At 37.6% G+C, this 288358-nt stretch overlaps 1 protein-coding gene across 1 annotated transcript; it reads right to left on the bottom strand.

The window, feature by feature from the left end:
• Window positions 1-47920: 47920 nt before the first annotated feature.
• LOC150090288 (F-box/LRR-repeat protein 5-like) lies at window positions 47921-252353 on the bottom strand. The gene is made up of 9 exons (XM_090369064.1): window positions 252087-252353; window positions 220193-220330; window positions 202625-202822; window positions 191525-191666; window positions 174829-175020; window positions 157307-157575; window positions 149450-149532; window positions 138096-138692; window positions 47921-48285 (listed from the first exon to the last, which is right to left on the bottom strand). Exons 1-9 carry the CDS (start codon window positions 252168-252170, stop codon window positions 48057-48059), a joined length of 1932 nt encoding a protein of 643 aa, XP_090225190.1. The 5' UTR covers window positions 252171-252353; the 3' UTR covers window positions 47921-48056.
• Window positions 252354-288358: the final 36005 nt, after the last annotated feature.

Raw genomic sequence — 288358 nt, 5'->3', positions numbered from 1 at the left:
TGGTGACTATCTGACTGGACAAAAATACGCTGTATGTATGTATATATTTACAGTAAGCTCTTTAAAATCGAGCATACTCGGGACTGAATTGTGTCGGATTTTCGAAATTTAAAGGCAGTGGCTAAGCAATTTTAGTGAAGCACATTTCCATGAATGTTCAGCACAACCAACTGAACTTATATACACATCTCTTAACATTTATAATAAATGTCTTGTCCTTTCACCTGTTTTGCGGGTAGTAATATTTAAACTGCATGGATAACCCAATAGTTTTTTGAAATCTCACTGGTTAGGTTAGGCTTTTGTGACGTGTTCTCCTGGTATCACACTACTTTCAAAAGATAGATTTAGCTATATTACACTTTGAAAACTGATTTCATAAACTGCCTCGCAGTTCACATTGAACAACTTTACAACTATTTTGTCTGTTGGTGTCGCTAGAGGCACTTTCTATTTGATGAGGCACCAGTTAGTCCTGAAACAGGCTGTCATAGCGGATTCACCTTTTAAACATCGATTTCAAACAGATGGCAAGGCCATCTGTTTGCAACGGCAAGTTTATTCTGCTGCGAGAATTAAGACTAGTGATTATCAATGAGGTTTAAATCCTGCTGGACATAAAAACAGATGACAGACAAAAAAGTAAAAGAAATTTCACTTTTTTGCATGAATTCTCAAAGACAAATGTGATCATTGATATGAGTGCTGGATTGTTTTCTTAATTATTTCTGAATTGTAAAATGTTGACTTTTTTTAGTAAAATATGCCGGATTTTACAGAATTTATTGTATATATATATATATATTTCAAGAGTAATAGTAATTATTATTATTATTATTATTATTATTATTATTATTATTATTAGCCATACGGTGCAAGGAAGCCTGAGGCTTATGCTGCACCCGGCAAAAAAAAAAAAAAAAAGTTCTGAATTACCCAAAGAGAGAGAGAGAGAGAGAGAGAGAGAGAGAGAGAGAGAGAAGGGGAATCACCAAGAAAGAGAAGAATGATGATATCCAGCTCAGGACCCTGGGGGTGCCAAGCCCATACTCACCAGATGTGAGCCCCTGGGGATAAATGCTTCATTATCATTTATGCTAATGAGGACTAACGACCCAAGTCATAAACCACGAAGTCCTATCATCGTTAATTAGAATAACCTACTAGGATGACAGACAGTCAGTGGCGCCTGTTATACAGGCTACCAGTTGCAATTATAATAGCGGATTTGAACTTTTCACTCCACTCCTATAGCGTAGCCCAGTGCTGATAACCCAGACTACGTATTTGTTGCAAGGTTCAGGTTTAAACCTGCGTGGTGCAGAACTCGTTATTACCAGATCAAGGCTGATCTGTAAAGGTAAATGGAAACTTTTGTATACAACATGTGTCTAAATTACACCCTACAAAATTATAAGGACAGTTCTCAGTACTAAAACAAGTAAAATAGTCCATATAAATGAGGGCGAGGGGATTCAAACTCCTCTATTATTATGCATCTTGCTTTGCAAAGCCTTTTTTAATGTACTGATGTAGAAAAATATTTCTATAGGAGCACATTAATGTTTCATTTTTCTCTTAAGAGATTGCTGTTCTTTGGATTAAAACATGTTTCGTCTACATATTAGCATTAGCCATATAATGTAAGAAAGTCATAAGCTTTTATTGCGCTGGTCAAAAACAATAAAAAATAAAATAAAACATATATATATATACACACATAAATAATAAAAATAAATATATAAAAATATTATGCATATTGCTTTTATACATAAATAAATTTATTTTATTTATTATGCATCTTTCTTTTTTTATTCTTTCTTTTAAATTAAATAACCTATTTTCTTTCTCACGTAGATAACTATCCCTCTGACTTCTTAATTTTTCCATGCTGTCAGAGAAACTGATTAAACATTTTATTACTGTAGAAAATGAAAGTAAATTCTAACTGAAATAATTATATAAATTTCAATAATTTAATGAGTCATCGGCGGTAGTGCTGTCCAATTTGTTAGTTTCCTTCGAGAATAAACCCTTCCAGACGCATTTTAGCCACAGTAGCCCTTGCGAAAAGAATTCTCAAATCAATCAGTCTTGGATTAATTAAGCGTTTTTCGATTTTCAAAGAGTTCTACAAGCAGCTTATACTTCCTATTTTTTATTATTGTAATATAATTCGTTCCCACAGCAGGAATATCTTTCTCACAGACCTGAGAGAATTCAAATTAAATTCATTAAATTCTTATGCTTTCGAAATCGCCTTGCCTTTCACCGTCAAAACTATGGAGCTCTTTGAGGTCGCTTCCGAAAATCGTTCCTCTTCACTCCAGACGACTACTCCATGGGTCACTTTTTGTCTACAATATCATAAACTCTGTTATCGATTCTCTATCTCTTCTTGAACAAATACTTTTCACTATACCCCACTTGAATTCTCGTTATAAAACTAATTTCTCACTGCCTGTCCCTCGTACTCAACAATTACTTGGAAGTCATCTGTTCCATTTCCTTCAAATATTGAACAATTACGTTGATTTTACACTTAATCCGTCTATGTATAAGAATTTGCTCTTTACTCTGTTTTGTTAACCTAAATTTTGTATATATTTTAATTTAATTTTGTATTGATTAACTGTTTTATATTGATTCTCTGTAATTCTCAGCGTTCACACCATTATCTAGGGTTGCGTGCCCTGTGGGTGAGAAGTCTGTAAATAAATAAATCAACCTTCGGGATACTTATAGACAGGGTTTCTGAGCACTTTTCTTTTTTTTTTTTTTTTTTTCAGAATTGCTCAATTATGCCTTCTATTTCTTAGGTACTTTCAATTGCGGAAATATTAATTTCAGATTTCTTATATTTAGAGCTAGTAGGGCTCAAATCTTCTGATTTAAACTCATTTGGTTCTGCAGATTCTCATCAGTAGTTAAAGTGGAGTACTGTCCGCGTCAGTTGGAGTAGGGTTGAACTTGGAAATACTGCACAATCGGGACTGCAGACTTGTCTTTGCATTTGGTTGCATTTCCTTCACAGTTAGACCTATTCACTAGCACAGCTGAATTTTGAAAGAATGGACAAGACAGTCACGCAAGCAGGTGACAAATCAATGGAAAAAAAAATCGAATCTTTCCTTGTGAGATTTGGAGGGAGACCTTAACCTTAACCCAGATTATAATTATATTGAACATAACTGGTCTGCATATCATAATTGTATGCAGACTTAAAACAAACGATTGCAGCATAAATTCCTACTAGAACAGATCAATCATGCAAGGATAGCTGAAATAGTTGTGAGATGCAGCTACACATTTGAAGTGTGAAGAAGAAATAAACCAGATGCAAAATGAAACAATAGCTATAGTTAATGGACAAAAAATGTCAGATAGACAGTAACACCAAATTTTCAGTGTATGTTTGGTTTGCCCAGTGGTTTTCAACCTTTTTTTTAATAACAGCACCCCTAAGTAGTTTATTTTATTTTGTGGCACCCCTACTCAATTTTCTGCCTGTTAGATCCGATTCTCTCTCTGTATATATATACACTGAGCGATCACTGAATTATGACCACCTATCTAATACTTTGTAGGTCCTCCTTTTGCCCTCAGTATAGCAGCTATCCGACGTGGCATTGATTCAACAAGATGTCGGAAGTGCTCGGGAGATATGGCCAACCAAGCTGTGTAATGCGGTCAGCAATGCAGGCATGGAGGTGATTAGTGTATCCAGACGCCTGATATGCCTTTCCATAGTTTCCCACAAGTGCTCTATGGGATTGATATCGGTGGAGTTCAGAGGCCAATCGATATGCTGGAAGTCAGAACTGTGTTCCTCAAACCTTTCCTGTACAAGTGCCCGATGACTTGGCACATTGTCATCTTGGAAAACACCATCGCCATTCAGGAAAAAGTGTAACATAGCGGGGGGGGGGGGGTACACAGTAAGCAAGAAATTGACGGTAGCGGAGACCACTGATACGTTAAAAGTAAAAGGGGTAAAAGTTCCTGCCAGTGACACATGCCCCCATACCATACAACAGCCTCCACAGGCCTGCACTTTTGATACCATGCATGATGGATGAAGAGTCAGACGCCAAATCCGTACACGACCATCCAGGGTGTGGAGTAAATAACGTGACGCATCCGACCAGCACACCTTCTTCCAGTCTTCTAACGTCCAACTTGCATGCTCTTTGCACCAGGCGAGTCTTTTATGCCGATGAACCTTGGTTAGGAGAGGATGTCGTAGGCGTCGTCTGCTGGTAATAGCCCATACGTGCGACGCATGGTCATGCCAGATATTGCTCCAGGTTGGCCCATGTTGTATTGGGTAGTCAACTCTTCAACAGTGCTACGCCTGTTCGAGTCGTCGGACCTGGCACTCACCTCTAACATCAACATTTCGTTGATCGTTGCAGTTTTACCGTCGGGTCGTTGTTTAACTCAAATTCAAATTGAGGAAAGACAGATGTAGGATAGACGTGCGGAAATTTGCCTTTATCCAGCGGGTAGTTGGTTGGTGGAACAGACTTCCATCCCTTGTAGTGGAAGTTGATAGCCTAAATAAGTTTAAGGCTCAGCTGGACAGGTATTTTGAACGAACAGAGGGATGAAGTGGAAGTGGGGTTTTTTTTTTGGCTGATGCTGCATAAGCTTGCTTTCTTGCATCAAATGCTTCTACTAATGTTAATGCTAATGCTAACCATTTTGACGCGTCCTGGTACACTTTAACAACGGCGGTCTCGAACACGCCACCAGTTCAGCCGTTTGGGAATTCGAGGCACATGCTAGTCGAGCACTCACAATGTCCTTTATCAAAGTCCGATAAATTTTTCCTTTTACCCATCACCCTCGGAATTTTACTACGTACTGAATCACTGACACACTAACTCCGTACTCTCGTACCTCACGTGGTCAACGGGTCGCATTCAGTTTTCATGGGGGGGTGGTCATAATTCAGTGATCACTCAGTATATATACAAATATTGTATAATATTAAAAAATATATATGTTATATGATAATTATTACAATAATATAATTATAAAAATTACATTTCATAATACAAATTACATATATGCAGTATATAATAATTTTATTCTTTATATAGAGGTACTAAGTAAATATCAATATGGATATAGATCACAAAATTAAAAAGATACCATACACTTTTTTATAATGAAATAAACATATAAATTTTAAAAAATATGTTTAAGTAACTTAAACTCAAATTACGTGGCACCCCTGGAATGTTGTTGCGGCACCCCGGTTGAAAACCACTAGGTTAGCCCTTGGGAAAGTTTTAGAATCAGTTCCAATTCGGTAGTCTCCAGTCCCCCTTCATCTGACAGAAGCCTCTATAATTTTCGGATGTTCCAGCATTTGCCACAATATCCACACCAAATTCAATTCAATACCCAATTTTCACTCCCCAAAGGAAATCGATATAAATGAGTGTTGCGGGTATTATCCTAAAACGATAAGTCGTACAGTCAATGTCTTCTCTAACAATATAGTGGTTTCGCCACTATATTGTTAGGGAACATATATTAATTAACATATATTAATAACATATATTAATTTTTCAACGCATGTTTTTGTATTAGTAGTGACAAAATCAGTAGTGAAAGCAAGATTATACAGCATCAGCTAACCAAAGAGGACATCCCACTTTGCCTCAATCCCTCTAGTGCTGTAATTCTTCCTTAAATTTGTTCCAACTACCCACTTCCACAACAGATGGAAGTCTGCTCCAACAATCAGCTACCCACTGGTTGTATGTAAATTTTTGCACAACTGTCCTTTTTCGATTTAAATGCTCTTGCTCGGATGCCATTTGCATTTAATTTATTCAGTCGAGTCTTAAACACATCAATCAGTTCCGTTTCAGGTGCCCAGTTTGCAGATGTGCAATTTGAAGAGCTTCTATGGTGAGTATCCTTTTGTATCCCCTCACTAATCTTGTTGCCTTTCTTTACATGCGTTGAACAGGTCAACATCAATTAAAAAATTTGGCGGCTAGACCTTACTCTTGTGGTTTTACAATTGTCATATACAATGGGAGAACAACCTCCTTATCTATGCTGGCAAAATTGCTGAACATCATTGACAAAACTCCATGAGCTGTCTTGGCAGTCTGTTTGTGCTGCTCAGAACATTTCGTGGCTGACTACAGTTACCCAGGTCATTTTATTCTCCACTACCCTGAGTGTGGTATGATACAGTTGGTATGTTCTTCTGGGAGTTACTGCCACCCATTTATACTCTGTACTTGTCTACGTTATAAACTTCAATTGCCATTTCTCAGCCCATCTAATTTTTCTGGATTCCGCTGCAGTAGCATATCGTCATTAACTTCCTTGACAACCTTTGTATCCTCTGCAAACTTGGACATTAAGTCTGATATGCATTCATCAGTATCATTAATAAATATAGAAAACAACAATAGGCCCAGCACCGACCCCTGGGGAACCCCAGTAATAATATTAGTTCAGGAAGAGCAGTGACCATTGATAACAACTCTCTCTTCTCCCACTTAACAATCCCTTTATCCATAGCAACTTGCCCCTAATGCCGAACAACTTCTACAGCAGTCTGTTATGTGGAACAGTATCAAAACCTTTCTGAAAGTATAGTATTATTAGTAATGATGCAAGGAAGACAAAGGCTTATGCTGCACCAGCCAAATAAAAAAAAAATATAATAATAAATAAAAAATATAATTAATAATAACAGAAAAGAAAATAGACAACCTATGCATTTTCCTCTTCCCGTATGTAACTGTCCAGCTGACCTTTGAATTTCCCCAAACTGTCAGCCTCAAACACTGATGTAGGAAACTTATTCCAGTAATTTTTAATTCGCAGGCTAAAATAAAACTTCCTGGTCTTTCCTCATATGGACATCTTTTTGCCGATCTCACCAGGCGAGTTACCATCTTTGGACGTTATCCAGAAGCTCGATGTCTTTTCTTAGGTGTAGTCTCCACACTTGAGTATTCCAAGTGTGGTATAACAGTAGCCTCATATAATGGGATTATGACATCCTTATCTCTACTAGCAAATGTTCGATAAATCATCGTTCTTATAGGCCTTCCTTGCAACCTGTCTACAAAGCTCGGAGACTTCATGTCTGACCGTATTGTAATTCCCTTTCTCCCACGACTGACTTTACTACAACTCCATCAAGTGTATAACTTGTCACCAAATGTATAACAATATGTCAAAATTATTTTATTTCTTGCGTCACTGCATCATATTATGCAATCAGCTTGGTCAGACAAAATTACTCTTACCAAATCCATGACACAATTGCTTTTTAATTGCATTCCTGTCCAAATGGAACTACAGTGCTTTGCTTCTTTAACCACTCAGGCTACCAGCTCTATAATGTGTATTGTATCTGTAAATTGCATGTGTTCTCTGGTCGATTTGCTGGATGAAAAACCCGGGGTTCGGGTTAACAACTTTATCTACACCTGAGACCGGCTAACTCATCCACGGAGTGAAAAAGGCCCATAAAAGTTTCTCGCTTGTGGAAACGACGGTGACGATACCACTGTGCTACTGCGCAGACAACACGTGTGTACAAACCAAATTATATTACAGTTACCCGTAATTTGATGACATAAACCCGTATTTGTGTCTGTAACTTGCGGGTGTTCTCTGGTCGATTTGTCTGTTTCGCTGGACGAAAAAAACAGTTTCTGGGGAGAAAAATCTTGCTATCTATGCCTGAGACCAACTAACTCAGCAACCGAGTGAAAAAGGCCCATAAAAGTTTCTCGCGTGTGGAAACGGTGACGATACCACTGTGCTACTGGGAAGACAACTCTTGTGTACAGACCAAATTATATGGTTAAGAGTGTGCTATAGGTCTAATGACTCTGATGGGTATAATAAGATACTGTACAGGGAAATAGAGTGGGTCAGTAAATCAGAGTCTTATAATGGGGAATTTTAATTTCCCAGATATTGACTGGAATTTGTGCGTTGGTCACTCACACACTAGCAAGGCATTTGTGGATTTATTGGATGATTGTTTTACACATCAGCATGTTCGGGAGACAATGAGGGAGCAACACTCTTGATCTGATTATCAGTGGTGATTCTTCATGCATTAAGAATCTGCAGATAAAGGAACCACTAGGTGGCAGTGATCAGTGTGCTGAGTGGGATTTACTCAAGGAGGTAACTACCATCAGAGGTAAAGGGAAGGGTTTTTGCTTTCGTAAAGGCGACTACGATGGTCTGAGACAGTATTTAAATTCTATACAGTGGGACCAACTGATGTTACCAACAGCAAATTCGAAATGGCAAGCATTCAAAGAACTTATCTTGGAAGCTACCAGGCTTTACGTACCAAGAAATATCGTTCAAGGTTCAGGCCTAAATGGATGTCAGATGAACTAATGAGACAAATGTTAGAGAAGAAAAATGCATGGGATACATACAAATTAATGGGTGACATGGAAGCCTATGATAGATATAAACTGGTCTGTAACCAAGTCACAAAGGAGATTAGGCAGGCCAAGGCAGATTATGAGAAATCCTTGGCAAAGGATCAAAGAAAAACAACAAAGAGTTCTGTACCTATGTAAACTCTAGAAGGAAAGGGATGAATCACATTGGTACACTGGGTATTGATAATTCAACTGTTGAGGATCCTGCTCAGGTGGCTAACAAGCTAAACGAGTATTTTGAATCTACATTCACACATGAGGAGTTATTCAGGAAGGGGAATGCCGTGGGTGAGGTAAACACTGGCAGTGAGCTAGATGATTTTGTAATTAACTGAGAGGAAAGTGGAGGAGAAATTGTTGAGGATAAACATAAAAAAGGCACCTGGGGTGGATGGGATCTATCGTTATATTAAAGGAGGCAGCAAAAGAAGTAAGCAAACCCCTAGCCATAATGATGAGAGCTTCTTTGGACTCAGGGGAGGTATCCATAGACTGGAGACGTGCAAATGTGACACCAATTCACCAAGGCTGACACAAGTAATTATAGACCTGTTAGTTTAACTTCTGTTCCAGGTAAATTAATGGAGGCACTGGTTAAAGAAGCACTGCAGGATCATCTAGACAAGAATTCAGTTATAGCTCAGACACAGCATGGTTTTGTTAAGGGCAGGTCTTGCCTGACGAATTTGATTGGATACTATGATGTAGTCACAAAAGAACTGGATGCAGGGAATAACTTTGATATTATATATTTGGATCTTAGAAAGGCTTTTGATACTGTTGCACATGGAAGACTGCTGCACAAATTGGAGCAGTGTGGCAAATTGCTGCTATGGATAAAGGGATGGTTGAGTGGCAGAAGACAGAGAGTGCTAATCAATGGACACTGCTCAACGTGGACTGTTATTAGTGGAGTTCTTCAGGGCTCAGTGTTGGGTCCATTGTTGTTTTCTGTATTTATAAATGATATTGATGATGGTATATCAAACTTAATGTCCAAGTTTGCAGACGATACAAAGGTTGGCAGGGTTGTTACGGACACTACTGATGCTATGCTGCTGCAACAGGATCTGGAAAGGTTGAGCAGATGGGCTGAGAGGTGGCAAATGAAGTTTAACATTGACAAATGTAAAGTACTACATATAGGAAACAACAACCCCAGAGCAACGTATCAACTCTGTGGTACTGCACTGACAGTGGTAGAGAATGAAAAGGACCTGGGGGTAATTGTGCAGGCAGATATGAAGTTCTTTGAGAAGTGCAGACGAGCTGCAAGAGTAGCTCATGGTGTATTGTCAATGATATACAGGAATTTTTCTAGCAGGGATAGGGAGGTGATTATTCCCCTGTATAAGGCAGTGGTCAGGCCATACCTTGAGTATTGTAAACAGGTCCGGAGGCTTCATTTCAAGAAGGATGTAGAGCTGCTGGAACGAGTATCGAGAAGGGCAACAAGATTAATGAATGGAACAAAGGATTGCTCTTACAAAGAAAGGCTTAAGTTTTGCAAATTAGTCTGGAGACTAGGCACCAGCGAGGTGATCTGATAGAGGTGTATAAGGTGTTGAATGGTTTGAGCATGCTCAATGCTGATGGGATTCTTCCTCTAGCTCAGAAAAATCACCTGAGAGGGCATAAATTCAAATTGAGGAAAGACAGATGTAGGATAGATGTGTGGAAATTTGCCTTTAGCCAGCGTATAGTTGGTTGGTGGAACAGACTTCCATCACTTGTTGTTGTTGAACTTGATAGCCTAAACAAATTTAAGGCTCAGTTGGACAAGTATTTCGAAAGAAAGGAAGGGTGAAATGGGAGTGGCGTTTTTTTTTGGCTAATGCTGAATAAGCTTGCTTTCTTGCATCGTATGCCTCTACTAATGCTAATACCGTAATTGATGACATAAACCCGTATTTGTGGCTGTAAATTGCGTGTGTTCTCTGTTCGATTTCTCTGTTTCGCTGGAAGAAAAAAACTTGCTATTTATCCTGAGGCCAACTAAGTCAGCAGCAAAGTGAAAAAGTTCAACACTTGTGTACAGTTAAATTACGGAAATTGGCTAAAGTACTAAATGAGAATAAACCGAATTTGACTAAATACGTGCTCACTGCTATGGGTGCACCTTTGGACTTCAAAGTAATACACAATTTCATTAATTTATTGAAACATAAGATATCGAATGCGCTCGAAAATTTGGTGAACTTATTCCCACACGCATCACCTTGCAACATATCCTGCCAGTGCCCATGCTCACTGCTGATGAATTTACCGTATAGCCACTGCAAACTCCATGCTGCGATGGTTAATAGCCTAAACGTCTCTTGTAACGCCTGCTTACCCAGGTAATCGGTGGAAGTGCTGAGGTCGGATTGATTATTTGTATTAATTTGCAGATTCCATCACCCCAGGTGCCTTATTTACATTAGCTTCAACTTCTTTTTCCACTTTCAGTTATCTCAATATTATTTAAAAAAAAAAGTAAAGTGCAGCCATTATCAACCCACTGCAGGGTGGAAGCCTCCTCAACAATTCATGCTGAGGGAAATGGACCATAATCTGCCACGCTGGTCCAGTGCGGGTTGGCAGATCGACCGTATTCAGCAGTCAGGGGCTTGAACCCCGGTCTACTCAAAGAGCGTGTGCTACTGCACTCCCGTTCCTGCCCACTCGGCTACGGAGGCCCATTATTTACTTAGCTCCCTGTAATTTGATATATTTCTGGCATCGCCATTCCTAAAAAAATTTCTTGTGTAAATGCAAAACATCTATTGTTTGTCAGCAACCTGAATACGTTCAACATTTAAACCATTCATATCAAGATTACCAATGTAGTTCATCTTTCTCCTTGCTACTTTTTTTGCATTCTTTGACAGAGAACTTTTGTGTCTTGGCTTGTTTGACTTTGTGACTGGATTACAGAATAGCTTATACCTACTGTAGGCTTCTGTATCACCTGATAATTTTTATGCAATTTTATTTTCCACCACTAATCTCATTAGTTCGTTTGGCGTCAATTTAAGTGTACACATTGAATAGTAGCTCCAGTGCTGAACCAAGGTATGATGGGTTTCTGAAAAGCAAGGTAACAAATTTTTTCTCTCAATGATGTTTAATAATACGAAGATGAAATCACACATCAAGAAATAACTGAACATGCACTATTTCTCCACAAAGTTTTATTGATGCACTTGTCCCAATGATGGATCAGTTCATCAATACCATCAATGATATAGATGAAGATATATAGGGCTTAATATCCAAGTTTTCTAGATGATACAAAGGTTAGCAGGGTTGTTAATGACAGTATTCTAATGTAACAGGATCTAGAAAAGCCGGGCTGAGAAGTGATAACTGAAGTTTAACACTGACAAATTCAAAGTACTGCATACGGATAGCACTAATCCCAGAGAAACGTACCGGGTGGTACTACACTAAGAGTAGTGGAGAATAAAAAAAGACCTGGGGGTAATTGTGCAGTCAAATATCAAGTTTTCTGAGCAGTGCAGAGAGGCTGTCAGAGCAGATCATGGGGTGTTGTTGATTATTTACAAGAATTTTGCTAGCAGGGATAATGAAGTGATTATCCCTTTGTATAAAGCAAGTCAGGCCACACCTTGAGTACTGCATACAAGTCTGGAAGCCTTATTTTAGGATGTAGTTTCTAGAATGAGTAGAGAGAATGGCAACAAGACTGGTGAGGGTAACGAAGGGGTACTCTTACCAAGAAAGACTTAAGTTCTGCATGCAGCATCTGGAGACTGGGCACCTGTGAGGTGATCTGATTGATGTGTATAAGGCCTTGAATGGTTTTTAGCAGGCTAAATGCTGATGGGATGTTCCTCCTGCTGATTACAAACTTGAGGATAGACACTTGTAGAACATTTGTGCGGAAATCTGCCTTTAGCCAGAGAGTACTTGATTGCTGGACAAACTTCCATCTGTCATGGAAGTTGATAGCTTAGTTTAATTCAAGCAAGTAGACAAACATTTGGCGCGAAGGTTTAGGTGAAATGCAAATTTTCGTTTTTTTTCTTCTTTTTGCTTTCTTGAATCATATGCCTCTGGTAATGCTAAAATGTGTTGTCACTTGTTGACCTGAAGACTAGTATTGCAGGAGATTCCCAACTGGGAAACAATAATACACATGGGAAATGAGGTAATTTTCTGATGGCCTTAATGAGTTCTTTTTGTTTCTCTACACATTATACTCCCATATTCAAATTCTGCATCCCTTATGTGTGAATAACGCTATTTACGATGTCTGTAGTGTCCACGCTTTACGACATAACCAGTACTTTAGCAAATTATTTTAATAAACACCTAGCATTAGTGTACATGCAAATATACATTTCAATCAAATCTGAATAACCCCAACATAGCCTGTGTATTTATTTGTTCCACGAGGACTCCAAGCTGGCCTTTTAATCCCAGACATCTTGCACTTCAGGCTGCAGCCTGTCACACAAGCTGTGCAAAATTCACACCTTTGTGGTTTGCATACTTGATATAACCCTCTACCCAACACCATGTGGAAAAGACCCGAGTTCTAAACCAATTAATGATGCACGGAATTCTTATGGGTCTTTATAATGTGGCTGAGTTAGTCAGCCTCATGCATGGGTAGCACAGCTTTTTTTCCTGGAAACTCGCTTCTCGTTCAGCAAACAGGCAAATCTATGGAATACACGAAATTTAGACAATATATAAGGCACAATAGGATCTAAGTAGAAAAACCTCTGCCTGCAGCTGTTATTAACCTATTAGTCTGGACATCCCACGTTAGCAGTTTTCTGACCTGCCTAACACTGCCTTATTAACATCAGCAAATACAGTTGCATCTTCTATTTAAGTATCCTGATGCTATAAAAAGCCTTGTCTCTCTGCAGGGCCATATCGATTGACAAGACTTTCATCATGATTTCCTTGATATTGTCGAGGCAGAATTGAGGCACTCAAATTTAATCTCAACTTTAATTGCAACTTTTTTTCAATAATACTCTGTACTTGTTAAGGAAATCATCAGGTTAACTCAATATCATTAGGACCAACGTGCACCTCACCTTTTGTCTCTTAAAAGTTGATAGCTGCTCTACAATGTCATGCTCTTTTTTTCCCATCAGACATACCTTAGTCCCATTCCACCTGTCCTTTTACAAAATACACTCTCTAGTCAAAATATTATGATTTTATTGCCAGTTCCTAAATGCTTGGTGGTACAGGTGTTGTGGTGAGAACCAGTAAACCTGATACTGTAGGCTCATGGCATGTGGTCCATACAAAGTACTTGATCAACATTATTATTATCATCATTAGCCATATGTTGCAAGGAAGCCTGAGGCTTTTGCTGCACCAGACAAAAAAAATTTCTGAGTTACCCTGAGAGAGAGAGTGAACAAGAGTCAGAAGTAGATGGGAATCACCAAGGAAGAGAAGAATGATGATATCCAGCTCAGGACCCTGAGTGTGCCAAGCCCATACTCACCAGATGGGCAATGGACAAGGTGAGTTCAAAAAAGGGATACTTTTCAGGTATTAGTTGAAGGGCAGAAGTATTACAGAAACAATATTTCAGTTTTTATTAGGGGCAAACAATTCAAGAAAGCAAGCTTATACAGCACTAGACAAAAGCAAAAAAAAAAAAAAAAAAAATTCCTACAGCATTTCCATCTCCACTGTTTTGTTTAGTTCTTCCTTGAATTTATTCAAACTGCCCATTTCTACAACAGTAGATGGAAGTCTGTTGCAATAATCAACTATCTGTTGGCTGAAGGTATACTTTCACATTCTGTTCTGCAATAATGCTTCAATTTGAATATGCCATCTATAGTCTGAGAAAGAAAAAGGATTACATCACTATTGGGCTTACTCAATCATCGATTCAACACAACACAACTCAAATCACATCTCGCAGGTGCCTAGACTTGAGATGATGCAATTTGCAGGACTAAAGAGTCTGCAGGCTGTTCATGGAGTGCTGTAGTTAAGGTGCTCCAAGAATGGACAGAGCAGGAATAACTGGGCATTCCCACCTCATGGTTGCAGTAAATGTAGGCCATTCCACCTTATGTGAGGTAATAGAAAATGCCGCGACAGCTGACCATGGAATTTAATCAGGGGATCATAAGCGGATTTGCAGAACAAAATCCATTGAACCCACCTTCATGTGGACCCTCAGGAGTAAGTGCCCAGTGAAGGTACCCATGCTTACAACCACCTACTGTGAACGATGCTTAAAGTTTACATTCGAACAGCATCATTGGACCACTGACTGGAAAAAGTTGGCTTTTCCAACGAATCATGTTTCCTGCTATGGGTGGCAGATGGAGGGTATAGCAAAAACCTGTGGAGAGGAATTGCCTCAGTGTCCTGGCCCAACAGAAACAGGTAAGTAGCAGCACTCTTCATGGTGCCTATGTTCCTGGATAGTGCAGGTGGTATTCCAGTAGGATGTGTCCTACCATGATGCCAGTATCGTTTGACAGAATAATCACCTGAGAGGGCATAAATTCAAATTGAGGAAAGACAGATGTAGGATAGATGTGCGGAAATTTGCCTTTAGCCAGCGGGTGGTTGGTAGGTGGAACAGACTTCCATCCCTTGTCGTGGAAGTTGATAGCCTAAATAAGTTTAAGGCTCAGCTGGACAGGTATTTCGAACGAACAGAGGGGTGAAGTGGAAGTGGTTATTTTTTATTTATTTATGTTACTTTTTTTTTTTTTTTTTTTTTTGGCTGATGCTGCATAAGCTTGCTTTCTTGCATCAAATGCCTCTACTAATGCTAAATGACAGGTGTTTGCCAAACATGAAAGTGGCTTCCAGATGCTACTTGACTGCATGATGTGAATCCCATAGAACATCTCTGCGACTGTGGACCAACAGATCTGGTGTTCAGAGCCTCCAACACGGACTATCACAGTTATATGGGATATAATTCTATCGGCATGGTACAACATACCTCCTGCAACAATCAAAGTTCACGCTTCACCGTGTGGTACGTACCCACTATTAGGTTAGTGATCATATTTTCACTGGTGTGTTTTCTCATTTCCTTCACAAGTCACCAAAAATAGCTACATCCTGTGGAATCAACACATTCTTCTACTTCGGTGTCGTGTGATGCACAAATTTGGTGCCCAGTGTTTGATCAAGCAACTAAGAGCTTGGTGGCTCCCTCTTTTTTATTCCCACTAGAGCACTAATCTTATTCTTCAAGTCCTCATCGAAGCTAATTAAAATACTGATTTGGTAGTTAATTTTATTGCATTCCCTGCAATGAACACGAACAAAGTTACTCTCTTTGGCTGATAGAGATAACTCATCAAAAAGACAGCAAGCACATTCTACATAGCTTTCATTCACAAGAGAAGTGCCATCAACAGTTTTCTCCCAAGTCATAGCATTCCTACTACTACTTTGAACTCTTTTGCTTTGCTGACCTTGAGGTAAAAATACCTCACACTGAGATCAGAGATAATAATGCTACACTATTCCAGCAAGAGTGGTATGTATTATTTCTATATAATGCTACTGACTTTCTAAATGCTTAGTTAAATAAAAAAAAAATAAATAAAAAAAAAAATCTGTGTGATTAGAATCTTCAACCTATTTATTTACTAATAGTTTAAAACACTTTGATAACTATAAGGCTTGTTTCAGAAGTTTGTGGCCAAGGTATGAGTTTAAACGAGGGAGGGAGAGCCTGGAAATTGACTCATGCTCTGGAAGACCTTCAATGTTCATTCATCACTCCAGTTGTTGACAGTGTGCATGATCTGGTGATGAGATAGATGAGTGATAGTTTAGTACATTTCCAGCATTTTGGACATCTCATCTGAACACGTGTACCACATAATAAGAGGTTCTTGCTAGGAAAAAGGTGTCAGCACGATGAGTCCTAAAGTTGTTGACAGCAGATCAAAAATGCACAAGAGTTGTCAAGTTAAGTGAATATTTGCATCCTTTTTGATCAATTCCAGTAAATTTCCTTGCAAGGTTTGTGAACATGGATGAGATGTGGGTTCATCATTTTCAGTCAGAGACAAATGAGCAGTTCAAACAGTGGAAACACGGTTCTTCACCTCCAAAGAAAGCCAAGTCAATTCCTTCTGCTTGCAAGGTGATGACACCTGTTTTCTGGGATGTTGATGGAGTGTTGTTAGTGGATTACCTTCAGAAAGGCCAGAGAGTTATGGCTTTTTGAGGTTAAAATACCTCACACTAAGATCAGAGATAATAATTACTGGATGGGCATATTGCACAGACCTTGTGAGTCATTTGCGTGAAAACATCAAAGACAAATGGTGAGGAAAAACTCAACAAAAGAGTTGTTCCAACACAATATACCTGCTTACACTCTGAAACTGCCACAATGCATGAGTACAGCTTTGAAATCTTGAACCATCTCCCACATTCATCAGATCTAGCATGATTGGACTTTCACCTATTTTCCAACAACATTTTTGAAAAAAATATCCATCCACATTCACACTGACATTGATGTCACTGCTGCAGTGGATGTATTCTGGAAGCCCAAGAGAATACTTCCTTCACAGCTGTAATCAATGTATTGCAGCATCAGTAGTAAAAGTGTATTGACACCAAAGGAGACTATGCTGAAAATTAAAGTTACCAGCCTCCTCAAATAAACTCTTTATACTTGCGCCATGAACTTTTCAAATGCGTCTCACACTATGATGTCCAACAGCACAATTTTCTAGTTACAAGTTATATTGCCATAAAAAGTTCATTACCGATTGAAATGCTCTATGAATATTAAGCTGTATCTTATGAAATACTTAGCTAAATTAAAAAATAAGCTAACATAAGTGATTAGAATTGTTTTTTTAAGCATGGTTTAGTATGACAAGTTAAAAAATGCCAAATTTTTCCAAAAATTTATCCATTTTCTCATGTAAGAATTTTCTGCACAGCATGCAGTACAATCAATACCAGAGCTAGTTTTGTTGTTCCCTGTTGAGGTTTTAGGCTCAGTTCTGATTTCATAGTCTCCACTACAGAAATTCTGCTATAAATCTGAAACAGCAGCTCAGCTCTCATCTCTTAGAATATTCTTAATTTTTGTAACAAATATTGTAGGTTAACCCATGTCCTCTGTGCACGTTTCCCCTCCCCAACTAAAAAAAAAAAAAAAAAATCTCATATCACAGTTATTCATGACATGGTGAGATTTTGATAAACACTTCCCACGTACAACATAGACATTTTTAACCTCCAAGGTATGTTATTTGATAACTGAATGCACCTATTGTCTCCACTATTTTCGTCTTCGTATAGCACAGCTTTCAGTGGACAGATCTTGGCAAAATTTTATATTTCTACAATATCAGATGGACGTTTGTTCAAACATGTTCTAGCTGAATGTAAATTTTTGCATAACTAACTTTTTAAAATTATGTCCCCTTATGAATCTGAGTAAGAGTTAGGATGTGATCTGTTTTAATTTACTCAACCCATTTTGACTATGTTTTGGCCCATTATAGCCTTAGTTGCTAATGCGCCAATAAAACCCAACCAACCCTGACTAATCTTGCTCTTCTTTGCACCCATTCCAACATATCCACATTGAATATGAGTCTTCCTAACATGTTTGCAGTACTGTATGGCCTAACTACTGCATTATAGGGTAGGATAATTGCCTCCTTGTCCTGGCTAGCAAAATTCTTGCATATCATTGAGGGAACTCAATGAACTGTCCTAGCAGCCCATCTGCACTACTCAAAGAACTTCATGTCTGACTGCACAATTACCCCAGGTCTTTTTCTTTCTCACTACCTGGAGTGCAGTATCACTTCTCACATGCAATACCTCACATTTTTCAATGCTAAACTTCAAATGCCACTCCTTGGTCCATCTGGCCAATTTTCTTGGTGTTTTGTTGAGTCATTCCATTAAATTTGGATGAAAAGACATTCAGTAATTTTATTCTGATAAAGTTTCAAGTTATCTCTGTATACCAAATGGCCACTTTATTAGGTACACCTAGCCTTTTTGGGAAATGGAATTCTCCTTCAGTAACACCAACATGTGTTATTATCATAGGATATAAAACAAGCAGTCAGATATGTTGGGATGCTGTACGTGTACAATTCAGTGCACAAAATGGGTACGATGAAATATTTAAATGAATTTTAAAATGGCATGGTATACTCATACCAGATATACTGGTATGAATATTCCAAACACCCTAACCTTGCTGGGGTTTTGCTGTACAAATTTGTCATGAGATTGCTTCAATAACCAAATGTTTAGCCGATGGCAATCCTGTGGTTGGAAACAGAAAGTTCATGCAAGAGGTCAATTATGGCTGATAAGACTTGTGTAGTATAGTGTGGCAGAAAGTTAGTCATCAAAATAACAACCAAGTACAACAGTGGCAACTGATCTTTGCACATCAATCCTACATCCATCCTCCTTTTCAATTAAGTTTATGCCTGTCTTGTCCAAGAAGGAATAAGAATGCCATCAGCATTTAGTTTACTCACACTATTTAAAGCCATAAACACCTCAATCAGGGCTCCTCACAGGTGCTAAATTTCCAACTGCTGCAATTTGCAGAACTGAAGTCTTTCTCGGTAAGAGTCCCAGTTGTATCCTTAACTATTCTTGTTGCTCTTCTCTCCACCCATTTCAACAGATCCACATCCTTCGAGACCTGTATGCAGTAGAAAAATGTGGCCTAACCATTGTCTTATACAATGGGATAATAATCTCTTGTCCATGCTGGCAAAATTCTGGTATATTACTGACAGAATCCCATGAGCTGTCCTAGCAGCCTGCATGCATTGCTCAGAGAACTCCATGTTGGACTGTACAATTGTCTCTAGGTCTTTTTTGTTCTCTGCTACCTTGAGTATGTAGCACACAACTGGTATGTTATTCTTTACTGCTACCCGAAATACCTTGCATTTATCAATGTTGAATGTCAATTCCCACTTTTCAGGTCATCGGCTTGGTTTCTGTTGGTCTTGTTATAATAGTCCATTATCACCTTGCCAAGTTTTGTATCATCAGCAAACCTGATATGCTTTCATCAGTATTGTTACTTAATAAATACTGAAAACAGTAAGGGTCCAGCACTGAACACTAAGGGACTCTATGGTTCAGTGATGCAACATTAATCTATCATTAAAGCCAACCTCTGAAGTGTATATAATCAATATACACAAAATATGATGAATATAATCAATGAAACTAATGCTGTGTTCATATTTATTACACCTGTTTTTTTTCTCAAGCCTATAGGTAATGCGATGTAACCACAGCTGTCTTTTTCCTTGGGCTTATCTCTCTGGTGCCTGGAGCCCCTGATGGTAGGGATCCCGAAACCAGATATTTTAGTCGACAGTTAAGGAGGCTATCTGGTCTAACAATCATCCAAAAGGTAGGCATTTTGAAGGGAGGGGGCAGTTATCAAGAAAGCATGCATTTCATTTTACAGTTTTCAAAGATCATGAGAAATTATGTTAATAAAAAAAACTCTCTCTGAAAAAATTTAGGGGAAACACCTGAATTAAACTGCTCTGTTGTTTGTTTGTTTGTTTGGTTTTTAGGAGCATTAGCAACTAAGGCCATATTGCTCCGGGAATATGCGGTGGTCATTCCCTTGACCTTTCCGCATCCTCCATATTTGGTGGTGACGGGCTCAAACCCCGGTCTAATCAAGAAGCGTGTGCTACGCACTGCTGCTCCTTCCCACCTGGCTACGGAGACGCCTAAACTAAACTGCTCTGAACTTTTATGACACTGTGTATGTACATATAAAGACTGAGGCAGCCGAGTGGTCAGTTTCAGAGTATAGTAGTACAAATGCTTGAACTGATTGTAGCTTGAACTTAAGAGATTGCTAAATATGGTGAATGACTATAATCTTGTCAAAATAGCTAATGATAAACTCATCTGACTTACCCAGTGGTAGTGCCAAAGTATAAGCAGAACTTAGTACTGGTAAGTGATAATGTCTATCATTATGATTATTAGAAATCATAAGTTTACTGAAAAAAAAAAAAGAAAAAAGACTGATAGAGGTTAGCATGTTTCACACACAATATTACAAATATAACTATAAAAAATAGGGGGGGGGGGGAAGAGCCGTTCATTCCATGTGCCCAAGATGGAATAAAGATAGCCCTTGACGTTACTACCCTTATAATATTTACCCTAGAGCTGAAAGCTGGAGGGAAAAGTGCAAGTCATTAATGCTGGGTGATGTGTTTATAATAATACAGTAGCAATTTAACATTTTTAAAGCATTGTGGGTTTGCATTACATCCAAAGTAAATGAGGCCTATTCTGTGAATCATATATAATTAGAGATGTGGAAGCATACTCAAGAACTGATAACTGGCACCAGCGCAAATTTTAGTCCTTTTCAAGTACAGGATAATTCGTAAAATGAAATCATTGCTCTAGTTGCAGTTTTTACAAGTATTTCAGCTTATGCTATTAAAATGAATGCTGAAATTCAGCCAAAGCAAGTTCTTGAAATTCAAGAAGTAGTAGCCATCATGTTACAGCAGTTGAAAACGACAACAGAAATTGAGTTCTGTTGTCGTTTTCAACAACGGAACTCAATTTTCTACTACTGTTACTATAGTAATCTTCACATACACACACTGAGTGATTAATTTATTAGGTATCCTACCGCCATCCAAGGTATTGACTATTCCATCACAGATAGCATCCATACCAAGCTATATACAAAGCATATAGTCAGATAACATGGGAGTATGTGTGGTTGCAATTCAGTGGGAGAATGAGCCAATAGAGACTCAGTGATGTCAACAAGTAACCTTGAAGATAAGTGGGACCAGAAGTACAAGTGCAAGTATAAAGAACACTGCTGCCATGTTGCGATGCTTGTGTACAAGTGTCCAGTGCAGCAATAAGAAAGCATCTAGCCAAAGCAACTATATGGATACAGTTTGCTGATGTGCAGAGCCAGCAAAAGGTGAATTGTACAGACTGACAGATGACAATTAGTCAAACGACAATGTAGTGTAACAGAAAAACCCAGAATAACTTACAAGGAAAACTCCACTCCTTCCAGATGGGATGGCCTCAACTGAAGAAGCCTTTGGAAATTCCTTCAGTCACTGATGATAAACGAATCAAGACCTCTCCAAATGAGTGACAAATGGAGAAACCACTATACTGCTACAAAAGACAGTGGGTGTCATACATTGGAATTGGAAAGCACAATGCATCAAACCCTGTCAAGGATGGTACTAGCAGCAGACATCCTTCCTAGGTTCCATTCTTGTCAATTAAAAACAAGTAGCTATGGCTACAGTGGGAACAGAAACACTGACAGTGGACAATTATTGAAGAGTTGTCATGACAGTGAAAAAGGTTAACTAGTATGATGAATACCAGTTTAAATTGTTCCGTGGACCAGTATATGGCAAAATTATGCACGAACCAATGGATCCATTGTGCCAGTTGGCTGGTGGAAGTGTAATGGTGCAGGAAACATTTTGTGGCATAAGTTATGTTCTCTGATATCAGTGGATCAATGTCTCAATGCCACAGCCATCTCGAACATTGTTGCAGACCACACGTATTCCTTCGTGCCAACAGGGTATCCATCTGGAAATGATTACCTCCAGCAGAATCATCTGTGGAAAATAATAAAAAACTTCCTCATTCATTCCAGAAATATTCATGGTCTCAGTACCAATCTGTGATGTCCATTTCTGCTTACAATCTGTCAAGTCTGACTTACTTTTTCTGACAGAATCTCAATTATTGGTTGACTCAACCATCTCACTTGCACAAATTATTCACTCTATGCTTCTGCCTTTTGCTTCAAAGGTTGTACTTGTGTATGTCCTTCAGATACTTCCTAATCTGGAATCTCCTCTGTATCTACCCAATCCTGCTTCTGGAATCATTCTCTCAACTATACTAATCATTTGGAACTTTTTGACTTTTTATTTGTGACTCAATTTTTCTCCGATCAAACTTTCTCAACAGTGAGGTAATTTCACCAATGATTTTAATGTACGCAACTCCAGCTGGATTCAATTTTCTAGTTATATGGACCAGGCTGATTAAGATGCTCAGACTTTTGTGATTACTAATGTCCTTCCAAGTTGTTCGTTTACCTACCAGAATAGCAGTCCTAACTACACTCAACACTTTTGATTACCAATAACTTTTCAAAGTATAGTCAATATAGTTAATGTTAGTGATCCCATTGGTATCTCAGATCACAACTCAGTGACGGTCTTTTCCAATGGAGCCTCTCATGGCCATTCAGCCATGTCATTTCACCTAACAGAATGCAAAATAGGATACTTTGTGTTCTTTTCCTTGTTGGATTACACTACTTTGCATTTTGAAAAAATATCACTGATGTTTTCTCAGAAAAGGATTTTCTGAATATTTTTCTAATGCTGATTTCAAAAATAACTTCCATTTGTTTCCATCACATCAGGTTTCTATAAAAATCATGAAAAAGTTTGATTTTTCATAAATTTTTATTAATTTTGGCTGAATTTTGCACTGAAATTATAACAAAATGCTATTTTTACCAGACTTTTATATTTAAATAAATGTTGAAAACCCTATTAAAAAGGCAGTGTGGTAAAAAGTCCAATAAACCCTTGCCTATCGTTTCAAAAACTGATCTATGAAGAGTCAAATTTTTGTTTCTTTGATTTTCTTGCAGAACCTTCTATTTTACAGTCCCTCTTCAGCATCCAGCAACAGTCAGCCACCATATTGACATTCTACCTCCTCTGGTACCTCATCTCCATTTCTTTAATGCCCTGGTGAAACCTCTCATCCTGTTCTTCACTAATACTCCCTAAATTTTCTGGGAAGTAGTTGATGTGGGAGTGTAAAAATGTACCTTGACACTCATGTTGCAGCCCAGCTTCTTGAAGTTTACCAACATATTTTCAAATATATTCTTGTACTCTGGATCCTTACTGTTACCTAAGAAGTTCTCAACAACAGACCTAAAGCTAATCCATGCTTGCTTCTCTCTTTTATTCATTGTTCCCTCAAAATCTTGGTCCCTCGTCAGTTTGCAAATTTGAGGTCCAAAGAAATACCTTGTTTTAGTTTCTCTTGTGTGATCAATGAGTATTTAGCACAAAGGTAGTTGAAGCAGGAACCTTCCGGAGGTAATAAAGCTTTCATAAACTGTTTCATCTCCTTCAATCTTTGCACATGTGTGGATGTGCAAAGATTGAAGAAGGATGGTTTGGAGTTCCACCAGTGCAGACGTAGCTGAGTGGTCAGGAGTGTGAGTGCAGTAGCATGCGCTCTTTGAGTGGACCGGGGTTCAAGCCCGTGACTGCTAAATACGATTAATGTTTGTATTGATGATTTATTGTAAACTCCACTGACCTAGTGGTCGTGCCGGAGTATAAACAAGAACATTTTTATTTTTTTTTTTTTGGTTTATGAACTATGTTCTTTGATCTAGGCAACAAACTGCCCTTCTTTGGCCATCCCAGTGCTTATTCCTTATACCATGACATCCCAGTGCTTATTCCTAGAACGACTGTTCCAGTCACAAAAAGCAAGGCATTTTTGTGTAGACAGATTGCTGTCCAAGTAACATGCCTATCACTTTAAAGAAAAAAAAAAAAAAAAAAACGGAAGGACAGACCAACCTTGTTCTTCATATTTAATATTCATCAACAACTTATTCAAGTTCTCATAGGTTTCTTTCAGATGCACAGAGTGAGCCATTGAAATTAACCCATATTTATTTCTATTGTGGAGCAACACACTTTGAGACTCCTCTTTGATGAATCAATAAAAAGTCTCCACTGTGTAGGATTGTAACTAATTCCTAAATAATCCATTAAGTCTTCTTCAGAAACTTCACTTTCAGCACTCTCCGCTGCTACATTCTCCAATATAAGTGAAGGGCACGGAATCAGCAGGTCATCTCTATGTGAGACTAGTCAATTGGCAGGTGGAATATTAGGATACACAATGCCCTTCTTATTCTTTGCATTGTATCCCTCTACATTAACTAAGCAAAAGTAACAGTTATCACAGTGGTTTATAGGCTGCTGCCAAATCATGGGAATTGCAAATGGCATAGCCTTCTTTTTACCATTTTTTCACAATCTCAATGCTTCAACACAGGGTTGGTAAACTTGGGGAGCCCACTGTTTATCTTGGTCACAGAGTTTCACTCCAAAATAAGCAACTGGAATATGTGGACTGGAAATACACTATAGTAAAAGTTTTTTTGAAAAAAACTTTTCGCTACTACTTATACTAACATGTCAGAGACAACACAAAGGGATCTAAGAACTTGGATTTGATTCTCATTAAGAAGACTAACTGTATCAAAATATTGACAGCAGGGTAACCAAGAACAGGCAGTGACCAAAATGGCATAAAATAGCTTGTATTTAAAGAAACACTTGGTGGTCAAAGGCAAAGGTGACAGCTTTAATTCCAAGAGAGGCCTATAGTGGAATTTGTTGGTCTTGATTAACTGGAGAGACTACAATATACACTGTGCTGCCACTTTATTAGGTACATCCCTGCTGTGCACACAAATGGTTTGTCCTACAACATTGCAAGTTACATGACCACAGCTGTGAATATAAATGCAGCAGAATGACCTTTCTAGTATCAGTTAAGTGTACAAACCGTAGCAAGAATGGGGAAAAGGAGTGATCTAACAGACTTCGAATGTGGCATGGTAGTAGGTGCAAGACGTGCTGGATAATGCATCTCTGAAACGGCAGTTCTGAACTTTTCACGCACCACAGTTTCGAGGGTGTATCGAGAATGGTGCAACGAACAGAAAACATCCTCTCAACCACACTCCTGTGGAAGAAAATCACTTGTTGATGAGAGAGGTCAGAGGAGGATGGCTAGAATTGTGCAAGCAAACAGACAGGCCACAATGTCACACATCATATCAGAATACAACCTTGGTGCACAAAACAAAATATCGCAATGGACCACTAGTTGTACTTTGTCGTGAATGGGCTACAACGGCCAACGGTCACATCGCATACCTTTGTTATCGACAAAGAACAAGAGAGCATGCCTCTTGTGGGCACAGCAACACCAGAACTGGACTATCGAGGATTGGAAAACAGTTGCTTGGTCTGATGAGTCGAAGTTCCTGGTGCATCATGTTGATGGAAGGCTCAGAATTTGGCGAAAACAACATGAATCCATGGACCCGTCATGTCTGATGACTACTGTGCAGGTGGTGAGGGCAGTGTTATAGTGTGGGGAATGTTTTCTTGGCACACGTTGGGTCCACTGATACCCATACATTCACGTCTGAATGCCACATCGTTGCTGACCAAGTGCATCCATTCATGTTGACAGTTTATTCTCAGTCAGACGATTACTTCCAGCAGGATAATGTGCGGGTGCACAAAGCCCGAATCACTATGGAATGATTCCAGGAACATGACAATGACTTTTCTTTGCTGCAGTGGCCCGCTCAGTCCGCGGATCTCAATCCTATTGAACATCTTTGGGATGAACTGGAAAGGGCTGTTTGCTGCAGGCCTACACTTCCCTCGAATATCAAGGAATTGCATGACACACATGTCTGCATGGTACTCCATTCCTGCAGAACATTTTTAGCATTTTGTTCAATCCATGTCTAGATGAATTCAGGCTGTTTTGAAGGCTAAAGGAGGCTTAACACACTACTAGGTAGGTGTAAAGTGGCACCACAGTGTATTATTAGATACAAATATGCTAAGAGAAACATTCTCTGAGAATGTTTCTCAGAGAAAAGTTCTGTAAATGTAATAGGATGATATGTGAGCCAAAAAGTTAAAATTACCAAAAGCGTGGGTTAGTGACAAAAACTCATGTGGTTTTGATTTGTATGAGCATCACAAAAAATGTTTAACAAAACCACAAATTAGTATTAGTAGAGTAAATGATGCAAGAAAGCATGCTTATAGCACATCTCCAAAAAAAAAATTCCGTTTTACCTATCGATCTCCTCCAATAGTTTGTCTAGCTCTTCAAGGAAGAGCTAGACAAACCACCCACTTTCACAACAGTGGATGAAAGCATGTTCCAGCAATCAACCACCAGATGGCTGAAGACAAACTTCCACACAACTATTCTGCAATCCTTCCTCAATTTGAATTTATGCCCCAATGCGCACAGTCTAAGCAAAAAAGGAAGAATCCCATTAGCATTGAGTTTGTTCAAGCCATTCAAAGCCTTAAACACCTCAATCAGACCACCTTATAGGTGGCTAATCTCCAGACACTGCAATCTGCACAATTGAATTGGCGCCTCCGTAGCCAGGTGGGAAGGAGCAGCAGTGCATAGTACACGCTTCTTGATTAGACCGGGGTTCGAGCCCGTCACCACCAAATACGGAGGATGCGGAAAGGTCAGGAAATGACCACCGCACATCCCGGGGCAATATGGCCTTAGTTGCTAATGCTCCTAAAAACCAAAAAACAAACAAACAACTGAAGCCTTACTTGCGAAGAGCATCCCTTTGTTCCCCTCACCAATCTCATTGCCCTCCTTGTACCCATTCCAGCAGTTCTGCATCCTTTCTAAAATGAGGCCTCCAGACCTGTATGCAGTAGTGAAGATGTAGCTGACATTGCCTTATACAATGGGATAATCGCCTCCTTATCTCTGCTAGCAAAATTCCTGTATATCATTGACAAAACCCCATGAGATGTCTTGCAGCCTGTCTGCACTGCTCAGAGAACTTCACATCTGATTGCACAATAACCACCAGGTCGTTTTCATTTTCCACGACTCAGTGTAGTTATGGTATTACTGCTACCCATATGCAGTACTTTGCATTTGTCAATGTTAAACTTCAATTGCCATTTCTCATCCGATCTGACAAATTTTTACAGATCTTGTTGCAGTAATAAACTTACATTACTGTCATTAACCACCCCACTAATCTTTGTATCATCTGCAAACTAAGCATTAGTAGAGGCATACGATGCAAGAAAGCAAGCTTCTGCAGCATCAGCCAAAAAAAAAAACAAAAAACCACTCCCACTTCAACCCCTCCATTTATTCTAAATGCCTATCCAACTCAGCCTTAAATTTATTTAGGCTATCAACTTCCACAACAAAAGATGGAAGTCTGTTCCACCAATCAAACACCCACTGGCTAAAGGCAAATTTCTTCACATCTATCCTACAACTGTATTCCCTCAATTTGAACCTATGCCCCCTCATGTTCTTAATCTGAACAAATGAAAGAATTTCATCAGAATTCAGCTTACTCAACCCATTCAAGGCCTTATACACTTCAATCAGATCACCTCGTAGATGCCTACTCTCTAGGCACTGCAATTTGCAGAACTTAAGTCTTTCTTGGTAAGAGCACTCCTTTGTTTCCCTCACCAATCTTGTTGCCCTTCTATGTACTCGTTCTAGCAACTCTACATCTTTCTTAAATGAGGCCCCAAGTCCTGTACACAGTACTCTAGGTGTGGCCTAACCATTGCCTCGTACAACAGGATAATCACCTCCCTGTAACCGGTAGCAAAATTCCTATATATCATTGACAAAACTCCATGATCTGCTTTGGCAGCCGTTCTCTGACTGCTCAGAGAACTTCATATCTGACTGCTCAATTACCCCCAGGTCTTTTTCACTTTCCACTTCTTGTAGTGTAGTACCACACAGTTGGTACGTTTCTCTTCGGTTATTGCTACCCATATGCAGTTGCTTGCATTTCTCAATGTTAAACTTCAGTTGTCACTTCTCAGCCCATTTGCCCAACTTATCTAGATCCAGTTGCAGTAGCATACTGTCTTTAGTGTCATTAACAACCCTGCCAACCTTTGTATCATCTACAAACTTGGACATTAATCCTGATATATCTTCATCAATATCACTGATGAATACACAAAACAACAATGGGCCCAGCACCGAACCCTGGGGAACTCCACTAATAACATTTGTCCCGAAGAGCAGTGTCCATTGATTACCACTCTCTGTGGTCTCCCACTCAACCATTCCTTCATCCATTGTAGCAACTTACCTGTAATGCCATACCTCTCCAATTTTTACAGCAGTCTTCCATGTGCAACAGTTTCAAAAGCTTTCCTGAAATCCAAGTATATGGTATCAAAATTATTTTTGACATTCAGTTCGTTTGTGACCACATAGCATTCAATCAAGTTGGTCAGACAAGACTTCCCTTTAACAAACCCATTCTGTCTTAACTATTACTGCAGTCTTGTCTAGATAATCCTGCAATGCTTCTTTAACCAGTGACTCCACAATTTTCACCGGAACACTGGTCTATAGTTAATGTGTCACCTTTTGAAACCCCTTTGTGAACTGGTGATACATTTGCACACTTCCAGTCCATGGGGATCTCCCCTGAGTCCAAGGAAGCTCTCATAATTATGGCTAAGGGTTTGCTTACTTTCTTTGCTGCCTCCTTTAATATAACTGGATAGATCCTGTCCACCCCAGGTGTTTTCCTTATGTTCAACTTCAACAATTTCTCCTCAACTTTGCTCTTAGTTATTACAAAATCACTTAGCTCCATGTTAGTTTGATAAACTTCTGACATTGCCCTTGTTGAATAACTTCTCATGTGTGAATGTAGATGCAAAATACTCATTCAGTTTATCAGCTACCCAAGCATGATCATCTATAGTCAACCCATCTATGTTAAGTGGTCCAATCTGATTCATCTCTTTCCTTCTAGAGTTTACATAAGTAAAGAATTCTTTCCATTATTTGCCAAGGTTTTCTCGTAATTTGCCTTTGCCTGCCTAACCTCCTTTGTGACTTGATTACAGACAAGCTTACATCTGTTATAGGCTTCTGTGTCACCTGATAATTTATATGCATCCCATACATTTTTCTTCTCTGCCACGAGCCTTATTAATTCATCTGACATCCATATAGGCCTGAACCTTGAACAATATTTCTAGTTCGAATGAAGAGCCTAGTAGCCTCCAAGGTTAAGTGCCTGAAGGTTTCCCATTTAGAATCCAACGTTGGTAACATCATCAGTTTATCCCACTGTACAGAATTTAAAAACTGCCTGAGACCCCTGTAGTCACCTTTACGAAAGCAAAAGCCCTTCCCTTTAACCTTTATGGTAGTTACATCTTTAAGTAATTCTCATATCAGTACATTGTGATCACTGTCACACAGTGGTTCCTTCATCTGCAAATTCTTAATGCATGAATAATCACTGCTGATAATCAGATCAAGGGTATTACTCCCTCTGGTTGCCTCTCGAACATGCTGCTGTAGTAGAAGTTTTGCTAGTGTGCGAGTGACCAACCCACACATTCCAGTCAATATCTGAAAAGTTGAAATCCCCCCCCCCTTATAAGATACTATGATTTACTAGCCCACTCTATTTTTCTGCACAATTGCTCATTATACTCATCAGATTCATTAGGTCTATAACACTCATCTACACTCATTTTTCCTTTCCCAGTGCTTATGTCACACCAAACAGACTCAACATTGCATTGTCCGCCAACATCAGTTGGATGCACTTCCTTAGATTTTATGTGTTTCTTAACTAACAGCATAACTCCTCCTCCCTTCCTGTCCTGTTTATCCTTTCTGTACACATTGTACTCCCCAAATTCCAATTCTGCACTGCTTATATCTGTGTGATACCACATCTCTGATATCCCAACAATATCTGCCTTTAATGTCTTGACTAGCACTTCAAGCTCATCTGGCGCACTATGGCCATAGTTGCCGATGCGCCCAATAAATTCCGAAACAAACAAACAAACAATCAAGCTCATCAAATTTATTAACTATACTCCTAGCATTGGTGTTCATGCAAGTATACATGCACCTGTTTCTACTCTTAGTTACCCTAACAGAGCCCATGTATTTATTTGTTTCACTATGACTCTCAGTGGTTCTGAAAATCTCCACTGCCTTGCTTTCCATGCTGCTGCTCATTCTAAGAGAAGCAGTGCAAGAATCACTTTTGCCTCTGCCTACTGTTAACTTTTTAGTCTGTGTATCTCCCCCAAGTTATCAGTTTTCCGACACACCTAACACTGCCTTGATAGCATCAGCAAATATTCTTGCACCCTTTCTATTTAAGTATACCCCATCCCTGTAGAAGCAGTCTCTCCTGTCAACAACCCGGCCCACCTAACACTGCCTCGATAACATCAGCAAATATTCTTGCACTGTACCCCATCCCTGTAGAAGCAGTCTCTCCTGTCAACAAGCACAGACCAGGCTGAAAAAAATTCTACCCCTTGGGCCTTGCAAAATCTCTCCATGGCCAAATTGATCAACAAGTCTCTCATATACTCCCTCCTATTGTGTCGGGACAGAATTGCAGATACTTTCACATTCAACCCTACCTCGTGACTTTTTTTTCGACATTGACCTGTACTTGTTGAGTAAATCTGCAGATCTCTTACTCTTAATGTCATTAGTTCCAACATGTACAACAATATCATCTTTTGTGCCCTTAAAAGATGATATCTGCTCTACAACGTCATCAACGTCAACTTTTACCCCTGCAGACAAACAACAATGGATACAGCATGAAACTCTGTGGGACTCCACTGATAACATTAATCCATGAAGAGCAGTGCCCATTTATTACCACTCTCTGCTGTCTCCCACTCAACCATCCCTTTATCCATTGCAGCAACTTTCCCTTAATGCCATACTGCTCCAATTTGTACAACAATCTTCTATGTGCAATAGTATCAAAAGCTTTCCTGAAATCCAAGTATATGATATGAAAATTATTTTTTGCTTGATGGAATGACTTGGGCAAAAGCTCATTAAGAGAAAGCAGTAGCAAAGATCGGGGACAGAGAGTTTTCATAAGCGAACAAAAAAAGAAGAGATTTAAACCACATAGATCTCTTAATTTGTTGCAGTGAAAGGACCACAGAGGGTGTAGCAAGAATGGTAGATATGTTGAACAAATACTTACAATGACATTTACATATTAAAGTAAGCTCAAATCTCTGAATCAGATAGCTATAAATAAGTGATATAATGATCTCAGAAAGTTCTTGTATGAAAAGCTACTGAGGTTAGGGAGAGTATGGCTCTTGATCTTACCACTTGTTGGTATACCTTTCTCCAACTTTTTATGAATTTCAGACAGCTGAATTTTCTCCTGACTTTCAAAGAAATTGCATCACTGTTAGCAGACATCAGTTTGAATGTACATAACTTCAGGTCTATAACAAACTTATTTTACCATGTTTATGTCTTAATATCTACACTAGCAATACATAAAATTTCATAATGATAACTCTATTACAAAAAATTGAGTTGCTCAAGAGGAATTATACATGGATCAACAGTTATACATAACGAATGGAGAAAACTACAGTGGAGGAAAACAGAGGAAAAAAATGGATGACTATATTAGTTACTAAAAGTATGGATTGTGGTGGAAAACATTTGGTTGTAGTTGGAAAAAGTGCAAAACCACATTGCTTTAAAAATGTCTGATCACTACCATGTCAGCATAAACACAATCATATGGTTATCATTACTCCATTTGAAAATTTAACAGGTATTTAACTTCCATTATTGGGAGAATGCTGAAGTACACCAAAAGAGAGTTTTCAACATTCTAGAAGAAGTAATCATTATAATGATAGGGTGATTGCAAACCACTATATAGAACTAACAGATTCACATTATCATCGTTATAGTAACCTTCTACATTCTGAAAGTTCTAGCATGAGTGTACCGTAGACTCTTCAGGATCAGGCTTTGTTTACTCTGAGTACAAATCAGTTAAGGTGGCAGAAAGGCTTGTTATCCTTGATTTTGATAAATCTGTAAAGAAAGAATTTCCAACTAAGAATAAATTGTGCCTGTATATAATAGACATTCGAAATGCATATTATATTTTGTTTCTTTAATAATCAACTGGAAATTTTCAAATGATAATTCAAAAAATAAAATAGAAAATGCAATACAGATAAATGTATACATCAACCATAAATGTGAATGAGATTCCAATGTACATCTTCAGATATCATGCACTTAACCCATTAAAATAAAAATGTTACAACATTATAATTAATGTATCAACAAAGTGGCCACTTCATAAAAACCGGCATCATGACTAGCTTCTCAACAAGCATCACTGTACAAATTACAACTTTTTTTCATTCTCATCATAGATTTTCTTTACTGAATGCTTAAATTCTGAAAAATGAACAGTTAATATATTTAGTCATTAGTTCCCTTTTTTCTTTCCTATCTGGAGTGGAGGTGTATATATATATATATATATATATATATATATATAAAAAAACACTTGCCAAAAGTATTACAGTGAAACTTATTCACCAAAAAAATATACAAGAGGAACTTAATATTATTCTAAACTACACAAGAATTCACTTATATACATCTTGTGATAAACATTACTACTTGAGATAAATATGGCTACTAGTTATAATTCAATATATGCAAGGAAAAGAATTTATTTTTGGACAGTTTCCATAATATATTATGAAGGTGAATTAACACAATTTGTGACCCTGTTTCGATGAGAAAGTTTACAATTTCTCAATATGTAAAAATAATTTAAAGAATGGCTACTTTAAAAAGCAAGCAAAGACGATGTCTTTCTACTTACTCAGACTCAAGAACCAAAACTCCTGCTGCATATAAGTCATAAGTATTATAGAAAACAACAAAATACAAAACAAATCTAAAATCCCAAGGTAAAATTCCATAGCACTGAACACTGATTAGTCATTTTAATCTGTATGCTTCAATTTAAACTAAAATAATACAGTCAGGATTTTCCAAAATCAAACAAATCAAGAAATATCCTGTATTAGCAAAATCAATTTACAGATACAATATGCATCAAATTCCTATAATAAATACTCAGGAATATTACTCTATATATATCCTCAAGTACTTGATAGAGAACTACCACATCAAACTTGATATAAAAATATTTTGTTAAGCTACAAACCTTAAAATCTGATTTCCATGCAAGAACAGTATTTTGTTTATTATCCCATTGGAAATAAATATGATATACTTCATGTATTATATAAGTATATTAAATGTTCTAAAGGTCAAGTGTGTCTGTTCTGAGTTAAGAACTGGAACATATTATATGTGTAATAAATAATGGAAATTTACTCATAGTACAGTATAGTAGTGCAGAGCATTCACACCTCTGGTATAGTGGACTCTTCTCAAATTCCTTTAGCTTACAGATTCCTTGCACAAAATAAAATTTCTCATCTTTCTGAACAACTGTGTGTGTCAAATTATCTGTAGCCTTGTAATTACAGTAAACTTCTAATTATCTGGATTTTTTTTTTTTTTAAATGAATTAATACAATAAACAGTAAATAGTAAAATGAACACAATATTAAAATTACCAGGGTGGAGGTAAAGATTGGACTATAAAATTTTCTATTAGCCAGTGAGTTTTAAATTACTAAAATATGTTACTTCCATGAAGAGACTGATTTACAAATTTGCTGACCCAAAGCATTTACATATTACAGATATTTTTTTTATTAACAATAAGAAATCAATAATGCTCTGTACAGCTTAAAAATTAAATATAAAATAGTAGAATAAATAAACAATAAATAACAAGTATTTGTATTAATATAAAAGGATACAAAGATTCTCAGTATAACTTTTTTACACCTTATTTCAACTTCCACAAACTTTTTAACATCATTAAAATTTAAATTATTTGTGTAATCATTTTCAATAGCCAATATGATTAAAGATTCAGTGCCTTTGTGAAATAATGGAAAATAAATAAGATTTTAATCTTTTTAAGAGAGAAACTTCTTTTTGACAAGCAACTGGTAATATGAGTTGCTAAAAATATTCTTAAGACTATTTCCAAATTTCAGTACATGGATGATTTAATAATTTTATAAAGTTCCATAAAATTTTGTTTTGATTTTTTTTTTTCAGGGTTAGATATCAAAAGATATTTATAGAAATGATAATCTTTAATAAAGCACTTGTCTTAGTTGATTGTGATATTTTTGTTGTCAATGTACTTAAGAATTTGAATTTCTACAACAGTGTGTGTGTTGCTCTTTTGTTTAATTCTGGATTCAGGAATTCAACTATGATGTTGAACATATTAGTTTTGAATATTTCTGTGCAGTTTTTTAAATGGTTCTGTTACTTTTTTCTTTTAAGGTTTTTATTTTCTGAAACTTCTACACAAAATAATCAAACATATTTTGAATAGTGTCTATGGATGAAATAATGGATGACTCTGCAATGCAAACTTTTGCATTTGATGTAGGCATCTGCCAGTTTCACATCATGCTGTCATTTTAGCTATTATCATTTTTCTCAACACTTCAACAATGTTATTCCTGTTTTCACAAAAGATCATGTTGTGCAAGCTTCTTCACAACACAACCATTGCACAACTCATGATGTCATTTCAGTTTTACCTCAATATTTAAACAAATTTACAAATTGTTTCCATTGAGTTGTAGATGTGTGGTACTTATGCTATATTAGCATTGGCATTAGCAGTGGCAAATGATGCAAGAAAGCAAGCTTATACAGCATTAGCCAAAAAAAAAAAAAAAAAGACACCTCCCACTTCACCTTTCCATCCTTCTTCCTTGAATTTCTTTAAAATATCAACTTCCACAACAGATGGAAGTTTCTTCCAACAATCAACTACCTGTTGGGCAAGGATAAATTTTCACACATCTATTCTGCAACCATTCTTCCTCAATTTGTGCCCCCTCATACGTGTGTGTGTTCGGTCTGAGCAAGAGGAAGAGCTATCAGCACTGAGCTTGCTCAATCCATTCAAAACCTTAAACACCTCAGTCAGATCACCTTATAGATGCCTAGTCTCCAGCCACTGCAATTTGCAGAACTGAAGCCTTTCTTGGTAAGAGCACCCCTTTGTTCCACTCACCAATCTCTTTTCCCTTCTCTGTACTTGTTCCAGCAGCTCCACATCCTTCCTAAAATGAAGCCTCCAGTCCTGTATGCAGCACTCAAGATATGGCCTGGGCATTGCCTTATAGCAGGGATAAGGAGGGATAATCACCTCCTTATCCTTGCTAGCAAAATTCCTGTATATCACTGACAAACCCCATGAGCTGTCCTGGCAGCCTGTCTGCATTGCTCAGAGAACTTCATATCTGACTGAACAATTAACCCCAGGTCTTTCTCATTTTCCACTACTCTGACCATAGTACCACACAGTTGGTATGTTACTCTGGGATTACTGCTATCCATACGTAGTACTTCACATTTGTTATTGTTAAACTTCAGTTGCCACCTCTCAGCCCATCTGCTCAACTTTTCAAGATTCTGTTGCAGTAGCATACTGTCATTAGTCACCCTGCCAACTTATGCATCATCTACAAACTTGAACATTAAGCCTGATATGCTTTCTATGTTTATCAATATCATTGATAAATATAGAAAACAAGGCGAATGCCAAACCATGGGGGCCCCACTAATAACATTAGTCCGTGAAGAGCAATGTCCATTGATTACCACTGTGTCTTCTCTGATTCAACCATCCCTTTATCCATAGCAGCAACTTGTCCTTAATGCCATACTGCTGCAATTTGTACAGTAGTCTTTTATGCGGAACAGTATCAAAAGCTTTCCTGAAATCCTAGTATATAATATCAAAATTATTTTTTGCATCTAGTTCCATCATCAGTTCGTTCCACTGTATAGAATTTAAAAACTGTTTGAGGCCACTGTAGTCACCTTTATGAAAGGAAAAACCCCTCCCTCTACCCTTGATGGTACTTACATCTTTATATAAATCCCAAATCAATCAATATACTGTCACCTAGTGGTTCTTTTATCTGTAGATTTTTTAATTTTTGTAATTTGTCATGATAGAAACTTGTAATTCATATAGGAAAAATGTAATGAAATATAAATATATGCCTACACTAACAGAATTACTATATGAAACTATAGTATACCTTTGAATTTAACAGTCACATAATTAATAAAGCAAAGTATTTTTCTGACTCTGTTAAAAAAAAAAAGAGAAAGAGGGTTTGTATCCTTATCATCAGTTCTTCCTATTTGAATGTTTCAATTAATCTTCCCTATTTTTATTTAATTGTTAGCACAGTTTTGTCTTTCAACCATTCAGAATTAACGATACACCTTGGCAATAAATTAACTAGAGAACATCACCACAACAATGCAGTTGGAAGAAAACAGTGACTAGAATGAACTAGTGGTTAGCAGGGCAAGACATGAACAGAGAAAGGCCATGTTCATTTACTAGAATGTTTAAGAATGAACCAATCATCCTGACTTTAGCACTACTTATATATGATGTTTTTTTTTTTTTTCTTTTTTTGACTTTTGTCTGTGGTTTTTTTTTTTTTTTTTGCAAACATTGATTATATTCTTAGATGCCGCATTGAATTTGTCAAGTCAATTAATTGTAAATTTTTATTGTAATTATGAATTTAGCAGAAATACTCAAAATTCTTTGCCCTGCCTTTAACTTGCTACCTGCCCAAACAGCATGTGATAAATTGTGACTTGCTCCTTTGTTACTTGAAGAAACAATAACACTCAAAAACAGAACAGTGGAAACATAACAGGAAGGATAGGAGAGAAATCAAAAGCACATATGGTTAGTTCACAAGTGCAGTATAACCTTCAGCAATATGTGAAAGTTATACTGCACTTGTGAACTAATCATATATGCTTTTTTAATTTCTGGAAGAGCCCGCCCCACACTGGAGAAATTTTCAAACATATAGAAAAATGAATTTAGATCCAAGAAGAAAAAAATATGTACCCTAAAATATATTTCTGCTACATAAAAAAAAAAAAGTTTATAATTACACAGAAAGGTTTAACTCTAGTACATAAGTTAATATTGCAGTCTATTAATTTTTTCTATGTAATATTTACATAGCAAAACAGTTATATTTCAAGATTAAATGGCATAACACATGTACTTGATATAATAAATCTACCTGATGTCAATTAAGGCATTTTTTATGGACAAAATCAACAACCCATATTTTTCATATAGCCAAAAGTTTACAGAAACAGATATAAACTGACTTGATAATGTAACTTATTTGATGATTCATAAACTTCTTGTGTTTCATATGTCTGTGTATGTGATATCACATCATTATTCATGCATATTTGCTTAAGATTTCGACTAATATTATATATATTTATTATTTAATGGACAATTTTTTTTATAGCATTGTAATAATTCTCTTGAAAGTTCTGTTCATATAAAAATATGACTCAAAAGGGCAATCATCTACAACTGAGAACTGATCTTCTTCAACTGGGATGGAAACAGTTATTTGGAATTTAAGGCGCACAACCTACAGTAGGCTCCTTGATTAAATTCATATTAATATTCATTTCTCAAGAACTATAAATGACATCTTTCTATACATTAAAATAATTTTTCTTCCTAATGATATTTATTCAGCCAATGGAGAAGGGCGATGCGGGTTATGTGGTAATAACTAACAGTTTGTTTTACTGTTGTGGTAAAACAAAATTCTGTTTAATGATGGTCGTGCTATGTTTATCAAACATGACCACACAGTACCATTCTTGATTTCCATATGTAACGTATTTATTTAAATAAACTATGTGCAACAAGGCATAATATTTTAAGATTCTATATCTATATAATATCTGTATAGATACACCATAGACAACTCTTAAAGAAAAACTACAATCGTAGTGTGAAAGGCACCCACCGATGAAAAGCTAACTAGTTTTGAAATGGTGCTGTCTGGATGGTGGTGCCCTCCGAGAATAAGTGACAATAGTCTTCTCTATTAGCGTTACTTATTCAAGGTAGTGCAATACATGGTAACTCATTGGTAAGGATGAGCACTATATGAGATACAGATGAAATGATGCTTTTCACACTATGATTGTAGTTTTTCTTTAAGAGTTGTTTTTTTTTTTTTTTTTTTTTTGGTAGTTGTTGGTGCATAGGCTTCTGTGGCCATAATGCACCTCCCAAGGTTTTTGCAGTACTTTGATCCAAGCCCGAGGCGGGAATCAAACCCGCGACCTTTGGGTTGCCAGGCAGGCACTTAACCCACCCGGCTAGCCCGGTCGGCTTAAGAGTTGTCTATGGTATATCTACACCGATATTATATAGATATAGTAACCAATATTATATAGATTTATGTATTCATAGCTAAGGAAGAGACACATACAGAGTCGAAAGCTTGCTTCAAAAGAAGCAAGCAGGGGGCAAAGCCCCCTAGTAACCATTAACATAAAAGTATTTTAATGAATAAAAATAAGTGAAAATCTTGTTAAATCGAGAAATTTTGGCCCTTCAGTGTAAGATCAACATAACAGTGATTCACACCACCATGAATGGAGAAGTTGATCACATGTTTGGATAACAATGTCTGTATAAAAATGAATAAATGTTGTTGGAGGGATGTGCTGTGCAAAGTTTCGTACACACAATATTTAGTTCAATAAATCTGCAAAGTAATGAAAATTAAAAGAAAAAACTGAACAATCATTCACATATAATTCTCAAATTAGATGATCAATACAGATAATTGGAAGTTTAATGTGTTGGCAAACAGAAAGCAACAATCAGTAGCAATAGTCAGCTGGCTATTCTAACTAACGTATTATTTAAAAGTGAAATTAAGCACAAATAATATGGAAAATTCATCCGTTTCAAGCTTAGAACAGAAAGGAATATCACCACAATGCAATATGGTTCTTTTGATAACTGGGTGTGATGGATACTCTCTGATCAAGCACTTGTTTTTTGACTTAACTAGTTCAATTGTTTAATTGAATATAAGTAAACTTTGAAGTTGCCTGAAATGTGGCAATCACAACAAAACAAAGATTACCTGCTGATACTGGTAACATTAAATGTATTGAGATAACAGCATATTGCGTAATTTTTTTTCTTACTAAAGTAACATGACAATGAATTTTTAACCTCGTCATACAGAGGATAAATGTTTGTGGGAAATTGGAGAACCACTACCACAGAAATAAACATTCAGCAATTATGAACCATCTTGAATATTACATAATACACTAAATGTAAAAAGAAATTTAAAAAATACATATTAGCAGAGCAGTGAAAGTTATCTTTTAATAATAGTAATCTGAAACTAATGTCAACAATTGTTTGGTATAAAAAATAAACATTACTAAACCATAGGAAAACTTATTAACACATTTAAGTGTAGAGATACTAGTCAAATTTTTATTTATGATGGTTAAGACAATGTCTTGAATTATTAAATACAGTATTTCAAAATTTGAATTTTCTGATTCATATTTATACCAGAAAAACAAGATGAATATACATTAAACTCCAATACAGCATAAACATCATTTATATTTAATCATTTAAATGCTTTTATTTCATAACCAGATGTAGCAATAATTAACAGAAATGGAAGGATGGATAGCTAATTGTCTGAAATTAATGTATTCCACAATAATATGCACTACAAAAGAAGAGAGAATTTTTAAAGCATGCCAACTACTTATTTTCTTTTAGTTAGAGAGAGAGAGAGAGAGAGAGAGAGAGAGAGAGAGAGAGAGAGAGAGAGAGAGAGAGAGAGAGAGAGAGCAAAAGTTTTTTAAGTATATTATTTGGATAAACTTCTATAGAATCTGTAAGACATGATAAGGATTTGGGATAATATGACAAATGCTCAGGAGGGGGATCTAGGAAACTATGACATGCATAGTTAAAATTGAGAATTCTAAAGATAAAAAAATTCTTATTTTTTTTTTAACATAAATGCAAAAAATATACAAACCTTTTCATTTACTGATAATACTGATAACTTAATTATTCATTAGCTAATTACTGACAACTGCTGGGAAAGATTTTTTTAAAACAATAAATTTAATTTGTTGAACTTGAAATAGAAACACCAACAGACCTTCTTGAATGGGACTGTAAGTTGTGGCTGGGTTGGCAGCATGGGTTGAAGAGAGTCAAAGTTTTGGAACAATGGTGACTTGGGTTCACCAGAAATTTTTCTGGGCACAAAGCCCAGATTTTTTAGAGCACAAATTTCAGGCTCATTTTACAGTAAATTGCATTTATATTTAAAAGAAATTTTAGAAATATGTACAAAAGTTCAACAAAGCTTGTTTAGACATTCTTGTTTGTTATTTATTTAATTTGTATTCATTTTTATTACACAAATCTAGAAACCTTCAATAGCACTAAGTGCAGCAGAGACAAAACTATCACAGCAAGTTTTTGTTCAAAAGTGCTTCTAAAATTTCTTTGAAATCTCAATGCAGCATAGTATAAAATGAGTACATTTGCAATTCTTATGAATTTCGTCCTTCACATATATATTTTTTATAAGATGAGAGGGAGTGTTGTCTCTTCTTGTTCATCTTTTCACTTACAACTGGAGAGTCACTCTCATCACTTCTGGAAAGTTTAGCTATGTGACTAATTTTCATGAATTATTGTACTATTAGATCAAATTAATAATTTGATAAAATAATGTGATGAAATTGGGGAAAGATATTAAATGATTGAAACTATGAAAATTAAAAGTGGAAATTGCAAATTTCAGATCAGTTAACTTCATTGTAAATAAACCATTCAACTGATTCGACAAGTAAACTGCAATAATGAATTAAAGGGCCCTCTAAGTTTTATATGCATAAGACTTAAGTTTCACAGAGATGTTATTTTTTTAAATTTTATAATAAAGAAAAATTTTGAGCTTTTCTGAATTTCTTCTTAGAAAATTCTGTTTTTTATCTATGATGTTATTTACATAGCTTTTACACCAATTTAGTTTTTAATACAAGTGCTATGGAAAACTATACATGTCACAAAACAAAGTCCTGTTTTTTTTTGTTTTTTTTTAAAAGAAATAATGCTTCTGATATTCATTCATTTCAATGATTTTTTTTTAACACTGGATATGGAGGGGGATAGGGGCAGGAAGGATATTTAATTTGTGGCATAATTTTATGGGATTTCTGGGATTTTATTACAATATGGGGGTTAGGACCAAAAAGTGGCATGATATAATACACAGATGGAACTAACTCCCCATTTCAATTGATAACTTGATTTTGTGCAATATATAGGGTCACCACCCATACTTAATTAAAATCTTTATTGCACTGCAATAATATGACCCTTCACGGCCAAGAGCCAGGGGTTTTACACTGAAAACTGAAATAAGGCTAGATGGCTCACATCAAGGCTTCCTGGCATAATTTGCCAAAATATTTTACATAAATTACAGAGATGAATTAGATTATTATAAAGAATAAAGTAAGATAAAATTATAAAAAAAGCTAACTGCGATGACACTTTCCAACTTCTGGTTTTATCATAGTGGCATATTCCTTCTGTCCTACAACGTTATGCTTGCAATGACACCTTTTCTGTATTTTTTGTTACATATAAATTGATGGAGATCTGCATTGTTCTTGACAGTCTGAAGTATGCTGGTGGGAATGAAGCAGTCAGCTAGGTGGAGCCTGTTACAGTTGCTATGGAGAGAGGGAAATGCTCTAAGGGTTTGAAGTCAGGAGAGTTGATGTCGTGTGTAATCGGTTTTATGGTGGCAGTCAGTATCTTCTTTCTTCAACTTTTGATTTCATAGTTGTGTAATTGAGGGCTGCTGCAATGGTAGTAGTGTGTATGCCATTTGTGAGGTTATGTTTGCATGCAAGCCACCTGGATAATACAATATTCTTCAGACTGAATGCTATGGAGTGTGGATGCAGAAGCTGAAGCCCAGATCACTGAAGCATACAGGACTGGGGGATGAATCACCCTATAAACGTATTTTATGGAAGTTGTAGAGTCTTGAACACGAACTAAATGCTGCTTTGCCATCCATCTCTATCTACACATTTTGATATGAAGGGCTTCAAGGTGTCTGTGAACTGCAGCTTTTGGTTCAAATATAACTCCTAGATCTGTGTGGTGGTAGACATTCGGGATTAAAGAACCGTTTAGGTTCTTTAATCCTGAGTGTTAATCTTTAGTTCTTTGGTTCCAGTTGTTAAATCTTACACTTAAAAGGACTGTCTGCTTACCTCATCTTGTCACTTCCTTCTTTGTTGTAAACCACTTCACATAAATAACTGCGTGCTTTCTCCAACTTAAAAAGTTTTCCTCTGGATGCTCTAAAATAATATATGATAGAACTTATCACTCATCTTCCCACTGTTTGGCGTAAGTTCATAGCCTCAATTCACCCTTCATAATCACTGATATTTGTTTTCAGGCAAAGGGCTGGTGGTCATGGGATCTTCAAGTTACTTTTAAACTAAACAAAATCTTTTGTATCTGAAAGACACTTCGACCTCCTCAGCATTCTGTTGATTATGCTGAATTCCACAGAATCTTGAGGAGAGATACTAAGTGATTCTTTAAATAAAATAATAATCCAATTAAATTTAGGACAGAAGCATGGTTCTAAGAGAGCTACACAACATTATTGAATGGCAGAGCTTTATCTTGTATGCAAGTTAGCAAACTAGCTTTGAAACTTAATGCATTGACCTGACAATTTGGAGACTTACAAACCTAGTGATGAGATAGATCCACAATTATGAGAAGCAAGATGATAAAGGCAAGTAAAAAATTCAGTAAAACAAGTTCCCTCTTGGAACAGTGCAATATTGAGGCTATTGTGAAATGCTTCTACAACACGAGACTGAAGCATTAAGTAGCAAAAACCTAATTTGCTCAGTGCCATGTAAAAAATGAGGATATGTCCTACTTATATAAAATAATATTCTATAGTTATTGTAGCATGAAGCTTTGCACAAAATTTACTTGAGTTTTTTTAACTACTGTTACCATCTCACTAATTGTGGGATATTTCATGTCACTGGATTGTTTAAGGCTGCATAGTGCCTACATACTCACAAATGATTCCTCAAATAGGGCAAAAAGGCAAAAACTGGTATGGGAAATGGTATACAATTGAAATAATATATATTTCCCTTGGAGCAGTGCTTTTTATTTAAAGTAGTGCAATACTTAGGACAACTTGTGGTGCAGTCCCCCCCAAACCACTACCACAAAATAAGATTGATACATTAAGTAGAAATCCTAGTTTTCTCACTGCTACATACAAAATGAGGCCTTTAGAATAATAAAACAATAACATTTTATTCAGTCGATTTTCAGGAATCGTAAGATATTTATAAATTGACTCATGAAAACGCACATTAAAATTTTAAGTTTAGAGTTAAAATAATTAATTTTAGGATTTAGTTAAAATAATCTGCATTTTTCACAATCTGTACCAAATACTAGAAAATAAGTCTTTCCAACCAAAAATTACATTACACTCAAATTATCACAATTTGTCTCTTTCTAAGGTAAGCCTGGTTTACAGTAGCAAATTCTTCTCTCTCTCTCTAAAAGTTCAATAAGCTAATGAAAGTAAAGAGAGAATGCAGAAATGAAATAAATGATCACATAGACACGTACAAAACAAAAAAAAAAAATAATAAAAAATATATATACTATAATGACACTCATAATTTTCAAACATTTCCATTTTGTGTAAGCTCATCACAAGGACAGGGAAATTCCAAATGAGTTTACCTCTCCATGAGAGGCTTTGTCAGCTCATTATTTCATTTGGGAAGTGGCCTACATCCAAAATCATTATGAACAGCCAAACTATTCCTGCTCCATGAAACGTTTTGTTCCTAACACAGTTATTCCTTGTTTTCAGCTAGAATATTTCTCGTCTAATAAGAAATTTCTTGATTTGGAAAATTCCTGTAATTCTCAATGCAAGTTACTGAGATTACAATTTTGTTTATTATCTTCTTTAATAAAAATTGTGGTTATAAGGGAATCCTATAGTGATAAGAGAAACATATATATATTCTTTAATACAGCAGAGATTTCGGCTATTTCAGCTGCAAAAATATTGTTATCCTTGTTTTCGTGAGTGTTTTTGGTCTAATGGGAAATCCAATTTTACAAATTCCTCTAATTTTGAATGCAAGTTCTTGATTCCCCCCTCTCCCTCTCTGAGTCCAGTGTAATACTTCACAATATAAGGAACTTTTCATTAAAGAGGAGTATGTACATGAAGATCGTACTGTGTTTTCTACTGGGGTTCAGAAACAATTAACACCAAACACACTGAATTATTAAATGGATGCTCAGTTATTGAGTAAATTATTATTCAATCATTTATTCTACTTAATATTTCTTACTGATTATTGAAATTTTGACAACAGTTATAAATACTAGCAGAATTATCAAGTTATACTTTTAAAATACTAAAAAGAAATAATTTTATTGGGATAATTAAATAAAAAATTAAATTACTGGAATAATTATTGATATACAGATAGGAACTTCAAAATCAGTATTCATAATACACCTGCATTTTTTTTTTTAAAAAGAGCACTCACGGACTGATTTCCTAATCAGTCCATGCAAAACAAATAACAAATTACAAAATATATATATAAATAAAAAATAAAATAAAGGATGATAAAGTCACCCATTCAGAATGGCTAAATACATAACAGGCAAACACAAATATACTGCAACAGGTTTACATCAGTTGATTTGTGTCTGAGTACAAGGCTTATATTCCTTGATTTGAAAGAGAAAAGTTTTGAAGAACTTGTGGAGGGTAGGAACAGTTTGGACTACAACAGCCAGCCTAACTTAGGTGAAAGATCATGATAAAGGTCATAAAGAAGCAAACTTAACATGCGGCAGATTAAAGAAACATCTTTATACAAAAGAGAAAACTGGAAACCATAAGATATGGGCCCATTCAATAAATGTGCTCAAATGATCAAGGTATCAGTAAATAAATTTGAGAGTTTCACATACAGAATTAAAAGTCAGAAAAGCAGCAGTATATACATTCTTTGATAGTGAAATAGTGCGAAAAGTCTCAAGAAACTGGTGAAAGAACTGTGAGCTTTCATTTTGTGTAAACCAGTCAGGTACATATTGGTTCTAACCAACACCAACCAACTCTATTTACAAAACTTGAATGTCACTGAATCACATTTACATAAATTTGTATAAATAAAAGTATAAAAATAAACTATAATATTACTGTACAATTAAAACACTGGAAAGTTAAAATATAAATAGTAGCTTTGGAAACACAGATCATGTCTTCCTCATTTTAATCATCTCATATCTGGTAGCCTGCTGATCTACACCTCACACAGGGCTTGATTATCTGTGCTCATGGTATAAACTAACGTTCATGCCATTTTCCAATGCATCTATTGCACCATTTCTCTTATTTGCTGTTCTGTCACAATGCAGTATCACTGATTCAAAGATAGAGTAAATAAAAGTCGCCCCTGTCTCTGTTAATTTTTTTTAGCAGAAAATATGAGATGATTAGGTTGAGGAACACATTTATCTATATGTCAACAGCTAAGGTTTATAAATTTAACTTTCCAGTATTTTAACTGCATAGTAATATTATATTTTATTTTTATTTATACTTATGTATTCTAAAATTTTAGTTGTACAATATTTATATATAGTAATATTTATACAAATTTATATAAATAGTGATTCAGTGGAATTGAAGGTTTTTAAATTCAGTCACTGAGTTTCAGGATATATACTGTGTAATAAATGAATATTAATGCATGTATGTCTGTTTAAAAAAAAAAACTTCCACAAAGTTAATGTATACAGATGTTAATGCACCTGGTACATTAACAGGCTCATGTTGACAGTACATGAACAAAATTACCATTCCTTCTAAAAGGAAGAAACCTTACTAAAGTATAATCTGGTAAAAAAAAGGTACAAATTAAGGAAAGTTTACATTCAAGTCAAAAAGGAAAGTATATATCTTGAAAATAGCCAGGAGTCTTATTCATGTTAGTGTGATGAGAACTGTCTGAAAAATATCAGTCAATAGTCTCAGTTACGACTGTATGATCACTAGATGGCCATCAAAGAATATTAGATTATCATGCTGAGAACACACACACACACACACACACACACACACACACACACACACACACACACACACACTCTTAAAAAAGAGTTCACAATAAATCATGAATACAATAAAGTTGTAAGCAATCTGTTCATTGCCTACATTTTTTTTACAGTTTAGGCAAATCCAGTACTGTATGCCTAAATGCTGAAAACTAATAGTGAATAAACTGCTTCAAGCTTCATTCTCCCAAGTGAACCATAATACATCTTTATGTAATACACTTTTCAAATTTCATCTAAATAATAATATATAAAACAAATGCAATGTAGTACTGTAATGGTTATTACTGTTATAAATAAATTACATATTGCTTGAACAAATTCATAACAGTAAAAATCATTTACCATGATCACACGTCAGAACATAACTTGATTAAATATACAATTTTATTTCAAGCCATTATAATAACATATTTACAGTCTGTTTAATTATAAGCAAAATTTTTTAGTTGTATGCTTTACAGAAAGCTTACGATACTGTTAAAGAGATGAACATCAATTTCCTGATTTCCCCCATCACCACCAGTATAGCTGTGAAAGAGCTATGACTACTGTATTTTTCTCATTCTCCCACAAAAACTAAACATAAAGCCAGATAATACTATGGTAAACTAAGAATCAATAAGAAATGCTTGGAATTAATAATTATAATTTAAGTTTTTTTTTTTTTTTATTAAAATTTCTATTTAGATTAAATTATATGCAATACAGATGACAAATGTGATCACATGTAAAAAACAACAAAAAAAAAAAAAAAAAAAACACTGCTTCAATTAAAATATCTGCTGGCCTGAAAAAGATTTTAATTATCTTATATGTTCACAAATAATTATTATAATCTGATCCTGACTATATGAAACAATAATTTTAGCTCCTTTATAAATGTTTTGGGAAAAAAAACAGCATAGTCAAAAAGTAATCAAGATATTTTTTGCAATCAGAATAATAATAATAAAAAAAATATTAGGGGTTATGTAATCTACAAGTGATTAGTATGATTTACTAAAATACCCATGCAATTAGTATGTAAATGCTAGTTAAAATATGATCTGATCAAATTCTCATGAATGTATAATATCTTCAGAGATATTTTATAAAGACTTTTTATTCATTTCTTTATCCTTCTCAGAAGGTATTGCTTTTCAGTGAGGCACATCTTCAGTGGATGATATTTAACAATATGTAATATGCCAGTTTATTACAGCAAAGATTATTCAGTAGCTCAATACAATAAATTTATATGAAGAGTAGTTTAAAATCTACTGTTTTATATTCTGATGTATAAAGTAATAATTAACTACACTCTTTTATAATACTATTTCTTGTTAAAAATAAATTTAAAAATTGGAAATAAAAATAATTAAACTTTACAGATTCTTATAAGATTAAATTTTCATTTAACATTAACTGGTTTTTAAGGGATATTCTTTTTTATTTTATACATTATATTCAAATCACTTTACAAGGGAAAAAACAGAACATTCTTGTCAGAAGTAGAATCTAATACTAATCAATTCTTTTCAGGTTTAGTCATATTAAAAAAAAAAATCACAATTAAAGGATAATTTTCTTCACAGTAACAGCTAACTGTATAGAAACTAAGGTTTTTCTACTATAGAAATTATTTACTGCCCGTTGCAACAGCAAGCACGAATCCCTGTTTCCAAGTTCTGACAACCATTTGCTTGATCGGCATAAGGTCCATCTTGAATATGGTCACAATAATAGAGGTTTTCTGGCAAAAGGGCAGGAGCCATTGAAACAACTTCACTAAGGCCTGGTCCTGTCAAATTCCAACATCCAGATACATCAAAGTGCTCTACTGATGCCATTACACCCGAATTAGCTATGTATCTAATAGAACACATGCACATTAATTATTACATTATCACCTATCTAAAACATTTCAAAATTTAATTTAAAAAGTTTTAGATATAAATTAGTGTAATTAAACAAAAATTTCTAAATATCTTAGTAACTTTTAAAATATCCTATGTGATTCTACTGCATGATTAAAAAAACTCGAATAATTAATTTCTGTTTGGTTAAACATTGTGCCAAAGAGTTTTGTCAGGTGTGATAAAACAAAACAGACCTGTTTTCAATATACTTAGTATAAAAATTTAAGGTCAAACTAGTGAACTGTTGTTAATTTATTTTAAAATAAACATGCTTCATGCATGTGATGCTGATGCTCTAAATTTTATGAATTAAATGCAAGTAGTGGGTTTATGTTCTGCAAACACTTAACAGCTGACATGGAGAGAAATATGTATCTTACACTGCATATTCATAGGGTGTCATAGACATCAAAAACTCCAATTTTTTCTGTGAAATCTGGTAAAAACTTATAAAAGAGAACCTTATTTCTTAGTGTCACAAAGCATAATTATGGTGTAATACTTTTATGATGAGATGGTGGATTTTTATTGGCGGATTACATTCACAATGAATCTTGACAATTGACTTAAATAAGTTTCATTTTAATTTCAACAGCACAAAGATAAAAGTTAAACTATATAAAATGAGTATGTTAAGGGCATAATATTAAAATCTACTCCATTAATATTACATTACGATAAGATTTAAAGAGATGCACTAATAAAGTGTATTGAAGTCAGTTGACATGATCTTGTCTCAAAGGTTACTGGATTTGTGATATTAAATGTAAAAGGATTGAATACTATTAACAGAGTAATAAAGGACTTCATTTTCCAGGGTCTCATCTTGTCAGGAACTAAAGGCACTATGCTCAAAAAATCCAAGGGATATAGAGTATTTCAATTGACACAGAGCTGGGTTAAAAAATGATACAAACCATAATTGTATGACATATGCAGTTAAATGTTCTATTTATACTCTGTGAATGTGCTTAATATATACTCTAGAAATATTCTTTTCTGACACATACATCAAAGGAGTTTACAGCTAGTTGTTTTAGCAATATTATCATCATTCACCATATTTTGCAGTCAGGTAGGCTTAAACCATGGCCAACTTAAATGCATGCACTCCTGCATTGATGACTTGGATGTCAGGCCTTCACTCGGTGGAGATGAAGAAAGTCTTGGAAAAACTTCACTAATGATATCCCCAAACAGCATACACTTGAAGAAAATTAATGAGGAAAACAATCATAAAGGCAAACTTATTTGTTTTTTTTTTTAGGAGCTAGTTATTATTTGATTTTTAGGAGCATTAGCAATTAAGGCCATATTGCTCTGGGATATGCGGTGGTCATTCCCTGACCTTTCCGAATCTTCCGTATTTGGTGGTAAGGGGCTCAAACCCCGGTCTAATCAAGAAGCGTGTGCTACGCACTGCTGCTCCTTCCCACCTGGCTACGGAGGCACCTATATATAAAGGCAAACAAGGCACTTTATGGGGAAAACCAACATGACAGATTTAATAAAATGAAATACATGACTTTGTAATAGAAACAGGCTTGAACCAACCAACAAATGGAAAGACAAAACTGAAATTAACTTTTTGTGAGGGAGGAAAATATCATCCCCCAAAGAGCTTTATTGTGTGAAGGAGAGTCTTATTTACAGTTATATGGGCAGGTTACAGTCTTTCTGAAGATAAATGTGAGACTTCATTAGCATAAATATTCACAACTGTGATGATTCACATGCTCACTTAGTCTGAATGGGGCTTCATTTAACTATACAATTACATTTGCAATATCAAGACCTTCACTCTTCTATAACAGAACCATAAGAAGGAATACAGCAGATTATGCCTGCCAGGGGCCAAGGTTACTGATATCATAGAACAACTATCACTTTGTTCATTTAAAAGATGATAATTGTTCTATGATATCAGTTCTATGTTACTAGCCTTGTTAATCATCTCTAGCCTGGAGAGTACTGAAGAATTCATGGAGTAGAACTCTTCAGTCTAAAGCTGTTACTTGGAAGTCATGCAGGTTGAATTTTGGCAGAGTCCAGTTGTTCTGTAAAAAATCCTCTGCTTGCATCTTCGTACTGTGGAACTGCTATTAAACCTGGGTATAACTTCCATGGATATATCAAGGGTTGCATGCTGTAAGCAAGATAAAAAAAAATACTATACCTAGTATAGTATTTTTTACCAAGATTACCAATATGTGCTTCTTGGGAGCTTTCAAGTTGCAACAAACAAATTTTTCAGTTTAAAAATCCTACAAAGGAACCACACACCACGTTACCTGAAAAGGACTGTGGAGACCAGTCCAAGAGCTTAATTTTCCATTTGCCTTGAGAGGTTGGATAGATAATTTGCACCATAAATAACCTAAAAATAGGCAACCTCTTCATAAAAAGTATAACTAATTCAAAGTAAAATATTCAGCTGATAGAATGGGCTACAGCAAGGCATTTATTAGCTGCAGATGAACAAACATTTGAGGCATATATCATGAATGGCAACAAATATAAGGAGATCCTTATCATAATAATTGCACAGATTGCATCAGTGAAATTATTCTTGCAGGAATAAAATCCTTTCATTCCTCATTTCACACAACTCTTTTCCTGTATTTAAACCAGTTTTTCAAAAAAAAGATAAGACTGTTTAGGATAAAAAGTATAGCATACTGCAATTAGCTTGTACACAAATTTCCAGCTTCATTTATTTGACAACTATAGTAAACTGTTTGCTGCATTAGAAAACAAGTTATTAATAAATCTGAACTCAATTTTGCAAAGGTCAAGAGTAGAAAACTTGTTCCTTGTCTAAACGGTAGCTGTACTTTCTGGTTTCTTGCCAAAACTATAGCCAGCAACTTCTGTGCATCCATACTTTTACCTTTTTTTTTATGAAAACCCCAAACATGAGAGGTATTAGAACCTATAGTACTTAGTACTGTGCATAGGTTGGAGGTTGAGAAGATGAAAGAAGATATTTGTTGAGATTAGACTTGAACTTCTGTAGATTGCAATTATTAGGAAATATGTATGAGAGAAGGTTGTTCCAGAAAACGGAAGTTAAATGAATAAATGAGGAAGAAGAAAAGCTGGTTCTGTGAGTTTGAAGTTGGACAATAAAAGGATGTTGAGTGGTAACGGCACATTTTCGGACTGCTTTGAAAGAGAGAGCAGGAATTAAAGAAGACAATTCACAAGAACAGTGCCCAGGAAAGTATCTATAGAAGAGGCATGCAGCAGAAACAGAATGTCGATAACACAGAGAAGGGAGAGACTCTGTTAGAGATGAGTGATTACTGCCCTCTTCTGAATGGAATCTAGAAGCCTGAGAGAGAGGTTTTGGGGGAACTGCCCCAGATGTGGGAACAACATTCCACGGTAGAACGGATTTGCAATTTGTACAAAGTGAACAACTGCTTCGAAGAAAAGTAATGCCCAGAGCAAAAGAGAAAACCCAGTTTTTTTAGACGCAGAGGCAGCACTAGTATTTAGTATTAGTAATGGCCACATGGTGCAAGGAAGCCTATGGCTTATGTTGCACCAGCCAAAAAATAAAATAAAATAATAAGAATAACAAAATAAGAGAAAAGAAAAGAGACAACCTATGCATTTCCCTCCTCCCGTAGCTTTCAGCTGACCTTTGAATTTCCCCAAACTGTCAGCCTCTACCACCCATGCAGGCAACTTATTCCGGTAATTTATAACTCACTGGCTAAAATAAAACTTTCTGCAATCCAGTCTAAACATTTCCCCCTGTAACTTGAATTAATGGCCCCTAGTTCTAGAATCATTTATAACCATGAAAATTTTGTCCTCATTCATTTTACTTATGCCTCTCAGAGCCTTAAACACCTCAATCGTCTCCTCTAAGGTGCCTAGTTTCCAAGCTCTGCAACCCACATATCCAAAATCCATACGAACGCCCTTTTCTTTTGCCGATCTCACCAGGCGAGTTACCCATCTTTGTACCCTTTCAAGAAACAAGTCTTTCTTTAGGTGCAATCTACATACTTGACACAGTACTCCAAGCATGGTCTAACAATAGCTTTATACAGGATGATTCACTACTAGTGCAACAAACTTGCAGGAGGTGTAGGGGGCACAAAGACGAATCGGAATCACACAGCATTGCAGGGTCTGAAATGCCTTCGTCATGCTGTTGTTAACCACGCGACATGTGTGGTTGGTTTATGAAGTCTCTGTAATGGAATGTAGAAATATGTCCGATTCATGGTGTATCTGGTTTTATTGTTATCTTTTTCAAAGGGAACACCCCCTAAAAAGCCTCTGGCTTATGTGTTCTCCCTCCCTTCTTGCTGTTATCGCCCAACAATTGTAACACAAAATAGGGATAAATAAATTATCATTATCATGCAGTAGAGGACATTGAACGGGAGGTCGCGTGAACAGCGATCCCGCTGGAAGTCAGCATTTGCGAACCGGTTCCCGAGGCAGTAGGATGGACGAGTATTCAAACGTTGAACTGGTCGACATGCACCTCACATATGGAGCTGCGGACTGTAACGGGTGTGCCGCTCTGCACTTGTACCAGGAACATTTCCCACACAGGCGTGCTCCTCATCATATGATTTTCGCACATGTGCACAGAAGGTTACGTGAGACTGGTTGTTTCACGAGAGGTACCATGAATCGAGAGCAAACGACGAGGACGCCAGACAATGAGGAGAATGTCCTACGTCTTGCAGAAGGCAATCCGAGTACAAGTATTCAAGCGATAGGCCAACGATTGGGTATTTCCCAATCCACTGTATGGAGGATACTGTCAACAAACCAAATGAGTTCATACCATCTGCAATGTGTCCAATCATTGGAGCCTGCAGATTATCCACTTCAGAGGACTTTTGCTACTTGGTTTCTTTAACAGAAACGGTTCGCAAATGCTGACTTCCAGCGGGATCGCTGTTCACGCGACCTCCCGTTCAACGTCCTCTACCGCATGACGAAGGCATTTCGGACCCTGCAATGCTATGTGATTCCGATTCGTCTTTGTGTCCCCTACACCTCCTGCAAGTTTGTCACACTGGTAGTGAATCATCCTGTGTAATGGGATTATGACGTCCTTATCTCTATTCGCAATTGTTTGATAAATCATTGATAGGACACCATGCACCTTCCTTGCAACCAGTCTGCACTGCTCAGAGAACTTCATGCCTGGTCGTTTCGTAATACCAAAGTCCCTTTCCTCTACTAATGGCTTTAGTTCAACTCCACCAAGTGTATAAGTTATTTTGGAGTTACTGTTCCCCAGGTGCAATACCTTACACTTTGCTGGATTAAAGCATAGCTGCTGTTTTTCTGACCATTCCTGAAGTCTATCTAGGTCACTATGAAGAAGCTCTGCTTTGCGGTGATCATTAACTACTCTACCAATCTTTACATCACCTGCAAATTTAGACATTATGCCCTCTATCCCTTCATCGATGTCATTTATGAAAATCAAAAACAACAATGGTCCTAATACTGATTCTTTTGTGATATTTCAACATCATAAATTACATTTTTTTAAAACTTCACTCCCATAATTTCTCTTTGACGTAAAGAGTTTTTCTTCTGTAAATATCGATGCAAAGTAACTGTGTTCAGTTCAACTGCAACTTCAGCTGGGGTATCTAATACTATCCCACGTTCATTACATAAGGGTCTGATCTGGTTTGTCCTTCTCTTCTTTGCATTTATATATGTGAAGAATTCCTTCTCCCCCTTCTTTGTTCTCTTTGCCAGCGATTCCTCATAATCTGCCTTTGCCAGCCTAACCTTTTCTGTGACACTATTACAGATCAATTTGTAGCTGTTATAGACTTCAGTACTTTTTATTGCTCTGTAACGTTTCCATGCCTTCTTTTTCTGCTCAAGTAATGTGGCAACTTCATTATTCATCCAACTTGGAATCCTCCTTGTGGAGTATTTTTTAATAGTATAAGCATTCAAGGCTTCTGTAATTAATGTTTTAAAGGTATACCATAATTCAGCCAACCGGACTAGTCGGGTGGGCAAAGGGCCTGCCTGGCAACACAAAGGTCGCGGGTTCGAATCCTGCCTCAGGCTTGGATGTTACGATGGTGCTGTACTCTCCGGTTGGACCTCACAGCCACGATACACGAAGGAAGCAGGAAAAAACTGGTTCCTCTGTGTATTGCTCACATCATACAATATAAAAAAAAAATCATAATTCAATTGTATTCGCTCTCTGTGAGATATCTACCCAGTTAATAGAGGCCATGTAGCATCTTAAGCTGTTGTAATTTCCTTTCCTGAAATTATAATCCATTCCTTTACTACTACCTCTCTCTTCATCATCCGTCATAGAACTCCGTGTTCACTTCTTGCTACTGGTTCCTGTATTGCAGCCCTATTATGTCATCTGGCTCATGGGTGATGATGAGGTCTAGAGTATTCTTTTCCCTAGTACTTTCCCTGAAATGTTGATACAAATAGCAATCATCCAATCAATTAGAAGCAAATTAAAATCACCCTTAATAAGACATTCCTGCTTACTTGCCCATCCATTTGCATGCAGAGGCTCTCATCATAATCTTCACAATCACCTTGCCTGCAGATTATTCCCACTCTCATTATACGTTTGCTTCCAACAATCTCACACCATACAGATTTTATAGAAGCATGCAAAATGTCTGAATCCGGGAAAGCTTTCATCGCGCACAGGCTGCTTTTTAAAGGAAGCATGACCCCACTACCCCTTCTCTCTTCCCTATCCTTCCTAAATACATTATACATACCATACTGAAATTCATCGTCTTCTATCTATGTTTCTGTAAGCCGTATTATGTCAGCGTTACTTGTCCTAACCAGCAGTTCGAATTCGCTCATTTTATTGATGACACTTCTGACATTACTGTATAAACAATTAAGACTTAGTGTTCTTGTATAGTTAACTACCCTGATACACCCCTTAAAGTTATTTAAGCTTTCTTCCCTGGCATTAGCTGCCTGCTCATTTGAAATGTTTCTGCCCTCGGAGCATCTTGCTACTATGTTCTGTTGCGATAAGAAACAAGAACTCTTGAGGTATGTGCAAGTGTTACTTTGATCGATATTATCAGATAAACGCGTATCTATATTACCCTTGTCCTCCCAAACTAAAAGTTTCCTTGAACCTTTAAGGTATCCTCTATAATACTGGCAAAAACTCTTGCACCACCTTTGTTTAAATGTATCCCGTCTCTACAAAACAGATTCCTTCTACCTACAAGTGGCACCTCCATAGACAGGAGAGCAGGAGCAGTAGTGCGTAGCACATGCTTCTTGATCAGACAGGGGTTTGAGCCCGTGACCACCAAATACGGAGGATGTGGAAAAGTCAGGGAATGACCACCGCATATCCCCGGAGCAATATGGCCTTAGTTGCTAATGCTCCTAAAAACCATATAACAAACAAACAAACTACCTACAAGTGGGGGCCAAGCTGAAAGAAATTTCCCCCCACAAGCCTTGCAGAGTTCAAATGTTGAGTTAATCCATAAGGCTTTCAGCATATAATCCCTCCTACTATGCCTAGGCAGAATTACAGACACATATACATTGAGACCTAACTCCTGGCATTTCTTCAGCATGGCCCTATATTTGTCTAACAAATCATCAGATCATGTATGCTCAATGGCATTAGTCCCCCCCCCAGATGAATAATAATATTCTCTTTACCCACCTTAAAATCTGACAGTATGTTGGTGACATCATTAATAGTTGCTCCAGGCAGCCATACCCTGGTTCTAGTCCACCTATCCTTATTACCAAAAATATTTTCCATTCCCCTGACACTAGAGTCTCCTAATAAAATTAAGTCCTTTTGAACCAGAGTAGTTTGCATTTGGTTATTCTGTTCTGGGGCCTGAATCAGGAGTGCATCACTTAGTGGGTTACTAGAGTCTTCAGTCCCGGACGAGCTGCAAGATACATAATTTTCGAGGGCAAGCACCCGTTTTTTCAGTGGCTCAATTTGTTTTTAGCAATGCACCAAATTTTAACTTAAGACTGGTCCACTCCTTACAACAGTGACAAAGAAAAGAATCTCCAAATGAGCTAGGATTATCCACTAGGTCAACCTTGGAATAGATGCCACACATTCTGCAAAGGATAAAATCATGGCTCACCCCGGAATCGCCGTCAGCTATTTCCGTACGGGTCGCGGTATCCTCTGACAAAGTTCTCAAGGCGGATCTTGTAATAACAATTATAAAATTTACTAATTATTAATAAAAAAAACTTTCAAAAAATTATATTTATAATATTAAAAAAATCAAACTATTACAAGAAAAAAACCTATGAAAATAAACTTTACAATATACTAAAATAACCTTTGATACCCTACTCTTCTTCACTAATCCTGCTCTAATCCCCTCTTATCTATACTTCTTTGCTGTAGCTATGAAGAGCTGCAATAGGCACGTCTACTCACCACGAATACACATCTTATTGAACTCCACTATTAGAATGTAACGGAGGTTACATTCTAATAGTTCTGTTGCATTCTATCTAAAGATAAATGCTGACTTAACATCTTACTTTCTCTCTGCATTTGCATTGATGATCATGGTAAATCTCCTTCTATAAAAGTAAAAACATTTAGAGGGAACTGTTTTGTACATTTATTTATTTAATTTTTTGGCTGATGCTGCATAAGTTCATACACTTGCTTTCTTGCATCACATGCCACTACTACATTCCATTCAATGTTCACCTTGGTCTTTGAAGTCCCATATTATGCAGATCTTGGAATATACCATAGTGCCATGTGGCATCAAAAGCTTATTCAAAGTCAAGACAAACTATGACCAAAAGTTCACAGCACACAAAAGCATTATATATGTTTGTTTCCACTTTTACCATTAGATCAAAAGAAGACTAATTTTTCCTAAGGCCATACTGATTTTTGTTGATGACTGTGTTTTGACAGACCAGACAAGTTTAATCTACAAGTTTTTCAAGTGTTTTATTTAAGTGCCTCATAAAGGATACAGGCTGATGATTAATGTGTTTAATTGGTCCTTGCCCAGCTTACCAAAAGCTAGGAAAATGTTGCTGCATACAAGGGTAGAGGCAGTGGCGGGAATAAAAAATTTTAAAAACCAATTCTCTGTCACCTTACTCCCCATTTTCAAAGTAAAAAAGAAAAACAAACATAGACCAAATGTAGTGTAGCTTGCATGCCGTTCAATGTGAAACGACCGATTCGGTGAACTCGGGGAAATTCTAGGAACAGGTTCCCGCAAACTGGATGAATCCCACCACTGAGTAGAAGCCTTCTGTGAGGATTTTATTGTAAAAGATGATCATTAGTTCTAGAAGCATGATTTGTTAACTTGGCAAGAGAATGTCTTAGTTCAGCTGTCTCTGTAACTCCCCTATTATTTTTTTTTATCACAGAATCATATGCTTTAGTTTCATATAGTAGGCAGAAAGAGCTTGCAAGGGCATTAGCTATTTCCAAAGGTGCTACTTTTTCTTTTTCTTTTTTTTCCATAAAAAGGCTGTAAAGATAATTTCAATTCATGTTCCTGGGGTGGATGGGATCTATCCACTTATATTAAAGGAGGCAGCAAAGGAAGTAAGCAAACCCTTAGCCATAATTATGAGAGCTTCTTTGGACTCAGGGGAGGTACCCATAGACTGGAGATGTGCAAATGTGACAGCAATTCACAAAGGAGGATCAAAGGCTGACACAAGTAATTATAGACCTGTGAGTTTAACTTCTGTTCCAGGAAAATTAATGGAGGCACTGGTTAAAGAAGTACTGCAGGATCATCTAGACAAGACTTCAGTTATGGATCGGATACAGCATGTTTTTGTTAAGGAAAAGTTTTGCCTGACCAACTTGATTGAATATTATGATGCAGTCACAAAAGAACTGGATGCAGTTAATAACTTTATTATATATTTGGATCTTAGAAAGGCTTTTGATACTGTTGCACATGGAAGACTGCTGCACAAATTGGAGCAGTGTGGCATTGGAGGCAAATTGCTGCTATGGATAAAGGGATGGTTGAGGGGGAGAAGACAGAGAGTGGTAATCAATGGACACTGCTCATCATGGACTAATGTTACAATGTATTAATGGAGTCCCTCAGGGTTCAGTGTTGGGTCCATTGTTGTTTCCTGTATTTATAAATGATATTGATGATGGTATATCAAGCTTAATGTCCAAGTTTGCAGACGATATAAAGATTGGCAGGGTTGTTAAGGACACTACTGACACTATGCTGCTGCAACAGGATCTGGAAAGGTTGAGCAGATGGGCTGAGAGGTGGCAAATGAAGTTTAACACTGACAAATGTAAAGTACTACACATGGGAAACAGCAACCCCAGAACAACGTATCAACTCTGTGGTACTACACTAAAAGTGGTAGAGAATGAAAAGGACCTGGAAGTAATTGTGCAGGCAGATATGAAGTTCTCTGAGCAGTGCAGAAGGGGTGCAAGAGTAGCTCATAGTGTCTTGTCAATGATATACAGGAATTTTTCTAGCAGGGATAAGGAGGTGATTATTCGATTGTATAAGGCAATGGTCAGGCCACACCTTGAGTACCGTATACAGGTCTGGAAGCTTCATTTCAAGAAGGATGTAGAGCTACTGGAACGAGTACAGAGAAGGGCAACAAGATTAGTGAATGGAACAAAGGGTTGCTCTTACGAAGAAAGGCTTAAGTTTTGCAAATTGCTGTGTCTGGAGACTAGGCACCAACGAGGTGATCTGATAGAGGGGTATAAAGCCTTGAATGGTTTGAGCATGCTCATTGCCGATGGAATTCTTCCTCTTGCTCAGAATAATCACCTGAGAGGGCATAAATTCAAATTGAGGAAAGACAGATGTAGGATAGATGTGCGGAAATTTGCCTTTAGCCAGCGGGTAGTTGGTTGGTGGAACAGACTTCCATCACTTGTTGTGGAAGTTGATAGCCTAAATAAATTTAAGGCTCAGCTGGACATGTATTTCGAACGAACGGAGGGGTGAAATGTGAGTGGTTTTTTTTTGGCTGACGCTGCATAAGTTTGCTTTCTTGCATCATATGCCTCTACTAATGCTAATGCTAATGTTATATATTTTCCACAATACCATGCTCGATCATTTTAGGGATTATTTACACATGCTCAAAGTTGTGTTAGTTTTACAATTTTTTTTTATTATTATTACTGTAAGTGATCTGACCTTTGAGTATATTTAGCACTGAATTACTATCTGACTAAATCTCCCAAACACACAATAGGAGGGGATTATATGCTGAAAGACTTGTGGATTATCTCAAGACTCAAGGGAATATGCAGCACCTGGAGAGTAGGCACCTGCGAGGTGATCTGATTGAGGTGTATAAGGCCTTGAAAGGGTTGAGCGAGCTGAATACTGATGGGATTCTTTCCCTTACTCAGATTAAGAACCTGAGGGGGCATAGATTCAAATTGAGGAAAGACAGTTGTAGAATAGATGTGTGGAAATTTGCCTTTAGTCAGTGGTTGGTTGATTGGTGGAAGAGACTTCCATCTTTTTTTATGGAAGTTGATAGCCTAAATAAACTTAAGGCTGAGTTTCCAAAGGTGTTTTTCCTTCTGCTTGGAAATTTGCTCATATCCATATCCAGCCAGTTCCTAGAAAGGGTAACAAATCCCTCCCATCCAATTATCGTTCCACTGCAATTACTTCTATCTTTCTAAAGTAATGGAGAAATCAATTAACTGCCAACTCTTAAACTACCTAGAAACCTTCCATCTGATCAACGATCGCCAGTATGGATTCTGTCAGTGTCGATCCACTGGTGATATGGATGATCTGGCTTATGTTACTCATTTGTGGACAAATTCGAATGGAAAAGTTCAGTGAAACACAAGTAGTTTCTCTTGACATCTCAAAGGCTTTTGATCGTGTTTGGCATAATGGTATTCTAAACAAGCTTCCATCTTATGGTTTGCCAACTGTTTTTTGTAATTGGTTATCCAGTTTTCTCTCTGATTGCTCACTGAGGGTGATGGTAGATGGCTCTCTGTCTTCTAACTGCTCCATTAATGCTGGTGTCCCCCAAGGTTCAGTTCTTTCACCCCACTCTTTACCTCTTGTATATTGATGACCCTCTTCCACTGACTGGAAATCATATCCATAGTTTTGCCGATGATAGCACATTGCATTCCACTTTCTATTTTGAGAAACCTTGCCATGCTAAATCAGCTTCAACTTCTCGAATATCCGATACCAATTCCTTAAATGCCGATCTCCAGATAATTCTCCAGTAGAGCAAAGACAACTTGGTTGATTTCAATCCTTCTAAAACTCAGTCTTGTCTTATATCTCACAAAAAGGATTCTTCTGCTCCTATGCTTATCTTTGGTGACACTCTGATTTCTAGGCAGGACGATATATCTCTTCTGGAGATTACCCTGACCTCTAATCTCTCTTGGCACAAGCACATTACAAATATTGCTTCCTCTTCATCTAAAAAAACTTGGTTTTCTCTTTCACTCTCGGCGTTACTTTTCTTTCAAACAGCTGTTCACTCTGTACAAATCGCAAATCCCCCCCTCTGATGTTCTTTACAGATTTCTGCTCGCATTTAAATTACTTGAATTATAGGGACCTGGTAAGACCCTTGATGTTATGTTCGATAACATAAAGGCATTTGAAATTAAGCTGGGAGTTTTTAAACGCGATGCACAGTGGCAATTTTAAATATTTCCCAAACCTAAAAAGATACATCACTGATCTTGAAACTGATGAGAAAACAGACCATCAGAGCTTTCATATATTATGTCGGAACGTCATTGAGTCAACTATTGAACAATTTTATTCAATATTTGTCAAGTTCAGAGAATTGGAAGAAACTGCAAAATTCATTAAGTTTGAAGACAATGTAAAACTAGCCAAACAGAACCTGAAAATGTTTCAGTGGATCGACCTGGATGATTTTGAGATGTGCAATTGATTGATTGATTTCAGAGCAGCTCAATTAGCAGGCTAAAATTTATCCATCTCAGGGGGTGATTTAGAAAATATTGAAAGAGAATGATTAGTGATGGGATTAGCAAAGAAAACTGCAGAAAAAGAGGTATTAAAAGTTTGGAATTCTATTCCTGAAACTTTTGTCTGTTAAAAAAATCTAGTATCAGCATTACTCACAATTTTCTCACAACATATTTTTGTGAATCATTGTTCTCAGTGATGAACTTTGTTAAGTCTAGTCACAGGAGTAGTCTCATGGATGAAACTAGTGCTGCATTCATAGCTCTAAAAGTTATGAAGTATAAGCTGATATAAAGTACCTGTCGTCAATGGTGCAGCAACAGAAGTCTCACTGATGTTTTCCAGTTATAATATAAGAGAGGATTATCATTTTATATTAAATTATTTGTTCTGTAGGCTAAAAGTTACATTTTTGTTAAGAAGAATTTTATTTTAATACCTTTATTAAGGTATCTTTGAAAATGTCTTTTATTTCATTCTTTCTTTGGTTACACTTTTGTCAAGCAAAACATGTATGAGAAAAACAATGACACAGTACTTTGCAAAATTCCAAGCGGCACGCAAGGGTAGTTTTTTAAAAAGATTTAGCCAAATTTGGCATGCATCCTTAAAAGGGTTTGCCACCCCTGCCATACATCTCACAAAAAGGATTCTTCTCCTATGCTCAGACACAGCATGGTTTTGTGAAGGGGAAGTCTTGCCTGACCAATTTGATTGGATAGTATGATGCAGTCACAAAAGAACTGGATGCAGGGAATAACTTTGATATTATATACTTGGATCTTAGAAAGGCTTTTGATACTGTTGCACATGGAAGACTGCTGCACAAATTGGAGCAGTGTGGCATTGGAGGCAAATTGCTGCTGTGGATAAAGGGGTGGTTGAGGGGGAGAAGACAGAGAGTGGTAATCAATGGACACTGCTCATCGTGGACTAATGTTATTAGTGGAGTCCCTCAAGGTTCAGTATTGGGTCCATTATTGTTTTCTGTATTTATAAATGATAGTGATGATGGTATATCAAGCTTAATGTCCAAGTTTGCAGACGATACAAAGGTTGGCAGGGTTGTCAAGGACACTACTGACACTATGCTACTGCAACAGGATCTGGAAAGGTTGAGCAGATGGGCTGAGAGGTGGCAAATGAAGTTTAACATTGAAAAATGTAAAGTACTACATATGGGAAACAGCAACCGCAGAGCAACGTATCAACTCTGTGACAGTGGTAGAGAATGAAAGGGACCTGGGGGTGGTTGTGCAGGCAGATATGAAGTTTTCTGACAGTGCAGACGAGCTGCAAGAGTAGCTCATGGTGTATTGTCGATGATATATATAGGAATTTTTCTAGCAGGGATAAGGAGGTGATTATTCCATTGTATAAGGCAATGGTCAGACCACACCTAGAGTACTGTATACAGGTCTGGAAGCCTCATTTCAAGAAGGATGTAGAGATGCTGGAAAGAGTACAGAGAAGGGCAACAAGATTAGTGAATGGAACAAAGGGGTGCTCTTACGAAGAAAGGCTTAAGTTTTGCAAATTACAGTGTCTGGAGACTAGGAACCGGCGAGGTGATCTGATAGAGGTGTAAAAAGCCTTGAATGGTTTGAGCATGCTCAATGCTGATGGGATTCTTCCTCTTGCTCAGAATAATCACCTGAGAGGGCATAAATTCAAATTGAGAAAAGACAGATGTAGGATAGATGTGAGGAAATTTGCCTTTAGCCAGCGGGTGGTTGGTTGGTGGAATAAACTTCCATCCCTTGTCATAGAAGTTGATAGCCTAAATAAGTTTAAGGCTCAGCTGGACAGGTATTTCGAACGAACAGAGGGGTGAAGTGGAAGTGGTTATTTTTTATTTATTTATTATTATTATTTATTTATTTTTTTTTTTTGGCTGATGCTGCATAAGCTTGCTTTCTTGCATCAAATGCCTCTACTAATGCTAATGCTCATCTTTGACAACTCTCAGATTACTAGAAAAAGTTACATATCTCTATTAGGATTACCCTAACTTCCAATCTCTTTTGGCATAAGCATATCACAAACATTACTTCATCTGCATCTAAAAAATTGGGTTTTTTCTATTGCTCTCAGTGTTACTTATCTTCTAAACAGCTGCTCAACTGTGTACAAATCTCAAATCAGACCTACCATGGAATATTTTTCCACACCTGGGGTTGTGCCCCTATAACCTCTCTCAGGCTTCTGAACTCCATTCAAAACAGGGCAATTAGGTTAATCAATGAACCATCTCTTACAGAGTCTCTCCACTCTTTCTCATAGACATTCTGTTTCTGCTGCACACTTTTTCTGTAGATACTTCCATGGGTACAGTTCTTCCAAATTGGCTTTTATAACTCCTCTTGTCTCTTCCAAACCACTCTGAATACATGCTGCAACCAGTTAGCATCCTTTTACTGTCCAAATTAAAACTCACAGAACCAACTTTTCTTCCTCCTCATTTGTTCCTTCAACTTCCATTTTCTGGAACATATGTAGTTCCTGAAAATTACAATCTACAGAAATTTAAGTCTAATGTCAACAAGTATCTTCTGTCTTCTTGGCCTTCAATCCACACACAATATGAACCACTATAGGTTCTGATGCCTTTCAAGTCTGGGGTTTTTATTTTAAAAAATAATGATAATAAAGCAAGCATTAGAATAAAGAGGGTTTACCCTGGCTGAGACAAAATATCTTAGATAAAATTGAAACAGCATGAAACAAAATAGCAAATGGAAGCCTGCTAGTCCAGAAGGAGTAATTTTTTCTATCAACATTGACCACATAGCCGAGGGATATAACAGATTTTGATGATGATCATATGATATTAATCATTTACTTTGTTAGTTAAATTTTTTAACCTTAGCTTAGTTTAATTTTAGACCATATCTTTATTTAATCTCTTTATATGTTTGTCTGGTTTTCCTATTATTGATATCAAGGATTAGGGTCTGCTTTTCCCATAGAATAATGTTATAGTTGCATCTGTTCCTGTCTGATTGAGCTGGTGCTCTTATCTCGATGTTAAGTCAGCTCAATCAAACTTAACTCTCGTAAGGAGTTCTCTCCTTTGTATCAAAATATGTTTCCATTTGTAAAATTACTTTTTTTTTTGTAAATAATTGTTCGATTTTCCCGGAGGTTTCGGGAGGCTGTAAAAATGTAAACCCCTGGCTTTTTTGCTGTGAAGGGCATTAAAGATTATCTCTCTCTCTCTCTCTTATGAATGGTTAACTGCAAAAATATGATAAATTTATATTGTGTTTTTTGCTGCTGCAATAAATATTTCTCTTAATATATATTAAATTTACTTACACCTGTGAAGGTGAAATAAGATTTAAAAATACAGTGGATTCTGGTTATTTGGGGCACCGGTTAATAGGAGAAGCTGTTTATTCGGGACAAATCTTAAAGAACAGAACCAAATTGAGGAAATAGCCAGGGTTTTCTTCTCTTAATTGGGACAACATGCTGTTTAATCGAGGCAGGGATCGTAGCACTCGAGATTACTCTACAATCATCTCCAACCATACCACGTGGTCTGGTCAGATTTCTGAAGGTCACAACCATAAAGCATTAAAAACAATTAGCAGTTTCCGGTTTATTGGGCTTTTTTGTTAGTGCAGCGTTTCCCAAACTGGGGTCCACGAACCTCTGGGCGTCCGTAGACCAGTTCCAGGGGTGTGCAAAATGTTAAGAAGGTATCAAGTAATATGTGTTTATTTTCTTAAAAAATATACTGATAGAATCACAACAAACATCGTCATAGAACGTTACTTATTTTCGATATGATTAGTGTTTATAATTGTATACATATTTCAAATTATTCGTTGTGTACAGCAATTGATGATAAATAAAGTTATTATTATGTATCTGTATAAAAATAAGAATAAAGTTGAGTTGTTTCAGACATTAAACTTTGAATTTTCTTTTCAGAAAATCCAGTGTTCAATACTAGGTTTTCTTTTTTGAAGGGGGACCGCAAACCTGCTTTGATTTCCGTAAATCTCAGTAGTTTGGGAACCGCTGTGTTAGTGCAATCTATTATAAATGGATAGTAATCGATCTTAATGAATTTGTGATAATACTGACAGCTGGAATTTTGTGGGTTTTTATGCTATTATGGTGAAATGTGTTTCCCCTTCCATGAAATCTTCAATCATATAAAAAACAAATTTTCAGAATCTTCTCTTCATTCCTATTTTTTAAGCTTCTTAACTGGTTACTCTGTATCTCACTTGCACATATCATGTTAGTTGCAATTTGTGCATGCAGTGGTCTTTGTTATTGATTGCTTACCTTTTTTACTGTTTTAAATTTTACCCCCCCCCAAATGTCAGTGAACAGAAATATCAACTAGTTATTATGTACATATATGTACAGTACGTATTAATTAAGCTATGCACGTAAAAGTAAATTTATTTTTATTTTGTTAACCTGTGAAAAATATTCTTCTGATTTTAACAGATATTTATTTAAAGTATACCCAGTATAAAATAAAATAAAATAAAATATTTCCAGAAGCTTTCGGAACTCGTGTCCCTTTCTCAACTGACAGAATTTTTGAATACATTACAAGTAAAGTGTGGCACGTTACTCATTCGTCATTGTTGTAGCACGGACGTGTGCTGCCTTGCGCCAGTGATCATCCATCAATAAAACGGTTGTCTCCAGGATTGGATGTATACGCATGCCTTTCTGGCGATTTAATGCCTTAGGGTTGTTCATTATGTTTAGTGACTCTAGCCATAGGCGGTGGCGAAAGTGTCGCGCGTGGTCCACTATCTCAAAGTCGCGCTTGGGGTCAAGATCGTGGTTGGTAGCCCAAAAATGTTCTGCAAGCGCGGACTGGTCAGTTTCGGCAAGCCGGATTGCTCTGTCGTGTTCCGTGAGGCGATCCTGGAGACGTCTCGATGTCTCACCTACGTAGCAACTGTTACAGGCCCTACAGGTGATACGGTACACTACATTGCTGCGTAAGACAGGTGTGACAGGGGTCTTCACACTGGAGACAAGTGAACGTAGGTTCCTACCTGGTAATTGTACACATTTTATGTTGTAACTTCTCAGGATCTTCGAGATACGTCCTGACACTCCTGGATAGTACGGAATGTAGGCGGATGATATGCCGACTTGCTTCGGAGGTCTTGGGTTGGAAGTAAGTTCTTGTGCCTGTAACAAGCATCTGTTTAGTACATGGGATGGATAACCGCATCTGGTTAAGTCCGCCTTCACACGGGAGATCTCGTTACGTCTAATTGTGTCGGTGCTGGAATGGCTCCAGGCCCTGGAGAACAGGGTGCGGGCAGTGCTATTGAGATGGCTTGGAGCGTGGCCGGACCCGTAGTTGGTGAATTGACCGCACCACATGGGTTTGCGGTATACTGAGGTCTCTAGATGTGGGCCTACGCGATGCACTAGCACGTCCAGAAACGGGAGCGAACCGTCCACCTCTGATTCTACGGTAAACTTGATGAAATTGGATAGAGAGTTGAGGTATTCTAGTAGTACCGTTTCAGAACCACGTGGTATTATGGTAAAAATATCGTCGACATATCTACACCACGTTGTAATAGGTGTAGGTGGGTTCTGGTGTATCTGCTTCTCCAGATCTTCCATGGCGATGTTAGCTACTACGGAACTGACAGGGGCACCCATAGCAGTGCCATGTACTTGTTTGTAGAGTGAGTCTTCAAAGGTGAAGATGCTGCTAGAGAGGCATAGGTTGAGGGCGGTACAGATGTCATCAGTGGATAGTGACGTCCTGGATTGGAGGCTTAAGTCGCTCTCAAGGAGCCTTCTGGCGCAGTGCACGGCCTGTTGGACGGGAATCGAGGTGAATAAAGAAACCACGTCAAATGATGCCATGACAGAGTTATCAGGGATTGAAATGTCCTTAATGGTGTTAATGAATTCACTGCTGTTTTTAACGGTGTGAGATGTATTACCTATAAGAGGCGAGAGGAGGCTCGCGATGTGTTTGGACAGTTCATACGTTGGGGCACTGCAGCAAGACACTATAGGTCTGAGAGGAATACCCGGTTTATGGATCTTTGGTAATCCGTAGAATTGTGGTAGTTGGCAGCCAGTAGCACGCAGAAGATGGTGAGTCGCGGTCGGGATCTTCTTATCTTTAAGCCATGCGTGGACAAGTTTATTAACATTTGCTTCCAGACGTTTCAAGACTTTAACGGGAGGATCAGGTAGAGGTTCATATACGTTAGGATCGAGTAATAGGGCCAAGGCTTTCTCTCGGTAGGCTGATCGGTCCAGCACAACAGTCCGGCGACCTTTATCCGCAGGAAGTACAACGATGGAGTTGTCTTTTCTTATAGATGACAGGGCGGCACGTTGGCGGTGGTTGAGGTTTGAGCACGTTTTTCGAGTGTTGGGGAGGACTGCGGCAGTCTTGAATCGGATCTCGTTGGCAGTTTCTTCGGGAAGGTTGGTAATACTGGCTTCTATGCCCATAGCGAACTGTGTGATGGGAGGTTTCGATGGTATAACGGCGAATTTCATACCGTTTGATAAAACACTCAGCTGCTCGTTGGACAGTTGTTTGTTACTTAGATTCAAGACGAAAGAAGTCGTGTCGTCTGAACGAGTGTTCGTCTTTAAGGAGTTAGTTTCTATGCTCAAGTTTATGAACTTGCGCTGTTGGCGTAAACGGTAGGTATCCGAGGTCTGACTAGCCCGATGGCAGATGGTATGTATAAGGTTTGTAAATACAATAGGCGAGACCTTACCTTGTATATGTTGTAACAGTCTGGACTTGTTGTAGTCAGCGTTCCTGATTTCACGGTGGAGATGGGATATCCATAAATTTAACGTGCGTAGGCTGAAGTTAAAGCAGGCACGATCCATATGAGAGTTGTGGAACGGGGCTTTGTATCGGAACCCTTTAGGTATAATTCGATTGCTTTTGCATCTGTGGGCGAAGCGTAAATGTTGCCTGTAGCGAGCTATTGAGAGGAAGCACTTTTGCAACTGTGCACAATCGTTGTAGGTATTATGGCCAAAAAATGATCGAATAGTGACAAATGGGCCTAGAGTACTGGGGTCCATAGTTTAACAGATATTTATTTAAAGTATACCCAGTATAAAATAAAATAAAATAAAATATTTCCAGAAGCTTTCGGAACTCGTGTCCCTTTCTCAACTGACAGAATTTTTGAATACATTACAAGCAAAGTGTGGCACGTTACTCATTCGTCATTGTTGTAGCACGGACGTGTGCTGCCTTGCGCCAGTGATCATCCATCAATAAAACGGTTGTCTCCAGGATTGGATGTATACGCATGCCTTTCTGGCGATTTAATGCCTTAGGGTTGTTCATTATGTTTAGTGACTCTAGCCATAGGCGGTGGCGAAAGTGTCGCGCGTGGTCCACTATCTCAAAGTCGCGCTTGGGGTCAAGATCGTGGTTGGTAGCCCAAAAATGTTCTGCAAGCGCGGACTGGTCAGTTTCGGCAAGCCGGATTGCTCTGTCGTGTTCCGTGAGGCGATCCTGGAGACGTCTCGATGTCTCACCTACGTAGCAACTGTTACAGGCCCTACAGGTGATACGGTACACTACATTGCTGCGTAAGACAGGTGTGACAGGGGTCTTCACACTGGAGACAAGTGAACGTAGGTTCCTACCTGGTAATTGTACACATTTTATGTCGTAACTTCTCAGGATCTTCGAGATACGTCCTGACACTCCTGGATAGTACGGAATGTAGGCGGATGATATGCCGACTTGCTTCGGAGGTCTTGGGTTGGAAGTAAGTTCTTGTGCCTGTAACAAGCATCTGTTTAGTACATGGGATGGATAACCGCATCTGGGCATAGAAGCCAGTATTACCAACCTTCCCGAAGAAACTGCCAACGAGATCCGATTCAAGACTGCCGCAGTCCTCCGCAACACTCGAAAAACGTGCTCAAACCTCAACCACCGCCAACGTGCCGCCCTGTCATCTATAAGAAAAGACAACTCCATCGTTGTACTTCCTGCGGATAAAGGGCGCCGGACTGTTGTGCTGGACCGATCAGCCTACCGAGAGAAAGCCTTGGCCCTATTACTCGATCCTAACGTATATGAACCTCTACCTGATCCTCCCGTTAAAGTCTTGAAACGTCTGGAAGCAAATGTTAATAAACTTGTCCACGCATGGCTTAAAGATAAGAAGATCCCGACCGCGACTCACCATCTTCTGCGTGCTACTGGCTGCCAACTACCACAATTCTACGGATTACCAAAGATCCATAAACCGGGTATTCCTCTCAGACCTATAGTGTCTTGCTGCAGTGCCCCAACGTATGAACTGTCCAAACACATCGCGAGCCTCCTCTCGCCTCTTATAGGTAATACATCTCACACCGTTAAAAACAGCAGTGAATTCATTAACACCATTAAGGACATTTCAATCCCTGATAACTCTGTCATGGCATCATTTGACGTGGTTTCTTTATTCACCTCGATTCCCGTCCAACAGGCCGTGCACTGCGCCAGAAGGCTCCTTGAGAGCGACTTAAGCCTCCAATCCAGGACGTCACTATCCACTGATGACATCTGTACCGCCCTCAACCTATGCCTCTCTAGCAGCATCTTCACCTTTGAAGACGCACTCTACAAACAAGTACATGGCACTGCTATGGGTGCCCCTGTCAGTTCCGTAGTAGCTAACATCGCCATGGAAGATCTGGAGAAGCAGATACACCAGAACCCACCTACACCTATTACAACGTGGTGTAGATATGTCGACGATATTTTTACCATAATACCACGTGGTTCTGAAACGGTACTACTAGAATACCTCAACTCTCTATCCAATTTCATCAAGTTTACCGTAGAATCAGAGGTGGACGGTTCGCTCCCGTTTCTGGACGTGCTAGTGCATCGCGTAGGCCCACATCTAGAGACCTCAGTATACCGCAAACCCATGTGGTGCGGTCAATTCACCAACTACGGGTCCGGCCACGCTCCAAGCCATCTCAATAGCACTGCCCGCACCCTGTTCTCCAGGGCCTGGAGCCATTCCAGCACCGACACAATTAGACGTAACGAGATCTCCCGTGTGAAGGCGGACTTAACCAGATGCGGTTATCCATCCCATGTACTAAACAGATGCTTGTTACAGGCACAAGAACTTACTTCCAACCCAAGACCTCCGAAGCAAGTCGGCATATCATCCGCCTACATTCCGTACTATCCAGGAGTGTCAGGACGTATCTCGAAGATCCTGAGAAGTTACAACATAAAATGTGTACAATTACCAGGTAGGAACCTACGTTCACTTGTCTCCAGTGTGAAGACCCCTGTCACACCTGTCTTACGCAGCAATGTAGTGTACCGTATCACCTGTAGGGCCTGTAACAGTTGCTACGTAGGTGAGACATCGAGACGTCTCCAGGATCGCCTCACGGAACACGACAGAGCAATCCGGCTTGCCGAAACTGACCAGTCCGCGCTTGCAGAACATTTTTGGGCTACCAACCACGATCTTGACCCCAAGCGCGACTTTGAGATAGTGGACCACGCGCGACACTTTCGCCACCGCCTATGGCTAGAGTCACTAAACATAATGAACAACCCTAAGGCATTAAATCGCCAGAAAGGCATGCGTATACATCCAATCCTGGAGACAACCGTTTTATTGATGGATGATCACTGGCGCAAGGCAGCACACGTCCGTGCTACAACAATGACGAATGAGTAACGTGCCACACTTTGCTTGTAATGTATTCAAAAATTCTGTCAGTTGAGAAAGGGACACGAGTTCCGAAAGCTTCTGGAAATATTTTATTTTATTTTATTTTATACTGGGTATACTTTAAATAAATATCTGTTAAACTATGGACCCCAGTACTCTAGGCCCATTTGTCACTATTCTTCTGATTTTCATGTATCATTTAATTTTTGAATTGGTAAGATAATAAAGTGTAAATTTGTGCTTAATATATCTTTACTTTTATAGCCTGTGGACAATATTCCTCCTATTTTCGCTTATTAGAATTGCTGTTTAATGGAATTAAAATTAAATTCACAAATTTGATCACAATGACTGGCACTTACTACATATCATACAGTGAACTGTACTTTACTATGGTGATCCATCGCAACGTGATTTTATTGTACAGAGAATGGATCGTTACGATTGATACTGTATTTTTAACTATTTACGTGAAATGTCGCATTGGAGCAGCCACTTAATCGGAATCTACTGTAATATATTATAAATATGAAATTTGTTTTCAGGACAATAATTAAAAGAAAACTCATTTATTTGCCTTATAAATTAATTGATTTTAAAATAACAAATGAAATTTATTAATTTAGCAAATGCATTTTACAAAAAAAAAAAAAAAAAAAAAAAAAGCTGCTATCTGCTAAGCTTGTTTGTTTGTTTTAAGATTTTATGGCGCATTAGCATCTAAGGCTATAATGCACCAAGTCAAGGCATCTGCTAGGCAAACTAAGTAGAACCAGCTTAAGACATTATTAACTACCCATCAAAATAGTTCTAAATACATATTTAGATCTAGCATAACAATAAATGTGAGTAAGGGACAATAAAGGCCCAGGTAGCTTCAGCGGTTCCTAAATTAATCCTTTTAGGTTTTAAAATAATTTAAAGCAATAAAAGAGTACTGTTCATGTAGGGCATAGCCTCATTCTGTATAAGGCAATGATAAAAATAGGTTTGCCACTCAGAGCTGTTGTGGTGGTGTTTTTTTTTTTTTGGTGCAAGGGCAACTTAGGCCATATTGCACCTCCCAAATCAATTGATTTTACATACGGGAACTGCTTGTACAGCAGTTAAAAACGATCATACACTTTAATTTGTTTTAAATAGAGAAATAATTCAGAGAGATTTGCTTCTTTGCCTATGATGTTATTGAGAGACAAAGGTTGTAGCTGATCTGAGATGGAACTAAAAGCCATTCGTCGGGCATTGTTAAACAAGCTACATTTGACAAGTATATCTTTTACTGTAAGTGGCTGTGAGCAGTTTGCACATTGAGGAGGATCATTCCCTGTAAGCAAATAGAGATGTGTGAGGTGAGTGTGACCTATTCGGATTCTGCTTAAGATTACTTCTTCTTTTCTGTTTTTACGAAGGCTAGAAGTCCATAATTGTGGTTCAGATTTTATTTGAAATAGCTTGTTATTTGTTTGCATTTTCCACAGAAGTGTCCATTGTTCCATGCATGTTTTCTGAATTTTGTGTCTGTAATCAAGATATGGGACTAGATCATTTGTTGAGGCTATATTAGAAGGATGCTTTGCAGCATCATCTGCACATTCATTTCCTGGAATGCCACTGTGACCTGGGACCCAAGAAAAGATAACAGTTTGTTTATGCTCATGAAGCTGCATCAGCTTATGTTTTATGAGTTTTAATAAAGGATTGTTAGGTAAGGAAATACCTTTCAAAGCTAAAATAGCACTTTGTGAATCGGTATATATTATACTTTTATTTATTGACAGCAGTGAGATATTTTCAAGAGCAAGCTTGATGGCATGAAGCTCTGCGGTATAACTGCTACATTCGACTGGAAGTGAAAATGAGATAGTTGAATTAGGGAAGACAGCAGCTGCACCCACTTGATTGTCAGACTTTGAACCATCAGTATAGATCTTGGTGCATTCAGGGTACTTTTGTGTATGAGCATAATCTAATTGTTGGATGTTAATATTTGCTATGGAACTTTTACCCCATTGCTCAAGGTATTCATGAGAAGAAAGAAAATGTGAGAGTAGACCATGGGGGATCTGGATCTTTTGATTCTCTGAGGATATTATCGAATTGGATGTTCCAGCTTTCTGCTAGAATCTGCAGTCTGATACCAGCAGGCTGAATTGTTCTGGGTTTATTTCTATAGTGCGTTTTCCACAGAGGATCATGCAGGAGTGGCCAAACAGGATGAGTAGGCAGGCTTTTAATTTTAGCTGAGTAATTCATCAGTAACATTTTTCTTCTGATGCTAAGTGGAGGTTCGTGAGCTTCAACGTAAAGACTTTGAACCGGTGATGTTCTGTATGCACCTAGGGCTAACCTAAGAGACGAATGTTGGATGGGCGCAAGACGCGCTAAGGTGCTTTCCCTAGCTGAGTCATAAACAGGTGCTCCGTAGTCTAGCCGAGATCTAATTAGGGACTTATACAAGTGGAGCAGGGTACAGCGATCTGCACCCCAAGATGTACTGGAGATTACCCGGAGTATATTCATTTTCCTTGCGCATGAGGTTCTTAGATATTTTATGTGCTCCTGGAAATTTAATTTCTTATCAAAAATTAGCCCTAGGAGACGAATACTGTTCACGATTGGTATAGGGTGATTGGCCAAGTGTAACTCAGGTTCAGGATGCATTCTGTGCTTTGTGCAGAAATGTATGGCTGTTGATTTGTGGCTTGACAGTCTGTATCCATTTTGTGCCATCCATAATTCAATGTTGTTTATGGATATTTGTAGATGCCTCTCGATATAGTTCATATTCTGGGAATGGCAGGATATGGTAAGGTCATCCGCATAGAGATATGAGTCAACTGTGTTTGGAATGCAGTTTGTAATATTGTTTATTCGTAGTGAGAACAGAGTGGCACTAAGAACAGAGCCCTGTGGGACTCCTTCTTCTTGTATATATGTTTGAGATAAAACCTGCCGGTACTTAACTTGGAAAGACCTGTGTCGAAGAAAGCTTTGAATAAGATATGGTAAGTGCCCTCTCATATGAATAGAATGGAGATCTCTTAGGATGCCGTATCGCCATGTGGTATCGAAAGCCTTCTCTATGTCAAGGCATATCACGACGAGATGTTGATTTCTGATGAATGCATTTCTTATGTTGGATTCGGCTTTGGTCATGAGGTCTAGGGATGATCTATTCTTTCGAAAACCAAACTGATTATTACTGATTATGTTTCGGGATTCAAGATACCATGTGAGACGATGGTGAACCATTTTTTCCAAAGTCTTACTCAAGCAGCTGGTAAGAGAAATTGGTCTATAATTGTGCGGAATCGAGTGATCTTTTCCAGGTTTCGGTATAGCTATTATATAAGAATGTTGCCAGGAGGTCGGGAATATATGTTCTGAGAATATCCGATTGTAAAATTTAAGCAATAAAGATAGTGATTTCTCATTGAGATGTTGAAGCATTATATAGTAAATTCCGTCAGGGCCAGGAGCACTGTTTCTTGAGGTATACATAACTTCTTTCAGTTCAGAAATTGTTAATGGTTGGTTATAGGGTAAATGGCAGTTAGCTTTGAAGTTCAGTTTCCTTTTCTCTATTCCGGCTTTAATTTTTTGGAAAGACTGTTGATATGCACTTGAGGCAGATAATTGACAGAACACAGTTCCTAAGGCATTGGCAATCTCTCCAGGAGAGGAGATCTCCTTCCCATTCCAGTTAATAATAGGAGAAGGTGGTACATGATATTTTCCACTTAGCTTCTTTATTTTTTCCCAGATTATTCGGGTATCAGTATCTTTGTTGATTGAGGAGGCGAATTTTACCCATGAATCTTTTTTGGCCTTTCGCCGGATGAAACGAGCTTTGGCTCTCAGTTTCTTGTAGTTAATAAGGTTGGCAGTGGTAGGATATTTGCGGAAGGTATTCCATGCTGCATTTTTTTCCTTTTTCGCTTTATTGCAATCACCATTCCACCAGTGATTGGTATGCCGATGGTTTCTTATTTGAGACTTTGGGATGGCTGTTGTTGCAGCTGTTAGTATCTGCTTTGTGATATATTCGGTGGCAGCGTCAATAGGAAAAGACGTAATGATATCCTCATCAAAAGATACATGATTGGTAAATTTTGTCCAGTTTGCTTTGGAAAATTTCCATTGAGTTTTTGTTTGTGTTTGTTTCATATGGGTGGATTGAATGCTACAAATCAGCGGAAAGTGATCGCTGTTTAGAGGATTGTCGTGTACTGTCCACTCTATGGTTGGGAACAGGATCGGAGAGCATATTGAGAGATCGATAGCAGTGCTTGACCCAGTAGGAAAATGGTTATTTATTTTGTTATTTGCTTTTTTAGGAGCATTAGCAACTAAGGCCATATTGCTCCGGGATATGCGGTGGTCATTCCCTGACCTTTCCGCATCCTCCGTATTTGGTGGTGACGGGCTCGAACCCCGGTCTAATCAAGAAGCGTGTGCTACGCACTGCTGCTCCTTCCCACCTGGCTACGGAGGCGCCTAGGAAAATGGATGTAGGTGGGTAAGCCAGTGTTCAACAGTGTCAGATTCTCTCTATCAAGTAGCATTTCAATAAGTTCGCCACGTCCATCTGAGACCAGTGAACCCCACAATGGATGATGTCCATTAAAATCGCCTAATAGACAGATCGGAGATGGTAACTGAGAAATAAGGTTTTCCAGATCCTGAAATGTGCATGGATGGTTTGGCGGAAGATATATCGAGACCACTGTCAATGTAATACCGATAACTATACGCGTTGCAACAGCTTCTAATGGTGTTTTCAAAGGAATGTGCCTAGAAGGGACTCTCGATTCCACAAGTACAGCTACTCCTCCATGAGGACTGTTAGTTTCAGATCGATCTTTTCTGAAGATGGTATAATTTTTGACTGAAACGGAGACTTTTGGTGTTAAGTTGGTTTCTTGTAAGCACATAGCAGCGGGTTTGAAATGGTGAATTAATTCATAAATATCGTCAATATTGCTGCGAAAACCTCTGCAATTCCACTGTATGATCTGTTCCATTATTTAGTTCTGTGGGTGGAAGTTGAGTCTGTCTGTTTTTTGTGGGTGGCTTGTTTACCTCTTTCGAGTTTTGATTTTTCTTTTCTTAAAAAATTGGGGCGTTCTGAGTCATTCATTTCTTCCATATCTCCATTTGCATGTATTTCCAGCAAATCCTGATTAGTTATGTCATCAGTGTCCATGCTTGATATATGAGATTGCTTTGCCTCAACAGGATCTGATTTCTGTAAATTATCTACTGCTTGAGAACGGGGAGGTCTCTGGGATGGAACTGTTAGTGGTGTATTACTGCATTGGTCTACTACGTTTGGTGGAGATGGATGTTCATTAGATAGGACTAACCGAGCCCAGTTGGAGATCGATGTGTCTGGAGGAATGGTCACTTCAGTCTGACATGCTACTGATTGGTGACTGTGTGTAGCAGTAGCATAGGTGTGTTTCGGCATACTTAATTTTACTTGTTTTCTTGCCTCTTGATAGGAAACCTTATTTTCAATTTTATATTTTTGTATTTTTTTCCCCAACTTCCAGAGGTCGCAGTCTTTGGAATAAGTGGGATGGTTGCCTTTGCAATTCGGACACTGTGGAGTTGGTGCCTTACATTCTGTTGTGTATGAGTTTTACACCCACAATTTGCACAAGTTGCATCTCCACGGCATGCTATCTGGGAATGGCCAAATTTCTGGCATTTAAAACATCTTAGGGGGTTCGGGATATAGGGCCGAACGCGACAGTTTAAATATCCTGCCTTGACTGAAGATGGTAGATTTGGAGAACTGAATGTTAAAATTATACTCCGGGTAGGGACTAAATTGCCATCTTTTCGGATCATGATCCTTTTTGCTTGAGTGACGTTTTGTTCTTTAAGTTCTTGAACTATTTCATCTTCGGGGACGTTCAATAAATCCCATTCAGTGATCACTCCCTTTGATGAATTGAGGGTGGTGTGTGGTGTGATTTGAACTGGGATTCCACTCAAGGATGTCAGACATAGTAGTAGCTCTGAATGTCTAGAATTGGTGGTCTCTATTAACAAATCTCCAGACTGAAGACGTTTCACCATTTTTGGTGAACCTGCAGCATGTTCTAGGCATCTCTGAATGGTGAAGGGGGAGAGCTTGCCGACAGGTTGCGTTGACAGAGAATGTATAATCAGGAAGGCTGGTAATTCCTGTCTGCCAGTGTCTTTCTTCATTCTCTTTGAGATAGAGGAGTCATGGTCAGTGTCGTGTGTCTCATTTAATTGAGAGCTCTTCGGCTCTAAGCGTGGAAAATCACTTGTTTCCATCTCTGCTCCTTTTAGCCCCGGGGGTTGTCTTATCCCCCAGGTTACCGGCCCCGCCACGTGGAGGCAGGAGTGGTGCCACCAGTGACCAAGCGGTTGTAGAAGTTAGTTGTTTGTTATTAGTAAAATATATATACTAAATAAAGAAAGGTTGTTTTCCTTTCTGTGTTCTTACTTAATACTTTAAGCACAGAACAACTGGAAGTAAATTAAATAGAAAAAGACACTAGAAATCAAATAAAACTTTTTCTTTAATAAGGGCACTCTATAGATCACTGAGAAAATCGCTTGTCACTATTGCTTGGCACTCGGGGCCCCACTCAGAGCAGTGATTTCACACTGTGAGGGAAGTTTGCCATGAAATGCCTTGGTATTGAACAACTATAAATAAAAAGCTGCTCCAGTGAAGAAGCATACGATATTTATTTAAATTGTATGCCCAGACTGCTTGGAGTTTCAGTGGGTAGGCAGGGATGCTGAATGCTTGAAAAACCTAGTGGCAAGATATATCCATAATGAATCATAATTATAGGAAATGTTTGCTTATAACAAGAGTGTATAAAGTCACACACATTTATTCAATTAGTCTATTCTTGCCTTCAGGCAAGAATAGACTAATTTAGCTCATAACTGAACAGGCAGGTACATACCTCTAGATAAAGTGCAAATGCCCTAGAGAAGAAAAATTATTAAAAAATTTTATTATACAGGCAGTTCTTGCTTTATGAGTTCCAGGGGTTTACGAGTTTTTTCCCTCACGTATCAACAAAATCGAAAATATGAACATTAATTGCAAAAAATGAATGTTAAACATTCATAAATACCGCATTTCAAACCATGCACGTAGCTATACAATACAGTGTACCCTGCTTTACGATATTAATCCATTCCAGAGACCATCGTATTGTGAAAATATCGTAATTTGAACCCAATAACACATTGTTTTTTGGTAATTCATTCCATGACTTTTTCGGAAATTCAAATTTTTTGCTACATAACTTCCTAAAAGGCTGTTTTATAGTGCAAATTGTATTAGTTACCAATTCAATTCAAATCATTAAAATTCACTACCCTTTCATCGTTATCATATGTTCCATTATAAGAATCAATTTTGAAAGCCTTTGTGACATTTTTCCAAAGCACATTTCTAGCGGTCACGATCAAAAAACAATAAAAACAATTTGCACTTTCCGGTTTATTGGACTTTTCTGTTACTGCAAGCAATTATAAATGGGTAGTAAACTTGATCATATTGCATTTGCGATAGCTGGAATTGTGTGGGTTTTATTGTGTTATTATGGTGAAGTGTGTTTACCCTTTACTAAAATCTTCAATCATATAAAAACCAATAAATTTCCAGAATCTTCGCCTCATTCCTATTTTTTTTTTAAGCTTCGTAAACTCGTTACTCTGCACAAATCGTGTTAGTTGGAATTTGTGCGTTCCGTTAAGCAATGCTTATGCATCTATTGAAATTTATAAAGAAAATAGAAGATTAACTTGGAAATAAACACCTCTTGAAGCATTTCTGAAGAAGACGACTCTTTGTGCAACAAACCAACGAGTGCCGAGCTAATAATAAGTGATCAACGAGTGTGCATTTAGTCGATGAAAAATAAACATTCTTTAAAATTTGTAAGTCATAAATAATTTCTTTATTATTATAATTTGCTTGATTTTACAGGCTATGTTTTAATTTCTTGGATAAATCAATCATTGTTTAAACATAAATTAATTAGCTAACTAATTTCATTGTTGAGAACATAACCCCTATTTTTAACATTATGTCTATGGGATTTTTATTCCTGTTTTACAAGCACGCACTAGGATCGAGAACTACCTGTATACAGACACTCCCCGATTTATGTAAGGGTTGCGTTCCGCGGAACTCTACGTAAGTCGGAATTTCCTTAAATGCTTAGGCAGCACTCATAAATTTGATTGAAGCAAAAAAGAAATGTTCGACGAACATGTAAATAGAATTATTTATTCAATTTTTTTATTTCATGGGCAGGAAAAATTACGGCTAAGGTAAAGAAAGCTAACACGACAACGACGAGAAACATCGGATAACTAACGTGGAAAATTAGTTTCCCGACACCGAACTCTAGCGCTGCTCGCTCGGCAAACAGACGATAGGTGTTATCGGTCTGGAGCCGAAATCAAGAAGGATATATTGATTAGTAGGTAGGCGTGGCAAACGATGAAATTATTGGTGGTAGGCACGACAGAGGTTATTGTTATTGTTATTTGGATTTTTAGGAGCATTAGCAACTAAGGCCATATTGCTCCGGGATATGCGGTGGTCATTCCCTGACCTTCCCGCATCCTCCATATTTGGTGGTGACGGGCTCGAACCCTGGTCTAATCAAGAAGCGTGTGCTAGGCACTGCTGCTCCTTCCCACCTGGCTACGGAGGCGCCACACGCACGACAGAGGACAAGGTACTGTGTAGTCATTGGTTGGCATTATAATGTGTATTTATGAGTAAAGAACGGTGCATAATAGTTTTGTAATGAATGGTAAACAGGTAATAGTAGTGATGAATCTTTTAAATATGGAAGAAATTTGTAAGGAAAATAAAACTTTGGTTGATTTTTTGATGAGAACTAAATTAATAAAAGTTTTGTTCTGTTCATTTTTATGTTCATTATATTTTTTTCTCATTATTAAAAGCAAATTTTTGGAGTTCATGAGTGTTTTTACTATACTGTTGATTTAGGTTTGGTTACGAAAAAAGGAAAAGGTTTCTTTATTTTTCGTTATATTTCGTAACCTGACCTTAAATGGTAGGTTAGGAAATAATAGAAATGGTTTCCTTATATTTAGTGACCTAACCTTAAACGTTAGGTTAGGAAATAATATAGGGAAAGAACGATTCTATATATATATATATATATAGTGAATAGCTGTTGAGGTGTTGATTGACGTTATGATATGTGTGTATCCGCACGAGTGTCTTTAAAAATAAAAGTATGGTAATAAAAAAAATAATATTTTGTTAATAAACAATTTATGCGCTAGTCCACATGATTCTAAAGTAAAAAGGTTAGGTTACTCCCTCCATTTCGGAAGGGGTTCAAGCTCCATGGGATTCAAGTGGAGGTAACCTGACCTTTTTTTCACCATTATGAAAAGCATTCATTAGAGCAAGTTACCATTAGTGCTTCTGAGTGCTACTAAAATGATACTAACCCGATGTTATCGTGTGTTGTGTTCGCACACCAAGCAGCACATAGTTTTCCACGCCTACCTGCCAATCAATATATCCTTCTCGACTTTGCTCCAGACCGATAACACCTACCGTCTGTTTACCGAGCGAGCAGTGCTAGAGTGCCGTATTGGGAAACAAATTTTCCACCTAAGTTATCCAATGTTTCTCGTCATTCTCATGTTGGCTTTCTTTACCTTCGCCAAAATTACAAAAGTGTACAAAATGACAAAAATTCCAAAATTATAAAATTACAAAAAGAGAGGAGACAGACATAACATCAGCAAGTTTTACTTTTTGAGCATCGTTGTCAGAATTAACTCTCCAGCTGATATACACACGCCACTGCAGAAGTTGAGGGCTGTAGAGATTTAGAAGGGCTTTTTCCAACACATCACAAATTTCTCTGCAGCTGCAGAATCGGAATTGGCGACTTCACTGCATACTTTAATGTTTTGGACATCAGCGTGATGCTTGAACCTATTAAACCACCTGTTGCTTGCCACAAACTCAGCTTGGGGTTCGCTGTACTTATCCTTAATATCTTCATAAACACTTCTTGCTTTTGCTTGAATGGCCATTGGACTCGGGGGCATTTGCTTCTGGATCTGATTTTCCATCCATATTATTAACAGCTTTCCCATCTTTGATATAGCACCTGAACGCTGTTTTGTGATCACTGTTGATTTTAATTGCATTGATCCTTTAACATGTTCTTTTATACGTGCACTGTCCCTTAAAATAGTATTCACTGTTGAAGCAGCGAGACCTAATTTTGTGCAATAGATGACAAACTTTGTGTCCTGCTTCTTACTTCTTAATCATCTTCATTTCTAAATAAATTTTGTTTTGTTTTGTTTCCTAGCACTGCCAGCACTTGCACTTTCCGTTTGTCCCTTTCCCTTCACCATTGTAATAAGTAAATAGGAATGAAGAGAAGATTCCGAAAATTTATTTGTTTTTTATATGATTGAAGACTTCAGTGAAGGGGAACTCATTTCAACATAATAATGTAAAAACCCGCAGAATTTTAGTTATCGGTATTGTCGTAAATGCAATAATATCGAGTTTACTACCTGTTTATAATAGATTGTGTTAACAGAAAAGCCCAATAAACTAGAAAGTGCAAATTGTTTTTATTGTTTTATGGTAGTGACCTCCAGAAATGTGTTTTAGAAAAATATCACAAAGGCATTCATAACTGATTCTTATAACAGAACATATGATAATGATGAAAGTGTAGTGCAATTTCCATTATAAAAATGACCTTTTAGAGGGATAAATAGCTTAATTATATGGCGAAAATTTCAACTTCCGAGGTCTTGGAACAAATTAGCAAAAAAAAAAAAAAAAAAAAACCAATGTGTTACTGGGTTCACATTACGATATTTTCACAATACCTACGAGATGCAAAATATGTTTCCACAATTTTTTTAAGTGTGTACCGGCCACAAAAATTTATTTAAAGTCGAATTTCTGTAACTCGAGTATTACATAAGCCGGGGAGTGGCTGTACAAACACGAACAAAATACACTGCCAATTATTAATACCATATATTGAAATGTCACATTGCTAACTAATTAAATCACAGCTAACAAATTAAATCAAATATACACGATAACAGCTATCTATAGACTAAACAAAACCGAGAAAGGTTAGAGACAGGAAATGCTAAATAAGGCAAAGAAAAGTAGAAAAATTACAGTGGTAGCACCTTGCTTTTTCTCAAAACTATAACAGATTGCAAGGTATAAAATAAGAATCAGAGTCAAAAGGAAATCAGAGAAGGAAGAGTAAACAGTTATACTCTGACTAACTGCCCAGCATTTAGAATTATCGTGTGTGTGTGTGTGTTTTGGCTGATGCTGCATAAGCTTGCTTTCTTGCATCGTATGCCTCTACTAATGCTAATGCCAAAACAAATACAAATAAAAATAAATATATGAACAAGAGGTCGTAGGAATAATGTTTGAAAGACACAGCATATAGAGAGAGACAAATGCTATGATATAAACATACAATAAGAAAGGAACTGCAATGATGGAAATAATATCAAAAAATGGAACAGTGCATTCACCGTGTAAAATTTAAAAAAAAAGCACAAAATTGGCAAAATTATTTGAAAACCTAAAAGGATTAATTCAGAAACCACACAGTTCACCCCATCCTCTTTTATTCTACTGAGTTTTTACTTGGTGCTGTAGACTCTGACACAATTTTAGCAATTTTGTTTTACTACAAATGTGATATTTCACTCCCTCAGTTTTATAGTCAGTCTGCACAACCCTTAAAATTGTGTGTGCATGCATATCTCACAAAATGGATAAAAAGAAATGTGAATAAGAGAATATAGAGGAATTAGCATTAGTAGAGGCATATGATGCAAGAAAGCAAGCTTATTCAGCATCAGCCAAAAAAAAAAAAAAAAAAAAACACAACCACTACTCCCATTTCACCCCTCCATTCGTTCGAAATACCTGTCCAGCTGAGCCTTAAATTTGTTTAGGCTATCAACTTCAACAACAAGTGATGGAAGTCTATTCCACAAACCAACTGCCCGATGGCTAAAGGCAAATTTCCGCACATCTATCCGACATCCGTCCTTCCTCAATTTCAATTTATGCCCTCTCGGGTGATTATTCTGAGCAAGAGGAAGAATCCCATCGGCACTGAGCATGCTCAAGCCATACAAAGCCTTATACACCTCTATCAGATCACCTCGCCGATGCCTAGTCTCCAGACTCTGTAATTTGCAAAATTTAAGCCTTTCTTTGTAAGAGCAACCCTTTGTTCCATCCACTAATCTTGTTGCCCTTCTCTGTACTCATTCCAGCAGCTCTACATCCTTCTTGAAATGAGGCCTCCAGACCTGTATACAATACTCAAGGTGTGGCCTGACCAATGCCTTATACAGGGGAATAATCACATCCCTATCCCTGCTAGAAAAATTCCTGTATATCATTGACAAGACACCATGAGCTACTCTTGCAGCTCGTCTGCACTGCTCAGAGAACTTCATATCTGCCTGCACAATTACCCCCAGGTCCTTTTCATTCTCTACCACTGTCAGCGTAGTACCACAGAGTTGATATGTTGATCTGGGGTTACTGTTTCCCATATGTAGTACTTTACATTTGTCAATGTTAAACTTCATTTGCCACCTCTCAGCCCATCTGCTCAACCTTTCCAGATCCTGTTGCAGCAGCATAGCATCAGTAGGGTCCTTAACAACCCTGCCAACCTTTGTATCGTCTGCAAACTTGGACATTAAGCTTGATATACCATCATTAATATCATTTATAAATACAGAAAACAACAATGGACCCAACACTGAACCCTGAGGAACTCCACTAATAACATTAGTCCACGTTGAGCAGTGTCCATTGATTACCACTCTCTGTCTTCTGCCACTCAACCATCCCTTTATCCATAGCAGCAATTTGCCTCCAATCCAATTTGTGCAGCAGTCTTCCATGCACAACAGTATCAAAAGCCTTTCTAAGATCCAAATATATAATACCAAAGTTATTCCCTGCATCCAGTTCTTTTGTGACTACATCATAGTATCCAATCAAATTGGTCAGACAAGACCTGCCCTTAACAAAACCATGCTGTGTCTGAGCTATAACTGAATTCTTGTCTAGATGATCCTGCCGTGCTTCTTTAACAAGTGCCTCCATTAATTTTCCTGGAACAGAATAAGTGGCTTCAGTGGTTCCTAAATTAATCTCTTAGGTTTTAAAATTTTACTATTTTACAATTAATACACTTATGTTTTTATATTATTCCCACCACTGCAATTATTAATATCATTACTCCTTTATACAACACACTGACATCTATTCTTGATACATATATAATTAGATGTTATTAGAGCTGGGAATGATAATAGGCTAGAAGATGCATTCCCAGTTTTATTATGCCTATACATGCAAACGAAACTAAAATTAAATCAATAAATCTATTCATCGTATGTAAACAACTTTTAGTAAATTCATCAAGGGCCAGTACAACTGATATTAAAATCAGAATGAGTAGCTCATGCATGCAAACTTCTGTTAGCCACATTACAGTTTTGCAATGTGATAATTAAAAACATTACCTGCATAAAATATTGAAAGAATATCATTTGAACATCATTTGAAGACTAGGCACATACGAGGAGATCTGAGTGAAGTGTTTAAAGACTTGAATGGATTGAATACGCTGAATGTTAATAGCATTCTTCCACTTGTTGAGACTACACACATGAAGGGGCATAAATTCAAATCAAGGAAGCATGGCTGCAGGATAGATGTGTGGAAGTTTGCTTTCAGCCAGCTGATTACTGGAGCAGGCTACCATCTGTTGGTGTGGAAGTGGATAGTTTCAATAAATTCAACGATTAACTAGAAAAATTCTTGGAAGATACAGATGGGAGAAGTGTGTAATGTTTTTTTTTTTTTTTGTTGCCTGATAATATATAAGCTTGCTTTCTTGCATCATTTGCCAACTACTAATACTACGTCTGCTAACTGTAATATGAAAACTGCCCTAACAAGATGCATAAGAAAATCTGAACATGCGACTCAAATACGACCTTGCATTACACCTTTTGCTATTTAATGTATAAATTCAAAATAAATGATCAAATAAAATAAATTTCCATTAAAATCCAAAAGCAAATATATTTTACAATAAAACAAATTGCAACACTCTTCATGCCAAATAAAATAAATTATACTACTTCAGTTTAGAGAGTCTGCTATAACTGATTTAATACATGCAATTCAGGATGCTTTTTGAAGGAATCACAACCTCCACTCCTTCCCATTTTTATACTATAAGCAAAATGAAGTTTTTTAATTTAATTCACTATGGCCAAAACTATATTCCCTAATTAATATCTATATTCCCCACCCTACAACCATACATACCCACACACATCCAGCATTCCAACCATTTAATCATGCATAAGCTGTACAACAAAAACCAAATGTCCTATCTCCATCTCCCTACAAATTCAGTATTACATCAAAAACAATACTAATCAATGTTACTATTTTATATTCCATTCAATGATACAGATTGGAATGATATCTCTATGTTATTTATTAACTGCACATCTTATAACAATTTTCATGTTATAAAATTAACATGGTTCTTCATAAAATTAACAGCAACCAAATTATTAGCAATTTTGAATAACTTATTTAGTACTTAACTTACATAGTAACTTATTTTATGACTATTTTTGCTGTCGAATTACTAATACAAGCTATCATCTTCCAAAAACTTCTGTAATGCTGTGCTCTCATAATATTGTCATATATTTTTTTTGTGTTTGAGCTTCAGTTCATAAAGTTAATAGTGCAGAAATTGAATGCTTCTCTTTTATATCAAATACTTCTGTACTAGAATTCTGTATAAAAACAAACACCCCAACCACCACCACAGAAGAATGAACCCAACAGTTAGGGAATATCTGGGGTTTAGAGCATTTCATATTTTATGGATAATTAGATCACTTAATTCTAGAATCATTTAAGTTCAAAAATCTTTACAAATATTGTTTATAATTAATCACCTTTATAATATAAAACAGAAACTAAATATAAAGTGATATAACACTATTTACATTTAATAATCAATTAAATTGTGAAATAGGTATTATTTAGTGCTGCAGGTAATGCAAGTTATAAAGTTTTGCTTTTTGGGCAAAGATCCATAAAATTTTGCTTTTTGTTACCTTGCTCCAAATGTTTGTCAAGTTTTGCCTTGAATCTATTTAAGCTATCAACTTCTACAACGACAGATGGAAGTTTGTTCCAGCAATTAACCATCCGCTGGCTAAAGGCAAACTTCCACACATCTATCCTACAACTGTCTTTCCTCAATTTGAAATTATGCCCTCTCAGGTGATTATTCTAAGCAAGAGGAAGAATCTTATCAGCACTAGGCGCCTCCGTAGCCAGGTGGGAAGGAGCAGCAGTGCGTAGCACACGCTTCTTGATTAGACCGGGGTTCGAGCCCGTCACCACCAAATACGGAGGATGCGGAAAGGTCAGGTGAATGACCACCGCATACCCCGGAGCAATATGGCCCTAGTTGCTAATGCTCCTAAAAAAAAAAAAAAAAAAAAAAAAACCAACAACAACATAACATATCAGCACTGAGCATGCTCAAACCATTCAAGGCTTTATACACCACAATCAGATCACCTTGCAGGTGCCTAGTCTCCAGACACTGTAATTTGCAAAATTACATAAGAGCAACCCTTCGTTCTGTTCACTAATCTTGTTGCCCTTCTCTGTACTCGTTACAACAGCTCTACATCCTTCTTAAAATGAAGCCTCCAGACCTGTATATAGTACTCAAGGTGTGTCCTGATCATTACCTTATACAAGGCGATAATCACCTCCTTATCCCTGCTAGAAACATTTCTGTCTATCATTGACAGGACACCATGAGCTACTCTTGCAGATCGTCTGCACTGCTCAGAAAACTTCATATCTGCCTGCACAATTACCCACAGGTCCTTTTCATTCTCTACCACTGTCAGTGTGGTACCACAGAGTCGATACGTTACTCTGGGATTACTTCTTCCCATATGTAGTACTGTACATTTGTCAATATTAAACTTCATTTGCCACCTCTCAGCCCATCTGCTCAACTTTTCTAGATCCTGTTGCAGCAGTGTACTGTCATTAGTGTCACTAACAACCCTGCCAACCTTTGTATCGTCTGCAAACTTGGATCCTGTTGCAGCAGTGTACTGTCATTAGTGTCACTAACAACCCTGCCAACCTTCGTATCGTCTGCAAACTTGGACATTAAGCCTGATATACCATCGTCAATATTATTTATAAATACAGAAAACAACAATGGGATTCCACTAATAACATTAGTGGAATCCCTGAGGGACTCCACTAATAACATTTTTCCACGAAGAGCAGTGTTCATTGATTACCACTCTCTGTCTTCTCCTACTCAACCATCCCTTTATCCATTGCAGCAATTTGCCTCCAATGCCACACTGCTCCAATTTGTTCAGCAGTCTTCCATGTGCAACAGTATCAAAGGCCTTTCTAAGATCCAAATATATCATATCAAAGTTATTCTTTGCATCCAGCTTCTTTGTGACTACATCATAGTATCCAATCCAATTAGTCAGACAAGACTTCGCCTTAACAAACCCATGCTGTGTCCGAGCTATAACTGAAGTCTTGTCTAGATGATCCTGCAATGCTTCTTTAACCAGTGCCTCCATTAATTTCCCTGGAACAGAAGTCAAACTAACAGGTCTGTAATTACCTGTCTCCTTTTGACCCTCCTTTGTGGATTGGGGTCACATTTGCACATCTACAGTCCATGGGTACTTCCCCTGAGTCCAGGGAAGCTCTCATATTTATGGCTAAGGGTTTGCTTACTTCCTTTGCCACCTCCTTTAATATAACTAGATAGATTCCATCCACCCCAGGTGCCTTTCTTATGTTTATCTTCAACAATTTCTCCTCCACGTTACTCTCAATTATTACAAGATTATCTAGCTTACTGCCAGAGTTGAATACACCTCTCACATTCTCCTCCCTGAATAACTCCTCCTGTGTGAATGTAGATGCAAAATATTCATTTAGTTTGTTAGCTACCTAAGCAGGATCATCAACAGTTGAACCATCGATATCAAGTGGACCAATCTGATTCATCCAATTCCTTCTAGAGTTTACATAAGTAAAGAACTCTTTGCATTCTTTGCCTTCGCCTGCTTAACCTCCTTTGTAACTTGGTTACAGACCAGCTTATAACTATCATAGGCTTCTGTGTCAGATGTAAATTTATATGTATCCCATGCATTTTTCTTCTCTGTCACATGTCTAATTAGTTCATCTGACATCCATTTAGGTCTAAATCTTGAACAATATTTCTTTGTTGACATGAAAAGCCTAGTAGCATCCAAGATTAATTCTTTGAATGCTTCCCATTTTGAATTTGCTGTTGGTAACTTCATCAGCTGGTCCCACTGCATAGAAGAATTTAAATACTGTCTCAGACCACCGTAGTCACCTTTACGAAAGCAAAAACCCTTCCTTTTACCCTTGATAGTAGTTACCTCTTTGAGTAAATCCCACTTCAGCACACTGTGATCACTGCCATTTAGTGGTTCCTTTATCTGCATATTCTTGATGCATGACGAATCACTACTGATAATCAGATCAAGAATATTACTCCCTCTAGTTGCCTCTTGAACATGCTGCTGTAGAAAACAATCATCCAATAAATCCACAAAAGCCTTGCTACTGTGTGAGTGACCAACCCACAAATTCAGTCAATCTATGGGAAATTAAAATCCCCCATTATAAGACACTCTGATTTACTGGCCCACTCTATTTCTCTGCACAATTGCTCATTATACTCATCAGATTCATTTGGCCTATAACACACGCCTACACTCATTTTTCCTTTCCCAGTGCTTATGTTACGCCAAACAGACTCAACATTGCATTGTCAACCAACATCAATTGGATGCACTTCCTTAGATTTTATGTGTTTCTCAGCTAACAACATAAGCTCCTCCTCCCTTTCTGTCCTGTCTATCCTCTCTGTACATATTGTACTCCCCAAATTCCAGTTCTGCACTGCTTATGTCTGTGTGGCACCAAGTCTCTGATATCCCAACAATATCTGCCTTTGATGTCTTGACTAGCACTTCAAGCTCATCGAATTTATTAACTATACTCCTAGCATTGGTGTACATGCAAGTATACATGCACTTGTTTCTACTCTTAGTTATTGTAACACAGCCCATGTATTTACTTGTTCCACTATGACTCCCAGGAGTCCTGGAAACCCCATTACCTTGCTTTCCAGGCTGCTACTGAATTGCATTTCAATAGAAGCAGTGCAAGAAACATTTTTACCTCTGTTAAACTATTGTTAAGGGCTACTGTTAATCTATTGGCCAGTGTATTCCCCCAAGCTAGCAGTTTTCCGACCCACCTAACTCTGCCTCGATAGCATCAGCAAATATTCTTGCACGCTTTCTATTTAAGTGTATCCCTTCACTGTAGAAGCAGTCTCTCCTGTTAACAAGCACAGACCAGGCTCATCATATACTCCCTGCTATCGTGTCTGGGCAGAATTGCAGACACTTTCAAATTCAAACCTAACTCACGGCTTTTTTTCAGCATTGACTTGTACTTGTTAAGTAATTCCGCCGGTCTCCTACTCTTAATATCATTAGTGCCAACATGTAAAACAATATCACCCTTTGTGCCCTTAAAAGATGATATCTGCTCTACAACGTTATCAACCTTTGCCCTGGTAGACATACCATGGTCCTGTTCCATCTATCCTTTTTGCACAATATGTTCCTGTTTCCCTGACAACAGTCACCTACAACAACTAGTTCCTTTGGGACCAGTGCATTCTGCCTTGGGAGTTGCCACTGTGTTGTTTGATGTTCAAGTGCAAGCTCTGGCATTGATGTGGGCAGCTGAGAGCTTGATGGGCCCTCAATTTAAATCCTTCCAGGGCATCCACCCTGTCCTTCAAGCTCTCATATAAGCCCATAACAATGCTGAGTTGGCACCTCATTTCCTCGCACTCCTTACATTGCGCACACACAAAGACATTTCCCTTGGCAATATCATGTCCTGTTCCTGATTGCTCCACAAACATCAAACAAGCAGTAGATTTCAATAGTGTGATTCATAGGACAACTGGCCCCCCTCAGTTCTCCCCTGAGCCATAGCACTTCCATTAGTTTGAGCCTTTTCCTTTGCTGCTCTGGTTTGAGTCATGATTTCTATTCAAGTTCAATAAAATTCCAATACAAAATATAACCCTAAACTTATATCCCAATGTAGTTATAACACTCTATATATATCTATTTCGGTATCGAATGTTATCTCCGAGTTACGTTATATGACTTTCTTATTCCCTGTCTACTTTTATGTATTAATTTATGATGTTACGTTTGTAATAACTAGTTTGCTATATTTATTTAGTTAAAAAAGTACAATTCAATTGACAATGAAATTTAATAAGATTAATAAATTTTACTGATTAATTGATACTACTTGAATAATTGACATTATTCAAGCATATGGTAAAATTTTTATCAAGAGGATGGATATATGAATGGATAAGTGCTTTAAAGGGGGAAATTAAATTATTCAGGATGATGCAAAGTAGGAAATCTTCCATATAAACAAACTATCTCACGTTAGAAGCATTATTTTTGTTGATAATCAAGTAAGCATTGCAGACATGACGTCTCAAGTTGAAATACGTCAAAATATCATATGGTAAAAGCTAGACCATCATGTTTGATATATTAAAAAGATGAAAGGTTATGCAACTTTTTTGTTCAAGTTTTTAATAGTAGATCAGACAGAAACAAGAGTTGATCTCTCAAAAGAACTGGCTCAAATTTGTGACTGTAATCCATGATTTCTAAAAACAACAATGACAGGAAATACAATGTGGTGTTATCTTTATAACCCACAGAAAAAAACACCAGTCCTCTGAATGGAAGTTTCTCTTGTTTCCTAAAAAGGAAAAGATTTTCAGAATAATAAACCAACATTGAAAATATGAAAAGATTAATGCAAGATTAATCAACAGGACTATATTTAGAAATCATATGGTATGGATTCTTTATGCATTAAGAATCTGCAGATAAATAAACCACTAGGTGGCAGTGATCACAGTATTCTGAAGTGGGAGTTACTCAAAGAGGTAACTACCATTAGGGGTAAAGGGAAGGGGTATTGCTTTCATAAAGGCGACTATGACGAACTGAGACAGTATTTAAATTCTATACAGTGGGATCAAGTGATGATGTTACCAACAGCAAATTCAAAATGGGAAGCATTCAAAGAACTTATCTTTCAAGCTACTAGGCTTTACATACCAACTAAGAAATATTGTTCAAGGTTTAGGCCTAAATGGATGTCACATGAACTAATGAGGCATATGGCAGGGAAGAAAAATGCATGGGATACATACAAATTAACACGTGACACAGAAGCCTATGATAGATTTTTTTTTTTTTTTTTGGCTGATGCTGAATAAGCTTGCTTTCTTGCATCATATGCCTCTGCTAATGCTAACAGATACAAGTTGATCTGCAACCAAGTTACAAAGGAGGTTAGGGAGGCGAAGGCAGATTACGAGAGATCCCTTGGCAAGGGATGCGAAGAAAAACAACAAAGAGTTCTTTACTTATGTAAACTCTAGAAGGAAGGGGATGAATCAGATTGGTCCACTTGATATTGACGGGTCAACTGTTGATGACCCTGCTCAGGTAGCTAACAAACTAAATGAATATTTTGCATCGACATTCACACATGAGGAGTTATTCAGCGAGGGGAAGGCCAGAGGTGTATTCAACTCTAGCAGTAAGCTAGAGAATCTTGTAATAACTGAGAGTAAAGTGAAGGAGAAATTGTTGAAGATAAACACAAGAAAGGCACCTGGGGTGGATGGGGATCTATCCAGTTATATTAAGGGAGGCAGCAAAGGAAGTAAGCAAACCCTTAGCCATAATTATGAGAGCTTCCTTGGACTCAGGGGAGGTACCCATGGACTGGAGATGTGCAAATGTGACCCCAATTCACAAGGGAGGATCAAAGGCTGACACAAGTAATTATAGACCTGTGAGTTTAACTTCTGTTCCCAGAAAATTAATGGAGGCACTGGTTAAAGAAGCACTGCAGGATCATCTAGACAGGACTTCAGTTATAGCTCGGACACAGCATGGTTTTGTTAAGGGGAAGTCTTGCCTGACCAATTTGATTGGATACTATGATGCAGTCACAAAAGAGCTGGATGGAGGGAATAACTTTGATATTATATACTTGGATCTTAGAAAGGCTTTTGATACTGTTGCACATGGAAGACTGCTGCACAAATTGGAGCAGTGTGGCATTGGAGGCAAATTGCTGCTATGGATAAAGGGGTGATTGAGGGGGAGAAGACAGAGAGTGGTAATCAATGGACACTGCTCATCGTGGACTAATGTTATTAGTGGAGTCCCTCAGGGTTCAGTATTGGGTCCTTTATTGTTCTCTGTATTTATAAATGATAGTGATGATGGTATATCAAGCTTAATGTCCAAGTTTGCAGACGATACAAAGGTTGGCAGGGTTGTCAAGGACACTACTGACACTATGCTACTGCAACAGGATCTGGAAAGGTTGAGCAGATGTGCTGAGAGGTGGCAAATGAAGTTTAACATTGACAAATGTAAAGTACTACATATGGGAAACAGCAACCGCAGAGCAACGTATCAACTCTGTGGTACTACACAGACAGTGGTAGAGAATGAAAGGGACCTGGGGGTGGTTGTGCAGGCAGATATGAAGTTCTCTGACAGTGCAGACGGGCTGCAAGAGTAGCTCATGGTGTATTGTCAATGATATATAGGAATTTTTCTAGCAGGGATAAGGAGGTGATTATTCCCTTGTATAAGGCAATGGTCAGGCCACACCTAGAGTACTGTATACAGGCCTGGAGGCCTCATTTCAAGAAGGATGTAGAGCTGCTGGAACGAGTACAGAGAAGGGCAACAAGATTAGTGAATGGAACAAAGGGGTGCTCTTACGAAGAAAGGCTTAAGTTTTGCAAATTACAGTGTCTGGAGACTAGGCACCAGCGAGGTGATCTGATAGAGGTGTACAAAGCCTTGAATGGTTTGAGCATGCTCAATGCTGATGGGATTCTTCCTCTTGCTCAGAATAATCACCTGAGAGGGCATAAATTCAAATTGAGGAAAGACAGATGTAGGATAGATGTGCGGAAATTTGCCTTTAGCCAGCGGGTGGTTAGTAGGTGGAACAGACTTCCATCCCTTGTCGTGGAAGTTGATAGCCTAAATAAGTTTAAGGCTCAGCTGGACAGGTATTTCGAACGAACAGAGGGGTGAAGTGGAAGTGGTTATTTTTTATTTATTTATTTTACTTTATTTTTTTTTTGGCTGATGCTGCATAAGCTTGCTTTCTTGCATCAAATGCCTCTACTAATGCTAATGCTAAATCATTAAGGACTTGAAAAGTGCAATACAAAGGAAAGGACCTTATCTATGCACAAGGAAAAACTGGAAATTAGCCCATGCTCTTGCTCGTCATAAGATAATGTCTAAATACCTTTCAAACTCACTGAAACTGTCGTGCAACAACTTCCTTATTCACTTAACCTTCCACCATGGTATTTTATTTACCTCACAAACTAAACTCATTGAAAGGATCAAGGCACTTCCCCAGGGCAGTCCCGAACTTATGTCTTAAAGGAAAATCATGTATTTGCTAGTGAAGATGATGTTCAATCATAAATTAATTGTTGAACTAGATTCAATAGCAAACATGGGATGTGGTTCTGGAGTAGAAGTATGACAGGATCAACAGCAACTAAATCTGAGTTAATATCAATGAAGAGGCAGTGAACATTCTCTCCTCTTTTTGTTTTTTCTTTCCATTGCAAAAATTTGCATGGAAAGTAGTTTAAAGAGAATTCTGTTTAGTAAAGTGAAAGTGAAGTGAAGATAGGTATAAAATGTTTAAGCTCTTGTGGGTTTGCATGCTTAGGAAAAGGAGTTATCCTGTGGTGCTTCTAGTCTGGCGGAACATAAACTGATCTTGTGTGGTCATAGAAGTTTGCCAGGATATCTAGTGTTGTGAAAAAGCTACTAATTCTGAAAGAACAATTAGGGATACCAAGGATAACATGGAAACAGTACTTTACTATACCATAAAGATACACGTGGTTACATCCACTGCTGTAGTCATAAAATTAGCAGAAGGTATACTCTATGAATGTTATGAAAAGCAGAGTGTATAGTGTGCATATCAAGCTTATTAATCGAATTCCAGGGGGTATATGGCTTATACCCATGTGTGTGTGTGTGTGTGTGTATATATATATAATTACTGCTGTAATTTCTTTCTGTGGGGTTATGTGAAGGACGATGTGTACATCCCTCCACTACCAACGATACTGCAGGAGCTGAAGGCACGGATCACAGAGGCCTTTGGTAAAGTTGATTGCAAAATGAAGCACAGCGTGTGGCAGGAGATTGATAATCCTTTTTTTCTGATTCACAAAGTTTGATATTACAATTCTATGATAGCTATTTAAAATCACATTAATCATTTTGAGGACTTGTACATATGTATATACACTGAGTGATTAATGAATTATGACCACCCTTATGAAAACTGATGCAACTTGGTGACCACGTGAGGTCCAAGTGCAGAGTTAGTCGACCTACGTAGCGCAGAGAAGGTGTCAGTGGTTCAGTAGGTAGTAAAATTCTGAGTGTCATGGAAAAAAGGAAGGATTTATTTGACTTTGATAAATTGTGGGTGCTCAACGACCTGGTGCCTCAATTTCCCAAACAGCTGAACAGGTGGGATGTTCGAGAGCTGCCATAGTTAAAGTGTATCAGGACTGGCATCAAAATGGTCAAACAACAACCCGACAGCAAAACTGCAAAAGTCAGCGAAAGGTTGATGTTAGAGGTGAGTACCGGGTCCGACAACTAGTATAGGTGAACAGTTGACTACCCGATACAACATGGGAAAACCTGAAACAATATCTGGCATGACCATGCGTTGAACACTTGCATGTATGGGCTATACCAGCAGATGACTCCTACGGCAACCTCTCCTAACCAAGGTTCATCGGCATAAAAGACTCGCCTGGTGCAAAGAGCATGCAAATTGGATGTTAGAAGACTGGAAGAAGGTGTGCTGGTTGGATGAGTCACGTTATTTACTCCACACTGTGGATGGCTGTGTAGGGATTTGGCGTCAACAACGGCGCCTCCATAGCCAGGTGGGCAGGAGCAGCAGTGCGTAGCACACACTTATTTATTAGATCGGGGTTAGAGCCCGTGACCACCAAATACGGAGTATGCAGAAAGGTCAGGGAATGACCACTGCATATCCCCGGAGCAATATGGTCTTAGTTGCTAATGCTCCTAAAAACCAAATAACAACAACAGCAGCGTCAACAACATGAGGCTCTTCATCCATCATGCATGGTATCAAAAGTGCAGGCCAGTTGAGGCGATTGTATGGTGTGCCGCATGTTTCACTGGCAGGAACTTGGACCCCTGGTGCATGTGGAACAATGTATTACTGGTCTACGCTATTGTGAACTGCTTGCTGACTGTGTACACCCCGCTATGTTACACTTTTCCCCAAATGGCGATGGTGTCTTCCAAGATGACAATGCACCAAGCCATCGGGCACTTGTTGTGCAGGAATGGTTTGAGGAACAGTTCTGACTTCCAGCATATCGATTGGCCTCCGAACTTTCCCTGATATCAATCCCATAGAGCACTTGTGGAACACTATGGAAAGGCATATCGGGCTTCTGGATACACCAATCACCTCCATACCTGCATTGCTGACTGCATTACACACACCTTGGTTGGCCATACCTCCCGAACGCTTCCAACATCTTGTTGAAGTAATGCTACGATCGGATAGCTGCTGTACTGAGGGCAAAAGGAGGACCTACAAAGTATTAGGTGGGTGGTCATAATTCAGTAATCACTCAGTGTAGTTGTAGTTGGTAATGGATTTAACGACACAAGGGCTACTAAGGACAAATTATGTCTGTTCATTGTTTATTTACAAGAAGCATATCGTTAGAGATGTTAAATTATATTTATTGGATCTATCCAGTTATATTAAAGGAGGCAGCAAAGGAAGTAAGCAAACTCTTAGCCATAATTATGAGAGCTTCCTTGGACTCAGGTGAGGTCCCCATGGACTGGAGGTGTGCAAATGTATCACCAATTCACAAAGGGGGTTCAAAAGGTACTATCCATTCCCGGATAGTAAGGAATGTATGCAGTGCCCACAGGGGTAGACATCACTCCCCTAATGAATCTGTCTAAGACAATCTGGGGGTAACCACATTTCTTAAGGTCTGCTGTGACTCTGATAATCTCATTATCTTTATCCTCTGAGGTGGTACAGTGGGACCCCACCCTATCAATTAAAGCCTTGACTACACTGTTTTTGTGTTGGCTGGTCTGTGCCATATCAGGGCCTCATGGAACGCATTGCGTGAATAGTTCGGGGGGTGTCAAATACGCTGTGTGCAACTACAGGGATGGAGGTTACACACAGTGATATCAAGAGTTAAAGACCGTCATATCAAAGGAAGCCAGAAGCGGGCTTCCTTTGGTATGGGGTCTTTATGGGGTTTTAGTTTATGAAATTAAATGCCCGGATTGTGAGGTATGTTATGTGGGAGAGACAGGGCGGCAACTTAAGGACCAGCTGGGGGAACACATGAATGCAATAAAGACTGCAAATTACTGGAAGTCTGCTGTGGTAGAGCATTTTTGGGAGAAGCAACATCAGATCTCCCCGGAGGATGCTGTCATCACAAATCATGCACCAGGGGGTTCTGGAACCGCCTTGGCTCAAGAGCTTACACATTGGGGCAGCCAATAATGCCAATAATAGAGATAAGGGTGTATGTTTACACCCTCTCTTTGAAACGGTTGTCTTGGGACACGATGAACGGTTTCAGATAGCGTGCTCCTGAGCCATTTCCGGTTCTGGTGCGCAAATGGGAAATACCAATCGTATTCCTCGGGAACCATGTGATGAATGCCGTGGACCTGCTATTTAAGGATGTGGCATACAGCAAAATGTACGCTGTTCAGAAAGGAAACTGCCGTCTCCAAAAGCTACAGTTGTTACAGTATATTTCAAAATTTTTTAACATTCTTTAATATCTGTTTTCAGTCATATTTTAATTGTTTTTATTTATATATTTTAAATAAGTTTAATTATTTTATCGTAAATACAGTGTTTTTAGTTACAGTATTAAAATATTTTCAAGTACTGGTTGGTGTGAAGTTTAATTATTTAATATGAGTTTTCCCAGCCTCGTAGGCCTATTTAGAGGTATAATATTTTTCCCCCACTGGAGAAAGTGTATATCTTGAGAGACAGACACATATGTCCAAGGAGCAACAGGTGAAGTTGTGTCTTGGAAAATTTCATTTAAATTGACAATTCAAGTCTGAACAAGCTCTTAGATCCTGAGTGAAGCAGGTCTATTTTCATTTGGCTTGCTCTCATAGAAGGATTTCCAATGAGTATTATAAAGACACTCCCAACTTGGGTGCGATGGTAGACTCTGGATCTTAGCAGCGTAGTGGAACAGTAGTGGTTTTTTACGCAGGTGTAATGGGTGACCATGTGCTTCAATATATAGACTTTGGATCGGAGTAGTCCTGAAAGCTCCAAGCGCAGTCCACAGAGCACTGTAATGGATCATATTTAGGCATTTTAAAGTAGTGTTCATGGCAGCGTCATACACTGGACAACTATGATCTAGCCGTGAACAGATTAAACTTCTATAAAGATGCAGCAAAGTATACCGATCAGCTCCATATGACACAGATGAGACTGATCAAAGTATATTCAAATGCTTTATACAAGAAGTTCTCAAATAAGTGATGTGTGCTTGGAAATTTAGTTTGCAGTCTAATAGTAGTCCAAGTAATTTAACGGTACAGTCAGTCCTCGTATAACACGTGTTTACACTACACGAATTCGATCATACACGATTTATAAATAGGGGAACGATATCTTATATAACACGAACCGAATTCACTTATGAACGATTCGCCTTTGTGTTTACAAGAAATAGCAGTCGAACGTGGAATCACCCCAACTGAATGCAATACGATAGGAATGAAGAGAGGATTCTGAAATGTATTTATATTTTTTTATATCAGTGAAGGGGAAACACATTTCACCATAATAACGTAAAAACCCACACAATTCCAGCTATCGGTATTATCGCAAATGCAATTAAATCAAGTTTACTACCAGTTTATAACAGATTCCACCAGCAGAAACGCAAATGGAAATTGTTTTTATTGTTTTATGGTAGTAACCCCCAGAAATGTGCTTTAGTAAAATGTGAGTTAGTGAGGTGTTTATAGTGTGTGTCTCTGCTTTTATGGTGTTGTTTATACAGTTTCTACACGCGCGCAGCTTTGTTTATGTGTATCAAGTGTGCCTCCTCATTTTGTAATTGTGCTTTATTCCCTAAAAATGAGTAAAATACTTAAAAGGTGTGAAAAGGAAGCGTCCTGGTGAAGATACTACAGATTCAGAAAGAAAAAGAAAAGCAATATTGATAAACAGAGGCGGACTGGGTCAAAAATTCTTACCCGGGAAAATTTGTAGTGGCCTCATACTAGTGTTTATGGCCAAAATCACACCAGCTTCCGGCCCACCGGGGTTCCCCGGTAGGGCTTATGGCCAGTCTGCCTCTGTCAATAGAGAAAAAAATATGAAATTGTGAAATGCTTTGAGCGAAATGAAAGACCATATGATATTGCATGTGCTACAGGCCTAAATGAGGCAATGCCGAGAATTACAAAGAATGCAGAGAAAATAAAAACAACTTTCATAGCAGGAACAACTCAAATTGTAATTAAAAATCCATTAGATTAAGACACAAAGAATTGGAAGAGATGGAACGGCTGTCATCTGTTTGGATAGAAAATCAAACAAAAAACAAGTTTTCTTACATTAGAAGCAAAAGCATTAGCAATATTTTATTAGGTGTAATAGTCATAATAAAATACTTACATATTTTTATTATGACAATTTATTGTGTTTGGTAATGTTTTGGTTACAAATGTGTGTTCAATCTTGGGCGGTTGGCACCTAACCCTATTTTTCCCATAGGGCCTGTTGTTTATATTGCACGAGGGTTTCTAGGAACACAACTATCGTGCTTTACAAGGACTGACTGTATTAACAAGTGGGATTGGAGTATTGTTTATTTGTAGTTCAGGTTCGGGATGGACAGCTCGTTTCTTGCAAAAGTGAGTGAGAGTGCATTTCTTTTCTGATAGTCAGTAGCCATTCCGTGAAGTCCAGGATTCTATTTTGGTTATGGCAAGTTGGAGCTGCTGTTAGATGGTATTCATACTTTGAGACTGACAGGAAATGGTAAGGTCATCTGCATATATGTAAGTTTGAACGGTTTTTAGGATATCTCGTGTCATGCTGCTAACTCAGATTGAAAACAGCATCGGACTAAATAACGATCCCTGCGGGACTCTCTTTTCCTGAATGCGAGATGTAGAGAGTACGTTTTTATATCGGACCCGAAAAGAACACAATTGCAAGAAATTTTGAATTATTTCCGACAAATGTCTGCTAAGCCCCCAGATGGTAAAGGGCCTTTTCAAGATCTAATTTGATCAGACTAGATGTTTCATGACAAAGGCATTGTGGATATGAGATTTGGCTTTAATGAGCACATCTTGGGTTGATCTATTTTTTCAAAAGCCATACTGATGATCTGGAAGGAGATTCTCTGACTCCAGGATGTAAGTGAGCCTAGTATGAACATTTGAAAATTTTTCCCATGCAAGTCATAAAAGATATTGGCCTGTAATTTTCAACACAGGAAGGATTTTTTCCTGATTTTGGTAAGGCGATAATGAATGAATGGTGCCATGAAGGATAGGCATTTTCAGAGAAGATCCGATTATAAAAAGTTAATAGGGTTCTCAAGTAAATGCTTTAGCATAATGTAATGAATTCCATCTGGACCTGCAGCACTACTGGAACATCTGTTTAATGATTCTTGAAGTTCTATTAATGTAAACGGTTGGTTGTACGGGAATGAGCAGCACGGTTGGTTGGTTGGTTCTTGGGTTTTATTGGCGCATTAGCAACTAAGGCTATAATGCACCAAAACCAGGTGATATATAAAAAATTAATTTCACTGACCTAATTACTTAGGTCACCATGTCAAGATATAAAATAACAAAGGTATAAAATGTAAAAAAGATAAATCAATAAAGAAATAACAATAACATGTAAATTTTAAATACAAGTTTTTAAATAAATACCTTTATTGATTTAAAATAGCTAAAAACAGCAGACACATTGTCATTGTCGGATAAAATCTGAGTGAGTGTATACGGCTCAGTCAGATGATTAAAAGTGGTAAAACGGATATTGCTAAAATCTGGACAATCAAAATGTGTCTGATTGATAAAATTGTGCCACAGGACTCACACATAGGAGGGTCATCAGCCCTCAGCAAAAACGAATGAGTCAAATGACTATGTCCTATGTGGGTCCGGGCAAGAACAACTTCCTCCTTACGATTCCTGTGCAGACTAGACTGCCACGGTTCAATTACAGGCTTTATACGATATAATTTATTCGTAGTCTGTCTATTCCACGAATCCTGCCATTGGGAGTGTATCTTTTGGTGTATTATTTGCCTGTAGTCTGTATAGGGAACTGACAGGCAGCGATTATTATTGGGAATTGTTGATTTGGCTGCGGTGTCAGCCAAATCATTTCCCCTAATCCCAACGTGGCTAGGAATCCAGCAGAAGCGGATATCATATTCACGTTCATGGAGGAAGTGAATTATATCTCACGGTTATAAAATGAACCGTTGGCATTGGCATTTACTAATGTGATCCAAGGCTAACGCTATAGCGTGCAGCTCTGCAGTAAATATGCTGCATTCAGAGGAAATCTGCTCCGATGTAGTGGCGTCTGTAAAGACAGCAGCGTATCCCACATATGATTCTGACTTTGAACTGTCTGTGTAAACTGGCGCAAAGTCAGAATGTTCAGTTCGGTGTGCTGAATAAACCTGCAGGTAGACAGATGATGGAGTGTCCAACTTTCCCCAATTTCTAACGGAGAAGTCACATGTTGGAACATGAGCATGCCAGGGTGGAAGGGGTTGCTTTGGTGTTTGGGCAACCTTGTCTACCTTGATATTAAGTTCTTTCAGCAGCTCTTGGAGACGAATACCAAAAGGATGATTGACAGTCTTACGGGTGTTGTACAAATTTTCCCATTGCGGCTCAAAAACAAATGGCCACGTAGGATGGTCTGGCAGGGATTTCAGTTTTAAAGTGTACTTTAGAGACAACTGCTTACGTCGAAGTGATAATGGTGGTTCATTTGCTTCGACATATAAGCTCTGGACAGGAGATGTTCGAAATGCTCCAGTAGCGATACGGAGAGCCTGTGATGGACAGGATCCAGCCATCGAAGTACACTGTCTCTGGCCGAATTGTATACCAGGGACGAGTAATCTAGTCTGGATCGTACAAGTGCACGGTAGATGCATAGTAGGGTGCATTGATCTGCACCCCAAGATGTAGAGGAAAGAGAGCGCAGAATATTCAGCCCTCTTGTGCACTCTGTGCGGAGTTGACGGATGTGATCCAGAAAGGTCAGCTTTTTATCAAATACGAGTCCCAAGAATTTTGTGTCCGCCGCTACTGGAATAGCATTTTGTCCGAGCCTTAATTCAGGTTCAGAATGAAGATTACACTTACGACAAAAATGTACGCAAACGGTCTTCTCCGGCGAGAACCTGAAGTCATTACCAAGTGCCCAGGAATTAAGGTGATCAATGGCTTTTTGCAGTTGTCTTTCAATAACCCTCATGTTGCATAACTGACAAAATATGCTAAAGTCATCAACATAGAGGGCACTGTTTACAGTTGGAGGAAGTTGTTCTGTGATGGAATTTACTTTGATGGCGAAAAGCGTGACACTTAAAACTGATCCTTGTGGTACTCCCTCCTCTTGGGTGAAGGAACGAGAGAGTGAGGATCCCACACGAACTTGGAAAGATCGATTGGCTAAAAAGTTTTTAATAAAAATGGGGAGTTGCCCTCTAAGACCAAGGCTATGCAAATCTTTTAAGATGCCAAATCTCCAAGTTGTGTCATACGCTTTCTCCATGTTATTTGTTATTTGGTTTTTAGGAGCATTAGCAACTAAGGCCATATTGCTCCGGGAATATGCGGTGGTCATTCCCAGACCTTTCGCATCCTCCGTATTTGGTGGTGACGGGCTCGAACCCACTTTCTCCATGTCAAAGAATACAGACACTAAATGTTCACGTTTTAGGAAAGCATCCCGGATGGATGTTTCCAGTGTAATAAGATGGTCCAAAGTGGACCGGTTCCTTCGGAAGCCGCACTGGACGTTGGACAGAAGGTCATTTGATTCTAAATAGCAGATTAAACGAAAATTTAGAATTCTCTCCAGGATTTTGCACAGACAACTAGTCAGAGCAATAGGACGATAGTTAGTAGTGAATTTTGGATCCTTTCCTGGCTTAGCAAAGGCAAGAACGATTGCCTTGCGCCAGGAATCCGGCAACTGCCCTTCAATAAAGATTCTGTTATATAGAAGGAGCAGATAATCCATAGATTTTGGTGAAAGATGCTTAATCATTTCATAATGGATGCCATCTGGTCCAACAGCGCTAGCTTTGGAAAGAGTGAGGGCTCTTTTCAGTTCCTCTATAGTAAAAGCCCCGTTGTAGGGATAAAGGCTCTTAGACTTTAAATTAAGACCCTGTTTTTCAATTTTATGTTTCAGAACCAGGAACTCTGGGGAATATAAAGATGTTAGAGAATGTTTCCCCAAGAGAATTGGCTATTGTAGTCGGATCTGCAATAGTGCATCCATTATAATCTAGGATTGAAGAAGGGTGGGATGTATATTTTCCCTTCATTTTCTGGATTTTATCCCAGACCAACTTAGTACTAATGGACTGAGTAACTGATGAAGTAAAACGGATCCACGATTCCTTTTGACTCTGATGGCGGATATAGCGTGCTTTAGCTTGTGCACGTTTGAAGGCTATAAGGTTGGTCGTGGTAGGATATCGGCGGAATATCCCCCCACGCTTTGTTTTGAGCCTTTTTTGCTGCTGTGCATTGTGAATTCCACCAAGGTTTGGGAAATGGTGGAAACCGGGCAGATGTTTTTCGGACGGCATTCGCAGCTGCTTGATGATAATGTCTATGATGTACGTTACTGCATCATTGATAGGCTCCTGACTGACGGTACTGAGGTCAAAATTTGCCTGATGTTGGAAGGCAGACCAGTCAGCCTGATCAATCTTCCACCATGGAAACCTGAAAGGAAGACACGGTCTCGCACTGTATAATGAGGTTATCACACGGAAGTGATCACTTCCGTATGGGTTCTCCTCTACTTCCCAACTGAGTGAAGGGAGCAGAGAAGGGGAGCAGATAGAGAGCTCAATGGCAGAAAACGTATGGGTAGGCATGCGGAAGAAGGTATTTGCTCCAGTATTTAGAAGGGAAGCAGTATTTAGAAGGGAAAGGTCATTGTCATTTAGCATACGCTCTATGACTTGTCCCCTTCCATTGATGTTAGCACTACCCCACAGGGTAGTATGTCTATTAAAATCCCCGAGAAGTAAGAAAGGGGGATGCAACTGCGTTACAAGATCATCAAGGTCTTCCTGGGAGATGTCAGTCCCAGGTGGCAAATAAATAGAGCACAGTTAATAAAAATCCTACTGTAAGGCGAATTGCAACAGCCTCTATGCTAGTTGTAATTAGCAAGGGCTGAACTGGGGTCTGGTTGCCCACAAGGATAGCCACTCCTGAATGAGCAGGACTCATCCGCAATTCTGTCCTTACGAAAAAATGTTATGTTATGCATGGTGGGGTTATCATTTGCCTTTAGATTAGTCTCCTGAAAGCAAACTGGCTCGTGCTTTTGCAGGAGTGCCTTGATGTCATCTGTATTTCGCCGGAATCCATGACAATTCCATTGTAGGAATTTAGCCATTATTTTGGCTTGGTGGGTCCATCAGGCGGCTTCCGAGGTGCTGAGGGCTTACTTTTGTCAGTCTTGGATTTATCTTTTTTGGGGAAGAATGAACGTCCCGTGTCCATTTCTTTCTCCGCAAAGAGTTCCAAGACTGACTCATCCAGTACCTCCTTGTTCTCTACATCCATTATTTCTGTTATTACTGTTGGCTCTTTACCACTTGGTTTTGGTAGTGGTGGAGCACTAGGAGGTACGGATATAGGAGTGGCAGCCGATTGTGTTTTTTGGTGGGCTTTTGTGAACTCAATAAAGTGTGCAATCGGAGTGAATGACTCTCTTGGTGGTACAGTCATCTCAGTTTGTGTCTTGATAGTGCACTTAGCAGAAACCTTCTGAGCATATGAAGGTTTCCCGCTATTTATTGGTTGGATACATTTTCTGGCCTCTCAGTAGGAGATATTTAGCTCTATTTTCAATTTTTGGATTTCTTTTTCATCCTTCCACCGCTGGCATGCTCTAGAGTAGGCGGGGTGCTCTCCTTGGCAGTTGACACAGGTCGGTTTTGGAGCTGAACATTCCTTGCTCTAGTGGTCTTTAACACCACATCGAGCACAGGCAGGGTTACCACGACAAGATGTTTGTGAGTGGCCGTATTTTTGGCATCTAAAACACTGCAGTGGGTTTGGGATATAAATCCTCACTGGGCAGTTTAGACAGCCTGCCTTGATGGAACTTGGAGGCCGTGGGGTGTTGAACATGAGGATAAGAACTCGGGTAGGGACAAGATTCCCATCCTTCCGTATCGATATTCTCTTGACAGCTGTCACTCCTTGGTCTTTTAATTCAGAGCAGATCTCTTTTTCGGAAACATGAAGAAGGTCCCACTCTGATTTAACACTTCGTGAAGAATTCAGAGTTTTGTGGGGGGTTACGGTGATAGGTATTTCCCCTATGGATGTAGAAGTCAAGATTTTTTCAGCTTGTTTTGTGCTGGAGGCTTCAACCAAAAGGTCGCCAGAACGCAGTCGTTTAACGGATTTTGGTGAACCTCCCAACCCTTCTAATCCTTTCTGGATAAAGAAGGGTGACATCTTTCCAATTGACTGCTCTCCGGTGGAATGGAGAATGAGGAAAAGCGGTGTCACTGATGGTGGTGGTGTATCCTCAGTCCTGGCTCTTTTTGCAGAGGTGTTTTCTATGTCATCGTCTCGATTAGGTAGGGGCCTTGTTGGGGCCCCAGAAGAAGAGGGATTTAAATTACTCATAGGAGTAAGATAAAAATTTCAAATGCCCTAAGTACCTCACCCACCACGGAGTCCTACGAGGGGACGCCCACTCGTGAACTAGCAGGTACTGCGTACACGAATGGGATGCCAAGTTAGCTTAGAGGCACCATACCCAGGTTTCCAATAAGCCTTGCTCAGGACCAAAGGGAGGGAGACTTATTGGAATGCAGTTGACCCTAGCAGTAAAAACCACCCGCTGACTAATCCCAGTCGGGCCAGTCCGGGACCACCCATCTTGCCGAAGCAGGGGCCAAAGTGGTGTATTAAGGCTGTGCTCCTCAACCACCAGGATCCCCCTTTCCGAATTCCATGGGTCGCAGCGCATGGCTGCACACGCCGGATTCCAATGATGTAACCCTGGAACCAAGGTATGGGCATTAGATCCCAGTGATGCTAATCTGGAAAACCAGCAGCATCACTGGGAGGTCCCCTCACCAAGTACAGGTGCCCACGTCGAGGGGTGAGCAGCACGTGAAGAAGTTGATTTTATACCGTTCTGCACCTGCTTTGATGTTCTGGAAGGTGGATGCATAGGTGGCAGAAGCTGAAATTTTTGCAAATGATTCTGCTAGTGCATTTGCAACTTCTTCAGGAGTAGAAATGTCTTTCCCTTTCCAATGAAGTATCAGAGAGGGCAGTAGAACAAATTTTCCATTTAATGCCTGTATTCTTTTTCCAGATGACCCATGTATCTGTGTCTTTGGTGATGGTTGAGGCAAAAGCACTCCATGAATCCTGTTTCGATTTCTGCCTAACTTGTCTAGCTTTTGCTTTCAGTCTTTTAAAAGCAATTAGGTTATTAGTGGTGGGATACTTGCGGAAATTATTCCAAGCACGGTTTTTTTCCTGTTTGGCAATTAAACAATCTGTATTCCACCAGTGATTTCTGTGTTTTCGATATGGTGTGGATTTTGGAATGGAGTCCTTAGCTGCAGTCAGAATCTGATTGGTTATGTAAGTGTTTACATCAACAATGTGTTGTCTTTGAACATAAAATCTGTCTAAGAGTATTTGGGGAGAATAGCCACCTCAGTTTGCCTTTTTAAACTGCCAAGTGATCACTGTTAAAGGGATTGGTTAATACCGACCATGTCATGATTAGAAATATGGATTAGTGAACAAATTGACAAGTCTGTTGTGGAAACAGATCTGGTTGGTAAGTGGATGTAGGTAGGAGATCCAGAATTTAATAAATTAAGATTATTATTATTTATGAATTCCTCCATCAATTTGCAATGCGAGCTGCCACAGCTTCTAGGATAGTTCTCAATTGGATCGGCCTGGATGGTATGTTAGCGTTAATAAAAATAGCTACTCCTCCCCATGCGGGTGATTCTGAGTTCCTATCTCGTCTGTAAATGGTATAAATTGAAAATTTTGGCAAAACTTGAGGTGACAAGAATGTTTTCTGTAAGCATACACCTATGGGACTGAATTGAGCTATTAAATCTCTTAAGTCATCAGAATGACTGCTTAGTCCTCTGCAATTCCATTGTATGATGTTATGCATTATTTAGGTTTACTTGAGGATGATTCATCTGACTGTTTTTTGTACATGGGACACTTTTAACTGTCTCTTTTTGGGAATATGGGGTGTTCAATGTCCATGGTGTCATCTCTATGGAGTTCTAGAATGGGCTCCCCATTATCTAGCAGCTCAACTACATCCACACTGTTGATGGGAGATTCTATTTTTTTAGAGCCCGAGTCAGATTTTAATTGTTCTTTTTCAGCTGCGACCGATGGGGCATGAGTAGGGATGCTGATTGGAGTATTTGTGGCTTTGCTAGTTTTTTTTGGAGGATTATCTTTTTTAGAGGTTGAAAGTGTAGATTTAAGCCAATTCGCTTGAGAGGTGTTAGGCGGAACTGATACATCCATTTGAGCTGCAGTAGAAACAAAGTTTCGAGTGCGAGCTGCATACGAATGACCACTAGGCATGGTCAACACAACTTGTCTATGTGCCTCAGGAAACGTCACTTTATTTTCAATTTTGAATTTTCTTTCCTGTTATCCATAGCTCAAGTTTTGGAAAAGGCTGGATGGCTTCCTTTTCAGTTTGGATAAACAGGGGTTTTGACTGAGCAATCCGCTTGGGTGTGATCTTCAGAGCCACAGTATAGGGTCGTTGTTGTTAGCGCATCGGCTTCTGTGGCCATAATGCACCTCCCAGAGTTTTTGCATTATACTGTGATCCAGGCCCGAGGCGGGATTCGAACCCACGACCTTTGGGTTGCCAGGCAGGCACTTTACCCACCTGGCTAGCCCGGTCGGTCCAGAGTCACAGATGGGACATATGGCTTCCCCTTGACAAGCCTGCAGGGAATGACCATATTTCTGACATTTAAAGCAATGAACAGGATTCGGGATGTAAGGTCGAATCTGACAGCTTAAATAACCAGCTTTAATCGAGGATGTGACCTTACATCCCGAATCGAGGATGCGACCTTACATCCCATGACAAAAAAAGATTTACATCTTTTTTTGTCATGATCCGTTTCACATTTATAATTTTCCGACTGCTGAGTTCTTGGAGTAGTAGTTCTTTAGAGACTATAATTAGGTCCCACTTGCTGTGACACCTTTTGATGAATTTAGTGTTTTCTGGGGAGTAATTGATACTGTCAACCCACCAAATGTTATTTTTAACAGTCACTCAGAATGTTTTGAGGTGGCTGTTTCAATCAGAAGGTCTCTGGACTGCAGTCTTTTAACCATTTTTGGTTGGTTGGTTGTTGGGTTTTATTGGCGCATTAGCAACTAAGGTTATAATGCACCAAAACCAGCCATTTTTGGTGAACCAGCAATAGACTCCAAGATTTTCTGAATTAAGAATGATGATAACTTACCCACAGGTTGGGCAGATAGGGAATGAATCACTAGGAAGTTTGGAAAATCGTCATGGCATTCTGCTTCTCTTTGCAGTCTTTTAGGTTGACTTGAGTCATGGTCAGTGTTAGAAGTTTCTACCCTTGAGCTCGTAGGCTCTGAGTTTGGATAATTATTTTTATCCATGATGGTTCCTTTTGGCTCTAGGAATTTGCCTTTACCACCCAGGTTACCGGCCCCACCATGGGGAGGCAGGAGCAGTGCTGCTTGGTGGCCAAGTGTAGAGGTTAGTAAGTTAGTACAACTAGCTAAATTAAAGAAAAAGGTACTTGCCTTCTTCTGGGCTCTCTTCTTAATTCTTTTAAGTAAGTAGAGCTACTTAACAGAAAGTTTTAATAATACAAGAAAAAAACAAAGAAAACTCTGTCGCTGGGAAGAAAAATGCTCTATAAACATGCAAGAATCGCTTGGCTATGGAAACACTTGGCACCAGGGGCCACTCAGTGTAGTAGGCACTGCCTTGAGAGCATGCCACATATAGCTTACGCTCACTGAAAAAGCTGTACCTATATTTGTTCTTAATGTAGTAATAAATTTCATCTTTCATCCTAATTTAAATTAGGTTAAAAGGAATTTCATTTATACTTTGTAAAATATTTTTAAAGTTATTTCATTTCAACTGGTCTTGTTACCTGTAATTCTAAATTTGAGAACCAACTATTTATTTTCATAGGATATTATCTGAATAAAGTTCAAATGTATAGTGTACTATTAACTATAAATTCAATCACTTAGTTTGTCTTCAAGTTACATGAAATTCAGGGGGTGCTTCTTTCTTTGGTTTTATAAACTAATAATTATTTATTTAGCACGTCTTGCAGTTACTTGAACTGATCTGATATACATTTTACATCTATTCTTATATTTCATAATAGATTAAATACACACACACATACATATTTATATATATATACACAGGGTGTCCATAAATGATGTTTCCGATTTTGATATTTTTTTATTCAGAATTACTTCAAGCTACACTCGTGAAACACATACCAGCTGAAAGATCAATTCAATAAGTTTTTTAAATTGGCACTCGACTGCCAGTTTTGCATTCTACCCGCTACGCAGCGCTTCATTCGCCAGAATGGCAAAATGGCAACCAGGCTGGAGAAAGCATTCTGGGTGTTAGCATTTCATGCAACAAAATCTGTTGTTACAGGATTTCTTTCTGTGGGGTTATGTGAAGGACAATGTGTACATCCCTCCACTACCAACAACACTGCAGGAGCTGAAGGCACAGATCACAGAGGCCTTTGGTAAAGTTGATTGCAAAATGCAGCGCAGTGTGTGGCAGGAGATTGAATATCACTATGATATCGTTCAAAAATTCTTTATTGGGTGCTGCATAACATTCTTTTGAAAAAGTGGTATCAAATTGAAACCTCTGCATCCATCATACTCGCATGCAAAATAAAAATGGTGTGCACTACTCATAGCTGACTGGTTTTTGAAACCTGCACTGTTACAAAATCTTTCTTTAATATTTTAAAATTAAGTTGGAAGGAAGCTATGTTATAAAGCTATACACAGACAAGCTATAGAAAAAACCAGCAACAAATTGAAAGAAAATGAACTGGAATAAATATGATTTTTTAACTAGTGCAATTATTAATAAGATATTTTAGTTTTATGAATTAGACACTATTATTAATCAGGAAAATGCAAAAAAAAAAAAAAAAAAAAAAAAAAAACTTAAAACTGTTAAGAAATTTTCATACATGCCGACACTATTACATTTTTAAAAAATCAGTAACAACTGTGAATTTATAGTAACCACTAAGTACTGATATAGTTACATATACTTTGTTTAAAATCTTGACATACAGTTCCTAGCAGGCAAGTAAAGCCATTTTAAATTCAATTGTTGCAGTTTGTCTTAATAAATCAAACAGAAAAAAGGACTGCACAGGAAATTTTCAAAACAGAGGTCATCTGTTCTACTTTTATTTTTTGATGAAAACTTGATTAAAATTAAAAAAACTGCTAAAACTTACTTTTGCAGTCTCTTGCCTATATTTGGAAAGTATGCACAATTCCTCACAAACACTCAATGATCCTTCTTTCATCATAAATCTCCACTTTATTCTTGATTCTTGCAATTGTATTTCTGTAAGGGTTTTGGTTCCAGAAGCAAACTGGAACCATCTTCCATTCATTCATGCTTTGCTCTTTCCTCAAGTTATCAATGAATTTTCAAATATTCAGATGGTGAGAACTTATAAGTTAAACACTCTGTGCCATCCTCTGGCCACATTACTTGTTCTTGACAGTCCTAGTGACATAAATCTACAGAATGTCTATAGACATTCCAACAATCAAGAAAAAAATCTGGGGATGGTCTTCTTATTCTGATTGGCCTTCCAGTTCATATATCTTCAAAATAATCAACTACAGGTTGATGAAGATCCTCATTCTCTCTCAAAATTGCTGTTTAATAGCATCTCAAAAGAATGAGTAACATCAGCCTCTGGAACAAAATTCAGGGCAGTCAGTTCTATAGGGAGGTAAAAATTAGCAATCATTGGATCCTTCATACATAGCATGAATTTCAGGATTTTCTTGTATCTTGATCAATGGATAAAAATAGAAGCAGTAGCCACATTATATTAATAGCATCAGGAAACGTATCCTTAAATCAGCGGTTCCCAACCTTTTTTGACTCGCGAACCCCTTTCAATGTAATATTTTTTTATCGCAAACCCCTTTCAATACAATATTTTTAATGTGAACCACTAAGCCTATATTCTCTGGAATCGTATAATATTTCTGAATTTTTATTATAAAATATTTCCACTACTATTTTTTTATAAGCGACATTGCATAATAATAAAAATTATTATTAAGTATTATTTATACTTTGTAAAGCAGTTATTAAACAGTCCAAACTAGATTTCGAACAGGTAGAAAACTTGCTTCTTGTCCAAATGGTAGCCGCGCATTCTGGTCTCTTGCCAAAGCTAATGGCCACAATTTTTACCCATCTCTGTTCCCACCACTATAAAAACCAGATGGTTTTGTTGCCAAATCAGCCAAAGATAAAGTTGACCTGATAGCATCCTATTTTTCTTCGAACTCATGTTTTGATCTCGGTATATCACCTCAAACGTTCCCAGTACACTGCATTCAATGCTTCCTGTGGTTTTACGTTAAAAGGATATCAGAAGGATTTTGATGAATCTGATGCTAAGAAAGCTCCAAATTCTGATGGTATTTCTACATTTGTTCTCAAACCTTTGCCCCTGAAATTATTCCTGTTTTGTGTCGTCTTGTTTCACTTTCTTATTCCAAAAGTGTTTTTCCTTCTGCTTGGAAATTTGCTCATATCCAGCAAGTTCTTAAAAAGGGTCACAAATCCTTTCCATCCAATTATCGTCCCATTGTGATTACTTCTACTCTTTCCAGAGTAATGGAGAAATCAATTAACTGCCAACTCTTAAACTATCTGTAATCTTTAATCTGATCAACAATCGCCAGTATGGATTCCGTTAGTGTTGTTCATCGGTGATACTTTGGCTCATGGTGTTCATCTATGAACAAATTCAATGGAAAAGTTTGGTGAAACTCAAGCCATTGCTCTTGACACTTCAAAGGCTTTCGATCGTGTTTGGCATTATTATTGTTATTATTTGATTTTTTTTAGGAGCATTAGCAACTAAGGCCATATTGCTCCGGGGATATGCGGTGGTCATTTCCTGACCTTTCCGCATCCTCTGTATTTGGTGGGCATGGGCTCGAACCCCGGTCTAATCAAGAAGCGTGTGCTACGCACAGCTGCTCCTGCCCACCTGGCTACTGAGGTGCCTGTGTTTGGCATAATGGTATTCTAAATAAGCTTCCATCCTATGGTTTACCAGCTGTTCTTTGTAATTGGGTATCCAGTTTTCTCTCTGACCTCTCACTGCAGGTGATGGTAGATGGCTCTCTGTCTTCTAACTTCTCCACTAATGCTGGTGTTCCTCAAGGTTCAGTTCTTTCTCCCCACTCTTCCTCTTGTATATTAATTCCCTTCTTCCATTGACCGGAAATCCTATCCATAGTTTTTCTGATGATAGCACATTGCTTTCAACCTTCCAGTTTGAGAAACCTTGCCCTGCTCAAACAGCTTAAACTTGTCGAGTATCTACTGCCAAATCTTTAAATGTTGATCTACATGTAATTCTCCAGTGGGACAAAGATAACTTAATTTCAATCCATCTAAAACTCTGTCCTGTCTTATATCTCGCAAAAAAGGATTCTTCTGCTCCTATGCTTATCTTCGATGACACACCGATTTCTAAGCAAGATCTTGGGGATTAGAAGTCAAGAGTAATCCCCAAGATCTTGCCTAGAAATCAGAAATCGAAAGAGGAAAGGGACAGTTATGCCTCATACTCACACCACTCAAAAAACTCATCGAATAGGCGATGCTTTCCCAGTAGAGAAGACTGTTGTTACCTATTCTCGGAAACTCTGTGATTATAAGCTCTCCAGATGGCACCATTTCGAAGCTTGTTGTCTTCTTGGTGGGTGGGCAGGTACCCTGATGTTCCAATAGTGACTACCCAGTTATGAAGTATAACTCCACAATATGAGAGATGCTTGTGGTGTGCATGGTTTAATCTAAAAACTATTTCATGACAATGTCTAAGAGTATGAAAAAGGTTGTTTATGCATGGGTAATGTACTTCCATCATTTCTACTACCCACGTAGTATGCATGCATATTGTTTGATTATATCTCACATTGCCCATGCATAAACAACCTTTTTCATACTCTTAGACATTTAGTCAAGAAACATGTTTTAAATTAAACTATGCACACCATCAAGCATCTCTCATATTGTGGAGTCATACTTCATAACTGAGTTGTCACTACTGCAACAACAGGGTACCTGCCCACCCAACGATGAGTAAGCCAACAAGCTTCGAAATGGTTCCATCTGGGTGGTGGCATCTGCTGAGAATAAGAAACATTAGTCTTTTCCACTGGTGAAGCGTTACTTATTCAAAGCAGTGCAGTACCTCGGCAACTTGTGAAGATATTCACAATGAGATATAATGAAACGATGGATGTATACTACATGGGTAGCAAAAATAATGGAAGTGCAGCACCCATGCATGAACAACCTTTTTCATACTCTTGGACATTTAGTCAAGAAATAGTTTTAGATATTTATTTAACATGAAATACTGTAAGATAGTAAAGTAATTATAAGGCATTGTGGGATATGTGGTTTCTTTTTTTGACAATTCTTCACTTTTTATTTAATTTTATTTTACTTTATTTTATTGCTTATTATAAGTTATATTTTATAGTTTACAATAATATGCCTATGTAAATCTAAGCAGAAGCCATTACAGAATTTTTAGTGCAAACCCCCTGGAACACTTCTGCCAAACCCTGGGGGTTCGCGAACCACCGGTTGGGAACCGCTGCCTTAAATGGATTAAGTGGTGCTCTTTCAGATTCTGTCATAACAGGCAATGGTGAAAGTCTGCTTCCATAACAAACAATTGCAAATTACTTTTTAGAATTCAATATTCTTTTTGGTGTTGAAAATAAATTATCTACTCTGACAGAAGTGTCACTATCTTAAATCTCACTTTCAAGCATTTTATTTTATGGACGAGGAATAATAAAATCTATCAGACTTATAATTTTAGGAAGGGCATTTTGATTTACCTTTTTTTGTCTCTAAAGACCCTTCAATGACCAAAATAGATGGAAGAGAAGATGCAGCAGACAGCAACTGCAGATATATAAATATCCTTCTTGAAAGTGTTGAGTCCTTTATGGTTTTGTATGAATTAAAGAGACATAATATATGCCTGTTTAATTTATATAAATACAAAAGCTAGAGAACAAATGAAACAAAAAATTATAACACAGTACTTCTGAACCAGACAATCCCTGCTACTGGGCATGTCTCAATGAATATCCAGAGAGGAATTGCACTGCTTTGCCTTACAGTTGCTAGTGCATGTGTGTAACTTAGATGAGAAACAAGCTATGCTTATTTTAAAATAGTAAAACAAGTATGAGCAAAAAAGTAAAACAAGGCTGCAAAATGTAATAGTCACTGTCACACGACTATAGATGAAGTCATTTGGAAATTGAAAAACCACAATTATCTCATTTGTCCAGATTTAATTAAAGCCAAAAAAAACACTGACTTCACCAAAAGAAAAGTGAAGGCTGTGGTTAAGGCCCATAATAAATCACTGGTAATGGAATCTTCAATGTCCCACTCTGCTACATCTTCTCTAGCACCTATTTCTTCCGTCAATAGGGTTGCAAGAGAGCGCAAGAAAGGTACATAAAAATTAAATCAGAAATTCATTTTAATTTATATATAACATAATATCTTTTATTCATGTATACAGTTATCTACTCCATGTAAAATCAATCTCGACAACTGCAGACTTCTCATACTTCAGTACAAAAAATACTCCCTAGTCAAAGGCTACAAATGGATACCTACAAGGAGAAATAAACTGATAATAATAACAGTAATAAATTCCTTTTCCATACAACAGAATATTTAAAACTGAATTTTTTTTTTGCTATTATACATTTTAACATTATAATTGGCACTTCTGCAAAGCAAAAAGTTATTTTTGCAACCAGAAAGCACCTTGAATTTCTAAAAAAATAGTATGCTATGGATACATTGTGCAAGATGTCATAATGCAATTTCATTGTTATTCACTTTATTTATTTACTGCAGAAATTTATCTGCTGCTTTATTTTGCAGAAAAAATCCTATGTATGGGACTGGGCCCTTCATCATTGTCTATCGTGACAGGTTTTTAGATACCATTTCTTAATGCATTTAAGGATGGATTTCCTGGTGCTTAATAGAGGCTGCATCTTCCATTTTTACTAGTGCATCTGGAGAAAGATACAAGAAAATCCAGAAAGCCATGCTAGGGTACGTGGAGTCAGTAAAACCTGATTGTTAAATTAGTTCTCTTACGGTGGTTAGCTGTCTTATATGGAAGGGAACACCTGCTTTTCTTCCGGAGACTGATGTCACTCACTCTTTTGAAATGCTATTAAACCATTAGGTACTGAATTACTTTCAAAGATACTAACCACATGGCCTGAATTATTTATAAAAAAAAAAAAAAAAAATGACTATTCTGAAAACATAAGAATATGCTAAAAAAAAATAATTTTTATACAATGATACCTGAGTAAAACAGTTAAGACTTCTTTACTTATTTTATTAACTAGGAAATATTGTACTGCTGATATAGCACAAGAATATTAGAATGGTAACTTCAAAACAATAAATTAGTCAAAAGTTTTGTGCAATATGGTAAAATTTAAAGCATGGATCAATGCAAAATCCACATCACATTCATAACACACATACAGTAGGCCCTTGTTATAATGCGGTTCGCTTTACGCTGAATCGATATAATGGTGATATAATGACATGGAATGAAGTTCCAAGGTAATAAGAAATTTAAAGAAAGAAATTAATCCCTACATGATTTTGTACGAGAGCAAGAGGGGAAAAAGTACAGCCCAAAATCGACACACATTTTTCAGTCCAAAGATACAAAAACTCAACAGCCCAGGGCTATCAGATTAATAAATTCATGATTTTAATTGGCATTTTAAGTTTAATTTTGATACATAATGTAGTTACTTACCACATAATTATATATGTATGTATGTAATACAGAATATTTTATTGTACAAATAAAATATTCTGTATTACATACAGAATATTTTATTAAATTTCTGATTATTAAATATTTTTGATTATTAAATATTTTGATTATTAAATATTTGATTATTAAATATTTTGACTGACGTGTGCATCTTTTCACTACCATTTATTACAGTAAGGGTATCCAATTCATGTGTTGGAGAAGATATTGCAGCTCCGGCGAACGCTAAGTTTTTAATTATATTTATCTGTTTTATTTGCTTAATTGTTATATTAAATTATTTTCTATAAGTAGCTTATAGTCCCAGAGCGATTTTGAAAGTTAATACTTACTGTCCATAGGTTTACTGTTCATAACTTGCCACCATTGTTATACGATACAACATATATCCCGAAATAGATAGCGTAAGGTTTAGCGTAAAACTAGATAGCCAAACACATAGCACTGTATAAGAAATCTGTTAGTTTAGTATAGTATAGTATTATCAATTAATCAGTAAAATTTAAAATTTATTAATCTCATTAAATTTCATTGTAAATTAAACAATAGCTACAGGCAGAGGCGAAAACGATTCTTGCACTGCCTTTATTGTAACGAGCAGCAGCCTAGAGAGCAAGTTGCTGGGGACTTCAAGAGCTGTTGGGAGTCATTATGGAACAGATAAATACATGGGCTGTGTTAGGGTAACTAAGAGTAAGAACAGGTGCATGTATACTTGCATGTACACCAATGCTAGAAGTACAGTAAATAAATTTGATGAATCTGAAGTGCTGACCAAGGCATCAAAGGCAGATATTGTTGGGATATCAGAGACACGGTATCACACAGATATAAGTGGTGCAGAATTGAAATTTGGAGAGTACACTGTGTACAGAAAGAATTGACAGGGTAGGAAGGGAAGGGGGGGTTACACTGTTAGTTAAGAAAAATAAAATCTAATAAAATCAACATTGCACTGTCCACCCAGTTGACATGGGTGGACAGTGCAATGTTGATTCAGTTTGGTGTGACATAAACACTGGGAAAAGGAAAATGAGAGTAGGAGTGTGTTATAGGCCTAATGACTGTGATGAGTACAACGAACAATTGTGCATAGAAATAGTGGGCCAGTACACAAGAATGTCTTGTAATGGGGGATTTTAACTTTCCAGATATTGACTGGAACTTGTGGATTGGTCACTCGCACGCTAGATACTTTTGTGGATTTACTGGAGGATTGTCTTCTACAGCAACATGTTTGAGGGGCAACCAGAGGAGGTAATACTCTTGATCTGATAATCAGCAATGATGACACATGCATTAGGAATTTGCAGATAAGGTGACAGTGATCACAGTCTACTGATGTGGGATTTATTTAAAGATGTAACTACCATCAAGGGTAAAGGGAAGGGTTTTTGTAAAGGTGACTACAGTGGTCTCAGGAAGTTTTTGAATTCTATACAGTGGGATAAACTGATGATGTAAAAACACTGAATTCTAAATGGGAGGCCTTCAGGGAATTAACCTTGGAAGCTACTAGACTTTTCATACGAAGAAATACTGTTCAAGATATAGGTGTAAGGTCAGATGAATTAATGAGGCTCATGGTAGAGAAAAAAAATGCTTGGGATGCATATAAATTAGCAGGTTAAATAGAAGCCTATGGCAGATATAAGCTAGTCTGTAATAAAGTCAAATTGGAGGTAAGGCAAGCGAAGGCTGATTACCAGAAATCCTTGGAAATGCAAAGAAAAACAACAAAGACTTCTTTACCTAAGTAAACTCTAGAAGGAAGGGGATAAATCAGATTGGTCCACTTGATGTTGGTGTTTCGACTGTTGATGATCCTGCTTGGATAGCTGAAAAACTGAATGAGTATTTTGCATTTACATTCACACATGAGGAATTCTGTAAGGAAGGGTAGCAGGGTAGCACAGAAGTTTACTAAACTGTAACAGAGAGCTAAATGATTTTGTAATAACAGAGAGCAAAGTGGAGGAGAAATTGTTGAAGGTAAACATAAAAAAGGCACATGGGGCAGATGGAATCTATCCACTTATATTGAAGGAGCCAGTGAGGGAAATAAGCAAACCCTTAGCCATAATTATGAGAGCATCTCTAAATTCAGGGGAGGTCCCCATGGACTGGAGATGTGCAATTTTTTTTTTTTTTTTTTTTGTTAGCGCATCAACTTCTATGGCCATATTGCACCTCCCAAAGTTTTTTCATTTTACTGCGATCCAAGCCGGAGGCGGGAATCGAACCCGCAACCTTTGGATTGCCAGGCAGACACTTTACCTACCTGGCTAGCCCGGTCGGCATGTGCAAATGTATCCCCAGTTCACAGAGGGGGTTCAAAGGGTGATGTAAATAATTATAGAATTACTAACAGGGATATATATATATATATATATATATATAGATATATCCCTGTTAGTTTAACTTCTCTTATGGGGAAAATAATGGAGTCACTGATTAAAGAAGGGATGTAGGATCACCTAGACAAGGTGGCAGTATTAGTTCAGACACAGCATGGGTTTGTTAAGGGGATGTCTTGTCTGACCCATTTGACTGGATACTATGATGTGGTCACAAAGGAAATGGATGCAAAAAATAATTTTGATATCATATACTTAGATTTCAGGAAAGCTTTTCATACTTTGCACAAGGAAAACTGCTGTACAAATTGGAAGAGTATGGCATTCAAGGCAAGCTTCTGCAGTGGATAAATGGATAGTTGAGTGGGAGATGGCAGAGAATGGTAATAAATGGACACTACTCTACGTGGACTAATGTTATTAGTGGAGTACCCCAGGGTTCGGTGCTGAACCCATTGTTGTTTTGTGTATTTATCAATGATATTTATGAAGGTATATCAGGTTTAATGTCGAAGTTTGCAGATGATACAAAGGATGGCAGGGTTGTTAATGATAATAAAGACAGTATGCTAGTGCAACAGGATCTAGAAAAGTTAGGTAGATGGGCTGAGAAGTTTAATATTGACAAATGCAAAGTACTTGTACATATGGGTAGCAGTAACCCAAGAGAAATGTACCAACCGTGTGGTACACTCAGGGAGGTGGAGAATGAAAAAGACCTGGGGGTAATTGTGCAGTCGGATATGAAGTTCTCTGAGCAGTGCAGGTGGGCTGCTAGCGCAAGTCATGGAGTTTTGTCAATGATATATAGGAATTTTGCTAGCAGAGACAAGGTGATTATACCTTTATATAAGGCAATGGTCAGGTCACACCTTGGGTACTGCATACATGTCTGCAGGCCTCATTTTAGGAAGGTTGTTGTTGTTGTTGTTTGGTTTTTAGGAGCATTAGCAACTAAGGCCATATTGCTCCAGGATATGCGGTGGTCATTCCTTAACCTTTCCGCATCCTCCGTATTTGGTGGTGACGGGCTCGAACCCCGGTCTAATCAAGAAGCGTGTGCTACGCACTGCTGCTCCTTCCCACCTGGCTACGGAGGCGCCTTTTTAGGAAGGATGTAGAGTTGCTAAAACAAGTACAGAGAAGGGCAACAAGATTGGTGAGAGGAACAAAGGGGTTCTCTTACCAGGAGAGGCTTAAATTCTGTCAGTTGCAGCAACTGGAGACTAGACACCTGCGAGGTGATCTGATTGCGATGTACAAGGCCTTGAATGGTTTGAGCAGGCTCAGTGCTGATGGGATATTTCCACTTGCTGAGATTAAGAACCTGAGGGGGCATAAATTCAAACTGAGGAAAGACAGTTATAGAATAAATGTGCAGAAGTTTGCCTTTAGCCAGCGGGTGTTGATTGCTGGAACAGACTTCCATCTGTTGTTGTGGAAGTTTACTAAATAACTGATAGTTTACTGATGGGGCTTAGAGGGGAACAGGTATCCTGTGTGTTATCAGACACTCAGCCTATAACACTGATGGATCCAATATCTCTCTATTACAGAAGATTTAGGAGAAATCCGGTTGGCCTGCCTCCCTAAAATCCACTCATGCACACCTTCTCGATGGTAAGCTCTGTTACGTCACTTAGGTGGCAACGAACGTGTAGAGTGATTCTCTTCAAGACAGCTGGTCAGCGTGAAGAGAAAAAGACCAAACCCTCCAGCACATGACAGCACGACAAAATAAATGGCCATCAGTCCACAGCAGCTTTCACTCTCCCTCTTACGGCAGCGAGAGGATCAGAGTGGAAGCAGAGAGTGCTAAGAATCTCTGGGTACGACCACGCTGTCATGCACGGAAACTGAACTTGGCCTGTTATAACGTAAGATCACTCATCGATGAAGACAGGATATTAGAGCTGGAAAAGGAATTACAAAATGTGAATTGGAATATCATCGGTTTGGCTGAAACAAGAAGAAGAAATGAATCACTTATAAGTTTATCAAGTGGAAATCTGCTGTACACCAATGGAAACAGTGAAAGGAGTGAAGGTGGAGTTGGGTTTCTGGTCCATAAAGATTTTAAAAACAACATTTTGGAATTCAAAAGTACATCACCAAGGGTGTCAAGACTAATACTCAAGATTTCTAAGAGGTACAAGCTAAAGATTATAATGATTTATGCACCAAAATCGAGCCATGATGATGAAGAGGTTGAAGAAATGTACACCGAAATTGAGAGTCTTCTAGATGAGCTGAAAACCCACTACACTATTATTATGGGGGACTTCAATGCTAAGGTTGGAAAAAGACAAAACAGCACAGAAAGGGGAACTATAGGAAATTTTGGAATTGGTGAAAGAAATGAAAGAGGTGAAAGACTTGTGGAATTTGCAGAATCTCAAGGACTGTCAGTAATGAACACTTTTTTCAAGAAAAGGGTGAACAGAAAGTGGACATGGAAGAGTCCAAATGGATTAACAACTAATGAAATCGACTTCATCCTCACTAACAGAAGATATATTGCGAATGATGTTACCGTCCTGAATAAGGTAAATGTTGGAAGTGATCACAGAATGGTAAGATGTACACTTGATATAGATGTAGGAAAGGAAAAAACTGACTTGAGTAAATAATACAAAGGTCTTTGGGATAACAGATGAGGAGAAGAAGCAGTATGTACTGGAACTTAAGAACAAGTTTGAGCTTCTGCAGACTGCTCAGGACCACAATATCGACGAGGAATATTACAACTTTCTGAAAGTGATAAAGCCCGAGAAACCTATAGGAAAAAAGAAATCCAAAGAAGAAAAAATTAGTCAAGAAACACTTGTCATGATGAACTGAAGACGACAAATGAAAAGCAAGAAAAACACTGACAGGGAGAAAATTGAGTATACTGAGTTATGCAAAGCCATTAGAAAGAGACTCAGAGAGGACATAAGAAGATTTAACACAAGAAAAGTAGAACAAGCATTAAGGGAAAACAAAGGATTTAAATCAGCAGCCATGAGCAGTAATACAGAAAGACAAATGATACTGAAACTGAAGAATAGCGATGGTGTACTTATAAACAGCAGAGAAGGCATAATTCAAATAGCAGAAGACTACTATAGAGAATTATACAAGGAGCAGGGGAATGATGCCAGCAGTGGGGAAGATGGATTGCAAAGTAGCAACACATACGACATACCCGATATTCTTCCTGATGAGGTAGAACATGCATTGAAGAAAATGAAGAATCAGAAAGCCCCGGGAGAAGATAAAGTTACTGGAGAGTTGTTAAAATTGGGAGGAAGAGACATAACACAAAAACTGGCAAGGCTCTTCACAAAGTGCATTAGAAAAGGTGTGATGCCTAAGCAGTGGAATAATGCAATCATAGTTTTGCTGCATAAGAAAGGAGATAATTCAGAAATTGGAAATTATAAACCAATTAACTTGTTATCACACATCTACAAGTTGTTCACAAGGGTCATTACTAACAGATTAGAAAGAATACTTGATGAGAATCAACCGAAAGAGCAAGCTGGCTTTAGGACAGGATTCTCAACTATGGATCACCTTCACGTAATATCACAGCTAATGGAGAAAGCAAATGAATATAAAACACCATTATGCCTGGCATTTGTGGATTATGAAAAGGCATTTGACTCCATACAGCATAAGGCAGTGTTTCGGGCACTGGAAAGACAAGGCATAGATACCCCATATATTATGATTTTGAAGAAAATATATGAGAGTGCTACCTCCTTTATCAGACTAGACAAAGACAGTAGGAAATTCAAAATTGAGAAAGGAGTTCGACAAGGAGACACAATATCTCCGAAGCTGTTTACTGCTGCCCTTGAGGAAGCTTTCAGAAGATTAGACTGGTCGCAGAAAGGAGTCAATGTGAACAGAGAGTACCTAAACCATTTACGATTTGCAGATGACATTGTGGTCATAAGCCACGATCCCAAAGAATTAGAGGAAAATCTTAATCAGTTATGCACAGTTAGTAAGGATTTTGGACTAAAGATGAATATGGCTAAAACAAAAGTAATGATGAACAAGTATGCCACAGAAAGGGAAATAATGATTGAAGGAGCAGTAATTGAAAAGGTGGAGTCGTATACTTATCTGGGTCAAGTTATTAGCTGTAATAATGATAAATGGCTGGAAGTCAAAAGAATAAATTTTGGATGGATAGCATTCAGGAAATATAGTCACATACTGAGGAGCAATATCCCAATTTGTCTGAAACGTAAAATAATGAACCAATGTATCCTTACCAACCATGACTTATGGAAGTGAAACTTGGGCACTCACCAAAAGAATGGAAGAGAAGCTGAGAACTACACAGCAAAGAATGGAACAAATTATATTGGGAATCAGACTGTTAGATAAGGACTAGGCAGCAAACTCAAATAAAGGACATTCTTATCAAAACTAAAGAACTGAAATGGTCTTGGGCAGAACACATAGCTCGAAGACATGATGACAGATGGACTAAGAAAATAACAGAATGGTACCCAAGAGGAGTTAGAAGAAAACCTGGAAGATAACGGCAGAGATGGATTGATGAAATTCATGAGTTTGTGGGTAGTAAATGGGTGGCCATTGCACAAAAGAGAAGGAACTGGAAAGTTGCTGGAGAGGCCTTCATCCTGTAGTGGATTGAATGTGGATGTTGATACTGTTAGCTTAAATAAATTTAAGGCTGAACTAGACTAACATTTGGAGTTACCAGATGGGCAAAATTGGAAGGTGTTTTTTTTTTGGCTGATGCTCTATAAGCTTGCTTTCTTGCATCATATGCCTCAACTAATGCTAATGCTAATTACTGATTAGAAAATGTCCTATTGTATAGACTGCAACTCACAAATACATATGTCACCTTATGGGAATACGGCACTCACTTTGCACTATGTTTTTCCGGAATGAATTATCAGCGTTAATCGGGGTCACCTGTATCTTGATTCGCTTTACTTCCTTTGTCCTCTGTAAAAACACAACAGTACCATATTGCATTTTACTGGCATGGAGTACTAGGTACAGTAGAAAGAAAATCATGCTTAAAGAGTTTTCACTTGATTTCTTTTCTTCTTCCTTTCTGAAAGTATGGTGATCTTCTAAAGTTATGTTACAAATAACTGAAATTTCACAACAGGAATTTTTTTTTTTACCAGTGTTCTGTTGGTAAAGAGCATGGGGCATTCAGTAAGCATCAGAAGCATAACTAGGATATGGAGACTGTGGCTTTGGCTATAGGTGCCAATCCATCACAGATGCCAAATGGAGTTAAAGATAAATAAAATTAAAGATAAAGGTATTGTATACGGACAGCAGTAATCCTAGAATAATATACCAATTAGGTGTTAACATACTCAAGGTGGTGGAGAACAAAAGTGACTCAGAAGTATTTGTATAGTCTGCTATGAAGTTCTCTGAGCAGTGCAGACAAGCTGATAGAACAGCTCATGGGGTTGTCAACAATGTACAGGAAGGGACAAGGAGGTGATTATCCCATTGTATAAGGCAACAGTTAGATCATATCCTGGCATCATTTTAAGAAAAATGTGGATCTCTTGGCATAATTTTAGGAAAAATGTGGATCTCAGAGAACAGCAACCTGATTAGTCAAGAATATAAAGGTGTATATTTACCACAAAAGACTTCAGTACTGCAAATTGTAGCCTTTGGAACCTAAGCATTTGCAAGTAGACCCGAGTGAAATGCTTGAGGCTTTAAATGAACTGCATAAACTTAACAAAGATGGAATTCTAACTCTTTCTCAGATGTACACAAGGGCACATATAATGAAAAAGGATGGCTACAGTTAGATGTGTGAATTTTCTTTCAGCCAGAGAGTAACTGATTGTTGGAACTAACTACCATAGGTAGTTAGTTTGACTCTATATACAGAGTGTCTGGGCTAGAGGTATCCAAAAATGCACACATATATCTCAGCATCTATAAGGAGTATTAAAATAATTTTTTTGTTATTATACAGAGTAACTCACCAAGTTTTTATGAAGGTTAGTAAGGTGTAATGTGGGCACCTTTTGTAGTTTGATAGATGTTAAATGATACTCGAGCTCTTACCAAGTGTTTTCCAGCATCTAAGGCATTATTAGAGCAACTTCTTCAACAATACGCTGTTTCAAATCGACCAAATCCGAAACTTTTCTCTGGTACATGCAATCTTTAATAAAGTCTCACGAAAAAAAGTCCAATGGAGTCATATCCGGAGATCTAGGCGAAAATAGCATATTGTTGAAGCAGTTGTTGCTCTAATAATGCCTCAGATGCTGGAAAAAACTTGGCAAGAGCACGAGTATCGTTTTGACATCTGTCGGGCTACAAAAGGTGTCCATGTTGAACTTGACTAACCTTCATAAAAACTTGGTGAGTTACTCTGTATAACAAAAAAATTATTTTAATACACCTTATACATAGATGCTGAGATATATGTGTGTATTTTTGGATACCTCTAGCCCGTATGCCCTGTGTATATGTATGTATGTATGTATGTGTATATATATATATATTTAAATAATGACTTAAAAGTTTAATATAAAATAAGAAAATAAATAAATAAATATAAAGCTATCATTAGAGGCAGCAAAATGCACATCCTTCACATGAAGCCCAGATATATCCGATAATTCAAAATAAAACAGAACATAAGCCAGTAGTATGGCAAAAATGTAGAGCAAAAAATTAACATAACTAACGTAAAATAAAATAAACCAAACAGGGAGGGGGAAGTAAAGGTAATAAGACATAAACAGTAGCCGATATTCCCCTATATAATTTAGCGCTTTAAATCCAATTAATAAAACTGATATAAAATTTAAAATAATGCCAATTATAATATGATTTAGCGGTACCCCCCCCCCCCACAAGGTACCAACTCTGAAAAACGTGAAATATCACCAAAAAAGGGGGTTAAAAGAACTACTAAAAGAAAAACAAAATATCAATATAATAGACTGACCATTATGCCCCATATCGACAGAGGACCACGAGGCCAATAATGGTCATGGAATTGCTGCATTTCAATCGCTATACAAATCGCCTCAAAGGTGAAAAGATCGAAGAACCAAACCAAACCACCCGTTCCTCCCCCGATTGTTCCACCAATGCAGAGGATTTGCACGGCGGTGGTCCTTATGCAGTGAGAAATAATTGATAGAGCAGACAGCACTCTAGATCAGAGCCACACCACTGACATAATGTAGGCTTAGCCAGCTTATATAAAGGAAAGAAAGGAATAGATGGCGGCACAGGCGCTGCTTATTTAGCATATCAACCCACTACTACCACTGATTTATATTTAAATAATGACTTACAAAAGTTTAATATAAAATAAGAAAATAAATAAATAAATATTAAGCTATCATTAGAGGCAGCAAAATGCACATCCTTCACATGAAGCCCAGATATATCCGATAATTCAAAATAAAACAGAACATAAGCCAGTAGTATGGCAAAAATGTAGAGCAAAAAATTAACATAACTAACGTAAAATAAAATAAACCAAACAGGGAGGGGGAAGTAAAGGTAATAAGACATAAACAGTAGCCGATATTCCCCTATATAATTTAGCGCTTTAAATCTAATTAATAAAACTGATATAAAATTTAAAATAATGCCAATTATAATATGATTTAGTGGTACCCCCACAGAAGGTACCAGTTCTGAAAAACGTGAAATATCACCAAAAAAAAGGGGTTAAAAGAACTACTAAAAGAAAAACAAAATATCAATATAATAGACTGATCATTATGTCCCATATCGACAGAGGACCACGAGGCCAATAATGGTCATGGAATCGCTGCATTTCATCGCTATACAAATCGTCACAAAGGCGTAAAGATTTTAGCTTTAAAATATTTTCAATTTTTCAGTGAAGGCTTTTAATGAGTTTGTAGTCTATCACCGTAATTAATTTTCCTTGAAGTTAAAGTGATACTTAATTAAGTTTTTGAAAAATCCAAACCATATAGTATACATTGTTTTTGTGTTTGCTGATCTCCTTTGTTAAATCTGTCTCTCCTTTGCTTTCTAAAAAACTAATTATCGTATCAAAAAGGTTTACAAATCTTGTTAGAGAGTTTCCTTTAGAAGGCCATCTGACTTCTGTATGTAAAAGAAGCCTCACATACTGTTCTTCATTATTAATACAAAATTTTCTGAAAAGGCAATCATATTTGCTATGTAACTTTATTTTTTTGATGGTTTTAATAACTATACTTAGAGATTGATAAAGAACTGAACTAATATTTTTTGCAACCAGATGATGTCATGGACATACTTCCTTTGGGTGGGCTATAAAACCTTTATGTCTTCCAACCATGGAGGTAGCACCATCAGTGGCACAGGATACCAAAATTTCCAATGGTACTTGTGTTTCATCAAACCAAGTTTTACAATAGCAAAAATGGATGGTCCAGTACAGTCAGTTTATATAGATTTTACAAACATTAGCATTAGCATTAGTAGAGGCATTTGATGCAAGAAAGCAAGCTTATGCAGCATCAGCCAAAAAAAAAAAGAAAATAAAATAAAAAATAAATAAAAAAAAAAAAAAAAAAAGAAACCACTTCCACTTCACCCCTCTGTTCATTCAAAATACCTGTCCAGCTGAGCCTTAAACTTATTTAGGCTATCAAATTCCACGACAAGGGATGGAAGTCTGTTCCACCAACCAACCACCCGCTGGCTAAAGGCAAATTTCCGCACGTCTATCCTACATGTCTTTCCTCAATTTGAATTTATGTCCTCTCAGGTGATTATTCTGAGCGAGAGGAAGAATCCCATCAGCACTGAGCATGCTCAAACCATTCAAGGCTTTATACACCTCTATCAGATCACCTCGCTGGTGCCTAGTCTCCAGACACTGTAATTTGCAAAACTTAAGCCTTTCTTCGTAAGAGCACCCCTTTGTTCCATTCACTAATCTTGTTGCCCTTCTCTGTACTCGTTCCAGCAGCTCTACATCCTTCTTGAAATGAGGCCTCCAGATCTGTATACGGTACTCTAGGTGTGGCCTGACCACTGCCTTATACAAGGGAATAATCACCTCCTTATCCCTAGCAGGGATAAGGAGGTGATTAAAATTATCAGCAAAATAACAAACGTATGCCATTAGAAATGCCTTATTGTCAATAACTGTGGATTCATCAATCTGAATAGAAATTTTCTCGTTTTTAGTTTGTCAATTAGCTGCTCTTCGATGTTATCTGACATCTCATTGATTCATCTTCAAATTGAATCATTGCTCAATGGCAATGCTTTTAAAATACTGGAAGGATTTTGATGCATCACTGTTGAAATTACAGTCTCTAATGCAGGTCATATAACAGTCTCAAGAACTGTATGAGCACTACTAGTTTTTGTAAAGATTTCTGCAATTTTATAAGACTCAATCATTCCATCTTTCAAGAACTATTACACATAACACATATTAGGCTGTCTTGAGTCGAATGGGATTTCAATAAAACCATAAGCTAGATAGATATTCATCCAGATAGTGTTCGACACGTTTTCTTTTCAGCACCTGACATGATTGATGATCGGTTGAATAATTACAAAGAATTAAATAATAAAATATAAACTATTTTTATTTAACTCTCATAGCCAGGTCACTCACAAAAGCACTGTGGATCAAAAATAAACAACTTCCACAAGGAAACAATAAATCAATACTAACTGTCGTTTAGAAAGTAGAAACAATAGACTGAAACATTTCCTTATCCCATCCATGCCTCATATATTGACCAATGAAACAAAAGAATAAATAAATATACACCCACCACTGAATGCGGAGACATTACCTCTGAAAGCACTTAGGCATTTAATGCCTATGAAAAGCAAAGATGGTTGAATTAAATCACACCCACTATCTTCCTTTTATCAAAATTTCTCACTCACTCCTAATATAATATACCTATATGTTAAAAATCACTTGTCTCAGGAGAAAAGAAAAAAAAAATTAAATATTAAGGAATAAGATGTTGTCATATAGGGATGAACTTTGGAGGGCAACAAACCATTGTAATACCCACAATTTTTTCACCACCAAAAACCAATTTTCACCCCTGGTGAGAAACCCTGAATTAGAGAAATGTTAAAAACAGCTATAGAAAAAGATTCTGTGCTGTTTGAAAACTTTTTGGTAGTAGTAGTAATGGCAAATTATGCAAGAAAGTAAACTTGTATAGCATCAGCAAAAAAAAAAAAAAAAAACCTACACAATTCACCCATCAGTAATCTCTAAAAATCTGCCTATTTCTTCATTGAATTTATTCAATCCATCCACTTCCACAACAACAGATGAAAGCCTTTTCCAACAATCAACCACCTGCTAGCCAAAAGCATACTTATGCACATCGAGAACAAGTACAGAGAAGGGCAACAAGATTGGCAAGGGGAACAAAGGATTGCTGTTACAAGAGAGGCTTAAGTTCTGCAAATTGCAGCTTCTGGACACTAGACACTTGTGAGGTGATCTAATTGAGGTGTATAAGACCTTGAATGGTTTGAGCAAGCTCAATGCAGATGGGATTCTTCCTCTTGCTCAGATTACTCATCTTAGGGTACATAAATTCAAATTGAGGAATGACAATTGTAGAATAGATGTGCAGAAATTTGCCTTTAGCCAGTGGGTGGTTGATAGTTTGAAAAAACTTACATCTGTTGTAGTGGAGATCAACAACTTAAATAAGTTCAAGGCAGAACTAGACAAACATTGAGTGAATGGATGGGTGAAAGGGGGAGGGATTTTTTTTTTGGCTGATGCTATATAAGCTTGCTCTCTTGCATCATATACCTCTACTAATGCTAATCTGTCCTGCAACCATCCTTCCTCAACTTGAATAGTCTCAGGAAGTGGAAGAATACCATTAACATTCAGCTTACTCAAACCATTCAATGCTTTAAACACCCCAATCAGATCTCCCTGCAGGTGCCTTGAGACGCAGCAATTTGGAGAACTGAATAAGACCTGGCAGAACTGGTAAGAAGACTCTTTTGTTCCCTTCACATCTGGTTGCTCTTCTCTGCACCCATTACAGCAAATCTACATTCTTTCCAAAGTGAGGTCTCCAGATATGCATTCAGTACAAGATGTGCCTAACCATGGCCTTATACAAAGGGATAATCAACTCTTATCTCTGTTAGAAAACTTTCTGTATATCACTGACAAAATCCCATTAGCTGTTATAGTATCATGTCTGCATTGCTCAGACAATTTCATGTCTGACTGCACAATTATCCTCAGGTCTTTTTCATTATCCACTACCCTGAGAGTAGTGGATAATGAAATGAATTTGAATTTGAAAGTGTCTGCAATTCTGCCCAGACATGATAGGAGGGAGTATATGATGAGAGCCTTGTCGATCAATTCGGCCCTGGAGAGATTGTGCAAGGCTCAAGGAGTAGAATTTTTTTCAGCCTGGACTGTACTTGTTAACAGGAGGGATTGCTTCTACAGGGATGGGATACACTTAAATAGAAAGGGTGCAAGAATTTTTGCTGATGCTGTCGAGGCAATGTTAGGAGGGTAGGAAAACTGCTAGTTGGGGGGGATACAAGGACTAATACATTAACAGTAGCCGCTGGCAGAGGTGGAAGTGATTCTTGCACTGCTTCTATTGAAATGAGCAGAAGCCTGAAAAACAAGATGCAGGATATTTCAGAGACTGCTGGGTGTCATTGCGGTACAAGTAAACACATGGGTTGTGTTAGGGTAGCCAAGAATAGAAACAGGTGCATGTATACCTGCGTGTACACCAATGCTAGGAGTTTGGTAAATAAATTTAATGAATTTGAGGTATTGCTCAAAACATCAAAGGCAGATATTGTTGGGATATCAGAGACGTGGTGTCACACAGATATAAGGAATGCGGAACTGGAATTTGGGGAATACAATGTGTATAGAAAGGATAGACAGGACAGGAGAGGAGGAGGGGTTATGCTATTAGTTAAGAAACACATAAAATCCAAGGAAGTGAAGCCAGTCGACATCGATATACAGGGCAGTGTCGAGTCAGTTTGGTGTGACATAAGCATAGGGAAATCAAAATTGAGAGTAGGAGTGTGCTATAGGCCTAATGACTCTGATGAGTATAATAAGATATTGTACAGGGAAATAGAGTGGGCCAGTAAATCAGAGAGTCTTATAATGGGGTATTTTAATTTCCCAGTTATTGACTGGAATTTGTAGATTGGTTACTCACGCACTAGCAGGGCTTTTGTGGATTTATTGGATGATTGTTTTCTACATCAGCATGTTCGTGCAGCAACAAGAGGGAGCAATACTCTTGATCTGATTATCAGTAGTCATTCAATGCATTAAGAATCTGCAGATAAATGAACCACTAGGTGGCAGTGATCACAGTGTGTTGAAGTGGGATTTACTCAAGGAGGTAACTACCATCAGAGGTAAAGGGAAGGGTTTTTGTTTTCGTAAAGGCGACTATGATGGTCTGAGACAGTATTTAAATTCTATACAGTGGGACCAACTGATGATGTTACCAGCAGCAAACTCAAAATGGGAAGCATTCAAGGAACTAATCTCGGAAGCTAGCAGGCTTTACATACCAGCTAAGAAATATTGTTCAAGGTTTAGGCCTAAATGGTTGTCAGATGAACTAATGAGACATGTGGCAGAGAAGAAAAATGCATGAAATACATACAAATTAATGGGTGACATGGAAGCCTATGATAGATATAAGTTGGTCTGTAACCAAGTCACAAAGGAGATTAGGCAGGCAAAGGCAGACTATGAAAAATCCTTGGCAAAGGATGCAAAGAAAAACAGAAAAGAGTTCTTTACATATTTAAACTCAAGAAGGAAAGGGATGAATCAGATTGGTCCACTGGATATTGATGGTTCAACAGTTGAGGATCCTGCTCAGGTGGCTAACAATCTAAACGAGTATTTTGCATCTACATTCACGCATGAGGAGTTATTCAGGAAGGAGAATGATGTAGGTAAAGTAAAATTGGCAGTGAGCTAGATGATTTTGTAATAACTGAGGGGAAAGTGGAGGAGATATTGTTGATGATAAACCTAAAAAAGGCACCTGGGGTGGATGGGATCTATCCAGTTATATTAAAGGAGGCAGCGAAGGAAGTAAGCAAACCCCTTGCCATAATTATGAGAGCTTCTTTGGACTCAGGGGAGGTACCCATAGACTGGAGATGTGCAAATGTAACCCCAATTCACAAAGGAGGATCAAAGGCTGACACAAGTAATTATAGACCTGTGAGTTTAACTTCTGTTCCAGGAAAATTAATGGAGGCACTGGTTAAAGAAGCACTGCAGGATCATCTAGACAAGAATTCAGTTATAGCTCAGATGCAGCATGGTTTTGTTAAGGGCAGGTCTTGCCTGACCAATTTGATTGGATACTATGATGTAGTCACAAAAGAACTGGATGCAGGGAATAACTTTGATATTATATATTTGGATCTTAGAAAGGCTTTTGATACTGTTGCACATGGAAGACTGCTGCACAAATTGGAGCAGTGTGGCATTGGAGGCAAATTGCTGCTATGGATAAGGGGATGGTTGAGTGGCAGAAGACAGAGAGTGGTAATCAATGGACACTGCTCAACGTGGATTAATGTTATTAGTGGAGTTCCTCAGGGTTCAGTGTTGGGTCCGTTGTTGTTGTTTTCGGTGTTTATGAATGATATTGATGATGGTATATCAAGTTTAATGTCCAAGTTTGCAGATGATACAAAGGTTGGCAGGGTTGTTAAGGACACTACTGACACTATGCTGCTGCAACAGGATCTGGAAAGGTTGAACAGATGGGCTGAGAGGTGGCAAATGAAGTTTAACATTGGCAAATGTAAAGTACTACATATGGGAAACAGTAACCACAGAGCAACGTATCAACTCTGCGGTACTACACTGACAGTGGTGGAGAATGAAAAGGACCTGGGGGTAATTGTGCAGGCAGATTCTCTGAGCAGTGCAGACGAACTGCAAGAGTAGCTCATGGTGTCTTGTCAATTATATATAGGAATTTTTCTAGCAGGGATAAGGAGGTGATTATTCCCTTGTATAAGGCAATGGTCAGGCCACACCTAGATTACTGTATACAGGTCTGGAGGCCTCATTTCAAGAAGGATGTAGAGCTGCTGGAACGGGTACAGAGAAGGGCAACAAGATTAGTGAATGGAACAAAGGGTTGCTCTTACGAAGAAAGAGCTTAAGTTTTGCAAATTACAGAGTCTGGAGACTAGGCACCGGCGAGGTGATCTGATAGAGGTGTATAAGGGTTTGAATGGTTTGAGCATGCTCAATGCCAATGGGATTCTTCATCTTGCTCAGAATAATCACCTCAGAGGGTATAAATTCAAATTGAGGAAGGATGGATGTCGGATAGATGTGCGGAAATTTGTCTTTGGCCAGCGGGTGGTTGGTTGGTGGAACCGACTTCCATCACTTGTTGTTGAAGCTGATAGCCTAAACAAATTTAAGGCTCAACTGGACAGGTATTTCGAACGAACGGAGGGGTGAAATGGGAGTGGCGTGTTTTTTTTTTTTTTTGGCTGATGATGAATAAGCTTGCTTTCTTGCATCATATGCCTCTACTAATGCTAATGCTAGTACCACATAACTGGTAAGTTACTATGGGATTTGCCAATGTTAAACTTCAACTGCCATTTCTCAGCCCATTGACACAATTTTCCAAGATCTTGTTGCAGCAGCTCACCCTGATGATTGTCAAGGGTATTGGTAGGATAGCCACCAATACCCTTGACAGGTGTGACCTACAGACACATGACCATGTAGCGACCAACAGGAACATCCAAGGTAATGACTCAACCATGAGCGCCTTTATTCCATACTACCCAAACCTATCACAACAGGTTTCTAGGATCCTAAAATCACATGGGATAAAATGTGTACAACTCCCAGGCAGAAAGTTACGATTCCTCATCTCTAAAGTGAAAACACCAGTTCCCACCTTGCCACAAAGTGGTCTAGTCTACCGCATCTCTTGCCATGACTGTACTAGTTGCTATGTTGGGGAAACTGGGAGACGGCTCAGACAACGTCTTTCGGAACATGAAAGAGCCATCCACTTAGCGGACATAGATCATGTTTTGGTCAACCCATCACGACATTGACCCACACAGCGATGTCGTGATTGTAGATAGGTCCCGCCACTACTGGCGACACGGCTGGTTGGAGTCATTGAAATCACATGCTCTAATACCTCGGTCAACAGAAGCAGTGGATGTCGTGTCCACCCTATCATTGAAGCAACCATTTTGATGAATGACAAACGTTGGCAACCTTCACATGCGTTACAGCCACAGGCTTCAACATCCAACAATTAACCACCAAATCACGCAACTCACATACATGACTGGCAGTACACGCCTTCATGTTCCACACTCTTAACTGTCAGTTTGACTGATGAAGGTTAACAAACTAACCGGAAGTTTTTGTATGTATCTAATTTAATATATGTATGTTTCCAATTAACATTAAACTTGTCATTATTTATTCTGTCTCTGTTTCGCTCTGTGTTCGCAATAATCCACAATAATAATACTGATGAATGTCATTAACCGCCCTACCAACATTTGTATCATCTGTAAACTTAAACATTAAGCCTGATATACCTTTGTCAATATCACTGATAAATATTGAAAATAACAATGGGCCCAGCACTGAAACCTGGGGAACCCCACTAATAACATTAGTCCACATAGAGAAATGCTCATTGATAATCATTCTGTCTTCTTCCATTTAACCATCCCTTTATCATAGCAGTAACTTGCTTTTAATGCCACATTGCTCCAGTTTGTACAGCAATCTTTTATGTGCAACAGTATTAAAAGTCTTCTTGAAATCCAAGTACATGTCAAAATTATTTTTTGCATCCAGTTGCTTGGTCACTACATCATAGTAATCTATCAGATTGGTTGACAAGACTGCCAAATCCATGCTGTGGCTGCAGTATAACTGCATGCCTCTTCAGATGGTCCCTCAATCTGGACAGGCATGTTTATTATATTACTGTATCTTACTTTTTTAACCAGTGATTCCATTATTTCCCCTGGAATAGACGTTAAGCTAATAGGTCTGTAATTACTCTTATCTTGATTCCCCTTTATGAATTAGGGATACATTCACACATCTCCAGTCCATAGCAGCCTCCCCTAAATCCAGCGATTCTCTCATAATTATGGCTAAGGATTTGCTTACCTCCTTTGCTGTCATCCTTAATATAATTGGATAGATTCCGTCCACTCCAGGTGCCTTATGTTTAACGTCAGCAATTTCTCCTCCACTTTCCTTTCAGTTATTACAAAGCCATTTAGTTTCTCGTTAGAGTTTGATAAACCTCTGCCATCCCCTTCTCTAAAGAATTCCTCACATGTGAATGTAAATGCAAAATACCTATTCAATTTGTCAGCAACTTGAGAAGGGGCATCAACAATTAACCCATAGACATCAAGTGGAGCCCAATGTGATTCAACCCCTTCCTTCTACTGTTAATATATGCATAGAAAACTTTGCTGTTTTTCTTTATATTCTTTGCCAGAGACTTCTCATAATATGCCTTTAGCTTGCCTAACCTCCTTTGTGACTTGATTACAGAGTAATTTATATCTACCATAGGCTTCTGTATCACCTGATATTTTATATGCATCCCACGCACCTTTCTTCTCTGCCACATGTCTCAATATTTCATCTGACATCCATTTAGGTCTAAGCCTTGAACAGTATTTCTTTGGTGGTATGAAAAGCCTAGTAGCTTCTCTGATTACTTCCCTGAATACTTCTAATTTAGAATTTGTTGTTTGTAACGTCATCAGTTGGTACCACTGTACAGAATTTAAAAACTGTCTGAGAACACTATAGTCACCCTTAAGAAAAGCTTTTCCCTCTACACTTGAGAGCAGTTATGTCTTTAATTAAATTCCACATAAGTACACTGTGATCACTGCCACCCAGTGGATCTTTTACCTGCAGATTCCTAATGCATGAATAATCACTGCAGATAGCAAGATCTAGAGTATTGCTTCTTCTTCTTGTTGCCTCTAACATGCTGCTGTAGAAAACAGTCATTAAAGCAATCCATAAAAGTCTGGCTAGTGCACGAGTGAGCAACCCATTAGTTTCAGTCAATATCTGGAAAGTAGTTCACTAAGTTTAAAGAGAGACTGCTTTGCCACCAAAGATGATTTTCACACTAGCCACTCTTCAAAAAATTCAAAAACGATTGATTCAATCTCTTGTGTTCATGATCTGATTAGAAGTGATCAAAGTTTAACTATATGGGAAGTTGCCAGAGAAATCAGTATTTCTTATGGGTCATATCAATCAATTTTAACATAAGATTTGGGAATGTGATGTGTTTCGGAAAAGTTTTTTGTCACATCCTCACTGATCACAGAGTGGCAAGTTCTTTTAAGTAAATAACTTTGTCAACATGTTGCTGACCCTCACTTTGTGCAAGGCTATGACCTAGAAACAAAGAGCCAGTCTTCTTAATGGAAGAATCAATCTTCTCCAAGGCCAAAAAAAGCAAGACCATCTCAATCAAATGTGAAGATTATATGCTTATCATATATTTTGATTCATAAGAGCACTGTTCATTGCAAATTTGTCCTCTGTGGTGAAACAGTGAACCCAGAATACTGCTAAACACATACCTGATTGCACAAGCTGTTCAGAGAAAAGGTTCAGAAAAGTAGACTTTGGGGATTGGTGTTTGCATCATGACAATGTCCCTGTCCCTGCACACCCTGCACTTTCCATTCAAGGATTTCTTGTGAAGCACTCCATCACCGTGATCTCTCATTAGCCACTCACTGAATTTAGCTTCCTGTGATATTTTATTTCCCAACTTAAAGCCCCCATGAAGAGTTACAGATGTGCAACATCTGAAATTATGCAGAACATGACACAGGAGCTATTAGACATTTCAAAAGAAAAAACTATGAGAAATGCTTCTAGAAGTTGCAGAAGAATTTGAATCTGTGTATACAGTGTCAAAGAGACTACTTTGAAGGAGATCAATTTGAATAGCTAGTAAACTTTACCACAAATATTAGTTCAATCCCTGAACTTTCTAACTTTCTGATCACACCTTAAACAAGTACTTTGTATAGGTTGATTAATATCCTGGCAACTTGATAGCTAACAGAGTACTTCAAGAACTATTACTATAATTTCAGCATTTCTACATTTCATCTTTAATTTGGGAACACTGTAATGATAACATTTTAAAAAGATGAGTTTGTTCTTGCCTTACTTATATAAAAAAAAAAGTTTGTTTATACTCTAGTACGACCACCAGATCACAGGAGTTTACAGTAAAATCATGAATAGAATCATTAATTGTATTTAGCTGTCACAGGCTTGAACCACAATCAACTGAAAGAGCATGTGCCACAGCACTCTCGCTCCTGACCACTTTGCTATGTTAGCAGTATAACAAAAATTAACATGAATTTATGTAGAAAGGTGGAACTGCACTGATTCCTTATTACTATTCTAAACCCAAAACACAATTTTTTTTTTTTTTAAACAATTTTAGTTTTCTTTCATAAGTAGCTAGCTTTCAAAGAGGAGTTATTGTTATTTGGTTTTTTTTTTAGGAGCATTAGCAACTAAGGCCATATTGCTCCGGGATATGCGGTGGTCATTCCCTGACCTTTCCGCATTCTCCGTATTTGGTGGTGATGGGCTCGAACCCCGGTCTAATCAAGAAGCGTGTGCTACTCACGGCTGCTCCTTCCCACCTGGCTACGGAGGTGCCTCAAAGAGGAGTATACTGTTATTCAAAACAGTGTTACTACACTAAATGATGTTTCCAGAAGCACTACCACTTTATCCAAAATGAGCTGACGCTTTTAACTGAACGCTGACTAAACAATTAATAAAAGAAGTTAGTGGCGAGAGAAAATACAATGTGAACTGCAATTATTTAATCAACTTATATCTTATGTCAGTAAATCATATTATCTGCTGTAATTTAATACCTATGCCATTCTGAAGATCATGTCTTTTGTGGTGAAATCATCAAAAGAACATTTTTGAAGGTACTGAACATGCTCTGCTGAAACAGGATGAAAATGAACTGATGCTATACTATAAATAATTTATTTGAATGTGAAGGTGCTAAAAATATGTTTCTACATTAATTCTTCAGAAAAGAAAAAAAATTAATGAATCAAACTAATGATATTCAGTTTTCACAAATTTGTAATTGTTAATTAATATGCTATGAATTGCACTCAAACAAGAAGTCAAAACAAATATGTACTCAAAAGGTAGAACATTTTAAGGTGTTCAATCATGATACTCAACTAACAAATGTTATAACTGACTAGAAATGACAAAAGCTAGAATTTCAGGCTGTTCCCTTTGATGCTGTTATAAACTATGATCACAAAACATGCATATGCTCTCATCATTTATTTGTTTGTTTGTTTAAAAGTATAACTTTTAATTGTAAAAACAGTTCACATTTGAGAGAGAGAGAGCATATTTCTGATTACTTTAAGAGGATGGTTGTTGCTCCTAATTGCAATTAACTAATTACATACATGTTCTTAACTGCACAAAAATACTTAAAAACAAGAAAAGGAAAGAATAAATTGAGAAAATGTGAATTGTGAACAATGCTTCATTTCTAGATCAGAAAAATTAATTACTTATTTTCTTTTTCTAAAATTCCTAATATTGATCCTGTTAAATGTAATAAATTGTACTTACCTTAACCCATCATCTGTAACCATGTAACAACCAGACAAGCTCAGGAATTTCAGGTCACAAGTCTTTAAGTTGTTTAAGTCATTATTGGAGTTTACAGAATTGCCAAATGTCCTAAATTTTTCCCAGCTTAATTCATTACTGGGAAAAGTGTTCCTCATTTGACAACAAGTACCACTATTTGCTGCAGGACACTCCCCACAAAGTCTAGCTAATTTGCAAAGAAGAATGTCAGTACTCCATTCACATTTAGAACCATAACACTGCTCCTCAGAACAGCAGCTTAATGAAAAGGACCTGGTCCTTTTTACAATAGTCTCACTATCTTCTATTTCATAAAAGCAATCATTGTTCCTGACTAGTATGTTGCTGCTGTCATCTTCTGATGCACAAATGTCTGAAAATGTACTGGTAACAAGCGAGGCACTGCGATGATATCGTCTTATCTGTGGACAGTAATCCACTTCAGAAAAACAGACTGGATTTAAGGGTAAAGCAGTTAAAGTTTCCGCAAGGCGAAAAAGTCCAAGATCGGTGAATGCACTACAACCAGACAGATCCAAATGCCTTATGTTAAGACAAGTTCCAGAGTCTTTTAAACTGGAAAGAAAGAAATTTTTATAAATTATAAATGAAACTGCAGTATTGAAACTAAGTATTGTTATCATCGTTAGATACTGTTGCATATTTATAGTGTTGTAATTTGTGTAGAATTAATAGTGGCAAGTGATGTATGCTTATATAGCAACAGCAAAAAAAAAAAAATCCACCTCATCAATCCTACCTTCCTGTCCTGTCTGAACACATTGTACTTGCCACATTAAAATTCCACAGCCCCTATGTTTAAGTGGCCCCACGTTTTTAATATCCATCTGTAGGTAGTAGTTTGCTGTTATATCAAGTACTCAATTTATTTACCAATATTTAATACAGCAGAGGCTGTATGATCATAGAAATCCTTTGCTCATTTTCTATAACCGTCAGATTTCTAGATAAGGTCAGATATCTCTACTAGGAATTACCCTAACTTCTAATCTCCCTTGGCATAAGCACATCATCAATATTGCATCCTTTATATCAAAATCTATGCTGGAAGTGAAACCTCTGTTTCGCTTTCGCCATTAGTTTTCTTCTAAAAATTGCTCACTCTGTACAAATCTCAGATTCACACTACCTGGCATACTGTTCCTGAATCTGGGAGGATACATCCAAAATCTCTTTCAAGCTTCTAGACTCCATTCAAAAGAGGGTAGTCAGGTTAATTAATGACTTCTCTCTTAAAAGGTTTCTCCACTGTGTCTCCTAACTGTTCAGTTTCTGCTCCTTTTCTATAGATATTTCCATGAATACTTTTGAATTAGCATCTGCAATTCTCCCACTCTTCCAAACTAGTCTGAACATGTGCTACATCCTGGATGACAACTACACCGATGAGCCAAACCATTATGACCAGCGAGTCATTATGCAACTGCAGGTTAACTAAGGCGTGTGCATGGGTCGGGACACGGTATAAAAAACACCTGATACTGAGCTCTGTTAATCAGTGTTACTCTTGTTCTTCGGATGGGAAAGGCAGCAGACTTAAGAGTTTGACAAAGGCCAAATTGTAATGGCCAGACGACTGGGTCAGAGCATATCCGAAACGGCACAGCTGGTGGGATGCTCACGGTCAGTCATGGTTGGTACCTACCGAAAGTGGTCCGAGAAGGGGGAACCCACAAACCGCCGGCGAGGTGTTGGATGACCATGGCTCATCGATGCTCAAGGTGAGCGAAGGCTCTCCCAGATGGTACTTGGCAACAGAAGGGCGACTGTGGTGCAACTCGCCGGTAATTGGAATGCTGGTGATGGGAGTAATGTGTAACAACACACAGTACATTGAACCCTGCTGAAAATAGGGCTGCATAGCCACAAATTGCTCTGAGCGCCCATGCTAACCACGGTTCACCGGCAGACAGGGCCTACAATGGGCATGTGAGCATCGAAACTGGACCTTTGAGTGATTGGAAGAAGGTCGTCTGGTCTGAGGAATCACATTTCCTATTGCACCATGTGGACGGCCGGGTATATGTGTGCGTCGTTTCCCTGGAGAAATGATGGCGCCTGGAAGCACCAGAGATGAAAACAAGCCGATGGTGGTGGTGTCATGATTTGGGTGATGTTCTGCTGGGATACACTGGGTCCAGTCATCCATGTGTTGGGCACTCTGATGTCTACCACCTACCTAAACATCATTGCTGACCAGGTACACCCTTTCGTGGCAACAGTCTTCCCCTCTGGTGGTGTCATCTTTCAGCTGGATAATGCACCATGCCACACCACCCAGATTGTTTGAAACTGGTTTGCGGAACATGAAGAATTCCAGGTATTGCCCTGGCCTCCAAATTCCCCAGACCTCAATCCCACCAAGGATCTGTGGTTTGTGTTGGAACAGCAACTTTGATCTGTGGTGTCTCAACCATGGACCTTACAGGAGTTAAAGGATCAGCCAATTACATGTTGGTACCAGATACCACAAGACACATTTAGAAATCTTGTAGCATCCATGCCTCACCGGGTACGAGCTGTTTTGGCTGCATGTGGAGGATAAACATCATATTAGGTAGGTGGTCATAAATTTTCGGCTCATCAGTGTATATATGGGTGTCCATATAGAATCAGCATCCATTGAGTGTCCAGCTCCAATCTCACAGAACCAACTTTTCCTCTACTTTATTTATTCTTTCTACAACTGTTTTCTGGAACAACCATCCGTTGTATTTCCTGAAAATTACAATCTACAGAAATTCAACTAGTATATTCTGTCTTCACAACCTACGACCCATACATGCACTATAAGTACTATAGATTTTAATACCTTACATGATTGAGTTTTTTATAAAAAAATTCAGTAAACCATGCATTATCTTGTACTTCTATATTATATGTTTCGCAACTGTGTAGATATTCAACCAGGGCTGTTCTTACCCCATCAGGGGGACACTTGATACGTGGAATAAGTCCCCCTCCCTCTTTTTTGTGATTAATATTTGTAATATTATTTGCAAAGACCTGTCTACTGTGCTAACACTATGGATTTTTTAAAGTATTATTATTATTTAAAATAATAACCATAAAACTTAAAACTCAAACTTAAGATATTAAAACTTGCTACTTATTTATACATTTATGCGAAACATTTATATCCAATAACTCTGAAAGTATTTTGAGTATAGTGGGAGGAGCAGTAAAGGTGCTTCAGAACAACATGAGCAAGCAATGCTCATGTATCATTTATTTATTTATTCAAATTTTTTCTTTGGGGGGGGGGGAAGAGAAACCATATGTGTACATTTGAGAGAGAGAGTTAAATTATGGCATTTAGAATTATAATAAGTATCAAAAATAAAATAAGAATTTTAAAAATAATTCAGATTTACAAGATATTATAGCATGAAAATATGTATTTAATGATCAAATTATGAGTAGCAATGTCAGCAATAATCTAAACATGGCAGACATTGAATGCAACTTGCTAGGAAACCTTTATCAACATTGTGTTGAACCCCTTCCCCTTGAAATTTAGCATACAGCTAGACACTGTAAAAGAGGATAACATGCAAAAAATTAGATGCCAGTACAAACCACAAGACAAAAAAAATTCAAAATGTTCAATAAAGGACTATATAATGTGCTTTTTTTCATTTGCTATTGGCTATTAAGTATCACATGTATTTATGCCGTGCTCATCCTTCAATAAGCAAACACATGAACATGCAAGTGGCTCATTTTAGCATTAACAGAAGTACATGATGCAAGAAAGCAAGCTTATACAGCATCATCCAAAAAAAAAAAAAAAAAAAAAAAAAAAAGAACCCCTTCCCACTTCACTGATCAAATTCACTTCAATTGTTTATCAAGTTCTGCCTTGAATTTATTTAAGCTATCAACTTCTACAACAATAGATTGCTGGAAATTTATTCCAGCAATCAACTACCCGCTGGCAAAAGGCAAATTTCCACACATCTATTCTACAACTGTCTTTCCTCAGTTTGAATCTATGCCTCCTCAAGTTTGTAATCTGAACAAGAGGAAGAATTCTATCAGAATTGAGCCTGCTCCATCCATTCAAGGCCTTATTAGCATTAATAGAGGCATATGATGCAAGAAAGCAAGCTTATGCAGCATCAGCCAAAAACAAAAAAAAAAAAACCCTTCCACTTCACCTCCGTTCTTCCGAAATACCTGTCCAGCTGAGCCTTAAATTTATTTAGGCTATCAACTTCCACAACAAGGGATGGAAGTCTGTTCCACCAACCAACTTCCCGCTGGCTAAAGGCAAATTTCCACACATCTATCCTACATCTGTCTTTCCTCAATTTGAATTTATGCCCTCTCAAGTGATTATTCTGAGCAAGAGGCAGTATACCATCAGCACTGAGCATGCTCAAACCATTCAAGGCTTTGTACACCTCTATCGGATTACCTCGCCGGTGCCAAGTCTCCAGACACTGTAATTTGCAAACCTTAAGCCTTTCTTTGTAAGAGCAACCCTTCGTTCCATTCACTAACCTTGTTGACCTTCTCTGCACTCGTTCCAGCAGCTCTACATCCTTCTTGAAATTGGGCCTCCAGACCTGTATACAGTACTCAAGGTGCGGCCTGACCATTGCCTTATACAAGGGAATAATCACCTCCCTATCCCTGCTAGAAAAATTCCTGTATATCATTGATAAGACACCATGAGCTACTCTTGCAGCCTGTCTGCATTGCTCAGAGAACTTCATATCTGCCTGCACAATTACCCCCAGGTCCTTTTCATTCTCTGCCACTGTCAGTGTAGTACCACAGAGTTGATACGTTGCTCTGCGGTTGCTGTTTCCCATATGTAGTACTTCACATTTGTCAATGTTAAACTTCATTTGCCACCTCTCAGCCCATCTGCTCACCCATTCCAGATCCTGTTGCAGCAGCAGCATAGCATCAGTAGCATCTTTAACAACCCTGCCAACCTTTGTATTGTTTGCAAGCTTGGACATTAAGCTTGATATACCATCATCAATATTATTTATAAATACAGAAAACAACAATGAACCCTGAGGGACTCCACTAATAACATCAGTCCACGATGAGCAGTGTACATTAATTACCAGTCTCTGTCTTCTGCCACTCAACCATCCCTTTATCCATAGCAACAATTTGCCACCAATTCCACACTGCTCCAATTTGTGCAGCAGTCTCCCATGTGCAACAGTATCAAAAGCCTTTCTAAGATCCAAATATATAATATCAAAGTTATTCCCTGCATCCAATTCTTGTGTGACTACACCAAACAATCAAATTTTGTGACTACAATCATGGTCAGGGAAGACCTTCCCTTCACAAAACCATGCTGTGTCTGAGCTATAACTGAATTCTTCTGAAGATGATCCTGCAGTGCTTCTTTAACCAGTGCTTCCATTAATTTTCCTGGAACAGAAGTTAAACTCACAGGTCTATAATTACTTGTGATCAGCCTTTGATCCTCCTTTGTGAATTGGGGTTACATTTGCACATCTCCAGTCTGTGGGTACCTCCCCTGAGTCCAAGGAAGCTCTCATAATTATGGCTAATGGATTGCTTACTTCCTTTGCTGCATCCTTTAATATAACTGGATAGATCCCATCCACCCCAGGTGCCTTTCTTGTATTTATCTTCAACAATTTCTCCTCCACTTTACTCTCAATTATTACAAGATCATCTAGCTCACTGCCAGTGTTTACTTTATCTATGGCATTCCCCTTCCTGAATAACTCCTCATGTGTGAATGTAGATGCAAAATATTGATTTAGTTTGTTAGCAACCAGAGCAGGATCATGAACAGTTGAACCATCGATATCAAGTGGACCAATCTGATTCATTCCCTTCCTTCTAGATTTTACATAAGTAAAGAACTCCTTGCTGTTTTTCTTTGCATCCCTTGCCAAAGATTTCTCGTAATCTGCCTTCGCCTGCCTAACCTCCTTTGTAACTTGGTTACAGATCAACTTATATCTATCATAGGCCTCTGTGTCACATGTTAATTTATATGTATCCCATGCATTTTTGTCCTCTGCCACATGTCTCATTAGTTCATCTGACATCGATTTACGCCTAAACCGTGAACAATATTTCTTAGTTGGTATGTAAAGCATAGTAGTTTCCAAGATAAATTCCTTGAATGCTTCCCATTTTGAATTTGCTGTTGGTAACGTCATCAGTTGGTCCCACCGTATAGAATTTAAATACTGTCTCAGACCATTGTAGTCGCCTTTACGAAAGCAATAGCCCTTTCCTTTACCCCTGATGGTAGTTACCTCCTTGAGTAAATCCTACTTCAGCACACTGTGATCACTGCCACCTAGTGGTTCCTGTATCTGCAGATTCTTAATGCATGAAGAATCACTACTGATAATCAAATCAGGAGTATTGCTCCCTCTAGTTGCCTCCCGAAAATGCTGATTTAGAAAACAATCATCCAATAAATCCACAAAAGTCTTGCTAGTGTGTGAGTGACCAACCCACAAATTTCAGTCAATATCTGGGAAATTAAAATTCCCCATTATAAGACTCAATCAGATTGTCTTGCAGGTGCCTAGTCTCCAGAAGCTGCAATTTGCAGAGAACTTAAGCCTTTCTTTATAAGAGCACCCCTTCGTTTCCCTCACCAGTCTTGTTGTCCTTCTCTGTACTCATTCTAGCAACTCTACATCCTTCCTAAAATGAGGCTTCCAGACTTGTATGTAGTACTTAAGGTGTGGCCTCACCATTGTCTTGCTGGCCAGGCTAGCCGGGCGGGTAAAGTGCCTGCCTGGCAACCCAAAGGTCGCGGGTTCGAATCCCGCTCGGGCTTGGATCAGAGTAGAAAATGCAAAAACCTTGGGAGGTGCAATATGGCTACAGAAGCTGATGCGCCAACAACTAACAAAAAAAAAAGACCATTGCCTTATACAAGGGAATAATCACCTCCTTATCCCTGCTTGCAAAATTCCTGTATATCACTGACAAGACACACAACCTACTCTGGCAGCCTGTCTGCACTGCTCGGAAAACAGGAATTTTTCCAGCAGGGATAAGGAGGTGATTATTCCATTGTACAAGGCAATGGTCAGGCCACACCTAGAGTACTGTATACAGGTCTGGAGGCCTCATTTCAAGAAGGATGTAGAGCTGCTGGAACGAGTACAGAGAAGGGCAACAAGATTAGTGAATGGAACAAAGGGGTGCTCTTACGAGGAAAGGCTTAAGTTTTGCAAATTACAGTGTCTGGAGACTAGGCACCAGCGAGGTGATCTGATAGAGGTGTATAAAGCCTTGAATGGTTTAAGCATGCTCAATGCTGATGGGATTCTTCCTCTAGCTCAGAAAAATCACCTGAGAGGGCATAAATTCAAATTGAGGAAAGACAGATTAGCATTAGCATTAGCATTAGTAGAGGCATTTGATGCAAGAAAGCAAGCTTATGCAGCATCAGCCAAAAAAAAAAAAAAAAAACCACTTCCACTTCACCCCCTCTGTTCGTTCAAAATATCTGTCCAGCTGAGCCTTAAACTTATTTAGGCTATCAACTTCCACGACAAGGGATGGAAGGCTGTTCCACCAACCAACCACCCGCTGGCTAAAGGCAAATTTTCGCACGTCTATCCTACATCTGTCTTTCCTCAATTTGAATTTATGCCCTCTCAGGTGATTATTCTGAGCGAGACGAAGAATCCCATCAGCATTGAGCATTCTCAAACCATTCAAGGCTTTATACACCTCTATCAGATCACCTCGCTGGTGCCTAGTTTCCAGACACTGTAATTTGCAAAACTTAAGCCTTTCTTCATAAGAGCACCCCTTTGTTCCATTCACTAATCTTGTTGCCCTTCTCTGTACTCGTTCCAGCAGCTCTACATCCTTCCTGAAATGAGGCCTCCAGGCCTGTATACAGTACTCTAGGTGTGGCCTGACCATTGCCTTATACAAGGGAATAATCACCTCCTTATCCCTGCTAGAAAAATTCCTATATATCATTGACAATACACCATGAGCTACTCTTGCAGCTCGTCTGCACTGCTCAGAGAACTTCATATCTGCCTGCACCACCACCCCCAGGTCCCTTTCATTCTCTACCACTGTCAGTGTAGTACCACAGAGTTGATACGTTGCTCTGGGGTTGATGTAGGTTCAGATGTAGGATAGACGTGCGGAAATTTGCCTTTAGCCAGCGGGTGGTTGGTTGGTGGAACAGACTGCCATCCCTTGTGGTGGAGGTTGATAGCCTAAATAAGTTTAAGGCTCAGCTGGACAGGTATTTTGAACGAACAGAGGGGTGAAGTGGAAGTGGGTTTTTTTTTTTTTTTTTTTTTTGGCTGATGCTGCATAAGCTTGCTTTCTTGCATCAAATGCCTCTACTAATGCTAATGCTAATGCTAAACTTCATATCTAACAGCACAATTACCCCCAGGTTTCTTTCATTCTCCACTACCCTGAGTACTACCCAGTTTGTACATTTCTCTGGAGTTCCTACTACCCATATGCAGTACTTTGCATTTTTCAATGTTAAACTTCAGTTGCCACTTCTCAGCCCATCTGCCCAACTTTTCCAGATCTTGATGCAGCAGCATACTGTCATTACTGTTATTAACAACCCTGCCAACCTTTGTATCATCTGCAAACTTTGACATTAAGCTTGATATACCTTCATAAATATTATTGATAAATAAACAAAACAACAATGGGCTCAACTTCGAACACTGACGGACACCACTAATAACATTAGTCCACTTAGAGCAGAATCCATTGATTACCACTCTCTGTCTTCTCCCACTCAACCATCCTTTTATCCGTTTACAACTTGCACTTAATGGCATACTGCTCCAATTTGTAGAGTACTTTTCAATGTGCAACAGTATCAAAAGCTTTCCTGAAATCCAAGTATATGATATCAAAATTATTTTTCTGCATCCAGTTCCTTTGTGACCACGTCATAGTATCCAATCAAATTGGTCAGACAAGACTTCCCCTTAACAAACCCATGCTGTGTCTGAATTATTACTGCTGTCTTGTCTAGATGATCCTGCAATGCTTCTTTAACCAGTGACTCCATTATTTTTCCAGGAACAGAAGTCAAACTAACAGGTCTGTAATTACTCTTGTCACCCTTCGATCCCCCTTTGTGAATTTGGTATACATTTGCACATCTCCAGTCCATAGGGACTTCCCCCGAGTCCAAGGATGCTCTCATAATTATGGCTAAGGGTTTGCTTACTTTCTTTGAAACCTTTAATATAACTGGACAGATTCCATCTATCCCAGGTGCCTTTCTTATGTTTAACTTCAACAATTTCTCCTCCGCTTTCCTCTCAGTTATTACAAAATCATTTGGTGCCTCCGTAGCCAGGTGGGAAGGAGCAGTAGTGTGTAGCACATGCTTCTTGATTAGATCGGGGTTCGAGCCCCTTACCACCAAATACGGAGGATGTGGAAAGGTCAGGGAATGACCACCGCATATTCCGGAGCAATATGGCCTTAGTTGCTAATCCTCCTAAAAAAAAAAAAAAATAACAAAATCATTTAACTCCCTGTTAGAGTTTGGTAAACATCTGGCCCTCTCCTCCTTGAATAACTCATATATGAATGCAGATGCAAAATACTAATATAGTTTGGCAACTATCTGAGAATGATCATCTACAGTCAAACCACTGATATCAAGTGGACCAATCTGATTAATTCCCTTCCTTTTAGAGTTTATATAAGTAAAGAAGTCTTTGCATCCTTTGCCAAAGATTTCTCATAATCTGCCTTCGCTTGCTTAACCTCCTTTGTGACTTGATTAGAGGCTAGCTTATATTCACCATAGGCTTCTGTGTCGCCTGACAATTTATGTGCTTTCCATGCATTTTTCTTCTCTGCCACGAATCTCATTAGTTCAACCGACATCCATGTGGGCCTAAACCTAGAACAGTATTTCTTAGTTGGAACAGAAAGACTAGTAGCTTCCAAAATTACTTCCTTGAATGCTTCCTATTTAGAATTTGCTGTTGGTAACATCATTAGTAGGTCCCACTGTATAGAACTTAAAAAATCTCTGAGACCACTATAGTTAGTGGTCTTTCAGAAGCAAAAACCCTTCCCTTTACCCCTGATGGTAGTTACATCTTTAAGTAAATCCCACAACAGTACACTGGTAGGGCTTTTCTGTTAGTGTATCTAATTATAAATTCTGCAGATAACTGCTGTGGAAACTCGATCTTATTGCATTTGTGATAATCCCAATAACTGGAATTGTGTGGGATTTTACGTTATTATGGTGAAATGTGTTTCCCCTTCACTGAAATCTTCAATTATATAAAAAACATAAATAAATTTTCAGAATCTTCTCTTCATTCCTATTTAATTATTACAATGGTGAAGGGAAAGCAACCAACGGAAAGTGCAAGTGGTGGCTGTGCTAAGAAACGAAACAAAATTGATTTAGAAATGAAGATGAAAATGATTAAGAAGTATGAAGTAGGACAAAGTTTGTCATCTATTGCACAGGAATTAGGTGTAGCTGCTTCAACAGTGAATCAAAACAGTGTTCAGATGCTATATTGAAGACGGAAAAGCTATTAATAATATGGATAGAAAATCAGATTCAGAAGGGAGTGCCCCTGAGTCTAATGACCATTCAAGCAAAAGCAAGAAGTATTTATGAACACATTAAGGATAAGTGCAGCGAACCCCAAGCCAAGTTTGTGGCAAGCAACGGATGGTTTAATAGGTTCAAGCATCGCGCTGATTTCCAAAACATTAAAGGATCCATTGAAGTCGCCCGTGTCGATTCTGGGGCTGCAGAGAAATTTTGTGATGTATTAGAAAAACCCCTTCTAAATCTGAACTTCTGCAGCAGTGTGCTTATCAGCTGGAGAGTTAATTCTGGCAACGATGCTCGAAAGGTAAAACTTGCTGATGTTATGTCTGCCTCCTTTCTCTTTTTGTAATTTTATAATTTTGAAATTTTTGTAATTTTCTGCACTACAAATGAGATAAAAAAAAATTGAATAAATAATTCTATTTACATGTTCGTCGAACACTTCTTTTTTTGCTTCAATCAAATTCAGTGCACATAGTTATGAGTGCTGCGTAAGCATTTAGGGAAATTCCGACATGAAAAATTTGACTTACGTAGAGTTCCTCGGAATGCAACCCTTATGTAAGTCAGGGAGTGGCTGTATTACCTAAACATGGAAATGCTCTCATACTCTTTTTTTTATTACTCTGGTTTTTAAACATCTTTTTTGTCCTAGCTGTAATCATCAGCATCTAGTCACTCTACTTCTTAATTTCAATTTAAGATTACAAGTTTCAATAAATATATTCAAATAATTACTTACCCTTTAAAAGCAGCATCATTTATGTTAGTATAGGACACATCTAAGTGCACTATATTTGGACAGAGCAAAAGAAAAGAATGCAACTGAAATTAAAAAGAAAGAGAGAAAAATGTACAATCATAATAGATTACAACAATTTCTTTAAAAAATAAATTTCTGAATAGAAATTTTTCTTTATTTCTTTATAGCATTCAGGTTATGAAAATAACCTGAATGCTATAAGTTCTAAAATAATGAGAAAGCAAACAACTGACTTCATATTCAATTATTATTAGAAATACAGTAAAACCTCAACTCAACATTGGATGACTTGAAATCAGTAGCAGGTTGCTGAACAAGAGGATATGGTTTATATGGCTACACTTCGTTTAGATGGAAATATTGGTTAACTTTTGACTTTATGAAGTCATAATTCGGTAATTACTAGTAATAAAACCCAGTTAAATTGAAATGAACACCTTCCCTTTTACATTGTTAACCCTGATATTGCTCAAACAAAAACACAAAATAAAATAAAAGGGCAATTTCTAGGGACTTGAAAATTAGAAGAACAAGCATAAAACTGTGAAATAACTTGGAATTCCCTTCTCAGCATTTATCTTTAGTAATTTCTGAGCAGGAGGAAGCTCTCATTATCATCATCATTGAGTTTGCTCAAGCCATTCAAAGCCTTAAACACCTCAAATCAGATCATCTTGAGATCATCTTAAATACCATGATGCAATTACAAATCAGTCTGCAGAAGGGGAAGAAAAGCGAGGAATGCAAGAATGAGAACCCAAGATATTGTAAAAAAAGAAACAGAACCCAAGAAATTATAATTGGAAAAGGACATTGTGGAATGCTTGTAATATACAGGGTGTCTACAATGGCCTTTTTCAACTATATTAGCTCTACAGTTTTGAAATTATGGCAGCAAAACTGTAATCATAGTGGAATTTACCAACAAGAAGAAGAATGTACGGTGTATATTTTGGTTCAATGAGCTGTAGTCTGCCACCACTGTTATTCAAAAATTTCAAACACAGTTTAAAAAGAAGCCACGAAGAAGACTTACAGTTCTGCAAGTTTAGACCTCACGCCCTCCATAGATATCATTTAAGATAATCAAAATGGTATGAAAAATTCATAAAGGATGCCTGTTTATGCAATTATCCCAGCTGTGGTAGTGGCCAAACAAAAGTCAGTGAGGGTGCAGTGGAACTCGCATGGAGAAGTTTATGCAAAGCCATGGAAGGTGTGTAACCTGTTATGTTACACCTTGAAAATAAAATGACAGTTACAGCTCATACTAGGGCTTACAATACCAGGATCCCAGTCATTTTTTTGCCAGTATTGAAATACCGGTATTGATACAAAAATACCAGTTTTTCGGTACTAATTTTAAAAAATAATTATTTTTAATTTAATCACATAAAGGTTATAAAATCGCCTTTATGTGATTATCACATTGTTATCTCTACTAGCAAATGTTCGATAAATCATCGATAGGACACCATGCAACACTGCAACCTGTCCACAATTCTTGGACAACTTCATGTCTGACCGTATTGTAACTCCCAAGTCCCGTTCCTCCACTACTGACTTTAGTTCAACTCCACCAAGTGTATAAGTTATTTTGGGGTTGCTGTTCCCCCGGTGTAAGACTTTAAGTTTTGCTGAATTAAAGTATAGCTGCCACTTTTCTGACCATCCTGGAAGTCTATCTAGGTCACTCTGAATAAGCTCTGCTTGGTGACGATCATTAACTACTCTACTGATCTTTACATCATCTGCAAGTTTAGACCTCACGCCCTCCATAGATATCATTTAAGATAATCAAAAACAACATTATTATTAGTTAAGACTTCTCCTTGTAATTTAGATGTATAATGATAACCATGCTGGGTGTGGCAGGCAACACCATTTTCCACTCTCCACTATCTTTTATCTTGCTTAATTTCTACTGTCTTCTCCTTCTGAAAAATCCAACTGTGATTTTTCACTACTTTCTGTAGGTAATTTTGTGTAGTTACTCTTCTCTCTCCACATGATGTTAAACTGCGGCTAATGGGGGGAAACCCTGGGGTCCACCAATCAATAAATAATAAAAATCAAAAACAACAGTGGTCCCAATACTGATCCTTGGGGAACCCCACTACTTACATTAAGCCAATCTGAGGAATAACCATTTATGACAACCCTCTGCCTGGTGCCCTCAAGCTATCATGCTATCCATCTAAGGATTTTCCCTATGATTCCAGCCTGCTCCAACTTATAAAGTAACCACTCATGTGAGACTGAGTCAAATGCTTTGCTGAAATCGAAATAAACATGTCGAAATTATTTCCTAAATCCAGCTCACGAGTGACCTGTCAAAATGGCTAACTAGATTTGTTAAACATGATTTTCCCTTTACAAAACCATGCTGTGTATCCTACAAAATTCCATTTCCATCTAAATGATCCTGAATTCCACGCTTGATCATTTCTCCATGATTTTCCCCACTACTGAAGTTAGACTGACTGGTCGGTAATTTCCTGTTACACTCGTAGAACCACCTTTATGTTCCAATTTACACCAATCCAACGGAATCTCTCCTGTCCAGTGATGCTCTCATAACTAGCCTTAATGGTTAAATGCACTCACTTGCCACCTCCTTTAAGATTATAGGTTATATGCCATCAACCACAGGATCCTTACTCGCCTGTAGGTGCGAAAGTTCTCATTAAATAATCATTTGAAATTTCAACATCATTAATTATATTTTTTTCAACTTCACTTCCATAGTACTCATTGACACAAATTTTTTTTTTATGTAAATGTAAATATCGATGCAAACTGTTGAGTTCATCTGCAACTTCAGCTATGTTATCTAATACTATCCCACGTCCACTACATAAGGATCCAATTTGATTTGTCCTTCTATTCTTTGCAATTATATATGTGAAGAATTCCTTAACTGCACACTTTGCTCTCTCCCAGACTCAGTAAAGATACTATAGTGAAAATTATACTTCGCTTAATAAAACGTCTTTCTCCTTGAAAATGATGAACATAATTCAACCATGGAACAGAACATTAGTGTTCCGCAAATTCTTTCCAAAATAAGAAATTGCCTGACTCCAATGAGATTTTAAAAGATGAACTTGAGTCGGAAATTAATGAAATGCTTTTAACTATTTTTGCTAAAAAAGTTCAAAGCCTAGAAAATATGGACTGAGATCGTCCATGATTATCTCAGTACAATAGTACCAGAATAGAATCCGAAAGGGCGTTTTCTGCTGCTAATCAAATACTGTATGTACCAAAATTAGATCTATTTTAAACGATCATACTATTGATTGCTTATGTTTCTTAAGAGCTCACTTTATTCGGACAGGTAGCGTGGATGCTTAAACATAACTAAACTTTGCAGTAACAATGTGTTTTTTTCTTTTTAGAATAACTGTATTTTAATGATTTTTTTTTCAGAATATTTATTATTGCAATAAAAGGTTATTTAAAACATGAATTCAAGTAATTACGGTACAGTCAGTCCTCGTATAGCACGATCAATGTGTTCCTAGAAACCCTCGTGCAATGCAAAATCGTGCAACATAAACAACAGGCCCTATGGAAAAATAGGGTTAGGTGCCGACCACCCAAGACTGAACACACACATTTGTAATGAAAACTTTTTTTTTTTTTGGTAGTTGTTGGCACATCGGCTTCTGTGGCCATAATGCACCTCCCAAGATTTTTGCAGTACTTTGATCCAAGCCTGAGGTGGGATTTGAACCCGCGACCTTTGGGTTGCCAGGCAGGCCCTTTACCCACCCGGCTAGCCCGGTCGGCAACGAAAACATTACCAAACACAATAAATAGTCATAAGAAAATACGTAAGTATTTTATTACGATTATTACGTAATAAAATATTGCTAATGCTTTTGCTTCTATTGTAAGCAAACTTGTTTTTTTGTTTGATTTTCTATCCAAACAGATGACAGCCATTCCATCTCTTCCAATTCTTTGTGTCTTAATCTAATGGATTGTTAATTACAATTTGAGTTGTTCCTGCTATGAAAGTTGTTTTTATTTTCTCTGCATTCTTTGTAATTCTTGGCGTTGCCTCATTTAGGCCTGTAGCACGTACAATATCACATGGTCTTTCATTTCTCTCAAAGCGTTTCACAATTTCTTATTTTTTCTCTATCGACAGAGGCGGACTAGCCATAAGCCTTACCAGGGAAACCACGGTGGGTCAGAGGCCGGTGTGATTTTGGCCATGTTGTTGTTGTTGTTATTTGGTTTTTAGGAGCATTAGCAACTAAGGCCATATTGCTCCGGGATATGCGGTGGTCATTCTCTGACCTTTCCGCATCCTCCGTATTTGGTGGTGACGGGCTCGAACCCCGGTCTAATCAAGAAGCGTGTGCTACGCACTGCTGCTCCTTCCCACCTGTCTACGAAGGCGTGTGATTTTGGCCATAAATGCTAGTATGAGGCCGCTACAAATTTTCCCAGGTAAGAATTTTTGACCCAGTCTGCCTCTGTTTATCAATATTGCTTTTCTTTTTCTCTCTGAATCTGTAGTGTCTTCACCAGGACGCTTCCTTTTCACACCTTTTAAGTATTTCACTCATTTTTAGGGAATAAAGTACAATTACAAAATGAGAAGGCACGCTTGATACACACAAACAAAGCTGTGTGCGTGTAGCAACTGAATAAAACAACACCATAAAGGCAAAGACAACTCTACCTGACTAGCTCACATTTTACTAAAGCACATTTCTCCTTCACTGATATAAAAAACAAATACATTTTCAGAATCTTCCCTTCATTCCTATCGTGTTGCGTTTAGTTGAGGTGATTCTGCTCCGACTGCCATTTCTTGTAAACACAAAGGCTAATCGTGCATAAGCGAATTCGGTTCATGTTATATTGATATCGTTCCCCTATTTATAAATCGTGTATGTTTGAATTCGTGTAGTGTAAACACGTGTTATACGAGGACTGACTGTACTTGTTTTGTTTCCTTACTTTATTGCACTTAATTGTCATCAAAATTTATTGAGAAAAACATTTGTTTTTGGAATACCAGTATCTCGGTTTCATAAATTAAAAATATCGAAATACCGGTATTAAGATTTTGACCGGTATTGTAAGCCCTAGCTCATACAGAAGCTGATGATTAACGACAAAACCACGAGGATAGAATTTTGTTGGTAAATTCCACCATGATTACAGTTTTGTGATTATGCACTGCCATCTAGTGCAGCATGCACATTTTCCAGTTGGTGAATAAAAACTTAAAGATATCCTCTATCACCTGAAAGTCGTTTCAGGTTTGTGGATACCCTGTAGTTTATGTAGAGAAAATACTTAAGTTCATTTGTGAAAATTTAATTCATTGCATAACTAATCTAATCATATAATCTATTAGCAAGCACATAATAATGACTGCCTAAGTTTCAAAATTCTTGCTGAATCCTATCTTCAAGACAGAATTGTGGTTACAGAACATAATGATACTTAACTACAAAATCTACATAGAGACTGAATTAGGTGCTATGGTGGTTTACAGGCTCAAAATAGCAGCTTGAAAACAGAATTCAGCAAGAATTCAAAAATATAGCTAGAGTCATATCACATTATGTGTATTTGACAGAATACTGCATCATTCGATAAGTTCTGTAATACACTAAATCTAAGTTTAGGGTTGTTGATATTTGGTTTTTAGGAGCATTAGCAACTAAAGCCATATTGCTCTGGGAATATGCGGTGGTCATTCCCTGACCTTTCCACATCCTCCGTATTTGGTGGTCACGGGCTCGAACCCCGGTTTAATCAAGAAGCACGTGCTACGCACTGTTGCTCCTGCCCAACTGGCTACGGAGGTGCCAAAGTTTAGGGTGCTATATGGTCTCTATCAAATGGACAGAGAGCAGGAGTGTGAACACATTTAGAAAATACAGCATGAGTAGGATGGTGAGCTGGATGAATATAGAACTGTCCAGTAAAGAGAGTAGTAAAAGATGGCATGGGAAAGTTCCAAAGTAATGAAAAGTACTGAAACTTAAAATAGCTTCAATGTATCATTAGCATAGGCACATGATGAAAGAAAGCAAGCTTATATAGCACCAGCCAAAAAAAACAAACCCCCGCCCCAATATTTCACCCATCCACTCGCTCCAAATGTTTGTCAAGTTTTGCCTTGAATCTATTTAAGCTAACAACTTCTACAATGACAGATGGAAGTTTGTTCCAGCAATCAACCACCCACTGGCTAAAGGCAAACTTCCGCACATCTATCCTACAACCATCTTTCCTCAATTTCAATTTATGCCCTCTCAGGCGATTATTCTGAGCAAGAGGAAGAATTCCATCTGCATTGAGTATGCTCAAACCATTCAAGGCTTTATACACCTCAATCAGATCACCTCGCAGGTGCCTAAGTCTCCAGACATTGTAATTTGCAATACTTAAGCCTTTCTTCATAAGAGCAACCCTTTGTTCCATTCACTAATCTTGTTGCCCTTCTCTGTACTCGTTCCAACAGCTCTACATCCTTCTTAAAATGAGGCCTCCAGACCTGTATACAGTACTCAAGGTGTGGCCTGACCACTGCTTTATACAAGGGGATAATTACCTCCTTATCCCTGCTAGAAAAATTCCTGTATATCACTGACAGGACACCATGAGCTATTCTTGCAGACCATCTGCACTGCCCAGAAAACTTCATATCTGCCTGCACAATTACCCCTAGGTCCTTTTCATTCTCTACCACTGTCAGTGTGGTACCACAGAGTTTATACGTTACTTAACCCCAGGGGATAACATCTGGTGAGTATGGGCTTGGCACACCCAGGGTCCTGAGCTGGATATCATCATTCTTCTCTTTCTTGGTGATTCCCCTCTACTTTTGACTCTCTCTCTGTCAGAGTAACTTGGGAATTTTTTTTTTTTTTGGCTGGTGCAGCATAAGCTTCAGGCTTCCTTGAACCATATAGCTAATAATAATAATATTAATACTCTGGGATTACTGCTTCCCATATGTAGTACTTTACATTTGTCAATGTTAAACTTCATTTTCCACCTCTCAGCCCATCTGCTCAACTTTTCTAGATCCTGTTGCAGCAGTGTACTGTCCTTAGTGTCATTAACAACCCTGCCAACCTTCATATCGTCAGCAAACTTGGACTTAAGCCTGATATGCCATAATCAACATCAATTATAAATACAGAAAACAACAATGGACCCAACACTGAACCCTGGGTTTCAAATAAGAGCAGAATTTAAACAGATAGGTTTTTATAAGATAGGTTAATAACAAAATATGGTTTTAAGATAATGTGGGGTGGAGATTAATGTAACGCTATAAACACTTTTATTTCTTTACATTAATATAAACAGTTTAACAAACATAATTACTTAATATAAAAAAAAGCAGTGCTGATTTACAATATGTATAGTCATAAGCTTTTTTTGCACAATATATAGGGTGTCCCATAAATCCACTCCCATATGAGAAGTTAGATATATGACAAAATACCAAAACGTTAGAGAAAATGTGTGACAAATAATGGGTTTTCAATTTGTAGTATTGAAAATTTCTAGCTAATATGAGTTATTATGATGCTATCCTCTTGGCATATCAACAGTGAACAGGCTAACAATGTTGACACCTTGATACAACAGCAGAAAAGGCATGTTTCCAGAATAGTTTTAATTCATTCAGAAATAATGTCTCTCTACGAATTCAATAAATACGTAGCGCTCTGTTACAGGTAAAAAGCATGGCCTTGACAATTTTAAGAGAAGAAGAATAAAAACTTCCTTTTTTAACTTATTGAATAGCTTACCATACTTATAATAAAAGAACAATAAATCATTTACCAAACTAGTATTTAGTCCTCTGCAATTTGTCAACACAATCTTTTGGACACCAGCACCTACTCGAGGAAGAAGATATTTTACCATTGCACTTAACACTTGATTTTCACGCTTCATTACTTTGATTCCATCACAGCTATCACTTTCATCACAACCACTATCACTGGATTCATCAATGTCTGCATCTTCATCACAAAAGAACTGTACACCTTCTTTACAACATCCTGCTGGTAAGGGCTCCAGAAAACTCATGCCATGTATTTCCCAAATTCCTAGACAAATTAAATTATATTTTAAAATACAGTTAAAAAATTTAAAAAATAGTTATTTTCAAAGAGTAATTCCCTGTTTTACTTTTAATTTGAACTTTAATACAAAAGATTCAATAAAATGTGATGAAATAAAAATATAATTTATTTTGTTGTTATTTTGGCAGTTGTTTTCAAAACACAACCAATAAAATAATTTTCTAGCATACATACCTATTTTCAGGCATGTTCACATATAATGTGTAAGTGCTTATTGTCTTCAACATGCACATCCATCTGTCTGCATGCCCATATATTCACAATATAATAACTTAATTCCCAGTGAACATATTTTCATGAAATTTTATAGGTGAGTTTTTTTAGAAAGAATGTCAAGCCATTACAAATTTCTTTAAAATTAAAGAAATAGAAATCTGGTAGTTGTCTTTTTTTTTTTTTTTTTTTTTCATAGATATCACACAGGCTATCCATACACCATATATTGTGTGCTGGAATGAATGTGCAAGAAATGAAATGTTCTCACTCTCCTTTTGTGCACGAAAGTCGATGCTGTTTGAAAAGCTCATTTTTTGTTATTAGTTTACCAAATATATAAATCATGATTTATTACTATTTGCTTATTATATCAACCAGAGCAGAAGTGTGAAATAAGTGTTATATTACTAAAATCCAAGAATAAATAAGTAAAGGGCATTATGAAAGTGTTGACAGAAAACTAAGATTTGAGGTACATGTTGTTATTTGTTTAAGTCCTCATATCACAGAGTGAAATACAAGTTACATATCATTGTGTGTTGATTATAAAGTATATGCAGTGAAGTGAAAACAGTTACTTTTATACATTATTACTTAATCAATTAGTAATTAATTGGTAACAATATAACTGGTTATTTGCTTTTCACTTCTATTAATCACAGAAAAAGAAAAAATTCAATTAATTAAATAAATTAAAAATTCTAGTTAATGTAAGCTAGTTAACAGTTGGCAATAAATTAATTTTGATATTTCACAAAGAGAAGTGCTTAACATTTCAGATCTATAAATTTCATCATTAATACACTCTACAATAGTTATGTTCGAAAAATTAATAAAGTTGGGAAATTTATAATGTTACCTAGATAAATATTAAATTTACTAAAACTATACATTACAGTCATCCTGGAGATTGTTCTTAGTGGGACTGTTACAATTAAAATTTTTTTAAATTTACATAATGTTGAATATTGTTATTGTTGATGACTTTTAGGTGCATCAGAAACTTAGACCATATAATGCCATTATAATGTCATTAAAATAAAAAAAAAAAAAAAAAAAACACAGGAATAAGTTATAGGGAAAATCACTACTTGCTCTGCTTGCAATTGGCTAATTACAACTCTGATAGGAAATCCTTTAGAAATTCTTCCAGATGGAACTCAAATGCAGACCTCTCCAAATGAGTGACAAGTGGTGAAACCATGATACTACTACAGAGGACCTTGAATACCATACACATGCCTCAAGACTCATTTTAAGAAAGATATCAACTTGCTTGAATGGATACAAAGGAGATCAAAAAAGACCAGCTCCGAAGCAAAGAACTATTAGTTTTGTCTGGAAACAAGTAATCTGTTTCAGGTTCTGTTTAAGGGTGTTTATGACCCTAAAAGGGTTGAGAATATTTAAGGAAAAGATAACTATAGATTGGCTGTAAAAAAAAAAAAAAAAAAAAAAAAAAAAACCTCGCCTTATGTCAGAGCAAAATCAACAATTTGAAAAGTTATTGCCTAACCTTGGGAAGTAAGAGAGCAGATAAAATATAAAACTTGGGAAGTATTTTAATTTTATTTTTTATTTATTTATTAATTTTTTCTAGATATTTCAATTATATTTATTTTAAATATTATTTTTTGATGGCAAATGATATACAGACTTTGTTTCTTTAAACCATTCTGACATTTTAATACTAATACTTGCAGTCTCTAAAATAACCAAGTCTAACAGTAGTCTTGGACTAATGTGATTAGTGGAGCCCATCACGGTTCAATGATGGCCCTTACTGTTTGCAATATTTATTAAAAATCCTGAAGAAGGAATATCAAACTTATTGTTTAAGTCTGCAGATGATACAAAGGTTGGCAGGGTGGTTATTGATAGGAATCAAGGTATACTGCAGCAAAAGGACTGAGAAAAATGGACAGGAGATACCAATTGAGATTTAACATTGATAAATGCAAGGTACTACATATGGACAGCAGTAAAGCCAGAATAACTTACCAATTGGATATCACCACACTCAAGGTGATGGAGAAAAAAAAATACCTAGGGATAATTGTACAATCTGACAAGAAGTTCTTTGAGCAGTGCAGACAGGCTACTAGGACATCTCATGGGGTTCTGTCAATTACATAGTAGAATGTTGCAAGCAGGGACAAGGAAATGATTATCCCATTGTATAAGGAAATGGCTAGGTCGCATCTTGAGTACTACTGCATACAGGTCTGGAAGCCTCATTTTACGAAAGATGTGGATTTGCTGGAATGGGTGCAGATAATAGCAACAAGAAATAGTCAAGGATACCAAAGGGACTCTTACCAAGAAAGACTTCAGTTCTGCAAATTGCGGAACTTGGAAACTAAGCATTTGTGAGGAGGCCTGAGTGAAATGTTTAAGAATTTAAAGGTTGATGGCATTCTAACTCAGACCACACAAGGGGTATAAACTTAAATTGAAAAAGGATGAAATTAAGATACATATGAAAAAATTTGCTTCCGTCAAAGGACAGTTGATCATTGGGACAAACTTTCATTTGGTACTGTGGAAGTCAACAGTTTTAATAAATTTAGGGTAGAATTAGATAAATTATTAGAGGGGATGGATAGATGAGATGAGTAGTTTATTATTTTATTGGTTGATGCTGCACAAACTTGCTTCTTTACATCAATTGCCACTATCAATACTAATACTACCGCTGTGGACTCGAACTAGTACACAGTTATAGTATACTGAACAAAGCATACATTGCTACTATTCCATGATTCTAATGACTGAAATATAACTTTTTTTTTAAATGGCTCTTTATTCTGACAGGTTATAATATAAACTGATGTTCTCTAATGAGCAAAAAATACCAGGATGGCTGAACTGCTGTATCTGTGAATTTAGTGCAGATCCAATGAATGCCAGAGGAGGTTGTGGGGATGGACCTGAAATAATGCATTGTTTTTAAATTATTCTCTGATATAAATGCTGGAGATAATGTTGAGGGCAAGAATTTATCTAATTTAGTTCAAGAATCAGAACTGGATGACGCAATTTTGAAAGGTCCAACAGAGCAAGGCTCTTAACTAGACAATTTTTTATATTTGTGAAGTGGTTTGAGTAAAAATTATCTGGAGTGTCTAGGAAAATAAATTCTCACCAATGAACAGTTACTAACAGCATTCCCATAAGATAATGCAAAAACCACATAAATTCAGGTGCTCTACCCTTAACACAACCAGCCACCTAACAATTCTTTCCCTCAACATTATTCTTTCCTGGAATGGATCAGGGAGGAAAACAATTTGGAGAAGGAAGGGCAATTGGAGCAGACTGGTAGTCTTCTACCAGTTTCCTATATAAGGCAATCATAATGCAAGCTCAAAAATCATCTAGAGCACAGCAGAAATATCAGGTTGGAAAGCACAGAAGCTAGTATGATAGTCTTTTATTTGACCACAGAATGTCATTCTTTTAATCTGCCATATTGAGGCAATTAAGAATTTTTAAAAATAATTCTATTAGAGCTGGGTCACAGTCTACAGTGATAGCATATCTGCTTTAGTCTATTAACGACAATTTATATCTGATTCTTGTTACTCACTTTAAAAAAAATTTGCTTTGAATATTTTCTTTAAAAATTAGTTGGTTCTATACCATGGCTATACGTTTTCTCCCCAGAGGTGACAGGTACATATATATTTTTCAGATAATTACATAGAGAGGATTAGATGGGCTATTTAGGTTGGCAGGGTTGTTAATGACAGTAATGGCAGTGTGCTACTGCAGCAGAATCTAGATAATTTGGGCAGATGGGCTAAGAAGTGGCAACTGAAGTTTAACCTTGACAAATGCAAAGTATTGCATATGGGTAGAAGTAACCCCAGAGAAATGTACCAACTGTGTGGTACTACACTTAAGGTGGTAGAAAATGAAAAAGACCTGGGAGTAATTGTGCAGTCAGATATGAATTTTTCTGACCAATGCAGACAGGGCAGGTCATGGGGTTTTGTCAATGATATATAGGAATTTTGCTAGCAAGGAAAAGGAGGTGATTGTCCCTCTGTATAAGGCAATGGCCAGGCCACACCTTGAGTACTGCATACAGGTCTGGAGGCCTAATTTTAGGAAGGATGTACATTTGCTTGAGCGTGTACAGAGAAGGGCAACAAGATTGGTGAGGGGAATGAAGGGATCCTCTATACCAAGAGAGGCTTAAGTTCTGCAATTTGCAGTGGCTGGAGACTAGGTACCTGCAAGGTGATCTGATTGAGGTGTATAAGGCCTTGAATGGGTTCAGCACGCTGAATTCTGATGGGATCCTTCCACTTGTTCAGATTACGAACCTAAGGGGGCATAAATTCAAATTAAGAAAAGACAGATGTAGAATAGATGTGCGGAAATTTGCCTTTAGCCAGCGGGTGGTTAATTGCTGGAACAAACTTCCATCTGTCGTTGTGGAAATTGATAGGTTAAATAAATTTAAGGAGGAACTGGACAGGCATTTGGAGGGAATGGTGTTATGATTTTTTTTTTTTTTTTTTTGGTTGATGCTGCATAAGCTCATACACTTGCTTTCTTGCATCACATGCCACTACTACTATTTTCCCATACTTATCTGTGGTGTGCTGACTAAGCTGCCAAGGAGGCTTGGCAGCTTAGTCAGCACAATACACTGCTGTCTGCCACTGATTTGGAGAGGCCTGGGTTTGATTCCCATTGGTGACTAAGGCAATTTCTAAACCTTCTTCAATCAGGACTCAAACTATGATATTTGCAGTTTGAGGGCTCCCCTCAAACACATGAGAATCCTATTAATGGGAGAGTATGATTCTCCCCAACAAGTTTTTCTGGGATTATCAGACCATACAATGTGCATGCAAATCAGCCATGAACGCTTTCACCGAGAAGAATATGCATATGAATATGAGCATAAAGGCCCTGGTGTCACTAAAAAATAATAATTTGCTTATCTATGATGGTGGTACGTTAGGAAATGGCATTCAATTCGAAATGCATTTCTAATCAGAACTGTGAGATATTCAAGCAGACTACCAGTCTGCTTGAATATCTCCCATAACCATCCAGGCCATAATTGCTGGAAGGATCTTTTTTCATTCTTCTTATCTTACAACTGATAAAAATCAACATCCTACAAAATTTTAATGCGTAATTATAAGAGAAAAGTTTAAGCCATAAGGTATACAGAATACATTGTATACAGAATACACTGTGGCAATTTCATGCATTCTCATTTATAACCTGATATACTAACAGGTAAGATTTAAAGCACTGCATTGTCTATGGTATTTGTATTCTAAGTGGATACAGAATGCCATGGTGGTTAGCTATAAAGGTCAAAAATAAGGTTCAAGTTTAAAATTCAGTGGTTAGTTTATTTAAATCAGTAAATTCTCTTCCTGATGGCATGCTTTTATTATGTATATTTTATTTAATCATACTGTTCAAATTTTCTGTCAAAAGAATCAAGGAATAGTTTAAAAAAAAGTAAAGAAAACTCATGTAAAACTCTTATCTAATGTATTGTTGTTCAACTGTCATTAACAGGGCCTGATTAAGGGTGAAATAGGACCCCAGCCATATTTAAATTTGAGGCCCCTTTAATACATATACAGTCAAATTCCTTATAATGAATTCAATAAATCCGGCGGAAAAATTTGTTATAGAGAAATTTCGTTATACAGAGAATATCTTTTTTATTGAAATTTGTTATCTAATTAAAAAATGAAAATGAATCGACATTTATTTTTAATGTATTTCATTTCAAAAACAAAACCTATTTAAATTACGTTTACACAATTTTCGCTGGTAAGTATCACAAATTTAAAAAAAATTGGTAATTTTGTTTGGAACAGTACAATTAAAAAATGTCCGATTCTCAAAGAAAACTTTACATTTATTCAGACCATTAAAAACGTTATCAGGAACATTTTCACAAAACTGTAGACTAAGACGAACCATTTTAAAAGTGTGAATCAATTCTTCGCAAGTTGGCTTTTCTACGGGTTGTTCTGATGCTCTTCAGTGTCATCATTAATTTCTTCATGATCATGGTGGCATCTATTAACACTGTTCAGCAGTATTTCACCTTCATTTGGATGTTCTGTTGTAGACAGATCTTGATCTACAAAAACACAACCATCCAGTGTTATTTCATTTTTGATGTGAAGGTGAAGGTGATTCTTGCACAACTTCTATTAGAATAAATAGTGACCTGGAGTGAGGGGTGTTGGGGGTTTCAGGGACGGGTGGCAGTCATCGTGAAACTGGTGGGTATATGGGATGTGTTAGAGTAACTCAGAATAAAAATAGGCGCATGTATACTTGCATGTATACCAATGCTAGAAGTATAGTAAATAAATTTGATGAATTTGAAGTGTTGGTCAAGACATCAAAGGCAGATATTGTTGGGATATCAGAGACATGGTGTCACACTGATATAAGGAATGCCGAACTGGAATTTGGGGAGTACAATGTGTACAGAAAGGATAGACAGGATAGGAAGGGAGGAGGTGTTATGCTGTTAATTAAGAAAAACATAAAATCAAAAGAAGTGCATCCAGTTGATATAGATGAACAGTGCACTGTTGAGTCAGTTTGGTGTGACATATGCACTGCGAAATCAAAAATAAGAGTAGGAGTGTGTTATAGGCCTAATGACTCGAATGAGTACAATGAACAATTGTACAGAGAAATAGAGTGGGCTAGTAAATCGGAATGTCTTATAATGGGAGATTTTAACTTCCCAGATATTGACTGGAACTTGTGGATTGGGCACTCACACACTAGTCAGACTTTTGTGGATTTATTGGATGACTGTTTTCTGCAGCAGCATGTTCGAGAGGCAACCAGAGAAAGTAATACTCTTGATCTAGTTATCAGCAGTGATCATTCATGTATTAGGAATTTGCAGATAAAAGAACCACTAGGTGGCAGTGATCACAGTGTACTGACGTGGGATTTACTTAAAGATTTAATTACCATCAGGGGTAAAGAAAGGGTTTTTGCTTCCGTAAAGGCGAGTACAGTGGTCTCCGACAGTTTTTAAATTCTGTACAGTGGGATCAACTGACGATGTTACCAACAGTAAATTCTAAGTGGGAAGCTGTTGTTGTTGTTGTTGTTGTATTTGAGGTTTTTGGCACAAGGGTCTCTTGGGCCATATTGCGCCTGTTCATGGTTTGGGTATCACTGATATCACGTTATGATTAGATGCTGTTATATAAGTTTATGCGTTTTAAATACTTAAACAGATTCTCGAAATTTGCTTCCTTACCAAGAATATGTGATAAGGTTAAGGGTTCCTGCAAGTTGGAGAGGGAGCTGAAGCTGGAATTTCGGACAGATGAAAGGTGGGGACATTCAATGAGAATATGTTTTATTGTTAGGTGCGACTAGCAAAAAAAGCACTGAGGAGGAGTCTCTCCCAAAAGCAAATGCAGATGAGTTGGATGTGAATGACCGATGCGAAGCCTTGCCAGGATTACTTCTTGTCGCCTGTTTCTTCTAAAACTAGATGTCCACAGTTGAGGCTCTTTTTTTATCTGGAACAGTTTATTATTGGTTTGAGATTGCCAGAGGTGAGACCATTGTTTCCAACATGGTTTTTTAATAATGGATTTGTAGTCTGTGTATGGAACTTTCAGTTGACTGTAAGATCCAGAGTCGGGATGTTTAGCAGCCTAGAGGTGAGACCATTGTTTCCAACATGTTTTTTTAATAATGGATTTGTAGTCTGTGTATGGAACTTTCAGTTGACTGTAAGATCCAGAGTCGGGATGTTTAGCAGCCTCGTCCGCACGATCATTACCTTGGATGCCGACATGACCAGGAATCCAGCAGAAGACAACCTTGTAGTTGGCTGTTTGATGGTAAAATAATTTAGACCGGATCTCTTTAAGAACGGCATGAGAGGGAGGAAAGGTAGATTGAAAGGCACTGATTGCACTTAAAGAGTCTGTATATATCAGAGATTGTTTAATATGATATTTGTTTATGTTATCTAGAGCCAGTTTTATTGCAAATAATTCTGCAGTATAGATACTGCATTCAGTGGGAAGAGAGGCAGCTGTTAAGAAAGTGGCGGAAACTGCTGCTGCACCAACAGCCGTATCTGTTTTGGAGCTGTCGGTATAGATATGAACTTTCTCTGAGTTTTCCAAAGAATGCAGTTTATGTAGCTGTTGAAAGTTGGTATTTGCCAGGGAGGATTTTCCCCATCTTGAAAAGAAATTGTCACAGAGAGGTATGAATTCAGTCCAGGGAAGTTCAGGAGTAGCAAGGTCTTGGAATATATTCTTAAAGTTAATTTTCCAACTGATCATGAGTTCTTGCAGTCGAATCCCTGCAGGGCGGTTTTCATTAGGTTTATTGTGATATAGCGGGGTGTGTTGAGGATCAAACAGATACTGCCAGCTGGGGTGGGCTGGAGTACTTCCAATCTTTGCTGCATAATTTAACAATAACATTTTTCTCCTGAGATGCAGAGGGGATTCGTTTGCCTCAATATACAGGCTGTGAACCGGAGATGTTCTGAAGGCTCCAACAGCTATTCTAAGGGCACTATGCTGGATGGTATTCAGACGTAATAGAGAACTTTTCCTGGCAGAGTCATAGACAGGTGCTCCATAATCCAAGCGTGATCTTATTAAAGCTCTATAAAGATGTAGGAGAGAGCTTCTGTCAGCACCCCAGGACATAGCGGAGACAGCTCTTAGGATATTCAGTTTTTTAAGACAAGTATTCCGGAGGTATACCATACGGGAAGAAAAATTAAGTTTATTATCTAGATTTAACCCCAACAGACGGAAATTGTTAGTGACTGGAATCAGGCTGTTGTTTAAAAATATTTCTGGATCCGGATGTAGTTTCCATTTTTTACAGAAATGAATAGCAGTAGACTTCTTTTCTGCTAGGGAATAACCATTCCGCAATGCCCATGATTCTATTCTAGCTATAGCAATTTGAAGTTGCCTTTCGATGGTGTTCATAGTCTGGGATTGAGTAGAGATAATGAGGTCATCGGCAAACATGTATGATTGTACTGTATTTGGTACATCCCTTGTCATGTTGGTGATTCTTATTGCAAATAATGTTGGACTCAGAATGGAACCCTGTGGTACACCTTCCTCTTGTTCAAATGTTTTGGATAAATTATTCATGTATCTGACCTGAAAAGTTCTATGGCATAGGAAGCTTTGTATAAATTGGGGTAGATGACCTCTCAAGCCGAAAGAGTGTAGATCTTTAAGAACACCATACAACCAGGTGGTATCAAAGGCTTTCTGAATATATAGATTAATCGTCACCAGATGCTGTCCCCTTATGAAGGCATTACGTATATTTGACTCTGCTTTTATCATTACGTCTAAGGTGGAACGGTTTTTCCGAAACCCGTACTGATTACTATTTAGCAGGTTGTTAGTTTCCAGGAATCAGATTAACCGCCTGTGAACCATTTTTTCCAGGACTTTGCCTAAACAATTGGCCTATAGTTATGTGGAAAGGTACGATCCTTTCCGGGCTTTGGGAAGGCTAGAACTATTGAGTGACACCAGGAAACTGGGTAAGCATTTTCTAAGAATATTCGGTTGTAATAGTTTAACAATGATCTTTTTGCTTTGTCGTTCAGTTGTTTTAACATTATATAGTAGATCCCATCTGGACCAGCAGCGCTATTTGATGTTTTATTGAGTGCTCCAAAAAGTTCTGTTAATGTGAATGGCTGGTTATATGGATGTGAAATTCTCGTGGAAAAATTAATCTTATGCTGCTCTGCAGTTTTTTTAATTCGCTGAAAGGTTGGTTTGTAGGAGGCTATTGCTGATATGCTAGCGAATGATTCCGCTAAGGCATTTGCTATTTCTCCCGGGGATGACAACTCTTTCCCTTCCCAGTTTAGTATTGTAGCTGGGGACTGAATGTATTTGCCATTTAGTGTTTGTATTTTTCTCCAGATAATTCTGCTGTCTGTATCCTTGTTTATGCTCGAGGAAAAGCTAATCCAGGCATCTTTCTTTGCTTTTCGTCTTATTTGGCGGAACTGAGCTTTCAGTCTTTTGAAGTTAATTAGATTGGTAGTTGTGGGAAATTTACGAAATAAATTTCAAGCTCTATTTTTGTACTGTTTGGCGTGTGTGCAATCTTGATTCCACCAGTAATTACTATGTTTCCGTTTCCCCGGGAAAGATTTTGGTATTGCGGAGGTAGCAGCTTGTAATATTTGTTTAGTTACATGTTCTGTGACATTGTCTATGGGTTGAGATTGAATTATTTTATTGTCTAACTGCACGTGGGTTGCATATTCATACCAGCGTGCCCTACGAAATTTCCAAGTGGAGCGATGTAGTGAAGGAGAGTTTGCCCGTGTTTGCAGCTTGCAGAGAATCGGAAGGTGATCACTGTTTAGTGTATTTTCAAGAACCGACCACTCCATAATAGTATATACGGAAGGAGAACAGATTGACAGGTCTATTGCACTCATGGATCCTGTCGAAAAATGAATATAGGTAGGTTCACCAGTGTTCAGAAGGGTAAGTTGATAAGAGTCCAGAAGGGATTCTATTAACTTGCCTCTCTTGTCAATTGTTGGAGATCCCCACATCGGATGATGAGCATTAAAGTCTCCAAGTAAACAGAAAGGAGACGGTAGCTGTTCTATTAGTTTTTCTAGATCATCTGAAGAAAATGAGAAATTAGGAGGAATATATATAGATGCTATTGTAAGAGTGATGCCAATTTCAATGCGCACTGCCACTACTTCAAAAGGAGTCTGAAGAGCAATATGTTTGGAGGGTACGTTGTTTCTTATAAGAACCGACACTCCTCCATGGGCTGGAGAGTCGATATTTCTATCTCTTCTAAAGACAGAGTAATTTTTTATGGTAGGACACACTTGTGAATTTAAATAAGTTTCCTGTAGGGATACGCCTGCTGGATCATAACGGTGGATGAGATCACATATATCATCTTTTGTACTGCGAAATCCTCTACAATTCCATTGAAGAATTCTTTCCATTAGGCGGTTTTGTTGGTTGTTTTTGTTTCTGACTGCTTTTTAGTTGCGACTTGTTTGCATCGATCCGATTTTCCTTTGTCTTTCTTTGGAAAGTAGGGACATGTTACGTCCATCTCATCAGTTGCATGAAGTTCTAATATGGCATCTTCTCGGTCATTGTGCTGGTCAATATCCATTCTGGTTGAATTTGGGGGTTTCAGTACCATGGTTTCTGTCACTTTTTGTTTTGCTGTTGGGTTTACATTAGCTGGAATGGTAATTGGGGTATTACTGGCTTGTTCAATTTTTTGTTGCGAAGGACACTGTATGGGGGCAGAGCGCATGGAGCGTGCCCAATTAGCGATAGACATATTTGGGGGAACGGCAACATCTGTTTGTGTACCTGTTGACTGAAATTGTTTAGCAGCCGTTGCATATGTACGTTTTGGATCTGTTTTTTGTATTTGCCTTCTCGCCTCTGGATATGTCACTTTATTCTCAATTTTATATTTCTGAATTTTTTTTCCTTGCTTCCAAAGTTCGCAACTTTTGGAAAAAGCTGGGTGATCACCCTTACAGTTTGGACAAACAGAAGTCGTAGCAGTGCATTCAGTTTGATTGTGCTCCTTCGATCCACAAATTGGACATACTGACTCAGCTCAACATGCTGTTTGGGAGTGTCCATATCTTTGGCACTTGTAACACCTGAGTGGGTTTGGGATGTAAGGACGGACACGGCAATGGAGATAGCCTGCTTTAACAGATGATGGTAGGATGGGAGAGCTGAAAGTAAGAATTATGCTCCTAGTGGGAACAAGAATACCATCTTTCCGAGTCATAATTCTCCTTGCTTGTATGACTTTTTGTTTACTTAGCTCTTGAACTATCTCCTCCTCTGATACAGCTAACAAGTCCCATTCTGCGATTACTCCCTTCGAGGAGTTTAAGGTGGAAGTGGGAAGCATTCAAGGAATTAATCGTGGATGCTACTAAAAGTTTCATACCTATTAAGAAATACTGTTCAAGGTTTAGGCCTAAATGGTTGTCAAATGAACTAATGAGACTCGTAACAGAGAAGAAAAATGCATGGGATGCATATAAATTATCAAGCAACTCAGAAGGCTATGGCAGATATAAGTTAATCTGTAATCAGGTCACAAAGGAGGTTCAGCAGGCGAAGGCAGATTACGAGAAATCCTTGGCAAAAGATGCTAAGAAAAACAGCAAGGATTTCTTTACTTATATAAACTCTAAAAGGAAGGGGATGAATTTGATTGGTCCACATGACATTGATGGTTCGACTGTTGATGATCCTGCTCAGATAGCAAACAAACTGAATGAGTATTTTGCATCTACATTCACACGTGAGAAATTATTAAGGTTTGAAAATGGCAGAAGGTTATCAAATTGTAGCAGGATACTTAATGATTTTGTAATAACTGAGAGCAAAGTGGAAGAGAAACTGTTGAAGTTAAACGTAAGAAAAGCACCTGGGGTGGATGGGATCTATCCAGTTATATTAAAGGAGGCAGCAAAGCAACTAAGCAAACCCTTAGCCATAATTATGAGAGCATCCTTGGACTCAGGGGAGGTTCCCACGGACTGGAGATGTGCAAATGTATCCCCAATTCACAAAGGGGGATCGAAGGGTGACACGAGTAATTACAGACCAGTTAGTTTAACTTCTGTTCCGGGTAAAATAATGGAGTCACTGGTTAAAGATGCATTGCAGGATCATCTAGACAAGACTGCAGCAATAATTCAGACACAGCATGGGTTTGTTAAGGGAAAGTCTTGTCTGACAAATTTGATAGGATATTATGATGTGGTTACAAAGGAACTGGATGCAAAAAATAATTTTGATATCATATATTTGGATTTCAGGAAAGCTTTTGACACTGTTGCGCATAGAAGACTATTGTACAAATTGGAGCAGAATGGTATTAAGGGTAAGTTGCTACAATGGATAAAAGGATGGTTAAGTGCGAGAAGACAGAGGGTGGTAATCAATGGGTGCTGCTCTTCTTGGACTAATGTTATTAGTGGAGTCCCACAAGGTTCAGTGTTGGGTCCATTGTTGTTTTGTATATTTATCAATGATATTGATGAAGGTATATCAGGCTTAGTGTCGAAGTTTGCAGATGATACAAAGGTTGGCACGGTTGTTAATGACAGTAATGGCAGTGTGCTACTGCAACAGGATCTAGATAATTTGGGCAGATGGGCTAAGAAGTGGCAAATGAAGTTTAACCTTGACAAATGCAAAGTACTGCATATGGGTAAAAGTAACCCCAGAGAAACGTACCAACTGTGTGGTACTACACTTAAGGTGGTAGAAAATGAAAAAGACCTGGGAGTAATTGTGCAGGCAGATATGAAGTTTTTTGAGCAATGCAGACAGGCTGCCAGGGCAGGTCATGGGGTTTTGTCAATGATATATAGGAATTTTGCTAGCAGGGAAAAGGAGGTGATTATCCCTCTGTATAAGGCAATGGTCAGGCCACACCTTGAGTACTGTGTACAGGTCTGGAGGCCTAATTTTAGGAAGGATGTACATTTGCTTGAGCGTGTACAGAGAAGGGCAACAAGATTGGTGAGGGGAATGAAGGGATCATCTTACCAAGAGAGGCTTAAGTTCTGCAAATTGCAGTGGCTGGAGACTAGGCACCTGCAAGGTGATCTGATTGAGGTGTATAAGGCCTTGAATGGGTTCAGCATGCTGAATTCTGATGGGATACTTCCACTTGTTCACATTACGAACCTAAGGGGGCATAAATTCAAATTAAGAAAAGACAGATGTAGAATAGATGTGCGGAAATTTGCCTTTAGCCAGCGGGTGGGTAATTGCTGGAACAAACTTCCATCTGTCGTTGTGGAAGTTGATAGGTTGAATAAATTTAAGGAAGAACTGGACAGGCATTTGGAGGGAATGGTGTGATTTTTTTTTTTTTTTTTTTTGTGGCTGATGCTGCATAAGCTCATACATTTGCTTTCTTGCATCACATGCCACTACTACTACTACTACTATGTTTCCAGACAATTCTAATAATGTCCAAAAGTTTTTCAGTTGTGAAAGGGGCAGTTCATCTTGTTTGTCTGGTTGTCATTCGACTCCTGTATTCAATGCAAATCCTGCTTTTGAAAAATAATTTTGAATAGTGTATTCAGTGACATCATTTGTCCAAACTTTTGCCCAGTTCAAAGATGTAATCTCTAAGGTTAATTGTAACCTCCAAGTTTCTATTTTCTTGTACTGCCTTGAAAATATTCATTATTATTCTCTTTCGATAATGAAATTTAAAATTTTGACGTTACGTTTGGTGGTAAAAACAACAACTTCACAATTTTAAGTTTGGCAAAATGTGCCGGACAGTAGTCAACTGTCCAGCACATTTTGCCGTGTTGAAAAAAATCAACACGATTTTTTTTTTTTTTTTAATTTTGTTATATGCTTGTCTAGTTTTAATATCCATTCATTGAAAATATCACATGTCATCCATGCTTTTTTATTAAAAGTATAGTCAACTTCCAAACATTTTGTGCCTCTAAAACATCTTGGGTTTTTTTGATTTTCCGCTAACTAGAAGTCTTAATTTTCACTTCCTGTCACATTGGCTCCAACTAGCACAGTGATTCTTTCTTTGCTTTGTTTTCCGCTAAAACATTTACATTTCTTAAAAGCAAGCATTCTATTAGGTAAACATTTAAAGAATAAACCCATTTCATCAGCATTAAAAACATCCTTAGGTTCATATTCTTCCAAAAGCTTCTTTACGGTGCTGTTCCTCCAATTGTTGCAATCTTCTTTACTTACATTAAAACTTTCTCCACAAATAACCTTTTCCACAATTCTGTGGCACTTCTTAAATTGATCTAACCACCCAGTGCTCGCATTAAATTCTGAATGTCCAAGGGACTGTGCAAATGTCAGAGCTTGTTGCTTAATTATTGGACCTGATATTGGTATATTCTTTTCACATATCATTTGCACCCATTTTTTAACAGCTTTATCAATATCTTCGTATATACACAACTTAGTTCGCATCTTATCTGCCCTCCTTCAATTGCATTTAAATTGATTCTCAGTTTTTTAAAATAGTAGATAAACTGCTTACAGGTATGCTATATTTCTCCACAATATCTTTTTTCTTAAAACCCTGGTCAATATCATGAAGAATCTTGACCTTATCATTAATACTTAAACACTTTCTCTTTGACATTGTTCCCACAACTGTAAAAATTACTCAACTGCAGCTCTTGCCAATACATACACCGTGTAGCCACCGCAAACTTTGCTGTGTTGGCCATATAGTTAATTGTTAGTACTGCCTACTCAATGACGTTCACTTGTCAATTCAACAGTATAACGTGACCTTTCCTACCAATCACTTTGAAGAAATATACAATTTTGTGAATTTCTTTTATTCTGCTTTCATTCATATATACACAAAAGAAAATTTATGGTTAATGTATGCTGTATGTTACTTTTTTAGGAAAAAAAAAACAAGAGCATATAGCCCTATGTGATTGATGACAAATTGTCCAAAAAGAATGAAATAAAAAAAAAAAAAAAATTGTGAAAATCATTTACTGGGAGTCCAGTTAGATGAGAACAGATATATACAAAAACTATCACATAATGACTGACAGGAAGGTCACATGGTACGGTTGAGGTGAGAAGCAAATGTCACTCAGTAGGCTTGTTATTTGTTATTTGATTTTTAGGAGCATTAGCAACTAAGGCCATATTGCTCCGGGATATGCGGTGGTCATTTCCTGGCCTTTCCTCCATATTTGGTGGTGACGGGCTCAAACCCCGGTCTAATCAAGAAGCGTGTGCTACGCACTGCTGCTCCTTCCCACCTGACTACGGAGGCGCCTTCACTCAGTAGGCATTATTGAAGCATTCTATGGATAGCTGCCGCAGTGTGCTAAAGATTTACCCACAGCAAATTTCGTTTTCCCCTTAGCCAACATCAATTTACAAATCTACCCTATTATTGCAAAGTTTATGACAACTTTTAAGAAAACCCATTTGGTTTTATAACTGTAGCAAAAATGAAACAAAGACCCTCCTATGGGTGTCACAAGTGTTCACTAAAAAGGATGATTAATTCCAGATGCTAATGAGCAATTTTGGAGGGAAGGAGGCCATATATTTGAGCAGCTGTTTAGCAGTAAATGCTTGAAAATCTTCAAAAATGCTTTCGCTAATTTTTTTTTTAAAAATTCATTATAGAGAGACTAACATTTTGCTATGTGGGGTTAATTTTACATGTAATTTTGTTTCGAGGTGCAATGTTTTACGAAAAAATTCATGATATAGAGAAATTCGTTAAATAGAAGTTTGTAATAGAGAAGTTCCACTGTATATGTATATATATATATATACATATATATTGCACACACATATAAATACAAATACGGCATAGGTTTTATATTTATATTGTAATCCCTCGATAAAAATGCAAAATAAGAGGTAAAAAATGTTTTATGTTTTTTGACTTGAAAAACAAAGTAACAGTAAAAACAATTTTAATAAAAACTTTTAACTTATTTATTGTACAATAAAAAGGTATAAGAATAAAATTTAAACGCTTAACAAGTTAAGCTTAAGTATGCTTTTATATTACAAGTTTTCTTGGTTTATTATTACTATTAGAAATTTTTATCACTACTTTAGAAAATATTTAACTGATAATGAGGCCCCTCTTCAGGCGAGGCTCCGGCCATGGCCGGTTTGGCCATAGTGTTAACATGGCCCCAGTAATCATTCTGCTTATAATATATATAATATGCTGATTTACACAAATGTATAAATTACTTAATTTTATATTTAAAAATTACTTGACAAATTCTGGTTAATATCAAACTTAATTCCTATTTGAGACTTTTTGAATGATATATGATTTATCTTGGCAGATACAAAACTTGAGGAAAATATTGAAACCTAATGTACATCAAAGAATAGTTTTGGTAATGTATAACAGATTCCTAACCTTGAGCCCAATATGTAGGATAAAGGCAATGCCACAGAAGAGGATCATATGCTATTTGATTCCACTTGTGGCATACTTCAGAACACTGTAAAAGATCTCGTGGTGACAGATATGAAAAAATTTTTGTCATGACTTCTGGTGGAAGTTTTGAGAACCATACTGGATCATGTGGTGTATAGTCTTCTTCAGCTTCTAAAATAATAATAAAAAAAAAAAAATTAGTAAGCTTACCCTGCCAATGAAAAATATAAGAAAACTGGTATGACTTTCACAATTTATAGAATGAATTAATAAATGGGTGGGGAAAAAAAGCAATCCTGATTTAAAAAATACCACTGTTATAATACACAGCATTTATAAACTGGGAGACTGTCATATTTATTACATAGAATAATTTTAACATAGAGATCAGGTACATACAGTAATTTATACATGAGAACTAAAGTCTGTTCCCTCTTACTTCAGACTCTTAGAGGGGAGGTGAATCAGTTTCAACTGATTCGCCTCCCCTCTACTTTGGAGTTCCACTAAAGCTTAAACATATATGAATTACGTGCATTTTCTGCAACGAGTTAGTATCTCAGAAAAAAGAGAAGCAACATCCATGCTTAAATTATTATAAACAAACATAGAAATTTTGAAATGATAAATATGAGAGTAATGTTAATAATTTTTTAATGTACATTATTATATATGAAAAATACAGTACATAATGTTAATAATTACTTGTCATTAATTTCATTAATGTATTATAACTGTCATTATTATTATTATAAAGTTGCATTGGACTTGAATGTTTGTTTTGTATTCTCAAAAGGGGAGAGTGTATGTAATTGCACTGCATCCTCTGGGTTGAAAGGGTTTAAAACTGTAATAAGTTCATAATAATTTAGCATATAATAATCACTGTGAAATAATTATTTATTTTTGTAAAAAAAATTACAACATTTTGACTTGGTTTGATTCTTTACCAAGAAATAATGGCCCTGAAAAGGGCAGTTTGGTTTAATTCTGTTCAGATGATGTTGCCAATTTATGTCAGAGGTTCTATATGGGCTGAAATGAAGCATCAAATTCTACACTGCATTCATCCGTTTCATCTTCAAAATCATTTATCAAAAATATAACTGGATCAATTATATTCTCTTTGATTAAACAATCCTTGTGCCAATAATTTTCCTCATTTTCTCTTATGTGTCTAACACAGTCAAGCCTATCTGTCAGCATATACATTGTTCAATGCTTCTTGCCATTTTTACATTGCTTTTGTTATAGGACATATACCTGCCAACATTTTTGCTATAAAATTGTTTAGTCTATGCCCAATAAAGCTCAATCTTCATTTCAAAATGTATCCTTCCACAGTTGACATCCCAATAATGCCTAATTTAATATTTACATTACTGTTATACTGACACTAACCTTCATATACAATCCAAAGCAAACTCATCGACTGCAGGGACAGACTTATTCCATTTCTGCCATTTTCCAGACATCGACAGTTCTTTCAATAAAGCATATTTTTCTGTAGCACTTCTGCTAACACCAAGCGACTCGCTTGGTGTTGGCAGAAGTACTGTCTTCTATGAAAGAACAGTCAAAGCTACTTTTTGTAGACAGATTTTATACTGTTTGTTTGTTTGTTATTTGGTTTTTAGGAGCATTAGCGACTAGGGCCATATTGTTCCAGAAATATACAGTGGTCATTCCTTGACCTTTCCGCATCCTCCGTATTTGGTGGTCATGGGCTCAAACCCTTGTCTAATCAAGAAGCGAGTGCTACCCGCTGCTGCTCCTGCCCACCCGGCTACGGAGACGTCAGTTTTATACAGCCAGGCCTCGCATAACGCGAGTTCGATTAATGTGTTTTTCAGTTACTGCTATTTGAAAAAAATTATACCACTTTTCATTTTACATTATGCAAATTTCCAGTTAATGCGATTATTTATTTATTTTTTAATGCGATAGTTAAAAAAGGTTTGAATCGCGCATTAAGCTTACCGCACATCGGACGGACAATAAACAAATGTTTGCCTGTGCCCGCATAAGTGTGTTTCATCAACCATCGGAAGACGTGTTACTTGTTTGTCTCCCGCTAATAAAGTCACTGCAGACTTGCATTTAAAAATTCAAATTTTTAAATGAGCCAGATGAAAATGTTACCGCGAAGGAGCTAATGGTAAAAGAACTAGATGAAATCTTTTGTATCGCAGAGAATCTCAAACAAAAGGTTTGAAGTTCTCTGCGATATTTATTTCGCCAGGGCCCAGAGAAGATTGTTGTCGGCTATCGGAAATTGATTGATGAAAAGAGAAAATCAATGCTGTTCAAATATTTCCACAACAGTCATTTCTTCATTGTGTATTTTAGCCGACTGGGCTAGCCAGGTGGGTAAAGTGCCTACCTGGCAAACCAAAGGTCGTGGGTTCGAATTCCGCCTCAGGCTTGGATCAGAGTACAAAATGCAAAAACCTTGGGAGGTGCAATATGGCCACAGAAGCCGATGCGCCAACAAAAAAAAAAAAAAAAAAATTGTGTATTTTATGTCAGAGGTTCCCCAACTTTCTCAGTTCACGGCGCCCTTAGCACCTGAGTAATTTTTTCACGACGCACCTAGACCAAAAGAAATACCTAACAGTTCCGTTTATTAAGTAGTTAGGTCCAAACAACTTAATAAGAAATGTTGAAACTGTGAACTATCTCGAGCTAATAGTTCACGCGGTGTCCGACAGATGTTGAGTACGCTGTGTTTCCCTTGAAAATTTAAAATATTCCGCAGCGCACAGTTTGGGAACTGCTGTTTTATGCAATAAACATTTAATTCCATAATTATTTTCATTATTTTTTACATTGTATACAGTTAAAAAGTTATTTAAAAGGTATTTTTAAAATTCTTTATGGACATTCCAGAAGGTCAAGGACCAATTATAATTTTTCCTATTGATTATTATATTCAATTAAGCCATTTCCGTTTTGCACAATGCACTTGCGGGACGAATTAATCGCGTTAATCGAGGCAAGCCTGTACTGACAAAAGGGCCATTTTCGGTTTCTCCCCACCCAAAAAAAAAAAAAAAACTTAAACACAAATTTGCAACATTGTCTGTACTCTGCATTCTTTTCCCACGCAAAAAAAAAAAAAAAAAACCCTTCATTCATCTTTTGTCGGCACATGCCATTTTTTACTTTGGAATTCAGAACAGAGATGCTCTGAAGGGCATGGCCTATTCTTATTTAACCAATCATAACAACTTTGTTGTAAACAAAGTTATTTAGAACACAAATATCATTCAAAAATAAATTTTAATTTGTTGATGAAGCTTATTGCTTTTATATTACTGCTATTAAAACACCAAAATTGTAAAAATTCATTAGAATGTTGTATCTACTGCTATTTTTTTTCTCTGACAAACTATTTCTTGCAGAAGGACATCTTAAGTTAGAATGAATGCCCTTTAGCTAATAAGTTCTACACAGGTGTTTATAAACAGCATAATTTAATAAAGCTGAATAAAGTATAAATACACACTTTCAGCATATGTACTGAAATTATGTGTACTTATGCCTCCCTGCTTGTCAATAAAAGTTTTCCAACGTTGAGGAAAATGGCTAATGCTGTCAAATGCTCTTTTCATAAGGAGTGTTCTCCATAGCTATATTGAATTCATCTAAGGTGAAAATCTCTCCCTTCTTCAGGATTTTGAAAACAAATCAAATCTGAGGGACTGAGGTCAGGGACTGTATGCAGTGTAGGGTAAATTCTCCCTGATTCTTCCAACAACTTGATTGCCATCTAGGCCACGTGAAGGCCACATCATCATGCAAAATCAATGAATTTTACTTTAAAAAGTCTGGCTGCTTCTTTTGCTACAGATCTCAAAAATTTTATTAGAAAAATTCTTTAGAAATTACACCTGATGTTTTCTGCTGACTGTCAGACTTTGTGGAATGTAATACAAAGAATATTAAAGTGAGCATGACACACTTGAAAATTTTAAACTTTTGATGATTAAAATTGTTAAAACTGACAATGAAAGTTTAACAGAAGCATATTATTGAGTAAGTTACCACACAATGCTTACTGGAGAAGTACACACTATTTGAGAAACACTTATCAAGCCTTGCATGAAAGATATTGTAACATGCATGTTGAATTAGCAGTCAAAAAAAAACAAAATTGATGCAGCACAATTATCAAATAATACTGTTGCACGTCATATTAAAGATCTTTCTGACGACATATAAAAAGAGCTAGTTTGCAGACAAACTTTGCAGCAAGTATTCACTGGAGATAGTTGAGTCCACTGACGTTTTAGGACTTGTTATGCTACTAGTATTTGTCTGATACAGATTTAATAATACTATTGAAGAGGACCTGCTCTTATGTGAATCTTTGCTAAGTAACACCACTGGGGTAAAAATATGCAATGCATCAACAATTTTATCAGAAAGAATGAACTTAGTTGGGGGAAAATGTATTGATGCATGTAATGATAGTGCTGGGGTAATGGTTGGGAAGATGAAGGGAGTTGTGATGTGAATCATAAATGTGGCACCACAAAGCACTAACAGTCATGTTCTACACAGACAAGCATTGGCAGCTAAAAAAATCTACATCTTTATTAGAACATCTAAAAATTTTACTGGATAAAACTGTACAGATGATTAACTTTGTCAACTCTCGACCAGTTCAATCCAGGTTATTTAAAATTTTGTGCAAAGAAATGCAAAAAGTAATTCTTTTACACAGAAGTGAGGTGGCCGTCTAGAAGCAAAGTGCTTGTAAGACTTTTTGAACTTCATAATAAACTATTGGTATTCTTCACTTCTAGTAACTCAGGAAAAAATGTTAATAACTGTTTGACAAATTGCTTGTGGTTAATGAGACTCTTGTATCTTGCAGATATTTTTTCAAAATTAAATTATAATCTGTCACTGCAAGGGAAGAATATGACAATTTTTAGTACAATGGATAAAATTTCATCCTTTAAAAAGAAACTATAATTCTGGATATCTTCTGTAAAACTAAATAACTTTTCGACTGCTTCCCAATGTTACATGAATTTCTGACAGAAAAATTCTACAGTCTATGAAGAAGTTTCCAGCTTCTTCATAGACTATAGAATTTAACAGCACTTACATGACTTGCAGTCATCTTTATTAGAATATTTTCCTACATGCATGTTGTTCCCACATCAACTACCCATCCCCTCTATAACCACCAATGATAATTCTTGGGTTCAAAATCCATTTATAATATAGGAATAGACTTGATGCTGCACTTGACACAAGAATTCAACTTTCAAGCATTATTCTTAATATTAAGCAAATTTATGATACAAAAATGCAGAAATGCCAATCTCATTAAAATCCAATTTGTATTTTCCTTTTAAAAACCTAATTTGTTTTTGTATGCATATAACTTTTTTGTGTAGAACACAGCTGTTATTTTGAATGGAATTTTTATGTGTTTTGCTGATAGAAATTGTGCATTAACAATATTTTATGTTTTTATTTTGATTTTGTTTTCAAAAATAAAGTATATTTGAGCATTATGCATTTTTTTATTTCGAAAGCCAAAACAGCCACAAAGGAATATAAGTGTTCCATAAATATATTGGAAGATAAAAAGTGTTTCACGACAAAAAAAAAAGTATGGCAAATACTGTATTAGAGGTATAATTATTAGATGGTTCAGAAAAATTATAATTTAAGAAAGGATCAGACAAATAATAATTTGTCTCATCCTTCCTTAAATTTGTTCAAACTGCCCACTTCCACAATGCCAGACAGAAGTTTATTTCAACAATCAATTACTCTCTGCCAGAAAGCAAATTTTCACACATTTATCCTGTAGCCAACGTATTTAAATTTTAGTACTAGCAGTTAGCAGCAGCAAATGATACAAGGAAGCAAGTTCATACAACATCAGCTGATATATAAAAAAAACCTTCCCACATAGAAAATGAAAAAGACCTGGGAGTAATTGTGCAGTCAAATATGAAGTTTTTCTGAGCAATGCAGACAGGCTGCCAGGGCAGGTCATGGGGTTTAGTCAATGATATACAGGAATTTTGCTAGCAGGGAAAAGGAGGTGACTGTCCCTTTGTATAAGGCAATGGTCAGACCACACCTTGAGTACTGCGTGCAGGTCTGGAGGCCTCATTTTAGGAAGGATGTAGATTTGCTTGAACGTGTACCGAGAAGGGCAACAAGTTTGGTGAGGGGAATGAAGGGATCCTCTTACCAAGAGAGGCTTAAGTTCTGCAAATTGCAGCGGCTTGAGACTAGGCACCTGCGAGGTGATCTGATTGAGGTGTATAAGGTCTTGAATGAGTTGAGCACGCTGAATTCTGATGGGATCCTTCCACTTGTTCAGATTACGAACCTAAGGGGGCATAAATTCAAATTAAGAAAGGACAGATGTAGAATAGATGTGCGGAAATTTGCCTTTAGCCAGCGGGTGATTAATTGCTGGAACAAACTTCCATCTGTCGTTGTGGAAGTTGATAGGTTAAATAAATTTAAGGAGGAACTGGACAGGTATTTGGAGGGAATGGTGTGATTTTTTTTTTTTTTTTGGCTGATGCTGCATAAGCTCATACACTTGCTTTCTTGCATCACATGCCACTACTACTACTACTACTACTACTGTTGTGCTCATATACATGTTCAGCATCTGTATATTACTTATTGTGCTTTTACTAGAATAACTAGATTACAGACTGATGTAATGTACAATTTGCTATTGATGGCATTAATCTGATCTGGCTAATAACTTTTATATTCATCCCTATTGTTTATATATATATATATATATATATATACAGGGTGATTCACTACCAGTGTGACAAACTTGCAGGAGATGTGGGGGGCACAAAGACGAATAGGAATCACATAGCATTGCAGGATCCGAAATGCCTTCGTCATGCGGTAGAGGATGTTGAACGGGAGGTCGCATGAACAAAGGGGAATGGAACAAAGGGGTGCTCTTACGAAGAAAGGCTTAAGTTTTGCAAATTACAGTGTCTGGAGACTAGGCACCAGCGAGGTGATCTGATAGAGGTGTATAAAGCCTTGAATGGTTTAAGCATGCTCAATGCTGATGGGATTCTTCCTCTAGCTCAGAAAAATCACCTGAGAGGGCATAAATTCAAATTGAGGAAAGACAGATGTAGGATAGACGTCCGGAAAAATGCCTTTAGCCAGCGGGTGGTTGGTTGGTGGAACAGACTTCCATCCCTTGTGGTGGAGGTTGATAGCCTAAATAAGTTTAAGGCTCAGCTGGACAGGTATTTTGAACGAACAGAGGGGTGAAGTGGAAGTGGGTTTTTTTTTTTTTTTTTTTTTGGCTGATGCTGCATAAGCTTGCTTTCTTTCATCAAATGCCTCTACTAATGCTAATGCTAATCTTTTCCAGTGTATGGCCAGTAAGCGGCAAAATAGCCAAAAAATCTCCTTCACAGTTGCCATCATGTTGAATCAAATTAACAAAGCATGTGAGTTGTGATATGCCCGAAACATCAATCAACTCATCAAGTGCCAGTGAAAAAAATACACAACTTTTGATTCTACCTGATAATTCATTGAATTCATTGAATATGCCCGAACAGCGATCCCGCTGGAAGTCAGCATTTGCGAACCGTTTCTGTTGAAGAAACCAATTAGAAAAAGTCCTCCGGAGTGGATAATCTGCTCCAATGATTGGATGCGTTGCAGATGGTATGAACTCATTTGGTTTGTTGACAGTATCCTCCATACAGTGGATTGGGAAATACCCAATCATTGGCCAATCGCTCGAGTACTCGTACTCGGATTGCCTTCTGCAAGACGTAGGACATTCTCCTCATTGTCTGGCGTCCTCGTCGTTTCGCTCTCGATTCATTGTACCTCTCGTGAAACAACTAGTCTCACGTAACCTTCTGTGCACACGTGCGAAAATTGTATGATGAGGAGCACACCTGTGCGGGAAACGTTCCTGGTACAAGCGCAGAGCGGCGCGCCCATTACAGTCCGCAGCTCCATACGCTACGTGCATGTCGGCCAGTTCAACGTTTGAATACTCGTCCATCCTACTCCCTCGGGAACGGGTTCGTAAATGCTGACTTCCAGCGGGATCGCTGTTCACGCAACCTCCTGTTCAACGTCCTATACCGCATGATGAAGGCATTTCGGATCCTGCAATGCTATGTGATTCCGATTCATCTTTGTGCCCCCTACACCTCCTGCAAGTTTGTCGCACTGGTAGTGAACCACCCTGTATAGGCAAATGGATTAAATAAGTGTATGGATAGGAGTGCTGACCTGACAGGTGTAGCTACAATTGAAAAAAATTAAAAATTTAACAAATTAAAAGTGCCTAAAAATAAAAGTAGATTACCTAAAAAAATTATATAAATAAAATTAAATGAAAATATATAAATGGTATTTAATGCTGTAGGTCCTAAGATTTTAACTACGTCATCAAGTGCCAGCAGCCAAAAACAAAGGAAACACAGCAATAAGCAAGACCTCAGTTTCTATTATGATGTATACAGGGCAGAAAGAAAAAGCGAGCAAACATATATATCATAATCTACCCGAGAGAAACCAAAAAGAAAAAGAAATAAAAAACAAAAAATACTATAATACTAAAATAAATAAGTGAAATGCAAAATTAAGCTAAAACCAAATGATTCCAGTTAAAGAAAAAAATTAATGAATAGCAAACTGCCCAACCTGAATTTTAACAAAGAAAGTGAAATATCAGAATGAAAGAAAATAGTCAGGATAATAATAATAAGATATATAAATGGATTAGATAAGTGTATGGGTAGGAGTGCTGGGCATTTCTGCGATCACTAGCAGCGTCCCAGATCCATAATCCATTATTATATATTATTATTATGTTTTCGTTTCATCAATACAACCAATTATTATTATTAATTATATACAATGGATTCTGGTTATTTGGGCCACCGGTTAATCAGTGCAGCTGTTTATTTGGGGCAAATCTTAAAAAACAGAAACCAATCGAGAAAATAGACAGGGTTTACTTCACTTAATTGGGACAACATGCTGTTTAATCGGGGCAGGAGACTGCAGCACTGAAGATTACCCTACGATTGTCTCCGACGGTACCACGTAGTTCGGTCGGATTTCTGGAGGTCACAACCATAAAACAATAAAAACAATTAGCAGTCACCTGTTTATTGGGCTTTTCTGTTAGTGAAAACTATCATAAACTGATAGTAAACTCGATCTTACTGAATTTGTGATAATACCGACAGCTGGAATTCTGTGGGTTATTATGGTGAAATGTGTTTACACTTCCATGGAATCTTCAATCATACAAAAAAAATAATTTTCAGAATCTTCTCTTCATTCCTATTTTTAAAACTTCATAACTAGTTACTCCGTTCTCACTTGCACATATCGTGTTACTTGCAATTTGTGTGTGTGCCATGTTTTTTGTTACTGACTGCTTATCTTTTTACTGTTTTAAATTTTAACCCCCAACCACAAATGTAGAGTGAACAGAAATGTCAACTAGTTAGTATGTACATATTACAGTACGTATTAATTATTCTGATTATCATGTATATTCTTCCGAATTTCACGTATAATTTAATTTTTTAATTGGTAAGGTAATAAAGGGTAAATTTGTGCTTAATATATCTTTACTTTTATAGCCTGTGGATAATATTCCTCCTATTTTCGCTAATTAGAATCGCTGTTTAATAGAATTAAAATTCAATTCACAAACGTGATCACAACAACCGGCGCTTACTATACATCGTATAGTGAACGGTACTTTACTATGGTGAGTCCATCGTAACATGATTTGATTATACAGTGAACCAATTGTAAAGCGGGGATCCATTGTATTTTTAACTATTTACGTGAAACTTCGGATAATTGGGGCAGCTGCTTAAATCAGGCCAAAATGCACTAGTCCCGATGTGTCCCAAACAACCGGAATCGACTGTATATATAAAAATACATAGAGCCTATTGGTATGGGGTAAAGTATAGTCTAAGAATTATCTGTTGAATCCATAGTAAAATTGCAAGAAAATACCTGTAAAGAAAATATGAAATTAGCAATGTGAAATTACTTATTGTTGCAATTACGATGATTTTGGCATTTTCTTCAGGAGTCCGCTGCCAAAACCAAGGGAAATGCAACAGTTAAGCAAAGGCCTCTGTTTCGAACATGATATATACACAGTGTACAGTATATTACTGAGATAAAGAAGTGATTAAAAGCGGATTGATTGATTTGATTTGGTAGTTGTTGGCGCATCGGCTTCTGTGGCCATATTGCACCTCCCAAGGTTTTTGCAGTACTTTGACCCAAGCCCGAGGCGGGAATCGAACCCGCGACCTTTGGGTTGCCGGGCAGGTACTTTACCCACTCGGCTAGATTAAAAGCGGAAGAAGAGTATGACAGCTGACATATATCTCGAGGCTGACCCTACAGAAGCAGAAGAAATAATAATAATAACAACTGGCGTAAAAATGAAAAATCTAAGGAAATAATATTTGAACGTAGAAAGAAAAGAATTGAGAAGAATGAGATGGAATTAAAATAAATTAATAGGTCGAAGTTGTACTTACTAATGTGCTATGCTGGAGTGTGGGGCGTGCACCCCATTGCACACACTAAAAAACCAGCATATTATTGAAATATCTACTTTTGACTTCAACAGCCTGTTCACTAGCATAGATCTATCTAATTTAAAACTATTAATGAAAGAACTTTACTTTAAGTATAAACATATCATAAACTGCAAACTAGACTACTGGAATAATTTAACCAACCTATGCATATTAAACAATTACATTTTTGATGGCACTACTGTCTATCTACAAACTAAAGGCACACCTGTGTGCAGCCCAGCTAGCTGTATACTAGCTAATCTTTACCTGCACTTTTCAGAAACCTCCTTACCTGCAGATTATGAATGTTTAGATACATCGATGACATGCTGGTTATCAACTGCAACAATTTCCTGCAAGAATTTGCCCACATCTATCTTCCAGAGCTCACTCTGGAAAAAACTAATAGCAATAACCTTTCTGCATATTATATAGACTTAGATATTAACCTCCATAACTCCCAGACTACCATAAACATCTACAATAAATGTAATGTATTCAACTTCAAAGTAGTCAACGTCACACATTGGCATTCCAACGTCGCAAAGAAAATTCATGCCAATATCATCCTCTCTCAATGTACACGAATAGCAACTATATGTAACAGCCACAACTTAGTCACCCTTAACATAAGATACCTCTACAACAAACTGCTGGATAACAAGTTTCCAGCAGCCTACTTCCACTTTCATTTCGATAAAGCTCTCCACATTTTATTTTACAAAAAATCAATCAACCACCCTATAAATATAAAGTGTATAATATAAAGTAGTCATCCTCACTGATCAGCCTGTGTAAATATGTACAGCACATACCCCTTGCCCTCTTTGGTGTCTCACAGTCTGATAAACTTGTGCCCACCGATTGGCTAATTAACTGGGGTATCCTTATTTTAAATTTCATATTTTCTTAAATTTAATTCATTTTTATTTTAACTCTTTACACACTAAAGATTTTAACCCTAAATGGTATAAATGGTTTTTCTACCAGTTTTAACACAACTGACTTAAACACTTGTAACCTGCTCCCAGAACTTCGTTCAGGGTTCTACCAGAGTAACAGCAATTGCAACCCCGAACTTCCCAAGCACCATCTTTGTCACTCTTCCTCATAATACTATTTACCATCCTTAACCCTATTTACTTTCCTTCTTGAGAGCAATTAGATTTTTGAAAGCAATCAAGATGCTATTTTCTACTATATTTACTGTTTTCACCTTACAATAAGTTCAGCATCTAATTCATGCTACTTTACAGTCAGTTAATTCTCTATGCTTTCCTGGGATGCATGCTACAAGTGTTTAATCCATTCTCACCCAATCATAATTCTACATTCTATTACTTCCACTTTTCTACACATGCTGTCGCTTCACCTCTACATATACATGCCAAATTATAGCAGAAATCTCTCTCCCTTTTGGAATCACCTATGCTGTGTGCTGACTTGCGCCCCATGGCCCACACTCCAGCATGGCATGTTAGTAATTACCACTTCAAGCCACTAATTCATTTTAATTCCATCTCATCCTTTCTTTCTATCTTCAAATATTATTTCCTTAGATTTTTCACTTTTATGCCAGTTGTTATTATTATTTCTTCCACCTCTGTAAGGTCAGCCATGAGATATACATCAGCTATCATACTCTTCTCCCGCTTTTAATCACCTCTTTATCTCAGTAATACAGGCAGTTCCTGACTTTGAGTTAATTTGTTCCTAGTGCGTGCTTGTAAAGCGAAAACTCGTAAAGTGGGAATTTATTTCCCATAGACAATGTTAAAAATAGTGGTTACATTCCCAACAATGAAATTAGTTAGCTAATTAGTTTATGTTTAAACAATGATTGATTTATGCAAAGAAATGAAAACATAGCCTGTAAAATCAAGCAAACTATAATAATAAAGAAATTATTTATGACTTACAAATGTTAAAGAATGTTTATTCTTCATTATCATCATCAACTAAATGCACACTTGCTGATCACTCATTATTGGTTCGGCACTTGTTGGTTTGTTGCGCAAGGAGTCTTCTTCAGAAATGCTTCAAGAGGCGTTTGTTTCCAAAATAATCTTCTCTTTTCTTTATAAATTTCAATAGCATGCATAAGCATTTTTTAATGGAAGGCACAAATTGCAACTAACACGATTTGTGCAGAGTAACAAGTTTACGAAGTTTAAAAAAAAAAAAAAAAAAAAGAATGAAGAGAAGATTCTGAAAAGTTTTGTTTTTTATATGATTGAAGATTTCAGTAAAGGGGAAAACACATTTCACCATAGTAACGTAAAAAACCACACAATTTCAGTTATCGGTATTTTTGCAAATGCAATAACATCGAGTTTATTACCCATTTATAACTGCAAGCAGTTATAAATGGGTAGTAACAGAAAAGCTCAATAAACCGGAAAGTGCAAATTGTTTTATTGTTTTATGGTCATGACCTCCAGAAATGTGCTTTAGAAAAATATCACAAAGTTGTTCAAAATTGGTTGTTATAACAGAACATATGATAATGATGAAAAGTGTAATGCATTTTAATAATTTGAATTGGTAACTAATACAATTTACACTATAAAAATGACCTTTTAGAGAGTTATACAGTGAAAATTTCAACTCCCGAGGTCGTGGAATGAATTACCAAAAAACAATGTATTATGGGGTTACGATATTTTCACGATATGATGGTGTCTCTGGAATGGATTAATATTGTAAAGTGGGGTGCGCTGTATTGTATTAGCTACGCACGTGGTTTGAAATGCAGTATTTGTGAATGTTTAACAGTCATTTTTTGCAATTAATATTCGTATTTTCGATTTTGTTGATACTTGATAAAAAAAATCTCGTAAACCCGGGAACTGCCTGTATACTGTACACTGAGTATATCTCGTGTTCGAAACAGAAGCCTTTGATTAACTGTTGCATTTCCCTTGGTTTTGGCAGCTGACTCCTGAAGAAAACACCAAAATCATCATAATTACAACAATAAGTAATTTCACATTGCTAATTTCATGTTTTCTTTACAGGTATTTTCTTGCGATTTTACTATGGATTCAACAGATAGTTCTTTAGACTATACTTTACTCCATACCAATAGGCTCTATTTATTTTTATCTACATTCCTTATAGTTTCTAGGTTTTTCTACTATTAATGTAGTACTCTAAAACTATAATCCTTTATATATTTCATGCTCTTTACCTCCTCTCTTATAAACATATATATTAAATGTAATTTTTTTAAAAAGTTACAGTGGATGAAAAAGGTTTTCAGTAGATGAAAAATTAAAAAGTCTGGTATGACAGATGCACCTAAAAGTGCAAAGCAGCATTAAAGGATGCAAAAGTATATATAAGTCTGTATTAATATATTGAATAAAGTATGCATAACTGAATGTGAAAATTACACAAAGTGCCAGTAACTAGAAGGGTGAGGATAGTAGAAAAGGGAGTGTAGTAGATATGTGAAAGGTGAAAGAATGTTAACATTCTTTCACCTATCACATATCTACTTCTTTTTTTTTTTTGTTAGTCGTTAGCACATCGGCTTCTGTGGCCATAATGCACCTCCCAAAGTTTTTGCATTTTCTACTCTGATCCAAGCCCAAGGCGGGATTCGAACCCGCTACCTTTGGGTTGCCAGGCAGGCACTTCACCCACCTGACTAACACAGTCGGCTACATATCTACTACACTTCCTTTTTATATATATATATATATATATATATATATAAACATATATGAAATTTGTGTTAAAAATGTAGAAAAATAGAGAATTAGAAAAAGTGTTAGATCAGATAAATGCCATCAAGGTATCGATTAAACATTACATCTGTCTGTAAAACTTATATTACAGAATTTAATGAACAGTATATCATGGGAATCAAATGAGAAATGAAATACATATAATTAGAATATGGTATATAGTTATTCAGAGTAAAAGTATACCTATAGCACCATAAGGCCAAAGTATTTAGTTAACCTAAGTTGGACTTCATTGTTATACCCTATAATTAAACACATAATATATAATAAAATAATTAACTATATAATATTGGAGTAAAAACACCAGTTTACCCATAAATTTAAACTATGTATGAGATACAATTAAAATGCATTTTACACTACATATGTAGTTTAAATTTATGGGTAAACTATGGTGTATCTACAACGAATTATATAGTTAATTACTTAAAACCCATATATAATTATGCCTTGTGCATTTCATCTTTAAATACATAATAAAATAAGATGATAATGAAGCTAATTACTGATAAAGGGATACATTGAATGATACATTTTCTAGGTCTAGCACCACTGAATGCATCCTATCAATAATGCCTGCAAGAATGTTTGCTGATGCTATCAAGGCAGTGTTGGGTGTGTCGGAAAACTGGTAGCTTGGGGGGGGGATACACGGACTAATAGACTAACAGTAGCTGCTAGCAGAGGTGAAAGTGATTCTTGCACTGCTTCTATTGGAATGAGCAGCAACCTGGAAAACAAGGGGCAGGGGATTTCAGAGACTGCTGGGAGTCATTGTGGAACAAGTAAATACACTGCCTGTGTTAGGGTAGCTAAGAACAGGAACAGGTGCATGTATACTTGCATATATAACATTAGAGCATTTTAACTTTAAGTTCAGTAATTTGAACCTATGCATACTTGCAAATAGACAGAAACAGGCAGCCCTAGCCAATTATTTACATGATGTATCAAGTGGTGCTAGCTTTGGAAAACGTATCATTCAGTGTATTCTTTTATCAGTAATTAGCTTCATTATCATCTTATTTTATTATTATTTTATTAGATATTATGTGTTTAATTATAGGGTATAACAATGAAGTCCAATTTAGGTTAACTAAATACTTTGGCCTTATGGCACTATAGGTATACTTTTTCTCTGAATACCTATATTTTTGATTTGATTGAATTTGAATTTGATTCTCATGATATAATGTTCATTAAATACTGTTTTATATATATATATAAAAGTAGCGATGATTCTTTTAAAATAAATTTCAGTGATATTCATTGTAATGAAATTTTGGTATTTGGTAGAATGAAATGAATCACAATGAAAAATGATAAACAACAAACAAGAAGTTTGTTGTTTATAAACTGTACTATTGCTGATGTCAACAACAAATACAATCTCATCACAAATAAATCTTCATGCAACAGTTCTTGGATTTTTTTTTTAATAATTCTTTCAGCTGGGTCATGTCAAGACCCTTCCAGATAAAGGTTTGTTTTCAACACTAGATTTGCCCATAAAAAAAAAAAAAAAAAAAAATGGTATATCCAACAAAATTTTATAGTTAATTGAAACCTTTTTTAAAAAAAAACATTAGGCAAAAAAAAAAACTACATACACATGATTTACTCTATTTTTATTTTAAGAAATTCTAATTGTGCAGAACCTAGTGACTGATATTTGTATTAAATATTTTATTTTTATTATTTCATTTTTTCATTCTGTATATTAATTTTTACTTAAGCTCTTGAAATGGCAAGCAGTAATGATGTGGCTGAGTACATGTGCCACTGTATTCACAAATGATCAGTGTGGGAATGCAGCAGCATAATTTGACCATGATTTAAGCTAGTGATTGCTAAACATAGTTAATCATTATGTTCTTCTCAAAATGATTAATTGCAAACTCTGACCTAATATGGTCATAGAATTTAAACAGAAAATAATTTATTTAATTTCTTTTTTACATTAAATCTAGATTATCTAGAATTTCAGAAAGAGAGGATTCAATTAATGGGATCCTATTATATTGTTGTGGTTTTTTATGGAATGAGGCACTACTACTAAGGTCACAATTCATCATAAAGTAATGTGTTTTGTGAAGGGGTAAAAAAAAAAAAACACAAAGTCACAAAAATTATTAATCAAACTTAGGTGCAATTCAATTTTTGGTTGCACTAAAGCACTGTGCACAATATAATATCATGCACATGATTTATTGTTCATATGACATCAATTTTATAACCTGGAAACAAAACTTTTAAATATAGTTTTTGAAAATGTAAACAATCACTAAGGAAATATTCACTCACTTAAATCTGATTCTTCTTCTTCACAAGAAAATTTTTCTTTATTGCTAGTTACATGCCATTTTGTGTGTTCCTCTATTACTTGTTCTTTTAAAGATTTCAGTTCTTCATATTCGAAATACTTCACCAGCATTGGCTGAAATACCTATTACACAAAATACATTATTTTTATACAAAATATGGGGGTATGTATTAGGGCATACACACCACACATTTTTATACAGAATATATGGGTAGGCCCTTATCACTTACACAAATTACAAATCTATCAAACAGTATTAGCATTAATAGTAGCAAATGATGCAAGAAAGTAAGCTTATACAGCATCAGCCAGGGGGGGGAATCCTATTTCAACTGTCCATCCCCTCCAATAGTGCCTAGTAATTCCTTCAATTTATTCAAACTATCCACTTCCACAACAATAGATGGTAGCTTGTTTCAGCAATCAACCACCCATTTGCTGAAAGCAAACTACTGCACATCAACAGCAAATTATAGGCCTAATGAATCTGATGAGTATAATGAGCAACTGGGCAGAGAAATAGAGTGGGCCAGTAAATTAGTGTCTTATAATGTGGAATTTTAATTTCCCAGATATTGACTGGAATTTGTGGGGTTGGTCACTCACACACTAGCAAGGCTTTTGTGGATTTATTGGATGATTGTTTTCTACAGCAGCAGCATATTTGGGAGGCAACTAGAGGGAGTAATTCTCTTGATCTGATTATCAGTAGTGATTCTTCATGCATCAAGAATCTGCAGATAAAGGAATCACTAGGTGGCAGTGATCACAGTGTGCTGAAGTGGGATTTACTCAAAGAGGTAACTACCATCAAGGGTAAAGGGAAGGGTTTTTGCTTTCATAAAGGTGACTACAGTGGTCTGAGACAGTATTTAAATTCTATACAGTGGAACCAACTGATGATGTTACCAACAGCAAATTCAAAATGGAAAGCATTCAAAGAATTAATCTTGGAAGCCACTAGGCTTTTCATACCAACAAAGAAATACTGTTCAAGATTTAGGCCTAAATGGATGTCAGATGAATTAATTAGACATGTCACAGAGAAGAAAAATGTATGGGATACATATAAATTAACATGTGACACAGAAGCCTATGATAGATATAAGCTGGTCTGTAACCAAGTTACAAAGGAGATTACAAGAAATATTTGGCAAAGGATACAAAGAAACACAGCAAAGAGTTCTTTACTTATGTAAACTCTAGAAGGAAGGGGATGAATCAGTTTGGTCCACTTGATATCGATGGTTCAACTTTTGATGATCCTGCTCAGGTAGCTAACAAATTGAATGAATATTTTGCATTGACATTCACACATGAAGAGTTATTCAGGGAGGGGAATGCCAGAGGTGTATTCAACTCTGGCAGTAAGCTAGATAATCTTGTAATAACTGAGAGTAAAGTGGAGGTGAAATTGTTGAAGAAAAACCTTTCTATTTCACCCATCCATTCACTCCAAATGTTTGTTTAGTTAGCATTAGCCCTGTATGCAGTACTCAAGGTATGGCCTGACCATTGCCTTATACAAGGGGAAAATCACCTTCTTATCCCTGTTACCAAAATTCTTGTATGCATTGTGATTCAACTCCTTCATTCTACTGTTAATATAAGTAAAGAAGTCTTTGCTACTTTTCTTGGCATTCTTTTCCAGAGATATCTCGTAATCTGCCTTGGCATGCCTAACCTCCTTTGTGACTTGATTGCCGAAAGTGGTTTTGCTCAATGTTAAGTCTAATGTCAACAAGTATCTTCTTTCATCTTCTCAACCTTCGGTCCATGCTAAGTACTATAGATGCTATAACCTCTTGTGTTTGGGGTTTTCATAAAAAAAAAAAAAAAAAAGTGGACAAAACCATGTCTTGATTCTAGAACAAGGTTTTTACTTTTCCCCCTGTTATTATACTTCCATCATAATAATAACATTCAATGTCTCTTACATTTCTAGGTTACAGCTTTAAAATGGACTGTAAACTGGTTAACAGATAGCAGACCAAACCAAATAGATACATATGAGGGTTTATTATTTAATTTGTGGACTGGTGCAAGATTTTATGTTTACTGTGTGAACTTTCCATAACTGCTGCTAGAGGCACTCTCCCTGATTGCTACTGAGCAGACTCTGCATGCGTATGCCAGTATGTCAAGCTAGTGTTGCATGAAGGCAGTTTTTTTAGCCACGTGTCACTGACGATCATTTAGAAGCAAGTATCATGTTTGATATGGGCAGATGGGCTAAGAAGTGGCAACTGAAGTTTAACCTTGACAAATGCAAAGTACTGCATATTGGTAGAAGTAAACCCAGAGAAATGTACCAACTGTGTGGTACTACACTTAAGGTGGTAGAAAATGAAAAAGACCTGGGAGTAATTGTGCAGTCAGATATGAAGTTTTCTGAGCAATGCAGACAGGCTGCCAGGGCAGGTCATGGGGTTTTGTCAATGATATATAGGAATTTTGCTAGTAGGGAAAAGGAGGTGATTATCCCTCTGTATAAGGCAATGGTCAGGGCAAGCCTTGAGTACTGCGTACAGGTCTGGAGGCCTCATTTTAGGAAGGATGTAGATTTACTTGAGCGTGTACAGAGAAGGGCAACAAGATTGGTGAGGGGAATGAAGGGATCCTCTTACCAAGAGAGGCTTAAGTTCTGCAAATTGCAGTGGCTGGAGACTAGGCACCTGTGCGGTGATCTGATTGAGGTATATAAGGCCTTGAATGGGTTGAGCACGCTGAATTCTGATGGGATCCTTCCACTTGTTCAGATTATGAACCTAAGGGGGCATAAATTCAAATTAAGAAAAGACAGATGTAGAATAGATGTGCGGAAATTTGCCTTTAGCCAGTGAGTGGTTAATTGCTGGAACAAACTTCCATCTGTCGTTGTGGAAGTTGATAGGTTGAATAAATTTAAGGAGGAACTGGGCAGGCATTTGGAGGCAATGGTGTGATTTTTTTTTTTTTTTTTGGCTGATGCTGCATAAACTCATACACTTGCTTTCTTGCATCACATGCCATTACTACTACTACTACTATATACAGAATGAACAGTGATTCATTATTTTGTCAGACAGGGATTCAGAAACAGTTAAAGAGATGAACAAAACATATGGTAATTAGTGTCTTGGTAGAATGGCCATATTTAAATGGCACAAGTGATTCAGTGAAGACAATGAGTCTATTGCAGATGACCCAAGGCATATTTGGTCATTTGGCCTGAAAATGTGAATCTGTGCCCGATGGATTCCACACAATTTGACTCCAGAACAAAAACAGCAAAGAGTAGACTTGTGCAAAGAAATGATTGATCATTTTGAAACAGGGTTAAAACTTCTTAAATCGAATAGTGACCTGCGATGAAACTTGGATTTTTCACTATGATCCAGAGACAAAACAACAGTTGAGTGAGCAGAAGCATTCTGATTCACCAAAATTTAAGAAATTTTGAGCTTCTCGTTTAGCTGACAAAAAAATGGTTCTTGTTTTTTGACATAAAAGGTATTCTTGTTACACATTTTGTGTGCTTCGTGGAATAACTATGAATAAGAATACTCTGAGGTTTTCAGAGTCAAACTTCACTGTGTCATTCATGAGAAATGTTAAGAATTTTCTGGTGTGAAGTGGTTTCTCCATCAATTCCGGGCTTCATATGGCTAATATTGTGCAGCCAGTATCTTCTTTCACTGCCATAGGTTCCAAGGTTTTGCCACATCCCCCTTATTCAGTGGACTTAGCCCCGTGAGATTTCTTCCTGTTTCCATGTCTGAAGAAAGCTCTGAAAGGCAAAGCATTTCACGTCCGACACAATGATGCTCGCAGAGCAACAACGGAAGCACTTCGCAGTATTTTTGAAAAATGACTTGCAAGAAGCATTTAATGTGTGGGTACGACAATGGCGAGGGCATGTAAAGTTCAAGGGAGAGTATTTCGAGAAGGAGAAATTCACAGAAGATTCAGATGATGACAATTAAGATAAGGTCTTGCACCAGTCCGCAAATTAAGCAATTATCCCTCATATTACCTAAAAATCTTAAATCCACACCAAATACTGTGGTCCTGGATTAATGATCATAACTGATTACACAACATTGACTGTAAACTAAAATTATCATTAATCAAGTGTATGAAATATGTGTTAAAGGCTTAATCTGTTCCAAGACCACTGGAATCTGAACTTTTCACAGAAAAAGCATAACTTTATAATACAATAAATGTACTGTATTTGAGAATTTAATATTAATAAATAGATATTTATGCTAACATTGTTAAATACAGTCAGTCCTCGTATAGCATGATAGCTGTGTTCCTGGAAACCCTCGTGCAATGGAAAATCGTGCAATATAAACAACAGGCCCTATGGGAAAAATAGGGTTAGGTGCAGACCACCCAAGATTGAACACACATTTGTAACCAAAACATTACCAAACACAATAAATAATCGTAATAAAATACGTAAGTGTTTTATTACGACTATTACGTAATAAAATATTGGTAATGCTTTTGCTTCTATCGTAAGCAAACTTGTTTTTTGTTTGATTTTCTATCCAAACAGATGACAGCCGTTCCATCTTTTCCAATTCTTTGTGTCTTGATCTAATGGATTTTAATTACACTTTGAGTTGTTCCTGCTACGAAAGTTGTTTTTATTTTCTCTGCATTCTTTCTAATTCTTGGCGTTGCCTCATTTAGGCCTGTAGCACATGAAATATCACATGGTCTTTCATTTTGCTCAAAGCTTTTCACAATTTCATATTTTTTTCTCTATCGACAGAGGCGGACTGGCCATAAGCCTTACTGGGAAAACCCTGGCAGGCTGGAGGCCAGTGTGATTTTGGCCATAAACACTAGTATAAGGCCACTACAAATTTTCCCAGGTAAGAATTTTTGACCCAGTCTGCCTCTGTTTATCGATATTGCTTTTCTTTTTCTCTCTGCATCTGTAGTATATTCACCAATGCTTCCTTTTAAGTATTTTACTCATTTTTAGGGAATAAAGCACAATTACAAAATGAGAAGGCACGTTTGATACACATAAACAAAGCTGTGAGCATGTAGCAACTGAATAAACAACACCGTAAAGGCAGAGACAACTCTATTAACACCTCACTAGCTCACATTTTACTAAAGCACATTTCTGGGAGTTACTATCATAAAACAATAAAAACAATTTCCATTGCGTTCCTGCTAGTGAAATCTGTTATAAACGGGTAATAAACTCAATTTAATTGCATTTGCGATAATACTGATGGCTGGAATTGGGTGGGTTTTTACACTATTATGGTGAAATATGTTTCCCCTTCACTGATATAAAAAACAAATACATTTTCAGAATCTTCGCTTCATTCCTATCGTGTTGCATTCAGTTGGGGTGATTCCGCATCTGACTGCCATTTCTTGTAAACACAAAGGCGAATCGTGCATAAGCGAATTCGATTCGTGTTATATACAATATATTGTTCCCCTATTAAAAATCGTATATGATCAAATTCGTGTAGTGCAAACCCGTGTTATACGAGGACTGACTGTACACACATAATTAATACATTAAATTGATAAAAAAAATTCTTACCTTTAGTTAAAATAATTAATAAGGGGGTTGATGGAGAAACATAATTTTTGGAAGGAGAATTTTATTCCATAATAGCGTCTGAGGTTCAGGTGTGGTTGAAGCCAAAACTACATCTGTTTCTAATTCTAATCATGGCAAAAAAGGTAACAAATGTTTGTCTGTGTTACAGCCTTTCTCCTGCTTATTAACAGCTTTTTGAAATAGGACATGATTCATACTGGTGGGTCATAAGCTGTAGTTTGCTCTATGGGGAGATGTCTTTTACCCATCTCTTCATCTAATTGCAATGATACAGAATTTCCTTAACCTCTACAGTTGTCACATGATCACCCTGATCTCTGCCTTCTTTCCACTCTCATGTTCAATCATAGACAGTTTTAACGTGGTGAGCACCCATTTATTAGACTGGACCAGGTCTTCAATATCCTCCTCATCCACTTCAACTCCTATAAATTGAACAACAGAGACAATTTCTCAATGAATATTAGCCTAGTCTTCAAAGCAGTATTCAGGCTGTGAATCAGTACTTCTTGCCATGCTATAACATTTCTTACAGACACCAGGATGTTGAGCTTCATCATCCAATGTTCCTTCAGTGTTCATGCCATCACCACTTGCCATGTTGCTTCATAGCATTTCCTAAACATCTTCATGCAGAGCCTCTTGAAGTTAACTATCACTCAATGATCCACAGACCAAAGAAGTGGTGTTGTTTGGGAGGAACATCACCTTGATGAAAATGAATTTTGCACTCCAGAGAATGCAGCAGGTTAAGGGTTATGGCCAGGTGCATTGTCCAAAAGCAGCATGCGGACTCCTACTAGACAATGATCTCTCTCTGGATGGGACTCTTTCTCCCATGTGCGACGCAACGACTGGACCACATGACCACAGCAACTCTGCTGCAGCACGTTGCCTGGCGTTCTGAACTGGGCACCTTTTCCCAGTTCACTTTTAAAACCCTATCCCTAGGCAGGGAAGGGGAAGAGATGGGCCTCTGTCTCATCCCCTCCCCTGCCCCCCTTTTCTCCCTGGTGGGGCTTGCTCCACTGACACTCCTGGGATCGCCTTCTCTTTCGTTCCCATACTTCTACCTGTTCCCCCCAATCTTCAGTCTTCCCCCACTCTACCTTTACCGACCGTGAATGTCCCACTGCAAGCTACTAAACTCAATGTGGAAAATTAAACCTAACCTTCATTTAAAACATATCTCGGCCTTACCTAAACCTCTAGTGTCAACCCCATTTTTTTTTTTTTTTTTATTTAGGCCCTAGCCACTGAAATCTCAAGAAATTAGGTGGCAGGGCCTGCCAGAGTAAATAATGTAATACTGGTGTACCTGGTCTGCCTCCACGGGGCCAAGTGTGGGCAACGTTGGGCCTCAGTAGGGGTCCAGCGGCTAAATGACCAGATGAACAACGGTACACGACAGTACACATGTACAAAATCCATACACTTTTAAATCTCTGGCCTCAACAGTGTTCTGTTTCACATGACAATGTATACTACGCGGAGATGGGGGAAAACCCCTGGTGCCGTTTGACACGAATACACTTTACACTTGTCCAAAAGCAGCAGAGCTTTCAATGCAGGCTTGTTACTGATTGGGTATTTCTTCACAGCAAGACCAAAAATTTCAATTGTTCATTCGACAAAAAGCTTTCTGGTCATTCATGTCTTGTGGCTGCACTTCCACTAGACATCCAATTCACCTCTGATAACCTTTTTGTTACTTGAACGTCTTGGAATGTTCTTGTGATCAGTGCCAGATTAGGGAATGGGCTAGCAGGGTCCTTGCCCAGGAAGGCATTCTTTAAGAGGGCTCCAAATTTTACAAATCATGAAAAAAAAAAAAAAATATATATATATCCTTAGTAAAGGGTGCCGAAAAATATTTCTGCCTGGGGGAAAAAATACCTTGGTCCAGCACTGCATGTGATACACAATTATGGGATATAAGTTAAAAATACCAGAAGTATTAGCAACAAGGCAAGTTTCTCCTTCACAAGCTACCCTTTGCCAGGGTAGCTTGTGAATGCAAATGTATGAGCTTATGCAGCATCAGCCAAAAAAAAAAAAATCACACCATTCCCTCCAAATGCATGTCCAGTTCCTCCTTAAATTTATTCAAGCTATCAACTTACACAACAACAGATGGAAGTTTGTTCCAGCAATTAACCACCCGCTGGCTAAAGGCAAATTTCCGCACATCTATTCTACATCTGTCTTTTCTTAATTTGAATTTATGCCCCCTTAGGTTCGTAATCTGAACAAGTGGAAGGATCCCATCAGAATTCAGCGTGCTCAATACATTCAAGGCCTTATATACCTCAATCAGATCACCGCGCAGGTGCCTAGTCTCCAGCCACTGCAATTTGCAGAACTTAAGCCTCTCTTGGTAAGAGGATCCCTTCATTCTCCTCACCAAACTTGTTGCCCTTCTCGGTACACGTTCAAGTAAATCTACATCCTTCCTAAAATGAGGTCTGGACCTGTACGCAGTACTCAAGGCGTGGCCTGACCATTGCCTTATACAGAGGGATAATCACCTCCTTTTCCCTGCTAGCAAAATTCCTATATATCATTGACAAAACCCCATGACCTGCCCTGGCAGCCTGTCTGCATTGCTCAGAGAACTTCATATCTGACTGCACAATTACTCCCAGGTCTTTTTCATTTTCTACCACCTTAAGTGTAGTACCACACAGTTGGTACGTTTCTCTGGGGTTATTTCTACCCATATGCAGTACTTTGCATTTGTCAAGGTTAAACTTCAGTTGCCACTTCTTAGCCCATCTGCCCAAATTATCTAGATCCTGTTGCAGTAGCAGACTGCCATTACTGTCATTAACAACCCTGCCAACCTTTGTATCATCTGCAAACTTCGACATTAAGCCTGATATACCTTCATTAATATCATTGATAAATATACAAAACAACAGTGGACCTAACACCGAACCCTGTGGGACTCCACTAGTAACATAGGTTCTCTTTGGCATCTTCTTCCAAAAGAGAGACAGTGAATACCTGGTGAAGAAGTGAGCCTTCTTCTTCCATCTACTCACAAAATTCACCCTTAAATTTATCTGTTGCCTCTTTATCTGCACTTGCTGCTGCTTCATTATGCCTAGCTACACTTAACTTCAGATCTCTTTTTAAAATTTGCAAACCACCCCTTACTAGCTCTAAAATCTTCAAAATGGGAATCAGATGACTGATGAATACCATGTTTTATGTCACCAGATTGGCTTCAGACATATTACAAATAAACTGGGCACTCACATATTCACCTTTCATTTATTTTTCAGGAATCTACAGCATTAATAATTTTTCCATTTCTATAATTATTTCCCTCACTTTGAAAACTCTAGTCAAAGTATCCTTCACTTTCATTGTTTTAAATACATCCCTTTGTTTAATGACACTCAAAATCATGGATTGTATAAGAACATATCCACTTACAAGTAAACTTTATTCCCATTTTCATGTTTTTAAATAATTTCTTGTTGTACAGAAATTTAGAATGTTTGTACAGGAATTGATTCCCTACTTTTCTTTTCTTTTGTACTCACTTTCAGGCTTGATTCAGCCATGACTTGATTTAATTTAGCAAAATCACAGAAAATTTATGAAAATCAGAGAGAGATGTTTGAACAATCACAACAAAATTATGAATATCACAGAGACTTTTTGTACTACCTAAATGGATGCCTTCTGAAATCCATTTAGGTCTAAAACTTGACTGCTGAATTCATTCAAACTGTCAGCCTCAACTACCTGCGAAGGAAACCTGTTCGAGTAATCAATGAATCGCTGGCTAAAAGAAAACTTCCTACTATCTAGTCTAAACTTCTTCCCCTGTAATTTGAATTTATGCCCCAGAGAGCTTTAGAGCTTTACTATAAATAAAATTTCTTAGATAAAAACAAAAAAATATATGCTGATCTACATAATTAGAGCCTTTGAGCTACTTATTTACCAAAATTAAAACCCTCCAATCCCACTACATTACTAGTTAGGTGATACTATATTCGTGCTAAATCACTGATATAAAAAGCTCTATAAATATTAAGTCATAACTTACAAAATCTCAAGTTAAATTTAAAAATAAGCTAATGAAGGTGACCAGGACTATTAAACTATTTACTGAACACAATTTAATATGTTAATTAAGTAAAAAAAAAAAAAAAAAAAGGCAATATTTTCTTTTTATGGCAGCTCCGAACAGAAAACAGAAAAGGTTATTTGAACCTATAGTAATTTAGTGTTGTGAATGAATTGAGGGCTGAGGAACTAGAAGTGTGCTAACATTAGAAGGTTGTAATTTTCTGGAAATACAGAAGGAGGAAGGTCATATCAAACAATAAAAGCACAACATTTAGTTCAGCTTGAAGTCTGTGAATGGATAGTGGATAGTTCTACAAACAGTTGAACTAGTTTAGAAGAAAGAATTGAAATTAAAAATATATTCAAAAGAATAGTGTCTAAGGAAATATCTGCAGAAAAAGCACATAGAAGAAACTGAATGCCTGCACTGCTGTTGTTATTTATGTAGTGCATTAGTATCTAAGGTCATATTTATGCTGTCTATTATGTCTATCTGTATATAAGTCAATCTGAATGTTGAGGGCTGAAAAATTTGGAACAATTGATGGAAGAAACCCTAACTCCAATACCTCAGATGCTTGCCATGGAACATATGACAGCCCCAAAAAACCCGAAAGCCCGCAAAATTCTAGCAGTAGAGAAACATCAAGACAGATTTCAGTAAAGCCTTTAAGATTCTCTCCAGTCCATCCACTCACCATGAACAGAAATAGGATAAGAACAACCATACTATTCTCTTCCACTTCGCAACTGTCTAGCTATAAAGTCAAAACAGAAAAAAAAATTAATACTTAAAAGTGTTTATGTGCATCAGTCTTCACTAACTTCCAAATTCCTTGTTAAACTTACTCCAAGTGGCTTACACTGGTCAGAAATCTACTTGCAAAAGGGTTAAAATTTTTCCAATATAAATAAATACATAAACCTGTGAAAACACGTGTAAAATAAAACATACAATTCTTCACCCACTGAGCTAAAGAAAACTGAAATTAATCTGAGACAATCACAAACCTCTGTTCTACAGACCTGATGATGATATTCAGCAGAACCTTGAAAAATATTATGGTGATCACTTTGTATTCGCTTAAAACTGTTTAAATTAAAATTAATTAATATCAAAAGATGGTATAATGGTGTTCCTTATCTTTATTACAAATTTTTATACAGAGACAAGTTCTAAATAAATATTCAAATTCACGAATGAGCACAAAATCATCAAATGGATTAATTCCGACTTTGACTATGAATAAAGCTTGTTTCTGTAATGAAAGCATGTTTCAATTTTATATACTAAGAAACAAACTGACCTTTACTTTAATAAAACAGCTTGCTTTTCTTTAATTAATACAGTCAGGTTAGAAACAAAACATTAAATTTTCAGAACATATATATTTCAATAAACAGATAATACCTCCTCCTCCTCCTGCATGTGTGGTAGGAATACTTCTGTAAATTCTTCCAATGCATTTTGTAGTTTTAATCCATAATTAATGCGTTCTGAGGCTGACTTCTGGGTACAAGAATAGCCATCTTGCAGTAATGCCAGTATATCAGAGAGCTGATTATCTGAATGACAGTTGCACACTGCTGCATCATGAATAGAAAGAGACTAAAAGAAAAACAGAAACCAGATTAAAAACCAAGAATACATAAAAAAATTCTTGAAATGCTATTTTTAATTAAAACTTTTCAGTCTTTAAATAAAAATAACATTTTTATAAAATCATCGAATGGACGAATTCTGACTTTGATTATAAATAAAGCCCATTTTTGTAACGAATAAAGCATATTTCAATTTTATATACTAAGAAACAAACTGACCTTTACTTTAATAAAACAGCTTGCTTTTCTTTAATTAATACAGCCAGGTTAGAAACAAAATATTAAATTTTCAGAACATATACATTTCAATAAATAGATAATATCTCCTCCTCCTGCATGTGTGGTAGGAAAACATCTGTAAATTCCTCCAATTCATTTTGTAGCTTAATCCATAATTAATGCCTGTAGTATAATCATATATCACAGCCTGTAGTATAGCAAAGCAAACTCAACAATTCAAAAAGGGTTTATGATTCAAACAAATGAATCATACAATATGACATGATGCATCACACTTTACTTGTCATTTTAAAAGTCAAGATTAGTCAGTGATCAATCTATCTGAATATATATCAGGACCCAAAAGATTGTGCTCAAAGTCTAATAATTATTACCAAAAGTTGTTACCAAGCACGGGGGAAAAAAAAAGAAGAGCAATGGCAAACGAAAAAAAAAAAGGGGGGGGGTGCTATTGGAAGAGCGTTACACAGCAAACTGGAGTCATGTGATGGGATACTGGTTACCGGTGTTTACCTTGCTTGTTAGTTCAGAAAAAATTAAAACTTTTAAATATCTTTTAAGTAATTTACTTTTACCTATATGTTACATTAATTATAAATTATATATTACCAACGTTCGAGTGTTGGCATTCGAAGTGAGCGGACGCGCTTCGTCAGGGCTCCTCAGTTAAGTGGATTGGATTACTGTTGATTAGTGCTTTTAAATATTTGATTTATTTAGATATTGTTGGATTATTTTGTTACAGGTTTTCCTTTAACAGTTTGATTTTTATAATATTATAGATATAATATTTTAAAGTTAATTTTCATTGATATTTAGCTAATTTTATAATGGTAGTTACGAGATCTGACCTTAAACACGTCACAGGGTACCGTGACTCACACGGAAATAGCCGATGGCGATTTACGGGTGGGTCATGATTTAATCCGTTGCAGAACCTGTGGAATGTTTTCCAAGGTCGATCTGGTGACTAATCATAGCTCACCTCGGGATTCTTTTCTTTGTGTTCGATGTAAGGAGTGCACTGATCTTAAATTACAATTTGGTGCACTGATGGAACAATCTGAGTCACTGAAAAACGGGTGCTTACCCTCGAGAATAATACATCTGGGAGCTCGTCAGGGACTAAAGACTCCAGCAATCTACCAAGTGATGCACACCCGATTCGGGCCCCAAAACAGAAAAACCAAGTGCAAACTACTCTGGTTAAAAAGGACACTGTTTTATTAGGAGACTCCACTGTCAGGGAAACGGGGAATATCTTTTGTAATAAGGATAGGTGGAGTAGAACCAGGGTATGTCTGCCAGGATCAGCTATTAATGATGTCACCAACAGATTGTCAGATTTTAAGGGGGAATAAAGAAAATATTATTATTCATGTGGGGACTAATGACATTAAACGTACACGATCTGACGATTTGTTGGAAAAATACAGGACCATGCTGAGGAAATGCCACGAGCTAGGTCACAATGTCTATGTGTCTGCAATTCTCCCCAGACATGATAGGAGGGATTATATTTAAAAGCCTTGTGGATTAACTCAAGACTTGAAGGACTCTGCAAGGCTTTAGGGGGAAAATTTCTATCAGCATGGCCGACACTTGTAGGTAGATGGAATTTGTTTTGTAGAGATGGGATACACTTAAACAAAGGTGGTGCAAAGGTTTTTGCCAGTATTATTGAGGATACTTTAAAGGTTCAGGGAAACTGCTAGTTGGGGGGGGGGTAATACTAACACGCATTTATCTGATAATATTGGTCAAAGTAACTCTTGCACATACCTCAAGAGTTCTTATCTGTTACCCCAACTGGACATATCTAGATATCCAGTTGGACTGGACATATCTAGATGTATATATCCATATCTAGACTGGACATATCTAGATGTCCTTTCTGCCCCCAGAACGGGGGCAGAAATGTTTCAAGTGAGTGGGTTGCTAATGCCAGGGAAGAGAGCCTAAAAAACCTCAAGGGTTGTGTTAGGGTAGTTAAATATACAAGAACAGTAAGTCTTAATTGTTTATATAGTAATGTTAGAAGTGACGTCAATAAAATGAGCGAATTCGAACTGCTGGTTAAAACAAGTAACGTGGACATAATAGGGCTTACGGAAAAGTGGTGCCACCCGGAGATAGGGGATGATGAGTTTCAGTATGGTATGTATAATGTATTTAGGAAGGATAGGGTAGATAGAAGGGATGGTGGGGTAATGCTTCTTACCAGAAGCAGCCTGTGTGCAATGATAGCTTTCCCAGATTCAGACATTTCACGTGCTAGTATAGAATCTGTATAGTATAAGATAGTTGGGAAAAAAAGGTATAATGCGAGTAGGAGTAACCTACAGACCAGGTGATTGTGAAGATTATGACGAAAGCCTCTATATACAAATGGAATGGGCAAGTAAGCATCAATGTCTTATTACGGGTGATTTCAATTTGCCTCTAATTGATTAGAGTAAATGGGAAGGAAACTCGACATGGAAAACAAAATTTTTAAATCAACTAGATGACGGTTATTTGTATCAACGTATCAGGGAAAGTACTAGAGAAAAGAATATCCTAGACCTCATCATCACCCATGAATCAGATGACAAAACAGGGCTGACAGTAGAGAAACCAGTAGCAGAAAGTGATCACGGAGTTCTACGGTGGATGATGATGAGAGAGGTAGCAGTAGTAAAAGGCAAAGGAATAGGTTTTAATTTCAGAAAAGGAAATTATGACGCCTTAAGGTACTACATGGCCTATATTAACTGAGTAGATATCACACAGAAAATGAATACAATTGAACTGTGGTATGCTTTTAAAACATTAATCACAGATATCTTGAATGCGTATTTACCACTAAAAAAAAAACTCCACGAGAAGGGTTCCAAGTTGGATGAATAGTGAAGTTGCCACATTACTTGAGCAGAAAAGGGTGGCATGGAAAGATTACAGAGCAATAAAAAGTACTAAAGCCTATAACTACAAGATGATCTGTAATAGAACCACAGAAAAGGTTCGACAGGCAAAGGCAGTTTATGAAAAATCACTAGCAAACAGAGCAAAGGGGGGGGGGGATAAGGAATTCTTCAAATATATAAATGCCAAGAAGAGCAGGACAAACTAGATCGGACCTTTACGTAAGGGAAAGGGGATAGTATTAAATACACCAGCTGCCATTGCAGATGAACTCAACAGTTATTTTGCATCGATATTTACAAATGAAAAACCTTTTGTGGCAATAGGAAATTGGGGGAGCGAAGCTGAAAAATATGTAATTAATGATGTTGAAATTTCGTAAGATTATTTAATGTAAAAACTTTCGAGCCTACAGGCCAGTAAGGCTCCTGGAGTTGATGGAATATACCCTATAATCTTAAGGGAGGCAGCAAGTCAGTGCATTGAACCATTGAGGCTAATTATGTGAGCATCACTAGAATCTGGGGAGATTCCCTTGAATTGGAAAAGTGCCAATGTATCTCCCATACATAAGGGTAGCTCTAAGAGTGAAGTGGGAAATTATCGAACTGTCAGTCTGAATTCAGTGGTAGGGAAAATCATGGAGGCAATGATCAAGGGTGGAATTCTGGATCATTTGGATCAAATTGAAATTCTCAAGGATACTCAGCATGGTTTCGTAAAGGGAAAATCATGTTTAACAAATCTGGTTCACTATTTTGAAAGGGTCACTCAAGAGCTAGATTTAGGGAATAATTTCGACTGTTTATTTAGATTTCAGCAAAGCTTTTGACTCAGTCCCACATGAGCGGTTGCTTTATAAGCTGGAACAGGTTGGAATCACTGGGAAAATCCTTTGATGGATAGCAGGATGGCTTCAGGGTAGGAGGCAGAGGGTTGTGATAAATGCTATTCCTCAGATTGGGTTGATGTCAGAAGAGGGGTTCCCCAAGGATTAGTATAAGGACGACTGTTGTTTTTAATTTTCATAAACGACATTGATGAAGGGATAGACGGCATGATGTCTAAATTTGCAGAAGTTGTCAAAATTGGTAGAGTAGTTAATGATCACTGTCAAGCTGAGGTTCTTCAGAGAGACTTAGATAGACTTCAGGAATGGTCAGAAAAATGGCAGCTATACTTTAATCCAACAAAGTGTAAGGTATTACACCTGGGAAACAGTAATCCCAAAATAACTTATTCACTTGGTGGAGTTCAACTAAACCCAGTACTGGAGGAAAGGGCCTTGGGTGGCACGATACGGTCAGACATGAAATTCTCTGAGCATTATAAACAGATTGCAAGGAAGGCCCATGGTGTCTTATCGATGATCTATCGAACTTTTGCAAGTAGAGATGGGGACGTGATAATCCCATTATATAAGGCTTTTGTTAGACCACACTTGGAAACTGTGTTCAAGTATGGAGACCGCACCTAAAGAAAGACATCGAGCTTCTTGAAAGGGTGCAAAGATGGGTGACTCGCCTGGTGAGATCGGCAAAAGGGCGTCCTTATGAAGAAAGACTTTGAATATGTGGGTTGCAGAGTTTGGAAACTAGACACCTTGGAGAAGATTTGATTCAGGTGTTTAAGGCTCTGAGAGGCATCAGTAAAACAAATGAGGACGAAATTTTCAAGATTATAAATGATGCTAGAACTAGGGGACATAAATTCAAGTTACGGGGGGGAAATGTTTAGATTGGACTGCAGGAAGTTTTATTTTAGCCAGCGAGTTATAAATTACTGGAATAAGTTGCCTACATGGGTGGTAGAGGCTGACAGTTTGGGAAAATTCAAAGGTCATCTGGATAGTACCTTTGGGTGAGGGAAGCGCATAAGATGATAGGTTAAATTTCCTTTTCTTTTATTAATTATTATTATTTATTTATTTTTTTATTCGGGTTTTTTTTTTTTTTTTTCCCGCTGGTGCAGCATAAGCCATAGTCTTTCTTGCAACATGTGGCCATTACTAATACTAATACATTTTAATTTAGCATCCACGTGAAGATTCTTTTGTACTGTACCTTCAATGAAAGTTGTACCAATCCTTGCAAGATACACACCAGTGCTCATAAAACAAAGAACTAGCAGTTAAGGCATTTCTCATACTTCACAGCTTCTAGAATAACCTGTAAAATCCTAGTAAGTCATCAAGCTCAGCTTTTTGTCATCATGGCGACCATAGTGGCCCCATTCATTGAGCACTAATAGTAGCATTAGCAAGGGCACATGATGCAAGAAAGCAAGCTTATATAGCATCAGCCAAAAAAAAAAAAAAAAAAAAAAAAACCTCTTATTTCACCCATCCTCTCGCTCCAAATGTTTGTCAAGTTCTGCCTTGAATCTATTTAAGCTATCTACTTCTACAACGACAGATGGAAGTTTGTTCCACCAATCAACCACCCGCTGGCAAAAAGCAAAGTTCCGCACATCTATCCTACAACCGTCTTTCCTCAATTTGAATTTATGCCCTCTCAGGCAATTATTCTGAGCAAGAGGAAGAATCCCATCCACATTGAGCATGCTCAAACCATTCAAGGCTTTATACACCTCAATCAGATCACCTCGCAGGTGCCTAGTCTCCAGACACTGTAATTTGCAAAACTTAAGCCTTTCTTCGTAAGAGCAACCCTTTGTTCCATTCACTAATCTTGTTGCCCTTCTCTGTACGCGTTCCAACAGCACTACATCCTTCTTAAAATGAGGCCTCCAGACTTGTATACAGTACTCAAGGTGTGGCCTGACAATTGTCTTATACAAGGGGATAATCACCTCCTTACCCCTGCTAGAAAAATTCCTGTATATCATTGACAAGACACCATGAGCTACTCTTGCAGACCATTTGCACTACTCAGAAAACTTCATCTCTGATTACCCCCAGGTCCTTTTCATTCTCTACCAGTGTAAGTGTGGTACCACAGAGTTGATACGTTACTCTGGGATAACTGCTTTCCATATGCAGCACTTGACATTTGTCAATGTTAAACTTCATTTGCCACCTCTCAGCCCATCTGCTCAACGTTTTCTAGATCCTGTTGCAGCAGTGTACTGTTAGTGTCATTAACAACCCTGCCAACATTCGTATTGTCTGCAAACTTGGATATTAAGCCTGATATACCATCATCAATATCATTTATAAATACAGAAAACAACAATGGGGCCAACACAGAACTCCACTAATAACATTAGTATACGAAGAGCAGTGTTCATTGATTACTACTCTCTGTCTTCTCTCACTCAACCATCCCTTTATCCATAGCAGCAATTTGTCTCCAATGCCAAACTTCTCCAATTTGTGCAACAGTCTTCCATATGGAATGGTATCAAAGGCCTTTCTAAGATCCAAATATATGATATCAAAGTTATTCTTTGTATCCAGTTCCTTTGTGACTACATCACAGTATCTAATCAAATTAGTCACACAAGACTTCCCTTAACAAACCCATGCTGTGTCAGAGATATAACTGAAGTTTTGTCTAGATCAGGGGTGGGCAACATCCGGCCCGCGACGATGCTGAATCCGGCCCCCTCGGTAAACGCATAAATATAGAAAATCCATACCCGACTACACTCGCTGTAAACGTTCGGCTTAATTCGGTTCAATCGGGAATCGCGGCCAGTATAACAGTAACCAAGTGATTCTACGCAGCGTCAAAGAGTTATTTCCTAATTATTATTGTAGCATCGATTGAACGAAGTTCCTTTGGGTTTGACTTCTTATTGAAAAAAATAATATTGGTGCGAGATATTTTATGTTTTATGCCTTTTCTAATTATTACAATTTTTAATTTAATATAATTTATAGCCCATAAAATGAGCCAATTAAAAAAAAAAGAAAAATTGATGCCGAATGCCCCATTTTCAATGATAATTGGACATTCAGATATTTTTTTTAAAAATACATTAATAATTTGGTAATTCAAGTAATATAACATTTTTTAGGTTCTGATTTTTTTTATTAAATTGTTCAATCTATTCCGGCCCGCATCATGATGCGAAAATTTCATTCGGCCCGCTGACGAAAAAAGTTGCCCACCCCTGGTCTAGATGATCCTGCAATGCTTTTTTAACCAGTGTCTCCATTAATTTCCCTGGAACAGAAGTTAAACTAACAGGTCTGTAATTACTTGTCTCCCTTTGGTCCTCCTTTGTCGATTGGGGTCACATTTGCACATCTACAGTCCATGGGTACCTCCCCTGAGTCCAGGGAAGCTCTCATAATTATGGCTAAGGGTATGCTTACTTCCATTGCCACATCCTTTAATATAACTGGATAGATTCCACCTACCACAGGTGCCTTTCTTATGTTTATCTTCAACAATTTCTCCTCCACTATACTCTCAGTTATTACAAGATTATCCAGCATACTGCCACAGTTGAATACACCTCTGGTATTCCCCTCCTTGAATAACATCTCATGTGTGAATGTAGATGCAAAATATTCAGTTTGTTAGCTACCTGAGCAGGATCATCAACAGTTGAACCATCGATATCAAGTGGACCTATCTGATTCATCCCCTTCCTTCAAGAGTTTACATAAGTAAAGAACTCTTTGCATCCTTTGCCAAAGATGTCTCATAATCTGCTTTTGCCTGCATAACCTACTTTGTAACTTGGTTACAAACTAGCTTATATCTATCATAGGCTTCTGTGTCACATGTCTAATTAGTTCATCTGACATCCATTTAGGCCTAAATCTTGAACAATATTTCTTTGTTGGTATGAAAAGCCTAGTAGCTTCCAAGATTGATTCTTTGAATGCTTCCCATTTTGAATTTGCTGTTGGTAACGTCATCAGTTGGTTCCACCGTATAGAATTTAAATACTGTCTCAGACCACCGTAGTCACCTTTATGAAAGCAAAAACCCTTCCCTTTACCCTTTATGGTAGTTACCTCTGAGTAAATCCCACTTCAGTACACTGTGATCACTGCCCCCTAGTGGTTCCTTTATCAGCAGATTTTGATGCACGAAGAATCACTACTGATAATCAGATCAAGAGGGATTACTCTATTAGAGGGATTACTCCCTCTAGTTGCCTCCCGAACATACTGCTGCTGTAGAAAACAATCATCCAATAAATCCACAAAAGCCTTGCCAGTGTGTGAGTGACCAACCCCACAAATTCCAGTCAATATCCGGGAAATTAAAATCCCCCATTATAAGACACTAATTTACTGGCCCACTCTATTTCTCTGCACAATTGCTCATTATACTCATCAGATTCATTAGGCTTATAACACACTGACTCAACATTGCATTATCCAACAACATCAATTGGATGCACTTCCTTAGATTTTATGAGTTTCTTAACTAACAGCATAATCCCTCCTCTCTTTCTGTCCTGTCCATCCTTTCTGCACACACTGTACTCCCCAAATTCCCATTCTGCACTGCTCATGTCTGTGTGACACCGTGTCTCTGATATCTCAACAATATCTGCCTTTGATGTCTTGACTAGCACTTCAAGCTCATCGAATTTATTAACTATACTCCTAGCATTGGTGTACATGCAAGTATACATGCACCTGTTTCTACTCTTAGTTACCCAAAAACAGGCCATGTATTTACTTGTTCCACTATGACTCCCAGCAGTCCTGGAAATCCCCATTACCTTGCATCTCAGGCTGCGGCTCAATTGCATTTCAATAGAAGTAGTGCAAGAATCATTTTTACCTCTGCCAGCCTCTACTGTTAATCTATTAGTCCATGTATCCCCCACAAAGCTAGCAGTTTTCCAACCCACTGCCTCGATAGCATCAGCAAAAATTCTTGCAACCTTCCTATTTAAGTGTATCCCATCCCTGTAGAAGCAGTCTCTGCTGTTAACAAGCACAGACCAGGCTGAGAAAAATTATATCCCTTGAGCCATGCAGAATCTCTCCAGGGCCGAAATGATCGACAAGACTCTCATTATATTCTCCTATCTTGTCTGGGCACAATTGCAGAACTTTGAAATTCAACTCTTAACTCATGGCTTTTTTTCAGCATTGACTTGTAAATATTAAGTAATTCCACCGGCCTCCTATTCTTAATATCATTAGTGCCAACATGTACAACAATATCACTCTTTGTGCATTTTAATATATAATATATACATTAAAATGCAAGCAAGCAAACAAACCATTTATTATTTTCTGTTTACACTTCACAAAGGCTACAATATTCAGGGGAATTTGCAAGACAGCAAGAACAAGACTATTATCATATTGTGAGGTATCAATGTGGATTTGATCACATTGCATATTAGCATTGGCAGAGGCATATGATGCAAGAAAGCAAGTTTATGCAGCATCAGCCAAAAAAAAAAAAAAAAAACGCTCCAATTTTACCCCTTCGTTCGTTCCAAATACCTGTCCAGTTCAGCCTTAAAATTATTTAGGCCCTCAACTTCCACAACAGAGGATCAAAGCCTGTTCCACCACCCAACGACCCGCTGGCAAAGGCAAACTTCTCCACATCTATCCTACATCTGTCTTTCCTCAATTTGAATTTATGGCCTCTCAGGTGATTATTCTGTGCAAGAGGAAGAATCCAATCAGCATTGAGCATGCTCAAACAATTCAAGACTTTATACACCTCAATCAGATCACCTTGCAGGTGCCTAGTCTCCAGACACCGTAATTTGCAAAATTCAAGCCTTTCTTTATAAGAGCAACCCTTTGTTCCATTCACTAATCTTGTTGCTTTCCTCTGTACTCGTTCCAACAGCTTTACATCCCTCTTAAAATGAGGCCTCCAGACCTGTATACAGTACTCAAGGTGTGGCCTGACCATTGCTTTATACAAAGGGATAATCACCTCTCATCCCTGCTAGAAAAATTCCTGTATATCATTGACAAGACACTATGAGCTACTCTTGCAGACCGTCTGCACAGCTCAGAAAACTTCATATCTGCCTGAACAATTACCCCCAGGTCCTTTTTGTTCTCTACCACTGTCAATGTAGTACCACAGAGTTGATATGTTACTCTGGGATTACTGCTGCCCATATGTAGTACTTTACATTTGTCAATGTTAAACTTAATTTGCCACCTCTTTGCATCCAGTTCTTTTGTGACTGCATCATAATATCCAATCAAGTTGGTCAGGCAAGACTTTCCCTTAACAAAACCATGCTGTGTCCGAGCTATAACTGAAGTCTTGTCTAGATGATCCTGTTGTGCTTCTTTAACCAGTGCCTCCATTAATTTTCCTGGAACAGTATTAAACTAACAGGTCTATAATTACTTGTGTCGCCCTTTGATCCTCCTTTGTGAATTCGGGCCACATTTGCTCATCTCCAGTCCATGGGTACCTTCCATCAGTCCAAAGAAGCTCTCATAATTTTGGCTAAGCGTTTGCTTACTTCCTTTGCTGCCTCCTTTAATATAACTGGATAGATCCCATCCACTCTGGATGCCTTTTTTATGTTTATGTTCAACAATTTCTCCTCCACTTTTCTATCAGTTATTACAAAATCATCTAGCTCACTGCCAGAGTTTAACTCACCTCTGGCATTTCCCTCCCTTAATAACTCCTCATGGGTGAATGTAGATGCAAAATACTCATTTAGTTTGTTAGCCACCTGAGCAGGATCATCAACTGTTGAACCATTCAATATCCAGTGGACCAATCTGATTCACCCCTTTGCTTCTAGAGTTTGCATAGGTAAAGAACTCTTCGTTGTTTTTCTTTGCATCCTTTGCCAAGGATTTCTCATAATCTGCCTTTGCCTGCCTAATCTCCTTTGTGACTTGGTCAGAGGCTTCCATGTCACCCATTAATTTATATATATCCCATGCATTTTTCTTCACTGCCATGTCTCATTAGTTCATATGACATCCACAATATTTCTTTGTTGGTATGAAAGGCCTAGTAGTTTCCAACATAAATTCTTTGAATGCTTCCTATTTTGAATTTGCTGTTGGTAACATCATCAGTTGGTCCCACCGTATAGAATTTAAATACTGTATCAGACCACCGTAATCGCCTTTACTAAAGCAAAAACCCTTCCATTTACCCCTGTTGGTTGTTACCTCTGAGTAAATCCCACTTCAGCACACTGTGATCACTGCCAGTTAGTAGTTCCTTTATCTGCAGATTCTTAATGCATGACGAATCACTACTGATAATCAGATCAAGAGTATTACTCTCTCTAGTTGCCACCCGAACGTGCTGATGTAGAAAACAATCATCCAATAAATCCACAAAAGCCTTGCTAGTGTGTGTGATCAACCCACAAATTCCAGTCAATATATAGGAAATTAAAATCCCCCATTATAAGACTCTCTGATTTACTGGCCCAGTTTATTTCCCTGTACAATTTCTTATTATACTCCTCAGAGTCATTAGGCCTATAACACACTCCTACTCTGAATTTTGATCTCCCAATGCTTATGTTACCCCAATCTGACTCGACACTGCACTTTCCAGTGATGTTGACTGGCTTCACATCCTTGGATTTTATGTTTCTTAACTAATAGCATAAACCCTCCTCTCTTCCTATCCTGTCTATTCTTCCTGCACACATTGTACTCCCCAAATTCCAGTCTTGCATTCCTTATATCTGTGTGACACAATGTCTCTGATATCCCAACAATATCTGCCTTTGATGTTTTAAGCAATACCTGAAATTCATCAAATTTATTTACCAAACTCCTAGCACTGGTGTACATGCAAGTATACATGCACCTGTTCCTATTCTTATATGCAGTGCTATAGTTGTAAAATTACAGAAGGTATACTCTATGAATGTTACAAAAAGCAGAGAGTATACTCTGCATATCAGGCTTATTAATGGCATATACCCATATGTACGTATGCACACACACACTGCATATTTGCTTACTTATGTATACAATACATATATTAAAAATAATAAGTATTGCCTAAGAATCAAATTCTAATTTATTTTTTAAATTTCAGTAAGTATTTTAATAATATTTGTTTTTGCAAGTATTTCCAAAAATCAGAAGGTATATGCTATTCACCTAAAAAAGAATACAGCGGGTATATGGCATATACCCTTCACACCGGGGGCTCACATCTGGTGAGTATGGGCTTGGCACACCCAGGGTCCTGAGCTGGATATCATCATTCTTCTCTTTCTTGATGATCCCCTTCAACTTCCCCCCCCCCTCTCTGAGGATAACTACGGAATTTTTTTTTTTTTTGGCTGTTGCAGCATAAGCCTCAGGCATCCTTGCACCATATAGCTAATAATAATAATAAGCCATTATTCATAACCCACTCAATTATTAGAAATCAATCAAGCAAGAAGTCATGTATGAAAAAGCAATGGTACATTTTCTTTGGTCAACTGGTAATATAATAATAACTCTGTGCCTCAAGGCTGACCAGTGAAGATAAAGTAAGCTTTAAATAACATTTGTATATATAGGAAACAATAAGAAGCCGCTGCAATTTGCAGAACTTAAGGCTCTCTTGGTAAGAGGATCCTTTCATTCCCCTCACCAATCTTGTTGCTCTTCTCAGAATCTGCACATCTGTGGAAATAACTATTATTAACACTTACTGCTCATAAATTACTCATAAAAAGTAATTACAACCTTTTATCTATGTCATAATGGAGAAAAATGTAGTCGAAAATCATGATGCCATTTCTGGTTAGTCCTAGCAGTTTTGAAAGAAGCCATTATTCATAACCCTCTCAATTATTAGAAATCAATCATGCAATGACTGAGAGAAGTCATGTATGAAAAAGCAATCAAATTACTCAAAGCACTGGAGTCAGTTTTCGTCTGTGTCTGTGATGTTATATGATGATCACCCAATGTTTACACATCTTAGAGAAATTGATTTCCTTTTCAGGGTTATCTAGAATAGTGCTACTCAAAGTGTGGTCCACAGACTGGTGCCAGTCCATGAACTGTTTCTTACTGGTCCGCAATTAATTGGAAACTGGTCACAGATGTTACTGGCCTGTAAAGTGTGTTAATTGTCTGACGACACCAGAGGTTTCCCCCATCTCTGCATTGTGTACTCTGTTTTTGTGACATAGAACTCTGTGGAGGCCAGAGATTTAAAAAGTGTGTGGGGAGTGGAATATCGTGTAGTGTTACATTCTGTTGTTTCTCTGACCATTTAGCTGTTGGGCCCCTACTGGGACCCACCGTTGCCCACACTTTGCCATGAGGAGGCAGGTCAGGCACACAGTAGTTGTAGTAGTGGCATGTGATGCATGAAAGCAAGTGTATGAGCTTATGCAGCATCAGCCAACAAAAAATCACAAAACAATTCCCTCTAAATGTTTGTTCAGTTCCTCCTTAAATTTATTTAACCTATGAACTTCTACAATGACAGATGGAAATTTGTTCCAGCAATAAACCGCCCGCTGGTAAAAGGCAAAGTTCCACACATTTATCCTACAACTGTCTTTCCTCAATTTGAATTTATGCCTTTTCATGTGATTATTGTGAGCAAGATGAAGAATCCCATCAGCATTCAGCATGCTCAAACCATTCAAGGCTTTATACACCTCAATCAGATCACCTTGCAGGTGCCTAGTCTCCAGACACTGTAATTTGCAAAACTTAAGCCTTTCTTTGTAAGAGCAACTCTTTGTTCCATTCACTAATCTTGTTGCCCTTCTCTATACTCGTTCCAACAGCTCTACATCCTTCTTAAAATGAGGCTTCCAGACCTGTATACAGTACTCAAGGTGTGGCCTGACCATTGCCTTATACAAGGGGATAATCACCTCCTTATCCCTGATAGAAAAATTCCTGTATATCATTGACAAGACACCATGAGCTACTCTTGCAGCTTGTCAGCACTGCTCAGAGAACTTCATATCTGCCTGCACAATTACCCCCAAGTCCTTTTCATTCTCTACCACTGTCAGTGTAGTACCACAGAGTTGATACGTTGCTCTGGGGTTACCGTTTCCCATATGTAGTACTTTACATTTGTCAATGTTAAACTTTATTTGCCACCTCTCAGCCCATCTGCTCAACCTTTGCTTACCATCTGCTTATAAGTATGCCATCGTTATTCTTCAGATTCAGTATTATTTGTGTTTCTGTATTACTGCTTGTGACTGGCTGATTTAAGTCCTTTATTTTTCCTTAATGTCTATTCTACTTTTCTTGTGTTAAATCTTCTTATGTCCTCTCTGAGCCTCTTTCTAATGGCTTTGAATAACTCAGTATACTCAATTTTCTCCTTGTCGGCATTTATCTTGCTCTTCATTGTCGTCTTTGGTTCTTTTTTTTTGTTAGTTGTTCGCGCATTGGCATCTGTGGCCATAATGCACCTCCCAAGGTTTTTGCAGTACTTTGATCCAAGCCAGAGGTGGGATTCAAACCCGCGACCTTTGGGTTGCCAGGCAGGTACTTTACCCACCCAGCTAGCCCGGTCGGCCGTCTTTGGTTCATCACGACAACTTTTTCTTGACTAATTTTTTTTTCTTCTTTGGATTTCTTTTTACCTATCTTGGGCTTTATGACTTTCAGAAAGTTGTATTCCTTATCGATATCTTGGTCCTGAAAGGTCTCCAGAAGTTCAAACTTGTTCTTCAGTTATAGTACATACTGCTTTTTCTCCTCTTCTGTTATCTCAAAGACTTTCATATTATTTATTTGAGTCACTTTTTTCCTTTCTTTTCTTACATCTATATCAGGTATGCATGTTACCCTTCTGTGATTACTTCCAACGTTTACCTTGTTCAGGATGGTAACATCATTCATAATATATCTTCTGTTAGTGAGGATGAAGTCAATTTCATTGGTTGTTAATCCATTTGGGGCTCTTCCATGTCCACTTTCTCTTCACCCTATTCTTGAACAAAGTGTTCATTACTGACATTCCTCAAGATTCTGCAAATTTCATGTGTTTCATCTCTTTCATTTCTTTCACCAATTCCAAAATTTCCTATAGTTTTAATTTCTGTGCTGTTTTGTTTCTTTCCAATCTTAGCATTAAATTCTTCCATAATGATGGTGTAGTGAGTTTTCTGTTCATCTAGGAGTCTCTCAATTTCTGTGTACATTTCTTCAACCTCTTCATAATCATGGCTTGATGTTGGTGCACATATCATTATAACCTTTAGTTTGTACCTCTTAGAAATCCTGAGTACTTGACACTCTTAGTGATATACACTTCTGAATTCCAAAATGTTGTTTATAATATCCTTATGGACCAGAAAGCCAACTACTCCTTTGTTCACTCTTTTCACTGTTTCCATTGGTGTATAACAGATTTCCACTTGATAAACTTATGATTCATTTCTTCTTCTTGTTTCAGCCAAACCGATGATATTCCAATTCACATTTTCTAATTCATTTTCCAGTTCTGATATCCTATTTTTACCAACGAGCGACCATACATTGTAACAGGCCAAGTTCAGTTTCCGTGCATGGCAACCTGGTCGCCCCCAGAGATTCATGCACATTAAGAGGTTATATGAGGATACTGACCACAATCGGTCAACCACACCGGATGTAGTTGGCTGACTATGAGAGCAATTTTTTTTTTTTTTAATTTGAGGACTAGTTACAACATTTGAGTGCCAAAGTTCAAACACTTGTGGTATATAACATTCTCGTAATGTATTTGCTTTAAGTATGTTTCCTCCTCCTCTGACATGTTTCTGAAAATTCTTTTTATTTCAAATTATCAGAAAAATTTTATATTTTATTACCAAAGATTACTTTTAACAACTGTGAATTTTATTCCGAAAGTTATAAAATTGGATATTTTCCACATGAAATAAAAATTCTGCGCAAAACACAAATTCCACAACATGTGGAAAATTGTGGGCCCTACTAGTAACTATGGGTTTTGAACCACATAAATGGTATGTTATTCTTTGATTAATGCTACTGAATACAGAATCTTGCACTTATCAAGGTTAAACTTCAACTGCCATCTTTCAGCCCATCTGCTTAATAAATCTTGTTGAAGTAACGTATCCTGATTACTGATATTAACAACCTGTCTTCCTTTGTATCATCAGCAAACTTGACATCAAACTTATTATATCTACAGTGATATCTTTAATAAATATTAAAACAATAAGGGCAACCCAAAAAACATCTGTGGGATCCATTGCAATCATAACATTAGCCTGTGAACAGCAATGGTCATTAATAATCATTCTGTTTTCTACCACACAACCATCCCTTAATTCACAGAAGTAACTTCTCCCTTCGAGACAGGGAGGCAGCAAGGACCCATGGTGTTATATTGATAATTTGTCAAACATTTGGTTGTGGGGATAGGGAGGTTGTAATCACACTATATAAGGTTACTGAGAGACCTTGTTGGAATAATGTGCTGCTTGAGAGAGCCTGGGAATAAGGTCTATAAGTGTCTGAGAGTAGGTATCAAAATGAATGAAGCCAAAATTTTCACTGTTAAAAATGATTCCAGAAGTAGAGGCCATAAATTCAAAGTACAAGGAAAGATATTTGGCCCTGATTGTATGACATTTCCTTTTGGCCAGTGTGTCGTTAATTGCTGGAATAAGTCACCTCCAGGGGTCGAAGCTGCCAGCTTGGGAAAATTCAAAGGTCAGCCAGACAGTTACATACATCAAAGGAAAACATATAGGTTGTTTATTTTATTTATGTATAAAATTTATTCATTTTATTTTATTATTACTTTGTTTTATTTTATTATATATATATATATATTTTTTTTTTATGCCAATGCAATAAAAGCCAATGGTTTCCTTCCATTACGTGGCTAATACTATTGTTTGAGTATGGAGACTGCACTTTAAAAAGAAAGACAGCGAGCTTCTCGAAAGGGTCCAAAAGAGGAAAATGTGACTGGCAAGGTCAGCAATAATAAAATGAATGAAGGGAAATTTGAACAGTTAAAATGTTATAGGGGCCACATATATAAACTATAAATATTGTAGCTTCCTTTAATATTAATACTGTATAAATGAATAAGTGGAAACAGGGATCATGGTTGACTTTGTTGCTACACTTGTCGATCAGTGAGAGAGATGCACGATTCTCATTCCTAGGTTGATGTTTGAGACATTTTCTGATTATTTCAACTGCAAAATCCTGCCCCTGTCAATGTCTTCTGATACTACCAAGGATAGATGAGCAAAGAAAATGAAATATATCCGAAAGAAGAAATAAATTGCTGTATCCTTTATACATACACAGAATTACAAATCATATGGAACTTACATGTAGCACAATGTATATAGATCTACAGAAAATTTCAAAACTTGCCTTGAGCCTATTTTTCAGTTTCTTCATGATATATTTATTTTCAATTTGTTCATGACATTTAAATTCACAGAAAGTCTGATGCAAATTCTGAAGCAAAGCCTTGAGGGCACCATAGTCAGAAAAGTCTGTACAAGATAACTGGAATATAAGAGAAAAATTCATTTCAGTAATGAGACTACTAAATGATTACCATTTTTTAATATTTGAAAAGTATATGGAAATAAGTAAATAAAACAAACCTTTTTTAAATAAAATAAATTTAATCTTTGTTTTTGAAATAATGCAGACATTACTTTCTTCCAAACTGTTTTAAATGTTTTAATATTAATAATTATTCTGCTGAAGATGATATTCACAAATGTCTCATTTTTTATAGTGAGGTATAAAAATTATTTGGATAAAAAGTTATTTGGCACTACTTAAGTTTTTAAATTAAATCAAACCCAAACCTCCTGGAAAGCTCACGGTCCACTTTTGAGATTTTCTGTCCCCCTAATGCTTCACACAGTTATCCACACAAATTATCTAAATTGAAACTCAAGCAATGGAACAGAAAACTTAACTTCAGGAGAAGTTAGAGGAATTACACATTCACAATACATAATTATTTTTTATTATGTTAATTAATCAACAGGAAAGTATTTTTTATTATGTTAATCACCAGGAAAGTTGTGTGTGCACGCGCGTGCACACGTGCACATGCACACACACACACTTCTGAGTTCAGTTATCAGTAGTCTTTACTGTATACAGCAAACCCTCATTTTGTGACAGTCTGTTTTGCAAAGATTCATGGGCGCCTCCGTAGCCAGGTGGAAGGAGCAGCAGCAGCGCGTAGCACACGCTTCTTGATTAGACCGGGATTCGAACCCGTCACCACCAAATACGGAGGATGCGGAAAGGTCAGGGAATGACCACCGCATATCCCCGGAGAAATATGGCCTTAGTTGCTAATGCTCCTAAAAACTTTGAATGGTTTAAGCATGCTCAATGCTGATGGGATTCTTCCTCTAGCTCAGAAAAATCACCTGAGAGGGCATAAATTCAAATTGAGGAAAGACGGATGTAGGATAGACGTGCGGAAATTTGCCTTTAGCCAGCGGGTGGTTGGTTGGTGGAACAGACTTCCATCCCTTGTGGTGGAGGTTGATAGCCTAAATAAGTTTAAGGCTCAGCTGGACAGGTATTTTGAACGAACAGAGGGGTGAAGTGGAAGTGGTTTTTTTTTTTTTTTTTTTGGCTGATGCTGCATAAGCTTGCTTTCTTGCATCAAATGCCTCTACTAATGCTAATGCTAAATGCTAATGCTAAAACCAAATAACAACAACAACAGCAACGATTCACAATAATGACAATTTTGAAACCAGAAGGCCAAAAATATCAAAAAACCTTAAAAAATCTCAATAATGCACACCTATGAACACCAGATATGATGTAAAGAAACAGCACAGCAATCAGAGATGAGAGCTATCCCCCTATCTACTATCTAAGCCAATCAAGGATGGGGTGGCTGGAGACAGAGAAGAGAAACACTCAGTTCACTTGTTGGGCCACTTATTATAATGTGAATTTGTGAGTTTTAATTAAAAATTGTTGATTAAATTAATAAAATAAGAACTGCCATGTCAGTGCCAATAAGAGAAGTGCTGTAAAGCCAACTGAATGTAAAAATGTCACAAAAAGTCACTTTTTTTTTCTTTTTTTGTAGTTGTTTGGCGCATCGGCTTCTGTGGCCATAATGCACCTCCCAAGGTTTTTGTAGTACTTTGATCCAAGCCCGAGGTGGGATTCGAACCCGCGACCTTTGGGTTGCCAGGCAGGCACTTTACCCACCTGGCTAGCCCGGTCGGGGGAAAAAAAAAAAATCACATTGGAAAAAAGATGGTAGTAATTCGTAGAATGGAAGATGGTCAGTCAAGTCCTCATGTGTGTAGAATTATGAAATTGCCTTCATTGACTGTGAGTACCATAATGAAATATACAAATAAAATAAAACAGTCAATGTAATATGCCACGACAGTAAGTACAACACAATAAATGACACTAAGTGAGTTATAGCAGAAATAAACTTTTAGAAAAAAATGGAGGAATTATTGTCATTGTGGTTTGACGACTTAAATCAAAAATCCTACAATCTATCCTACAACCATCTTTCCTCAATTTCAATTTACGCCCTCTCATGTGATTATTCTGAGCAAGAGGAAGAATCCCATCAGCATTGAGCATGCTCAAACCATTCAACTTTGTACACCTCAATCGGATCACCTCGGATCACTTTATTCATAAGAGCAACCCTTTGTTCCATTCACTAACCTTGTTGCCCTTCTCTGTACTCGTTCCAACAGCTCTACATCCTTCTTAAAATGAGGCCTCCAGATCTGTATATAGTACTCAAGGTGTGGCCTGACTATTGCCTTATACAAGGGGATAATCACCTCCTTATCCCTGCTAGAAAAATTCCTGTATATCATTGAGAACACACCATGAGCTAGCTACTCTTGCAGACTGTCTGCACAGCTCATAAAACTTCATATCTGCCTGCACAATTACTCCCAGGTCCTTTTCATTCTCTACCACTGTCAGTGTAGTACCACAGAGTTGATACGTTACTCTGGGTTTACTGCTTCCCATATGTAGTACTTTACATTTGTCAATGTTAAACTTCATTGGCCACCTCTCAGCCCATCTGCTCAACTTTTCTAGATCCTGTCACAGTAATGTACTATCTTTACTATCATTAACAACCCTGCCAACCTTTGTATCGTCTGTAAACTTAGACATCAACCCTTATATACTTTCATCAATATCATTGATAAATACAGAAAACAACAATGGGCCCAACACTGAACCCTAGGGGACTCCACTAATAACATTAGTCCAAGATGAGCAGTGTCCATTGATTACCACCCTCTGTCTTTTCCCACTCAACCAACCTTTTAACTATTGTAGCAACTTGCCCTTAATGCCATACTGCTCCAATTTGAACAGTAGTTTTCCATGTGCCACAGTATCAAAAGCTTTCCTAAAATCCAAGTATATGATATCAAAATAATTTTTTGCATCCAATTCCTTTGTGACCACATCATAGTATCCAATCAAATCAGTCAGACAACACTTCCCCTTAACAAACTCATGCTCTGTCTGAACTATAACTGCAGCCTTGTCTAGATGATCCTGCATTGCTTCCTTAGCCAGTGCCTCCATTAATTTCCCTAGAACAGAAGTTAAACTAACAGGTCTATAATTACTCATGTCACCCTTCCTCTTTATGAATTGGGGACACATTTGCACATCTCCAGTCCATGGGGATCTCCCCTGAGTCCAAGGAAGCTTTCATAATTATGGAATTATGGAAAGCTTTATAATTATGAAATATGAAATATTTCATAATTATAAGGGTTTGCTTACTTCCTTTAATATAACTGGATAAACACATCCACCCCAGGTGCCTTTCTTATGCTGAATTTCAACAATTTCTCCTCTACTTTGCTCTCAGTTATTACAAAATCATTTAACTCCTTGCCAGCGTTTGATAAATTTCTGGCATTCACCTCCCTGAATAACTTCTCATGTGTGAATGTAGGGGCAAAATACTCTTTCAGTTTGTCATCAACAATCGAACCATCAATGTCAAGTGGACCAATCTGATTCATCCCCTTCCTTCTAAAGTTTACATAAGTAAAGAAGTCTTTACTGTTTTTCTTTGCATCTTTTACCAAAGATTTCTCATAATCTTCATTTCTTGCCTAACGTCCTTTGTTACTTGATTACAGTTATGTGGACAATTAAATTTTAAAATCAATAACACATTTTTCCAGGAAAAAAAAATTTTCACAAATTTACATGGCCTCAAACAACTATGCAATGTAGATTCATCATTGATTATGTCATATCAAAACAAATAAGTTCAGTTATACTGAATGATGTGTGAGTGTATAGAGGATTTGATTGCAGATCACACCATTATCTTGCCAGAGCAAAAACTCTTTTGCCTTGGTCACAAAAACGAGAGAGAGAGAGAGAGAGAGAGAGAGAGAGATACAGTACAGCCAAGGGAGGTAGAGGAAGAGAAGGATATGATAAAAAATATTTAATATTGAGTTCCTCCATGATGAAAATATAAGGACTATGTTCAGAGAATAGACCATGAAATAAATGAAGAGTTTGAAGGAAGCACAGATAATATTTATGAATATCTGACACAAAACATAAAAAAAGGTAGAACAGGAGGTACTGAGTTACTGAGATAAAGGAAGACATAAGGAAAACTATTGGTGGACTGATGTGGTTAGCAAAACAGTAAAAGAGAAAAAGAAGGCATATCACAAATGGTTAAAAACAAAGAGTGAGGAAAATAAGACAGCTTATAAGGCAAAGAAAAAGGAAGCAAAAAAGGTAGTAATAGAGATAAAGAATGAAGCATGGAAAAGAAATATAAACAGCAAATCAACAGAAGTCTGGTCAGTATTAAAGGGTATAAAGAATCAAAACATGCACAAGACAAATTTGGAGATAATCGATATGGAGGAATGGGTACAATATTATAAGAAACTACTATGGGAAGATAGGGAAGAGTACATGGTAGAGAAAGAACATCAGCATAAGGACACAGGATTACCAGTGACAGCAGAGGTGGTGAGAGAGAGCCAAGGGCAGGGAAGAATGGTAAAAGCATCTGGGCTAGGAGGGATTAGCTTAGAATTAATGAAATATGGAGGGGAAAAAAGTGATTATATTAAGCACAAAACTAATAAATGGCATATTTTGAAGAGAGACAATACCAAAGGAAATGACTTCAGAGTATATGGTCTCAATTCTTAAAAAATGAGATAGAAAAACTTGTTCAAATTATTGAGGTATCTGCATAACAAACTGCATTATGAAAACCATGGGAAGGATTATAAGGAATCAATTGGAAAAGGAATTCCAGAGATCACAAGAACAATGCAGTTTTACAGTAGGCAGATCATGTGTAGACCATATAAGCTAGAATATGTTGAGATTACTGGAAAGATTCTAACATGGATTGCTGGGTAGCAGAAGGTTGTGATTAATGGCTATTCTTCAGATTGGTGTAGCATCATCAGAATGTAAAGATTGGAAGAGTTTTTAATTATCAGTGCCAAGCAGCGTTCCTTCAGGATGACTTGAACAGGCTTCAAGAATGGTCAGAAAAGTGGCAGCTATGTTTTAATGATGCAAAATGTAAGGTCTTACACTTGAGGAATAGCAACCCCAAAATAACTTATGTACTTGGTGGGGCTGAATTAAAACAGAAATGGAAGAAAGAGATCTGAGAGTTAAGAAACGGGCAGATATGAAGTTTTCTGAGAAGTGTAAACAAGCAGCCAGAAAGGACAATGGTATCCTATGATGATTTATTAAATAATATCCTGTAATCCCACTGCATAAAGCAATCAAAAGGCCCCATTTGGAATACTGTGTACCAGTATAGAGACCATATGAAAAAAGACACTGAGTTTTTTGAAAGGGTCTAAAGAAAGGCAACCATCATGGTGATATCAGCAAAAGGGCAGCCACATGAGGAAAGACTTTGATTATGTGGGCTACAGAGTTTTGAATCAACCAGGCATCTTAGAGAGGGCCTGATTGAGGTTTATAAGGCTCTGAGAGAGGTTAGTAAAATGAATGAAGGCAAAATTTCCACCATTATAAAGAATTCTAGAAGAACTAGGGTCCATAAATTCAAATTATACGGGAAGAGGTTTAAACCTCTTCCCATTTAGACTAAGGTGCATTTAGGGCTAGAGACTCAAGCTGCGAACAAATTTGGACTATGTATATATAAAGTGCTTTAGCATCATAATACACAGCCATTTCTGAATAAACAGAAAATTTTTACGGCGGCATCGTTTTAGGTTATATCTCATATTGTGAATACCTTCACAACGAGTTGCCATGATATTGCACTACTTCGAATAAGTAACGCTTCACCTAAGGAGAAGCCTAATGTTACTTATTCTCAGATAGGTACCACCACCCAGACGGCACCGTTTCAGGGCTATTTGGCCCTTCTTCGGTGAGTGGGTAGGTACCCAAGTGATGCAATGATGGCAAAAACAGTTATGAAGTATAACTCTAGAACATGAGAGATGCCTGATGGTGTATAATGTAAGATATAACCTAAAATGATGCCGCCTTAAAAATTTTCTGTTTATTCAGAAATGGCTGTGTATTATGATGCTAAAGCACTTTATATATACATAGTCCAAATTTGTTCGCAGCTTGAGGCTCTAGCCCTAAATGCGCCTTAGTCTAAATACATCATACACCATCAGGCATCTCACATATTGTGGAGTTATACTTCATAACTGTTTTTGCCATCATTGCACCACTTGGGTACCTACCCACTCACCGAAGAAGGGCCAAATAGCCCTGAAACGGCACCAGGGGGAGCCTGATGATGTCCGGAGTTTCCAAGAATAGGTAACAACAGCCTTCTCCACTGGGGAAGCATTGCCTATTTGAGGAGTTTATGAGTTTTTGAGTGGTGTGAGTTGAAGGAGTTACTGTCCCTTTCATTCTTCTACACCGTTTCTTTTCCTCTTCCACTCCTACTATTACTTTCCCTCTACCTTTTTGCTTTTCTAAGTCTAATAGGGACAAGTGGATAGTTGAGTTATTATCCCACACATATACAAAATAGCCCTGAAACAGTGCTGTCTGGGTGGTGGTACCTATCTGAGAATAAGTAACATTAGTCTTCTCCTTAGGTGAAGCGTTACTTATTCGAAGTACTGCAATATCATGGCAACTCGTTGTGAAGGTATTCACAATATGAGATATAACCTAAAACGATGCCGACTTAAAAATTTTCTGTTTATTCAGAAATGGCTGTGTATTATGATGCTAAAGCACTTTATATATACATAGTTATATATACCTCTTCCCATGTAATTTGAATTCTGAAAAGGATCCTTATAATTTGAACTCTTCCCTGAAAAGGTTCCCACTAGATTGTATAACTTACTTTTAGTCAGAGAGTTATTGATTACCAGAGCAAGCTGGCCCTGCAGGTAGTTGAGGCTGACAGTTTGAAGAAATTCAAAGGTCAACTGGAGAGTTATCTACGTGTAAGAGGGAAGTGCATAGTCCATTTTCTTATCTATTTTTTCTTTCTTTTTTTGGCCAGTGCAGAAAAAGCCTGTGGCTTCCTTGCACTACATGGCTGGATGTGACCATTCTTCTCTTTCCTGGTGATTCCCTTCTACTTCTGACTCTCTCTCTCTCTCAGGGTAATTCAGATTTTTTTTTTTTTGGCTGGTGCAGCATAAGCCTCAGGCTTCCTTGCACCATATGGCTAATAATAATAATAATAAGAAGAAGAACATTCTGTTCCAAGGCATTTCCAGTTTGGAACTAATATATAGCAGCAATAAGCCTGTATGGTGCTATACAGAAGGAAGCAAGGTAAAAATACGACTGGGAATAACATACAGACCAGAACACTGCAAAAAGAATGATCAGCACCTCTTCTTGCAGATGGCATAGGCAGGAAAATGTGAGTGCCCCTTTGTTATGGGAAATTTAAATCTGCTCCTTAATGATTGGAGAAACTGGGAGGAAAAGTCACTATATAGATAAAAATTTTTAAATCAACAAGATTATTATCTTTATCGGCATGTTAATGAAAGTACTACAAGCAAGAATATTGTAGACCTGATAACCCTAATGATAGTGTCATAGGGATGACAGTATAGGAATCTAAGCATAAAGAGATCATGGAGTGCTTATGGTGGACAATAACAAGTGAGCTCTCAGTTGTTAAAGGTAAAGAGAAGAATTTTAATTTCAAGAAAGCAGCCTATAACAGTCTAAGATGCTACATGGCTTCCATCAACTAGGAAGACTGTGAAGAGGGTGAATACAGGTGAATTAGGAATAGCTTTTAAAGCCACAATTACAGAAGGCATGAATGCATATATAACGTTAAGAAAACATCATGAGGTGTTTGGAGAAGTGGATGAATAAGAAACTGTTTAGTTTAATAAGGCATAAAAAAGATAGCACTGGACAGTTACAAAAGCTCTGAAGCATATTTCAGTTATAAGTTTATCTGTAATATTACCAGAGAAATAGTTATGCTAACAAAGGGTGCATATGATAAATCACTCACCAAAAAGAGCAAAGAAAGAGATCAAAGTTTTACACATGTGGAAGTACAAAGAAGAGGAGGAATCAGATTTTTCCCACCTAATGAACTGAATGGCTAATTCAAAATTATCTTTACAAATGAAAGTCCATTCACAGCAAGGAGAAACTGTGTCAGTGAACCTGAACACTGTAAAACCAGCAACACGGAAATTATATAACACTGCTTACCACAAAACATTTTGAGCATGAAACAAAGAGGGGTCCTGGAGCTGACTGCATATAAATAGTTAATTTAAAGAAAGTGGCAAGGGAAGTATCAAACAAAGTTATCATTTGAAAGTTAATCACTTAATACAAATTAACAATGAAGGCTTCATTAGACTCGGGTGGACCAGAGAAGTGCCAATGTATTACCAAACCATAAAGGTAGTTCCAAGAATAAAATGATAACTACAGACCAATCAGTGTGGAAAAATTCCATACAAAAAATTATATTATTAGATGGAATTAATAGTTAAACTAGTGAAAATTATGGAAGCAATGAGAATGCATAACAATTAGTTTATCATGAAGTATGTAGTACTTCTTTTGCTAAAAAAAAAAAAAAAAAAACACAATTTCACACAACCATTACCTCTAAAAGTTTGTCGAGTTCCTCCCTGAATTTATTTAAGCTATCAACTTCCACAATGACAGATGGAAGTTTGTTCCATCAATTAACCACTCACTGGCTAAATTTCTGCACATCTATTCTACAACTGTGTTTTCTCAATTTGAATTTATGCCTCCTTGTGTTTGTAATCTGAGAAAGCAGAAGAATCCCATCAGAATTCAGCGTGCTCGATCCATTCAAGGCCTTATACATATCAATCAGATCACCTCGCAGGTGCCTAGCCTCCAGATGCTGCAATTTGCAGAACTTAAGCCTTTCCTTGTAAGAGAGCACCCCTTTGTTCCTCTCACCAGTCTTGTCATCCTTCTCTGTACTCGTTCTAGCGACTCGATATCCTTCCGACAATGAGGCTTACAGACCTTTATGCAGTACTCAAGGTGTGGCCTGACCATTGCCTTATACCAGGGGATAATCATTTCCTTATCCCTGCTAGAAAAATTCCCCCATATATCGTTGACAAGACCACAGGAGTTGCCATGACAGCATGTCTGCACTGCTCAGAAATCTTCATACCTTTTTTTTTTTTTTTTTTATGTAAATCCCAAACACGAGAGGTTTTAGAACCTATATTACTTAGTACCGTGTTTGGGTTGGAGGTTGAGAAGACGAAAGCAGATATTTGTTGACATTGGACTTGAAGTTCTGTAGACTGTAATTTTCAGGAAATACGTATGAAGGAAGGTTGTTCCACAAAACAGCAGTTGAATGAATAAACGAGGAAGATGAAAAGTTGGTTCTGTGAGTTTGAAGTTGGACAGTAAGCGGATGTTGGCTGGTGGCGGCATGTGTTCGGACTGTTTTGAAAGAGAGAGCGGGAATTATAGAAGCAAATTCAGAAGAACAGTTCCCATGAAAGTATCTGTAGAAGAGGCATGTAGCAGAAACAGTATGTCTATGAGCAAGCGAGTGGAGAGACTCTGTTAGAGATGAATCATTAATTAACCTAACTGCCCTCTTCTGAATGGAATCAAGAAGCCTGAGAGAGGTTTTGGGGGCACCGCCCCAGATGTTGGAATAATATTCCATGGCAGGGCGGATTTGCGATTTATACAGAGTGAGCAGCTGTTTGGAAGAAAAGTAACGCCAAGAGTGAAAAAGAAAACCAAGTTTTTTAGATGCAGAGGAAGCAATATTAGTAATGTGCTTGTGCCAAGGGAGATTAGAAGTCAGGGTAATCCCCAAAAGAGATATATCATTTTGCCTAGAAATTGGAGTGTCACTAAAGATAAGCATAGGAGCAGAAGAATCCTTTTTGCGAGATATAAGACAAGACTGAGTTTTAGAAGTTTTGAAATCGACTAAGTTGTCTTTGCCCCACTGGAGAATTACCTAAAGATTGGCATTTAAGGAATTGGAAGCAGATTTTGAGAAGTTGAAGCTGATTGAGCAGGACAAGGTTTCTCAAAATGGAAAGTGGAATGCAATGTGCTATCATCGGCAAAACTATGGATAGGATTTCCAGTCAATGAAGAAGGTCATTAATATACAAGAAGAAAAGAGTGGGGGAAAGAACTGAACCTTGGGGGACACCGACATTAGTGGAGAAGTTAGAAGACAGGGAGCCATCTACCATCACCCTCAGTGAGCGATCAGAGAGAAAACTGGATAACCAATTAATAAAAACAGTTGGCAAACCATAAGATGGAAGCTTGTTTAGAAGACCTTTATGCCAAACACGATCGAAAGCCTTTGAGATGTCAAGGGCAACTACTTGTGTTTCACAGAACCTTTCCATTGAATCAGTCCATAAATGGGTAACATAAGCCAGAATATCAGCAGTGGATCGACACTGACGGAATCCATACTGGCGATCATTGATCAGATGGAAGGTTTCAAGATAGTTTAAGAGTTGGCGGTTAATTGATTTCTCCATTACTTTAGAAAGAGTAGAAGTAATTGCAATGTGATGATAACTGGATGGGAGGGATTTGTCACCCATTTTAGGAACTGGCTGGATATGAGCAAATTTCCAAGCAGAAGACAAACACCTTTCGAATAACAAAGTGAAAAAAGGCGCCAAACAATAGGAGTAAGTTCAAGAGCACAGGTTTTGAGAACAAGGGGAGAAATACCATCGGGACCTGGAGCTTTCTCAGCATCAAGATTCATAAAAATCCTTCTGACATCTTTTTGACGGAAGACCACAGGAAGCATTGAATGGAGCGTGTTGGGAGTTGTTTTGCCAAGATCATTAATACATGAGTTGGAAGAAAAATGGGATACTAGCAGGTCAGCTTTATCCTTGGCTGAAGTGACAACAGAACCATCTGGTTTGGACAGAGGTGGGAGCAGAGATGGGCAAAAGTTGCGGCCATTAGCTTTGGCAAGAGACTAGAATTCTCAGCTACCATTAGGGCAAGAAGCAAGTTTTCTATTCTTAGCCTGTACAAACTTTAGTTTGGACTGATTAATAACTGCTTTACAATTGTTGCAAGCTTTGGTGTAGGCAGAAAATGAAACTGTAGAATTAGAAACAAGCCAATTACGATATGCAACATTCTTCTTTTGAACAGCCTTAGCACATTTATTGGAAAACCAAGGTTTAGATAAAGGATGAGATTTTAAAGTGGAGTGTGGGATAAAGGATTCCATTCCTGCAAGAATAATTTCACTCACACAATCTGAGCAAACGTTGACATCAGAAGTTTTGAAACAGTAATCCGACCAAGGAAAAGAAGAAAAGAAATCTCGCAGGTCATCCCATTTTGCATTCTTGTAATGCCAAACAACACGAGGTTGAGAATAGCCATGAGATAAAGGTTCCATTGGAGAAGAGACAATCACCAAGTTGTGATCTGAAGTGGCTAAAGGACCTCTCACATCGACCGTGTACTTGGAAGGGTTGTTTGTGAGAAAAAGATCAAGTGTATTGGCTATATGATTAGGATTGTCTGGTATTCTTGTAGGTAAATGAACAATCTGTGTAAGGTCATTAGTAATTGCAAAAGCCTCAGCATCTCGACCAGCTGGGTCAGTGTGACTAGAAAATGGAAGCCAGCTGGAGTTGTGAACATTAAAATCACCAAGGAAAATTACCTCACTGTTAGGAAAGTTGGATTGGAGAAAGTCAAGTTGCAAAGAGAGGAAGTCAAAGAGCTCCAAGTGATTAGTGGAGTTGGGAGAACGGTAGAGACAACAGATGAATTTGACACAGTGAGGTAGAGAGATTTTAAGCCAGAGAAGGTCAAAGAGAGGAGATTCCAAACTGCCAAGTCTCTGACAGGGAATATCAGAACGGACATATGCACAAGTACCACCTTTGAGGCAAAAGGAATCATACAGCGAATAATTTGGGCATCTGAGATGAGCAGTACTTGAATCAACCGATAACTGAGATTCTGTCAGAAAAAGTACATGGGGTTTGGCAGACTGCAAGTGGAAATGGACATCGTTGAGATTAGAATGGAGATCATGTATATTTGTGAAATGAATTAGGAAGTGCTTGGGAGATTTAGATTTTTTCGCAGATAAGCTTGTTCTATTAGTTTGACAATTCATGGTGTATTCAATAGTAAGGAGAAGTGGGAGGGACATGCTGTATGAAATAATGAAATTTTTGGATATGGTGTACACATGGTAAGAATATACTCTGAACCTTGACATAACTTGGCCTCGACAATGCTCCCCGCATACACACTACTCGGACTCACTCCAGTCACTATATTGGTAACATCATCAGTTGGTCCCACTGTATAGAATTTAAATACTGTCTCAGACCATCGTAGTCACCTTTACGAAAGCAAAAACCTTTCCCTTTACCCTTGATGGTAGTTACCTCTTTGAGTAAATCCCACTTCAGCACACTGTGATCACTGCCACCTAGTGGTTCCTTTATCTGCAGATTCTTAATGCATGAAGAATCACTACTGATAATCAGATCAAGAGTATTACTCACTCTAGTTGCCTCATGAACATGCTGCTTTAGAAAACGATCATCCAATAAATCCACAAAAGTCTTGCTAGTGTGTGAGTGACCAAACCACAAATTATTATTATTATTATTATTATTATTAGCCATATGGTGCAAGGAAGCCTGAGGCTTATGCTGCACCAGCCAAAAAAAAAATTTCTGAGTTACCCTGTGTGTGTGTGTGTGTGTGTGTGTGTGTGTGTGTGTGTGTGTGTGTGTGTGTGTGTGTGTGTGTGTGTGTGTGTGTGTGAGAGAGAGAGAGAGAGAGAAGAGAAGAGAAGTAGAAGGAAATCACCAAGAAAGAGAAGAATGATGATATCCAGCTGAGGACCCTGGGTGTGCCAAACCCATACTCACCAGATGTGAGCCCCTGGGGTTAAATTCCAGTTAATCTCTGGGAAATTAAAACCCCCATTATAAAACACTCTGATTTACTGGCCCACTCTATTTCTCTGCACAATTGCTCATTATACTCATCAGATTCATTTGGCCTATAACACACACCTACTCTCATTTTTCCTTTCCCAGTGCTTATATCAGACCAAACAGACTCAACATTGCATTGTCCACCAACATCAATTGGATGCACTTCCTTAGATTTTGTGTGTTTCTTAACTAACAGCATAACCCCTCTTCCCTTTATGTGCACATTATACTCCCCAAATTCCAGTTCTGCACTGCTTATGTCTGTGTGACACCATGTCTCTGATATCCCAACAATATCTGTCTTTGATGTCTTGACTAGCACTTCAAGCTCATCGAATTTATTAACTATACTCCTAGCATTGGTGTACATGCAAGTATACATGCACCTGTTTCTACTCTTAGTTACCCTAACACAGCCAATGTATTTACTTGTTCCACTATGACTCCCAGCAGTCCTAGAAATCCCCATTGCCTTGCTTTCCAGGCTGCTGCTCAATGGCATTTCAACAGAAGTAGTGCAAGAATCACTTTTACCTCTGCCAGCGGCTACTGTTAATCTATTAGTCTGTGTATCCCCCCCTTTCCTTTATATAAGCAAAGAAGTCCTTGCTGGCTTTCTTAACATTCTTTGCCAAAGAATTCTTATAATCTGTCTTTGCTTGCCTAATCACCTTTGTGACTTGATTACAGACTAGCTTATATCTGCTGGGCTTCTTTGTCGCCTGATAATTTATATGCATCCCATGCATTTTTCTTCTCTGCTAGTAGTCTCATTAGTTCCACTAACATCCATTTGGGCCTAAACCCAAAACAGTATTTCTTAGTTGGAATAAAAAGCCTAGTAGCTTCCAAGATTACTTCCCACTTATAATTTGCTGTTGGTAACATCATCAATGATCCAACCATCCATACATCATATTTAAAACAGCTCTGCCATCAACCTTCAATATACACTTAGTATTAGTAGTGGCAAATGATGCAAGAAAGCAAGTTTATAGAGCATTAGCAAAAAAGAAAAAAAAAAAAAAACTACCCATCCATCCCCTGCAAGAATCTGTCTAGTTCTTCCTTGAATTTATTCAAAATCACTTACTGTGCAAAAATCAAATTTACTTGAAAGAAGGCCTTTTTCAACTTGTTCTCAGCACAGCAAGTGTATCTAAAACACCTAGAATACAGCAGGCTAGCTGATTAACCTGTGCTACACTCAACCTTCTAAAGATCTTGTTTAAAAGTACTTCCTTAATTCATTTCTTAAAACCATGAATAAAATGCAAATAGACAACAATATTCTACAGGTTTCCAGTTTGTTGATGTCACAGGCTTCAAAAAAAGCAATGAAATTAGCAGCGAGAAAATGCTTGTCCCAGCATGTACAAACAGCCTTTCAAGTCATCGATTACAGCTTGACAGCACAACTTGACAGGCATCTAGCCAATTAAAAAAGATCACCTCCCCAATGAAGAGTAGATATACTAAAATAAAATTGACATTATAGTTACAGAAATTGAGACAGTCTTATTTATATCAACCTAAGTAAATTGGCTACTAGTATTTTTAAAACTGTGGTTTTTCACATTGTTTTGATTTCAAAACAATGGTTTTAGCCGTGCCGTGTCAGACCTTGTCAGTAAATCTGGTCCAACTACATGCCCCCATTTCAGTGTCATCCAGTGCTCAAGGATGAGCCTCCATTCCAGTACTGAGCATTATAGTTCTGGTCCATACTATCAAAAAGAAAAAAAAAAAAAAAAAAAAGGAAAAGCAACCTTTGTCTGTAAATTTCTAGTAAATTTACAAATGCTAGTAGATTACAGTAACGAAAAACAAATTTGATGTTAAATATAAATTAAAAATTATAATTAGTTTAGCATATCAATGATAATAAAGCATAAAGCTGTTCCAGAACATCTGGCAAAATAAGAATAATATTTAACTGCTAATTGAGCAAACACCTGCTTTAGTCTGAATTACATTTTGAGCAGAGAAATGTGTATTCTTTCACTACACCGTTTGCGCATTCTGCACATCAGAAATTAATTCATTCTTAAAAAATTAAATAAATGAAAAGCCAAAGTAAATCAATCAACTAGTTTAACAGCTGGTGGCAACAAATGAATTATCCTAATATCAAATGTGTGATATTACAATGATAAAGCTTACTGATGACAGATATAAAGCCAAAGCAATTATCAATTAAATCAATGGCAAAGACTGAATGCATGGTCTTTTTGAAACAAATTCCTAAAATTGTTGGTTTTAAATATAATTGAATCAATCAATGTAATAAATATTACTTGAAAAGCTATACACAAAAACATTGTGCAATGGTTTGGTTGTTTTAAATAGCATATCTCTTGCTAAAGTTTCAAAAAAGGAAGCACACATTATCATGCTATGTCAATTGTATGAACTTAGCTTATCTATGATGCATCAGCCAAATACAGGAAACTGTACATTATCTAATTAACTGCTAGTAATAAAGAAAAAGCACATACATAAAACAGAATTAACATTACAGTTATAGAGATATCTTATTTAGGTGAGTAAATTGGAACCAATATTTTTAAAACTTAATTTTTCAAAAGTGTAAAGACCACATTAGCTATATTAATTCTTCATAAAATTTCTATTAGTTTCAATTATGGATAATGTTTTCTGGAAATATATATTAAATATCATAAACAAAGCAGCAGCAATTCACACAAAACTAATCCCATTTTTAAAAAATGAATTATTTTCAATAGTTTACAAGATTGTTACAAACTATTACTATCTCTCATAAAAAAAAAAAAAAAAAAACACTAATGGTAAAAGCTAAAACTGAATTGCAAAACAAATGTATCAATACAGTAGGTCAAACTACAGAGAAATCCATAATTAAGTTCCTATTTGCAATAATGAAATATCATATTGTCAAAAATCCTGTTGAATTTTTGATAATGGGGAGAGGAATGAGGGAAAGAAATGTATGTGTTGTAAGTCAATAAAGAACGTAAGCTTTAAGCTTTAGTTTTGATAACATCAATTTGATTCTGGTCACCAGCATTTCTTTTTTATTTATCTTCTTTTTTTTGTATTTCATAATTGATTATTTCAAATTATGCAATTATGCAATCATTTATGCAATCAATTATGCAATCATTCAATTTTTGAAATTATTAATGAGTCATTTGATTATGCTTTCACTAATTATAAGTATTGATTTTTTTTTATCACTTTCTAAGTCTGTGCACAAGCTATATCACATTTTGAAGAATGCCAATATTGACTCACTGCAGTCCCATCTAACAACTGCATATCAAAAAGGAACCTTTTCAGTATGTAGTGGTTAGCTGTAATCTGCTTAGAAGGCTGACAGGTCTGAAGAGACCTCCTCCTCAAATAGCCTCTATGATTTACAAAACAATCATCACTTAAAATGGTATTTTGAAAGAGATGTATACTACAAATAATCACAGATCTGCATGTCATAGAGGCTCAGAAAGCTACAGAGGTTTGAGGTAAGTAATAAAGATATGATGCATAAAAGAAAAAATATTAACTGAGACATATTAGCAATATAATATAAAAATCTTTGGCTAAAGACAAAGGGCATTTTCAGAGACTATAAGATACTGTAAACAACAGCATACTTCTATATATATAAAAAAAAAAGGTAAAGTGCAGCCATTATCAACCCACTGCAGGATGGAAGCCTCCTCAACAATTCATGCTGAGGGAAATGGACCATAATCTGCCAAGCTGGTCCAGTGCAGGTTGGCAGATCGACCGTATTTAGCAGTCAGGGGCTTGAACCCCGGTCTACTCAAAGAGCGTGTACTACTGCACTCCCGCTCCTGCCCACTCGGCTACGGAGGCCGTTTTATACTTCTATATATACTCTACTGTAAATTGAAAAACTTCTATTAAAATGAGCTAATTATAAGGATAATTAAATAAAGCAATATTACTGTTTAAAATAACATAATTTGTTGTGAAGTGACAATATTATTTCCTCCCCACAGCTTTCAGCCCATAAAAACATTTTATTCATCACAAATGCTTGTTTCTATTAATTTTCACTACTATACATTCACATATGAGGAATCCTTTAGGAATGGGATTGCCAGAAGTTCATTGAAATCTAACAGGGAACTAAATAATTTTGTGATAACTGAGAGGAAAATGGAAGTGAAATTGTTGATGCTTAACATAAAAATAGCACCTGTGGTAGATGCGATATATCCAATTATATTAAGGGATGTGGCAATAAAGGTATGCAAACTCTTAGCCATAATTATGAGAGCATCTCTGAATTCAGGAGTGGTTTCTATGGGCTGAAGATGTGTGAATGTATCTGCAATTCACAAAGAGGGATCAAAAGGTGACATGGGTAATTACAGACTTGTGAACTTAACTTCTGTTCCAGGGGAAAATAATGAAGTCAGTGGTTAAAGGAGTAAAGCAGGCCCACCTAGACAGGAATACAATTACACTGCAGTCACAGCATGGATTTGTTAAGGGGGACCTTGTCTGACAAATCTGACTGGATACTGTGATGCAGTAATAAAGGAACTGGATGCAAAAAATAATTTTGATATCATATACCTGGATTTCAGGAAAACATTTGATACTGTTGCACATAAAAGACTGCTGTACAAATTGGAGCAGTGTGGCATTAAGGGCAAGTTACTGCTCTGGATAAAGAGATGGCTGAGTGACATAAGACAGAGTGTTTATCAAAAGGCACAGCTCTCCATGGTTCAGTGCTGGGCCAATTTTGTTTTCTATATTTATTAATGATATTGATGAAGATGTATTAGGCTTAATGTTTAAGTTTGAAGATGACAAAGATTGACAGGGTTGTTAATGACAGTGATCAGGATAAGCTACTGCAACAAGACCTAGAAAAATTTGTCAGATGTGCTAAGAAATGGTTGTTAAAGTTTAACACTAATAAATGTAAGGTACTGCATATGGGTAGTAGTAATCCCAGATTAGCATACTTGTGTGGTACTACACTCAGTGTAGTGGAAAATGAAAAGGACCTGCGAGTAATTGTGCAGTCAGATATGAAGTTTACTGAGTAAGCAGTGCAGACAGGCTTTCAGGACAGTTCATGAGGTTTTGTCAATGATATACAGGAACTTTGCTAATAGGGTTACAGAGGTTATCATACCACTGTACAAAGCAAAGGTGAGGCTGCACCTTGAGAACTGCATACAAGTTTAGAGGCCTCATTTTAGGAAGATGTAGATCTGCTGGAATGGATGAAGACTGGGCAACAAGATTAGTGAAGGGAACAAAAGGGTAGTCTTACTAAGAAAGGTTTTAGTTCTGCAAATTGCAGCATCTGGAGCCTAGCCAACTGCAAGGTGATCATATTATAGTGTCTAAGGCTTCGAATGGATTGAGCCAGCTTAATGGTGATGGTATTCTTTCTCTTGTTCAGATTACACATATTAGAGGAAAAATTTCAGCTGAAGGAGAACAGTTGCAGGATATATATGCAGAAGTTTGCCTTTGGCCAGCAGATCAAACTTCCATCTGTTGTTTTAGAGGCGGGTAGTTTGAATAAATTCAAGGAAAAACTAGATAAATTATTGGAGGAGTGGGTGTTTTTTTCTCTTTTTTTTGGCTGATGCTTTATAAGCTTGCTTTCTTGCATCATATGTCACTAGTAATAATAATAATAAATTGCACAGAAGCCTTCCAGTAAACACTGTCATCTCTTATCTGTGTTTCCATATAATTGTAGACAATTTATAATAGATGGGAGCACAAAAACAATTTTGAAAATCGGAGGAGATCATATCTATTCAGCTATATTTCTGATTTCAGCTTACAAAAGCTGAAGATTCTCAGGGGCTGGATTCAGAATTTTATGAAAATGAATCAAATGATACTTACATGCATGTAGATTTTTTTTAAGAATTTTTCTTTTAAAATTTTTTTTTACTGAAAATAAGAACAAATCAAAGTAAAAGTAAGTACAAATTAATATTTAAAAGCATTTATGCAGAAAGATTTCATTTTTACAAATTTCTCAAAAACAACTCCAAGAAGAAACTCATTCTACAAAGCCAGGAGCTAGTATGAATCTCAATACCTAAAGTCTGCCCATGTTCAGCAGTCACTTCTGAAAGGTTTAAATGACATTAAGGATCATAAGCTATTGGGAAACAGCAGCAACACCAACAGAAGACTTTTCAGAGGAAAAGTATGTGAACTACCAGCCTGTGTCTGCAACACTTGCCACAAGGGATGACCTTGCCATACAGTGATCCCATCCACTTGAACCTATATCTCTAGATGCTTCATGCAAACTGAAGAGAAACCTCTTCTTAGCTTGCATGAAGCATCTAGAGGTATTGATTAGTGAATAAAGAGATACAGGACATGGTCCTTGTTTCATTATCCCGTTCGGGCTTACCTGAATGGAATAATAGGAACAAGGGATAATGAAATCTAGCCAGTAGACATACAATAAGAATCTCCCCAGTAAGAACCTCACTTCTTGCTGGTTCTATCAGATAGGAGTACATGTAATCTCTCACATGCCCAAGTCTTAAGCCATGCTGAAAAACTCAAAATAACCAGCAGGAAAAATCCCATTCCCTTTACCTCACACTGGCTCAACTGCAGAAGAGACATTTACTCCCTAACTGAAGAGACTTAAGACTTCCACTCTCTGACAGGAAATGAACCTGGATTTCCCCAAATGAGTGAAAAGTTGCAAAACCATTATACTGTCATAGAGGACCAGCCGGAAAACATTAAGGCTCTTTTGCAGGGGTATGCAGAATCTCTGTAGAAATGCAACCCCTAAAAACTAAGTATCCAACATATGATTCACTTATAACCTAATGTCCAAATATCAAATTAAATATTTGGATTTTAGGTCCTGGCGACTAGGCACCTGGTCAGCTTTTACTCTGAGAGGATGGCAAACTGCTTCGCAAGGTTTGCCAACATAAGAGCTGGAAAACTGCCCATTGCTCCTTTAGTGAACCATATAAGCTAATGTTTTAGGCAGAATGTTAGAAGCAATGTTAATAAGATAATGCTCGCCATCATCTACATTGTTTCTTAATAAACTTCATCCTATTAATAAAAAAATGGCTTTTTTTTTGGAAGAGTGGAGTAGCCATGTTTGTATAGAGACTCATATCAATTTAAAGGAGAAAACTACCACAACTCAGAGCAGTTTTAGTCGATCTGTGCTATTTCTAATAATGTTAGCTTGTGTTTCAGTAAGGTTTTTTTTTTTATGACAACCCCAAACGAGAGGTATTAGAACCTATAGTACTTAGTACTATGCATGGGTTGGAGGTTGAGAAGACGAAAGGAGTTATTTGTTGATATTAGACTTGCACTTCTATAGACAGTAATTTTCAGGAAATACGTAAGAAGGAAGGTTGTTCCAGAAAACAGAAGTTGAATGAATAAATGAGGAAGATGAAAAGTTGCTTCTGTGAGTTTAAAGTTGGACAGTAAATCAATGTTGGGTGGTGGCGGCATATGTTTGGACTGTTTTGAAAGAGACAGTGGGAATTATAGAAGCCAATAACAAAGAACAGTGCCCATGGAAGTATCTATAGAAAAGGCATGTAGCAGAAACAGAACATCTATGAGACAGAGAGGGCAGAGTCTCTGTTAGAGATGAGTCATTAATTAACCTAACAGCCCTCTTCTCAATGGAATCTAGAAGTCTGAGAGAGGTTTTGAGGGCATCACCCCAGATGTGGGAACAATAATCCATGGTAGGGTGGATTTGCGATTTATACAGAGTAAACATCAGTTGGGAAGAAAAGTAACACCAAGAGCGAAAGGCGCCTCCGTAGCCAAGTGGAAAGGAGCAGCAGTGCGTAGCACACGCTTCTTGATTAGACCGGGGTTCGAGCCCGTCACCACCAAATACGGATGATGCGGAAAGGTCAGGGAATGACCACCGCATATCCCCGAGCAATATGGCCTTAGTTGCTAATGCTCCTAAAAACCAAATAACAAATAATAACCAAGAGTGAAAGAGAAAATGAAGTTTTTTAGATGCAGAGGAAGCAATATTTGTAATGTGCTTGGGCCAATTGAGATTAGAAGTCAGGGTAAGCACCAAAAGAGATATATCAACTTGCCTAGAAATTGGAGGGTCACCAAAGATAAGCATAGAAGCAGAAGAATCCTTTTTGCGAGATATAAGACAGGACTGAGTTTTAGAAGAATTGAAATCAACTAAGTTGTTTTTGCCCCACCAGAGAATTACTTAAAGATTGGCATTTAAGGAATTGGTAGCAGATTTTGAGAAGTTGAAGCTGACTGAGCAGGACAAGGTTTCTCAAAATGGAAAGTGGAATGCAATGTGCTATCATCAGCAAAACTATGGATATGATTTCCAGTCAATGGAAGAAAGTCATTAATTTACAAGAGGAAAAGAGTGGGGGAAAGAACTGAACCTTGGAGGACACCAGCATTAGTGAAGAAGTTAGAAGACAGAGAGCCATCTACCATCACCCTCAGTGAGTGATCAGAGAGAAAACTGGATAACCAATTACAAAAAACAGTTGGCAAACCATAAGTTGGAAGCTTGTTGAGGTTGTCACAGACATTCTCTCAGATATGCCAGACAAGCTGTACTTGCTACCTGGGAGTCTGAAACGCTGATGGAACTGATATTAGGGTGACACTCAAGTCAAGTGGACCCAATTTCGGCGAAGTCCGGACGGTCTATGACAGCCAAATTCTCTGCTTGCACCTTCAAGACGGTGGGACTGTTAGTAATCCTGGGTATAACTTCCATGCACAAGTACATGGAGGGTGACCACCCAGGTGTGAACCAACGTAAGCAGGGGTCGAGGTGTGACGCCCACACCACATGGAGGAACGCCGCCCCTATATGTTACCAGGCAGTATTAGGTGGTAGATGACTCTCATCAACCGGTGAAATACCACCACACTTTGCTTATTGGAGGCTTGAAGTGGTGGAACCAATGTTTAGTCTCTAGAGATAAGTTCCGGTCAACCCTTCCCTATCTCTTCCATCATGCAGTATGATTGATGACTTTTGAGGTTATGATGAACGTCGTGGCGAGATTCAATATTCCTTACATTTCGAGGGTACAGCTCTAAAACAATGTTCGCAGGCCGGCCGCTAGTTAGTACACCGGACCGAACCTATTGGTAACCCTCTAGGAGGCGTCCAGATCAGCTAGTGTATAATCCTGCTACCTCTACTCTGCCAGATAGTGACTGAAGGATGTTGTTGTTGTTGTTATTTGGTTTTTTAGGAGCATTAGCAACTAAGGCCATATTGCTCCGGTGCGGTGGTCATTCCCTGACCTTTCCGCATGTTCCGTATTTGGTGGTGACGGGCTCGAACCCCGGTCTAATCAAGAAGGGTGTGCTACGCACTGCTGCTCCTTCCCACCTGGCTACGGAGGCGCCTATGACTGAAGGAAGTCCAAGTAGTGTGTATGTGGAGAGCATTGTCGAGGCCACGTTATGTCATGGATCTGGGTATATTCTTACCACGTGTACGCCATATACAAAAATTTCATTACTTCATACAGCATGTTCCACCCACTTTTTCTTACTATTGAATACACCATGAATTGTCAAACTAACAGAGCAAGCTTATCTGCGAAAAGATCTAAATCTCCCAAGCACTTCCTAATTCATTTCACAAATATACGTGGTCTCAATTCTAATCTCAACGATGTCCATTTCCAGTTGCAGTCTGCCAAACCCCATGTACTTTTTCTGACAAAATCTCAGTTATCGGTTGATTCAACTACTGCTCATCTCAGATGCCCAAATTATTCGCTGTATGATTCCTTTCGCCTCAAAGGTGGTACTTGTGCATATGTCCGTTCTGATATTCCCTGTGAGAGACCTGGCAATTTGGAATCTCCTCTCTTTGATCTTCTCTAGCTTAAAATCTCTCTACCTCATTGTGTCAAATTCATCTGTTGTCTCTACCGTTCTCCCAACTCCACTAATCACTTGGAGCTCTTTGACTTCCTCTCTTTGCCACTTGACTTTCTCCAGTCCAAATTTCCTAACAGTGAGGTAATTTTCCTTGGTGATTTTAATGTTCACAACTCCAGCTGTCTTCCGTTTTCTAGTCACACCGACCCAGCTGGTCGAGATGCTGAGGCTTTTGCAATTACTAATGACCTTACACAGATTGTTCATTTACCTACAAGAATACCAGACAATCCTAATCATACAGCCAATACACTTGATCTTTTTCTCACAAACAACCCTTCCAAGTACGCAGTCGAAGTGAGAGGTCCTTTAGGCACTTCAGATCACAACTTGGTGATTGTCTCTTCTCCAATGGAACCTTTATCTCATGGCTATTCCCAACCTCGTGTTATTTGGCATTACAAGAATGCAAAATGGGATGACCTGCGAGACTTCTTTTCTTCTTTTCCTTGGTCGGATTACTGTTTCAAAACTTCTGATGTCAACGTTTGCTCAGATCGTGTTAGTGAAATTATTCTTGCAGGAATGGAATCCTTTATCCCACACTCCACTTTAAAATCTCGTCCTTTATCTAAACCTTGGTTTTCCAATAAATGTGCTAAGGCTGTTCAAGAGAAGAATGTTGCATATCGTAATTGGCTTGTTTCTAATTCTACAGTTTCATTTTCTGCCTACACCAAAGCTCGCAACAATTGTAAAGCAGTTATTAATCAGTCCAAACTAAAGTTTGTACAGGCTAAGAATAGAAAACTTGCTTCTTGCCCTAATGGTAGCTGAGCATTCTAGTCTCTTGCCAAAGCTAATGGCCGCAACTTTTGCCCATCTCTGCTCCCACCTCTGTCCAAACCAGATGGTTCTGTTGTCACTTCAGCCAAGGATAAAGCTGACCTGCTAGTATCCCATTTTTCTTCCAACTCATGTATTAATGGTCTTGGCAAAACAACTCCCAACACGCTCCATTCAATGCTTCCTGTGGTCTTCCGTCAAAAAGATGTCAGAAGGATTTTTATGAATCTTGATGCTGAGAAAGCTCCAGGTCCCGATGGTATTTCTCCCCTTGTTCTCAAAACCTGTGCTCTTGAACTTACTCCTATTGTTTGGCGCCTTTTTTCACTTTGTTATTCGAAAGGTGTTTGTCTTCTGCTTGGAAATTCGCTCATATCCAGCCAGTTCCTAAAAAGGGTGACAAATCCCTCCCATCCAATTATCGTCCCATTGCAATTACTTCTACTCTTTCTAAAGTAATGGAGAAATAAATTAACCGTCAACTCTTAAACTACCTAGAAACCTTCCATCTGATCAACGATTGCCAGTATGGATTCCGTCAGTGTGAATCCACTGGTGATATTCTGGCTTATGTTACCCATTTATGGACTAATTCAATGGAAAGGTTCTGTGAAACACAAGTAGTTGCTCTTGACATCTCAAAGGCTTTTGATCATGTTTGGCATAACGGTCTTCTAAACAAGCTTCCATCTTATGGTTTGCCAACTGTTTTTAGTAATTGGTTATCCAGTGTTCTCTCTGATTGCTCACTGAGGGTGATGGTAGATGGCTCTCTGTCTTCTAACTTCTACACTAATGCCGGTGTCTCCCAAGGTTCAGTTCTTTTCCCCACTCTTTTCCTCTTGTATATTAATGACCTTCTTCCATTGACTGGAAATCCTATCCATAGTTTGGCCGATTATAGCACATTGCATTCCACTTTCCATTTTGAGAAACCTTGTCCTGCTCAATCAGCTTCAACTTCTCGAAAATCTGCTACCAATTCCTTAAATGCCGATCTTCAGGTAATTCTCCAGTGGGGCAAAGACAACTTAGTCGATTTCAACCCTTGTAAAACTCAGTCTTGTCTTATATCTCGCAAAAAGGATTCTTCTGCTCCTATGCTTATCTTTAGTCACACTCCGATTTCTAGGCAAAATGATATATCTCTTTTGGGGATTACCCTGACTTCTAATCTCTCTTGGCACAAGCACATTACAAATACTGCTTCCTCTGCATCTAAAAAACTTGGTTTTCTCTTTCGCTCTCGGTGTTACTTTTCTTCCAAACAGCTGCTCACTCTGTATAAATCGCAAATCCGCCCTGCCATGGAATATTGTTCCCACATCTGGGGTGGTGTCCCCAAAACCTCTCTCAGGCTTCTTGATTCCATTCAGAAGAGGGCAGTTAGGTTAATTAATGATTCATCTCTAACAGAGTCTCTCCGCTCGCTTTCTCATAGATGTACTGTTTCTGCTGCATGCCTCTTCTACAGATACTTCCATGGGCACTGTTCTTCTGAATTGGCTTCTATAATTCCCGTTCTCTCTTTCAAAACAGTCCGAACACGTGCCGTCACCAGCCAACATCCATTTACTGTTCAACTTCAAACGCACAGAACCAACTTTTCATCTTCCTCATTTATTCATTCAACTGCCGTTTTCTGGAACAACCTTCCTTCATACGTATTTCCTGAAAATTACAATCTACAGAAGTTCAAGTCCAATATCAACAAATATCTTCTTTCGTTTTCTCAACCTCCAACCCAAGCACGGTACTAAGTACTATAGGTTCTAATACCTCTTGTGTTTGGGGTTCACATAAAAAAAAAAAAAAAAAAAAACACGATTGAAAGCCTTTGAGATGTCAACAGCGACTGCTTGTGTTTCATTGAACTTTTCCATTGAATTGGTCCATGAATGGGTAACATAAGCCAGAATGTCAACAGTGGATCAACACTGACAGAATCCATACTGGCGATCATTGATCAGATGGAAGGTTTCAAGATAGTTTTTAAGAGTTGGCAGTTAACTGATTTCTCCATTACTTTAGAAAGAGTAGAAGTAATTGCAATGGGATGATAATTGGATGGGAGGGATCTCTTCCCGTTTTTAGGAACTGTCTGGATATGAGCAGATTTCCAAGCAGAAGGAAAACCACCTTAGCATTAGTAGAGGCATACAATGCAAGAAAGCAAGCTTATGCAGCATCAGCCAAAAAAAAAACCCTCCCATTTCACCCCTCCATTGGTTCCAAATGCCTTAAATTTATTTAGGCTATTAGCTTCCACAACAAAAGATGGAAGTCTGTTCCACCAATCAATTACTCGCTGGCTAAAAGCAAATTTCACACATCTATTCTACAACTATCTTTCTTCAATTTGAAACTGTACCCCCTCACTTTCTTAGTCTGAGCAAGAGGAAGAATCCCATCAGCATTCAGCTTGCTCAACCCATTCAAGGCCTTATACACCTCAATCAGATCACCTCACAGGTGCCTACTCTCCAGGTGCTGAAATTTGCAGAACTTAAACCTTTCTTGGTAAGAGCACCCCTTTGTTCCCCTCACCAATCTTGTTGCCCTTCTTTGTACTCATTCTAGCAAGTCTACATCCTTCCTAACATGAGGCCTCCAGACCTGTACACAGTACTCTAGGTGTGTCTTGACCAATGCCTTATATAACGTGATAATCACCTCCCTGTCCCTGCTAGCAAAATTCCTATATATCATTGACAGGACTCCATGACCTGCTTAGCAGCACGTCTGCACTGCTCATCGAACTTCATATTTGACTGCACAATTACCCCCCCTGTCTTTTTCACTTTCCACTTCCCTGAGTGTTGTACCACACAGTTGGTACGTTTCCCTTTGGTTATTGCTACCCATATGCAGTACTTTGCATTTGTCAATGTTAAACTCCAGTTGCCACTTCTCAGCCCTTTTTCCCAACTTATCTAGATCCAGTTGGAGTAGCATACTGTCTTTACTGCTGTTAACAACCCTGCCAACCTTTATATCATCTGCAAACTTGAACATTAAACCTGATATACCTTCAATATCATTGATAAATACTGAAAACAACAATGGGCCCAACACTGAACCCTTGGAACTCCACTAATAACATTTGTCCACGAAGAGCAGTGTCCATTGATTACCACTCTCTGTCATCTCCCACTTTTGGAATAAGAAAGTGAAAACACCTTTGGAAAAAGAAAGTGAAAAAAGGTGGCAAAAGAATAGGAGTAATTTCAGGATCACAGGTTTTGAGAACAAGTGCAGAAAGACCATCAGGACCTGGGGCTTAGCATCAAGATTCATCAAAATCCTTCTGACATCCTTTTGACAGAAGACCACAGGAGGCATTGAAGAGCATGTTGGGAATAGTGGGATGTGTTTTACCAAGGTCATTAATACATGAGTTGGAAGAAAAATGGGATACTAGCAGGTCAGCTTTGTCCTTGGCTGAAGTGACAATAGAACCATCTGGTTTTGACAGAGGTGGGAGCAGAGATGGGCAAAAGTTGCAGCCAATAGCTTTCACAAGAAACCAGAATGCTCGGCTACCATTAGGACAAGAAGCAAGTTTTCTACTCTTAGCCTGTTCAAAATCTAGTTTGGACTGATTAATAACTACTTTACAATTGTTGCGAGCTTTGGTGTAGGCAGAAAATGAAACTGAAGAATTGGAAACAAGCCAATTACGATATGCAACATTCTTCTCTTGAACAGCCTTAGCACTTCTATTGGAAAACCAAGGTTTAGATAGAGGAAGAGTTTTTACAGTGGAGTGTGGAATAAAGGATTCCATTCCTACAAGAATAATTTCACTGACACGATCTGAGCAAACATTGACATCAGAAGTTTTGAAACAGTAATCTGACCAATGAAAAGAAGAAAAGAAAACTCACAGGTCTTCCCATTTTGCATTCTTGTAATGCCAAACAAAATGAGGTTGGGAATAGCCATGAGATAAAGGCTCCATTGGAGAAGAGACAATCACTAAGTTGTAATCTGAAGTACTTAAAGGACCACTCACTTTGACCGTGTACTTAGAATGGTTGTTTGTGAAAAAAGATCAAGCGTGTTGGCCGTATGGTTGGGATTGTCCGGTATTCTGGTAGGTAAATGAACAATCTGTGCGAAGTCATTAGTAATTGCAAAAACCTCAGCATCTCGACTAGCTGGGTCTGTGTGACTAGAAAACGTAAGTCAGCTGGAGTTGTGAACATTAAAATTACCTCACTGTTAGGAAAGTTGGACTGGAGAAAGTCAAGTTGCAAAGAGAGGAAGTCAACGAGTTCTGAGTGATTAGTGGAGTTGGGAGAACGGTAGAGACAACAGAAAAATTTGAAAGAATGAGGTAGATATTTTAAGCCAGAGAAGACTGAAAAGAGAAGATTCCAAATTACCAAGTCTCTGACAGGGAATATCGGAACAGACATATGCACAAGTACCACCTTTGAGGCAAAAGGACTCATACAGCAAATAATTTGGGCAACTGAGATGAGCAGTGGTTTAATCAATGGATAACTGAGATTCTATCAGAAAAAGTACATGGGGTTTGGCAGACTGTAAGTGGAAATGGAGATCTTTGAGGTTAGACTGAGACCACGTATATTTGTAAAATTAACAAGGAAGTGTTTGGGAGGTTTAGATCTTTTTGCAGATCAGTTTGTGGTATACATACGGCTGCATCATAATTAAATATCAAGGGAGAACTCTTGGTTTGATGTGCAGTCCACCTTAGGCCAGCTAATCCCAACTTTGTTAAAGAGGATTTCAACATGCTAAGCACAAAGCATGAGGAAGCAAGAAGAGATCTGGAAAATACACTTAGGATCATTAAGTCTCACATATGAATGTGCTGAACCAAAAGGTGTGGTCATTTTTCTTTGCTCTGCTGTTAGAGAACCTTTGTCATCATTGGTAATCTCAAACACTTAAATTTAACTCAGACTATACACCTGGAATATTAAAATTTCCTGGGGCAAGTAGACTCATTTTGAGCAATTCCCAACTCACAGCATTAACAAATATACAAATTCAGCAAGGTGAACATTGTTCACAATGCTAATCCAATACCCCACAGACTGGTGCAGTGTCTTCTCCAAAGCACCAGAAAAAATGCCCTTCACAACATTTTTGATAAACTGAAGATTACTGTTGTAATCTTCAGTTTATCAAAAATTGGAATAAGAAAGTGAAAACACCTTTGGAATAAGAAAGTGAAAAAAGGTGGCAAAGAATAGGAATAAGTTCAGGATCACAGGTTTTGAGAACAAGTGAATATTTTGAGGAGAATATTTTGAGGGTGCCTCCAAATATGTGAACGTTATGGCAAGAATCAAGCCATGCTTCACGCAAGATATGAAAGCCATTTATCAAGAAACAAAAGGCCCATAATCAGAATCTCCTAAGTGAAAAAGGTCATGTGCTCTTCCTTAAATTTAAGAAATAGGATACCATGAATGAATTTTCAAAACAATTGAGGTCCTCTTAAGGAATCCAAATAACAAGACACATGACATGGTTACAAAAGAAGAAACGTTATGAGACTGCACAAGAGCAATGTTCAAACAAGCACCCAACCAAAATAATATCAGCTGCTCAGAAACAGGGTCCACCTGGAAGAGAGCACTTTGAGACAAGTTTGGTTGATTACTTTGTCTTTGAAACACAATAACTTAAAGTAATCGACCAACTACTATACAAGCCTACTGTCAACTCCAACAGCTGCTGCTATTCTTGGTTAAGATTTATAAAACTTTCATCCTGGACTCCTCCCTCCCCAGCCTTTCTGAAAGCCTTTAATAGCATCTTTCACACAATCTGGAACACCTACTTTGTTATTCCAGTGACAAAGAGAAATTTTTGAATAAAATAAAGATTTAGACTGATAGCCATGGACACTCATTCCTTAAAATCTTTGACAATGTCATGCCACCCTCAATATAAGCACACTGATTCCAAAAATAACCACCATACTTACACTCTGTGCTGAATGGAAGATCAACAGTCACCAATTTGATGAAAATCCTAATCAGAATTCAGTATGTAATCAATAAAAAGGCATAATTAGATATTTTGAACAATATAACAACACTCGACTGTTTAAGATATAAAAGAATTTAATGAATTCCTGTACAATCTGGCAGAATAATATTAATAAATTATATGAAGTCCACTGTCTTGAGGACTTCATCAGTAACACATAAAAAGTTAGGCTTTTTATAGTTATGTGCTGATGTTTTATACTATTTTATGCTTTGATAACAAATATGACATATTTACAACACTTGCAGAATTGTGGAATCACATCCTTCCACCAAGAGGGAACAACAGTTCATGCTACAAATAGTTGTGGGACAACGGTTTTTTTGTATGAATACAGTGCATATTGGAAGAACTTGGCTGTACCTGGTAGATCATGTGCCAATCAACAGTTCAAGGTCACACTGGAGAGATTTTAAAGGAAGCCTGTTTTCTGCATGGAGCCTAAGGTTTTGATGATTCTTGTGGACTCTGCATGAGATATTTCCATTGTTGCTGGTGATGGAAATAATATTTTTAGTGTTTTTGGGAAAAGGGGGAAGAGAAGTCATAACACAGAAATATATTCTGGGGGGGGGGAAGAAATAGCTCAAGAAATATCATGTGATGAAGAATGACACAGGTTTTATAAATCCTAAGAAAAAAAACGAAAACAGTGCCTATAAAATAAAAACGAAAACAGTGCCTAATAAATAACACACAAGTAGCTTGTTGCAATTATAGGAGTGAGTAATGGAGAGCTAAGCTGCCCAATTTATCCAGTTTTTAATCCTTTTGCAAAATAATTTGCTTTTTTTTTTTAAATAATACTGTTGGTTCAAGGCGTGTTTGTAACTATATGATATGTGTGCTGGTTCAAAGACAAATAGTGGTGGAGTAACTGCAAGTGTTGCAGTTACTCCACCACTAAGCAATAAATTTTAAATAGCATAAATTAACCTTAGTTCCTTTCATTTGATATGCTATAACAGGTGTAACTGTCATGTATTCATAATAATTTCTGAGGAATTATGCCTGCAATAGAATTATGATCGTCACTTCCAAAGAAAATTATTAATCGTAATGAATTAGCAATTATTCACAATAAATCTATATTGCATGATCCAGTAAGAAAACGCATAAAGGTTGTCAAAATGGTGTAGTCATCTCTGCAGCGTTTTTAAGCGCCCAAGCAATTAAGGCATCATTATATTATGTCATCAATTGATTACATTCTTCGGTCGGTTTGCTAGTCGAAAAACTCGAGTTCCGATAGAAAAAAAAAAAACAATGCAATCCTCGCACGAGACGAACCAACTCGGCTATGTGTATAAAAAAGCCCATAAAAATCCCTTGCATCCCTGATGGGATTCAAACTCAAGCCTTTTCCACTTGGTGTGGGGGTTCAATGATAACCACTGTGCTATCCACAAGGGGAAGGAGAGGATAAATTACTGAAGTTTTCACATGACATGCAAGATTCTTCCCACTTTTCAAATCCATACTGCCTGTCTATGGAATTGTATCTATAAAATATTATTACTTATATCATTGTTATGTTCATACTGATGGTAAAACTGTCAATAACTATGTATTTTTGTTTTAAAAGTTCGTTTACCGGCATGTATATCCATTAGAAGGTATTTTTCATTGCATATATAATTTATAACATTCAGTATGGCATTTTAGCAATCTGTTTACCTTTTTTTTTTTTTTTTCGGTATTATATACATCGACCGAGGCTTAAAGCTTATATAAGTCAAAGCAGAAACATTGACTGAATAATCAAAAGATGGTGGCTGGCAATGAATCATATTTCGTAATAACAACTGTCATTACTTTTTTTATCATGATCAAATTAAAACAAAAAGTCACCGCGACAATTTTAAAAATGCTATAAACTGCATGTTACTATTACAACTGAGATTAAGGCAAAGTGAATCGAAGTATGTGGAATAAACGTGCGTAAAAAAGTTTACATTTTTACTGAGGCGGCATGAGGATCTTACCTTTTCCGAATAAACTTCCACTAATTGTTTCATCCTTGAATGAGGCACAGTAAATACATCAACTTCCTCGGGAAAGGGAGACATGGTTGACACTGATAATCAGTTCGTAATGTTGAAACAACTTCGAAGTGCAACTGACTTACTACTGTATTACTAAGCGCGGCAGTTAGACGTTCAAGATAGCACGTTTCGACGGTTTACGACGTCTCCGAAATCGCGATGAGCGACGGTTGTTTGTTCGCGAACATGACATATCGTGAATAACTGGAAACCAAACTTATTCATTATAATTTCGCAATAGAGGTTTGTTTAAAAATTTAGAGGTGACCTTGTACAAACTTCCGCGAAATAACATGGATGTGTATAAAATTTATTTTTGTTGCCTACTTTATTTGAGAAGTAGTGGGAAATACAATGATTACCGTGTGTGCTGGTTATTTTAAAATTCATAATCAAATGTTTTAAACAGTATTCCAGTTGGCGAAAGAGCAGTACTGGTACGTATACATAACTAGAAACAAGACATTTGCGTGAGATGTCATAAACGACTCCACAAACAAAACATACAGAAGCCAAAGCTTGATGCGCAAAGTAAAGATTATGTATGGCAAATTGGTGCCATCCGAGATTGATTAACGGAGTCATTAATGCAGAATAATAATAAAATAAAACGGCTTTTGGGAAAATTATATGGACGAAAATTGTATAGTTTTTTTTTAAGATTAATTGTATTTTCATTAAAAAGTAAAGTTGTTAGTTAAAGTAACTTGATTAAAAAAATTTTTCTTTTTAAATTAAGAATACCGAAAAGAGAAAGAGCTACAAATGGACAATGCTCGTTTATTTAAACGACGTTATCAAACTAGAAAAATATAAAAATTATATTTTATTCGTTTTTATTTTTATTTATATAGCAAAAATGAAGATTCGCACATTAGAATAAAAACATAATAAGGACATTTCATTTTGATTTCTGCACTGAATTTCTTTACCAACGAGCAAAATAAGAACAGGTAGGAGTGGGTTGAGAAATGTTTATTAGGACCAGACTTTTACTAAGGATATATATATATATTTCTTGAACTGATTTTTCTTCTGTTTTCGGCGCCCCGGGCTAGAGCCTACTAGCCCGTATCTTAATCCGGCACTGACTTTGGGAAATCGACAGACAGATTCGAGCAAAAAGGAACACGTGCACCCGGATCCGACACACAAATGAAACCAAAAACATTTTTAAATGGCTATAACAAAATATTTTCCAAAAGTGACCTCTACCCGTACCCCTCATGCCATTTCACGTCACACCGAGACGTTAGAAAGGATGTGGATTGCTAGAGCGGGTGCAGAAACAGGCAATCAGATTGGTGAAGGGGGGGAAAGATGCTCTTGCCTAGAAAGACTTCAGTTCTGTAAATTCTAGCTTCTGAACACTAGGAAATTATGGGATGATCTCATTGAGGTATTTAAGGCATTGGATGGATTTAGTAATCTAAATGTGAATGTTATTATTCAGAATAGTCGCAGAATAGATGTGCGGAAGTTTGCCTTCAGCCAGCGGGTGGTTGATTGTTGGAACAAGCTTCCTTCTGTTGTTAGGGAAGTGGATGGTTTAAATAAATTCAAGGAACAGAAATAGTACTGTAATAGTAGTAAAAGAAATAGTAATGGAGCCATGTGATTCAGGAAAACAAGCGTATGAGCTTACATAGCCTCCGCCAAAAAAAAACATTTGACATATCCTTTCCCTCTAAAAGTGTGTCCAGTTCCTTCTCGAATTTATTTAAGCTATCAATTTCCACAACGACAGATGGAAGTTTCTTCCTGCAATTAATCACACTCTTGGTAAAGGCAAATTACCACACATCTATTCTGCAACAGTCTTTCATCAATTTGAATTTATGCCTCCTCAGGTTCATAATATGAGCAAGCAGTAGAATCCCATCAGAATTCAGCATGCTCAACCCATTCAACATCTTATTCACTTCAATTACATCACCTAGCAGGTGATTAGATTCAAGCCGCTGAAATTTGCAGACCTTAAACCTTTCTTGGTAAGAGGACCCCTTTCTTCCCCTCACCAATTTTGTTGCCGTTCTCTGTACAAGCTCAAGCATTTCTACATCCTTCTTAAAATGAGGCCTCCAGACCTGTATACAGTACTCAAGGCGTGGCCTGACTATAGCCTTATAGAAAGAGTTAATCACCTTCTTTTCCCAACTAGCAAAATTCCTGTATATCATTGACAGTACCCCATGACCTACTCTGGCAGCCTGTCTGCATTGCTCAGAAAACTTCATATCTGACTGCATAATTACTCCCAGGTCTTTTTCATTTTCTAGCACTCTAAATGTAATACTACACAGTTGGCACTTTTGCTTCTACTCACAAGCAATATTTTGCATTTATCAATGTTAAACTTCAGTTGCCACTTCTCAGCCCATCTTCCCAAATTTTCTAGATCCTGTTGCAGTAGCACACTGCCATTACTGTCATTAACAACCCAGCTAATCTTTGTATCATCTGCAAACTTCGACATTAAGCCTGATATACCTTCACCAATATCACTGATAAATATAAAAAACGCCAATCGGCCCAACACTGAACCCTGTGGAACTCCAACAACAATATTAGTCCACGAAGAGCAGCGTCCATTGATTATCACTCCCTGTTTTCTCTCACTCAACCACCCTTTTATCCATTATAGCAACTTATCCTTAATACTATACTGCTCCCATTTGTACAGTAGTTTTCCATGCGCAAACAGTGTCAAAAGCTTTCCTGAAATCCAAATATATGATATCAAAATTATTTTTTGCATCCAGTTCCTTTGTAACCACATAGTATTGTCCAAGCACATTTTTCAGACAAGGCTTTCCCTTAACAAACCCATGCTGTGTCTAAATAACTACTGCAGTCTTGTCTAGATGATCCTGCAATGCATCTTTAACCAGTTACTCCATTATTTTCCCCGGAACAGAAGTTAAACTAACTGGTCTATAATTACTCGTGTCACCCTTTGATCTCCCTTTGTCAATTGAGGATGCATTTGCACTTCTGCAGTCCATGGGACTTCCCCTAAGTCCAAGGATGCTTTCATAATTATGGCTAAGAGTTTGCTTACTTCCTTTGCCACCTCCTTTAATATAACTGGATATATCCAATCCACCCCAGTTGCCTTTGTTATGTTTAACTTCAACAATTTCTCCTGCACTTTGCTCTCAATAATTAAAAATCTATGTTTTTCTAGTTATTATCCTGAAACTAGAAAAACTAGAAGTTTTTCTGGTTTCAGAATAATAACAAAAAAAATCTTGAAAGGTATGAATGGGAGAAGTGTGTAGTATTTTTATTTATTTATTTTATTATTTTTTTTTTTGCTGATACTTATTGTTTAGCATTGATTGATGTTGTTTAGCATTGTTGTTTAACATTGACAAATGTAAAGTACTACATATGGGAAGAAGTAATCCCAGAGTGACGTATCAACTCTGTGGTACCACACTGACAGTGGTAGAGAATGAAGAAGACCTGGGGGTAATTGTGCAAGCAGATATGAAGTTTTCTGAGCAGTGCAGACGGTCTGCAAGAGTAACTCATTGTGTCTTGTCAATGATATACAGGAATTTTTCTAACAGGGATAAGGAGGTGATTATCCTTTTGTATAAGGCTACGGTCAGGCCATACCTTGAGTACTGTATACAGGTCTGGAGGCCTCATTTTAAGAAGGATGTAGAGCTGTTGGAACGAGTACAGGAAAGGGCAACAAGATTAGTGAATGGAACAAAGGGTTGCTCTTACTAAGAAAGGCTTAAGTTTTGCAAATTACAGTGCCTGGAGACTAGGCACCTTCGAGTTGATCTGATTGAGGTGTATAAAGCCTTGAATGGTTTGAGCATGCTTAATGCGGATGGGATTCTTCCTCTTGCTCAGAATAATCACCTGAGAGGGTATAAATTCAAATTGAGGAAAGAGGGTGTAGGACAGATGTGCGGAAGTTTGCCTTTAGCCAGCGGGTGGTTCATTGCTGGAACAAACTTCCATCTGTCGTTGTAGAAGTTGATAGCTTAAATAGATTCAAGGCAGAACTTGATAAACATTTGGAGCCAGTGGATGGGTGAAATAAGGGTTTTTTTTTTTTTTTTTTTGGCTGATGTAATATAAGCTTGTTTTATTGCATCATGTGCCTTTGCTAATGCTACTGTATAAGCTTTCTTTCTTCCATCATTTGCCACTACTACTACTACTACTGTTATCTTAGTGCCCAGTGTAAAGTCTAAAGTGTGTTAGCTGTCTGACGGAACCAGGTTTCCCCCATCTCTGCATTGTATACTCTGTTTGTGCATCAAAGAACTCTGCGGAGGCCAGAGATTTAAAGGTGTGTGGGGAGTGGAATGTTAAGTAGTGTTATGTTCTGTTGTTCTTTTAACCATTTAGCCGTTGTGCCTCCAGCGGGACCCATTGCCCACACTTTTCCACGAGGAAGCAGGTCAAGCTCCCAGTAGATTTTTAAATACTCCGACAGGCCCTGCCACCTAGTTTCCGAAGATTTAAGTGACAAAGATATATATAAAAAAAAAAGGCGAAACATAGTGAATTAACAGCGGAATTGGGATATAGGTTTAATTGAGAGGAGCTAAATTTTGCGCTAGTTCAATTAAATGATTTTATGGGATTCTCGGTAAGTTAAGTTTGAGTAGGGGAAGAGACTGAAGGCTTGGGGGGAACAGAGAGAGATAAGTGGATAATAGGTAAGGCGTCTTTGTGAAGACCAGTGGGGAAAGGCCCCACCAGGAGAAGAGGGGGCAGGGGAGGAGACGGGAACTCGTCCACTCCCCTCTGCCAGGGGATGGGATTTAAAAACCCAGGTTAGGGCACCCGGTTTAGATTGTCATATGGCAGGTCAGATTTAGGATGTGGTTCCTAACACCTCGACTGGGGGACTAGAAGATTATTCCATTAGATGGTATTTATCATCCTACAGTTGTATGTTCAGTTCTTCGATTTTCTAGTTTCGGTTTTGGTGGGGAATCTTGTACTACTACTCAGCGCATTGTGGGTAGTCGGTTCTGGTCCCTCAGACATGAGGCTGATTTGGGACATATCCATCATCGGCGTCGGGTCACCATAGGCATCCTCCTCTTTGTTCATTGCCTTCTCTGTTTTGTAGCATCAAGTTTAGGTGCCATTTCTGGGTGTTCAATGAGTAAGGATTTGTTGATAGGGGCACCATTCTCTTACTTAGGTTCCTTGCTGCTCTTTTCTTGTTCGTTTGGTGCGGGCCTATGGTCTGCTTTGTTAATCTCCTGCATCATAATGCCCAGTGCCCCTCACCAATCTAAGCGTGGCTTATATTCAGGACTGGCTTCTCTCAGTAATGGTGATCCAGTTCTTCTTTTGAAAAGATCACCATTACTCAGGTATTAACAAAATCAGCATACAGTCCACTTTTTCAAGTCCATTCTTTATCATATAAATTCAAGTGTAAGTTATAACCACAATCGTTTACAACAGGCAAACGGCGATAAATTATAATTCTGTGTTGTCTAATGTGCAGGAGGCGATTAGACTGAGCAGATTAGATTTGAGCAGTTAGCTATTGTTAAAATTGGCAACTGGAAGATTGAACAATTCATTTTCCTCTGCAACTTTTTTTTTTACCGTTGGCCACATTTAGCTACCTGTGTCTGCCTGTGTGATTGCCTGTGTCTGATACAAATGAATCAGTTGATTATACAAGTGTATCAGTTTATTATTATTATTACCTATATGGTGCAAGAAAGCCTGAGGCTTATGCTGCACAAGCCAAAGAAATTTTGAGTACCCTGAGAGAGAGAGAGAGAGAGAGAGAGAGAGAGAGAGAGAGAGAGAGAGAGAGAGAGAGAGAGAGAGAGAGTAGTAGTAGTAGTAGTAGTGGCATGTGATGCAAGAAAGCAAATGTATGAGCTTATGCAGCATCAGTCAAAAAAAAAAAAAAAAAAAAAAATCACACCATTCCCTCCAAATGCCTGTCCAGTTCCTCCTTAAATTTATTCAGCCTATCAACTTCCACAACGACAGATGGAAGTTTCTTCCAGCAATTAACCACCCGCCGGCTAAAGGCAAATTTCCGCACATCTATTCTATATCTGTCCTTTCTTAATTTGAATTTATTTCCCCTTAGGTTCGTAATCTGAACAAGTGGGAGGTTCCCATCAGAATTCAGCGTGCTCAAACCATTCAAGGCCTTATACACCTCAATCAGATAACTGCGCAGGTGCCTAGTGTCCAGCCACTGCAATTTGCAGAACTTAAGCCTCTCTTGATAAGAGGATCCCTTCATTCCCCTCACCAATCTTGTTGCCCTTCTCTGTACACGCTCAAGTAAATTTACATCCTTCCTAAAATGAGGCCTCCAGACCTGTACGCAGTACTCAAGGCGTGGCCTGACCATTGCCTTATACAGAGGGATAATCACCTCCTTTTCCCTGCTAGCAAAATCCTATATAATTCCTATATAGAGTAGGAGGGGAATCACCAAAAAAAAAAAAAAAAAATGAAGAATGATATTATCCAGCTCAGGATCCTGCGTGTGCCAGATATTAAATAATAGTGTCACCCGGTAATTTCTTTCATATATCCATGTATATTATGTCTCCAAATTGTGTGTTCTCTGGTCAATTTGCCTGTTTTGCTGGAAAAAAAAAAACAAAAATAAAACACAAGTTTCTGTGGAAGAAACCTTGCTATCTAAGCCTAAGATCGACTAACTCAGCTACAGAGTGAAAAAAGCACACTAAAGTTTCTCGCGTTATTGACAGGATTCGAACCCGGGCCTTTACCACCCGGTGGGGAGAGGACAGTAACGATACAACTTTGCTACCGCGAGAAAGCATCGACAGTGAGCAGTTTGTTTTTTCTCTGCTTGTACTCAGTCGATCTTTCACTCCCACCACATCAATCAACCAGCTGTTCCAGAAAATATCACTCTCTTCTTTCGAAAATACTGGATATAATTTATTCATATTCGAAAAATATACGCTAGTCCTTTAAGTACGCACAAAATAAATGAGTATTTCGCAAGTTGGAAAGCGAGCGACTGCAAACACTTTGTGAAAGTTGTATGCGTACGTATTTACTATTCTGTGTGTGACACGAGTAGCTTATCCCACTTAGAGTCCAAGAATTACACAGACGTGATTTCCCTGATCCAATCATTTTTAATATTGTATGAGGGAAAGAATTATTCCCATTAGCAAGTATTATAAACTGATAAGACAATATCTCATATAAACTACATGATACTCCTCATGAATATGGGCATTTCCATTAATATCTGATATGTTAATGTTGTTTCCTATCTCTTTCTTAGTAACTGAACATCTTTTGGTAACACAGCATACTTCAATATTTGATATTTTTAATTAATTTATCAAATATATAAATGCCAAAAGGAAGTTAAAAACATATAATGGGACTTAAATGGGAATAGGATGGTTGCTGGATAGATATGAAAATTTGTTTTCACCCAAACAAGGATTGATTGTTGGAACAACTAATGTTGTTGAAGTGAGTAGTTTAAACTAATTTGAAAAAATACATTTTTCTCTAACTAATACTAATATTATAGTAGAAATTACACACTTGATTATTAGAGCAACATATATGAAAATAAAGAAGAGAATTCAATGATATAAGATCATTTCATACAAGCAATTTTGAAGATTCAAAAGCCAAAGACCTTTACTGACTCTTTGCTAAAGCAATCAGCTTCCAGCCTTGTTTTTTACTCCCTAACTTAGCAATTTGAACCTTTGACGGTATTCGTAAATGCAAGCAGTTTATAGACACAGCATACAGACACCTTATGACCCAGGTTGCCTTGTTCATAGGCGCCTCCGTAGCCAGGTGGGAAGGAACAGCAGTGGGTAGCACACGCTTCTTGATTAGACCGGGGTTCGAGCCTGTGCCTACCAAATACAGAGGATGCTGAAAGGTCAGGGAATGACCACCGCATATTCCCGGAGCAATATGGCTTTAGTTGCTAATGCTCTTAAAAACCAAATAACAAACAAAAAGCCTTTTTCATAAGTATTCAGTATATCGCATATCAGTTATTTATATGTCAGTAATTTTGGCTGATGTTTTATAAGTCACTGTTAAATAAGCAATGCAGGATAATCTAGAAAAGGCCACAATTATACGTCAGACACAGCATTAGTTTGTTAAGGGAAAATCTTGTTTGTCCAATTTGATTGTATACTACGATGTGGTCACAAAGGAAAGGAACTGTAGGCAAAAATTAATTTTGATATACTATACTTGGATATCAGAAAACCCTTTGATACTGTCATACAAATTGGAACAGTTTCGTACAGACTGCTGTACAAATTGGAGTCGTATGGAATTAACAACAAGTTGCTGCTATGGATATAGTAATGGTCAAGTAAGAGAAGGCAGAGAGTGGTAATCAATGAACATCACTCTTCGTAGATTAATGTGATTAGTGGAGTCCCCCTGGGTTCAGTGTCGGGCCATTATTGTTTTCTATATTTATCAATGATATTGATGAAGGCATATCATGCTTAGTGTCTAAGTGTGCTGATGATGCAAAGGTTGGCAGGATAGTTAATGACAACACGGGATGCTGCAACGAGAAAAGTTAGGCAGATGGGCTGAGAAATAGCAATTGAAGTTTAACATTGATGAATGCAAAGTACTGGATATGGATAGCAGTAATCCCAGAGTAACGTAAAAAATTAATTTTGTACCGTGTGGTATTATACTTAGGACAGTATAAAATGAAAAAGACCTAGATGTTGTGTTGTCAGATATGAAGTTCGCTTAACAATGAAGACAGGCTGCCTAGACAGCTCATGTGACTTTGTCAATGATGTACAGAAATTTTTGCTAGCAGGGATAAGGCGGTGATTATTTCATTGTATAAGGAAATCGTCAGGCGACACCTTGAGTATTGCGCACATGTATGTAGTTCTCATTTTAGGAAGGATTTGGAGCTGCTGGAACGAGTACAACTGTACAGAGATTGGTGAGAGGAACTAAAGGGTGCTCTTACCAAGAAAGGCTTCAGTTCTGAAAATTGCAGCGTCTGGAGGCTAGGCACATGAGACGTGATTTGATTCAGGTGTTTAGGGCTTTGAATGGATTCAGCACGCTCAATGCTGATGGTATTCTTCCTCTTGCTCAGACCACACGCATGAAGTGACACAATTTTAAATTGAGGAAGAACTATTGTAGAATAGATTTGCGGAAGTATGCCTGTACCCAGCGGGTGGTTGGTTGCTGGAACAAACTTCTATCCTTTGTTGTGAAAGTTGATAGTTTCAATAAATTGAAGGAAGAACTAAATAAATTATAGGAAGGAATCAAGTGGTAATCGGTATTGCGCTTGCTTTCTTGCATCATTTGCCAATGCTAATGCTAAATTTACTTTCTTGCGTAATTTGCCTCTACTAATTCTAATAATAATATGTTTCATTGTCGTAATAAATTTAATAAACTTTACAGGTATGCTATTTCACATTTCGTAAATTCAAATGTTAGTAGCATTTCATGACTCTATGCTAAGCATCATTTGAGTATACTAAGAAATGGGGACTAACTCAATTCAAGTTAGTGCAAAGTATGAAATATCCTCATTAATAACATTTCTCTACGTTATAAAAATATAATTGAAAAAAGAAAATAACGCAGAAAAAGTTACTGATGAAGCTACTTCAAATAAAGCTTTGTTTCTCTTCCATCATGGTTGAACTAGAATAGCACTGATTATACTGCAAAGTTCAATCAAGAGCTGTACCTGTTTATATCACGAATAATTCCTTTCGAATTAATAATCTAATAGGAAAGGAATTATTTTGAAGAGGATTGTTGTTGTAGGACTTTAGGAGCATGCGACTAATGCCACGTTGCTCTTTGTATATTTTCTATAAATTGGATGTGTTCTGTGGTGAATTTTCTGTTTCCTGCACGAAAACGCGGGATTTTGGCAGCAAACTCCACCTGGGATCAACTGAATCAGCCACATTATGAAAAAAGTCCATCCCGTTATCGGCGGAATTCGAACTGAGGTCTTTTTCCACCCTGTGTGGTGGGTAATGACGACAAGTCTACCAACTGTGCTATCCTCGAAGGATTTTTGAACAGAGAAGAAACTCTGATGCTTCTCTCCAAAACAGTAAAACTGGTAATTAACACTCTACGTCTGCACGTGCAGCACAGTGGTATCGTCACCATCATCCCACACCTAGTGGAAAAGGCCAGGTTCGAATCCCGTCTATGACATGATTTGCTTCATGGGGATTTCTTTTCACTGCGCAGCTGAGTTAGTCGGTCTCAGGGGTAGGTAGCAAGGTTTTTTCCCTCAGAAATGGAGTTTTTTCGTCCAGCAAAACAGGCAAATCGACCAGAGAACGCACGCAATTTACGAGTGACCCTAAATAATAAATAATAATTTGAAATTTATAATAATTATATCAATAGTCTATTTCTGAACTACACTATAGGCTTATAAAATAAAACTCCCGTACCTTTATCGTAGAGTATCTGCTGTGTTACTTTATAAATAGTTAATCATATTGTACCATATTATATTTTGTGTTAGAATTTACCTTGGTTTTCATTATAGACTTGCCCTCGTAAATAGCACAGTTGGGTGAATCGCTGTCCTCCCTATCCTGGATGGAAAAGACTTGTGTTCGAATTCCCATCAATAAGGCGAGGAGTTTTTATGGGTCTTTTCACAAGATGGCTGAATTAGCCGCTCTCAGGCGATGGCAGGCTGGTTTTTCTCCCGAAAGCTCGACATTTTCTTGCAGAAACACACACACAAAAAAAAAATATATCGATCACAGAACACACACAATTTACGAACAGATTACACACTGTGCTGCCACTTTATTAGGTACACCTACCTAGTAGCGTGTTGAACCACCTTTAGCCTTCAAAACAACCTGAGTTTGTCTAAGCATGGATTGAACAAGATGTGAAAACGTTGGGCAGGAATGGGGTACCACGAAGCCATGACAGAGGTGTAGGCCTGCAACGAACAGCCCTTTCCGGCTCATCCCAAAGATGTTCAATAGGATTGAGATCCGTGGAACTGAGCGGTCCACTGCAGCAAAGAAAAGTCATTGTCATGTTCCTGGAACCATTCCATTGTGATTCGGGCTTTGTGCACCGGCGCATTATCCTGCTGGAAATAACGATCTGACTAAGGATAAACTGTCAACATGAACGGATTCACTTGGTCAGCAACGATGTGGCATTCAGACGTGAATCTATGGGTATCATCGGACCCAATGTGTGCCAAGAAAACATTCCCCACACCATAACACTGCCTCAACCACCATGCACTGTAGTCGTCAGATATGAGGGGTCCATGGATTCATGTTGTTTTCACCAAATTCTGAGCTTTCCATCAGTAGCGGATTAAGATCGGTTGAGGCCCCGGGCGCAGAAGAAAATATTGGGCCCCTTAAAAAAAAGAGACAGGGAAAATAAAAATACATGTTAACCATTTTTTTAAATAAATAAAAAAATATTATGTACTATTAATGTTTTATTTCCAATAAAATTTGAATATATTATATGTATAATATAATTAATAATAGAATAATAATAATCACAAAGTTTTGAACTAATAGTTGAACATATTAGTTCAACTAATTTGTTCGGGTTTTGTGTGGGCCCTTCTGAAGTCGGGGCCCAGGGCGCGCGCCCGGTGCGCCCGCCGTTAAATCCGCCTCTGCTTTCCATCAAAATGATGCACCAGGAACTTCGACTCGTCAGACTAAACAACTGTTTTCCAATCCTCGATTGTCCAGTGCTGGTGTTGCTGTACCCACAGGAGGAGTGCTCTCTTGTTCTTCACATTAACAGAGGTACGTGATGTGGCCGTCGGCTGTTGTAGCCCATTCGCGACGAAGTGCGACTAGCGGTCCGTTGCATTATTTTGCTCTGCACACCAAGGTTGTATTCTGACGTGATATGCGATATTGTGGCCCGTCTGTTTGCTTGCACAATTCCAGCCATCCTCCTCTTACCTCTCTCATCAAGAAGCGATTTTGTTCCACAGAAGTGCCGTTGAGAGGATGTTTTCTGTTCGCTGCACCATTCTCGATACACCCTCGAAACTGTGGTGCGTGAAAAGTTCAAGAGAACTGCCATTTCAGAGATGTTTTGTCCAGCACGTCTTGCACCTACTACCATGCCAAGTTCAAAGTCCGTTACATCACTCCTTTTCCCCATTCTTGCTACGGTTTCTACACTTAATTGATACTAGAAAAGTTGTTCTGCTGCATTTATATCCACAACTGTGGTCATGTGACTTGCAACGTTGTGGGACACACCATTTGTGTGCACAACAGGGGTGTACCTAATAAAGGGGCAGCACACTGTATCTGGCGCAATATGGCCTAAGTCGCTTATGCTTGTAGCACCGTACAACTATCAACCAACTATAGAGTGAGACAAGTTTTTATTAGTAACACCTTATGTCTGCCTCTAAGATCGGTTGTCTTCCACACGCAGTTACATTGCACATTGTCACTATATAAGGGCAGCTCCTTGCACTACGGCATTCAGTATACACGCGGATATTTCGAACGAAGAATGAACGAAAGACGTAACTTAACTGAGCTCTATTACGATTGTCAGGGAGATATTAGCAGGCGCCATTATATCAGACATGGCCACTATCGTGAAAAGTGTAAAGTATTTAGGGTCTAACGGCACCAGTTGTTCAGCCTCTCCGCGTTGTATGCATTCTTTGAGTTGTACGCAAAAGTATATGGGTGTTGTTCTGTAGTGAAATGTCGTGGTGGATTGTATCTTCTGGCCTTTTAGCCGTTGGGCCCTTAATGGGGCCCACCATTGCCACGAGGAAGCAGGTCAGTTACTCAGTAGATTATATTTCATACTCTGCTAGGCCCTGCTACCTAGTTTCTGAAAATTTCAGTGGCAGTGGGCCAATTGCAAAAAAAAAGTGTTCTTGTACAGCCACGCGTGTGTATCATGACCTGAACGTCTATGAAAGAACTACAAACCAGAAACTCCTTGCAGGCTTGTCGCGGATGTTGACCGATGAGGGAGAGGATATCTGAAGTGCTGTTCAGCAGAAAATATGTACTGTACTACAGCAACTGAACTAGCAATACAAAACCGAAGGGATATGTATTGCTGGCTCAGACTCGACCGTGATAGACTAACCGAGTTGTGGAGAAAATCCTATAAAAATCCCCACGCACCATTGTCGGTTTTCGAACTTAGCCCTTTCCCACTTCGTGTATGAGGATAGTGATTAAAACGATGTTGGACCAGCAGAGAAACTAAAGTAACAAGTCCTTCAGTAAACGGAACCTGAAAGGTAAGAGGTGTTTGACGGTTGGTTTGGATTGGTCGTTGTCCTCGTAGAGAATGGAATCGCTTCCCTCTTTCACACTAAGTAGAAATGGCCTGGTCTTGTTTCGTTTTTTCCAACTAATGTTAGGGGAAACTTCCTATTAACCTTTTACCGATTAGTTACAGTCACGCGTGTGTACCATGACCTGAACGTCTATGAAAGAACTACAAACCAGAAACTCCTTGCAGGCTTGTCGCGGAATGTTGACCGAAGAGGGAAAGGGTATCTGAAGTGTCTAGCAGAAAATATGTACTGTATTACAGCAACTGAACTAGCAATACAAAACGGAAGGGATATGTATTGCTAGTTCAGACTGAACCGAGACAGACTAACCGAGTGAGTTTTTGAGAAAATCGTATAAAAATCCCCCTGCACCATTGTCGGTATTCGAATTCAGGCCTTTCCCACTTGGTGTATGAGGATAGTGATTATAAAGACTGGGCTACCCATTAGGGTGTTGGACCAGCAGAGAAACTAAAGTAACAAGTCCTTCACCAAACGGAACCTGAAGGGTAAGGGGTATTGGACGGTTGGTTTGGATTGGTCGTTGTCTTCATAGAGAATAGAATTGCTTTCCTCTCTCACACTAAGTAGAAATGGCCTAGTCTTGTTTCATAGTTTCCAGCTAATGTTATGGGAAACTTCCTATTAACCTTTTACCGATTAATTAGTATTTAATGTTTTTCGCAGAAATGGTATCGCATATCTCTGTTGGAAGAACTTGATGTGTTTCATCTAGTAGCAATGGAATCAAACCGTGAAACTACACACGGAAACAATGTAATTTAGGCCAGCAGTAACCAGATACACCTTACATATAGCATTCCAAGAAAGCATAGTTAGGGGTTGCAAAATGTGTTCATTCAGGCATGCCTGTAATATACCTGAATGGACACATTTAGCGGCACGAAAAACCCCAATACTGTGGGGAGAACCGTGCTATCTATGCCTGAGACCGACTAACTCAGCCACAGAACGAAAAAGCCCATTAAAGCTCCTCGCGTCATCGGCGGGATTCGAACCCGGGCCTTTTCCACCCGGTGTGGGAAGGAAGGTGACGATACCACGGTGCTACAAATGCAAACTTGGAGATGTACAAAAAAACAAACTATTATTTAAGGCCACCTGAATATGAAATTGATCTGCCGTGCTGCGTATCTTATGTCTTTTAATTGCGTGTGTTCTATGGTCGATTTGTCTGTTTCGCTGGACGAAAAACCCCAGTTCTGGGGGGGGGGGTGAAACCTTACTATCTACGCATGAGACTTGGAAATGTATGGCTTTTATAGGCTATTTTCACTATGGCCGTATAATGGATCCTGACTCGATTACAGGAAATTTTGAAGCCGATTGATATTATTATTATTATTAATATTATTATTAGCCATATGGTGCAAGGAAGCCTGAGGCTTTTGCTGCACCAACCAAAAAAAAAAAAATTCTGAGTTACCTCTGAGAGAGAGAGAGAGAGAGAGAGAGAGAGAACAATGATTATGTCCAGCTCAGGACCCTGGGCGTAGTAGTAGTTGTAGTGATATGTGATGCAAGAAAGCAAGTGTACGAGCTTATGCAGCATCAGCCAAAAAAAAAAAAAAAAAAAAATCACACCATTCCCTCCAAATACCTGTCCAGTTCCTCCTTAAATTTATTTAACTTATCAACTTCCACAACGACAGATGGAAGTTTGTTCCAGCAATTAACCACCCGCTGGCTAAAGGCAAATTTCCGCACATGTATTCTACATCTGTCTTTTCTTAATTTAAATTTATGCCCCCTTAGGTTCGTAATCTGAACAAGTGGCAGGATCCCATCAGAATTCAGCATGCTCAACCCACTCAAGGCCTTATACACCTAAATCAGATCACCGCGCAGGTGCCTAGTCCCCAGCCACTGCAATTTGCAGAACTTAAGCTTTTCTTGGTAAGAGGGTCCCTTCATTCCTCTCACCAATCTTGTTGCCTTTCTCTGTACACGTTCAAGCAAATCTACATCCTTCCTAAAATGAGGCCTCCAGACCTGTACGCAGTACTCAAGGCGTGGCCTGACCATTGCCTTATACAGAGGGACAATCACCTCCTATTCCTATATATCATTGACAAAACCCCATGACCTGCCCTGGTAGCCTGTCTGCATTGCTCAGAAAACTTCATATCTGCCTGCACAATTACTCCCAGGTCTTTTTCATTTTCTACCACCTTAAGTGTAGTACGACATAGTTGGTTCGTTTCACTGGAATTACTTCTACCCATATGCAGTACTCTGCATTTGTCAAGGTTAAGCTTCAGTTGCCACTTCCTAGCCCATCTGCACAAATTATCTAGAACCTGTTGCAGTCACACACTGCCATTACTGTCATTAACAACCCTTCCAACCTTTATATCATCTGTAAACTTAGACACTAAGCCTGATATACCTTCAATAATATCATTGATAAATATACAAAACAGCAGAGGACCCAAGACCGAACCCTGTGGGACTCCACTAATAACATTAGTCCACGAAGAGCAGCACCCAATAATTAGATAAATATACAAAACAGCAGAGGACCCAAGACCGAACCCTGTGGGACTCCACTAATAACATTAGTCCACGAAGAGCAGCACCCAATAATTACCACCCTCTGTCTTCTCCCACTCAACCATCCTTTTATCGATTGTAGCAACTTACTCTTAATACCATTCTGCTCAAATTTGTACAATAGTGTTTTATGCGCAACTGTGTCGAAAGCTTTCCTGAAATCCAAATATATGATATCAAAATTATTTTTGGCATCCAGTTCCTTTGTAACCACATCACAATATCCTATCAAATTTTTCAGACAAGACTTTGCCTTAACAAACCCATGCTGTGTCTGAATTATTGCTGCAGTATTGTCTAGATGATCCTGCAATGCATCTTTAACCAGTGTCTCCATTATTTTACCCGGAACAGAAGTTAAACTAACTGGTCTGTAATTACTCGTGTAACCCTTCGATCCCCCTTTGTGAATCGGGGAAACATTTGCACATCTCCTGTCCGTGGGGACCTCCCCTGAGTCCAAGAATGCTCTCATAATTATGGCCAAGGGTTTGCTTAGTTGCTTTGCCGCCTCCTTTAATATAACTGGATAGATCCCATCCACCCCAGGTGCTTTTCTTATGATTAACTTCAACAATTTCTCCTCCACTTTGCTCTCAGTTATTACAAACTCATTAAGCATCCTGCTACAATTTGATAACCTTCTGCCATTTTTAAACCTTAATAACTCCTCATGTGTGAATGTAGATGCGAAATATTCATTCAGTTTGTTTGCTATCTGAGCAGGATCATCAACAGTTGAACCATCGATATCAAGTGGCCCAATTCAACCCCTTCCTTTTAGAGTTTATATAAGTAAAGAAATCTTTGCTGTTTTTCTTAGCATCCTTTGCCAAAGATTTCTCGTAATCTTCCTTCGCCTGCCTAACCTCCTTTGTGACCTGATTACAAACTAGCTTATATATGCCATAGGCTTATGAGTCGCTTGATAATTTATATGCATCCCATGCGTTTTTCTTCTCTGTCACGAGTCTCATTAGTTTATTTGATAAACATTTAGGCCTAAACCTTGAACAATATTTCTTAATAGGTATGAAACTTTTAGTATCATTCACAATTAATTCCTTGAATGCTTCCCACTTAGAATTTACTGTTGGTAACATCGTCAGTTGATCCAACTGTACAGAATTTAAAAACTGTCTGAGATCAGCAACCAGGAATTGTTATGTAGGTTGCTGGCGTGCCAAACCCATATTCACGAGATGTGAGGCTGTGATCTTTCCGCTGATCCCTCCTACCACAGATTAATTGATCATAAAATAGACACAACAAGGCTCAGCTGGGAAAATTATGGACATAATGTATTGATTTCTCCTCAAGTTTCTTGGTACAATCTGTGAAGCAGTCTGAGCTAATTTTCAATTTAGAGTATATCTGTTTTCATATACATTCAAATTACTGCTGAAAACTACTTCATTTTTAATATTTTAATTTTTATATTCTTTCCGAAAATCATAATTTTTATTCTAATTCCTTGTGTAATAAAACTATAAGCTAGTAAGTATTTGGCTATATTTTTGCTGTCTGATGATAAAAGTAAATCATTGAGAAGAGGAAACAAAGCGGATTGTAATGTAGGTTGCTGGATTCTGCGCTCTAATGTGCTGAAGGGTGGGATGTATTCCACGTGTCTGAATTTTGGAGGTATGTTTGAGCTTTAATGTTGATGGAGTGCTTCGAAGCTGGATATGATGAGGTGAGCTTATGTGTAAAAAAATTTAAACAGACAAAAGTATCTCGGCAGTGTACAAGAAAATTGTGGTTTAATATCGTGGCTGTTGATCGAAAAATAAAACCATCATATTTATGGGATGCATGCAGTGCAACAACTGAAGAAGTGCAGAACTTTGTTCGCGATTTGCATTTGACTGGAGTTACCAAACATCCTTTAGATCTTGTGGTTATACGTGGCGTTATTTTTGTTACCCTTCTGGATAGCTTAAGAAGTCATCTACAAAAACTTATAACAGAAGAGTCGGTAGTTCTTATTGATGTCTCTGAACATCAGAGTTCCCCAGTTTTGCTCTCGAATAAAGAAAGTAGCAAGGTTTTGGAACATAAGGTAGCTTTGCTTTCTATACTTGATCAACTGTTAAACTTTGACGAAGTGTCTTTGCAAAAATTACCCAGTCGCCCATCTGTTGTTAGACTGTTGTGCAGCGATACTTGTAATTTAACGACATTGTTTGGAGTATTTCTTGGATATCCTGTGATTTATTGGTATGGCTGTGAACGTGAATTTGATACAAATGAAGCAGCTAATTGCTTGTCAATGATTCCCTTGAGAGTGTACCGATTACAAGCAGAATGGGATATTGATAGTGTGCCGCCACAATGGAAGAAGCCAGTTCCCTATGAAGCATATTCATTTAGTATTCCAGAATGTTTGGTGTCGCATACTGAACGATTTATTAAAAGGTGGTTTGAATGTGTAAACGACAGATCCAGGCCATTAAACGAAGGCGATATATTTTTTAACCTGCAATTGGTATATAGTATAAGAGTGTTGCCCTCCGTTGTCCTTTAATTATTATTTTCGTATGAGCATTGTAATATTTGTATATAAAATCAAACGATTATAAGTTAAGATATAAAACAGGAAACATTCGAATCTAATTCCGTTGTGCAATGGTTATTATGCTGGTTTGAAAAACTAGTGGTGGTATAGTTAATATATATTTTTTTTTACATTCAACAAATTTAAGAAATTGAATTCATTAAGTTGAATTACTTTATTAGTTTTCTCTTTTGAATCCTTTTAGGAATATTTGGTAAATTTATTAAAAAGTAAAATATTGTTTCATTTCAGATATGATATTTCTTCAGTAATGTAAATGATGTTAAAGTTTTTAAATATCACTATATGTATTTTTCTAATTCTTAGCATTTTTAAGTTTACCGAGTTTCCTTGAAATGCTTGCTTGTTTATGGTTAAAATATTAGGAGATAGCCACTACTGCCAGTGTACCAAAGGAGATTTCTGTCATCCACTTTTTAATGCAATTGCTATCCTTCCAAGTTCAGTCAGTTGCATCAGTGATTGAGTAAGAGAGAGAGCATTTTGGAATTATTGGAGGCCCCCAGCTAAACATTCCAAATAGATGTAGGCTGAAATATATCAAGGATTTTCAACAATTTATATTTTGCCATTATTAAGGAATTTTGAAAATAGCTGCTATAGAAGTTAAGTTAAATTTTCATTCCCCCCCATTTTAGATTGTGTTTAAATAATAAATGTTTTTAGTATGTGGGAGGGGATTATTTTCCTAAAAGCATTTTGAATTGTCAAACAACTTAAACTGATTTCCTGCTTCCATTTATCCCTCTAAGCACAACAAGCACAAAATATTTTCCTTCTGTATCAACTTTAAGAAAATATTTGCCAAATCAGCCATATATATATCAATTATTTCAGATACCAGCACCATACAGTTTTAAATGTCACAAATTCAGTTTATCATTGATTTAAATATAACACTTTCACCGTAATTTAGATCACAGTTACAAATTTTGGGAAAACTAATGTACAGGTATTCATAATTTAATTTAAGGATTAAAAACTTGTTGATTGTTCTCTAAATGTACTTTTGCAATATTCTGACAGAGCTTGCTGTATGCCAGCTTGAAGCTAAAAGGTATAGGGTATTCTAAATAAAATTTGCCCTAGACAAACTTTACACCATAGCTTGGCTGGAACACCCTATATTTATCTATAGAGAACCAATACCTTGCATACTATACTTGGCTATAATTCTGTCTCCCAATAAAACAAATTTTCCTGATCATGACTTTAAATTAGTCATATACTTTGCAGGATATTTCTGTTAAGGGTTAACCACGAATTATCACACTTATATGCAATAACTATTATTTGAAAATATTTATGCCTATAATTATAATTATAATTATTGCAATGTAATAAATGTAGTAATTTGTTGTTTACGTTTAAAAATATTTTGGTCTAGAAGCCGTGATCAGAAAGATATTGAAGGAAAAAGATTGAAATGACATAAAAAAATCCAATGGTTTCTTATACACTAAAATTAATAGATCCCAATTTTTATTTTTAGGCATTTGAAAGCTCTTATTTCAGAGATTTGATATGCACTTGTTATTGTAATGATAAAACTGTATGAGTGTAATTGTGTTTTTTTATTGAACAGGTTTGAAATTTTCAGTTGTATCCAGTGCTTTGATTGCATTATAACTATGCTTGATGAACAGTTTCAAAACATTCCAAACTTTTTATAGAAGTAATAATTTGTACTGTAACATTAAACTAAATGCCCATTAGAGATTGTATACAACTGTGATCATATTGCATTTTTGTGGGATGTATTGCAAGTTTGCTGGCTATGTTAACCACTATTATCACCTGTCATTTTTCACAGGGGATAGAAGAAATACCAGATTTAATATGTGTGATTTTTGTATCTAATTTGTAATAATACCAAAGAAAAATGGCACTCTGCCACATTTGTATTTTGGTTAAGGAATTGATCTGACCTTTGTGAGACAATCAAAAAGATTTTTATACTGTTGTAGACACTATTTGTTTGAGTTTTTCAGTGAAGTGCTTGAACTTGTATTAAGTGGGGTTTTTTTTTTTTTTTTTATATTGTAGAGTTTTTTTAAAACAATATTTATAATTTTGATTAAATCAATATTGCTCTTGCATCAGATAATCTCCAGTGTACACAGAAGTCGGGCTCTGTTTTGTTTATGGGACATACAAATCCACAGAATAAATGGAATTTACAGTCACATAAAAGACTTTGTTTGGCCAAAAAAAAGTCTAAATGCAATAAGTGTAATCAAGAGATTTTCATTTGAGTTTTGAATTTAGTCTCAAATAAACAAATCTCACACTTGTAAACATTTTTTAGGGAAAAACTCTTGGAGGCTGGAGTACTCTGATCAATACAAAAATAAAAATAAAACCTAGCATTGATTTTAATTAACTAATGTCTATAAAGTCAAATTATAGAAACCACTTAGAAGCAATAAAACCCATGGGCAGATATTTTTCAAAAATATTTGTTTTCTTTTTCAAACAGTGTATACCAAACATGCAAGTATGGAGGGATGTGAAATAACCGATGGGCAGGTGCCATTTAATACTCTTACAATACTGCAAGTATGTTTATAAACTACAAGAATATTAATAATTTGCCCACTGTTTGCCTGCATATATTAGTGTTACTAACCTCCATGAACCTCACTGCTGTTTATTTGTAAAATTAAATATATTTATCACTTTGTGGTAAATATGATAAACCAAATCAAAATTTGTTTGCTTTACTTGCATTTGGTATTGATTACAGAGAGACTTTCTGCTCTCACTGAAGACCAAATGCTAGGTATACTTGGTGCTAGGGTTGGAGTTCAGCTTAGGCACATACCATTATCCATTGTTTCTGCTTACATTGTAATATCTCTAAATTGTATAATATCACAGAATAGGTGAATCTACTAAACATTTTAAATCTGACTCCATGACAGTTGTTTTGAAGATTACCAGCTTCTCATCAGTTAGCTGGTGGTGATCTATTACCAAACGTATGCTGAACAGTGAATAAATACATTTTGTCTGGCGAACAGCCAAGTGTTTTAAGGAAGTAAAACTTTCATTTAAAAACAACTGTCACGTTTTGCTTTTATTCCTTAGACTTAAATATGATAAACTTTAATACAGCTGGGAAAAACACATTAACTGAGTTATTAATATGCACCAGAAAAGTAGTGACTAAGTGCATATCTTGCCTGGGCCTTTTTTATTATCATTCTTCACTTAACTTAGGCAATATGAATTACCCACTTTTAGCCCCAGTAACCTTTTATAAATTTTAGTTAAGTTTAAGATAGACACATCCCTTACCACTGAGTAGGGTAGAGATAACTGCAGTGAGTTCATGGGTAAGTATTAGTTTTCTAGTGGTAATACCCTGGTAATAGTAATTGTACATTATTGTAGCAAGTTTAAATAGAATAAAGCGAAGTTAAAAATCTTTTTGATTGTTGCTCTGTGAGGTATGTTTAGAAATTCAAACTTTACATTAAGCTGAAATATCAAAGTAAGTCTAAACCAAGAATTTTATTAGCAAATTATATTGTTAAGTAATTAAAATTATGAAACCGACATTGGAATATTTACTCAGGAGAGAAATACCTTTTTAAATGGGAAATTTCTATACTATTTTATTGTTTCTAGGCACTCTGAATGCATTTCGAAAGAGATCTTTATTGTAAGATAATATAACTTAATAGTAGAAATTGCATTTCCACAGTTATGTATGTTTAAGTTTACTAAATCCATTGCAAAGACTTGTTGGTTATTAATGTGTATATTCAAAATGATTAGTAAGAAATAAATAGCTAATGATGTATGTTATTCATATAATATGTGCAGTTTGTGTCTTTTGCCAGTGTTAATCGTTGACGATAAGATGAAGGTCAAGGTAAAGAAATTTAAGTTCCTTTATTTCAAACTGCTTTTTGTGCAATAAGTTATAGTGAGTGGCAATTTATATATCCTACTTTATTCAAGAATATTTTTAAAGTCTATGTATTATATACTTTTTCTGGTTATATTGATGTATATTGAGATTTTAAAAGTTTAAGTTTTTGAATTAGATTTGAGGGACCAGTATAACATTCTAATAATATTTCCTACAGTGAATTTTTATATTATGCTAGTGTATAATACTAGTATGTCTTGCATAATTGTTAATTATTTAAATATTGTATTGTTTTTGAACCTAAAATTAATGTTTTCCTTAAGTATTACATTTTACTCGAGAATTCCATATTACTGTAAATTGCCTTTCTCATAATTTTTTTATGAATTGGACAAATAAATGCTTTGTTGTATTTAATAGAAAACATGAAATAAATAAAATGTGTCTAACAACACCAAAGATTTAAGATGCTGGTTATATTGATGTATATACTGAATTTTTTTCTGGATAAATAGCATATGTCCATTAATTATTGGGTAATTGTTGTATGTCATTCTTGAATTCTGAAAATATAAATTTGTGAGTGGTGTAGTGAGAATGTATTATTCACAGAATTTGTCAAGCCCAAATGCATAATGGAAGAGATTAACTTGAATCTTAAAGGTTTAAGTGTGGTCAATTGAGACCATTTATATTTGTGTGGCTCATTCAGAGTTTTTGAGTCATTACTTCAAAAAAAATAAAATCATCTTGTATATGCCTTGCCACTGAATTATACAATGGGACCACTGCCATTCTTCTAATTGTTCACACTATTTGCATTATATTCTTTTTCATCTCACTAATATGACTCTTGGATTTTCTGTATCTGTTTCCAATTTGATATATATCATTTATTTCTATAAATATTTTCTCCAGTTTAGAATGGATTTCAACTTTTCAGTAAATTTCTCTAATTCTGCTTATTACTGCAGTATTATTTATTCTGTGACCTGTTTAAATCCTTTTGTATAGTAGCACAGCCATCGAAGGCTGGTTTTATTTAATTATTTTTATTTTATTTTTCATTATAATAAAATAATTTCATTTTATTATAATGAAAAAATGTCATTGATTCAACTTAAATTCCAGTCATCTGAAACTCCATTGGGTATAACAGATTTTTTCCTGTTTCATGTCAAACTTTCCCTGTGAAGATGCTCCTTCCAATCCATTAATTAATGCTGCCTAAATATTAGAAGACTTAAATAATATAATCCTTTGGTAAAAACATCTTATGTTAATCCAAATAATGTATATTATTGCTATTTAATAATTTTGTTACCAGGAAGAGATTAACTAAAAAGACTAGGACCATACTTTAATGAAGATTATTACTATATTCAATACCAGTATTACACCATGTGAAATTAATAATATAGTTTATTAAGCTATTTGCCTAAACTACTATACATTAAGGTGACGTTTCAGGTATCTTACCAATACCCATCAGGCCATGCTGTTGAGGGTAAAATAGAAAGGGTTACAAATTTGAATATAATTACCAATATTATAATTAATATTACCAGTATTATAAATATAATTAACACTTTTAATATATTCAAGTTTGTAATTCTTTCTATTTTTTGTTCCCCCAACAGCATGGTCTGATGATGGTTATCGGTAAGACACCTGAAATGTCACCTTAATGTATAGTAGTTCAGGTGAATAGCTAACTATATTAATAATTTCATGTGGTGTAAGAGTGGTATTGAATATAGTAATAATCTTAATGGAAAACAACCACATAATCTCCTTCCCTAACTATATTATACCTTGATGAATTACATTGCATGTAGCTGTATGATATCACTGTGCTGTTCTGAATCCTTTAAGTGTCTTGTGACCCTGGTGATCATTGCTCATAGCTTAGAATACCTTTCTCAATGAGCAGTCATGCTTATTCATTACAGTTGTGTAATGTACTGAAGAAGAAACTTTTTGCATTATAGGTATTTGCATTATGTAAGGGTTGTAACCACCACAGTAGGATTCTGTACCACTTTGGATTTGGCCCTTGCCTCCTATTTTGATTCAACTTTCTAGTTTTTTCCTAGTACTGTATATTCGTTCCGCAAATTGACAGGCTAAACTTAGATGTATACGTTAACAACTCAGGTCATGAATCATATAGGTCCAACTGAAGTTCTCAATGGTTTTTGATTCCTGGGCATTATTAAAAACCAAATCAATCAATTACTAGATATTAATCCAAATAATTCTAATCCCATATATTTGATTAGTATAAAACTCAGTAACGCTATATGATAATTATATAAAAGGAATACTATATTACAGTGTTTCTCAACATGTTTAATAGCATGGCTAACAGAAATTTCAAGAAATTTCTTGTAGCCCACCCATGTATCTATTTATGTATGGTGTGGGTTGTATGTCAGTTTATTGAGAAATAATTTGTACAATTTAAATCTTCAAGTCAATTTCATGTTCTTATTATTTTTTTAATATTATACAGGATGATTCATAAGTATGTTTTGTATTTATATTATTCACTGTAATGGTGAAAAATACAAAACACTAACTGTAATTATTATTTTTTTATTTATACATATTTTTACACAGGAAATTTAAATAAGAAAATAAGCCATTTTTTCCCCGACTCAAAGCAATAATCGGAAATAACTACTATACGAGTTGTTTGGAGTGGTAGTTTAATGCACAAGGGCTACTATGGCCAAATTGCACAATCATAAGAGTGGTAACATACTTATGAACCACCCTGTATTTACATGATTTTTTTACAAAATTTAAATGAATTGTTTAAAATGTTTTCAGTAATTCACTTCTTTCCAAATTGCATCTCTCCTCAGCTGACATATGGCCTGATCTGTGTGTGTGTGTAAAAGGAGAGTATCAATAAAATATATATAAAAAATATTTTAACCAAGCTTAAATTTTTGGGACCCCTCTCAAATTTCTGCTCACCTTGCCTGTAGGCATTGCTTATAAGTTAAGAAAGCCTGCTATATAACATTCAGAGGAATAATGTTTCTCTTCTCTCCACATCATGACAAGATAAAAAAAAAAATTATATTAACAAAAGCCAGTCTGCTGTGATGTCTTAAAACATCAAAACTAAAAACAAATTTAATGTGACATAATGTGTATTTCTTATTTGTTAGTGATTTATTGTTGTAACATGCACTGTAACCATTACATTCAAAAGTCACCCTGAACTTCAGATTTAGGGACAATAACAATTTGAACGTTGTGTGACAATGTGGTTTAAGCTTATGTCCATTTTAAATTTTCTTTTTATTGAAGGTTAGTGTAATTCTCTTTGATATACTTTATTTGATTTCATGTGATTTATTTTATTTAATTTGAAGTGCTAGAGGTTTATTACAATAGTAAATAATTCAATTTGAAAAAAAGTGAGCAAATTGAATTGTACACAGTTATTGTTTGTAGTTACTACTTAGATTTTCTAAGAATTTTAGTATCTTTTGATTATGGTGTCGTGGAGTACTTGAAGTCACCAAATAAGGTAGTCAGGTGAAAGAACATATCAAGTTACATTAACTGTAAGTAGCAGAATATTCTTAAGGGAGAATACTTCACTCAGTTTTTGAATGTATGCAGAGTATTAAAAATAAAAGTGATTAGTATATAATTCATATAAATTATTGATGAATATTGAATTTTAAGTATGAAATATGTACCCTTGCCCTATTATGAAACATTGTATTTGATAAAAATGACTTGTTTTTGTTATACCTCTCCTGCTACTCTTATAAATACTTCAGCATTCAAGGAAGTTTAATCTCCAGGTATTTTTGAGCAGTGCATTAAAAAAATCAGGCACTGTTTGTTGCAATTTTTTTTTTTTTTTTAATTTTTTTTGAAAATTGTTAAATTGTAATTTTATTCAAACTGTAGAAAGAAAATAAAAGCAATTACTCTAGACATATATTTACTTTTTATTAAGCATTTCAGATTCACTTTTCATATACTGCGACTCACTCCTTTGTTGTGTACCATCTAATCACCTTCAACTGTTCCTTGCTCAAGAGTACTGGATTGTGAGTTCGACTACTGTCAAATTTATAATTTTGCCTTCTTCAAATTCTCAATATTCAGAATTTGGTATGCACACCTCTTCATCTACATTGAGTGGACAGAAATCATGGGATAACTACCTAGTAAAAGGTGGTCCACCTTTCACCCGGATAAGGGCAGTCACGTGGCAAGGCATTTAGGCCACTAGTTCACCAAAGCGTTCCACAGGTATTTCCATCCATGCTTGCTGCACCGCTCTCCATAATTTCATCGCATTCCTGGGTGGAGGATCCAAAGCTCAAACGTAGCTTTCCACAGCATCCCAAGGTGCTCCACAGGGTTCATGTCTGGTGAATGGGGAGGCCATTCCATGGTGGTAAAATCTGCAGAATGCTCTTAGAACCATATTCTAGTGACCACGGCTCTATGGGGAGGCACTTTGTTCTGCTGGAAGAGTCCATTGCTCTGTGGGTGCACGATGATCATGAAGGAATGCAGATGGTCGGCAAGGATGAACACATAACCCAGACCATTCAGAGATGCATTTAGATGTACCAGAGGTCCCAACGCATATGGAAAGTGAAAATGTCCTGATCATCCATCTGCCTGAATGGTTCCTTGTTGACATGATAGGTGTGATTTCTGCCAGGTAAGCACCCTCCTGTCCGTTCGAAATAACTGGAAACGGGACTCATTGGACCAGGAGACTAGTCTCCGATCATCCAAGATCCAGTGCCGGTGTTCCTTCGCTCAGTTGAGACGTAGAATCCTGTGTCGTGTTAGCAATGGACTGGTGGGTTGGTGGCTCCCATAAACTATTGTGGCTAATGATCGCCTGATGATCTTGGGGAGATATTTCTGGCATCTCCCTCGTTTAAGTCTGTGGTGATTTGTGCCACTGTTGCTCTCCAGTTGGCTGAAACAATGTGGGACATGTCGATGGCTATTTTCATCCACTACCTTTCTCCAACCACAGTGCTGTCCACGAGATGTCATTCCAGAAATGACGTATTCCCGATCTTGATACTGTCGAATGGAGATTGTGCAATTTCTGTACCACCTCTGCGATAGAGTGACCCATGCATTGGACATCCACTATCATCCCTCTTTCAAAGTTGGTTAATTCATGACATTTATCCATACTGACATCAAATTACTGTCTACGTGAATGCAGTGTACCTATATACCTGTCGCTATATAGGTACACTGCATTCTCTCAATGCAATGCTCTCACCCCACTGCAAGAGGGGTGAGAGCATTGCATTGGCCAGGAACCAGGTGTCTCAGGAATTCTGTCCTTTCAGTGTACAACCCTTGGAATCTATAACATTAAGACATTACAAAATGTGTGTGTGTGTGTGTGGCACCTCGGTGGGCAGGAGCAACAGTGTGTAGCACACACTTCTTGATTAGACTGGGGTTCGAGCCCGTGACCAAATACAGAGGATGCAGAAAGGTCAGGGAATGACCACTGCATATCCCTGGAGCAATATGGCCTTAGTTGCCAATACTCCTAAAAACCAAATAACAAACAAACAAAATGTGTGTTTATAATTAACATTGGATATCATTTCTTGACAAAAATCAATTTGTATTATTATTATAATTAGCCATATGGTGTAAGGAAGCCTGAGGCTTATGCTGCACCATCCAAAAAAGAATTTCTGAGTTACCCTGAGAGAGAGAGAGAGAACAAGAGTCAGAAGTAAAAGGGAATTACCAAGAAAGAAGAATGATGATATCCAGCTCAGGACCCTGGGTGTGCCAAGCCAATACTCACCAGATGTGAGGCGCCTCTGTAGCCAGGTGGGCAGGAGCAGCACACGCTTCTTGATTAGATCGGGGTTTGAGCCCATGACCACCAAATACGGAGGATGCGAAAAGGTCAGGGAATGACCACTGCATATCCCCAGAGCAACATGGCCTTAGTTGCTAATGCTCCTAAAAAAAACCAAACCAACCAGATGTGAGCCCCTGTATAGGTTCATAGTATTTAAAGACTAAATACACAAGGCATAATTTGATATGGGTTTAAATTAACTATATATCGGTGTAGATACACCACAGTGTACTCATAAATTTAACTGCATATGTAGTGTAAAGGCATCGTTTAATTTTATCTCATCGTGGCTACCTTCATTGGTTCTTTTCTTAATTTTTTTTCAGTATGAATTTCAGTTTAATTCAGTATTGCACTATGAATAAATAACAGTAGCCTCCTCTACTAGAGAAGCGTTATTTATTTGAATTAGTGCAGTGCTTGTAATCTCATGAAGGTAGCCACAATATGAATAAATAACAGTAGCCTCCTCTACTAGAGAAGTGTTATTTATTCAAAGTAGTGCAATATCTGGTATCTTGTGAAGGTAGCCAAAATATGAGATAAAATTAAACGATGCCTTTACACTATGTATGTAGTTAAATTTATGGGTAAACTATGGTGTATCTATACTGATATATATAGTGCACCCTAAAACACATCTCCCTCTTTCTCTCCACCCCACAACACTCAGGTACTTTTCTTTTGAGTTTTCTTCTCTTAAAAGAAAGGTCTTCGAGTGAAGAAAAGTAGAGCTCCATCTTTGGTAGAGCTAAAGGTGTCCCTTAAAAGAGTACACTGATAAGCAGTTATCAGTGTACTAATCAAGGGCTGGCCTTAAATCCTAGGGTGGTGGAAGGCAACATAAAGTAGATGGCCTGCCTCCTCATGACAGTGACAGGAACCAAACAACAGCTTTCATTGTGAATGCTGTTGGCATGCTGCAAAGATATTAACAGTTCTCTGACACCACACTAAAGCCAAACCCTGCATAACACTCATGATTAGCTTAATTTGTGCTTCTCCACAGTCACATTTGGTGGGATTGAGGGGGTACACCTTAAACATATATTAGCCATGGAAGAAAATATGGGCTTTAGATAGTACTAGGAGTTTATCAATAGGTCTGGCCTGATTAATTTGATAACTGCTGTAGCAAAGCCATAAAACATTTGGATGCAAAAAAAAACTACATTATATACCTACACTTTAGTATAGCTTTTGATATGGCCCTACTCACAAGAAATTGTATAAAACAAGAAAATTGGGATTACAAAGAAACTTAGGTGGCTCAGTTGCTGGCTTAAGGACAGTGGGAATGGGTATAGTCATAAATTGGCATTCTTCAGCCCGGAGTTCCTCGTGGATTGGTTCTGAAAATCCTGTTTCTAATGTTTTTTGATGACGGATGAGAGAGTACAGGGGAAGCTGCTTTAAGTTTACTGATGATTTCATGGTTGGGTGGGGGCAATTAATGATCACAACCAGGCTATGTTGCTATAAAATAACATGAACTTACAAATATGGCACATGAAGAACAGAACCCAAGGAGTAATAATGGGGGTGCAGAATTACAGGTGGTTTGGTATGAAAATAGGAGTTGATAGTAACAACAGGAATGACAATCAAATTTAACCAATGCAATGCGAACAGGAAGCTGGGAAAGGCATATGGTATTATACTATATGCCTTTGGTGAGTAGTAATTGCTCCCCTGTATAAGAATGATGAGACCACTTGAAAAAATTGTATTTAGGTCTAGAAGTAATATCTAAAAAAAAAACACAAAGATGCACACAGAACTTCTAGAGAAGGTTAAAAGAAGATGAGGAACAGGACATTAATTGTCCTTATGAGAAATGGCTTAGGAGTACAGACCGCAAAGTTTGGCAACTAGATACCATGGGGAGGAATTTGAAGTGAATGAGACTGAGTGGGATGAATAAATAAGATGAACGACGGAGGTGTATTTTCACTTGTAGAAGAAAAGAACCAATGAGTATAAGTGTAAAATCTTAATGAGCAACAGACTGGATCTCAGAGTTTACTTTCAGCCAGTATGTATTAGATCATTGAACTAAATTATCTCCCAGTATGTTTGAGGCAATAACTTCGGTACAGTTCAAGATGGAATTAGATCACTTTTAGGTTAAATGGAAAAGCTTTTTTTTTTTTTTTTTTTTTTCTCGGCAGATGATACCCCAGGGGCTCACATCTGGTGAGTATGGGCTTGGCACACCCAGGGTCCTGAGCTGGATATCATTCTTCTTCTCTTTTTTGGTGATTCTCTCTCTCTCTCTCTCTCTCTCTCTCAGGGTAATTCAGAAATTTTTTTTTCTTTTCTTTTTGGCTGGTGAAGCATAAGCCTCATGCTTCCTTGCACTATATAGCTAATAATAAAAGTCTGCTTCCTTGTGGTCATAATTATTAGATTGATCATTTGGTCATTCTAATACAGTACTAGCTTCTCTGTTCGGCATGCTTTATATTGATACAGACCAATATTCATGTAATTAATAAGCTATAAAGATTTGACTGAGGTAAATGAAATGTTTCATTTATGTTTTTGTTACTGTCTGCCTATTGTTTTGAAAAAGCAGCCATTTTTCCATCCAAATACTTGTTCAAAGGTTGTCATAATGTAATTGTAATGATAGTTTCAGTGAATGGAATTTAAGATAAGTGCTAACGGCTGAGAAGTTAGTACTATATTAGTACTAACTTCTCCGTACTTTACTAGAATTGTACTGTATTAGAATGACCAAATGATCAATCTATTATGACCACAAGGAAGCAGACTTTTATTATTAGCTGTATAGTGCAAGGGAGCCTGATAACAGAAACACAGAGGTGGCACAGATGAAAAAAATAAAGCCTAGCTTCCATGAAGGAAGCTAAACATTTTGTGCATCAGCCAAAAAAATAAAATAAAAAGCCACCTATATGTCTATACAATCTCTATCTTTATCATACTATTTTTACCAGACTGTCAGCTTCAACTGCCCCGGAAGCCTGTCTCAGCAACGTGCTGGCCAAATGTAAACTTTGAGATCCGATTTATTACTTGCCCAATAATTAATTTTAGGCTTCTTATTTTTATGCCTTGTTTCCAAGATCTGTAATCCACATAATTTGTAATCTCTTCTGATATGGATATTCTTTTGCTGTTTCTACTAGATGATTTGCTTTTCTTTGCACTATTTCAAGAAGTTCAATGTCCCTTCTTAAATATGGCCTCCAAACCTGAACATGGTATTCAAGATGTGGTCTCAACATCAACTTAGAATGATACAGGCTCCAGTCACATTATTATGACCACCTACTTCATCCACAATATGCACCTTTTGTAGCATATACAGGAGCCAGCCACGGTGGGAGGAACTCAATAAGTCCGCGAAAGGTTGCTACAGGTATCTGTGACCATGCAGACTGCAGTGTATCCCGGGGTTCCTGTAAGTTCCTTGGTAGAGGATACATCCGTCTGACGTATCGATCGAGGGGGTCCCATAGATTTTCAATTGAATTAAGATCCAAGGAATTTGGTGGCCAAGGGAGTAGCTTGAAGTCTTTGTCGTGCTCCTCAAACCACTCACAGACAATTCTGGTGACATGGCATGGTGTATTGTCTTGCTGATAGATACCATCGCCCCAAGGAACACTCAATGTGTATAGGTGTAGCTGATCGGCGACAATCAATAGATAACCATTTGCATTCAGGGTGCCCTCCAGAGTTATCAGCGAACCCAAGCTATGCCATGAAAACAATCCCCAGACCATAACGCTGCCCCCACCAGCCTGTTCGCTGCCCCCACCAGCGTGTCAGGGTCTGTTCTCAGAAGTTTCACGCCTAATACACCGTCCATCCACTCAGTAGATCAGAATCTGTGACTCATCGGAGAAGACCAATTGGCTGGGCTCTAGTGTCGGTATTGCTGTGCAAACTGACGGTGTTGTTTACGATGAATGGCCATCAGCATGGGTGCTGTCACCAAGCGTTTGCTCCGGAGCCAAATGTGCAACAGGGTTCTCTGCACTGTCGTGTTGGAGACCTTTCTGGCAGCCCCACAGTTCATTTGGATGGCCAGTTGGGCTATAGTGGCGCGCCGGTCGGTCCTGGCCAACCGTTTCAGCCGATGTTCACCTCTGGGATCAATGGCACATTGGGTCGTCAAAACTGTCCCATTCGTCCAGTCTTGATACATTTTCACTACTGCAGCACTTTGAGCATTCATAAAGTCCGCTGTTTCGGAAATGCCGGCACTTCTGGCCCGATAGCCAATGATCATGCCTTTTTTCCAGGTCTGATAGGCTTATATGCTTGCATTGTGTGAACCTGACACGTGCACTGTATGATTCGCTAAGTGTGTATGTATGATGTTTGCATTGGGGGGGTCATAATATTGTGACTGGACTGTAACTTTCTCCCAATAAAAAAAAAAATCAATATGACACTGCCATCCTGCCTTACCTGCTTACACTGCATGTTAACTATGTCTGATTGTATCAAAACATCGAACTCTTTTTACACATTTACCCCTTCAAATCTACCCCAACTGGTGTATAAGTTATTTTTGAGCTTTTATATCCTAAATTTAGAACCTGAATTTAGCAGTATTAAATGTCAAGGTCTCCCATCCAGAATTGCATTTCTCCTGACCTGCGTTGTTAACCCCCCTCCCCATTTATTTCATTGATTCCCCCTTTGATGAAGTGAGGGATTTTAATGGGCCTTTGTCAAAATGTTGCTGAGTTGTTCTCAGGCAAGGGTAGCATAGTTTTTTCCCTGGAAACTGGTATTCATCCAGTAAAATGGAAAGTCGACAACAGAACATGCAATTTATAGACAGTACATACGAAACAATATGGCCTTAGTCGCTGATGTTCCTAAAACCATACTACAACAACAACAATTATCATACTCTGTAGAGCCCTGGGTCAGCAATAGGTCATCATGGTGATCCAACCCAAGCAGAGCAGAAGTTCAGACTGGTTCAGCAACAGTCATTTGGTAAGCTAAATTATATTATCTTTCATCTCAGACAAAGCTCATTATTACCTTAAAATCAGAGTTCCCCTATCCCAGTAGCGTAGCCAGGATTTTTTATCAGCAGATACATTCACAGAAAAACTCATCAATTGCGTAATGCTAAAAAGCGCCACAATACCAGATTTTGGCATTGGAGGTACAATGTACCTGCTGACCCTACCCTGGATACCCCAGTGCCCTATCCCTAGGATATTGTGACTAAGGCAAGAAGAAAACAGTTGATCCCACTCCTGAGAGTGCAGCGATCAGCAAAAGAATCTTTAAAGGCAGAGAACAGGCATGAAGTAAGAGAAATCCCACTCCTGTAAAGTTAAGGTTTGGCTGACCTAATCCCGCCTAGGAGAGTCTGCACGGTAGTACAGTGGCAGCGTCACCGTCCTCCCCACACCGGGCTGAAAAGGCCCGGGTCGAATCCCATCGATGACGCGAGGAACTGTAATGGGCTGTTTTCACCCCGTGGCTGAGTTAGTCGGTCTCAGGCGTAAATAGCAAGTCTCCTCCCCAGAAACTGGGGTTTTTCGTCCAGCAAAACAGACAAATCGAACATAGAACACACGCAATTAACAGACATAAGACAGAGCACGGCAGACGAATTTAATTATTCGGGTTTCCTAAATATAATAGTTTTTTAATCCCACCTAGGATCTGTGTGGGTAGCACAGTGGTATCGTCACCATTCTTCCCACAACGGGTGGAAAAAGCCATCGTTCGAATCCTGTCGATGACAAGAGAAACTTACGGGCTTTTTTCACTCTGTGGCTGAGATAGTTTGCAGTCTCAGGCGTAGATAGCAAGGTTCCCCCCCCCCCCCAGTAACGGTTTTTTCGTCGAACAAAACAGGCATATCGACCAGCGAACACACGCAATTTACAGACGCAAATACAGATTTATGTAATCAATTACGGGCAACTCTAATATAATAATATTAAAAAATAATCTCGCCTAGGAGCAGAGCACTGGGTCAGCAGAAATTTCCCCCTACATGAGCAGGTTCAGCAAGGTCCCCATCCAGTGGCAGAACCCTGCAAAGATCATATTCCAGACAAAGTCTGCAGTCAATGAGTTATGGTTCACACCAGATATCCCTTGGCAAACCAAGTATTAAATTCCACACAGACTAACTAGTGCAAATGACATTTAATAATTTATTTATTTATGACGAGGCTGATGATCATTTAATTTTCAGAATGGCAGCACCACTGAACAGCTACTCAAGGTTTCACAAATTGCCAATAGATGGCAGGATAATATGTCCAAGAATGCATTGACACAATTTCAGGTTCTGACATGTCTGGTAGTTGCAAAATGGCCTTAATTCACGTGCTAATATGAGCTGCATAATGAAGGGTTGAAGAGAGCACTGTTTTATTTGCTGTTGTATTCGAAGTGGTATGGATGCTATATAGACTGTGTGAGAAATGATAGAGGTTTACAGTGATCAGTGTTTTGCAGAAAAAAAAAACAATTTTCAAGTGTAAGAAGCATATAAAGAAGACTTTTTAAAAATGGATTTTGGTATTAACTAACGTGCTAAGTCGCATTTTAGGGCAAAAGCCTCAAGTTGCGTAGTGAGTTAACATGCTTACAAGTTAGTGCAAATGCATCAGATCTGCTCACAGCTAACTATTAAATAGTTATAAGATTGGCATCATTATGTATATCTCATATTGTGAATACCTTCACTACGAGTTTCCATGGTATTGCACTACATCGAAAAGTAACTTTTCACCATAGGAAAAGACTATTGTTACTTATTCATTACTTACTCAGTGGATGCCACCACCCAGGCGGCACAGTTTCTGAGCTGATTGACGCCTCTTCGGTGGGTGGACAGGCACCTTGGTGTTGCAATGATGGCAAGGCAGTTGGGAAGTATAACTCCACACATTTTGCACTAACTTGTAAGCAACTAATGTGCTAGATTAAATACGGTCCCAATCAATAAAATTCCTGGAGTCCTCCAAAAGTTTGTCTGTATGACAAAGGTTTATGAACTACTGTTCAAGGTTCAGGCCTAAATGGATGTCAGATGAATTAATGAAACTCGTGGCAGAGAATAAAAATGCATGGGATGCATTTAAATTATCAGGTGACACAGAAGTCTACGGCAGATATAAGCAGGCCATATCAGAGGTGGGGCCAGGTGGGCCAGTTGACATGGGCCTACGATTTTGAGGGGACCTACTCCCCCTGGTAGGTTGAACAAAATTAAGATGTGTTACTTAATATTGTTTTTTTTACTTCAGATCAGTTTTGTGGGACAATGAAAAAATATGAAAGTGGTGCAGCAAAGAGAAAGCGTGCCAAATTGCAAGAAAAAGCTGTAAAAAAAAATCCAAATCAATTAAACAAAAAAAGTAAACTGCAGCCATTATCAACCCACTGCAGGATGGAAGCCTCCTCAACAATTCATGCTAAGGGATGTAGACCATAATCTGCCACGCTGGTCCAGTGTGGGTTGGCAGATCGACCGTATTTAGCAGTCAGGGGCTTGAATCCTGGTCTACTCAAAGAGCGTGTGCTACTGTACTCTCGCTCCTGACCACTCGGCTACCGATGACTTCGTAATTAGACATCATCATCATCAATCTGAATCAGAGAATGACCACGCTGACCTTGATAACCAGGCAGTTGGACCAGGACCAGCTACAGAAGGTAAAACTCCCAAAGAAACGGATGATAAACTGATAGAGCAAACAGTGGAACCACAATTGCTAACTGAAGCTGATGCTGATAATAATGAAAAAGGGTCCGCAGCTGTAAAAGCCTCCACATCACAAATCGATATTGGACTTATTGATAAAAGGAATAGAATTAACACTGAATCATTTCTAAAAGTTCAGGATTTTGAAGTACCAACTGATTTCTCCAAGGATAAGGATAATCACTTACTTCCAACTCGCCTTTTTACAGT

This window comes from Mastigoproctus giganteus, chromosome 2, assembly GCF_048544385.1.
Source record: "Mastigoproctus giganteus isolate SK-2022 chromosome 2, ASM4854438v1, whole genome shotgun sequence".
NCBI classification, from domain to species: Eukaryota; Metazoa; Arthropoda; class Arachnida; order Uropygi; family Thelyphonidae; genus Mastigoproctus; species Mastigoproctus giganteus.
Note: the sequence above shows the minus strand (reverse complement) of the source record. Positions and strands in the feature narration are given on the sequence as shown.

Coding starts and splice junctions, on each gene's coding strand:
- LOC150090288 (XM_090369064.1), bottom strand. CDS start 252,170: ATGTCTCCCTTTCCCGAGGAAGTTGATGTATTTACTGTGCCTCATTCA. Junction 191,667..202,624: donor ACATGCAGGAGGAGGAGGAG/GTATTATCTGTT, acceptor TTTGTGTAATAG/GTATTTCAGCCAATGCTGGT. Junction 138,693..149,449: donor AATGATGCTGCTTTTAAAGG/GTAAGTAATTAT, acceptor CTTTCTTTCCAG/TTTAAAAGACTCTGGAACTT.